Source organism: Rattus rattus, chromosome 2 (genome assembly GCF_011064425.1).
Source record: "Rattus rattus isolate New Zealand chromosome 2, Rrattus_CSIRO_v1, whole genome shotgun sequence".
NCBI lineage: Eukaryota > Metazoa > Chordata > Mammalia > Rodentia > Muridae > Rattus > Rattus rattus.
Window position 1 is genome coordinate 98,979,661 of NC_046155.1, and position 287,555 is coordinate 99,267,215.

Sequence of the window (287,555 nt, forward strand, 5' to 3'; positions counted from 1 at the left end):
GGCTGGCTCCTCTGTGGTGGCAACTGCCTTTTCAAAAACTCCTGGAGCTCCTGGAGCTCTCAATAAAATCCTTACTATTGTTCGAATAGTGCCTCGTAAATGTGTCTGATAGTGAGGCTTAGTAGGTAAGGCACCTGCTGCCAAGACTATTGATGTGATCCAAGTGATCTTGGACTATTTAGTCCTGTTAACGACCACTTCCTGTCCGCGTCTATATCTGGTCTAATATCCCTTTTGACTATTAGGTAGAAACCTTTGGAATGTATCAGTTTAACAGACGACCACCTTCTACCAATCCAATAGCAGAGTGTATATCTGGTCTAATATCCTGTCTCAAAACAAACAAACAGATAGCAGAGCTTTCTCTGCTTTGCTGCAGCCCACCTACCTGCTGCCCCGACCAGTTGATTTATGGCTGTCATTTCAGTAGAAACCATTTGAATGTATCAGTTTTTTTCCAACAACTCCAGACCAACCAACAACATTGTTGTCTACCAAACTTAACTTAGGCACAGTAAAGATTGGAAACAATGTCTGCATTGTCACCATGTTGCATGAAAAGATAGCTGTGAGTCTGTAGCTAAACAAGCTGAAGATATCTCAAACTTTTAGGAAGTACACAAGATACACCAGAAGAGGGCATCAGCTTCATTACAGATGATTTGAGCTACCATGTGGCTGCTGGGATTTGAACTCAGGACCTCTGGAAGAGCAGTCAGTGCTCTTAACTACTGAGCCATCTCTCCAGCACCCAACCCCCCCTTTTTTTGGAGATGGGTTCTGAGCACATCATGAATAATTTATTTCTGGAGTTTCCCATTAGGCATTTTCAGACTTTGGCTGATCAGGGGCGGGGTCGAGGGGACCACTGCATGAAAATCAGCTCTAGACAGCTTCCTGCTCTTTGTTAGCTTATCCTCTCTTCTCCTCTGGAACCTTGGCATCCTACCTCTGGTCTCAGTGAAATGGTGCCTGAGGCTAAGTGTCCAGGGTGACTCTGCTAACAGGTGTGGTGCCTCAACAAAATGTGTCCTCCCTGACCACATTGCTTAAATGTGGGCTTATGTGATAGCTAGAGCCTAAGAATGCAAAATCAGAAATTGCACCCTGCGTGGGCCTAGAACTGCAAGCATAATTCCACCGAACCTTAATTAAAGGAAGCACAGGGTGAGTCCTACCACATGAGGCTACCAGCAGATGAGGTCTCAGGGTTAGCACTAACCTCTAAGGGAAGGCTGACCACCTACATACACACTGAAGTTGTAGCTGTGAGATGGAATGATGAAATGTTGAAATGGTAAAAAATTCTGAATGGTCCTATTTTCTGATCTGGCTACTTTTAGCAAAGTAGATCTTGATGCCCCTTGCTGAGGGAGGACTGCTGCAACCCTAATCTGACGACTGAGGGCCTGTAATTTTGAGCTTTTTTAGGTTGAAAGAGCTTTGGCTTTGGCTTTTGAACCAGGCCTAAGTGCTGAGTGGCAGCGTTAACGGAGTTAGGACTGTTGCTGGCTTTAGGGCTGTGAGTCTGTGGCCCACAGAGGAGTCAAGCATGGCGCTTTCCTACCGAGTAGTTCCCCTTGATACACTCGGGGGATGAAAGGCAGCTCTGCTCACCACCACACCACCAATGATGCCACATTAGGGGAGCGGATAACAAGTAAGAGGTCACAGTCTGGCCTGCAGAGATGGCTGCCCTTCCAGAGGACCCAGGTTCAGTTCTCATCTCCCAGTTACAATCTTCTGTAACTCTAGTCCCAGTAGATCTGATGCCCTCTTCTGAGAGACTTCCTTAAGTACCAGGCACATATGAGGTATAGGTATGTATATAACGACAAAATATTCATAGGCATAAAATAAAAAACATATTTAAAAGGGCAAGACCAAGGGGGACCCAGTGCCTCCATTCATCTGCCATGAGGTGGCATGGGTGTGGGTATAATCCCCCACCCCCCCCAACCCCGCCACCTGCAGTTCAGCGGGCATTTCTCTCTGGCTTTAGTACTTCAGAGAGTGGGCCCCATGCCTCAGCTGGGCAGCACAGTCGCTGTATGCATGCTGGGGACAAACTGTGTCCTCTGTTTCCTTCCTCAGGGTGTCCAGGCACCGCTGCGTGGAACAGCTGGGGTCTTCAGGATCCTGGTCAGGCTAGGACTGAGTGTTGATGGGAGAAGACCTTCTCTGAGGATTTTAGCGTTACAGCTCTTTTAGATGATACTCAGCGAAACAGCTCTCTTAGACAATCTTCAGGAAAGACGCTGGTGCGCATTCACTTTGTTCAGGGTAGACGAAGGCTATACATGAACCTTGGAGAGCGGGAAGGAATTTTCAGAGTGAGTGTAACATCACTGGCTGGAATTTAATGCACTGTAACTGACGGCCTCATTTGTAGGGAGGAGCATCCCAGGAATGCCAGGTACTTGCTGGCCGGAGAGAGGAAGTTGAAGTTATAGGAAGGGCTACTGGACCTTCTTCAGGTAGAAGATTGCAGTCGAACCCCCTAGAGAAGGGCAAGTACTGCTGGGAAAAGGTAGTCCTCCATTTAGCACTGAGTTCAGAGGCACTCTCCGGACACGTAGACTTTGACCTTAGGTAGCAGGGTTTCCCAACACAGTAGAGCCAGCTCTGGAGGCATGGTTTCCGGTGAGCTGGCCAGAGGGCTTGGAAGCAGGAATGCTGAGCTATTGATGGCAGCACTGGGTGGCTTAGCTGGAGCAGTGCGAAGAGCTCCCCCTGGTGGTGCAGATAAGGGAGAGCCAGAGGACCGACCAGCTCAGCTATCACCTAGGCCCAGACTCAGGGCTTTGAGTTGGCCTACCTCAAAATCTCTATCCTCTGAGAAATGTTGGGGCATGTGAAAGAACCAGTCCTGCTGGTCCAAAGCTGCAGGGTCTCCATGATACACGGCAACAACAGGATAGCCGGGAGAAGTCCCGGTGAGGATCCACTATTGATAGTGTCACAAAAGCCAGAGACCTCAAACCAGAGTGCAATGAACATTTGCAGTGAAGATGTGTGGACAGAGGGACATACCGTGGGACACCCTGTGGCACACTGCAGCTTCCATGATGAGATATTTCCTATGCTTTGTTTTGTTTATTTTTGTCTGTTTATGTGGTTTTTATTTTGTGGGGAAATGGCAGCGTGGAGGGTGGATATGAGGGGACGGGGAGATGAGTGGGACTGGGGTGCACGATGTGAAACTCACAAAATCAGTAAAAAAAATCATTTAGTGAATAACCTTTTCAAAATATATTTAAAAAAGAGTTATTTATTTTTTAAATATATATGTGTGCATGCCTTGTCTAATGCAAGAGTAACGAGTACACTCTTCGGCCCCTAAGTAAATATGTTTTAAAAAATCATTTGAGACAGGGTCTCGCTTTGTCAACTTGGATGGCCTGGAAGTCAAAGAAATTCACCTGCCTGCCTCTGTCTCCTGAGTTCTAGGATTAAAAACCACTACACTGGGTGGGAAAATTTTAATTGCATTGTTTGTTTGTTTGTTTGTTTGGTGTGTGTACACGTGCACACACATGTGTCATAGCAAGTTTGTGTTGATCAGAGGACAGCGATGGGAACTGGATCTTCTTCCACTGTGTGGATCCCAGGGATTCAACCCAGGTTTCTAGGCTTGGCAGCAAACACCGTTATTCTCTTGCTGACCAGGCATCTTGCTGGCCTCCGGTCCTACACAAGACCACCTTGTTCAAGGCCCGGCTTGAGCTATCTGGATCTACCATAGACATCTTCTAGGACACTGGCTGCAGGGCGAGGAGAGGAAAGGAGTCATGGTCCCAGTGTTCTAAGACAGACAATCCCAAGACAAGACCGCCCAAGGAAGTGACTTCTCAACCACAGGCCCTTTCACACAGACAAAACACCTCACGGCCACTGAGCAACCCTCCCTGTATTCAAGTGCTGCTCACAACAAGTATTTTTGAATTTTTGCTTCTGTTTTATGTATTTGCAGTAGAGCTATGAATAATTTAAAAATGAATTTGAACGGGGTTGGGGATTTAGCTAAGTGGTAGGGCGCTTGCCTAGCAAGCGCAAGGCCCTGGGTTCGGTCCCCAGCTCCGGAAAAAAAAAAAAAATGAATTTGAACACATTTACCCTCTAGTCATAAAATGGCAGGAATCCCAACTTTTTACAGGCATTGGTATACCAAACGCCGAGAAGCTTTTAGACACAGCCAGTATCAGGCAGGCGTTCAAGGTCTATGTGCAGAAAGCTGCGTCTGCTTTAGACGAAACACGCTCCTCCTCTTGCCCTGAGCCTCAGTATCTGCTTCAATCCCCCATCTGCCAGTTCCAGGAGGAAGAAGCCCCAGGGAAGGATAGGGATTGGCCAGCTTCTGTCCTGCATTCATCTTCTGACCAATGACCAAGTTCTGTTTTATGGGGAGGAGAGCACATGCTGATGGCAGTATGAAAAAATACTCTGTACACAGAAGCAGAATTCTATTCAAAAGGGAAATGTCTGGGCTGCTTAAAATAAGGGAGGTCGTGGGTACCATCCTCAGCAAAGAAGAAAATAGTCAATAGGTTTTTACGTTTCCTTTTTGTTTTTAAAATTTTTTTATTTTATGTATGGGTGTTTTGCCTGCATGCGTTTCTTTCTTTTTTTTTTTAAATCTTTTCTTTTTTTAAGATTTATTCATTATATATGAGTACACTGTCACTGTCTTCAGACACACCAGAAGAGGGCATCAGATCCCATTACAGATGGTTGTGAGCCACCATGTGGTTGCTGGGATTTGGCCTGCATGCGTTTCTATGCACCACCAGTGCCAGGTGTTCACGGAGGCCAAAAGAGGACACTGGATCCCCTCGAACTGGAGTTGCAGACAATTGTGAGCTACCATGTGGGTGCTGGGAATCAAACCCCAGTCCTCTGGAAGTGCTTCTAACCACTAAGTGGACTCTCCAGCCCTACGTTTTTATTTCAATGTGAAGTATCCCCAACCCTCATATGCTGCTTCAATTTTAATCTAATCCAGGCATGGTGGTGCACACGTTTAATCTCAGCACGAGGGAGACAGAGGCAGGCAGATCTCTGTGAGTGCAAGGCTAGCCTGGTCTACAGAGAGAGTTTCAGGACAGCCAGAACTACATAGAGAAAGTCTGTATTCCTGGATGCTTTCTTTCATCTGTACCACATGTATATGTGGTACTCGAGGACCAGACGAGGGCATCAGATTCCTGGACTGGGAGAAGGTTGTGATCAGTTGTATGTGCTAGGAATTGAACCCTGGTCCTTAGGAAAAGCAATCAGGAAACAATCACATAGGCCTTGATGTTTTGAAACACAGCTCTCCTGGCATCCCCTCATCTGATTCCTAGGGAAGAAGTAATGTGATTCCCAACTCTTTTGGTTTAAAGCTATAAATACAGTTGCCATTTTGTAAAACCTTGGAGCACATTTTCAGGGTTGTTTGGGGATTGGGCATATAGCTCAGTTGGTAGAGTCCTTTCCTGGCACACGTAAAATCCCGGGTTCAATCCCCAGCTCTGAATAAAACTTGGAGTAGTGGTACACACCTGTATTCCCAGTACTTGGGGATTGGAAGGAGATCAGATATTTGAGGTCATCCTTAGTGAGCCTGAGACCATCCTGGGCTACATGGTACTCTGTCTCAAAAGAAGGAAAAAGTATTGCTTAAATTTGTATACACGAAATGAGTGTAATCTTTTTTTAACTAGGTTGATTTTATTCTTGGCCAATAGTGGTATGAAAATACTCTTGATTGCCATTAGTAACAGAGCCATAATCACTGTTATTACTGTTGATAATCATAATAGAAGGAAAGGTTCATTCATTAAGGACATTTTAAAATATGTATTATTATCATTATCATTATTATTAATTATGCATAAGTATGTCTGTTTGCAAGTGCACATGAGTACAAATGCCCACAGAGGCCAGAGGTGTGTTGGATCCCCTGGATCTTGTGAATCACTTAAGTCGCTTGATGGTCCTCTGGAAGAACAAGTGCTCTTAAAGATTTATTTATTTATTTATTTATTTATTTATTTTATTTATATGAGTACACTGTAGCCATCTTCAGACACACCAGAAGAGAGCATCGGATCCCATTACAGGTGGTTGTGGGCCACCATGTGGTTGCTGGGAATTGAACTCAGGACCTCTGGAAGAGCAGTCAGTGCTCTTAACCGCTGAGCCATCTCTCCAGCTCCAGCAAGTGCTCTCAACTGCTGAGCTATCTCCACTGCTGAGCCATCTCTATAGCCTTGCTTTATTTTAGAGATAGGATTTCATTGTGTTTCCCAGAGTGGCTTCAAACTTGTGAGCCTTCTTTCTCAGGCTCTCAGGTGTTGGGATCACAGATGTTCCCTACCACATCCAGCTTCACAGATCTCATAAATGGCAGGCGTTTGTGGAGCCCAGAACCAAATGCCATTTTCTAGAGTTGGTGTTCTTAAGAACCATGGTGTCTGTCCCACTTGTTAATGACCTTGAGCTGGTTTCTGAGTTACCCGGCATTCTGACTGACCACAGACCCATATGTTCACCTGCATCTTTCTGAACAAGCTCAAGAGCTACCACCCCCAGAAAGTCCTCCTGAAAGCTCTAGACTGAGCTCTGAGCTCCCCCAGTTCCCAATGTCATGGGCCTTCCTGTACTAGTCACAGAATCATGTCCTTGTCTGTCTATGCTCTTTAATCTTCTGAATTGGAGTCATGACTATTCATTAGCTCCTGTCAGAGACTCCCAGGCTTTTGGATTGATGTGGAGCCAGGTGTGTGTGTGTGTGTGTGTGTGTGTGTGTGTGTGTGTGTGTGTGTGTGTGTGTGTGTGTGTGTGTGCATGTGTGTGCATGTGTGTGTATGTGTTGTGTATGTGTGTGTATGTGTCTGTGTGTGCGTTTGTGTGTGTCTGTGTGTCTGTGTGTGTCTGTGTGTCTATGTGTGTATTTGCGTGTGTGTATATGTGTGTGTATGTGTGTATGTGTGTGTATATGTGTGTGTATGTGTGTGTATGTGTGTGTGTGTGTGTGTTTTTATTAACTTGAGTATTTCTTATTTACATTTCGAATGTTATTCCCTTTCCCAGTTTCCGGGCCAACATCCCCCTAACCCCTTCCCCTCCCCTTCCATATGGGTGTTCCCCTCCCCATCCTCCCCCCATTGTGTGTGTGTTTTAAATATGTAAAAACTATATTTCGGGAAGGGTATATAAGAAGTGTCACAAGAGACATGGTAGATTACAAAGAGTAACCCTGTTCCTTCCTCTGGGTTTGGCTTTTTAAAAAATTCTTTTTACTGGGCATGGTAGTGTACATCTTTAGTAGTTCCAGTACTTGGGAGGTAGAGGGGAGCAGATTCCATGTGTTTGAGGCTGGCCTGGCTTCCAGGATGAGACCCTGATTCAAAAATAGAATTTTCGGGGGTTGGGGATTTAGCTCAGTGGTAGAGTGCTTGCCTAGCAAGCGCAAGGCCCTGGATTCGGTCCCCAGCTCCGAAAAAAAAAAATAGAATTTTCAAAAAGTGCGTGTGTATGCGTGTGTGTGATGTGTATGTGTATGTGTGCGTGTGCGTGTGCATGTGCTTGTGCATGCATGCCTTGTGACTGCAGATGCCGGTAGAGGCCAGATGAGAGTATCAGATCTTCTGGAGCTCATGTTTCAGGTCCACCATGGGTTCTAGGAACTGAACGTGGTCCTCTGGAAGAGCAAGAAGCACATTTAATGGCTGAGTCATGTATGTACCCACTGTGAATGGTGTATTTGCAAGGTGGTTTTGCTGTTCCTCAGGTCATGTGGTAGAATGTATTTCTCTCCACTTTCCAGTCTCCCTGGCCAGGTGACTTGCTTTGACCACAGAAGGTGCTAAGAGCCTGTGTGAGAGAAGGCCTAGAAGCATACAGCCTTCTCCTCTTGTCTTACCAGTTTTTTCTCTCTTCTTCTTTTCCCTTTCCCTGATCTCTCTCTCTCTCTCTCTCTCTCTCTCTCTCTCTCTCTCTCTCTCTCTCACACACACACACACACACACACACACACACACACACACACACACACCCAGTGCTTTTTGTTTTGTTGGGCAACACTCAACCAACTGAGCTACATGTCCAACCCAAGAATGTAATTTAAAATCCGTCAAGTCTGGGGTTGGGGATTTAGCTCAGTGTAGAGCGCTTGCCTAGGAAGCGCAAGGCCCTGGGTTCGGTCCCCAGCTCCAAAAAAAAAAAAAAAAGAACCAAAAAGAACCAAAATCACGTCAAGTCATCTGCCTTCACTCACAGACCTGCTCTAACAGGATAAAGTACCTTCAATTGCTTGTTGGTTGAAGACCAACTCCAGCAGCTGACGAGAGGCGTTACTGCACCCTTGTGGACATATTTGGTTACTGCATCCAGCCCTGTGCATGTTTGTCAGAATAGCACTTTCCAATGTTTCAGCCAAGTTGAAGACTCAGATAAGAAGACTTCATTCTGTGACATCTTCGAACTGTCCTTCCACAGAAGATTATTATCTGAGTCACAAGCCTGGATGTAAACTACCAAGCACCTCCGTGGCCCGCAGAGGGTTATAAGGGAACAGCCTGTTCCTTATAATGAGGAGATGGGTTAAAAGGGGAGGAAGGTGCAGGGCCGGGGGACCCGCAGAGTCTTCTGAAGTTCCTAGATCTGGCTTTAGCATTCTCAGAGCTCAGTATCTTGGAGGACCTTGATCATTCTCACATGGTTGATGACCTCAAATCTAGCACTTTTCTCTACTCCAGTCTTGAGGATAGAGAGTTTGTGTGAAAGTCGGCAGAATGGCCCCTGGCATCCTGACATTACAGATGAGATCCATCACTGTGGACAGTCCCAGGAAGGCAGGAAAAATATATAATGTGCGGGGTGGAAAACCTTGGAGATGTTTTGTTGTTTGTGCAATCCAGAAGTTTCATGTCCATGACATCTTTTGAAAAATTCTCTCTGGGGCTGAGAGTACAGCTCAATGGTAGAACAATTTCTTAGCACGTGTAAAGCCCTGTCTTTAATTCCCAGATTACAAAATAGAGGAACGGCCTAAAGACCACTTGCTTTCACAGGAGGCTCTCTCGGTTCCTGAGAGAGAAGATGTGGAACTTAGCCGGCAGATGGCGCTGGTAGGCCTGCAGACCGGGCCCGGCCCAGCCCAGCTTCGGCTTGGAGGTCGGCTTCAGAGTCAGGTGCCACAGGGGGACGCTGACATGGTGAAGGCTGGTCCGTGTTCCTTCTAGTGTCTCTGTTTCAAGGTCTTATAAACCAGTAGCCCTGACACAGAGGTGCAGATATAAAATAACTGTAACAGAGACACACGTTCAAGATTGAGAAGTAGGGCAGGAGCAATTCCGGAAACTGCAACCCAGGGCACTGTGGAAGGTCCCAGGAAAAGTAATGGCAAAATGGAGAAACTGTACTTTGCTGACATGAATGCTAGAGACAGGAACTTTTAAATAGGGTGGGCGGGGGCGGGAAGAATTCTGTGGCGGTCACCTTGGATCTTCCGTAGAGGAAGCATCCTTGTGATAAAGGAGGCGCCCTCGGGATTCAGTACTGCAAGTGTCAGGCGGTTCCTCCTCTAGTTAATTCAAAGGTGCCAAGCTGTCAGCCTGCGGACATGAAAAAAACTCTCCAGGCCTTACAAGTGGGTCAGTCCTTTTAATACGGGGAAGAAAAGAAAAAATCCTGTGCTAGTTAGGACAGTTTGAGACAATAACAGAATCTTCCTGACGAACAGTCACCTGACCAGCAGGTTTGTGTTTGTTTTTGTTTTTGTTTTTGTTTTTGTTTTTGTTTTTCAGGATATGGTTTCTCTGTGTAGCCCTGGCTGTCCTTGAACTCACTCTGTAGACCCGCCCTGGAACTCAGAGATCTGCCTGCCTCTGCCTCCCTGGAGTGGTGGATTGAAGGTGTAGGCCACCACTACCAGGCTAAGCACAAGAGTTCTATATCCCACCTATCAGAACAGTGCTCGAGTTGTCTCAGGGGCTCAACTTGTCACTCAGAGCCTTCCTAGCTCTCCCTCCAGCTGCACCCACCCTGAGGTTGCCAGACAGCTGCCATAGATTGTCATCACCAGACATTGTAATGTTATGAAACCTGAAAGTAAATATCTAGGAAACTTCCTTTCTTGTCTCTTTTGTCCTATTTTTCTTAGGTAAGAATGTATCTCTTAAAATTCTGCCTCCTCCCTACCCCCTCCCCCCAGCACACTTTATCTTTATGGCCAGGGGTGGTTTAGTTACTCTTCTTTCACTGTGGTAAAACACCAGGACCGAGGCAACTTATAAAAGAAAATGTCTAATTTGGGGCTCCCAGTTCCAGAGGATTGAGTCCCTGACCATCATGGTGGGGAACATGGCAGCAGGCAGACAGACATGGTGCTGGAGCAGTAGCTGAGAGCTCCCATTTAAATCCACAAGCACAAGGCAGAGAGTGAACTGGGAATTGCTTGGGGTTTCAAAATCTCCAAGTCTACCTCCATGACATACTTCCTCCAACAAGGCCACACCTCCTCATCCTTTCTAAACAGTTGCACCAACTGGAGACCAAGCATTTAAATATATAAGCCTAAGGGGCGGTTCTCATTCAAACCCCCACGTGTGTGTGTGTGTGTGTGTGTGTGTGTGTGTGTACATGTGCATCAAGCCTGACAACCTGAGTTCAATATATACATATTATTATATATTACAATATTACACATATAATGAAATCCAGGTAAGGAGACCTATACTATACCAAGTCAGACTTTGACCAATGGTGACTCATAGTCATATTATGTCTGATATAATAGTCTTTCACGTGGTCTCTGATTACAAAACTCATACTTGTTCATTATGGGGTATTTGGGAAATTCAGAAAGGGATGAAGAGGAAGAGAAAGAGGCCAGGGAGGAAGCCCAGCTGGTAAATTGCTTGCCTAGCATGTCATACCAAGCCCTGGGTACCCGCTTGGGATTCTAGCTCTCAGAGTTAGCTACCAGATGAGCTGAAATTCAGGTCACAGCTACACCACACATTCAAGGTCAGTCTAGGCTACACACAACCCTATCTCAAAAAAAAAAAAAAAGGGAAGAAAATGAAATTTCATATTTCATATCCTACTGCTTTGGTTTTCATAGGCCTTGGGTCAGTTTCATCCATCTTTACATTCCACTGGCCGGGACCTTTTCTAGGTTGCTCCAGGCCTTGAAGTCTGCCCCTAGCCTTTGGAAACTACCTTCTGTTTAGCACACAAAAGGTGGTTGCAGGCTTTGTTCCATCACTCCTTTCTTTCTTTTTTATTTCGTGTGTGTGTGTGTGTGTGTGTGTGTGTGTGTGTGTGTGTGTGTGTGTGTGTTTACATGCACACATGCACATGTCACAGCATGGTTGTGGAGGACAGATGATGACTTGTGGGAGTTGATTTCTCCTCCTACCATGTTGGTCCTGGAGATTGGACTCGGGTTGGCAGGCTTGATGCCAGGTGCCTTTACCTGCTGAGCCATCTTGCTGCCCCCCCCATATCTCTTTTTGTTTGTTTTTTATGTTGTGATAAAGTGAATAGATAATAGGGCACACAGCAGGTTACATAAATAGTATGAGGAACGGACCTCTCATGACTGCTCTCCGAAAGACCCAACAAGCAGCTGACAGAGTCAGATGCAGATCTGTGCACTCAAGCAAGGAACAGAAGCTGCTGATCCCTGTGGTTGAATTAGGGAAAGGCTGGAGGAAGCTGAGGAGGAGGGTGACCCTCTTAGGAGGACCAGCCTTCAATTAACCTGGTTATGCCCACCCTTCTTCAGAGCGCTGCTGCTTCCTGCTGTAGTTGGTGTTCTGCATGGCCTTCGAACTCAGTCTCCCGCTCACTCTCTTGGTCTACAGGTTGCTGGCTGTGCAGCAGCTCCAGGCTGTGCTTGGCTTGCAGCTCGGCGGCCTCCTGTGTGGGCTGGCTGAGTTAGCTCCAGGCTGGGACTGGATGTGGATCTGCTCCACACGTACCCATCCAACTTGGATCAGAGTCCCCCTAGGGCATATTCTTTCCGAGGCAGCTCCCTGAGGTGCGAGAGCCAAGTCAAACAGCACAAGCCCATTTAAGGCCACTGCTCTTGTAAAGTCTAGGAAGATTCCACAGGCCAAAATAAGCCATATAGCCAAGCCCAACTTTAATGGGCTCCACTCCCTACTTAGTAGAGGGAGGCGCAGTGAATATTTGCTAAGCCGTAATCAAGATGAGCACGAATAGGCACACAGTGAAATTATGTATTGATGAAAGATGATAATAATAATAATGACGGCGGTTCGATGGTAATAATTCTCTCCCTCTGCCTCTCTCCCTCCTTCCCTCTTCTCTAGGGTCTCATGTAGCTCAGTCTAGCCTCAAACGACTATGTAGCCCGGGATGGCTTAATTCCTCCTGGCGTCACCTCAGGATGCTGGGATTACAGGTTTGTACCGTTCTACCTCATTTATGCTGTACTGGAGATTGAGCCCAGGACAGTGCATGCTATGAAATCGTTCTGCCAACTGAGATACATCCCTGATCCTTCCTTCCTTTTGACTTAAGATGTAGCCCAGGCCGCCCTCAGACTCATGATCCATCAGCCTTCCAAGTGCTGGATTGTCTACCGTTGCGTGCCATCACTCCCAGCTTAACGAATGTCCCCTAATGTCTTATCCTTCCTACGGCATTGGCATCTCGATTTGCCTTTTGTTGCAATTTTCTTTTCTTGGGACAATGTTTACAGATCTACATTTAAAAAAATAAAGGTGTATTTATTATGTACAGAGTTCTGCCTGCATGTAGTATGCCCGCCGGCCAGAAGGGGGCACAAGATCCCATTACAGATGGTTATGAGATACTGTGTGGTTGTCGGAAATTGAACTCCAGACCTCTGGAAGATCAGTCAGTGCTCTGAGCCATCTGTCCAGCCCACAGATCTACATCTGGTCAAGAGTCACTTAATTTTTCCATCAGTTTTTAGTTGGTACTGTGCACATGCAATGCAGCTGTCAGCCTCCTTTTTGCCTGTTATGTGCTGAGCATCACACACTTAGTCAGGAACTTAGGACAGGAAATGATGCAATACTTTACTCACGTTTGTTTTTTTGATACAAAGTCTCGGGTAGCCCAGGCTGGCCTTGAACTTCTGATCTTCCACTTCCCAGTGCTGGGAGCACAGGTGTTTCTCAGCACACTGAGTTCCACTTTGTTCACCTTAGCTGGGTTTCTTTTACCTCAGGGTGATTCAAAACAGCTGAGGGTCCTCTGAGGCGGCGAACACCGGTCCTCAGTGATGAAGAGTATTCTGCTCTGCCATATCGCCCTTCTTCATGTTTACAGTGCAAGACATACACATGCAAGTCCCGACCTCCCTGCTTCTGAAGTATCTTCTTTCACCGTTCTCAAAGGCATTGGCCTTTTCTCCACTGGGATGTTGTTTCCTTACAGAAAACAGCATCTCAGACTAACTTGGGTAAAAGGCAGACATATTTCATTTTTCTTAATTCATCCAGGTTAGGACAGATACATATCAAGTTTTTAGGAGAAAATCTCAGAGCTGGATGGGTTTGGTCTAAGAGCATGGATTTTTTTTTCCCTCTCTCCCTCTTTCTCTCTCCCTTCCATTTTTTTTTTTCTTTCTTCTTTTTCAGGGAGGTGGGAGAGAGTTGTTCGTTTGTTTAAGATGGGGTTTCTCTGTGTAACCTGAGCTGTCCTGGAAATCACTGTAGATCAGGCTGGCCTCGAACCCACAGAGACCTGCCTGCCTCTGCCTCCCAAGTGCTGGAACTAAAGGTGTGTACAACTGGAGAGATGGCTCAGAGGTTCAGAGCACTGGCTGCTCTTCCAGAGGTCCTGAGTTCAATTCCCAGCAACCACATGGTGGCTCACAACCATCTGTAATGGAATCTGATGCCCCTCTTCTGGTGTGTCTGAAGACAGCTACAGTGAACTTATATACATAAAATAAATAAATAAATCTTAATTAAAAAAAAAAAAAAAAAAAAGTGTACAACCGCCACCTGGCCTAAGCACAGATTTCTTATACTCTTTGGAGTCTGGATTGGCTGACTAAGGGTAATTACCTACAGATTTAGAAGACTGGAGAGATGGCTTAATGGGTAAAACCACTGCAGAGCAAGTGTGAGGATGGGAGTTTGAATCCCCAGAACCCACATAAATGCTAGACACATAGTGTGAGCCTCTGCGATTCTAGTACTCTTGTGGGAAGGAAGATGGGAGGCAGACACAGAAGAATGCCTGGACGCTCTTGGGCTAGCTAGCTTGGCATGCAGAGCAGAAAGCTACAAAGTGACCCCATCTCAAACAAGGAGGAAGATGGGGGCCGACACCTACCGCTGTCATCTGACTTTGTGCTGGGGCACATGTATACCTACACTCATACACTGCACATAGGTGGTATGGACACACAAATAGAATTAAGGATATATGGAGAAAGAACAACCATTTAAACCAGAATTATACAGGTATTGGAGCAGATAAAAGTTTAAAAACCAAAGTTGGGCATTTAATACCAACACTTAGGAGGCAGGGCAGGTGGAACTATGAGTTCAAGGCCAGCCTGGTTTACAGAGCTAGTTCCAGGACAGATAAGGCTACACAGAGAGACCCTACACATGAATGTGATATCAGCTTTATTTTATCTGTCACAGTACAAGAAACTGCCAACCACCCATGTGTTAGAACCAGAATATCACCACTGAAACTTCTAGATGGAAGGAATCATCAATGGATAGCAGCACCTTCAAAAGAAAGACAATGTTACATTATGACCCCTTGTTGAAATCACAGCATACCATACACACATACCAACCAACTAACCGACCAACCAATTAACCAACCAACTAACTAACCAATTAACCAACTAAATCTAAAGATGAAATACTCTTGAAAACCATTAGGAATTTTCAGAGCTGACTTGTGAGAATGCAGTTGTCTTTGTTTTTTTTCAGAACTTGCCTATCCATCAGCTTTCTTTGACTACAGCAGAAATGGCTTACACAGTAAGCCATGGCATTTGCACAGAGCCTTAGTGAGTGTCCAGGCTTCCAATATTCTGTCTTGGAAGTTATCCTGTTTCCGTGCTGCCTTCACTGTTTGATGAGCTTACTAGGAAGGTTTTCTGAGAGGCATCTGGTTTGCTCCATTCAAAGACAACTCATTCTTCCTAGGATCTTGTCCATACTATACCAAATCCTGCTATCTCTGAGGGTCTCCTACCTACCCTCCTGGGCTTATTTCATTTAGAAAGAAGGAAAGAAAGAAAGAAAGAAAGGAAGGAAGAAAGAAAGAAAGGAAGGAAGAAAGAGAGAGAGAAAAGGAGAGAGAAGAAAGGAGAGAGAGAGAGAGAGAGAGAGAGAGAGAGAGAGAGAGAGAGAGAGGATGGTTCAGTGGGTAAAAGCACTGGCTGCTCTTCAGGAGGATTTGCATTCAAATCCCAGCACCCACATGGCGGTCCCTGTCTGCCTGTAATATGTTTCATTGTTTCAAGGGATCCAACACCCTCACACAGACATACATGCAGGCAAAAACACCAATGTACATAAAAATAACTAAATTACATATAAAAATTCTCTGATATCTACCTGTGCACAGTGGCATGTATGCAAACCCCTACATGAAATAAATATGTAAGTGTAATTAAAAACTGGGGGCTGGTAAGATGGCTCAGTGGCCAAAGTGACTTTGACCATATTAAGGTGAAAGGAGAGGTCAAGTTTAGCAAGTTGTCCTCTGACTCACATGTGTACTATGGCACTTTTGTTCCCCTTGCTTAAATAAATGTGGTACAAATTTTAATTTTAAAAAATTGCTACTGGGTATGGGTATGGGGGTGCATACCTGTAATCTCAGCACTCAGGAGGCAGAAGCAGGAAGATAGTGAACTTGAGTCCATCTTGTACGCAAGTACTCACATATTTTTATCTATTGGCAACAAAAGAATTATCTGGTTAACTTTGGGCTCTGGCCAAATTCAGCCAAAAGAACTGTCTCAAAAAAAGAAAGAAAGAAAACCACCAACAAACTTCAAATGTCACCAGTCTCAGAGAACAAGGCAAGAACTGAGAGTACATGAAAAGTTAAAACCAAAAAAAAAAAAAAAAAAAAAAAAATCCGGCCAGGAGGGCTGGAGAGATGGTTCAGTGGTTAAGAGCACTAACTGCTCTACCAGAGGTCCTGAGTTCAAATCCCAGCAACCTCATGGTGGCTCACAACCATTTGTAATGAGATCTGATGCCCTCTTCTGGTGTGTCTGAAGGCTTATATATAATAAATAAATCTAAAAATAAATAAATAAACAGCTAGGAGGTGGTGGCACTCACCTTTAATCCCAGCACTCAGGAGGCAGGTGCATCTCTGGTCTACAGCATGAGTTCCAGGACAGCCAGGGATACACAGAGAAACCCTGTATTGAAAGACAAATAAAATAAAATAAAATAAATAAAACAAATTTTACTTCCTCAATGTAGAAAATACTACCAGATAACTTTTGTTTATGTTCCTCATTCATTCATTCATTCATTCATTCATTCATTCATTCATATAAAAATAAAATGTCGGGGCTAGAGAAATGGCCCAGTGCTTAAGCACACGGGCTGCTTTTCCAAAGGACCCAGACTTGATTCTCAGCACATGATGGCCCAGAACTATGTGAAACTCCAGTTCCAGGGGATCCGATGCCCTCTTCTGGCCTCTGCGGGCACCGGCCCCACATGCATAGTATACAGACACACATGCAAGCAAGACACTAGTATATGCAATTACAAAATTGAAATTAAAAGCAGAGGCTGATGAGATGGCTGAGGGGGTAGAAACACTTGTAAAAACCTCCCTGAAGCACTTAGAATGGTGGAATGAGAGAGTTCAGTATACAAAGTTGTCCCCAGCCTCTGCATGTCTCTCAGTAAACCAACTGGAAATGTTGTTCAATCGGTGGCATTCCAGCCACCAAGCAAGGTCCTCCCAACTCCACATGAGCCAGGCTTGTGGCCCATGCTTGTAATCCCAGAACCCAAAAGATAGAGGCAGGAAGAACAGAAGCTTGAGTTTTTTTTTTTGTTTGTTTTTTTTGTTTTTTTAAGATTTACTTATTATATATGAATACACTGTTGCTGTCTTCAGACACACCAGAAGAGGGCATCTGACCTCATTACAAATGGTTGTGAGCCACCATGTGGTTGCTGGGATTTGAACTCAGGACCTTTAGAAGAGCAATCAGTGCTCTTAACCGCTGAGCCATCCCTCCAGCCCCACTTGAGGTTATTCTTGACTACAGGGAGAATCTGAGGCCAGCCTAAGATAAATGATATTCCCACTCCCTGAAAAAAAAATCAGTGACAAGTATATAGTATATATTTGTTTGTTGCAACATAGTCTCACTGTAGCCCAGTCTGTCCTCGAACTTGCTTTGTAGGCCAGGGTCGCCTTGAACAGAGATCTGCCTGATTTTTGCCTTAAAGGCATGTGCCACTTTGTCCTGTTAAAAACTACACTTTTTATTTGTTTATTTTGAGACAGACTTCCTAGAACTCACTCTGTAGACCAGGCTGGCCTTGAACTCAAAGATCTGCTGCCTCTAATTCCTGAGTTGTGGGATCAAAGGTGTGGGGCGCCACTGCCCCATAAAAGTATACATCTTAACCTGGCAAGTTTGGCAAGCGCATGCCTGAAGCAGGGAGGTTTCAAGCTGGAGTCCAGTTTGGGGTAGCGAGATCCCCCTCCCTCTGTTACACCACTCATTTGTGACACCATGTGTGCTATCATCATACGGAACCCGTAAACCCACACTTCTGATTCAGCCTCCTGAATTCTGGTGAGTCACCACAACTATTGTGTCCAGTCTATTTCACGTGTGTGTGCTAACTGCAGCAGTGACCTTTTCCTTTATGCATGTAACATATCAGATCATATACGCCCTCCCTGAAGGGCTCTAGCAGGCATAGGCACCGCAAACATGGCGCCGACAGGTGTTACCTTTTACCCCTCCCCTCTTCTCACTAAAGCCAGTTAGATTGTCTGTCTAAAGCTGGCCCGGAAGTCCATTCCCTTATTTGACCGCTTCTGGACCATCAAGGTTCAGTACGTCAGTATCAAAGTACTGACGTTCAGCAATTCAAAGCCCCATTTTGTCTACTCTAATTAACCTGTCCAGTCAGAATTAACCAACTTACCCCCACCACGGGCTTTCCCTTTCCCCTTTATAAGCGCCAGCTGTTGTCTTCTCTCCATCCAGAGGCAGCTCTTTGTCCTCTCCCCTTCCCGACCCCCACCCAGGCAAATCCCTCTTCCCCAGACCCTTCTTCCTTTCCCTTCTCCCTAGTCTTCTGTCTCCTGTCTTTGTCCCTTATTCCCTGCCCTTTGTCTCTCTGGGGCAAATAAAACTCCTTTGTGCTAAGAACTTGGTCTTGGAGTGTTCTGGGCCATCCTTCCTTTTGAAAGGACCCACTAACCGTCTCCATGTGACCTTGGCATGTTCTGTAATAAAGAAGGATACAAGCTATAGCTCTTTGATGAGGTGATATACTGCTTCTTGTTAATGTTTTGGATAGTGCAAGCCAATAGATGTTTAACCGTGAAGGAAGACTTTTCACTGAACATCATTTTAGATCTACACTGACTTTAGATTGTATAAAAGCATCTAATCTTTCTATGGGTGTCTGCCACAGGGATGGCTATAATTCTGTGATAGTCTATAGACAAGACTGATGAAATTACAATTTTTTTACTTAGGGGCTGGAGAGATGGCTCAGTGGTTAAGGGCACTGACTGCTCTTCCAGAGGACCTGAGTTCAAATCCCAGCAACCACATGGTGGCTCACAACCATCTATAATGAGATCTGATGCCCTTGTCTGCTGTATCTGAATAGAGCAACATTGTACTCATATACATAAAATAAATAAATCTTTAAAAAAGTTTTACCTAGAAATTACTAAAAATTAAAGGTGATTTTCTCTCTAAATTATGAACCTAATGAACATTTTCCAAAACCGACTTCTTTGAATTTATCTGGAGGAATTAAAAATAGTTTTATGTTCTTTTATCGATTTTAATTTTTTTTATATGCATGGGCGTTTGGGCTGCATAGGTCTGTGTACCACTTGTGTTTGATACCGATGGAGGCCAGAAGACGGTGTCTGATCCTTGGAGTTATAGATGGTGGGAGTTGTCATTTGGACACAGAGAATTAAACATAGGTTCTCAGCAAATACTGCATTTAACCACTGAACCATCTCTCAGCACCGACACCCCAAACTCTCCCTTATTTATTTTTATTTTCTGAGACAGTGTCTCAGTTTGTGGCTTTGGCTAGCCTAGAACTTGCATTGTTAATCAGTCTGGTTCAGAGATCTGCCTCTTGAGTGATGGGATTAAAGGCATGTGCCACCGTGCCTTCCTCTCCCTTCCTCTTTGAAGAGAGGGTTTTCCTATGTAGCCCTGGCTGGCCTTGACCTTTCACCCTTTCCTATTCAGCCTCTGGATGCTAGGGTTACAGCCAAGTCATCCCCTCTCTGACTTAAGGACACAGGGCTTGCACTGAGTCCAGAGGTAGAAAATTTGTTTAACACGTAAAAGACCCTAGATTCAAGCCCTAATACAGGGAAAACCCCAGAACTTTCTCTTATGAAGTTATTAGTTTTAGAGACCACCTAAATCTAGGATGATCTCATTTCAAAATCCTTACTTAATCCTTTCTGTGTAGAGCCTACTTCCAAATAAGGTTACATTCCTAAGTATAAGGGTTAAGATGTGGACTTAGACATTTTTTTTTGACATTTTTTTTGAAGGGAAACAATTCAAAGAGTTGCGATTGGAATATTTGTGCATGTGTCCACTTGAGTTCACTCTGTGTGTGTGTGTGTGTGTGTGTGTGTGTGTGTGTGGTGCTCAGGGAGACCAGAAGAGGGTGCTGCTGAATCCTTTGGAACTGGAGTTAGGGACAGTTGTAAGCTGGAATGTGAGTGCTGGGAACTGAACCCAGGTCCTCTGTAAGAACAGATATGCTCTTAATCACTCGCCTGCACAGGTTCTATTTTTTTTCAAAGTTTGTTTATTTGAGCAGCTTTATATGAAAGAGTCTGCTAGACTTCAATCTCTTCCTCTAAGTCTGGTCTTGTCAGTGACAAACCCTCCTCTGGCAGCAATCCATTCCATGCAGCACAGCATCTGTAACCTTGGTTACCTTTCCCCTGTTTCGGAGGAGGGGAGTTTGCTGGGTTGACCGAATTTGTGGATGAGAAAACAGGTGTAGGTGGGAATCAACTTGACAGTGGTCAGAGGCATAAACATGGTGGGTGGAGGAAGAACTCAGCCCAATATGTCAAGGTTCTTCCCTCATGCTGCCATCACTGTGTGGGAGTGTCACTTGCCAAGATGACTTCCTGAACTTCCATTCGTCTTTTGCCTTTGCCTTTCACCTCATTTAATGCATATTTTCCTTTGCATTTGAGTTGATTATCTATATAATCTATGTACTTGTCATGTTAATTGGTTGACTGATTCATTAATTAATCCACCACTTATTGAACTCCTAACTTGTAAGAAGCCCTGGGTTAGCTTCAGCTCTGGGTCACAGAGATGAATTAGATGCCCTTGGGCCTTGTCCCTGAGGAAGGAGGATAAACACTGGAGAGTGGGAGCCAGCTGTGGGAGCCAGCTGTGGGAGTCAGCTGTGGGAGCCAGCTGTGGGAGCCAGCTGTGGGAGCCAGCTGTGGGAGCCCAGAGAGATTCCTAGCCCAGCAGGTGAGGAGAGGCTTCCTGATACCTCAATTAGGTCCTGAAAGACGGACAGGATGTAACTTTATTCCTTTACCATTGACTCTTGGGAGGAAATATTAGAATGGGTTTTGCCACTCGCATATTGAATGTCAGTGATCTGTTATTTACTTCCTAACACTCTGGCAAGCTGGTGTTGCAGGTTCATGTAACAGCCTCCAACATAAATGGCAGTTTTCCAGTTGCCTAGTGTTGGGTCATTCATAAAATATTTTCATGCTTTTGTCTCTACTAGGTCACAAGAAGTTCTTTCAGAGGTTTTTTGTTTTTTGTTTTTGTTTTTTTAATATCATGGTTAGCGTCTTTAAAAACCTAAAAATTTATGTTTACCTCTCCAAGGAGACTATTGCAAAAATTTATAAATGAAATGAGTTAACTTTGGAAGTTATAATCAGCCAAATTGCACTAGCTAAGGATTAAACCTGGTATGGTTTCGATTGCAGCTCAGCCAATCTCTTTATTGCTTTGGGTCTCAATTTCCTCTACTATAAAATGGGTATGTGAGGGACTGGAGAGAGGGCTCAGTGGTTAAGAAGAGCTTTTGCTGCTTTTCCAGAGGACCAGAGTTCAGTTCTCAGTACTGATGAGAGGTAGCTCACAGTTACCTATAACCCCAGCTCCAGGGGATCTGGCACTCCTTCTTCTGGTCTTTCTGGGTACTCACACTCCGTGTGCACATACATATTCACACACACTTTCTCTCTCTCTCTCTCTCTCTCTCTCTCTCTCTCTCTCTCTCTCACACACACACACACACACACACACACACACTTTATTTATTTATTTTTAAAGATTTATTTATTTTATGTATATGCATACACTGTATGCTGTCTTCAGACAAACCAGAAGAGGGCATCAGATCCCATTACAGATGGTTGTGAGCCACCATGTGGTTGCTGGGAATTGAACTCAGGACCTCTGGAAGAGCAATCAGTGCTCTTAACCACCGAGCCATCTCTCTAGCCCCACACTTTATTTTTAAAAGGCATATCTGAAGCTGGGCAGTGGTGGTGCACACCTTTTATTCCAGCACTCAGGAGGGAGAGGCATGGGTTGGGGATTTAGCTCAGTGGTAGAGCGCTTGCTTAGCAAGCGCAAGGCCCTGAGTTCGGTCCCCAGCTCCGGAAAAAAAGAAAAAAAGAAAAAAGAAAAAGGAGGGAGAGGCAGGCAGATCTCTGTGAGTTTGAAGCTAGCTGGTCTACAGAATGAGTAATAGGATAGCCAAGGCTACACAGAGAAACCCTACCTCAAAAAACCAAGAAGAAGAAGAAAAAGAAAAAGAAAAAGAAAGGAAAAAAAATAAGGCATATCCAAGGAAGCACAGGTTGAAGGATTTAATAAAGTAATAAATTTACAAGGCCAGCCTAGTCTACAGTGAGTTCCAGGCCAGCCTGGTCTACAGACTGAGTTCCAGGACAACCAGGGCTACACAGAGAGACCCTGTCTTGAAAAACAAAACAAAAAAATGTTTTGGACACTAATACAGCCCTTGATTCACTAATAAAGATCACTTCAGTTTCTCTAATGTAATCTTTAGTTTCCGTTTTATTATGTTTCCAGAGTAAATTACTATTACTATTATTAATATATTATTAGGGCTCATGCAGTTCAGGTGGGCCTCAAACTCCCCATGTAGCTGAGGTTGACTTTTGGATTCCTAGTCTTCTTGACTCCTTCTCCCAAGTGAGTGATGCCATCAGGCCAGACCTGGGAGACTGTGATGGTTTGTATATGCTTGGCTTAGGGAGTGGCACTATTAGGAGGTGTGGCCTTGCTGGAGTAGGTGTGTCACTGTGGGTGTGGGCTTAAGACCCTCACCCTAGCTGCCAGGAACTCAGTCTTCCACTAGCAGCCTTCAGATGAAGATGTAGAGCTCTGCCTGCACCATGCCTGCCTAGATGTTGCCCTGTTCCCACCTTGATGATGATGGACTGAACCTCTGAACCTATAAGCCAGCCCCAATTAAATGTTGTCCTTTATAACACATGCATTGATCATGGTGTCTATTCACAACAATAAAACCCTAATTAAGACAGAGACTTTATATTTATTTTTTTAATTTTGCAGGGGATCCTGCCTTGAGCATGATGGCACCCTTCAACCAAGTTGCTGCCAGGACAGTCCCAGAGCAGTGTTCCATGCAAATCCCACACTGGTACCAATGCTTCCAAAGATGTTCTGAGAGATAAGTGCAAAAGCCCCTTAACATTAGTGGGACAAACTCATTACAAAGTGGGAGTTAATCAGATGGTGACTGGCAAAGGATAGTGTCTGAACAGGGTCATCCTGACTCTGAGTTTGTTTTCATGGGACTGTAGAATGAATTCCATATGGTAAAAAAAAAAAAATCAAGATAAAAATAAAATGGGCAGCAGCTAAAGCTACACGTGGTACAATTTACTATGGATGGAGTAGCAGAGTGAATGATCCTATCTTTGTCAATAACACTGAGCACTGCAAAGCTGGCCCCTGGGGAAATTCCTTTTAGTAGAAATAATCAACACAAAATAAAAACCCAATGGTGGCTAAAGTTGTACAAAGAAAAAGGCAGCCTTGATGGAAATAATTACCAACAAGGAACTATGATGGCTAAAACAATAATCAATAAAAAAATAAAAGGCTGGAGAGAGCCAGAGGTTTGATGCTCTTTCAAAGGTCAAGTTACCCCAACAATGGTGGAATCTAAAGAGATGATGGTATCTGAAGACAAAACAACATATAATAAATGAATAAATAAAAAATCAATAAAGAGAAAAGAGCTGTTTGAGGAATCCGCTCACCTACTCTGGTTTGTTTTTTGAAGCAGGGTTTCTCTGTGTATCTCTGTCTTGGAACTTCCTCTGTAGACCAGGCTGGCCTCAGACTCAGGTATCTGCTTGCCTTTGCCTCTTGAACACCAGGATTAAAGGGGGTGCCACCATGTTCAGCCTTGCTTGTTGTATAAAATAGAGAAAAGAAAGTGTTGGGGCTGCAGAAATGGCTCAGTGGTTAAGAACATTGGTTGCTCTCCAGAGGACCTGGGTTTGATCTCCAGAACATACCCGGTAGTTCACAGATGTCTGTAACTCCAGTTTCAGGGGATCTAACACCCTCTTCTGACACACACATGGTGCACATACATATGCGGGCAAAAACACTCAGGCAAAAAAAGCAAGAAAAAGTTAAAAACAGAAAGAAAAATTGATTCTGTTTTTTTTTTTTTTTTTCTTTTGACACAGGGTCCATGTAGCCCAGGCTGGCCTTTGACTTGCTATGTAATAAAAGCTGATGAACTCTGAACTCATTTGTTTCTGCCTTCCAATTGCTGGAACCATCAACATGCACCACACTACTCCTGGCTTTTATTTTATTTTATTTTATCTTATTTTATTTTTTTTTATATTTTCTTCTTTGAAATAATGTCTATATACAGTATAGCCTGACAATGAACTGTCAACTTTTCTGACATAGCCTCCTGGGTCCCGATGTTACAGGTTCGTGCCACAAAACCTGGCACTAGAGAAAAGAATATCTCTCCTAGCCCAAAAATACACGAAAAGCTCTCCTTACAATTGGAATAATGGAAAAGGGTCTATCTTGAAGATAATTCAATTTAAAAAATTAGGGAAGTTGTAGCTCAGTAGAATTAGTATACATGAGGCCCCCTAAGTCTGATGTCCATCATTGTGACAAAACAAAACCAAAAAAAAAAAAAAATCACCCACACCCCACACCCCCACGCTCCCCACATATACACTTCAAAGACTAAGGAGTCAATTTTCTCCTTCCACCCTCCTGAGGCAAGGTCTCTCTGGTTTCTGCTATGGTGTTTTGTACTCTAGGTTGGCTCGTGGGCTCAGGAGCTTTTGGGTGATTTCCCATCGCTGCCTCCCATCTTGTTGCATGATGGCTATGCTCACCTCCACACAGGCATTTTATGTGGTAGGTTCTGGGAATTAAACTTGGGTGTCAGGCATGCCTAGCTAGTATCTTTGACTGTTGAGCCATCTCCCCAGCCCTGCCCAGAAAAAAAAAAAGACATGGAATTCACTCTATAGACCAGGCTAGTCCTTGAACAAGAGACCTGCCTGCTTTTGTCTACCACCAAGTGCTGGGATTAAAAGCATGCACCACGAACCATCTATATTAAAACATTTTTTTAGATGCAAATATATTTTATTCATTCCCAGTCAATGGTTTGTGAGGTAGAGTGTTACAGACCCTTTATCTTAATTCTGTTCCCTTATCTTCAATTACCCTGAACGCAATGCTCTGGCTCTCAGATTAGAAACCACCAAGATAAGAATTAAGATATAAGGAAAATCATTTTGTCTAAAGTATGCTCTACGGAAGGTATCACTCTGGCTTTGGTTTTGAGAATGAGTAGGAAGAAAGAGAAAGCTGGGTACACGGTGCATGCCTGTGTTTCCAGCACTGGAGAGGAGAGGAAGGCAGATCAGGCTTCCAAGTCCAGCCTTGGTTATATAGCCAGTTCCAGTCCAACTTGGGCTATGTGAAACTTTGTCTGGAGCAGAGGGAGAAAGCCCCCCACAAAGAGATACTTTGAGAAGAGAAATTGAGAGTTCCTTGCTAACTTTGTTTTTTAACAGATTATATAACTGTGATGGTTAATCTTGTCAATTTGATGGGATTTAGAACTACTATGGAAAACCAAATCTCTACCCGTGTCTGAGGGAAGACTCGCACTGAATATGGGCAGTTCATGGGATGGGGTTCTTAGACCGAATAAAAGGGAGAAGGTGCTTTCTGAGAACAAGCATCTCTCTCTCACGTGACCTGCTCCCGCTGCAGTACTGCATAAACAGATGACGTGATGGCTCTATGGTATGGTTAAGTGGAAGATTTTAATTGTAGATATGAAGGAGAGTTCAGCTAGAGGCGTCTGGAAGAGTCCGGAGCAGAAAGGAAAGGTAGACTGAACATGGCAGCAGAATGGACTTGGCCATGAGGTGGGGCAGGGAAAGAAAGAGAAAGAGCCTACTAAGGAGGGCCAAGAAAGCAGAAATATTAGGGTTATAGGAGAATGAGAGGCTGAGGGGGAGGGAAGCCCATGAACTGAAGAAATTTAGGGTAGTGGGTGGGGTGAGAAGAGCCAGGATGCCAGCATGGAGTCCGTAACAGGTTCTTGTGATACTGAGGGAGCAGGAAGGGGAGCATGGAGGCCAGCATGCTCTTTGGTATGCTAATAGCCAGGCACCACAGAGAATCATTTGTCCCCAGTTTCTTTTGGACACTTATCTTCCCTAAGATGAAACTGTACATCACAATAAACCCCCTTTTTCCCCTCCCTCCTTCCTTCCTTCCCTCCTTCCCTCCTTCCTTCCTTCCTTCCTTCCTTCCTTCCTTCCTTCAAGTTGCTCTTGTCAGGTATTTTGTCTTAGTAATCAGAGAAGTAACTAATACAGTATATAACCACCATCGTTTTAATGGTGGGATAGATTTAGTTTACAGGATGGTAGACACACAGTCCTGAAACACCGTTCAGGCAACGAAGACCCAAGGAAAGTTTCTAGGTGGGAAAACAAGAGGTTGTTGTATTTGAAATAAATGTATGTATGTATGTACATACTTATGTATATGTATATGAAATAGCTCTTCAGGTTTTAAAAAAATGGTGTGTGCTCCTTAAACAATTCAGGCAATATAAAGATAAGGGAATCTTGAAACCTAACTATCCTCTCTCAAAGATAATCACTGGTAACATTTTGGAGAATCTCTTTCCTGAAATCCTTATGCTTTTATATTCTCGAACTTCAAATAAATTGAAGCTGTCTAATCATGCTGTTTTTGCAATCAGTTTGCCCCTCTGACAAGATGACAAGAAATTGTGAAAAACCTTTCATGTCTAAAGATATTTACCATCATTTTAAATGGCTGCTTAGCATTACGTTGAATGTATGCATCACTATTTATTAAATCAGCCCCCTATCGATGAATGTCTACATTCTCCTCAACTCATATTCAACAACCTCCTATAATAACCGTGGGCATTGTTTTCTAAAAATTTTGATCATCTTTGCAAATTAAATACTTATTAAGTAATGTAAATGTAAACAAATGTCCTTTTTACAGGAAGATTCAAGTTGGAGAATCGTCCTCTGATTTTCAGGGATGCCAGTGAAGCAGCTGCTGCATTAGTTCTAGCGAGACAGTGACAAACGGAGATGGTGAGAAGAGTACAGAATTACAGGTGAGGTAGCCAATCTAGGCCCAAGCTCAGTGGGTTGGAATAGTCCTTCCCCCTTTTCTCCCTTTCACTTCTTTTTTCTTAACATGGAGGAAGGACTGAGAACTGCATGTCCCAGCATTTCGCAAGGATCACACTCCTGGGAACTGTAGTACCGTGTCTGAGAGGGGTCCGGAAGGAGAGAATGGGAAGCTGTGTGCGGCATGCTGGGAGGTGTAGTCCCTCGGGCGGAAGGGGGTGCAAGTGTAGGTTGGAGACGTAGAGAGTTTACTTCATGGAGATGAGGCTGCAGAAATATCCGACTTCCCTCTTAAGAGGTCTTTGAGTTTACAAAATCCCGTGGGAGTCGGCTTCATTCCATTGTCTGTGACCCAAGAGGGTGCGGTCCAGGACCGGCGCAGGGTTGGGAGATCCAGGCCGCGCAGGGCCGCAGCAGAGCACACCGGGAATTGTAGTCCAAGAGCTCTGAGGCTGTGGGACGTGTCGGGACAGCGCGCCGACTCCTCCTCCCCCGCCCTTCTCAGCGGTCCCCCGCCCCCTCCCTCCGCCTCCTCCTCTCTTGCCTGCAGCCGAGCGTCCCCTTCCCCCACTGTCGGGTTTCTCCGCGGCTACTGCAGAGGATTCAGATCCGAGTAGCTGAAGAGAAGGAGGAGGAGGCTCCCGTCCCTGCGCGCCATCCACCACCCTACTGGACACGGACGAGGGAACGAGAGCGTCGCCGCTGTAGCCTTCAGAGAAGACAAGGGCATCGCCGCTTCTGCTGCCGCCGCCGCGGTTTTCGTCTGCAGCAGCTCGCCGGTGAGGAGACCCCCCTGGCCCCCGGCCCGCTCCCGTGGAGCCTGGGCTGGTGGCGCCGGGGAGAACGAGGGTGGGGGCCGTAGGGCCCCCGCGCCGGCTGGGGGGAGGGGACCGAGGTGGCGATGGAACGGCGGGCTGGTGGGGGAGACTTGTCCGTACGCGGGCTGGGGGTGGGGTGAGGGTGGGACACCAGCAGGTCAGGGGAGGGTAGCGGGGGGTGGATGGGTGAGGGGGGACGACTTTACATGGAGGGATAACCAGACCTGGGATGGGAGCATGGGTGTGTGGGGTACCGAGGTGGAATTTGGGATTGTCTTGGGGCGAGGTGGAAGGTGAGATTGGAGTGGGATGTGTTTTAACGGGGGAGGGGACTGAATGAAGGTGATGATTTGGGGTTGGCCTGAAGCAGTTGACAGCTTGGGATCAGAACCGGGTGGGGGCTAAGGAGATGATTTCAATGCCAGTGAGATATAAACGTTGGATGGGACTCTGGGGAGTGCTAATTTTGGAAGGTGGGACTTGGGGTGGACCTGGGGAAGGAAGATGGAGATAGTAGGAGCTGGGGTTGAGGGGTTTGGCATGGGTTGAGACCCGAGCTTGAAGTGGGCTGTTGTCTTCTGGGGATGGTGGAATTTGTGACTACTTACGGAAATAGCTTGGGCTTGGAGAGAACAGAAGAGGTAGAATTTGTTTGGGGTTTTCTTGAGGTAGGCTGCTGGAGGTTTGAATTTGGGCTGGGAGTGATGAGACTTCCAACTACTGGAGATGGGTGAGGTAAGCTGACAGGAGGGAGGGAATTGCAAGTTGGACCCCAAACAGGAAGACAGGGATTGAAATTGGGGATGAGGGCTCAGTGGGGAAGGATTTAGGATGAGTTTAGAGTCTCTGGAGGGAGCAAGGTGGCTCCCCTGAGCATAAGTTGGAGGTAGTGGGTATGTGAGACTACTCAGCTGGACTCAACTGGAAGAACTGTGGCAGGTGTGGAGCAGGGTTAGGGATAGTATCATAAAGAAAACGTCTCGCTGCCAGTCTCGCAGAAGTCATGTCTGTGATGAGCTGGTTACCTGCGGTGAGGTGGCAGAGGGTAAATTTAAGGCCTGGGAGACCTAACGTCTCCCATGGAGTGGGTTGGTTTATTTAGGAAAGGAAGGATTAAGATGTCCTTCGACACACCAGGGGTTTAGGGGTTGGAACATTTACATCGGCTGCTGTGGTGAGAGACAATAACAATAATATGAAGGGTCTTCACAGGGGCAGAGAAGGAACATTAAAGATTCTCCTAGAGGATATCTTATGCTGTCAGTTTGACCTTTTTGTCTTATGTTGGAATTGTCTGGAAATAGCAGCCCCAAGGTTAAAGTTTTGAGAGAACCATTTAAGGTAGAATTAAAGGAGAGTGGGGAGTCTTGCAGTTCCTATGTCTAAAAGGGAAAGTTGGGGGTTGGAGGGGAGATCCACTCTTAAAGGAAAGGTGGGAGAAGGCGAAACTGTCTCTGCTTTCTCCTCCTCCCTCCCCTTGGTACACTGAAACTAGTCCTAGAATTCGGAATTTAAAAAGACTCTGATGAACTTGAGGTTGTTAAGGGTGCCTTCTTGCTTGAGAAGTGATTAACGAATAGGAAGACTGAATTTATTTTCTAGGCAGGCAAGGTACCTGTGTGCAGAAAGAGGTTAGCAAGCCCCACCTCCCCCCCAATAAAATTGATTGCTTGAAGACTCCATTTATTGGTGTCCTGGTTTGCAAGGCATTTGGGCCCATCATTGTATTGCTGGCTAATAATCCTGAGATGAGTCTTGGCACTGCCGCTTTATGTAAACAGAGAGAAGACAGGAACTATGGAAATGTAATAAATATTCATTCTTTGGTGAGATGGTTTGGTACTGATGGAATTTTTCATTTGATTCTCTTGACATTACACGATAGGATTTAAAATAATTGGGCTGTTTCTATAGATTGAATTTTCTTCTAAAGAAATTCAAGTGATCAGAATTCTGTCAGGTGTGAATAAATGAAGTCTAATACACAGCCATATTTTATTGTTAAGGGGATGCTGTTGATGTAGACACATTGCATTCACTACAAGAGAATAACTCCCATCTATTCATCAGAAATTTGATTTGAAGCTTAGAGACGAGTTTATTCTTGTGGTTGGAAGGCCCAGAGGAATGTGAAGAGAGGGAACATCTTTAGGGAAACAGCTTTCGGATTTAATTGCATTAACTATGATATGCTAAACTTGAAGTGGCTGTTGATTAGAGCATAGTCTAGGGAAAAAGTGAGGAGAAATGGAAAGAAGATAAAATTGATATCAATGGGAATTTAAAAAAAATTTTTTTTTTCTGTTAAAGTTCTAGTGTTCAGCTAGAAAACAAAGCATTTTCCTTGGTTTTCATAGCTTAACACATAAAAATACCCATTTAGAGGGTGGACTTATCCTTGGAATTGGAAATGTCCCTTTTTTTTAAAGGATGCTTTCTATATTCTAATCAAACCAAACCAAACCAAACCAAATGTAAACTGAAAACAAACAACAACAACAACAACAACAAGAAAAACCAAATAAATTCAAGCTTGAGCAGTTACCTGTAATTCATTGAGAGTGTAATCTAACCAATGAGGGCCTTTCTCCTCATAACTTTACTCTGGGGTCCAGACCTTGCTTTGTGAATTTGCAGGCATGCTCTGGACATGGGCTGGTCATGGTAAAGTCCTGGATTTTGAAATCTCAAAATAAGAAATCAGGTGGGAGAGCTGTTTGGGTGGATTTATTTTTCCAATAGTCATGGTTTACCTGGGCAGTTGTGAAGCAGACACTGGTAAAAAGTAGAGAATGGATAGAGGGATTGGTAGCCTGGGTAAAATGAAGAGCCCAGGAATTGAGGAGTCGAGGGTTTTGACTTCAAATCCTGATTCCAACATTTGAAAGTGGAGTGATTTCAGTAAAGTCATAAAACCCTTTTTATACTTGTGGTGATGATTGCATAACATTGTGAGTACATTGACAGTCTAGACTTGTGTGTTTAATTGTGGTTAAAATGCCAAAACAAAACAAAGCATTCATACTTCGCAAAGGCCATCAAAGGAGACAGATGAGTTCATGTTTTAAATACATTGTGTGTATATGTGAAACGTATGTTCACCATTTTTTAATGTCTGCTCAGTGCTAGGGGAGATGGAGATGAACAGGCAGTTGCCAGGGAGCTTTCGGTGTCATGAGAAGGACAGGCTGTTTTAAGTCTAGAAGCGAGACAAAATGAGTGTGGTGGGTAAAGTGTGGGTCTGAAGCTTACTCCCATTACTAAAATGTGTGACCTTGGGCGCAATGAACTTATCTATAAAGTGAGGATAATAAAACCAACCTCGTTAAGGTTGTCTTGTGGATTAAGGAGAATAATTTAGGAAAGCACTTAGCACAATGTGTTGTATAGTGTACATTAAAACAATATTAGTTTTTATTATCATAGAGAGATAGGCAGAGGCTAGCATGTTGAAGAGCTGTGCTACCCTGCCACTGTGTTCTTCGAATTATGGCATTCTTTTGTTTATAAAGAAGTTATTATGTTACATTATTATGAAACCACAGTTAATCTACAGTTTGTATGTTTATAGTTTGGGAACTTTAAACAGTTCATTAAATGTCAAAAAGAAGTTAGCTGCTAGCTTCATGATTGAGCAAATAAAAACAATACCGTTGTGAGGAATAAACTGTTTAAGGGATACAGCCTTAAATATAATGTTATAGATCAATGGCAGAGTCTGCATTATTTCCTAGAATTCTGGTTCCCAAACCCTGACCATATCTTCTTTTTAAATTATGAAATAGTTCATATGTATAAAGGTATGTTTAGCATAGATCCACAATTTAAAGGATTACAAGCTTTCAGGCTTGTGTACTCACTACCTCACTTGATGAAAAGGAGATTCCTACAACTTTTGTTACTTAAAGATGGTGTCCTGTTTTGTAGCCCAATAGTGATCCTCCTGCCTTAGCCTGCTGAATTCAAGTTATAGGATCAGAGGTCTTTGTCTTTGTCACGATTGTTTCCTATCTCCATCCAGATTAAATCTAGGACCTTGAGCATGCCAGGCAAAACCCCGTGCCACAAAAGATCACCCCTGCCAGGGGTTAGTGTTTTAAAGCCTCTTGGGTGGCCCTATCTCCTGCCTGATTAAATCTTTCTTCTCCATTAGAAGTAATAATTTTCCTGAATTTTATGTGAAACAATCTTTCCTTTCCTATATTTTCTTTTCTGCCTTATTTTTATTTTTTTAATTATAGAAAGCTTTATGTGTTTTATTGTTATAATAATAAGAATATTTGATATAAATAGGAAATAACAAAAAGTAAAAAGGGAAAAGGTGTATTATCACCTTGCCTGTACTTCCTCCCTTCAGATCAGAGTTTCCCTCAGGTTAGCTATCTATTCAAACACTGAACCCAGGGCTCATAAAATATTCCATTGTGCATGTATGCAGATACTAAAGAATCTGGGTAGTCTAGATAGAAAGGAAGCAAATTTATCTTTATGGATGATCAAGTTACTCAAATGTAAGTCAGTCACAGTTTATTTCCATAAAATGACGAGTGGTGGTTGTGGAAGTAGTGTTTGTGAGCTCTCCTTAGGAGTCATGGGCAGGAATTGTAGGTGCCCCAGATTCTAATTCTTTGCTACATTAGCTTGAAGCTTCTTGTCATGTTTTGGCAAACGGTTATTATTATTTTTTTGAGAAAACATCTCTCTGTGTTTTAGACTGACATGAACTTGCTAATTCTGACTGATCTCAAACATGAAATCCTCTTTTGCCTCAGTTGATCATAGGCATGCACCACACTCTTGGCTCACTCTACTTTTCTTCCTTCCTTCCTTTCTTTTTTTAAAAAAAGATTTATTTTATGTATGTAAGAATACTGTCGCTTTCTTCAGACACACCAGAAGAGGGCGTCGGATCCCATTACAGATGGTTGTAAGCTACCATGTGGTTGCTGGGAATTGAACTCAGAAGTTCAGCCCTCACTCTACCTTTCTAGTTATGTTTTTATACATCTTCCCTTTTGCACATAGACAACCTGCCTGCTACTTTGGCCTTTATCTCTTTGTGTGGGACCATCTTTCATCTGAATACAGAGATAGAATACCACAAATAGGAAATTCTTTTTTTTTTTCTTCTTTTTTTCGGAGCTGGGGACCGAACCCAGGGCCTTGCGCTCGCTAGGCAAGCGCTCTACTGCTGAGCTAAATCCCTAACCCCCAAATAGGAAATTCTTAGCTGCACATAATAGAAACTTAGCAGCTTGAATGCGAAGAAATGTTTGTTCAAGAAATTTGTAATCTATATTCATTAATGATCTATTAAAGCTTCACTTAATTTACTCATCAATTTAGGCTCAAGTGATAAAATAATGGAAAATATTCTATCTATCTATCTATCATATATCTGTCTATTTGTTTTTCTGAGACAGGTTTCTCTGTGTAGCCCTAAGTTGTCCTGAAACAGCTACATAGACTAGGCTGACTTTGAACTCAGATTCATCTGCCTCTGCCTCCCAAGAGCTGGGATTAAAGGCATGCATCACCACCACCTGGCTGGAATTTTTTTTTTTTTTTCCTTTTCTTTTTTTCCGGAGCTGGGGACCGAACCCAGGGCCTTGCCCTTGCTAGGCAAGTGCTCTACCACTGAGCTAAATCCCCAACCCCGGAAATATTTTTAAGTTGTAAAGGATTATATAAATGTTGTCTAGCAAACTGAAACCAAGGTACTTATACATCATTAAAAGCTTGTTAGAGTTGGTTTATTGTCTATCTTAAAGATTCTTCCAGTAGAATGGGGGCAAACATGAAAGCTATTCCCTGGTTTTTCCCTTGAAATTTAAGGATTGTTAGCTATAGTGGGATGGAGAAAGGGCTACAGGATCCCTACCTAGTGAACTTATGGGATCTGATGTTACATTAAATGTACTTAATAACTAAAAATGAAAAAAATTAAGGATTTATTTAAGTGGGAAATATATGTTGTTTGTTTGCCATCATTCTGACAAATATAGCTACTTCCCTTTTTGGCTTCTGTAACAATTACAGAGTAATAGAGTGAGAAGGACTGTTTGTACATATTGAAGAGGGAATTAATACTCATTGTTGGGTTGATACATGAATTAAATAAGGACGAAGTACCTGGAACATGGACACACACAATAGATATTTACTATAGTAGCTATTATTGTTACTGATATTTTGATTTTACTTGTGAGCTGTTTCTCAAGACTTTTTTTTTTTTTTTTAAGATTTATTTTATTTATATGAGTACACTGTAGCTGTCTTCAGACACCAGAAGAGGGCATCGGATCCCATTACAGATAGTCGTGAGCCACCATGTGGTTGCTGGGAATTGAACTCAGGACCTCTGGAAGAGCAGTCAGTGCTCTTAACCCCTGAGCCATCTCTCCAGCCCGAGACTTTTTATTACTCAGTATTTCCCACCTTTTAACTGTTGGGGTTGTAGACATGTGCCACCACATCCAGCTCAAAACTACTAATTTATTGTTGATGTGGATAATTGGACAGGGTGTCTCACACAGACAAGGCAAGCGCTCTGTTGACCTTTTTATCCAGCCTGAGCTTCTACTGTTCATGTTTTTAAATTTTTTTTCCTTTTTTTTTCTGGAGCTGAGGACCGAACCCAGGGCCTTGCGCTTGCTAGGCAAGCGCTCTACCACTGAGCTAAATCCCCAACCCCCCTTAATTTTTATTTATACTTTTTTTTTTTTCCTCTTCTTGGTTTGCTGTTTAGCAGGGGCAGCATTTTTTGTTACTTGTTTGTATTTTGAGACCGTGCCCCCAACCCTGTATGTGGCCCTGGCTGTCCTGGAACTCTGTGTAGACTAGACTTGCCTTGAACTCACAGAGATCTGTCTGCCTTTGCTTCCTGAAGTGTTGGATTAAAGTTACTGGTTGCCATACCCAACAGGATTTTTTTTTTAAATTAAGTTTATTTAGTTAATGTGTTTGCATGTATGGATGTTGAGTGTGTTTGTGTCACGGTGCATGGTGGTAGTCAGAATATAGCTTGAAGGAATCTTTCCTTTTTCCATTTTTTGGGTGTCAGGCATGGAACTCAGGTTATCAGGCTGATGGAGCTAGCTGGGGTTTGCACTGTTTCTTCTGCTTTAGCCTCCAAAGTTCTGGTATGTGCCACTGTGCCTCTCAGGACTTGTGAAAATAGCTGACATAGAGGACAGAAATCTTTGTTATTTCTGCCTTTTAGTAAGTGTTGGTATTTTTCTTTTTAGTTATCTTTTTGTCTTCTGTGTATGAGCATTGATTTCTTTTAGGGTTGGCTTCCTGGCTCACTGGACTGACTTCTTTGATTCTGTGAGTAGTCTTGTCTATATGTTAATGACTGTCAAATTTCTTTCTCCAGCTCAGAACCCTTTCCTGAGCTTCAGACATATCTCTGACTCTCTCTTGCACCTCCATTATAACCATTCCAGCATCCTCAGTTCGGTGTCTCCAAAACAACGCATGTTGCTGTCTACTTCTGACCTCTGGCTCTTATACTTACTACCCCAAACAGTTAACATGCTTGATTCTTTGTTTTTGTCCTAACTTAAAGGAATTACCTATCCATAGGGTTACTCAAGACACAGATCAATGGGCTATATTCTTGTCACTTTCCCATTTATGTCTCTCCCTTGGCTCCTTCACACAACATAGGTGTCTATGATCTATGCCTATCCAGCAGTATAGTGTATGCTCCTGGTTTATCTCTCCTCACTCATAGCACTGGTTACCAAGTGCCTTGTAGTTGCTAAGCTATGTTGATGTGTCATATTTTGCTCATTCTTTTGCATTACATGATATTCCTTAAGAAATCTTTGAGGAGGGGTTGGGGATTTAGCTCAGTGGTAGAGCGCTTGCCTAGTAAGCGCAAGGCCCTGGGTTCAGTCCTCAGCTCTGAAAAAAAAAAAAAAGAAAAGAAAAAAAAAAAAAAAAGAAATCTTTGAGGAGCTTCAGAGATGGCTCAGTGGTTAAGAGCACTGACTTCTCTTCTAGAGGTCCTGAGTTCAATTCCCAGCAACCACATGGTGGCTCACAACCATCTGTAATGGGATCCAATGCCTTCTTCTGGTGTGTCTGAAGACAGTGACAGTGTACTCATAAAAAATAAAATAAAGCAAAATAAATCTTTGAGAACAGTTAAGGTTGTCATAACAACAAAGTGCCCCTATTCTGTTTCCAGAGAACATCTAGTGCATGTCTGTTACAGTGATTGCCTGACTTTAGGAAAATTTAATTATTTAATATTTATGTATTTATTTGCTGGTTTATTTTTGAGATAGGGTTTCTCTCTATCTGGCTGTCCTGGAACTCACTATGTAGAACAAGCTGACCTATAACTCAGAGATCCACTTGCCTCTGCCTCTCAAGTGTTGGGATTAGAGGCATGTCTCATTGTGTCTGGACTTTTTATTTATTTTTTTAGTTAAAAATATTTTATACATAATGAGTGTTTGCCTGCAGAGGTCAGAAGAAGGTGTTGGATTCCCTCGGACTAGTGTTATAGATGGCTGTGAACCACTGTGGGGTGAGCCAGAGTCTTCTGCAAGAGCAACAAGTACTCTTAACCACTGAGCCATCTTTCTTGCCCCCAGTTTAGTTCTTCTACCTTTACTCAGTTGTGACTTTTGTGAAGGTGAAGGTGATGACCTTGGAATATAGTTTATATTTGCAAATAAAATATGTAAATGTGCTATTTATACTGCTGCAGACATGATTAAATTATCCCTCAACTTATAGTACATACATTGTTTATGTGGCACTGTTTTCACTTTAAGATAAGTAGGAGCTAAAGGTAGCCAAAACAACTTGATAGTTGAGTATCAGTTGTAGGCAATACGTTAGATGTTTTTGCCTTTCATGTATAGCTTAATCTTTACATTACTACTGGATAGAGAGTTGTGCCCACTTTTGACCTATAGGGATTAGGTAGTTTACATTTGGTTTCATAGCTAGTAAGAGAAAAGCTAGTACTGGAAACAGTCAGCAAGGGTAGTGCATGCCTTTAAACCAGCATTCAGGAGGCAGAGGCAGGCAGATCTCTGTGAGTTCCTGGCCATTGAGAGCTACAGAGTGAAACCCTGTTGCAAAGAAACAAAACAAAACTAGGTCTGCGGTTCCAAAGCTTCTGGTCTGCATCTGAGGACATCCAGTGGCAGAGTCTTTGCCTAGCGTGTGTAAAGCCTTGTGTTTGATTTCCAGCACTCCTGGGAAACAAAACAACCCTAATAAATAATTCCTTGTTCTTTTAAGGTTACCGTATGTAAAGAATCCTGGCTTTAAACTGTTCCTACTTCCCGAATGTCTTGGTTGTTAATTAGAATTACCCAAGAAAGTGTTAAAATAAGTAAGCCCTAGCACACTCTGGGCCAGTGTTACTGACTTCCTGTAGGTAGCCAGTATGCACAGGTAGGTGTTGGCACTGTAGTCTGCCTTTTACTGTAAAAAGTCCCGTGGGGTCGTTTATAAATAATATAAATATCCCAGAATTCTTGTGGCTAGGAAGTCTAAGATCCCGATGCCAGCAGATTTGGTGTTTGGGAAAGAAATTTTCTTTGTTCCCAAGATGATTCTTTGTTGTTGTGTCCTTTGGAAGGGACCAAAGCTGTGTCCTCTTTGGGTTGAAGGGTCTAAAGAATTAGGTGTAAGAGACTCTTTTATCATGATTTCAATTCTGTTCCACAGGAGTGGAGTGGTCATCTCCATCATCTCCTTAACTCTTAACACCACCATCTATAATGGGGGTTAAGTTTCAACAGGAATTTTGAAGGGCATGAGTGTCTATAGCGGGGGTTGTATATTTATGTAGAAACCATGAATTGAAAAGAAGTTCTTCTGGCTCTCATGTGCACACCTGTAACTTCAGGGTTTGGGGAGTAGAGGCAGAAAGATGAGTTCGAGTTTGTCCTTCCTTCCATAGCAAGTTTAGAAAAAGTAAGCAAAAACATTTTTTCTAATGTTTTGAATTTTTGTCTGGGTTGTTATGTGCTTCTGAATTTAGTCCATTGCCCTTGACTGATTTGTATGGCATATATAAAGAAAATCCAGTTCCAGATAGGTATTTGGGGTAGGAAAGGAAAGAATGCTATAACACCAGTATTTGAGGTGTTGAGTTGAGCTACACAGAAGATCCTATGTAAAAACAGCCAAGCAAGTAAACAAATAGCCCCAGAATTCCTTTTAATCTATTTCTTAGATAGCTGTGAATATTCCTGATACTATAGAACAGTTTGACAACTGTAGCTTCTTCTTACCCTTTTTGTTTTTTCAAGACAGAATTCTCTGTATAGTCCTGGCTGTCCTTGAACTCACTCTGTAGACCAGGCTGGCTTCGAACTCAGAGATCCACTTGTCTTCTGAGTGCTGGGATTAAAGGTGTGTGGCACCAGTGCCCATCTGCCAACTGTATTTTCTTAAGGCCTGTTTTTTGAAAATTTTAATTGTTACATTAAAATCTAATTGTCTGCTTTGAACTTTGACTGCTAGTTCTTTAAACCAGTCATGATTTTGTTAGTATGCTTTGGTTATTTAAAAAATATTGATCCATAACAACATATCAGGAACCAGATAGCTTAAACAGCAGAAAAGTGTCTAGACATAGTTCTAGAGAATAGAAAAATCTAGGTCAAGGTGCCAGCTAGGTTAGTTTTTTGATGAGGATCTTGTAAGTGGCTACTTCTTTTTGTGTAGTCACACATGTGGGTGGTAATGGTGAGTGTGCTTGCTTGCTTTCCTGAGAACATAGTCAAGTTCTCTGGTGTCTATCTCTTTCTTTTGTCTGTTTTTTGTTTGTTTGTGTGTTTTTGTTTTGTTTTTTAAAAAGATAGGTCTTGATTATGTATATAGCCTGTCTGGCCTGAAACTCACAGAGATGTTCATCTGCCTATATCACGCCTGTCTTAAATGTCTGTGTATCTGAAGATTAGAGGATAATTTTCAGGAGGTGGTTTTCTTCTCCTATGTATGTTCCCAGAGTCAAACTCAGGTTGTCAGGGTTGGTGGTAAGGATCTTAATCCACTGAGCCATCTTGTAGGCCCCTTTTTTTATTTTTTTGAGACAAGGTCTCATGTAGCCTAGTTTGGTTTCAAACTTGCTGATCTTCTTGCCTCTGCCTCTCAGGTGCTGGGATTATAGGCATGTGACACCATGGCCCTCTCTCTGGTATCTCTTCCTAAAAAGGGTGCCAATTTCACCTGGGCAGTGGTGATGTGGGCCTTTAATTCCAGTACTTGGGAGGCTAAGGCAGGTGGATCTCTGAGAGTTTGAGGCCAGCCTGGTCTACAGAGTGAGTTCCAGGATAGCCAAGGCTACACAAAGAAACCCTGTCTGGAAAAACAATGACAACACCAACAAAAAATCAAACCAAACCAAACCAAACCAAAAATGAAAAAAAGTAAGTGTACCAATTTCATTAGTGTACCCTCAATCTCACCTAAACCCCATTATAAACAATCTAAACGTGACTATCTCAGGTACTGTTTTATTGGGATGTAAAGCTTCAACATGAATTTTAGAGGGGCTTACACAACTCAGTCAGTGGCACCGAGTCATTCAGATCTTCTTAAAAAGTTGATGTTTTCTACTATATAATATAAAAAAAAGGGACGTTTATTAATCTTGCTACTGATCCCCTCAGACAAATCTTTTCTAATTTTCTCTTGAAGGCTCAGATTTTATCATGGGCAACAAATACTGACAGTTGTTTTCCTTGAGTGACAGTCTCACATTGTTCATTTTTGAAAAAGTGTCTGCCAAACATCCAAGACTGAATAATTATGGTTTGTCTGCCAGTTGTTTGTTCAAGTGAAAATGGAGTTTTATGAAAAAAAGCAGCTATTTCAGCTTGCAACTCCGTTGCACGGTGCATTAGAGCCTCTGAGTCAGTCCTTGTGCTGTTACATAGCAAAGACTGTTCGCATTTGTCTTCTCACACAGAGTGGAAAAGATGTATAGCTCTGGATTGAGATCTGAGATTATTAAATTAATAATCTTTGTGCCTTCATCAGAAGCATTTCATTCCTTCAGTGAAAGTGAATAGGGCTTTTTTTTCTCTTTTTAATTTTTGTACATTTTCACAGTTGGTTTCATTGCTTCTTCCCCGGGGCTGGGATTGAACCCAGGACCTTGCGGCTTCCTAGGCAAGCGCTCTACCACTGAGCCAAATCCCCAACCCCATTGCTTCTTTTCATTGACTTTAAGAGACAGGGTTTCTCTGTGTAACCCTGGCTACTATAACTCTTCTGTAGATAAGGCTGGCCTCAAACTCACAGAGATCCTCCTGCCTCTGCCTCTCAACTCCTAGGATTAAAGGCCACCACTGCTGGGTCCCAGACTTATTTTTTATTGGGGTGTATTAGGATTGTCTAGAAGAACAGAACCAGTTGAGTATATATTAAAAGTGGGTTTCTTAGATTGGCTTACATGGTATTCTCTGGGTAGTCCAACAGTGGTGGTCTTCACACTGGAGAGGCTGCTCAATCCATGAAGGTTCCGATCCAGAGCAGAGGTCTGGAGGGTCCCTGGACAGCCCCCAGTCTTCAGTTCATGCTAGAAGTCAGAGGAAGGGGGGTTCTAACTCCTACCTGCGTCTGGTGTTACTGCTTTTGTTTCTACCACCACTGAATGTTTAACATCTCAGAATTCCATTTTTTTTTTCTGTACTGGAAAAATCATAGTCCTAGGAACTAGGGATGAGTTAGGTGAAGTACCTACCATTAATCTTTTTTTTTCTCCCCATTTTTTTGAGATAGGGTTTTTTCCATGTAGCCCAGGTTGTCCTAGAACTCAAATTGTAGACTAAGCTGGCCTTGAACTCAGAAAGATTCACCTGTCTCTCCCTCCTGAGGGCATGTGCCACCACTGCCTTGCCATATGATTAATCTTAACAAGCTAAAAATTTAATTTATGAAATATCAACTTTCTCTTTTTCATACACTAGATTTCGTTAGTGAAGCTTGGTTTAAATAAAAGAGGTTACTAGGAATGGTAGGTAGTTCATGCCTATAATTCCAGCACCTGAGAAGCTGAGGCAAGAGAAGGGACCATGAGTTTGAAGCTAGCCTAGGCTACGAAGTAAAAACTTATCTCAAAAAAAAAAAAAAAAAAAAGGTGGGGGTTATAATGTAGTTCAGGGATAGAGCACTAGGGTCTGGGTTTGCTTCTCAGCCTGGGGTGGGAAAGTAGAAATTCTATTATTTATTTGATACTGATACTGATAGTATTTTATATCATTCGAGTTTATTCATCAGAATAATTTTGCAAATGAGTTTAAATCCCAGTTGTTGGATTTACTTGATGTGTGACCTTCAAAGTGATTTAATCTTTTTATGACTTTATTAGATGAGGATATAGTGGTATTTACACTATGCGCTGTTGTGAGGATTAAATGAAATGAAGTGGTTACTTCAGTGCTTGGTGCATGGCATGACTGCCTATAAATGATAGTTCCATTAACTGTTGGTGCTTCCTCCACGTTCTCATGCCGAGGCTCTGATCCCCAATGCGATGGTTTCGGAATGAGGCCTTTGGGATGTAATTAGATCTTGATTGCAGAAAGCTCATGATGTGTTCGTGTCCTCATAAGCAGACATACTAAGGAGCATGCCCCTGTCTCTGTTCTCTCCTGTGGGAGGGGGCCGAGAAGAGTGTCTTTTGGAAGACAGGAAGCAAATCCTCACCAGACCCTGTATTTCCTTGTTTTTGGTTGCATACACAGCGAGAACGGTGCGAGACCAGTAGCCTGCTTGTTACCACTCTCACTTTTTTTTTTTTTTAAAGAAAGACTGGCCTGGAATTCACTCTGTAGACCAGACTGGCCTTAAACTCAGAAATCTGCTCTCCCTGTCTGAGTATTGGGATTGTAGGCATGTGTTTTGCTTGTTTTGGTTTTGTAAATGTGAACTGGACACAAATTTAGGAACTTGACTAAATCTCCCAGTAGGATTCAAGTGTGGCGTTCATTTCCAGGTTTGTGTGATATAAAAGCCTTTACTTTTTATTCCTTGACCAAGTCACATTTTATAGTTAACATTACATTCATATGAAAATGTATTCTAAAACTTATTGTTTAGAAAAATACTTGTTATTCATAAGTATTTAAAACTTCCAATGATATTAATATAAATAATACAATAGAAGCTATTGGTTAAGGAAATAGTTCATTGGCTTGGCATATCTGTAATCAGGTGATATTTAAAGGTTGATACTATAAGGTGATGGTCAGTGGTTAGTGAAAAAGCAAATGTGTGGTCTTGTGTCTACACATGGTGTACGCGTGTGAATATGTTTTCCTTTAAAGTGAGGTAAAGCTGAAATACAAGAAATGACATAAATTTATGTGGTTTGCTAAGCTTTGCCATCTGGTTATTCTCATGGTAAAGCACCACTACAGTTGTGACAGTGAGCATATTTACCTTCTTCTAAAACTTTCCTGGTGTCTCTTTAAAGTCACTCCCCTCTGCTCTGCCCCACCTCAAGCAGCTGCTGATGTGTTTTCTAACGCCACAGCTTTAACAGTGCTTTGGGGTTATGCCAGTGAGCACTCATGCTGTTCCTTTATCTCTCAGTTGTAGTTTATCTGTAAAATGAAGATGCTACCACCTGCTCAAACACTATTGAGAAGTACTAGGGAGAGTCAACACTGAGAGCTGGCATGGTGTTCAACGTCTAGGAGATCTCAAGCCTCAGGAGCCAGCATTACCACTTCATGTCTTCATTGGTGGCCCAAAGGACACTGAGGGTTTCAGTGCTGTCTAGAGCTCATGTTGTCTTGTGAACCAGCTTTAGTGTTTTGAAGCAGGAACGTTTAGATTTAAGTAGCTTGAGGCCCTGTGAGGTTTTCTGGTGTCCTCTCCATGTCCAATGTCCCACATGCTATTAATTACGAACAGGTCTTCTTCATTAGTAAGCAAAGGACTTCAAGCAGGCTTTTGAGTCTTTGTACCTAGATGTGAATCTGGCATTATAACGTTGCGTAAGCAGTGAGCTTGTAGTGCAAGAGTTCAGTTAAGGTTTAGATTTCATTCTGCCTGAGGAAATAATGAAATCTGTGAGCCTGAGGTTATGACCATCTTCACCTTATAAATTGGTTTTAGAAAGTGAACTTTATAATGAATTCAGTAGTTCAGTCCAAAAGTGAAGAATGCTCTTGGCCGGTCAGTGGTGACACACACCTTCGGCCCAGCACTCGGGAGCCAGAGGCAGGCTGATCTCTGAATTTGAGGCCAGCCTGGTCTACAGAGCGAGTTCCAGGACAGCTAGAGCTATCTATACACAGAGAAGCCCTGTTTCGAAGAGTGTTTATAATTTTAAAACCAGAGAATGTTTATTTAACTCAGATCTTAGTTTTAGGATCTCTGTGACTTTGGGTAAGTGACTTTGTTTTTCTGAATCTTAAATTCTTATCTTTCCGTAAGGTTGTATCCGTTCTACGTCAGGGTTGTGAGCAGGACTACCGTGTGCAGTGGTTGCCATATAGCAAATGCTAGCTGCATTCCTTCCATTTCCAAAGCTGGTATCTGTGCGTTCAGCGAGTCCTTCCCTTTGCCTGTTCCTCCCATGATGCACATGCGCACAAGATAGCTATTGGTAGTGTGTCTCAGGCCGTCGAAGTCTGGAGTTACAGCTGCATGTGTGTGATGCTGACAGCGTAAAGGGATTTTGTTTTTCCTTATTAATAATAGGGAGGGCCTCTGCCATACTTCTGTACTTAGTGCTCTAGCTTGAGGTACTTTGTGTTGTTGTGAGCCAAGGAGATCAGGGGCTGATTTCTCATCTCTTCTGTGTTTATTTGGGTTGGAGGATCGTAAAGGTTTCCTAGTGAATAGGGTGATTTGCTCAGTTCAGATTCTTCCTCTGGGCTCCCGTGAATGACCTGCTGAGAGGGAAAACAAAGCAGGGGAAAGCTGGCTGGCGAATTCTCCTGTCGGGCTGTAGCATTTTTGAGTTTGGTGGCGGATGAAGAGCAGTTGCTTCTTCATTTCACCTTTCCCCCTGGAGCATGTACACTTGCGCACAAAGGAGCCTTAAGATGGAGGTCTGCATTGTAATTTCCTAGAAATTACTGCTTCTGGTAACTGCTCAATTCAGTTTGCACCTCTTTGTGGCAGTGGATGAAACAATGGGGACAATAAAGCCATTTATCTGATAGCTGTGGCCTCAATGGGATGTTTGTTTTAATAATGGTATAATTAGCAGGGCTCATAAATTGTGATTTCATTCTCATGGAAATAACTGCCTGGTGGTATTTGGATTTTCTGGTCTCCTGTTGTGGGTAATTTCACTAACATTCAGGCTGACAATCCCCTTTATTCCACATTGTTCAGGCGGGTTGTGTAATTAGCCCAAAGCAGAGCCAATTTTCTTTAGTTTGTGGCTGGCAGGTGGCTACTAGGTACCTAGAGGATCTTCTGAAGAGGGAAGAGGTGTGGCTTAGTGATTCACAGCAGGTTGATTTTGATCATTAAGCATCCGCTCCACCAAGCCAGAATATCTGACAGAAATTAAAAGTTTAAATCACCTAAATATTTATTTTCCATAATACCAAGCAATCTATTTTGTATTTAGAATATTGTGTTTGTGCTTTAAATTTTCAGCTGTGAAAAAAAATTTTTTTCAGCCGTGTATTTTGGCTGGGAAAATTCACAGAGGGCAAGAGAGGATTCTAGCTACCATGTGCTAGATGTTGCCCTGGGTGGTTCATATATATTATCTCTAAATTTTAATGAGAATCCTGAGAGGTTGTAGGCATTGTTCCCACTTACCTATATGAAAACCTTAAGGAAGAAAAGAGAAAACTTAGTCAGAGAAGTAACTAAATTAAGGTATCCCAGGCAAGTGGTGACAGCCTTTTTACCAAATTCAACATTCATGCTAGATTTTCAGTTATAGTATGACATACCTGAAGATATATTCAAGTTTCTTTTTTTAAAAAATTTATTTATTTATTTATTTTATGTATGTGAGTACACTGTAGCTATCTTCAGACACACCAGAAGAGGGCATCAGATCCCATTACAGGTGATTGAGAGCCACCATGTGGTTGCTGGGGATTGAACTCAAGACTTCTGGAAGAGCAGTCAGCGCTCTTATCCTCTGAGCCATCTCTCCAGCCCCCATATTCAAGTTTCTAATAGACTTTTGAGACAGGGCTTTTCGCTGAATCTGGAGCTCTTTGTTCTAGCAAGGCTGGTTGTCTTGTGACCACCCCAGGATCTACCTTTCTATGTACCCTGCCATCTTCAGTTAACATGGGTATTGCATGCTGGTTTTACACGGGCACTGGGATCTGAATTCAGGTCATGTCTGTATAGTAAGCACTGTTACCCACAGAACCACAGCTTGTAGGAATGCTGTTAAAGAATTCTTTTTTTTTTTCTTTTCTTTTCTTTTTTTTCGGATCTGGGGACCGAACCCAGGGCCTTGCGCTTGCTAGGCAAGCGCTCTACCACTGAGCTAAATCCCCAACCCCTAAAGAATTCTTTTAAAAAATACATTATTTGATGTGAATTGGGGTTTTGTGTGTATGTCTGTCTTTCCGAGTGTGGGTGTCGAATCCCCTGGAACTGGAGTTATAGACAGTTGTGAGCTGACATGTGGGTGCTGGGAGTTGAATACAGTCCTCTAGAAAAGCAATCGGTGCTCTTAACTGTTTATCCATCTCTGCAGCTCCTTTTTTGGGAATTCTTAAAAAACAAAACAAAACAACAACAACAACAAAAAACAACAAAAAACAACAAAAAAAAAACCCACAAAAAAACCTCAATACTGGGAACTAGGAAGTCTGTTTTCAAACATCTTGACTCTGTTTAGTAGGCAGTTTTATTATGTTTTTAAAGTTTACATATATATATATATGTCCATTAGTGTTTGTAAGTGTATCACATGTGTGCAGGTGCCTGGGGAGGTAAGAAAAGGGCATCATATCCCCTGGAATTGAATTATAGGCAGTTTTGAGCCATCTAATTTGAGTGGTGGGAACTGAACCTAGGTCCTCTGGAAGAATGGCAAAAGTGTTCTTTCCATCTCTCTAGCCTCTATAGGGTAGTTTTTGATAAGCCTCTTATCTGTTGTTGGGGAACAAAATATTAATGCTTGAAGAAACCTTATTGCTCATCTGTAAAGTAAGGATAATACTCACTCTACAGTAATAATATGGTAGCTGTGTTATTTGTATAATGTGAGGGTTCAGAAGATGTTGTCTTCCATCTTCCTGACTCACTATTCCAAGTGATGCTGTAATAGTTTTCTCATTTAAGAAATGGGTTTCTTACCAAAATGCGAATGCTTCACTCCTTCTTTAAAGGGGGAACAAGAATACCCTTGGCAGGGAATAGAGAGGCAAAGATTAAAACAGAGGCAGAAGGAACACCCATTCAGAGCCTGCCCCACATGTGGCCCATACATACACAGCCACCCAACTAGATAAGATGGATGAAGCAAAGAAGTGCAGGTCGACAGGAGCCAGATGTAGATCTCTCCTGAGAGACACAGCCAGAATACAGCAAACACAGAGGCGAATGCCAGTAGCAAACCACTGAGAACAGGACCCCCATTGAAGGAATCAGAGAAAGAACTGGAAGAGCTTGAAGGGGCTTGAGACCCCATATGAACAACAATGCCAAGCAACCAGAGCTTCCAGGGACTAAGCCACTACCTAAAAGACTATATGGACTGACCCTGGACTCTGACCTCATAGGTAGCAATGAATATCCTAGTAAGAGCACCAGTGGAAGGGAAACCCTGGGTCCTGCTAAGACTGAACCCCCAGTGAACGTGATTGTTTTTTCGGGGAGGGGGCGGCAATGGGGGGAGGATGGGGAGGGAACACCCATAAAGAAGGGGAGGGTTGGGGGATGTTTTTGAAACCGGGAAAGGAATAACACTTTCGAAATGTAAAAAGAAATACTCAAGTTTAAAAAAAAAAAAAAAAAAAAAAAAAAGAAAGAAATGGGTTTTCTTTGCTTGGGAGATGGCTCAGAGGTTAAAAGCACTGGCTGCTCTTCCATAGGTCCTGAGTTCAATTCCCATCAACCACATGTAATGAGATCTGATGTCCTCTTCTGGTGTGTCTGAAGACAGCTACAGTGTACTTCTATAAAACAAATAAATACATCTTAAAAAAAATAATGGGTTTCTTCAACAGGTGGTAGTGGCACATACCTTTGATTCCTGCATTCCAAAGGCAAAGGTAGGTGGATCTCTGAGTTCCAGGCTAGCCTGGTCTATAGAGTGATTTCTAGGACAGCCAGGGCTACACCACAGAGAAACTTGGTCTTTAGAAACCAAATGAAAACAAAAACAAACAAACAAAAACCCCAAAACAAAACAAAAACAAAAAAACAAAACAAAACAAACAAAAAAAACCCTCCAAAAAACCAAAAGAAATGTGTTTTCTAGTGCTATTATCTTTGCATGTTGACACCATTAAACTAGTAAGAGTTCATTTTTCCCTAGGTGCTTGCTTCCATAGTTAGTTAATTTGTTTAAGGGGAATTTAGAAACCTGGTTCACCATCTACTTCTTGGTCAGGAGACTGTATGTGGAAAGGGGAATGGTTTGTGATGACAAGAACTTGGTTGAAATTCTGGCTTTGTTACTTACTTTGGGTTTCTTGGGACAACCGACTTTCTCTGAAACTTGGGATGGGGATAATAGTAGTTGACTTCCCATGGATAGTACGGATCAAATGAGATAACGGGAATGAAAATGCGTTTGAAGTTGAAAAATGCTAAATAATTTAGGATTATTCTATAACTTGTGCTTCAAGTAGGTGTTTAGTGAAAATTCACTACCAACTACCTTAAGAAGAGTATTAAAATTTTCACTTGAAGTATGTAAAGGGGACATTTTGATGAATGACTGTAACTGTGGTCAAAGGGAGTGAGTGGAGCGGAGTAGAGAGGGGCACATGCGACTTAGGCAAAGGGGACTTGTAAGGTAGAACTTGGACTGGTATAACCTTGATCCATGGAATAAGGAAGGAAGAGGTTCCCTGTTTAGAAAAACTTCAGACCCTGGGTAATGTATGCAGTGTTGGTTGTAGAGAGCGATGAGTTAGCAACTAGAGTGTCTAAATGAGGACACTCACATCGAAACCTCAGTTTTAAATATTTTAGGCTTATGCACAGAAGTTAACAGTTATTACATACAAATCCAGTGGTGTCCCCAGGTGAGACATGTTGGCATATTTACATAAAAAGAGGTGCAGGTGGTTGGCAAATGGGGCATCTGTTTTCGAAGATTAGAAGGCTTAATTTTATGCAGTCATATCCAGGGTATTGCTTCCTAAAAATTGATTGTGTTTGCAGTGTTTTGGCAATGCACATGATACTTTGCCTTAGTGGGATATCAACCCAGATTGTCATCGTGTTTAATTATTGATGTATCTGAATGCTCTAATATATTGGTTAAGGATTTTTCTGTATGAAGAGGGGCTTCTGGGCTCTGGATTTCGTTGCATATTTTTCCAGCGGAGTCATTTTTTCTTTATTAAACGTGACGGCATTATGTTGTGGGTCGTTGCTTTCTCTAGTGTGCATTAGGATATGACTGTTGACTTCCAGGCAGTTTACAAGTCTACATTTTATATGATTTCTGAGATAGCACATTTAGATCCCTCTCTTGTACTCATTGTTCTTATACTCATTGTAGAAAGGAAGTTTAGTGATTAAGGAAATGAGTTTTACCAGGCCCATTTGAGTGCATGTGAGTTACTTTGTTGTAAGAACTTCATGTGCAACAGTGTTTGTATACTTCTTTCTTTATAAGAATTTTTATGTTACATATTTATACCAGCATTTGGGTGTTGAGACTGAAGGATCACTGTGAAGGCACAGTCTGGGCCAGCCTGGGGTACAGTGTAAGATAAGATCCTATGTCAATGTGCATTCCTACAGTGCTTGCCAGAACAATTTTGAAGTGGTTTGAGGCCTTGCCCTGCTCTCTCCAGAGCAAGGTTATAGAAATTTCAGACAATATTACAGAAAAAAAAAAATATAGGTCCTGTTCCTTGTTCCTTTTTTTTTTTTTTTTTTTGCCCTTTATGGAAAAATCAGTTCTACCACTGGAGGAAACCTGTTCCTTCTAGTCTTTTTTTTTTTTTTTTTAAATAAAATCTTGTTTAATTTTACTTAAAAAAAAAAAAAAAAAAGATCCTATGTCAAAACAACAACAGAACCCACCCTTCCCCCAAATGAAGACTTTCATTTTACTAACTTGTTTCTTCAAACAGGACTGATTTTTATCTTCCTTATTTTTATATTTATTATATTCAGCAATAAGCCAAAGGTGATCATAATGATGCTGCTAATACTGTGCTGTCTCCCAGGCATTGTGCCAAATAAAATATTTGTCTTAATCCTTATTATTCACATTTAGAGAAACCTGAGTTTCAGAGAAAGGAAGTAATTTACATAGTCTTACAGTTAATGAAGGTATGAACTTAACCACTATAATTATATTTTTCTTTTTTTTAAGATTTATTTATTTATTTATGTATGTGAGTACACTGTAGCTGTCTTCAGACACACCAGAAGAGGGCATCAGATCTCATTACAGATGGTTGTGAGCCACCATGTAGTTGCTGGGAATTGAACTCAGGATCTCTGGAAGAGTAGCCAGTGCTCTTAACCACTGAGCTATTTCTCCAGCCCTAATTATGTTTTTCTAAGAAACAATTTATATGAATGCGGATGTGATGGCATAAACTTGGGATGCTGTAACAGGAATTCTGACCTGAATTAGAGACCATCTTGGGCTATATAGTGAGTATCAGCTAGCCAGGTACTACCTAGCAAGACCTTATCTTGAAAAAAAAAAAAATCAGAAAATGAATGGCTTACATAATAGATGTTATATATTTCCTCCTTCCCATACCTCGTCCTCCGTTATGTGAGATCAAATCTTTCTTGCTCTGTAGTTCCACCTTTCAGGTGCTGAGCGTATGTGCCTATGCCACCATGTTTACTATGCATTATGTCTAAAGTTTTTATTTATTTTTGTGAATGTGTGTGTGCACGCGAGAGGGAACATGTGTGTGTGTGTGTGCGTGTGTGCATGCGTGTGCACGCATGTGTATGTGCATACATGCATGTGTGTGTATGTGTGTGCGTGTGTGTGATTGTGTGTGTGTGTATGTGCGAGTGTGAGAGTAAGTGTGTGTGTGTGTGTGAATGTGTGTGTGTGTGTGAATGTGTGTGTGTGTGTGTGAATGTGTGTGTGTGTATGTGTGTGTGTGTGTGTGTGTGTGTGTATGAATCCATGTGTATGGACTGTATGTGAGGTTAGAAGACAGCTTGCAGGAGTCTTCCTTCCACCACGTGAGTTGCAGAGATTGAGCTCAGGCTGTCAGGGGTGATAGGAGACACTTTGCTCTGCTGAGCCATTTTGCTGGCCCATGTGATATTTCTACTTTATTTTTTTATCCATTCTGTAAGTAAGAAGAAGTGAAATGAGGTAATTATACAAAACGTGAGTGCAGAATCTGGACCCTAAATTCCAGGACTTCTGGCTCCGAATTCTCTCTATTTTTTCTCCCATCATACTTTTCAGCTGTTGATTAGAGAGAGCTTCAAATCTATTTTCTTAGAAATTTATCATAGTATTTGTTTATATAGAAAATAGGTTCTTTCATTTAGGCTAATGCATTCTTTAATTTAAAGGCTAAAGAATTAGCTTTTAAAAAATTTAGGCCAGGCCAGAGAGATGGCTCAGCAGTTAAGAGCACATGCTGCTCTTTCAGAGGACCTGGGTTCCATTCCCAGCATTCGTGACTACCTGTAACTCTAGCCTCGGGACCTGATGCCCACTTCAGGTTTCCTTGGGTACCAGGCACATAAATGGTGTGACACACATTCAGGCAAAATACACTTACACTTTAAAAAACATATTTTTTTTCTTTTTCTTTTTCTTTTTTCTTTAAAAAACATATTAAAAAATTGTTTTCTTGGGGTTGGGGATTTAGCTCAGTGGTAGAGCGCTTGCCTAGCAAGCACAAGGCCCTGGGTTTGGTCTCCAGCTCCGAAAAAAAGAAAAAGAAAAAAAATTGTTTTCTTTTTCTTTTCTGGCTAGAAATTTAGCTTAGTAGTTAAGAATGATTTCTGCATTTTTGTGGCCATGGCTGTCCTGGAACTCAGAGATCTACCTGCCTCTGTCTCCCACATGGATTAAAGGCATATACCACCCGGCTAAAATTAAATCTTAAAAACAAAAAACATCAACAAAAACCCTTTCCTGTGTGCCTTTCTTTTTTTAAGTCCAAGGCACAAAAATTCCTGGTAGCTCAATTGTAAGAGCTGGTTAAAGGTTAGAGAAGACAGTGTTGAGGGTTGAAAGGAGAACTTATTATTTGGCACAGTATTTTCTGTAAAGGTTAGGAGGAATACACGAGTACAAGAGTTGATGCTAAGTCTGGTATTATCACAGAGTGATAATGCCAGAATTGCTAGTTTACTTTTATAACCTCTGTTTTCTCCTGAAACATTCTTGGTCACTATTTGATTCTATTTGAGAATGACATTAACCCTAATTGTAATGACGTGTAATATTTAAGCCAGTTTAAGATAACTGTCTAAAATCTTCATATAAGAGAGGACTTTTGGAGCCTAGCATAATCATTAGAGAGGTTTCATCCCGTAGCTGGTGGAAGCAGATACAGAGACCCACAGCCAAACATTGGGTAGAGCTTAGGGAGTCCTGACAAAGGGGAGAAAGGGATGTAGGAGCCAGAAGGTCAAAGATACCACACGAAAACCACAGGATCAGCTAATCAGGGTTCATAGGGGCTCACAGAGACTGAACTGGCAATCAAGGAGCCTGAGTGGGACTGACCTAGGTCCTCTGCATGTCGGTTATAGTTGTGTAGCTTGGTCTTCTTGTGGGACTCCTAGCAGTGGGAGTGGGGCCTGTTCCTGACTCTTGCTTGCTTTTGGGACTGTTTTCCTCCTTCTGGGTTGCCTTGTGCAGCCTTAATACGAGGGGATGTGCCTAGTCTTATTGCAACTTGGTATGCTATGTTTGGTTAATATCCCTGGGAGGCCTGCCCTTTTCTGAAGGGAAAAGGAGCAGTGCATCTGGAGGAGGAGGAATGGGGGCTCTGAGGAGAGGAGGGAGGGGGAAACTGGTTGGGATGTAATATATGAGAGAAGAATAAATAGAAAAATAGAGGGTTCATATTTAAGCATCTGTAGCACTTGAAGAAACTTCTTTCCTTCTGTCTGGGTGAATGTAATTGTACTGAACTCCTTTGATTGCCTTGTCAGATTTGTTTTGTTTTCTGTAAAGAAAGTAAGATACTGGCAAATTAGTTTTCTCATATTTTTCTTAACTGCATTTTAAATGAAGAAATTGAAGTAGTAATGTATTCTGTGAGCTCTTGTGTTACCTGTCTCTCACTCCCCCTCCCCCACATCTTTTAGGGCTATAGGGCCGTACTGTAAAGCCTGGTTAGCCTGGTATTTGAGCTAGAACGAGGTTACCTTGAAATTAACTTAAAGCAGGTGCCCTGCCGCAGCACCAGAAGTGCTCGAGCTAACACATCCCACTCAGAATCTTGCTAGCTCTCTCTTTTAAGAAATGTTTATTGTTTTTAATTATGCTATATACATATGTGGGTTATGTGCCTAGGAGTGCAGTTCCGTAGAAGCCAGAGGAGGAAGTCTGACCCCTCTTGGAGCTTGAGTTACAGGCAGTTGTGAGCCTCTTGGCATGTGTGGTGGGAACCAAACTTGGGCTCTCTGCAAGAGCTCTTAACGCTGGACTGCTTCTCTAGTCTCCAAGCTTGTTTTTAAAATTGGCATTAAAGTAATAGAAGTTTATCTTTTAGTTTATTATAATTTTTTTGAAGCACAGTTTGTTCTATGTCCCTGACTGGCCTAGACGTCGCAGGATAGCCTCAAACTTATGGGAGTCCTCCTGTCTTTCTCTGTCTTCCAAGTGTTGGGATTAAAGGTATGTGCCACCATACTTAGACTTAGAAATCCTATGAAAAATTTTACAAACGTTGGAATTTCATAGAGTTGGAGGAGATTGTCATTGTTTTGCTGCTCTTATACTACTGATAAGGAACAGAAATGTGGACAAATACCAATCTGTTCAAGGACATATAATTTAAAAGTGAAGAACCTGGGACTAGAATCTAGGTTTCCTTATATTTACCATAATTCTTCCTTTGGAAATTATTTGTTCACTTTGGTGATGTCAAAGATAGCTAATGCCCAGGGTGATATCACCCCAGGCTTAAGTGCTTTTCATCTTCTGTCCTGCAAATATATGTCTCATATCCCTTTACTTTTAAAATAGAAAATTTGTGAGCTTTAATTACAACAGCTCAACAGAATCAGACAGATCATGGGCTAGTTCATTCTCGAGTAGAAGCCATTTGCACTGATTTAACTTCTAGGCACTTTACCTCTGAATACAGTCAGAGCCCCACAACCTGCTGTTCCAGCAGGCTTGTTCTGCACTATATTTGCATATGACTATAGTTTGAAATATTTGAGAATTTCTAATCGCTTATTTTAGTTCGATGTGCTTGTTATGTTCAGGTACGTTATTCCTCACCCAAGACTGCCAGCAGTTTTTCTTGTTCCTGTTTGTAGATTTGTTTGTTATTAAGTAATCTGTTCATGTTGTAAAAGTTAGGTTTTTGTTTGTTTTGTTTTATTTTTGAGGTGGGGCCTCCCTCTGTAGACCTGGCTGGCTCAGGACTTTCTATGTAGATCAGACTGAACTATAATTCACAGAGATCTGCCTTCCAGGTGTTTGAACTAAAGGTGGTTACGCCCAACTTGGGATCTTTGAATCCTTAAAAAAGATAAAAATAAAAAAAAATTGTGTGAATTGTGTGTGCTCACGTATGCACAGGTGCCTTTGGAAACCAGAGGAGGGTGCCTTCTGATCTCCTGGAGGTATAGTTGTAGGTGGTTGTGAGCCATCTGGAGTGGGTGCTGGGACCCAAACTTCAGTCCTTTACAAGAGCAGCCGGCACAGTTAACTGCTGAGCCATCTTTCCAGCCCCACAGCTCTGAATCTTGAATAGTTGGCTACAGTTCTGGGCCTGCTCTATGGCTTAGCATGTATTAATTCAGCTCATTTCATTGTGTGTGTGCGCGCGCGCACGCATGTGCACTCACATACTCATGAATGCACCTCCTTAATGGCGGCATGAATGGCTAGTGAACTTTTTAGGACTCTGAAATAGATCTTGGTTGTTTTTCTTACAGATTTTAAATTTAAAATGTGTGTGTGTGTGTGTGTGTGTGTGTTAGGGGCAGGCATGCCATGTTATGTCTTGGAAGGCAGAGGACAATTTTACAGAGTCAGTTCTTTATTCTCATCTTTACCTGGGTTCTGAAGGCTCTCACTCAGTTCACCAGGCTTGTTCAGTAAGCACTTTTACCCCCTGAGCCATCTTACTAGCCCCCTTTGCAGGTGTTTTAAGCATTGATGATATGTAGTTAAGAGTTCAGATTAACTGCTGAAACAGAGACCCAGACAATTAGTGGCTAAGAAAGTGTAGAACGTCATCTTTTATGTAACACTCAGAAGTAAGGTGGTTATTGCCAAGTAGTCAGAGGTTCTGCTCTTGATGTCATCCAGGGAACCTCCATCTTTCTTTCCCATTACTTTTATTTGCATTGTCACAGGCAGCTTATGAACACATTCACCTTCTAGTTTCCGGGAAGGGAAAAGAAAGAGAAGGGTGTATATAGTTCTCTAAGGAAGGAGTGGAGAGCTGATAGTGTAGCTCATTGGTAGAATATGTGGTTAACATCCATTAGGATCTGGGTCAATTTCTACAACCTCTTACTTCTAATGAGCCAGAGGGTGTATTCAGTTTTTCTGGCATTCCATTCATTATATTTAGAACTGTGACTTACCTAGTTGTAAATACTACTGGGGAAAGTAGTTTCTGGCAAAGTTGCTTGTGCCCAGTTAAATCTTGGCAGAGAATGAGGGTGGGGGAGGAAAAATGGATACTATTAGCAGTCTTCCTGAGTCATTGCTAGCAGGCAATGATTTTTATAACCCTCTTCCTTCCATTATTTTATTTAATTTTCACCAGGACCCTTGACGTAGATGTAAATGCCATTTTGTCAACTGAGAAACTGGATTTGAAGTATGAAATGACTGGTTTAAAGTCACAAGGATATCTTAAAACTAAACTAAACTACCAAGTTTATCTTTCCAAAGGTTATAATCTAAACCTTCTCTTCCTCTTCCTTACCTCAGTGAGACACGGCTTTCTCACCCAGGCCAGGAGTTTTGTTGTCTTCCTGTCCTCCATAACTAAGCTGGGCAGGTATCATCACCTCAGCATGTTTCAGATCTGTTCCCTTCTCCATCCCTACAGCAGCTGCTTTAGCTCAGTCTTTAGCATCTCTGTCTGGACAGCAGCTTTCATTTCCCCCAGTGCTGCCAAGATCACGCCTCAGCCAAGCCTGCCAAGTCATTTGTAGTCCCTGCTACTCACTGTTTACTTTTCTATTGCTACATCTTTACTCGAATCTTTGTTTCTGTTCAAATGGCTCCTGTTCCTCTCTCCACTTGGCCTTACTTCCTCAGTAAAGCTGTTGCTCTCTTTTCCAGGTAAGGTTTACTGTTTCTATTCATGCTTCTGTGTCGCTGCTTGTAGTTGGTAATGCTTGAGGCACCGTGTTGTTAATATGTCTCCCTTTAATCATCATCGCCCAGTCCTCTGATAGAGTGGCTACTCAGTAACCGCTTGACTGGAATGCCATGGACTGGTCCTTGAAGCCCAGCGCTGGGTTTTTCTTATCATAATGACTCATTCTGTGTTAACTATGCATGCATTTCTCAAGAGTTTTTCCAAAACCAAATTTGGGCGTCTGATCTTTCAGGAGCTCCTTTCCTTTGGCAGTCAAGGAGATGCTTGAAGATGACTTTTGAACCAGTGAGTATTTTCGTGGCATCGCTATCATCTTGTATATTTAGGTTTAACATGAATAGTTTTATCAAACCCTGTAAAGTTCATCTCTTTCAAAAGTCAGATTTTGAACTTAGGGTAATCAAACTGTGGGGACATTATTTTTCTGATTTCTATTTGAGGAATGTACTTTATGTGGCTCTTAAGTACTACTACAATTTATTTATAATTTAAAATATAAAGAATTGTTAGATGTTTGGTTTATTTTCACAGAAACTGTTTTAAATTTTTGGGGAAAAGTAGACAAATTAGAAAAAAAAAGGCATCCCCTTGAAGATGGTTTTATTTTTAAGGTCATTTACAGAGTACATGAAAATGAAGAGTGGGATAATTCCTGTTTACAATAGGCACTATTTAGGGAAAGATGGTATTCATCTCAGTGATGAGTATAAATTTAGTCTGGCCATTATAATTTCTGATCACTGAAGCTCACTTATGGTGGGTTTGAACCATCTGTTTTGGTGTTAATCCTTTAAAACCCAATTGGTGGAAGTTAACGTGATAAAAGGTAATAAAGCCTGAATTACAGCAGTCGTTTGGTCTGGTTTACATTTCAGCTAATTACATGCAAAGTAAAGTGTCTTTGGGAAAAAGGAAAGGGAGGAATTAATGCTGTAGTCAACTATTTTGATCGCAGCTTGAGCCCTGCACACCTGTCACTGACTTGTGGAAGTTTCCCTCCATAATTAAGAGCTCCTCGCTCGTGTTATTACTTAATTGGATGCCACAGGAGCATGGTGAAACAGCGGAATCCTCTTAATTGCATGCCAGCTTTTAAAACAAATCACCAGTGTTTAATGTGGTATTGTTTTTATAAGCCTTCTCGGGGAACTGTTTTGATTGTTTGAGGTCCAAAAGAAAATGCAGTCTCTGTTTCGGAGCATTGAGAATACTGCTGTTTATAAAGTAGACTCAAATACATTTCTGAAACCTCTCTCCTTAAAGAGTAAGGAATGTAGTAACTAGCATTCGCACAATGCTTTATAGTTTGGCCAGCTGTTTCCTTTGTTTTAATTCATAGTTATAGTTATAGTTATAGTTATAGTTCTAAGAAAGGTATTATACCCATATTCTCCATTTTACAGGTGAGGAAACTTCAGGTTAGAAAAGTGATGTTCTGGTTAGTTTTCTTGTCAGCCTCCATCAGATTGTAGGCAAGCTCATGGGGCTTGCTTTTTTTTTTTTTTTGGAATTAATGATTCATGTGGAATGTGGGAGGGCCGAGCCATGGGAACAGGACCACCTGGTGCTGCTGGTATAAGAAAGGTTGAGACATATTCATGGGAAGCACTCCTCTGAGGTCCGTGCTTTGAATTCCTGCCCTGACTTCTCTCAGTGATAGGCTGTAAACTGTAAGCCAAAAAACCCTTTCCTCTCCAGGTTGTTTTTGGTCATTCTGTTTATCACAGCAAAAGAAGCTTCTAGAATAAGTGACCTCCACAAAGCTGCACGGTTAGAAAAGCTGACAGAAACAAACTCAGACTTTATACTGCACCTCCCTTTGGGATATAATTAGGTATATATGTACCTAATTGTGTTAGGAATAAATTCAGTTAATTATAATTGTTAGAGAAAATAGTTAACTCTTTTTTTTTTTTTTTGGTTCTTTTTTTCGGAGCTGGGGACCGAACCCAGGGCCTTGCGCTTCCTAGGTAAGCGCTCTACCACTGAGCTAAATCCCCAGCCCCAATAGTTAACTCTTACACAGTGTTTTGTCATACTGGTTTTTTTTTTTGTTTGTTTGTTTGTTTTTGTTTTTGTTTCTTTTTTCTTTTTTTCGGTGCTGGGGACCGAACCCAGGGCCTTGTGCTTGCTAGGCAAGCGCTTTACCACTGAGCTAAATCCCCAACCCCTGTCATACTGTTTTGACATACTGTTGGTACTCAAGTGTTGGTTGAATTGTATGGCTTTTTAAAGAAAATATGTTTATTTTTAAACCATTATAAATTTAAAGGAAGTTGCATCAAATAGTACATAGAAAGGCTTGGGTATAGGTTAGTGGTGAAGTTCCTGCCTATCCCATACAAGGGCCTGTGTTCAATTCCCAGCCCTTGAAGAACAGTACACAGGGTCCTTTCTATTCTTTTCCCAGCTTTTCCCATTGTGACATCATAAACAAAGTGAAATAATACTAAAGCTAGATATATGACACAGTGAAATACGATTAAATGGACCCCCGACTTTATTCACCTTTTACCATTTTCTGTGTAATCATATGTATACATATAGTATAGTCCTGTATAGTTTTATCTCTTGTATATATTACCACAATTAAAGATACTGACATGTTCTACTACCAAAAGGAAACTCTTGTACTACATCATTATGTTTATGACCATACCTTTCTTCTCACCCCGCCCTGTCCTTGTCCTCTGGCAACTACACATATATTCTTTATCTGTATAATTTTGTCCTCTCAGAATGATGCATATATGGAATCATGTAGTTTATTAACTTCCGAGAGTGACTTTACAAAGCATGGTGTCCTTGAGACATTCACCTAGGTTATTGCGTGTATTTTTGTTTTGTTCTTTTTGGGGTAGGTGTTGCTAGGCATCCAAGGCAGAGCCTCCTTCCTTAATCAGATAGTAACATGGTGCCGTGCCAGCTGCCTCCAGTCCCTGTTTTGTTCCTTTTTGTCACTGAATAGCATTCCCACATAAGGATGTAGAGGGATGGTGTAGCCATTCATCTGTTGAAGGCTATTTGGGATGATTGTCCTAATTTTCTATTATAAATGAAGCTGTTATGAATTTTTTTTCCTTTCCCTGGGGACAAGGTTTCTCTGTGTAACCCTGATTGTCCTGAACCAGGCTGGCCTCAAACTCAAAGATCTGCCTGCCTCTGCTGGGACTAAAGGTATTCACCACCACTGACTGACCAAGAGTATTCTTTCCTTTTGGATTGGTATTGACACTTTGGCTATAACTGTGTAGATTAATTTCTGGACTCTAATTCTAGTTTATTGCTTTGTGTCTCTTTACAGTATCACACTGTATTATAGTGTAGTAAGTTTTAGGATTAGGAAGTGTGATTTCTTCCAACTTTATTGTTGTTGATCCCTTTTTCTTAATTTGCTTTGGGGGAGGGCACTCCAGGTTGTAATGACAGCTGAATCCTAAGCCCTCTGCCTTAGATTCTGTTGTTAGTAAATTCCTGGTGTGCAGAGATCAGTGGTTGGGGGGCTGTACCCCTTGAACGTGACGTTAAAGGTTGCCTGGTGAAATTGCTCAGGGTGGCAGCACAGTTCCTGACTTAGGTGTTCCAAGCCTCATCAGCAGCTTTTTGGGGACAGGGACTAGTGCTTTGTTTAGGGACAGGGAGGAAAGGCAAAGTCACCTTTGCAAGGGACCATGTGGGACTTACTGATCTTCCTATAGCAGCCTCTCTGCACAGGCACAGTGTGAGGCTTTGGAAAGATCACAGCCCCTCCATAGTGGTGGTTTCCTTTTGGAGCAGTTAACACTCCATGTCATAGTTCTGCACTTCCATAACTACGTAGCAGATTTAGTCTTAGTTTTGTGCTGTTATTAAGACTGAGGTCTCACGAGCTCCTTCTTGAGTGCGTCCCATAGACTTTTGGATGAATATTTTTCATTTCCCTCTGTTGTGAAGTGAACATTGGGGCTTAGAGGTCATCTACTTTCCTCACTGTCCTTTGTCTTCTGTGTCCTTGAGGTGATATGTGCTTGATGGGTGTGTGTTTGCTGTTTTCTGTTTTACTCTAAAGAACTGGAAATGTAGCCTCATAGGGATGATTCTTGCCTAGTTATAGAAAGCCCTGAATTCAAATCCCACCACAGCAAATACAGCCAATGACAGCTTTTATAAACCAGTTTTTGATCCTAATCTCAAGTCTACTGACAGTGAATAGTTTAAGAATGAACATGTGAAGGTAGGCATGGTGATCTAACGCCTTTAATCCCAGCACTCAGGAGTCAGAGGTAGGGTAATCTCTGTGAGTTCAAGGCCAGCTTTGTTTGCCTAGGGAGTTCCAGAGTGTTACATCTGTTTTGGAAAAGAAAAAGAAAGAGAGTGTATTTGCTCAAAGTGTGACTAAGGAAGCATGAGAAGACTGCTTCCAGCCTTTGGTAAGTGTTCTCAGCTCAGACAGACCATACAAGAAAGTAGCCTGTTTTTCGGGTGACATCCTTCTATTATTTTTTTTTCAGTGATTATTTATACAAGAATAGAGTCATCTTTGTCAAACTTAGTAGGATAGGTTAAATATTTGGTCCAGTTTTCCTTCCTGGATAAGTCCTTCTTGTCCATGTGTGTTTTGAAAATATAATACCAGTAGATGAGGGGCCACAGATCCTAAAATCGTGTGCTCAGGAGTGGGTCTGAAATTAGGATAAATATTTGCTGATTTTGTGTAGGTCCAACAAATCAAATTTTTGATGTGTGTTTGGTGTTTGGGATCGTTGTACTGAAGCAAGTATTCCTTGTCTTGGAGTTTTATTGCTGTGATGAGACGCCCATGACCAAGGCAGCTCTTATAAAGGCAAACATTTAATTGGGGCTGGCTTACAGTGTGGAGGTTTAGTTTATTATCATCACATCCCCACATGAAGAACTTCCTTCAACAAGGCCATACCTACTCCAGTAAGGCCACACCTCCTAATAGTGCCACTTCCATAGGCCAGTCATATTCACACCACCACACACTGCACTTCTGTTTAAGCTGGGGCTCCCTTTACTCAAGTGCTCAACCTGCACTTTTGGGTTTCCAGAGACATGCCATACTTAGCTGGGTCAAGTTGGATACTGGGGAGAGTGGCCCAGGGGCACAGGCATATACTTGGAACCTGACATCTTAGCTCTCAGTGCACATTAGTCGTACTATTATTTATATTTTAGACTAAATTGAGGAGGTATAAATACCTATTTCTCAAAGGAGATATCCTGTGGAGATATAAATACCTATCTCTCAAAGCGAGGAGTAATGATTATCAATCTATATGGAAATATCTGGGATTTTTGATGTGTGTGGGGATTAGTTCTTTCATTTGTCAATGGATGTGACTTAAGCAAAGTGCTTGCCCTCCTGGAGGATGCATCCCTACAAATACAAGGTTTGGTCAGGGTGGGATCTGGAGAACCTGTGGAAACCCTGCTTTCTTCTGTAGTGGCCCAGTACATCCTCATCTCTGTCACTGGAGACTGTTTAAAAGGGTGTTAGGTAGTAGTTCTGACCTACACTTTTCTAGCTGGGAATTCTAGTAGAGCTGGAGAGAAAGCAGGACATGGCAGGGGCCTAGGCCTCAGTTACAGCCCAGAGAGGGACTGGGTTGATTGCCACTCTCTCAACAGTTTATAGTTGTATAGATCTATATTCCAAGTTAAACTTTATCATGTCTCTATGAATTATCCTAGATAAGTCAGTAGTTTCCTAAAAATAAATAACTCAATAGCATTGTAATGCTTACCTTTAAGGATACTATGAGATCAGAGTGTTGTTTTGGACAAAGTCTCACTGTATTACCCAGACTGGTCTCCATCTTAAGATTTCTACTTTTCAAGTCTTCTAAGTGCAATCATTGGTGAGTGTCAGAGTGGCATGCCAGAGAGAATGTTTATAAATCTCCAGCCATAGTGCCTGTCGTGTGATAGATATTCAAATAAAGGTTAGTTGTATTGCTGTTAGGCAAAGTTTGTGCAGCTAAGCCTTCAAATTAGCCCTGACCTCTCGGAGGATCTATGTTTAATATTTACTTCAGTTCCATTCAGAATCACCGAATGGATTTTACAGGATGCAGTGGTACAGGCTTTTAATCTCAGCACTTGGGAAGCAGAGGCAGTCTATCTCTGTGAGTTTAGAGTCAGCCTGGTCTACTTCTAGTTTCAGGACATAGGGGTATAAAATGACATCATCTTTGGGAAATAAAAGCAAAAAGAAAATTGAACATAGTCAGTTTTAGTGGGTATATGCTATTGCATCATATGGTACGATTGTTGTATTTGTCTTTGTGTCTCTCTCCTGTTTGCTGTTTATTTCTTGAGACAGGGACTTGACATGTTGCCTAGACTGGCATTAAACTTTCAGACCGTTTGGTTCAGCCTCCTGAGTGTTGGGATTACATGTAAGTGTCATTGAAGCCTGGCCAGGTAAACTTGTTGTTATATATTTGGACTGTTCTCTTTTCTTTGGATATTACCAGCAACACTGTGATAAACATCTTTGGTTGTCAATATGTCCATATGTCCATAAGCATTTGGTTCATATGCTTGCTTTATTTTGAGACAATGTCTAATCTAACTCCCGTCCTGTATCTCAGCTTCCTTGTGCTAGGATTACGAGTGTGTACCACCATTCTTGTGTGGTCTATATTTTAGATAGCTGTCTTAGGATAAATAATAAAGAAATAGGAGTTGAATTGTTAAGTTTGTAAGGATGTTGGTACTTAACAGTTGAATTGTTTCCTTAGTTCATTGAGGAACAAACCATTTGCTAATGTTCTCTAGGAAGACTGTACCTGGTTGTACTCTCCAGAGAGATGAATGCCTGCAACTCCCATACTGCCTTTATATTTGATCTTCCTGTATCCTCTATTCTCATTTGTTCATAGTTGGGGCTTACTCTGTTGTTACATTCAGACTTTATTACTTTCTCTAACTTAGGGCAGATCAGATCAAGCTATTATTCCTGCTTTGCTAAAGGAGAGGCAATGTCTTCTCATTTGGTCATGGTCCCTACAAACACCCTTCTTCCTTTCACTGGTAGTATATCTTTTGATTCATAGTCATCCTTGAAATTACAGAGATTTAAAATATTTGACCAATCTCAGGTAATATTCAACATATGGACAGAAAGGAAAGTATATATAATTGAAGAAAGAAAATACAGAATTAGTTTCTGAGAAACCAAATAGGATAATGGTTCTTAATATACATGAGAAATTGTAACCTTTAGTGTCTCTGGAGTTTTGTTTCTTATCTGTAAATGCATTTTTTATTTACCTGATGTAATTGTCCTCTCAGAGGCTTACTGTGGAATAAGCTCACCCTTAATAGCTCTTTCTGAACTCTGGCTAGCTGGTTCAACTGAGCTGTTCTGGCCTAAACTGCCCTCCAAGCTGATGGATTCAAACTGGCTTCTCTTGGTTTCTGACTGAGTTGCTCCGCTTAGCCTCACACTCTGGTAATCTTTTCTAATCTTCTGCTCCTTCTCATTCTCTGGCTTGTTCTGTCTTTGCCTGTAACCTATCTGCCTCTGAGCTTCACAAACTGAACTGCCATGAACTCAACTCCTTTGCATTGCCTGTCAACTGACTAATTCCCAACTGACAGCATCAAACTCAACTCCACTCAACTGAGCTGACTGAACTGAGAATGACTTTCTCACTGTGCTGCTCGCTCTCTTTTCATAAATTTATTTTTATTTCATTTGCATTGATGCTTTTGCTTGTAGATATGTGTTTATGCTAGAACTGGAGTTACAGACAGTTATGAGCTGCCATCTGGGTGCTGGGAGTTGAATCTGGGTCCTCTGGAAGAGCAACCAGTACGCTCAACAACTGAACAATCTCTCTAGCTCCCTGCACTGATCTTTTAAGTCTCCTCTCTTTCCTTTGCTGTTCTCTTAAGAGTTGGGCATATCCTATCTCTGACTCATTCTGTCAAATCTCTCTGATTTGTCACTTTGTCTGCCCCTTAATTAGGTATCACTTTCAAACATGGCTGCTTCCTTCCATTAATTAACCTTACCTACATTGTTTGGGATTAAAGGTGTGTACTAAGGGCATGTCTGTATTCCAACCAGAGGGATTAAAGGTGTGTAGTGTGTCTACATTTGATCAGACAAATCTAGTTCTTTGGATGTGATCTCCTGCCAGAGCAGAAATGTGGCTGGGTTAAAATTCCTCTACAACAGTCCCGCAATATCTTCCCTGCTTAGGACATAAGCCTAGATAGATATAAACAAAATAGTACATTTTTACTAAATGATTACTATGCAAAGATTGTATATATTCAAAGAAGTAATTTCTTTGGAATATTTGAAAGTTTACCTTGCAAGAGGCTCTTTTATGATTTGAATTCTGCCTGTATTATTAGCCTCAAATACTAATTCTTTCTTACGTGTTGTTTCAGCCCAGGTAAAGTACTTATCATTTATTGTCCTGGTCATATCCTCCCTCCACCCCACCAACCCCGTGTGTGTGTGTGTGGGGGGGTACATGCATATATATTTAATTTTATTACTTATGTATTTTAGTTTATTTTCCATATATGATTTGTAACCTCTCCCTCCACCTTCTTTCTTTTTTAATTGAAAATTCATACAATGTATTCTGGTCAGTTTCCCTTCCCTCATCCCAGATCATCCCCACTCCATCCAATTCTACTTCACTTCTTCATCCATTCATCCATTATTGCCTCAATGAGGAGGGCAACTATAGATTTAGGGCAACATTTAGGACAGGTTCAGGGGTGCATTTTGTAATCCTAAAGCTCTACTCAAGAGGCTGAGGCAGAATGATTGTGAACTTGAGGCCAACTTCACTCACATACATGATGTGTTGTCTGCTAGCCTGGTTTATGTAGCAAAACTGTATCTCTTGCTTTTTATATGTATATGTGTGTATATATATGTATGCATATATATGTATATATATATGTATGTATAAACAAATAAAAAAAATTTCTGCCTCCTGAGTGCTAGAGTTAAAGGGGTGGGACACCATATTGGACTAAAATAAAATTTTAACCTTTAAACTTAAGGTGCATATAATTTCTAAGTACAAGTCATATTTGGATGCAAAGGAAATATTAAACTAGTTACCATCTATTAAATCCCTGTAGGAACCAGATATATCTACAGCTGCTTTATGTACGTTTTCTCTGATCCTTTCCACAGCTGTGCAAGGTTAGGTATTATTTTATATTTGAGGAAATACAGCTTGAAGAAGAAAAAAATGTGCCCAGATTCACATACACTTGTGAAAGACTGAGTTAGAATTTACTTGCTGATTGGCTGTTCTGGACATTAAGCTTGTGACCTCTGGGGTGTTGGACAAATGTTTTACCATTGAACTATGTGCCTATTTATTTATATTGATTGATTAATCTTCTGAGTGGTAGGATTACAGGCATGTGCTACTACTCCCAGGGTTGGAATCGAAACCAGTTTTACCTTTTTTTTGTTTTAAAAAAATTTATTTATTTATTATATAAGCACTGTCGCTGTCTTCAGACACACCAGAAGAGGGCATCAGATCTCATTACAGATGGTTATGAGCCACCATGTGGTTGCTGGGAATTGAACTCAGGACTTCTGGAAGAGCAGTCAGTGCTCTTAACCACTGAGCCATCTCTCCAGCCCCAGTTTTAGCTTTACCTTTAGGTTTTTGTTGATATAAGACCAGGAGGATAGAGACATGCAAACTTGGTAAGCTAAAGAAATGTGCAAGATAGGCCAGCTACTGCCTTTCAAAGAAGAGATAGTGAAAGTAAGATCCATGTATTTAAAATTATGAGAGCTGTCTTTTCATTTACCTGTATGTCCCTTCCTTTCTAGGACAGACTAAGAAATCCTCTTCTATTAGCCTGGGTGTATAAGGGCTTCTGGATTCATACTGTTGCAGTTGATGGCACATGGCAGTTCTGAATGCTTCAACCATGTGCTTAATTGGAAATTCATTCATGGCAGCTGCACCATGTAGCCAGATGGGATTTAAAATCAGCATGTTCAGATTATTAAAAAAAAAAAAAAAACCCCAAAGACAAAAAAACCCTAATTTAAAAATGTCAATTTGCAACCTGATGTTGCCATGTTAGAATTTTGCCCAATAAAGACTAGGAAATGTTTCATTAAGTGCCTGTTAAATTGTTTACACTTGTTGTACACTGCCCAGATGTGCTCTCTGGATGGATTGCTTTTCTAAAACTGTGTTTTGTGGAAGAAAGAAAAGTGAGCTGTTTTAGTTAGGAATTCGGAATGGCTGTTGAACAAAGGAGTACAGTTAACTTTTTAGTTTATGGAATTGACTAAACAGTTGGTTTTGTCATTGTGTTTTCTAATTAAATGGTGGCATTATAGCTTTGGGAGGCGTAGATTAACAGAGGAAGACTCATCTAAAATAGGCTGCCTTGAAAACTGCATCAGATGGGCCCTGTCTCGTGTATTTTTTTTAAAAGCAACTTCCTGATTGAACTACCTACATATTGTCTCACTTCTCCCAGGTGTATCTTTTTTATTGCTTTTCCCTGAGCTTTGTTAAATACAAAGAATATTCTTTTGCAATTTGTAGGATAAAATTTATACCATCATCACCACCACCCCCACCACCTTAGTTTACTTTGCAAACAAATCTCTTGCGCCTTTCTTATATGTTGTTCCAGTCAATTTAAACTAACTAACTGTCCAGATCATATCCTCAAACCTTTAACCAGGACATACATACATACATACATACATACATTTATTTATTTATTTATTTATTTATTTATTTATTTATTTATTCACTCACTCACCCGTGATTTGCCTACATGGTTGTGTGAGAGAGTCAGGAACTTGAGTTACAGACAGCTTCGAGCTGCCATGCGAGTACTGGGAATTGAACTCAGGTCCTTTGGTAGAGAAGTCAGTGTTCTTAACTGCTGAGCCATCCCTCCAGCCTGCAACTTCCCATTCTTTCTGCATTTCTTAACCTTTTTGTTTGTTTTTTGAGACAGGTTCTCATGTAGCCAAGGCCTGCCTCACTTCTCAAATGTTGGAACTACAGGTATAAGTCACTATTCTCAACTCTGAGTTGTGATTTTGTTCAAATATTTTAAAATTCCTTTCAGAATCATTTGTAATTTAATTATATGCCGAACCTAAAACAAGAAATAAGCCACTTTCCTAATCAAATTTCACAATAAATAGTAGCATTTTGGCTTGGGAGAGGGACTGAGTACATGTTTTTGATTACCTCTAATTTTGGCTCCTACAATTTCCCCCTACACTGGAATGTTGGTTCATTATTACGCTGATTCTAGCCTGTGAAAGCTACTAGTTTTTGGAAATAAATCCTGGGTGGTGTGTGGGCAAGCTGTGTACCTAGTGTCATTCCTAAACAGCCTTTACCAGGGACTTACTGTGGGATGATGCTGGGGTACAGAAACGAGACTGACTTCTATATTGTACCTCAGTAACTACATACAGACTAGACAGAGCCCTGTAGAATTTCTGCAATGATCAAAATATCTATACTTGTGTTGTTTGATTGACAGTCACCTGCTGAGTGTGGCTCTTTAGTACATGAAATATGGAACTGAGATCCAGGAACTGAAAGTTAATTTTACTTTGTTTCAATTAATTTAAATAGACACACATGACTACATATATGGAGGTTCGGATCAGTGGGGGATAAGACATGCAAGAAAGAAAGCACAGTTAACTGTAATACAAGGACTTGGGGTTTAGTTATGCTGGTAACATACTTACCTAGCATGTCAGTTTGATCCTTGACATGAAAATAAAAATATGACAGGAATTGTGATAGAAAAAATACTTTGGATTTTCTCTACAGTTTGTCAGATATATCAGGGGTAAAGGAAGAAGCAATTATAGTCACTTCTCAAAGTTGAGAGCTTTTATAAAAATGTTAGTTTTACGAGTCTAAAAGATGAATGGATATAATTGGCTGTTATGTGCATTTGGGGGTAGAGATTCAAGACTGACTTTCTCTGGGCAGCCCTGGCTGTCTTTCAGCTAGTTAGTTCTAAAGACCAGGCCGGCCTTGAACTCACAGAGATTCGCCTGCCTTTGCCTCTCGAGTGCTGGTATTATAGGCGTACGCCATTATGCCTGGTTTCATATGTGCATCTTTCATTTTCTTTCTTTTTTTTTTTTTTTTTTTCCCGGAGCTGAGGACCGAGACAGGGGCCTTGGACTTGCTAGGCAGCGTTCTACCACTGAGCTAAATCCCCAACCCCCTCATATGTGCATCTTAAAGAGTTGTATTTCTTAGCTGGGCATGGCGATGGCATGCCTGTAACCCTAGCACTTATGGGATGAAGGCAGGAGGGTCAGGAGTTCAAGGATATTATTTTCAGTTAATAATGATTTTGAGGCCAGTGGGAGCACAAGGTCCTGTCTAAAAACAGACAGCCCCCTCCCCCCAAAAGAAGAAAAACCAGTGTGGAGAGCTAGCTGAGTGGGTAAGAGCACACTGCAGAGGACCTGAGGTGGAGGCCCAGCACCCACATCAGGTGGCTCCTGATTGCCATAATGCTAGTTCCAGGGGGACCCAATGTCTCTGGCCTTGGCAGACACCACTCATGTGTTTATGCTTACACACAGGCACACATACAAAGTTAACAATAGTAAATAAAAGTAAGTCTTACCACAAAAACAAACGAAGAATTGTATTTTTTTCTTGCAGCATTTATAGATTTTTGGGGGTGGAGTATCAGGGTATAATAAAAAAACCTCATTTCTCAATCTTGTTTATAATATAATCTTATCTTTGATTCAGAAAGAAACAGGAATTTGTAAATTTTCTGGTTATTATTATTAGAATAGTAAAACTGATAGAAACCCTAGCGAGTTAGGAATTTATTTTTATTTTTTTTTATTTTAGTGCTAGACATGATGGTACAAATGTTTAGTCCCAACACTCAGGAGGCAGAGGCAGGTGGATATCTGTGAGTTCGAGGTCAATCTGGTCTACATAGTGAGTTCCAGGACAAATAGAGAGGTAATAGTGAAAACTTTTCTCAAAAAAATTCTTTTTGATGACTAATAATGTTTATTATTAGTGAATAATAGGCAGGGCTTTTACTTTAATTAAAAATTTCGTGTGTGTGTGTGTGTGTGTGTGTGTGTGTGTGTCTGCAGGAGAGTATGCACATGGAGATCATAGAGGACAGCTTTTAGGAGTTGATTCTCGCCTTCCACCATCACATATCCCCACGCCCAATAAATAAATGTAGTACAAATTTTTAAAAACTTGGTCTAAACAAACAAAACAAAAAGTGCCTGCTGGTGTCAGGTTCTGTGCCCTTTACATTTGCATGTTACAGTTTCAGCTTAAGAGCCCATAGTCAGACGGTTGTCTTTCAGGGAGTGAGCTTTTAAACTCCTTTTTTACTTTTTACTTTTTGATAGATCGGAGCCATTTAACCCATTCTGTGGGGATGAAGACCCTGGTAAATAGTGCTGACCATTCAGTTTAAATATTAGGTAGTCTCTATCTGATGGCCTGGACATTTCTTCTGTAATCAGTGCTTGTTACCTTCTATCACCAACTAGAGAATTCTTGCTTACACTGTAGCTTCCTGCCAAGTTAGAACACTGTTGCCTTTCCCACTCTTGCACTTTGTGTTAATTATGGCTTCTAAGGAGTGTTCTCCTGAATATGAATGTGTTTGAGAGAGAATAGGGGAGAGGCCCTAAAACTGGTAATGAAGAAGGTGGTTTTATGCAGCAGCCATTTGTAGGTGTGAGACAGGATGATGTTTGTTTCTGTGAGGAAGTGGGGAGTCCTTTGCTCAGAGTAAACATGATAACTCCTTAGGAATTCAGAATAACTACCAGCAAAGAGGTTGTTGCAGTTACATCTGCAACATTGGAGGCAACATTGAAATTGAACTGATGGAAGCAGGAGCCATGGATAGGGCTGGCAGGTGTGTGTGTGTGTGTGTGTGTGTGTGTGTGTGTGTGTGTGTGTGTGTCTTTCTTTCTGTGTAATGATCAAGAATTGTCTCTCGTTTGCTTTTTTTCTTTATTTTTTATTTATTTATTTATTTATTTATTTATTTTGGTTCTTTTTTTCGGAGCTGGGGACCGAACCCAGGGCCTTGCGGTTGCTAGGCAAGCGCTCTACCACTGAGCTAAATCCCCAACCCCTTTTTCTTTATTTTTAAGTGAATCGATTTGAGCTGAGTTCCAAAGGCAGATAATGTAATAATAGCTTAATTTACACATGTAAATTTCTTCTATAAGAATAGTTTTCATGTTTCACTTTGTAATCTGCTACATTAAGTATCACAATGTATCCTCTTAAAATGTGACTATCTCTAGTTCCAAGCTTAGGTTAACAAGACTGGCCCAGGTAGTTATCCTGGCCAATTTCTATTTTATGATGTAGTAAAGAACTTGAACTTTGAAGTGCCAGCACCTGAGCTTGCATTCAATTTCTGTTAGTAGCTATGTGATCTTGAGCTAGACACTTGACCTTTCTAGGCTTAGACTTCCCATTTGTAAAAGATTATAGGATTATGATCATAGTTGGGTAGGATAAGGCACTTGCTCATGGAAAGCACTCAGTAAATGTTAACTGCTATCATTGTACCGCTTGTCATATTACTGTGGATGGCCAGTTCATTTATTTATTTATAAATTCTTATACAAATGACAAGATTTACCATCTTAATTATTTTTTATTTTATGTGTAAGTGTTTTGTCTGTATGTGTGTCTGTGCACCGTGCACAGCAGTACCTGTAGAGGCTAGAAGACAGTATCAGATCCACGGGAACTGGAGTTGAAGATGATTGCTATACACCCTGTGAACTGAACCCTGGTCTTCTGCAAGAGCAATAAGTGCTCGTCACTGCTAAACCATTTCTACAACCCCTTAAATATTATTTTTAAAGTAATAGCAATCAAATTGACTTTAATATAATTCTATTAATTTTAACACAACGAATAGTTGCCACATCCAGCATAGCTTCAGGGATGGACCTGATTGGGGTGGGTAGGGAATGATGAGTAGACAATACCACCAGAAAGCTGGCATCAGGTGGTCTTTACTCTGCAGGAGAGATTACAACCCTCCTAAAAGCTCAGCGGTTTGTTATGTATAGTTGAATAGAGAGGCAGGATTATTGCACACAGCTAAACAAGGAGGTGTGTTATTACATACACATAGATAAAGAAGGAGGCAGTGTTTATGGTATACAGCTGATAAAGGAGGCTGATCTCATTGAAGCAGTCTCCCTAGGGGAGCAGTCTTCAGGCCATAAATACTTTAGAAGAGAGCTGTGGTAAACATTTCCTGCATATACTATCCACATTTACGCTCAATATAAAGGTAACCTTTATTTCCTGAAGTAATTGTTGTCTCCAAGGCTTACTGCTTAGTCTGCTAACCTAGACCTAGTCCTGGAAGCTTCTAGCCTCTAGTCAATCTTATCCAGTCGATCTTAATTAGGCCTAGAATGCTTTCAGTCACTGAGACTTACTGCTGAATAAGCTCACCCGTTCTTAGCTCTTTCTGGTCTCTGGTTGGCTGATTCAACTCAGCAGTTCTGCCTCAAACTCCTTTCCAAGCTGACTGATTCAATCTGGCTTCTCTCAGCCTCTGACATACCTCTGCTTGGCCTCATACTAACTTTGGCAATCTATTCTAATCTTCTGGCTTCTCATTCTCTGGCTTGTTTTGTGTCTGGCTTGTTCTCTCTTTGAAACCTCTGTTGATATCACTGTCCCAGTTAAAAACTGCACTCTTTCTTTTTTTCTTTCTCTCTGCACTCCTCTCTTAAGTAGCTTCCATTTCCTTTCTCTTCTTATGAGAGTTGGGCATATCCTATCTCTGACTCATTCTGTCAAATCTTTCTCTGATTGATCATTTGTTCTGCTACTCAATTAGGTATCACTTTCAAACATAGGGTGGTTCCTTCTACAAACTAACCTTGTCTTCATTGTTTGGAATTAAAGGTGCAAACTAAGGGAACGTCTGTATTAAAGCCAGAGGGATTAAAGGTGTGTGCTAAAGGCTGAGCCATACCACAACTAGAAACATTTTTTTCCTCAGTAAATAACACAGTCTTGAGGTTCACAGTGTGATCAAATATCCTGCAACATTTCCCCCTTTTTGTCTAATCTAAAAACTTGTACACAGTTTAATTTTTTTTTACCACGGGAGCAGTAATCAGCCCATTAACTTAACAATCCAAATGTCCTTATGACATTCTGTTGATGTGAAGATCCTTCATAATTGCATCACTTTTCCTTCAACAGCAGCATCAAAGTTTTCCATCTGTCAGTCTGATGAATGATCTGTCCTTCTTCAACTGATTTGTTGACCTGTCTTGTGCAGGGGTCATCAGCTTTCTGTGTCTCTTTCTTCCTAGAGTTGTGCTTTTCATGTAGAAGCTTCTGGTGCTTGGATCGGATTTTATCAATTTTGATGGAACCCATAGTCCTTCTTAAAAGTATACAGGTCGATTTAATTCTGCAGTTTTTCCCCCCTGCAATCTGGTGTCTTTGAGCTAATCCATGACTGAGCTACACCACAACAAGGTTTTTCTAGTTGATAATCTTGGGGCTCACAGTGTGATTAAATGTCAGACCAGAGGAAGGTTTGACATTTTTCCATGTTTCTGAGGCTTTAGGTCCTTGGCATGGCTGTGTCTATGTCAACAGCACACATTTCACTCAGGACTTCACTCATTCAGGGCCTCCTCTGCTCCCTGCATATACTGTAAACACCACCACAGTCAAGTTACAGAGTAATTCCATTACCCTATGGAATTTCCTCACTGCAACTACTCTGTGTGTGTGTGTGTGTGTGTGTGTGTGTGTGTATGTGTATGTGTGTGTACACCTATGCCCATGGGTTCGTAAGTATGTGAAGGTCGGAGAACAACTTAGAGGAGGAGTCATTTTTTTTCTTCCATTCTGTGGGTTGAAGGGATTGAATTCAGGTCATCTGACTTGGCTGAAATGTCTTTACTCACTCAGCCATCTCACCAACCCAGCTTGCTTTCTACAAAAAGCTTTGATGGTTCAGAGGTTAAGAACAGTGGCTGCCACCAAACTAGATAAGATGGATGAAGCAAAGAAGTGCAGGCCGACAGGAACCGGATGTAGATCTCTCCTGAGAGACACAGCCAGAATATAGCAAATACATAGGCGATTGCCATCATTAAACTACTGAACTGAGAACAGGACCCCGTTGAAGGAATCAGAGAAAGGATTGAAAAAAGAGCTTGAAGGGCTTGAGACCCCATATGAACAACAATGCCAAGCAACCAGAGCTTCAGGGACTAAGCCACTACCCAAAGACTATACATGGACTGACCCTGGGCTCCAACCGCATAGGTAGCAATGAATAGCCTAGTAATGGAACCAGTGGAAGGGGAAGCCCTTGGTCCTGCCAAGACTGAACCTCCAGTGAACGGGATTGTTGGGGGGAGGGCAGTAATGGGGGACAGATGGGGAGGGAACACCCATATAGAAGGGGAGGGGGGAGGGGGATGTTTGCCCGGAAAGCGGGAGAGGGAATAACACTCGAAATGTAAATAAGAAATACTCAAATTAATAAAAAAAAAAAAAAAAAAAAAAGAACAGTGGCTGCTCTTCCAAAAGACCTAGGTTTGATTCCTAGCACTCACAGTATACCTTACAACTGTCTGTAACTTCAGTACCAGATAATCTGACATCTTTTTCTGACCATGGTACACAGATATACTTGCAGGCTAAACACCCATACACATACAAATAAAGATTAACTGAAACACACAAAAATAAAATAGCTATTTTAAATTTTCTTTTGAGATTTATGTGTGTTAAGTGTTTTGCCTGCATGCACATCTTTGTGAGTGCTTGGTACCTAGAGGACCTAGAGGAGGTCAACGGATCCCTTGGAAATGGAGTTACAGGCAGCGGGTGCTACTGTGTGGGTGCTGGGAATTGAACCTGAATCCTCTGGAAGAACAATCAAATGCTTCTAAACCCTGAGTCCTCGCCCCAGACCCAATAAATCTTTTTGAAATATGTATTTGTTTTATGCATATGAATATTTTGTCTCTCTCTCTGTGTGATTATGTATGTATGTACAACAAGTGCATGACTGTTACCTACAAAGGTCAGAGGAGGTCAGATCCCATGGAACTTTAATTACAGGTAGTTGTGAGTCATCATGTAGGTGTTGGAAACCAAACCTGGGTCTTCTGCAAGAACAGGTAGTTCTAACTAATGAATTATCTCTCTGGTTCCATAGAAATGTAATAAAAGCTGGGCTGGAGAGATAGATGGCTTCTCAGTTGAGAGCACTGACACACTATACCACTTACTTAAAGGGTACAGTTTAGTGCCTTTCAGGCTATTTTCTGAGTCTTATAACCATTACTACAATCAGTTTTTGAATAACTTCTTTTTAATTGTACCTTTTTAATTGTTGCTTCCTATTTCTCCCATTTCTAGTAGCTGTAGGCAGCCGCCCTTCTACTTTCTGCAGTAGTTTTAAGTGGAATCATGTAATAGGTGGCCTTTTATAGGAAGCTGTTTTTCACTTAGTGTTGATGTTCTCAAGGTTTGTCTGTGTCACTGCACCTTTTATTGCTGAGTAGTTCCGTATCTACTTATTTTTTTGACAAACTCTAGATGTTTTTGGCAGCAGTTCTGATTTCTACACAATTAGAGTCGCTTGTTGCCTTGGTTTTAGCTACATTATCAGTATCTTTCATTGTGGCCTGATTTGCATGTCCCTGATAGCTAATGGTATTTTGATGAGTTTATTGCCCATCTTGTTACTATTTTTGTGCATTTGTTTATGCTTTGCTATACAGCTAAGTAATCTTTTTCTTTAGTAGAATAGTGCTCTCCATCCAGAGGTGCTTATCAGTACTAATTTGTTAGCTGATTTTAAGAGAGACTCAGGAAAAAAGAATATGGCTTCATTTTTTATTCTTTTCTCTGTTAGTTAGCTTCTGTCAGATGCTTAGTGGGGATATGTAGAAAAGGGATGTTTAAAAAATATATCTGTTTCGGGGAGTATCAGAGTGAAGGTGTAATTGAAGAGTAGTTATTGGATGAAATTGATTGCTGGTGTTGATTAGAGAGTACTTGCCATTTAATCTTGGCACTGGGAATACAGCAGTGCATAGAGTGAAGTGCATTATTTAAATTGACTTGTAGGGGCTGGAGAGCTGGCTCAGAGGTTAAGTTAAGAACCTCTTTCAGAAGACTTAAGTTTAGTTCCTAGGATGTACTGGTGGCTAACAACCATCTGTAACTCCAGTTCCAGGGGATCCAGTGTCTCTTGTGCTCCTGTTGGCCACTAAACACACATACAGTGCACAGACATACATGCAGACAAAACACCCATCCACATAAAATAAAAATAAAGGAAACCTTTTTAAAAATGAGTTGTGGTGAATAGAAAGAAGAACATTGATGTGTCGGGAAATAGAGTGATTGAAAGGGGGGAAGTCATCAGCTAACTGGCCTTCGCTGGCTTCAGATTTTTGCTGTACCAACTTGCTTTCCTGGCTGATAGATGACTTTACTAGCTTAATGGATGACTTTGAATTTCTGACTCTCCTATCTCAACATCTTAAATGTTGGGCGTACAGGTGCCGCTGAGGCTAGAACCCAGGGCTTCATGTATGCTAAGCAAACCCTCTGGGGATGAAGCATGTCACCAGCTCCTGGATAGGGATCTTAGTGAATTACAGTCATGGTTTAAGGAAAGAACGCTTTAGATAAGAACAGTAGGTATAGAGTTGTGAGCTGAGATCGTGCCTAGTGATCAAAGGACACGAAGGAAGAATGTCTCTGCTGTTCATGGGTAGAGATCCAGACTTGCACTTTTTGTTTGTTTTTGAGACAGGGTTTACAGTAGCTACAGCTTTTCTGAACTTACTGTGTAGCCCAGTCTGAACTTAAATTCAAAGCAGTTTTCTTGCCTCAGTTTCCTGAGTACTGGAATTATGAATGTGGCTTTGCACATTTTTTTCTTGATTTATGACTTGGTAGTTTCAGAGTGGTTTCTAAACAACACATTAATGCTAAAATTAAGATTTATTCTAGTGGTGCTAGAGAGATGGTTCAGTGGTTAAGAACACTGGCTGCTCTTCCAAGGGTCCTGAGTTCAGTTCTCAGCAACCACATAGTGGCTCACAACCGTCTGTAATGGGATCAGATGCCCTCTTCTGGTGGGTCTGAAAACAGATAAATTAATCTTATTTTTTTTAAAAAAAAAAAAAAAGGAAGAAAGAAAGAAGAAAGAAAGAAAACAGTTTAAAAAAAAAAAGATGTATCGTAGTATGGACTAAGAAGGCAGATGGAAAATACAAATAAGCGAGGAGAGTTGTAAGGGGTAAGAAGAGCCGGGTGGAAGCGAGTTAGGCATAGGATAGTGTGGATAATAGCGAGTTAGGCATAGGATAGTGTGGGTAATAGTGAGTTAGGCATAGGATAGTGTGGATAATAGCGAGTTAGGCATAGGATAGTGTGGGTAATAGCGAGTTAGGCATAGGATAGTGTGGATAATAGCGAGTTAGGCATAGGATAGTGTGGATAATAGCTATGAGCTTGTATTTTACTCTGAGTGGAAGGCATTGCAGAGTTTTTTTTGGAAAGAATGGACTAACATGCTCTGAATTGAACTGAAAGGGGTTATTTGTTTTCTGTGAAATGGGATGGGGATGGATAGATAAATGGATGAATGGATGAGTGGATGGGATTTAAGGACAGGAAGTTGAGAAAGGATACTCTTAAAACAGAGAGCAACCATAAAGGCTTGAGTTTGTTGCTGGTAAAAGTGGTTGAGAAGTGATTAGACTTGCTATATTTTGAAGGCAGGGCTGACAGAATGTCCTGATAGATTAAATGAATAACTATGAAAGCAGAGTTGCCTATTTATAAATGGGAAATTCTAGAAGAAGTAGGTTTGCAGGGACGGAGTTAGAATACAGCTTTAAACATTCTATCATGTACTTGATGCTGTCTTCCCATGTACAGAGGTGATCCTCCTGAAGGTTATTTAGACGAGTGACATTGTTGTCTTAGTTTCTGTAAATACACTGTTTGTACAATGATGAAGTCACTTTTTTGAATGTGTACTTATTAAGTGATGATATCGTATTACATTCTAAGATAGCTATTAGATTACCAAAAGATGTCAGGTAAGCAGTTGGAAATAGAAGTATGAAATTCAGAAGCAGCAAGACTGGAAGTTAGCTGGCCTCATATTACAGTAGTAAAATACCTGGGGCAGTTGACTTACAAAAAAGAAATGCTTATTGGTTTATGTTCCCTAGGGTTCCCATTCAAAACCTGGCCGTTCCAAACTCTGGCTTTGCATCTAAGTAGGGATGACACAATACGAGAAGAGCATGTGGCAGAGTAAGCCCTTTATATATTGAACTAGGAAGCAGAGTGAGAAAATGCAACCAGGGCTCTACAATCCTCTTTGGAGACACACTCCCAAGTTACTTGGAGCCTCCTGTTAGGTTCCATCTCCTAAAGGTAGCACCACGACGTCTCCAGTTGTGCTGTGGTTTAGACCAAGCCATTAACATATAGACCTTTGGGATACTCAGTTAAATCATAGTTATCAGTAGAGGTAAAGCCATGGATATGAGCACCCAGGGTATGTCTGTAGATGAAACTGACACAATAATTTAGCCCTGAATACACTGAAACTGAAAGTTGAAGTCAAAGACAATGGCCAGTGAGGTAGAAAAGCTGAAAGAAAGAGAAGTACAAGGGGGCAGGTGGGGGATGTAAGTAATACGGGGGTTTTTGTTTGGTTGCCTGAAGTCCTAGACTTTAATTATGGTTTGATTCTGGGTAATTGGAATTGGGTAATAAACTTGACCTTCTTAGATCTTAGGGTAGTTTGAAGTGAAGGGTTTGATTTGGTCATTTCTAATTTTTTCCTATTATTATAGTAGACATAACGTAGTTTGCACAAAGCACTTTCATAGAACTATATACTGATCTAACCATATCAAGTTGATGTCACCTATATTCTTTTTTAAAAAGATTTATTTTTAATGATGTGTGTGTAACCCACACTGTTAGTGCAGGTGCCTGTGGAGGCCAGAGTCTTTAGATCTCCTGGAACTGAAATTATGGTTGGTTGTGAACTATATGATATGGGTGATGGGAACTACGTGGGAACTTGGGTTCTCTGGAAAAGCAATATGCACTCTTAACCGTTGAACACCAATCTCCAGTCCCATTTATATTCTTATGCACATTTTCAGATGAGATTAAAAAGTTTCAAGATTTCCAAAGTCATGTGATCATTGTCAATTGGAGATTTAAATTCAGGACTGCCTGATTATAAAGTTTCTTTTTCTAATTTGTAACAATTACATCATTCCACTAATGTTCTAGAGTCCTGTGATTTTTTTTTTTTTTTTTTTTTTTTTTTTGGTTTTTTTTTTCGGAGCTGGGGACCGAACCCAGGGCCTTGTGCTTCCTAGGCAAGCGCTCTACCACTGAGCTAATCCCCAACCCCGAGTCCTGTGATTCTAAGCGCATGGAATTCACTCATTTACTGTATGAATATTTGATGAGAACCTGTTAGTAAGGTTAGGAGTGCTAGATATACAGCTCTTGACCAGAGTCCTAGCTCTCACATTTTAGTGGAGGTGACTGACAGTAAACAAACTAAATAAGACTAAACGATATGTTAATACCATAATAGAAAAGGCAGAATTAAGGAAATAGTATTTTTGGGAGAATGGTCAAGAACAACTTCTCTGAAGAGAGACCTGATTGACTTGAAGTAGGAAGTCATGAGTAGATGTGGTGGGAGGACGTTGGGGATGCAGCTCAGGGACAGAATGCTTTCTTCCTATGTGTAACACCTCGGTTCTATCCCTAGGATGGTAGGGGAGCAAAAAAGCAAAAACTTCCATAAGCAACAAAATGTTGAGGTTTGGTCTTATGCTGTGTATTGAAATGCTAAGCGTGGACCCCCAAGACCTGGTTGCCCCAGAGAGGAGAGAGTCTGCACCTAGACCCAAGTGACACTATGTGACCTTGCCCCCAAGTTATTTCTGATTGGTAAATAAAGATGCCAGCAGCCAGGCAGAAGAGACATAAGCGGGTTTTAGGGTTCCCAGACCTGGGGGTTGAGAGAGAACTATGAGAGGGAGAAGAAGGTGAGGAGGAAGAAAAAGGTTGCCATTGGTTAGGAATCAAGAAAACATGACTCTGAGGGCTGGCCAACTGGAGTTAAGAGCAGCCCAGATAAAACATAGTAAGTAGTAACTCAGGGTTATTGATAGGATGTAGATTTTAATAGCATAGGTGCTAGATATCTGCCCAACTCTAATGCTGATTAAGGCTTGTGGTAAATATAAAGGTTATATGTGTCTTTTATCTGGGAACTGAATGATCAAGGTGGAACAGAAACCCCAGATTGGGAATAAATAAATTCTACAAGAACAAAATCCCAGTCAAACCAAACCAAACCAAACCAAACCAAACCAAACCAAACCAAACCAAACCAAACCAAACCAAACCAAACCAAACCAAACCAAACCAAACCAAACCGAAAGGGCCTGTAAGTCTGACTCAGTGGTAGATTATACCCTGTAATGTGTGAGGGCCTTAGTTGATTTTCAACGCTGGAAAGGGTGTGGAAAAGCCTAGAAGATGCAGTAGAAGGGAGTTGAGAGCAAAGTACACAGGACAACAGTTTCAAGATAGGAACTAGCCAGGTCTTGAGGATCAGCAAGACCACTGGTTAGACAGGAGGCAGACAAACAAATACAGCTTGGAGTCACCTAACCTTAGGTGGTTTGGTTCTGACTTCTGTCAATTGATCTGATGTGTGATCTGGACAGATTACCTACTTTTTTGATCTTTAATTTATCTATAAATGAAGTCAATAAAATGAAAGTTATTTTGAGAATAAAATAAGAAATATGTAAAACAATGTGATCTGGTATATAACTTTATTAATTAAATCCATATTATGCCATACCTAACATTACTGACAACATTCATTCTACTGTTATCAATTGTATTCTGTTTAATCTTTTTTAATTTCAAATTTTGTTTTAGTTGGCTAATTAAAAAAATACTTAGTTTCATAATTTTTTTTTTTTCTTGGAGCTGGGGACCGAACCCAGGGCCTTGGGCTTGCTAGGCAAGTGCTCTACCTCTGAGCTAAATCCCCAACCATTTTTATAATTTTTTAATTATGTATGTCTGCATGTGGGTTTGTGCATGTGGGTTTGGTGTTACAGGAAGCCAGAAGTGTCAGAGCCTCCTGGAGCTGAGATTTCAGACAGTTGTGAGTGGAACTGAACCTGGGTCCTCTGCAAGAGCAGTAGGTGTTTTTAACCTCCACGTCATTGCTCCAGCCCTTAATGAGCCAATCTTATGTCCTTGTTTTGTGCCAGGACTGAACTAGCCACTCTCCCTGAGCTTTTCTTTAAGGTGTTGTAATCGAGAAAAGAAGAAGAAGAAGAAGTGTTGTACTAAAAAGAAAACAATCTGAAAGTGATGACTAGGTATAAAAATGAGAGCGTGGGATCCTGGTAACTGTAGCTCCTGATGTCATTTATTACGGAAAGGAACTGAATGAGCATCTCCGTCATCTTTGTTCATCATTGGAGACTAGATCCACTCAGCGCTTCCCAGCCAGACTTCCCGCCGCTCCAAAGCTGCTTGCCATAGGGAAATCAGATAGGAGCCAGGTCCTCTGCCCTTATAAGGCCATCTGCTTTCATCGCTGCAGATGCTGCCTGCCCTTAGCAATCGCAACCCAACGCAACTGGGATGATTTATTCATCCTAAGGTAACATTTGTGCACCAGCCTTCTAGCAAAGTGGGGTATCAGCTTTATACATAATGGAGCATCCAGCGCAGGTGGTGAGCTGTGCTGTAGAGGGTGCTTCTGGCTTGGAAATGGCTGATGGACGGGTGGAGGTAAGTTGTTAGTCCTGAGCTACAGCTGGAAGAAGCACATGAACCTTAGCAGTAAGAACCCATATCCAGCAGAGTCCTTGTTTCTCAAGTGCTCAAGATCACTAATACAAATGATTTTCTTTTATAATTGGCACTGAAGGTCAGACGTAGAGCCTTGTACATAATAAGAAAGCACTGTTACTGACTTACATCCCCAACTCCAGGGACTTATGCTTTTGTCTCTTTCCCTTCCCCCAACCTTCCCCCAGAGAGAGCTTTGCCTCATAGTTCAGACCAACCCTGAACTCCCCGTGATCCTTTGCCTAGGGCTTCCTTGTGCTGTAATGACCCTCCTTTTTTATCTTATTTTAATTGTTTTTGAATGGTAGGAGCTTGTTATGTAGCCTAGACTGCCTCAAAATTACTATCTTTCTGCCTAAGCTTAACAGGTACTAGAATTACAGGTCTGTGCCACTGTAGGGGTTGGATCCAAGGACTGTTTAAATTTAATATATCAGTGTGTGTATTTTAGGAAAGAAAATCAAGACCCAGAGAAGGATAGGACTTAATGTGAATTTATATAGTAATTTGAAATGTACAGCCAAAATTACAGCTTTTGTATTCCTATTCTAAGCGCAGTATTTACCACCCCATATTTTGTTGTAAGTGTTAAATTTTAAAGCATTCTCCAAGTATGAGATAGCATCTTATCATTAGTTTTTGCTTAGCTGATAGCTTGCTCTGATACCACAAACAAATAACTTATCCCTTTAAACACATGGCAGAGCAAGTTGTTCATTTTTTTAAGGTTTAATTTTACCTTTAATCGTGTGTATAAGCCTGGTGGTCATGGAAGCCAGAAGGGAGCTGGATGCTCTGGGGCTGGAGTTGCAGATGAGGGTGGACTCAGGCCCTCTGCAGTAAGCACAGAAGAGCAGCCTTTAACCGCCCAGCCATCTCTCCAGCTTTGGCTCGCTCTTATCTGTGAAATGGGGAAATTTAATACTCATTATAAGTTGTTTTGAGTAGTAATTGAAATGGAGGACATGAAAGCCACTTAGGTAATTTTTTTTTTCTTCCCGGAGCTGGGGACTGAACCCAGGGCCTTGCGCTTGCTAGGCAAGCGCTCTACCACTGAGCTAAATCCCCAACCCCCTTAGGTAATTTTCAATAATCAGTAGGCACTAACCAAATGCTGATTCAGTTCAGCTCAGCAGACAGTGATCAAACGTCTATTTTGTACCAGTTCAGTTTCTTACATGTTGTCTCTTTTACCATGTTGCTCTCTTGTAGCTGCTTCTTATAATGAGGATCTAACTAGTGTGGTAGTATTTTTCCTCCCTGACAAAGAACATTCTATAGTCAGATCTCTAACCGGGAGTAACTGTTACCAAAAACCGAACCAAACCTATATCAACAACAACAAAAACACACACAAAAAAACCAAATAGAAAACCCTAAAACCAAAAATCAAAATAAAACAAAACTCCTTTCAGAAACATCTAGAATATTAGTATGAACTTGTATGTCTAAGTGTGAACGCAGTTTGGGGCTAGTCTGATTTTTTAAAAATTATTTATTTATTTATTTATTTATTTTCGTAAATTTCACATCCTGTACTCCAGTCCCACTCATCTCCCTTGCCCTCCACCCATGCAACCTCCTCCCCAAAAGAAAACAACAAAACTAAAACATCTTGCCATAGAGTATACCCTTTGTCACGATTATACCCTTTTGCTCAACTATCTTGCAAAAATATTCATTGGATTGATTCATTGGTCTGGTTTGAGGGCTTTGGCTTCTGCTGCACCATCAATACTAGAACCTCAATGGGACTCCTCTTGGATATCCTTTTGTTGCTGTGTCATGGAGATCCTGCAGCTTTGGTTCTATAGAACTGGCTCCTTCACTTGCTCCAGTAGTTCATCTATGGGGTGGATGTTAGGGTGGACCAACCCAGAGCCCTGGATCTGGGCCTGGGGGGAGGCTGAGTTAGTCACCTGTCACACCTGCCAGCTCTCCTGCACCTTCACCACCAGGGCCAGCTGTCCTGCCTTCATGCCCTCTGAGGGCTGGTGCCTTTCCAGTTACAGCACTTGGGGGAGCTGGGCTATCACAGTAATGCTGGCCCTGGAGGTGGTGGAGGCAGTGAGCCAGCCCCAAGAGTGTGAGTGAGCATAGGAGAGCTGGCTAGTCTGATTCTTGGCCCTGCCCCTCCTAATAGGTGCTTTGGGAGTTTCTGTTTAGAGGGCGAGTCTGTGACTGTAATCTTTTCACCTCAGAGAGGCTTGGATTATTTTCTTTGCAGTGTTTGCTCTTAGTGAATTGCTTCTCATTCACCATAGGGTTTAGGCTCTTTAACAAGCCATCTGCTTTTTCGAATCATTTTCTTTTTACCAGCAAGGGCAGGCAGATAGTTCAGAGGAAAAACAAAAATTTTCTGTGGTTCTCCATGGTTTTATAATAGTGGAAAGGCTGCAGGAACATATGACCCCTGCTTGTTGAAATTCATTTGTGGTTTGTGCCCATAGAAGGCAGTAGTTTACCAGGTCCTCTGCTGGGCTGAATGAAGAGCTACAGTTTTTGAGTGGGAGTCTGTCGACATGCGCTTTGACTGTGTCGCTTCTGGCCAGAGCTGGCTGTAGTCCTGTAGCCCTGAAGAGCTTTAGGAGTTGGTGTTGCTGCTCTTTTTTTTTTTTTTGCCTGCATCTTCCAGTCTTCCAAGTGTTTTTTTTTTTTCTTTTCCTTTCTTCTCCCTTTTCTCACACCCCTCCCCCTTTCTTTCCCTCTTTCTCTTCCTTTCCTTCTTTCCTTCTTTTTCCTTCCTTCCTTCCTTCCTTCCTTCCTTCCTTCCTTCCTTCCTTCCTTCCTTCCTTTCGTAGCTCAGGCTGGTCTTGAACTGTAGTAATCTTCCTGTATCAGTCTCTCTAGTGTTGGGAATCATAGGTGAGAGCCACTTCATTCATCCTGTTGTTCATTTTCCTGTTTGGTCCTTTTTCCTGGTTCCTGTAAGTGATTGTATACACTTCAGCCAGTTGTGGTAAGTGGACATTTTGGTTACATAGTGGAATAGTGTTGAATCCCCAAATCTTAACAGTGCCTTATACTAGCTCTGTGGCTTTCACTCTTCGTTTATGCTTGTATATGTATATACTTTTATATGGGGAAATTTGGAGCCAGGATCTTGCTTTGTAGCCCAGGCTGGCCTTGAACTTGCAATCCTCCAGATTCAGTCTCCCAAATATTGATACGATAAGTGAGTGTATGCCACCACACCTGGGTTGCGCCGTAGTTTCATCTCTGAGAATGAGGCTGTAAATGTTACCTTGGCTAAGGTTGTAGTGAGGATCAAATGAGAGTAAATAAGAGGTCAAGTACTCAGTCAGTTCTCATTAAATATTCTTCCCATCCCCTTGAGAAGCTTATGAGTAGCAAGCAGACATTTGTGCAAGCGACTGTGCTTGTTTTATTTAGTTCTAAAAACTAGCTGGAATTTACCATATCTATTGAGAATTGGGAGGTTAAGGAGTTAGCGCCTACATGTCTTCATTGACCAAGATTGAGATTCTGGTATGGCAATATAACCTAATCTTTGTGTCTTAAAGGAGGCCAAAGGAGAGGAAAGGAAAGAACCTGAAAATAGAGGCTCCAAGATGTTGGTTTCCTCGGGGAGCTCATTCCGATGTCCCTGGTAGCTACAGGTCCCTTAGAGATAGAGCACTCTGCTTTACAGTCAGCTACAAGTGGAACCTGGGGTTGGTAAGCAGAACTGATTTAAGAGTTGTATATGTTATGAAAGATGGTGGCCATCAGCCTTCCCCTTCTCTTTCCTTAGGCTGGTCTCCCTGCTCTTGCCTGTGTTCCATTGACACTTTTTTTTTCCAGTTTCTCAATCCTTCCGTTTTCATTTTTGTTCTGTCCTATTCTAAGCTTTCTTTTATGTTGTATGTTCTTGCCTGACAAACTACTCTTCTGTGGAGTCTTCTCTGATCCTAGCAGGATGAGAACCCCCTCTAAGTTCATCTAGAATTTTTAACTTACAAACCAAAACCAAAAACCCTGTGTTGAAGCATCGGTTTTGTGTCTCCTAATGCTTTGTTTATAACCCTTTAGTTCCTTCATGCTACTGAAGAGCCGTTGCAGAGTCCTTCATTTTACATGTCTTTGGAATCAGCATGCGTGCGGGAACAGTGCCTCATTTTACTGGACTCAGAATTTTTATTTGTTATAATTCTTGATGAAGCAAATAGCTCTTAGTAAAACAAGCCGGGTGTGGGGAGATGAAGACGCAGCTTGGTTGGTAGAGCGGTTGCCTAGCATAAACTGAGATTTAGTTCAGCTGGTAAATGCTTAAACGATTCCCAGTACCTCATCGCAGCATTCCAGGAGCGGAAGCAGGAGGATTAGAACTTTAAGGTCATCCCCAGATTAGTTCAAGGCAGCCTGGGGGCTGGAATAGAGGCCTGAGCCTACTTACTGTCTTGGTTTTCAGTATAGATCCCCTGGTTTGCTCTTTCCCGAGAAGGGAGAGTCTCTGCTCTCCTGGATTTGGGCAGGGAGTCTAGTTTTTTCATTGCTTTATTTATTTATTTTTAATAAATATATAATAAATATATAATATATAATATATATATATATATATAATAAACACTATAATGTGTGTGAGTGTTCTGCCTGCATGTATGTCTGTGTACCATGTATGTGCCTGCTTGGTGAAGGCCAGAGAGGGCACCAAATTCTCTGGAAGTTGAGTTACATTGGTTATGAGCCAACTTGTAGGTGCTAGGAATTAAACCTGGTTCCTCTGAAAGAACAGCAAGTGCTGTTTGTTAATCACTGAACCATCATTCCTGCCCCTTAACTGCTTTAAAAAAATACATTAAATTTCTTTACATTTAGTGTGTGTGTGTGTGTGTGTGTGTGATATGTACACTCACACAGAAACAGATACATCATTATTAAAAAATTAATGGATGCATACAGAAATCAGAGACAGCTTTCAGGAATCTATTCTCTTCTTTCACTATGTGGGTCCTAGAGAGCTAACTCAGGTCATCAGGCCTGGCCTTTAACAGCCGATCCATAACTTTTGTGCAAGTGTGTTGCTCACTGACCCATCTCCTCAGCCCTATTGCTTTTTTTTTTTCCTTTTTTTTTTCTTCTTTTTTTGGGGGGGTAGGGGTTGGGGAGAGTTTTTAGCATAAGCTGCCCTTGAACCCATGGGTTTAACCTTGTACCTCAGCTTCCATGAGTAGTTTCAATTATAAGTGTACCACCACACCCAGATGAGTTCATTTTTTAAAAATAATTATGTATCTGTTTCTGTGTTACTGCACGCTGTATGTGAACAGGTGCCTATGGAAGACATAGGAGGGTGTTGGATCCCCTGTAGCTGTAATTACAGGCAATTATTAGCTATGTATGTAGTCACTGAGAGCTGACCTTGAGTTTTCTGGAAGAGCAGCAAGGGCTCTTTGCCATTCAGCCATCTCTCTATCCTCTTGAGATCAAATTCTTTATTGTTTTTTGTTTTTTCTTCCTGGGACAGGGTTTCAGTGTAGCCCTGGCTGTCCTGGAACTCACTCTGTAGACCAGACTGACCTTGAACTCAGAGATCCACCCACCTCTGCTTCTGAGTGCTTGAATTAAAGGGCTGCACCACCACCACCTGGCTTGAGGTCAAATTCTTAAAATTAGAGAGCAACAGAATGAGGAAGAATCCTTATTTAATCCTTGTTGCCCAGTGACCAGTAGTCATTTGAAGGCCTGAGAAAGTAAATGAATGTCCATGTTTGCTTGGAAAAATAAGATTGTCAGAGCCTGGGAACTCATTCTTTCCTTAGACACAATTTCTGTTCTTTGATTATGTGTATTTTTCTTAAATCAGTGATCTCTCAAAGGGAAAGAAATCAAGGCCAACAATAGGAGAATTAGACAACAATGCTTTGATGTGTTAGTAGGCAGTCTTCCCTGCAAAGGGTCAGCAGAGGACTTCTCAGTCTGTTTTTCCAGTTTATGTAAAGAAGCAGATAAGTCTTAGGTTGGACTTGCAACTAGCTAATTTCCCCTCCCCCCAATTTGTTTGTTTGTTTGTTTGTTTCCTACTATCAGTCCCCCTCATCCCAGTGCCTTCTCACACAGCTTGTCCCCCACCCTCTTCCTCTTCTCTTATGAGAAGGGGGAGCCTTCTCAGGTAGTATTGCCCCACCCTGGCACATTAAGTCACTGTAGGACTAGGTGCATTCTCTCCTGCTGAGGCCAGACAAGGTGGCCTAGTTAGGGGAGTCAGATCCGCAGGCAGGCAACAGATTTAGGGACAGTCCCCTGCTCCACTTTTTGGGGAACCCACATAAAGTCTAAGCTGCACATCTGCTACATTATGTGTGGGGCGGCCTAGGTCCTGCCCATGCTTGCTCTTTGGTTGGTGGTTCAATCTCCGGGAGCTCTAAAGGTTGAGGTTAGTTGACTCTGTTGGGTTTCCTGTGGAATTCCTATCCTCTTCGGGTCTCTCAATCCTTCCTCCAACTAGACTCCTTGAGCTCCATGTAATGTCTGGCTTTGAGTCTCTGCATCTGTTTTGGTTAGCTGACAGGTGGAGTCTCTTAGAAGACACTTATGCTAGGATCCTGCCTGCAAACATTACAGAGCAGAATTAATAGTGTCAGGGACTGGTTGGGCCAACCATTGGTTGGCCATTCCCTCACTCTCTACTCCATCTTTGTTCCTGCATATCTTGTAGGCAGGACACATTTTGCATTGAGGGTACTGTGGTTGGGTTGGTGTCTTTATTCCTCCACTGCCAGGCTTGCCCATATTAGGCTCCATATTCCCCACTGCTAGGAGTCGCAGCTAGAGTCACCCCAAAGGGACTTCAGGGGAGACTAGCTAATTTCTTTAATGTATACTATAGATATATAGTTGCATTTCTAGTTTGGCAAGAGAAATGCTTAAACTGTCAAATAGAAGTGTTTTCTGAGTTTCTAGTATAGACGACTGTTCTAGAAAACTTCCAGGAGAACTTACTTGTGTGTTAGGAAAAATGTTAGACTCTTGCAACATTCTCTCTTGGGCTAAAAGGCTGAATGTATTTAGTCAGTTTTCAAAACAAATTTATAAACCTCTGATGAGCTCTTGCTGTCCTAGGAATAGTGATAGGTATTGGGGAAGGCCTGTGGAGGACTCTGAGGCTGGGTAGAAAGAGCTACAAGTTACCTGTTTGCTTCTCTAGAGCTGGGAACAGGAGTGCTAGTTTTGGCATAGGTTCAGTTTATCTATAAAATAGGAAGCTGAGCTACATAGCATTCTCCTTCACTATTCTACGTTTAGTCATAACCTAGTAGAGGGGGCAAAACTCAACTAATAATTAAAAGAGGTTAATTTGTGTGTGTGTGTGTGTGTGTGTGTGTGTCTGTCTGTCTGTGTGTCTGTCTGTCTGTCTGTATTCGTGTGCATGCATATGAGTACTCCTGTTGGTATAGAAGCCAGAGAACAACCTCCAGCATCAAGATCTCTACTTTTGAAACAAAGTGCTCATTAGCTTGGAGAGCACTGGTAATCTGCTATACTGGCTGACTGGTGAGACCCAGACCTTCTCTTTCATTGTTGGGATTACAAAGCCTACTTTCACACCATTTTTACATGGCTATTGAGGATCACAGTTAGGTCCTTATGCTTGCAATGCAAATACATTATTGACTAAATTTCTCTGTAGTCCCTAAACAGGTTAAATTGAATGTAAAGAATTGTTAACTAGGCAAAAGCCAATTAAATACTAAAAAGAATAAAATAATTATTTCTAAGATGTAATAGAAGTACTAACTACAGAACAAGGAGTACTAGACCAGGGGCCGAAGAGGAAACTTTACTCTTCTTTCTCCTCCTCCTCTTCCCCCTCTTCTTCTTCCTCCTCTTCCTCCTCCTCCTCCTCCTCCTCATCTTTTTTTGTTTATTGTTATTGTTGTCTTTTTGTCTGTTTTTCTTTTTTAAGATAGAGTTTCCTGTGTAACCCCGGCTGTCCTGGGGTTTCCATATATATCCCCAACTGTCTGGAACTTGATCTGTAGACCAGGCTGGCTTTGGAACTCAGAGATCAACCTGCCTCTTCCTTCCAAGTGCTGGGATTAAAGACCTGTGCCATCACCACCCAGCAAGGGAAGGAACTTAGAAGAAAGTGTTCATCAGCAAACTAGGTAGTCTAAAGCATTGTAACTCCATGGCTATGGTGAAGAGAAAACTGGCATAGAGGGTTCTTGTCGCAGAATCTAGAGAGTCACTGTACGGCAGTCTCTTGAGACCCTGGCATATTACTTTACTTTCTTCCTTAGAGAAATCATACCAGAAAGGCCTCTTCTCACCCACTTGTAGTCTCCTACCAGCATCCTCTATTGGCAGAACCTAAGAAGCACTTAGCTGGAAAAAGAGGAGTGTTGTATGAAGGGTGGAATTCTAATATCATAGTAAAGCAATGGAGAATTGGCTGGGAATGATAAGACTGTAAATGGGAACTCTGGAGATAAAAATAAAAGAACGACACTAGATTCTGGTTTCATCAGATGACCTGAAAGCCGTTCTCTGGTCTCTATGCTTTGACTTTTGGATGCCTCTAAGAATTCTGTAAGGAAAATGGAGAATGAGACTGTTAGTCATTTTCTCAGTGTTGTGACAACGTGTCTGACAAAGGTAACTTGAAGGAACCAAGGGAGGAAGGGGTTATTTTGGCTCACAGTTTGAGGGGATAGTCAGTTATGTCGGGGAAGACATGGTAGCAAGAGTGGGAATAGGAGGCAGCTGACCATGTATCTGCAGCCAGGAGCCAGGGAGATGAATGCTAGTGCTCAGCTTGCTTTCCCCCTGGTATTCAGTCTGGAACCCATAGAGTGGGTCTTCCGCCTCAGTGTCCCAATCTAGAACCTCCCTTCCAGACATTCCCAGAGATTTGTCTTTTAGCTGAATCTAGAACCTGTCAAGTTAGCAATCAGAGTCCTTGAACCCAAATGGTTGGAATTCAGACTTGCCAGACTCAGACCTAAAGAGAATTAAAAGATTGTGTAGGCTAGTTTTGCAGACTGGTCCATGAGCATTTGTTTGTTGGTAAGTCTTTCTTTGTAGCTTATACCAAGGAATTCGAAAGGTAACATCATGATCACATTTTCCGAAAAGCCAGTGACAGGGTTGGGCTAATAAATGTTAATATCTATTGCGTACTTCTCCAGTGGTGTCTGGGCTGTAGGGAATTGAATATATAGTAAACCATTAACAGGGCATACATACCAAGCTGGTAATAAACTTATGTGATGATTCCTTTTTATGATGAGGCGTAAAAGTGTGTTTTTATAATACAGAATATGAAAGTGCTCCTATCAGTATAATTTATGAACTGTTCTATTTTGTGATAGGATCCATGACTAAGGCAACTCTTATAAAGGACAACATTTAATTGGGGCTAGCTTACAGGTTCAGTCCATTATCATCAAAGTGAGAGCATGGCAGCATCCAGGCAGGCGTGGTACAAGAGCAGCTAAGAGTTCTGCACCTTGTTCCAAAGGCAAACAGCAAAAGACTGACTCTTCCATACTGGGTGGAGCTTCAAAGTCCATGCCCACAGTAACACACTTCCTCTAACAAGACCACATCTATTCCAACAAGGCCACTCCAAATAGTACCACTTCCTTGGCCAAGCTTTTTCAACCCTGTCAGCTCTCCACTCTGCCTTGGAATGTTTTCTGGTGATGTTAATATAAATGAAAACTTGTATCAGTGCCCTCTAATTATTTTTAGGTAGTCCTCTGTAGCCTCTGTATTTGGTATACAGGAAAGTCTCTGACATAGCAAACATGAGTCCTAATGACCCAGTTCCTGAATAGCTTAGGCTGGAGTAATAAAAAAATAAATAAATCACCATAAAGTTGCTTTCAGAATTGCCAACTAAATAGCATGGTGGCATCTGTCCCCATCCCTTCCCTTCACATATACACCTTTTTAATTAATTGGGGAAAGCTCTTTCATAGATGATGAACCCAGGCAGTTCTAAATATAAGACTCAATTAGGGATTGGGGCGAAGCCCAGTGATCTTAGTATGTATGAGGGAGGCTCTGTGTTCTTTTTCCAGCACCCATTCCCAAAATCTGTTGTTGATTTCTTAAGTCTTAAGTTTCTGTTCTATTGCTGTGATTGTGAAAGCATTTAATTGGGGCCTTTTTATACTTTCAGAGGTGTGGTCTATTATTGTTATGGTGGGGAATATGGTGGCGAGCATGGTAGGTATGGTGTTGGAAGTAGTAGTTGATCCTGATCTCTAGGTGGGAGACAGAGAGACAGAGACAGACAGGGCCTGGTGTGAGCTTTGAAAAACTCAAAACCCACTCCCAGTGACAGTTCATCCAACAAGCCAACACCTTCTAATTTTCTAATCCTTTCAAACAGTGCTACTTCCTGGCCATTGGGCATCAGACATGTAAACAATTCTTATTCAAGCCACCACATTCCACTTTCTGGCTCCCAAAGGTAAATTATAATGCAAAAATGCATTCAGTCCAACTTCAGAAGTCCCCATAGTCTTTCATAGTCTTAACACTGTTTAAAAGTCCAGAGTTTCTTCTGAGATTCATGGAAGTCTCTAACTATATCCCCCACCCCCTTGAAATCAAAATGAAAATGCAGATCATGTACTTTCAATATATAATGGCACAAGAGGAAGGGGGACATAGTAAGGAAATTATTGCCCCAAAGGAAGACCGAAAGCTAGAAAGGCAAATTCTGCATTTCTGTGTCTAATTTCTAAGGTCTCTTCAAATCTCAGACTCCTTTCAGCTTTGTTGCCTGCAATGCACTTCTCTCTCTTGAGTTGGTTCCACACCCTGCCATCTCCAACATCATGGGGTCTCTAACACAATTTCAGGTTTCACCTTCAGCTTCATATAATGGCTTCTCTGGGCTTCCATACAGGGATACCCTGACACATCGTGGTTTCAGTGGCTTTCCTTTCCAAGAAGGACAATTTCAGAACCTCGGTCTTGTATTCTTGACTCTAACATCATAGCCATGTAGCTAAAGCTGCTAAGTTTTCCTGCTTGATGGGGCTGGAATATGGCCGCCTCCTTCAGTAACCTTCCACCAGCTTTCTATTGCTGGTGGTGTCCTTTACTGCGTAAGCTTTCTTTGATTCCTTTCCCACGTCAGAAGCTTAGCTGTGGGGGGTCTTGTCCTGAGGTCACTGTTCTCTTTACCTCCATTTAGTGTCAGGCTTTGCTTCAGACTTTTCATCTCCTTGAGCACTGGATTTGGTTCCAACAAAACATGAACTGTTGCTCCCTTTCTCCTCAGACTTTATGTTTTGTATTTCTTTTTGTCTGGTTTGCTGTTTTCACTATGCCTCTGCATTAGAGTGACTACTAATAACCATAGGACTCAGTTAATACTAGGCTGTCTTTAAATCTCCTCTGCCAATGCCATTAATCAGAAACTCCTCTAGTTATGCTAGTCTCACACAGAGTTTTAGGACAAGGACAAAAAGCAGCCACAATTTTTGCCAGAATATCACAAGAATGGTCTCTAGGCCACTAATATTTTCCCCTCTGAGTCTTCTTGAGCAGTTCTGTCACATTTCACATCATCTTCAACACTGTCTTCCTTGTTCCTACTAGGATGACCCAAGTATACAGCTCCACCTAAGATCCAACTACTTTTCTAGTCCAGAGTCCCAGTGTCTTACATAATCTCTAACAAAATGCATGGCCAAGCCTGTCACCAAATATACCAGGCCCTGGTACCATCTGCTGTCTTAGTCTTTGTTCTATTGCTGTGAGGAGACATCATGACCATAGCAAGTCTTATAAGAGAAAGCAATTAATTGGGGGTTTGCCTACAGTTTCAGAGACTTAGTCCATTATCATCATGTTTGGGAACATGGTAGCAGGAAAGCATGGTGCTGGAGGAGTAGTTGAGAACTACATCCTGATCTATAGGCAGAGACAGAGTCAGAGACACAAAGAGACAGACACAGAGACACAAAGAGAGACAGAGAGACAGAGACAGACTGGGCCTGGTGTGGGTTTTTAAAACCTCAGAGCCTACTCCGAGTGGAACATGTCCTTCAACAGTATCCATACCTTCTAATCTTTCTAATCCTTTCAAGTAATCCTGGTATCACTTCCTGGTCACTAAGAATTCTAATATATGAGCCTATGGGGGCTATTCTTATTCAAACCACCACAGCCTCTAACAAGTTATACCTCCATTTCTTCTTTTCCATGGGTTTGACACCTGACAACAGAGGATAAAGTCATTGAACAGGACATCTGAATTACACAAAGGGACTAAGTTTCATTATAGACAAGGTATCTTTTGGTGATGGGCTTTTTGTACTTAAGTATTATGATTTCAGTGAAACATTTTGAGGTGACTGCTGAAGAAACTAGGTCAATGCAGGTAGTATTTGTGAAATTAACTATTAACAAGGCAATGAGAAAGTCAATTCTGCCCGTTTTGTGTCCTAAAATTCTAAAAGAGGTTAATTACAGGAAGGCCCTGGAGCCATATGTTCCCTTGTCATGGAAAGAGTCCTGTTTTAGAGTGATGTGCTCTCTATGCAATGGTGTCTAGATAGACAGTAGAAGATACCTGAATTTATTACTTGAGCCTTTTTGTGTTATATCCAAAGTTATAGACAATTAGGTTTAGATAGTATTTTAGTTGTAACTTAAGCAAATATGTTGATAAGCTCCTCTTCCTTACCTGTGATCAACACTAACAGTATTACTTATCACATGTGCTCTAGACTCTGTGCTGCTCTCCCCTCTGTCCATTGTGTTCAGGCCACACTCACTGTCTCTCAGTTTCTGAGTTCCTGACAAGCTCTTTTCTACTTTAGTTTCTTTGTCTTTGTTATTTTTGCCCTAAAATGTTTGCTTGCTTTTCTTTCCTCCTCCCACTACGATAATTATTCTTTGCTTACTGCTGGCTTAAGTGCTGCTGCTTCGGACTGGCCTTTTTGACTTAACAGTGTTTGAACAAATGTCATTACTTCCACATGAGCATTTGTTAGCTGCAATGACAGGATCTGTAAGTATGTCTCACCTACACTTCTGGATTGTATAAAGTCTGTGAGGACCGGGTTAATGGTGGAGTAGTGCATAACGTCATTCTCTGTCTATGCTGGCTGGCGTTATGTGGATCCATGTGGGAGGGCCCAGCCCACTGTGTGTGGTGCCCTAGCCGGGCTGGTGGTACTTCAGAGATCCTCCTGGCTCTGCTGCCTTTGTTCTGGGGTTACTGGCATGTACCACCACATTTAACTTTCCATGTGGGTTCTAAGGATTAGAAGTTCCTTCCTCTGCTTGCACATTAGAACATTTTAGCCACCTCCAAGAGAAACCTTATACCAATTAGCTCTCACTTCTTATTTTGGCAGACACACACACACTTTTTTTTTTTTTAATTAAGTGAAAGTTGCCTGTCTAGATGGGAAAATTATAGAATCTTTTTGTGCATTAGTTGGAAATATGATAATATTTATCAGATAGCTGAATGTGTAATGTAGGAGGAGAAAAATTGTTATGGGGTCTAAAGTCTGGTGTGGTAGCACATGTCTGTGATCCCAGCACTCTGGAGGCTGAGGCAGAGAAGTGGGTAAAATCAAAACCAGCCTAGGTTAAAGATTGAGCTCTTCAAATTTAAAATATATATGTATATATTATTAAAATATACATATAAATTTAAAATATACATATATGTATATATTTATATATATATTTAATTGGTTATAATTATTATTATTATTATTTTTTACAAAGAAAGGCTTAGAATTGTATCTAACACTTGTAAATAATGTCCATGTTATGGCTTCATTACTGAGTTCAGTATTACTGTGACCATATCTTGTCCCAGCTAGCACAGGACTTGGCACATGTGGCACTTTTCTCAGTTTCCTAAGGCTCTTATCAGGTGTCACTGTTTGAGGGACCTCAATATGAAACTAAAAATGCTGTCCTTGTTCTTTAACTGTTAATAGTCTTATGGTAGAGATAGACATTTAGATTATGAAAATAGACTGGAAAATGAGCTTGTTCTCATCTATATCTAGTACTTTATATATGTAATGATAGTTTTATATTATTTATTTTCAGGCTAATCCTGTAAATTGTGTGTGTGTGTGTGTGTGTGTGTGTGTGTGTGTGTGTGTGTGTGTGTGCGCGCGCGCGCATGTGCGTTCATGCATGTACTTGTAAGTGTTCACATGTGGTGGGCATAAATGTGTATCAAGGTTCACACGCATGTTTTGCATGTGTCTATAAATGCCAGAGATTGAAGTCGGGTATCTTCCTCTATTACTTGTCACTTTATAGGTTGAGACAGAGTGCCTCCCGTGAAGCCAGGGCTTGCCAGTTTGGTGTAACTACCTAGCCAGTCAGCTTGCTGCAGGGAACCTTCTATCTCTTCCTCCTTAGCTCTGGAATTACAGGAGGGCTGCCACACCTCCTTGGCATTTACATGGACACTAGGGATGGTTGGTCCTCACACTTGTACAGCAACTGCTTTATCCATTGAGCCATCTTCCCAGCCCAAAATGGATTCTTAACCACATTATTATACGTGGAGAAACTAAGGCTCAGAGATGTTAAATGTCTTGTTCGGAGTTACATGTGATAAGGAAGTGACTTGAGATTTGAACCTGAATCTCAAACACCAAACTTTATTCTGATGTTTACAAAGCAAGCTCTGATTTTGGTTAAAAGACCTTTAGTTTATTACATATTTTAAATATTCGTCTGTCTTGGATCTTATTCTTCTTATTGCCTTAGTCAAAGGGGGGATGGAATGAAACCACTTCCTGGTATTATGGCACATGCTGTAATCCCTGTTTTCAGGAGATGGCGGCAGGATAATCATCAATTCAGGGTTTATAGGTATATGCCACAGTACCAGGAATTGGCCCAGAAAAGGAGAGCTCCAGTCAGGAGACTGGTGACATAGACAACAGACAAAACACAGCTAAGGCTCCATCTTAGGCCTTCTCTGTCCCTAGGTTTTTGTGTTCTGCTCTTGTTTCCGAGATAAGGTCTCACGGTGTACTTCCCATAGGCCTGAAAACCACGGTGCAGCCCAGAGAGGGATTTACTAACCTAAGAAGAGTCTTCTATTTACAGTGAGTGGCTCGTAGTTACTTTTCCTGTTGTGACAAAATATTTGGCAAGCAGCTTAAGGAAGAAAAAGAATTATTTACTCACTTATTGTATTTATCTTATCCATTGTGGCAAGGAAAGCATGGTGGTGGTGGTAGCCCTGGGACCCCATGGCAACAGGATTGTGAGGCAATGCTGTCCACGTGACCCTAACAGCAAGCAGAGCAAGCAGTCTGGAACTGGAGGTGGACATCACCTTGAAAGACCTGTTCCTTGTGACATACTTCCTCTAGGCAAGTTCTTCCTCTTGAAAGCTTCCAGGGTTCAAAATAATATTGCATCCTGGGACCGAGTGTTCAGAACATTAGTCTGTGAGAGAAAGTAGCATAAATGTGGGTGTCCTTATCCGTTTCCAGGTATTTGTGCACAAATGATAAGATATTTCGCAGATTTCCTTCCTACACACGTAATAACTACTCAGATGGTCGGTGTGCTCCTGAGGTCTGCTCATAGCTCTCTCTTTGTTTTCTAACTACGTACGGGGCGGCTTCTTTCTCATTCGGGTCCCTTATTCCTATATCTACAATAATAATAGTGTTGGACTGGAGAGTTCAGGGTTCTATTTCTGTATATGGGGCATAGGTGAGCCTGTTATGGACACTCACAAACAAATTGATTGTAATATATTAAGACAGTTATCAGTGGCTGCACATACAGCTTATTTGCATATGAAGCAGTTCCCATTAATAATATGGCCTTTTTAGTATTTTCTTTCTGTTTTCTATAGATGTCATGCTTTGTTTTTGTTTTGAGACAGTTTCTTTATGTAGCCCTGGCTGACCTGGAACTTGCTTTGTAGACCAGGCTAGCCATGAACTCCCAAAAGTCTGCCAACTTCTGCCTTCCAAGTGCTAGTATTAAAGCACATCCAAGCCAGGCCACTTCGTAGACATCACTTGTATTCTCCTGTAAGTAAGTGTCATCTCCAAAGCTTACTGCCTCTGTCTGCTAACCTTGGCCTAGTCCTGGAAGCTTCTAACCTCTGTACAATCTTACCTAGGCCTAGAATGTTTTGAGCCTCAGAGATACACTGCTGAATAAGCTCACCCTTTCTAGTTCTTTCTGAACTCTTGCTAGTCAACTCAGTGTTCTGGCTCAAAACTCCTCTCCAAGATGACTGGTTCAATCTGGCTTCTCTCAGCCTCTCCTGAATTGCTCTGTTTGGTCTCAAACTAACTCTGGCAATCTGTTCATTCCTGGCTCATTCTGTCTTCAACTCTATCTAGCTGCTCTCTCTTTGCAACCTGTCTCTGTTTAACTGCCCCAGTAAAACTGCCTCCTCTCTCCTCCACTGCCCCTCAAGTAGCTTCCTTTTTCTCGCCTTGTGAGAGTTGGGCATATCCTATTCTGTCAGATCTTTTTCTAATTCATCACTTTGCCACTAATTAGACATCACGTTCAAACATGGGTGCTTCCTTCTACAAATTAACTTTGCCTTCAATGTTTGGGACTAAAGGTGTGTACTAAGGGCATATCTGAATTCCAGCCAGAGGGATTAAAGGTGTGTGCTAAGGCTGAGCCACACCACAACTAGAAACAGGCTTTTCCAGTAGCAGTACAATCTCAGGGTTCACAGAGTGATCAGAATTTCCTGCAGCACGGTGTTTGTTTTGTTTTGTTTTAAGGACAGGATCTTAGGGTGGCATGGAACTTATTATGTAACCAAAGCCATCCTTAAAATCATTGCAATCCTGCCCTAGCCTTTCAAGTGCTAGATTATAGACATGTACCACAGCACATGGATTTCAGTGTGATTTAGAGAAAAATACAAAAGAATCTTGGAATCAGGTTTTGTTGTTAGCTGGAACAAACTTCTGAAATGTTTATATAGTGAGAACTTGATCTGTAGGAAAATGTTCATGGGCCTGGCAGTTGATGTGTTTGTCCAGTGTCTAGCTTGTTGTTAGTATTTACTCAGTCTCTCCTGAATGAGTGAGGTTAGTGCCCTATACAGAATCTTTATTATAGCAATGTGCTATGGAAGGGGACCATTGAAGAATAGCTAGTCTAGCTGCTTCTAACTCAGGGAATCGGGGCCTGGGAGACTGATGAGTTTCCCAGCAAGGCAGTGTTATGAAGTGGTAGAGTGCGCCCGTGTTTGTTAGCGCAGCAAACAGATATGGAGAGGAGTTGTTGGCTGGCTGGCTGGTGGGGGGGGGGGAGTTGTTCGTTTGTTTGTTTGTGGCCTTTTTTGTTTGTTCTGTTTTTGTTTTGTTTTGTTTTGTTTTTTCCTTTCTTGATAGTGTCTTACTATATATTTCTGTCCTACCTGGAACTTGCTGAGTAGACCAGATTGGCCTCAAATTCACAGAGATCTACCTGTCTCTGGTTCCTGAGGGCTGGGGTTAAAGGCATGTACTACATCTGGTATACAGGGGAAACGTTTTTAAAAGTATTTCCAATCACTGACTTATTTAAAATAAATGAAAATATGGAATATCCTGATTAGTTTTATGTCAGCTTGACATAAGCTAGAGTCATCAAAGAGAGCCTTAATTAAAAAACTGCCTCTAGAAGATGGGGCTATTGGGGAAGAATTGGGAGAGAGGAGGAAGGGGAAACCACAGTTGGGATATATCTTTTAAAAAAGAAAAGATTAGGTTGTGGGGAGGCCTGTAGGGCATTTTTGATGTAGGAGGCCCAGCCTGTTGCAGGTGGGATCATCTCTAGGCCGGTGTCCTGTGTTCTATAAGAAAACAGGCTGAGGGCTGGAGAGATGGCTCAGCAGTTAAGAGCGTTGACTGCTCTTCTAGAGGTCCTGAGTTCAATTTCCAGCAGCCACATGGTGGCTCACAACCATCTGTAGTGGGATCTGATGCCCTCTTCTGATGTGTCTGAAGACAGTTACAGTGTACTCAAAATAAATAAACAAATCTTAAAAAAAAAAGAAAAGAAAAGAAAGCAGGCTGAGCCAGCCATGAAAAGCAAGCCAGTAAGCAGCACCCCTCCATGGTCTCTGCGTCAGGAACCCCCAGCTTGAGTTCCTGCCCTGCTTGAGTTCCTGACCTGACTTCCTTTGTTGATGAACAGAGATATGGAACTATAAGGCAAATAAACACTGTCCTCCCCAACTTGATTTTGGTCATGTTTCATCATAGCAATAATAGTCCAAATTAAGAGATGGAAGTTTTTTTTCCCTTATTCTATAGATCATGTGTGCTAACATTAATCACAATAGTTTCAGTAGATTGAAACTAACTTTTGATCTTAGTTGTCCCAGGGTGCACTTCTAGCAGAGCGTTTCTCCTCCAAGGCCTGGTTGGAAGCAGTGCCCTTCATGTATGATGTATAATTTATTTATCCTTCCTGGTGTGTGAAGCTTGTTGACTTTGATAAATATCTGTGTTCTGTACTTAACCTGTACAGGTCTTAGGGTAGAGCTACTTAGTGAGTGGAGAGTAACAGTACATGTGAAAGTCGGCAGGTAGGCTAAGGGCCTGGACATTGAATTCATTCAGTTAACCCACTAACACGGCTTGAATAGTCCTATTGAACTTAAGTGATCTCAGTGTTAGGAAGGGAAGCTTGCGTGAAAAGAAGCTCTTGGTTTTTCACTGCAGGGAGGATTTGCCACAATAGAGAAAAAAAAAGTGGACTCTGACAAGCCTCGATTTTACTCTAAGATTAGTCAAATCTTTTAAAAATTTCATTTTTTTTAAATGTATATGGGTGTTGTGCTTGCATATATTTTTGTGAACCGCATGTGTGCCTGGCACCTACAGAAGATAGAAGAGGGCATCAGATCCCTGTGACTGGAGTTACAGCTAGCATGCCAGTGCTGGGAATTGAACCCTGATGCTCTGGAAGCAAAACCAGTGTTCTTAACTACTGAACCATCTCTCTTGTACCTTACTCAGTCAGTTGTCCTTGTAACCTTAGATATTTTGTTTAATCTGAATCTTAGTTCTCCTGACTATACAATGTGTTGGTAAGGACAACTACCTAATAAGGGTACTTAAAAAGGTACTCTTAAAAATTGGGCTTCTGCCAGTTGTGGTAGCTCATGCCTTTAATCCTAGCGTAGGAAGGCTGAAGCAAGTGGATCATTGAGTTCCAGGCCAGCCTGGTCTACAGTGTGAATTCCAGGACAGTCAGGGCTACACAGAGAAACCTTACCTCAAAAAACGTTAAAAAAAAAAAAAAAAAAAAAGCCACTCAGAACAGATGCTCCTTCACATTGGATTTTACAGTTTTCCTATTGAATATATTTTAATACCACACATGCGAAAAATGAGAGGCAGCTTTCAGGAGTTGATAGACTCCTTCTACCATGGGTTCATGGGTAACCAGGCTTATGTGGCAAGTTGAGCTGTCTTGGCTGCCTTTGTATTTCTTTGTATTTCTTTTTAGTTTTTTTTTTTTTTTTTTTTATTTATTTATTTTTTCTTTTTTTCGGAGCTGGGGACCGAACCCAGGGCCTTGTGCTTGCTAGGCAAGTGCTCTACCACTGAGCTAAATCCCCAACCCCTGTATTTCTTTTTAGATATTCGATTTTATTTTATATGGATCCATGTTTGTTGAGACAAGGTCTTTCTAGGTAGCTTGGCTGATGCAGGCTCAGTATATTCCAGACTATCCCTGAGCCGACAGTTCTGTCTTCGCCTTTCAAGTTCTGGATTACAGGAGTGCACTGCCATGCCTGGCCTACACTGCATTTATAAATATAAATATATAATGGTGGACATTTAGATTGATACTACTCCTTGGCCACCACAAATGTTGCTACAATGCACACAGGTGCATTGGCACAGTGACACACACCTTTAATCTCAGTATGTAGGAAGCAGAGACAAATGGATCTCTGTGAGTGTGAAGCCAATCTTGTCTACAACTCAAATACACGCCAGCTAGCTACATAGTGAGAAACTGTCTCATGAACAAAGTAATTGCCTATTAAAGATTCAAGTTTCAATTATTTTGGAAAATAGCCCAATGTAGATTGCTGGCTTAAATAGTAATTATACTTGAAATTGTTTTCCTCCCTCCCTCCCTCCCTCCCTCCCTCCTTCCTTCCTTCCTTCCTTCCTTCCTTCCTTCCTTCCTTCCTTCCTTCCTTTTCTCCTTCTTTCCTTTCTTTCTTCCTTCCTTCCTTCCTTCTTACAGGACTTCATTGTATAGCATATGCTGGCTTAAAATTTCTCAATATTTTCATGAGAGACAACAGATTCACTTAGAGTAAGGCAGTGAAGGAGACATTGACTAAAGTGATTGAAGTCCAGGGGCTTCAGTGGAAAGATTACAGACAGAGTGGACGGAAAGACAAGGGAGCAGGAGGTGCAGGCAGTATGTAGAATTGCACCGGATCAACATCTGGGAGACAGGTGTGACATTAGGAAACAGTGGATCATATCCCTGTCAGAGAGAGGGGATGTGGCCGGATTTGATCATTCACATTTTTGTTTACAATGATCTTGCTGATTAATTACCAATGGGTCATCTATTTGGATAATAATGATAGTAAATGCTAAAAACACTCCTACTCTGACATAGGAAAATGCAGACGTTTTATCTTTAAAGAAAATGTATTTTTTTAGATATCGGTCTTTATTCAAATATTAATACCACACTGTCTGTTTTATTCGGGACCATTGTGCTTCCTAATGAGCATGTGATTTATCTTCATAAAGGAGGATGCTCCATCTAAAGGATCTGTTTATTGCACTTGCCAACTCATTCTTAAGGGCACTAGGAGGGCAGAGCTTTTGGCTTTATCTCGAAAGTTAATGAATAATGGTCAGCCTGATAATTTATGACCATTTTTACCAGAAAATAGAAGTCTAACAAACAGGTATTAAAAAGCAACAACAACAACAAATAGTGTTTTGGCTAGGTGTGTTGGCATATTTCTGTAATTCTAGGAGGTTGAGGCAGGAGGATATGAGTTTGAGGTCATTCTAAGGTTACATAGCAAAGACTCAACAAATAAAATGTGTGAAATTGTAACTTGTGTATATTTTACTATGAAACTCCACAAACAAACAAGAAAAGCAAAACCTCTTAGTGTCACTAAACTTCTATCTTTCTTCTAGCTTTACTCATGTTATATTATTTAAATATTAGCCATGTCGCCCCAATACCTACACTTGTGTAATAGGTAGGTAGAGAAGATATTGGGGTTGGGGATTTGGCTCAGTGGTAGAGCGCTTGCCTAGCAAGCGCAAGGCCCTGGGTTCGGTCCCCAGCTCCGGGAAAAAAAAAAAGAAGATATTGTTAGGTCAGGGACAATGGTATATGTAGAGACCAACATGGCCTCTGCAGACTAGAATCTTTTATGAAGCAGTAGAGTTCCTCCAGCAGAGACCTCCTCCCTTTTCTAGCTCTTGTTCATGAGGTCTGGTTTCACTCTAAACCGTCAGCAGACCATCCTAGAAAAACTGAACACTTGGCTGGTGAGATGGATCAGCAGGTAAAGTGCTTGCTGCAAATGTCCAATGGCCCAAGTTTAATGTAAAGGTGAAAGGAGAGAACCAACTGCACAGATGCCCCAGATCTCCAGGTGTACACTGTGGCATGTGTACTTCCCACACTCCTCCATCACACACAGTTTTTAAATTGGAAGAAACTAATTACACCATCTTTAGTTTTATAACTATATTTTATATTATTTTTAAAGGGAATTAATTTTTAAAATATGCTTACTCTGGACTGAGGAGATGGCTCATTGGATAAAATGCTTGTTAATGCAAGTATGAGTCTTGGTGCCCGTGTTATAAAGCTGGGCCACCATGGCAACCACTTGTAATTCCAGCTCTGGGGAAGCAGAGGTAGGTGATCCTGGGACAAGGTAGCTGGAATTGGCAAGCTCCAGGTTTCGTGAGAGACTACAACACAGTTGTGGAGAATGACCTAAGAAGGCACCCCATTGTTAGTGTTGGGCCTCCACTTGCACACACATAGATATGTGCCCTATACATGAGTACACAGGCAGGCACATTATGTGTGCATACATGTGCCTACAGCAAACTGCCTGAGCTAGCTGGGTAGCCAGATGTGGTAGCACAGGTCTACCATCAGCATGGGCCGGGGGATTTGAGGGGGCTCAAGGGAGGAAAATGCTGTATGTCTGAGGCTTAGGCTGTAGAGTGAGATCTGATCATCAATAAGTAAATATTGAGATCCCATTATAAACAAATAAGTATGATAAGCTGGGTGTAGTGGCTCGAAATCGTAGTTACTTAGGAGGCAGAAGCAGGAGAATCATGAATTTGAGGTTAGGCAGGACAACGTGAAGAGACCCTGTCTAACAGAATATGTAACAGGATCGAAAATGAATAGATTAGGATGAAGGGAAAACAGAGATGACATAGTAAATGAAGCCAGGGTAAATTTAATCCCAGTTCTATTTATTAGTAAGGCTTGGAAGCAAATTCAACTCTGAGTTCCTCGTGACTTAGAGCAAGACTTGGTTCAAGGTTCAGATGTGTTCATCATTCACTTTCTGTTCATTCAATTGATAGTTTAATGCACCTAGCTAGTTTGAGTACCTAGCTTTCACGGTGTAGCACCTTAAACAAATGAACTCTTTTTTTGGGGGGGGGGGAGGCTGGTGGTAAGATATCTGCAAAAAGATCATTGCTAACTCTGTACTTGTCTTACAAACTCAAAATGTTGTACTATGGAAGCTTTTCTTGATCCTTCCACCAAGGAAAATGACATCTCTGAGTTTCAAGGACTATGCTGTATTACAGAAACCGTATTATGGTAAAATTATAGTAAATCTTATATACATATCTTCCCAATAAAAGTTGAACTCTCTTAAACAAGAGAATTAGCACATAGTAAATCCAAAGTGCTTCTGTGCCATTCAATCTTTTGGGGGGTATTATTTATTTACTTAATATTGAATGTGCACACTGTGATGTATGTATTCAGGTCAGAGAACGACGTTCAGAAATTGGTTTTCTCCTTAGACCATATGGGTTCCTAGGATCAAATTCAGTTTCTCAGGTTTGGCAGCAGTGCTTTTACCTGCTGAGACTGTTTTGTTTTAATGAATAATTAATTCTGTCTTTAGAGAGGCTCTCTAGAAAACTTGTTCATTCTTTTTAAAAACCCATAACCTTGAGAAGACATTTTGAATCATTTGCAAAAGCATTTGCTGAATAAGCAATTAGTTGCCTGTGGTGTGTTTCCCCCACCCAGAGGGGTCCGGGGAGAGGGAGATACATATGTCCATGCCTGTGTGTGGAGTCAGGAGGGTTTCAGGTATACCCATCTGTCACTCTCCCCTTCATTCGAGACCAGGTGTCTCACTGAACCTGGACGGAACCCAGCAAGGCGATGCTTTCCCTTCTGTACTTGCCCATGAGTGTTGGGGTTATAGATGCATGTGTGGCCACGCCCAACTTTGTAGGATCAGACTTGGGTCCTCATGCTCACATCTTCTCATCCTTCCAGCCCCTTGTCCTGTTTCTGATGAGCTAAAAAGCCATTTTCATAGTTATTTTAATGGACTAAGTGCTGTGGCAGTTGGAACTTGACATTTTGCAGATGAGCATCTCCCTTTAGGCAGGCACAAAAGTCAGTTGTTGAGCTTTTGCATGAAAAGATCTTTCTGTTAATTGTAAAAGCAGTTCCCATGTTGAGATCCCTTTGTCGGATTTGTAGAAGTCACAATTCTCCATTTCATCTTTAAATTACAGAATTTTAAAATGCAGAAATCTAATGTAGTCTGATTACATTTAACCAAACAATAGAAACAGATTGCCACAAAAAATCTTGGCTACTCTGTAAATCATACTGATAGAATTAAGGGAAAATCTACTGGAGCTGTTTTCTTCAGTTTAATAAGAGAGCGGTTAATGTCTAAAATGGAATCGCAGCCTTGTGTGGCGCCATATACCTGTGACACAGGCACTTGGGAGGGAGGCAAAGGTAGGTAGATCTCCAAGTTTATGGCCAACCTGGTTTACATATTGAGTTCCAGGACTATGTAGCAATACCTAACTCTAAACAAACAGAAAAAATAAAGTTTGAATAAAATATTTCTTTTATTTGCTTTATTCATTTATCCACCCAACAAATATATTTTTATGCCAGACTTTTTTTCTAAGAATTTATATATAAAACAACATTTCTTGATCTCATGTGTGAAGGGAGGGTCCCGGGGAGACGAGAATCAGGCTAACAGTAGCAGTGAGTTAGAGCTGTTCAGAGCTCCGGGATCATGATGTCACTCAGCCAGGCTGAGTCTGGCCTTTCAGATCTTCTGAGACCTGAGTGGACACAACTGGGAAACGGGGATGCGAGTGTTAATATCTTTGTTATAATTTCCTTCAGATTCTGGGCATTGCAGAACGACTCAGGGTGTCCAAATGTCTTGCCTTCTTGTGTAATTTCACAAACGATCTTTCCTTTTCCAGTTCTCCATGGGGAATTCCTGTCACTCATCAAAACACAGATCAGTGACCCATTCTTCTGGAACTTCTCTCTTCCTCTTATTAATTAGAATCAGGTTTAGCTACATAAAACCAATCTGGGGGGGGGGGTGTTGATGGTGTAGGACTTGGAGCCAGCTAGCTGGTTTAGTGGGCGAAGGCGCTTGCTTTCAAACCTGACAACTTGAGTTCAGTCCTCAGAGCCCACACAATGAAGAGAAAGAGCCAGGCTCCCACCAGTCATTCTCTGACCTCCCATATATACATGTGCCCCACACAAAGTAAACAAATGAACGAAGAAGAAATATAAAAAAGTTCACAGTTTGGGGTCGGTGAGATGGCTCAGGATCCATCTACATGGTGGAAGGAAAGAACTGACTCTTGTAAGTTTTCCTCTAACTCCCACATTTAGGTTGTGGCATGTGCTTTTCCCTTCCACAAATACAATGTAATTTAAAATTTAAAGTATAGTGTTGGGTTGGGGATTTAGCTCAGTGGTAGAGCGCTTGCCTAGCAACCACAAGGCCCTGGGTTCGGTCCCCAGCTCCGAAGGAAAAAAAAAGTCCCGACCGGGAGTAAAGTATAGTGTTTTTGTTTTGCTTTGTTTGGTCATCTGTAAGAAGTACAGAAGTGTGTGGTTCAGGACAAATGGTTGTTCCATGAAATCAAAGTTACGTCTGCCATCCTTGGCTTAAGAATTTATTCTCAAGGTCACGTCAAGGAAAAGAAGGCCGCTAAATTCCAGTCATCATGTCCTCATTCTAGGCAGCAGGAAAGAATGTACGGAGAAGAGGGCAGAAAGGAAGGACTCTGCCTTAAGCTGAGGCTTTTCCATTTAGCAGCCTTGCCAGAAGATCTACAGAGCATTTCAGGCACATTCACCAAGCAGAACCCAGTCAGCTCTGATAGATCCACCTAATTGGATTGTTTCACAGTATTTTTCCCAGGTTAGGATTAAACTTGGGGCCTTGCATGTGTTAGGCAAATACTGTCAGTGAGTTATATTTTATCTCTTTTTATTTGTAATTCCTCCCTCCCCTAACAGGATTCTCTCTGTAGCCCTGGATGTCCTAGAACTTACTCTGTAGACCAGGCTGGCCTTGAACCCAGAGATCCCCCGTCTCTGCCTCCTGAGTGATAAGATTAAAATCTTGCGCCATCACTACCTGGCTATTTAAATTTGTTTTAAAGTTACATGTACTTTATTTTAGGAGGGAACATGCCATGGTATGAGTGTGAAGTTCAGAGGCAGTGGGTCAGACTTGGTGGCGGGTACCCATTGAGTGGTCTTGCCAGCACATTTTGATCATTTTCATGGAGAAACTTTGGCTTTTTCAAAATTTTTGCCTCCTTGCGTTATGCCCAGCATCTTCGATTTGGAAGTCTAGGACTAAAGACCAGCTTTATCAGGAGGAAAGTCTTTAGTACTTGTTTTATCTCTCACGTACTACAGATCAGCTTACTGGTGCTTGTTCAGCCCAAGATGAGCTCTCAGTGGAGTTTGTACCCTACTTACTGTTTCAAGAACTGTGAGAAATTTCTGTTCAATAAATGGCTCAGTCTCAGGTATTCTGTTATAATAGCAAAATATCAACAAAGATAAGTGTCAACAGGAAAAGTGAAACTGGCTGAGATCCTCCCCACAACACAGGATTTCTCTGTGTAGCCCTGGATGTCCTAGGACTTAACCAACACTACCTACAGGAGTATAGGTGAGGGGTACTGACAGCAGTGAGAGTCAAAGACAGTTTTATCACTAAACAGCCAGGTCCACAGCAGTGACAACTCAGGTAAGCTGTGTGCCTGGAATTCTTTGCACAACTTGCAGGAAACTCTAAGAGATACCTTTCTGCAGACAGGCAAAGATTGTTTACCTCCTTAGTCCCATGAACCTCTCTGTTCGTCCCTTGTAGTTGGGAAGATCCTCCTGTATAACGCATATCCAATGTATACAGTGCCCAGGGCTTCCTGCATGCTAAACATTCTGTCAGCTGAGTTATATTCCCACCCTACTAACTTTCTTTGTTTAGTACAGCCAGGCTGTTTGATGTGACCTCTCAGTGTGATTTTGATTTGCATATTTTTGTGTTTATTTTCCATTTGTAAATCTTCTTAGCAGAGCTAGATTTTCTATTCACTTGAAAGCTTAGGTTTTCTTAGGCTAGAGAGATATCTCAGTAATTAGAGCACTGTGTTGCTCTTGCATAGGACCCAGGTAGCTTCTCTTCCCAGCACCCACATGATGGCTTACAACACCCCTAACTCCAGTTCCAGGAAATCTGATGTCTGACTTCTGCAAATACCTGGCATGCAGGTGGTCCACATACACACATTCAGCAAAAACATTCCTAAAATAAGTACATTTAAAAATTTGGCTGTTTTTGTACCATTGAGCTGTGTAAATTTTTCACACATTCTAAATACAAATCCTGTATTATACCTGTAATTTAAATACACACCTGTTATTCTAAAATTTGGGCTGTAGAGGCAGGAGGATCAGAAATTCAAATTGTCTACACAGGGTCTTTGAGTCTAGCCAAGCTGGGACTTGAGGCCCTATGTCAAAGAAAAAAACAAGTATATAATTTGAAAATAGTCTTTCATTCTGTAACTTTTCCTGATGGTGCCCTTGTTTTGTTGTGGTACAGAGATTGAACCTTGGGTATCAAGCAAAGCAGGCAAGCGCTCTATCACTGTATATCCCAGCCCCTCCCTCCCTCCCCCCTTTTTTTTCTTAATCTTCTGAGACTAAGTCTTTTATTAAGTTTTCAGAGCTGGCCTTGAACTTGCTCTGCAGTCCAGACTGGTAATATCACAAATACTACCACTTCAGTCTCCCAATTAGCTGAGATTATAGTCCTGCACCAGTAAGTAGGCTTTTGTGTTGTTTTGAATACAGAGTCAATTTATATATGAAGCCCAAACTAGCCTCTTTTCTCAGTTATTTTGAGTTACTGGGATTACAGGGGTTTGTCACCACACTGACTGTTAGTTCCTCTTTTTTAATAATAATAATAATAATAATAATAATAATAATAATAATGTGTATTTAATCCAATTTATTTCTTTGGCTTGTTTGTTTGTTTTGTGCTTCAGTAACTTATCTAGAAAATTATTGTCAATTGAAGGTTATGAAAGTGATTCCTTCATCTTCTTCCCTATGCTTCTAAGGGATTTATATTTTTAGCTTTTAAGTCTTTCGTCCATTTGGGTGTTATTCTAAACTCTTCTGTTTGCTTTGTGGTCTTGCATGGTTCATTTGCCCTTTCTCAGACTCATTTTTCATTTGTAAAGTAGAGATAGTTCATTTAGCTAAATGTGGTTCCTTCAAACTCTTGACTTCTTTTACCTGTAGTTTATGAAGTGATATAGGCCATATAATGGAAAATACTTAGATGTATAAAGAACATTGCAAGTATGGCTGAATGCTACTTTTATAAAATATATACCCACAAATACATTTTCCGAATAAAATACTGTTCTGAATAGATGGCAACTTGTAACTATTAACTAAAACTAGAACTCCTGGGCCTAGAGAGATGGCTCAGCGGTCAGCACTGTCTACACTCCCAGAAGTTCTTAGTTCAAGCAACCCAGAAGTCCCAGCAACCATATGGTGGCTCACAGCCATCTCTACTGGTATCTGATGCCCTCATCTGGCATGCAGGTGTACATGCAGGTGTACATGCAGGTGTACATGCAGGTAGAGCACTCGTGTAAACTTTGTTTTATTGTATGTGAGTGGAGCTTAGTAGCCAGTACAGAAGTAAGATCCCTCCTTGTTTAGACCCTTCGTCCCTCCCTCAGTGCAGGGTTTGGGGAGAGATATGGGACACACAAACTCCAATCTAAAGCTTTGCGTGTTAGTTAAATACATGCCCTACAGCTTAGCAGTTATGGGTGCTGACTGCTCTTTCAGAGGACCTGGGGTTAGTTGCTAGCACCCTCATCAGACAGCTCACCTCTATAGTTCCCGTTCTAGGGATTCCATGCCCTCTGACTGACTTCTGTGAGAACCTACATTCACATGGTCCAGAAAGTTCATTCAGGCACACATACTACATGTAATAAATAAATAAATCTTTAGAATATTTCTATCAGTATGAAACATTTTATTGGATAGCGCTACTTTAGACTGTCCATCTAGATAAAGATGAAGATTCAAAAAAGTGTACATCTCCACTAATTTTTATGATTATTGTTTTCCCCAGTAGTTCCTTTTAATCTCATCTAAAATAGTAATAATAATGTCAGTTAGTTAATTATTTGATAAAGAACTGTATATATATAATACCCAATCTATAAAGAAAATTCTTAAAATAACCTAAGTAGATGAGTTATTTTTAGGAGCTAGGAGAAATACAGGGAACTGACCAAAAAGATATAGTTGGAAATGATGGAAATTTTTGCATTTTGATTTTAGAATTGCAGTTATTTGTATAATTGAGTACACTTGGGGGGTCAGAACTATATTCCTTAAAAGAGTGGATTTTGGGGTTAGGGATTTAGCTCAGTGGTAGAGGCCCTGGGTTCGGTCCCCAGCTCCGGGGGGGGGGAGGGAAAGAGTGGATTTTACTATATGTAAATTCTACCTCAGTAAACTCATTATTTTTTGGAAATAAAAACTTTTATATAGTATTATTTTCCATTTTGAGATTGGAGGAAACTGAGAGTGGTTAGGACACTTGCCTGTGGCTTTCAGTTGATGTGTTGTGGTAATTACAGAACTTGGACCTGAATCTGCCTGACACTAGAACTTGTGGTTTTAGCTGATGTGTGACATCATGACCAGTATACAGATTCTGTTGCAAAAGGATAATCCCTTGGAAACTGGGGACTCTGCTCTCAGCAGTTCCCCCAGAAGTGACTATGGTAGTCTTATTTTAATTGTTTGTTTGTTTTCTTTTGACACAGAATCTTACTGTGTAGCCCAGCCCAGCCCAGCCTTAAACTCACAGCAATTCTCCTTCAGCTTCCCCGGTGTTGGGATTACTGCTTTGCTTCACCATACCTGGTTTATTCCAAATATTAGACCCTGGCAGATCTCTTTTCTGTCATTTACTGGTTGGGATTGAATTGATGTTGTTATCCCCATGTCATGGTTTCCTGTGTCTGTCTGGGGCTCTCAGTTTGGAGCAGCGGGAGACCTGTTTCACAGATGATGCGTTTCTTTGACTATAAAAATGTTTCACATTTTGTCCAATCGGCAGCACAGGGTGTGTTCTCAGCAGGAGGGTGTGCAGATGTTTATAGGGCCGGTTGTGCTGCCCAGCACATGTTTCAGTCTGTTTCATGCTGCTATAACAATGCCACAGATTGGGTAATTTGTAACAAGAAAAAATTTATGTGCTCACAGGTTTGGAGTTGGGAAGTTCAGTAATGAGGTGCAGGTGTTTGGCAAGGCCTTCTCGCTGTGCCATTCCATGGTAGAAGAACAGAGGAACAAAACAAGAGGGTAGAGAGAAAGCATGAGAAACTTCTTTTATCCTTTTATGAGGACCCTTCTACCAGTGTAACAGCATTAATCGGTTCGTGAGAGTGGATCCCTCATGATGTCTTAAACATTCCACCTCTTACTGACAGTGGCCATTAAGTTTCCTACACATGCTTTTAGTGGGTTCTGCCTTCAAGCCATGACAGCATTTTTACAGTCTCACTTAACATGGACCTGTTAGGCAGAGAACTGGTTGAGGAGAAGAAGGTCCAAGTAAGGGAAAGGCTTCAAGCTGTCATCTGTGTTATCTGCACCGGGGCACCTTAGTCACACGCCATCATAGTTTATATCTGCAGATCACGTTACCGTCAGTAAGTTTAACATCAGAGTTTACTTCTTAGCCAGGTTGTAGAATGGTTTCCCCTAAGATGAACGGAGAGTACGCGCCTTATTTATATCCTCATGCTGAGCTGAGAGCACACACCTTATTTATATCCTCAAGTTGTAGCTTCAATTTGTAGATGAGCGTAATGACCCCATTAATCCTAGCCTTGTTTGCCAGGGCTTCGCATTGGGCAGACTTATGGAAGTTCTAGATTCTGAGATGAACAGTGGCATTTCCTGTTTTCCTGTTTTGAGAGTCCCAGCATCCTGTCCTTGGGATCCCATCAATTCTCCACCTTTCATTCCAGAACCCTGAACAGACATAATTAATCACAGAGCCGTTGTCATCAAGCCAGATGTTCACTGCCTGCCTTCAGCATTTAACTTGTTTCCCTATCCTGGGGTGCAACAAAAGTTAATGACCTAAAAAATTGCCCATCTATCATGTAAACCTAGTTAGGAGAGAATTGTTTGACTTTATGGAGTGTAAGTAATATATCTGGAGACACGTACTCAAACATGTGTCGGCTTATGTATAAGATATGGCTCTCCAAACAAGATGGGACAAATTGTCTGGGTAATAGAGCTTAATGGCAGGTTTTCCATTAATCAGAATGGAGAATGTCCGTTAGGATAATTAGCAGAGCACTCGTGTAGGTGATAGTTATTGCACACAAATTTCCAAGTCTTTTTCTTTCCCTTGAATAAATTTGGTAAGACGTCTTGGCTGTTTTCCTTTTTGCTTAAGATATTCAGTGGCATCAAATTCCCCCTTTGGGGAGCATCAAGATGGCTCGGTAGCTAGAGATGCTTGCTGCTAGGTCTGACAACCAAGTTCTATCCCTGGGACCCACACAATGGAAGAAGAGACTCAACTTCTGCAAGTTGTCCCCCGACCTGCACATGGCACTGCACGTGTATGCATGCATGAGCTCACAAATAAATTTAATAAAAATTCTTCCCCTTTTCTTTACAGCTGTTAGTAGCATTTATCTTATCTTCTGCAGGCATAAGAGGTGCACAAGACACTTGCTTTCTCCCTTCCAGCAGGCTAGGTGCTGACCACCAGACACCCAGGCTTTCCTGATAAACTGTAGCAGCCTGTCAGTTTCCAACTGTGAGTTAACATCATTAGAAATAGAAAGGACCTCAGAGGTCAGCTAATCCATTAACATTATGACATCGAAGTCTGAAGAGGAAAAGTGACTTGGCCAGTGCCACATTAATGTCAGAACTCTCTGTAGAATACTGGTAATAGTATTAAACTGAGCCTAAAATGGCTGAGTTGGCATTAGACAAGTTCTGTCACTTCTCTGTTCTTTCATTCTGCATCTGCCAAATGGGGAAAGGATTGTACTCTATTTAATCCTTTTGTTCCTATACTATGATGCTTCCTTCGAGCATAACTGAAGACTTTAGAAGAGATTAGAAGATGATGCCACAGGGGATGAGCAATTAATAATCAGTGCTGTTGTCTTTGTCTTTCTGTAGGATCCTCAGTCTTCCACAATGAACCCCGTTTACAGCCCCGTGCAACCTGGGGCTCCTTATGGCAACCCCAAGAACATGGCCTACACTGGTGAGTGCTGTAAGAGTGAATTATCATTGCTTTTCAATTGCTCTTTGATATACTTTTATATTTACTTAGTGAATTTTAATCGTTTTTACTCCCACTACCTGTTCTCACCCCTCTGCCATGAACGGATCTAATTTGCTGAGTGACTTTATAACTTACTACAGGGCTCCAAAAGCCCTAGCAAAGCTTGAGAGGCTGTGAAAGATGGGTCTAAGGTCCAGTAATGATGGAGGAGGGAGCGACAGTCAGGGTCTCACTGTGTAGCTCTGTCTATCCTGGAACTCACCGTATAGACCAGGTTGGCCTGGAACTCACAGAGATCTACCAGCCTCTGCTTCCTAAATGCTGAGATTAACGGCATGTGCCAACATGCCTACCAGTAGAAGTGACTTTCTTGGCTAAAGAATTGATTATTGAGTTATTAACAGTGGGCTGGAGAGAAGTTAACACTTACTGAGTACTTGTCATGGTCCTGGCCTGTGGTAGGCACCTTAAGTATTTCATTTCACATTTATTTGTTTGTTTGTTTATTTAAAAATGGACTTTACAGTGTGTGTGTGTGTGTGTGTGTGTGTGTGTGTGTGTGTGTGTGTGTGTGTGTCTCACATGTACCACCATGGTGTATGTCTCAAAGAGGACAACTTCCTGTAGTTAGTTCTCTCCTACCATATGGGTTCTGGGAAATAAAACTCAGGTTACCAAGCTTTGTGACAAGTGCCTTTAACAGCTGCAGCATCTCTCTGGGCCCACACTTTCATTCTAAAGTAAATCCCATGCAATGTAGCTCATTACCACCATTTCACAGATGACAACATTATAGTCATAGTGGACACTGCAGAGTCTAAATTAATTAATTGAACGCAAGTCAGTTGATTCTGAAGACTGATGTTTTAAATTCTTACAGTATAGTGTGTTTTTTTTCTTTTGTTTTATGTATGTTGTGTTTGGAATGTTATTCCTCAAGAAATCAATTTTTAAACCAAGCATAGTAGCTCACACCTACAATTCTGGCACTCGTGAGACTGAGACAGGAGGATTTCCATGAGTTTGAGGCCAGCATATAATACCTGACATAAAGTAAGAGTTAATCTCAGTAACTCTGATAATAGTTGCTCTCAGTTATAATAAGTAAAGGCAGGCAGGATGTGCAGCAGTGGAACTGAGGGAAAATGTGTCTGAAGGTATCTAACGTGTGTTTACATATCACAAGCCTTCAAAATATTGACTAGGAATCAAGATAAGGTGATATATGAATAAACACATTGTTACAAGGCATGGTCAGGTTCGGAGGCTATGGCTCACTGGTAGACTCAGACCTAACGTGAGAAAGTGCTGGGTTCACACACACACACACACACACACACACACACACACACACACACACACACACAAAACGATTATATAGCCAGTTCTTGATCACAGAAAAGAAGTGTTGAGGGCTGGAGAGATGGCTCAGTGGTTAAGAGCACTGACTGCTCTTCCAAAGGTCCTGAGGTCAAATCCCAGCAACCACATGGTGGCTCACAATCATCTGTAATGAGATCTGATGCCCTCTTCTGGTGTGTCTGAACAGCTACAGTGTACTTATATATAATAAATAAATAAATCTTAAAAAAAAAAAAAAGAAGTGTTGAAGAGGGAAAGTAGATGAAAATTTTGGTAGTGGGATTGGAGTAGGAAGAATGGGAGAACTTAGTTCTAGCACAGAGTCACCGCAGAGTGGAGGCTGTGACCTATGTCAGCTCTGTTTAAATTCTTCCTCATATGACTAAAGATATCTCAAAGAGCAGAGAGCCTGTTGTCTGCAGTTGACTCCCTTCCCTTCCCTTTTTTTTTCTTTTCTTCCTTTTCCTCCTCTTCCTCCTCCTCCTCTACTTCCTTCCTCCTCTTCTTTTGGAACAGGGTCTCTCTGCATATCCCTGGCTGTCGAGATTGTTGTCAAACTCAGAGATTTGCCTGCTTCCGTGTCCCTAGTGCTATAATTAAAAGTGCCACACCCAGCAGGGTTTTGTTATTGTTGTTTGTAATTTTAAAGATCTCACGGTATAGCTCTCTGTCTGTTCTGGAACTCTCTATGTAGACCAGGATGGCCTTGAATTCAGAGATTCCTCCTGCTTCTGATGAAATGTATGCACCCCCATGCCCAGTTAAGTCAGCTTTGGCTATCTCTCCATTGTTTTTTGTTGTGGTAAGGATTAAACCCAGAGCCTTACACATACTAGACAAATATTTACCCTGAGCTACACACTCAGCCTTAGCCGTTTATGCTTTTAAGTTAATAAAACAGGTCTCGATAATATACATCCAAAGAATACTCTGAATTATACTGGAAGTTCAGTTTGATAGGGTCGTGGCAGTAATCTCTTAACTTTCAGCCTTACCTGTTGTGTTTATTACAACTCTCTTGCTCTTCTTAATCTGCAGAGTAAAATATTTTGTTTCAGCTCTATTATGTGTTATTTTAATAAAATTATTTCCAGTAGCCAAGACACATGGGACAGACCTAGCTCAGGGAGCTTATTGCTTTTTCCCTTCCCAGTTCAGGGTGTTCCCAGTAAAGTAAGTTCTTTGCCAGAGGCAAATAAGCTGGTTTGGCATGCTGCCTTTCTGGCTAACTTCTTCTTAGAAATAGCTAAGCTCGAGAAGGAAGGAAAAGTTACACTTGTTGATTTGCACTAAAAAGATCAGGCAATATGTTACTTTGGAAAAGGGAACAAACTTTGTCTTTGCTGGGCTCATGGTAGAATTTCACAGTGCATTTTGATTAAACGTACAGCCAACTTAAAATTTAAGCTCTGTCAGTGAATACCTGGATGGCTTTAGACAATTGCTTAACTTCCCGAAACTGAATTTGTTTTGTAAACTGAGATAACACTATAGATATTTAATAGGATGATTCTGAAAATTGAATTATATAATTTATACTCTACAGGGAGAGAAGAATTTTTGTGTGTCTACTTATTAGGATATTACTATCCTGGAATTGTAATTTCTCTGCTGGAGAGTTTAGAACTCTGCAGGTAGTTTAAATAACACACACCATACACAGTCAGTCATATACATTTTACCTAGACTAAACTTTCAAAAACATACTTTTCTTTTTAAAGTCATTTTCCTGTGCTTTGGTTTTTGTTGGTGTTTTTGAGACAGGATCTTACTGTGTAGCCCTGGCTGTCCTGGAACTCTCTGTAAACCAGGTTGGCCTCAAATTCACAGAGCTCCCACTTGTCTCTGCCTCCCAAGTGCTGGCGGTAAAGGTGTGCGCCAACCCTGCCTACCTTCATTTTCCTTTTGTTTTATTCTTTACCTAGGCTGACAATGTAGCCCAAGGTTAACTTTGAACTCTGAATTCCACTTCTACCTCCAAGAACTGGGATTAAAGATAGGTGTCACCATGCCAGAGTGTGTCTCGGCTCTGGAAAGAGAAATTTGGGCTTCAACCCTCTTGAGGGCCAGACACCAAAACCAAGTTCTTAGCACAAAGGAAATTTATTTGTCTCAGAGGGACAAAGACAAGGGATAGGAGATAAAGGAGAAGGGAGAAAAGGGACAAAGGAGTGGGGGTGGGGAGTGGGGGTGGATAATTACCCCAGAGGAACAAAGGACTGCCTCTAGATGGAGAGGAGACAGACATGGGCTATAGGCATATGGCAGTTTAAAAGGGGAAAGAGGAACCCCATGTTAGGAACCCCATGTTAGGGGGAGATGTTTAATTTTAGTTGGACAGGTTAATTAGGGAAGCCAAAGGGGGACTTTTGATTGCTGGATTTCAATACCTTGATAGCTGGACCTTTGTAGTCAGCCTTAGGAGGAAGAAATGGCCAAATAAGGAAATAGACTTCAGGGACTAGCTTTAGCGATGCATTCTGATAGTTTTTAGCAAGGAGGAGAGGGAAAGGTAAGGAGCAGAACTGGTCTTTCCCCTGTTTGCCATGCTCAGGCCTGCTAGACTCTTCAAAATCCTTACTTCCTAACCTTAGTGACTATAAAGAGCAGTTCTTTTATTATTTATTTGTTAGTCTGTTCGCTTAGGTTTTTCCAGATAGGGTTTTTCTGTGTCATCCTGGCTGTCTGTCTTGAAGCTCTCTCTGTAGGGCAGGCTGGCCTTGAACTCAGAGGTCCACTGTGGGCTGAGCCTTGCTGCTGGGATGCTGAGCGCTGCCAGCCTGTCACTCAGGGAAGGCAGAATGCAATCTGGGATGGGGTCCCACCCTGTTTCCCTGCATAAGAAACAGCAGGGACTGGGACAATGGATACTGTGGTTCTCAGCCTCCTGTACTCCCCAGATGCTGCTGGGGGCCGAGGGGTTTGGGAACGTGTGTGTGTGTGTGTGTGTGTGTGTGTGTGTGTGTGTGTGTGTGTGTGTGTGTCTCCTAGAGTCTGAGCTTCCCCTATGCCCCAGGCAGGAAGGAGATGGCTGAGCCCAGGACAGAATGGAATCCAGTTTGGCTCCTACTGAGTGCCAAAGTATAGAGGGACTGGAAGAGAGGCCTTCTCTAGGAGATGCAGGTGCTCTTTACTCTCTTTATCCCCCTCTCCCACCCAGTAGCGATGGGATGCCCAGGAAGGGAAGCTTATTGGCTAAACACTTGGGGCCTATCTAGATACTCATTAGCATGAACTCTAGGTTTTTATACTACTTTAACATTTGTCATGGTCCCCTCAGTGGGCTGTCATGGTTAAGTGTTCCAGGATCGGAAGAGCCTGACCGGGAGCTGGTTCCAGTCTTCTGTTCTCATTTATGAGAATTGCCAGGTTTTTTTAACTGCTTAAACCTTACCAGGTCTTCTGGCTGGTGGCAGGGTCTACTTGCCCACAATCCACTTGCCCCTGCCTATTGAGTGCTGGGATTAAAAGTGTGTACCACTACTACCTCACAAAAATCAGTTTCTTTGATGGATAGGACCCACATACCTTACCAGAGCAGCCTAACATCAGCTCATTATTTAGACTTCCTGTTTGTTTTTCTTCCCTTCTTCATTTTTTTAAAAGATTTATTTATTTATTATATATAAGTACACTGTAGCTGTCTTCAGACATAAGAGAAGAGGGCATCAGATCTCATTACACATGGTTATGCGCTACCATGTGGTTGCTGGGGTTTGAACTCAGGACCTCTGGAAGAACAGTCAGTACTCTTAACCACTGAGCCATCTCTCCAACCCCCTTCTTCTTTTTTTTTTTTTTTTTTTTTTGATCCCCAAGGATTTCATTTTCTTTCTTACGTATCCCCTTTGTCTAAGAATAAGATGTTTGTCATGCTGTATCCAGCTTCTGTAGAGTTTGTACAGGAAGCAGATTTTCAAGTTTTCTTGTATATGGCTGGAAATGGAGGACTGAAGTAAGATGAGTTCTAAATATAGTACATCAAATATTTATTACTAATGATAGTAATGACTATGCCAAAAAGTTTTTAATTGCCATTTGGCAAGTACATGCTAGGTAATACATAAATTATTTACTATTAACATTAAGTTTCATAATACTCTTCTTTGCAGATAAAAAATTGTGATAGTTTAACTCGGGCCATGTGATTTGACTGGTAATTATAGCTTCTAAAGGGTACAGAAAGACTCGAACTCAAATTGTATGAGTTTATAGTATGTATAATGTCTTAGTAAGGATTTTATTGCTATGAACAGACACCATGACCAAGACAACTCTAATAAGGACAACATTTAACTGGGGCCGGTTTGCAGGTTCAGAGGTTCAGTCCATTATCATCAAGGTGGGAGCACGGCAGCCTCCAGGCAGGCATGGTGCAGGAGGAGCTGAGAGTTCTTCATCTTCATCTGAAGGCTGCTAGCAGAATACTGACTTCCAGGCAGCTAGGATGGGGGTCTTAAGGCCACACCTACTCCAACAAGGCCACACCTCCCAGTAGTGCCACTCCCTGGGCCAGCTGAGCACGTACAAACCATCACATGTAATAAGCAAGTTGGCCTGTCTTAAAGATGTACTGCTTTCACAGCAGCTAAAGATAAGTGACAAAGCTCATGATAAAGCTGAACCTGTGTTAAAGCATCGTGACCAAGGACAACTTGCGGGGAGAAAAGGGTTTAAACTCTCAGGTCATAATCTATCACTGAGGGACATCGGGGCAGGAATATGAGGCAGGAACCAAAGCAGAAGCCATGGAGGGCTGCTGCTTATTGGCTTGTTTCCTATGGCTTGCCCAGCCTGCTTTCTCACACAACACAGGATACCCCATTTGGGGGAGGAGAGTTAGCACTGCCCACAGTGGGCTAAGCCTTCACTAATTAAGAAAAATGTCCCACAAGCTCACCTACAGGCCAATTTGGGGAGACATTTTTTTAGTTGTATTTCCCTCTTCTCTGTAATAGCAATTCTTGGGGGTTTCTGACACCCACTTTACTCCCAAATAACTGCAGGGCATTTCTTAACCTGCTCTTAAATGACACAGAGACTTGGTATTTTTATTAACAAGCTTTGGCACTATGCTTAGCTATTCTAACATGACTGGACTGCTGCTACCCAGAAAAATGCCCTGTTACTTCCCATCTGGTCTTGCCCTGGCTCCATCTAGTCCATGTGTGTCCTCATGGCTGCTCTCTGATCTCAACCGCATGGCGAATCCTCTTGGTCCATCTACACCTCTCTCTCTCTCTCCTCCCTCCTCCCCCCCCCCCCCCTCCCCCTCTCCCCCTCTCTCCCTCCTCTCTCTCCTCTCCCCCTCCCCCCTCCCCTCCCCCCCTCCTCTCTCTCTCTGTCTCCAGGACCCCCTGATTGGGATCAGAAGTTCTGCCGTATTCTCTTCTCTTGCTCAGCTAGTGGCTGAATCAGCACTGTATAAACCAAACCAAACAGAGGTTATGGAAAATAATTTTTACATAACATTGAGACCAGAGATGCATGAACATGCCATTGTCTGGACTACAACCAGATGTCTGGGCATAGAAATCAGCATCTGAATACACATTGCACAAAATCAGCGCTTCTCAGATAACGCTAATAAAGACCCAGTCAACACAATATGCTAAAGGAGAGGTTGTCTTTTTTCTTTTCCCAGTAAGAGACCTTTTCTCTGAGACTCTGGAAATGGCTAGTGACCTGTAGTTCAAGTGATGAGGGTTGGAAGTTCATGGGTGCAAAAGTGGAAGAAGTCAGAGGCAGGTGGATCTCTGTGAGTTCAGCCTGATCTACATGGTGAGCTCCAGGACAGCCAGGGCTACAGAGGACACCCTGTCACAACACAAGCAAGCTCAAAATTAGAGGAAGTCAAGCCCTTGTGGTGTTACCTATTTCAGAGGTGGAGAGTTAAAAGGGAAATGAAGTTTAAGATTGGAAATACTGTACAACTCTAGGATATGCTGTGTTCTGGTGAACAGTTGTCTTCTAGTCAATTGACAACATTTTCCCTTTTTCTCTCTGTCTTTCTGAAAAGGCCTCTGCTGTGTGCTTAACACTGAGCACAGCATTTTCAGAGAAATTCTTGGAGACTTTGTTCTTGCTATATAGTTGACCGTCTTAAGAAAGTGACTGGAGAATACAGTATGCCATATACTTTGAGTTGTTTACCTGTAGCTTGTGTTGTGGGTTAAATATTTGTGTTCCTCCAAAAATGCGTATGTCGAAGGCCTAACTTCCAATAGGATGCTAGTCATAGGAGATGGAGGCTTTGGAGGTTAAATTAGGTCATAGGGGTGGGGCCTTCATGGGGGAGTTATGTGAGAAGAGATTCCAGAGTTCAGTCTGCTCTGTGGGGCACAGCAAGAAGATAGCCGTGCAAGCCAGAAGGAACCCTCTCCAGAGCTCACTGTGGCATCCTGACCTGGGCTGTTAGCCTCCAGATCTGAGAAGTAAATGTACGCTTTGAAGCTCCCTAACTTACAGCATTTTTTACTTTGGCAGCCCGAGCTGCCTACAACAGATAGTGCAGCAAACCCGAACACCTTTCTCCTAGGTTCACTTTAGCAGTGGTTGTGATAGGACTTCTTTTCCCAGAAGCTTTGGGAAAAGGTATGTTGGTACAATTTTGGAATGTAGTTAAGATGTATATATACTTCCCTTTCCTTTAAGACAGGTGTATTTTTATATTTTATGAGCATGAATGTTTTGCCTCCATGTGTGTTGTGTGCTGCGTGTGTGCCTGCTGCCCTCGGAGTCTCTCTTCTGGCATTAGATACCCTAGAACTTGGGTTACAATGGCTGTAAGCTGTCATGTGGGTGCTGGGAACTGAACCCTGGTCTTCTGCACGAGCAGTAAGTGCTCTTAAGCACTGAGCCATCTCCCGGGCCCCTTTTCTTCTTTTCCTAAAATATTCTGACGGTATAAGCATCTGAGTGTCACCCAGAGGTCTGGTATGTGTTCTGAGCAGAAAAGGGATCTAGAGTGTCAACATGAGATGAGAATAGAGAGAGGAAGCGCCGAGCAAAGGACTTGCTTTTACTCTTTCAAAGGATTTATTTTTATTTATCTGTAATTTATGTGTTTCTTTGTATGTACGCTATATGTGTGCAGGTGCTGAAGTAAGATCAGAGGACACTGGATCCTCTGGAGCTGGAGTTAAAAGTAGTTATGAGCCACTTAACATGGCTACTAGGAATAAAACTCTAGTATTCTGTAAGAATAGCAACACTCTTGACTGCTCTATTAACATCTCTTCAGACCTAATTTTTAATTTATTTAATTTTGTGCTCACCAGTGCTTACAGGCCACAGTATATGTATGGAGGTCAGAGGACAGTGTCAGGTGTCGCCAGCCCTTGCCTTCCACTTTCTGTGAAGCAGGTTCTCTCTGTTGCTTGCTACTGCACTGTGTATGACAGATTGCTTACTTGTAAGCTCCAGGGTTCTCCTGTCTGTGTCCCGTCTTAGTCTAAGTGCGCTAGGGTTACAGAGACCCAGTCTGTGCCAGCCTTTATGTGGTATCTTAGTTACTTTCCTATTGCTGTGATAAAACACTGTGACCAAGGCAACTTACTAAAAAATTGTTGCATTTGGGGCTCACAATTTCAGAAGGTTAGAGTTCAACACTATTACGGTAAGGACCATGGTGGCAGGCAGGCATGGTGCTGGAACAGAGGCTGGGCGTTCACATCTTAAGATACAACCATGAGGCAAAGAGAACTAACTCGGAATGGTTTGGGCTTTTGAAACCCCAAGGCTTACCCCCAGTGACAGTAAGTTCCCACCTTCTAGGAAGTCCAGTCCTCCAATAAAACTATACCTCCTAATCCTTCCCAAACAGTTCTATCAACTGTCACATACACGAGCCATGTCTCACTCAGCCCACCACACATGGGTAACCGGGAGCCAGACCCAGGCAGTTATACTGCACAGCACACCCTTTACCCACTGAGCCATCTTTCTAGGTGCCAAAGAATTTCTATTCAGGTTACATATGCTGTAGTGGACCATAGGCACATTTAGGGAGGTTGTGGCAGAGGAGAAATTTTTTAAGAAAAAGAAAAGCTTCACATAAACGATCTTGAAACAAAGACCACTGGTTCTAGGGACCTGTTACAGAGGATGGTATGGCTTATTGGTGAGAGAGGTGTTGCTAGATTAAGTCCCTGTTCAACTGGCTTATTTGAAATAGTGCACTCTAGAAGTACTTTTTGCAGTAAATTTTGTGACAGGCATATATGCAGGAATTTCTAATGATATACCCTACTACAGACATAGGTTCATACAGACTCCTTCCTCGTTGCCTCTGGGCTCCATTTTGTTGGAGTTTGATATAACAACTCTGTTTTGATATTTGAAACTTCCAGAATCTAGGCTCTACTACTGATAGGCGGTAGCACATTGGTAGAGTTATTTTAACCTTTCTGAATTATAGTTTTCTCAACTATAAGATGAGGTAATGGCATAAGCCAGTGGTTGGTTCATGGGTCTATAAAAGCCTCTAGTACAGTCCCTAGCTAATGGTTATTGTAAAGCACAGCAATGAATATGCCTTTTGGAGAAAAGAGATTGGAATGCAGAGATGGGAGATTTAGAACTGTGCAAACTGGAGGCATAGCCCAATAGGTAGAAGGCTTTCCTGGCATGCACATGGCTTTGCATTTGGTCTCCAGTGCTGCAAGAGAAAAGCCAAACCAAATCCATTCTGTAATGACATCTGATAATTTTATTACACTTTTGTGCTTCAATATATATTCTATAAGAAAAACACAAAGGTTTGGAAGTTGTGGTGGTTTGAATATACTTGGCTCAGAGAGTGGCACTGTTAGGAGTTATGGCCTCGTTGGAGTAGGTGTGGCCTTGTTGGAGAAATGTGTCACTGTTGGTGTGGGCTTTGAGACCCTCCTCCTAGCTGTGTGGAAGACAATAGTCTCCTGCTTGCATTCAGAACAAGATACAGGATTCTCAGCTCCTCCAGAGCCATGCCTGCCTCGATGCTACCATGTTTCCCGCCATGATAATAATGAACTGAACCTCAGAACCTGCAGCCAGCCCTTATTAAATGTTGTCCTTTTACAGCAATGAAAACTCTAAGATAGAATTTTTCTTCACAAGGGGGCAAAGAATAGTAAATGTAGCTGGGCCAATATCCACTTGCTATGTGGATCCCAAACCCATTTAGGAAATAATTGCAAGATTTAAGAATGTGTGAAGCCTTTACCTTACCACTATATGAATGAAAAGATGGGGAAGTCAGTGGTCTGTAGGAATGATCTGCGTTGGAGCTGGCCTGATACCTAGGGCATCCTGCTCTGGGCTATTTATTCACTGTCTCTCTTCCACAAGGTAATCACTAAGGTTTCATCTTCCTTCCCCATATTCTGTCCTGGGTACTTCCCACTCTTCTGCTTCCTGGAAGCAGTTACAGTGCCCTGTGAATTTCTGGTGTCAGACCGTAGCAAACAGTATGTCCAAATGTTACAAATACGTCTTGAGTGTGGTAGCACAAACCTATAATCTCTATGTTCTGGAGGTAGAGGCAGCAGGATTGGGGTTCAAGGCCAGCAAAACAAAATCCACAATCTGACGCTCTTAACTCCCAGTTCCTCTCTTCCTTTTTTTCACTAACAGGTCAACCAGGACTACATAGTGATTCTGTCTCAAACAAGCAAAAAAGATGTATCCATTTATGAGCTAAAAGACCTTGATGATTAATAAAGCTGTCAGCCTCCAGATACAGTAAATGATCTGATATGTCAGTATGACTCGAAAATAGTCTTTTTGGTGACCAGATCCCTGCTCAATTCTCTGCCTGTCTTTCTGTCTGTCTGTGTCTGTGTCTGTCTGACTACCTGGTAGAGCTTTTAAGACTATCTGACTGCTGTACTTCATATGTGTGTGATGTGGGTATGTGTCAGCATTGGTCATCCTTAACTGCTCACTACCTTATTTTTTGAGACAAGCTCTCTGATTTTCATCCAGACTGGCTGGTCAGCAAATCCCAGGAGTCAGTCCTCCTGTCTCCACCTCCCCAGAGCCGGGATAACAACATATAGTCATACTTGGATTTTTATGTGGGTTCCAAAGTCAGGTACTTACACTTGCAAAGCATGCACTTGTAGCCATTTCCCCTGTTTGGTGCTCTGTCATTTACATAGAACTTCTCCCCAAGGTTTTCTCACTTAATTTTATAACAGCTTTAGAACGGAGCTCTTATTTTCCAAGAGAACAACTGGGGATCAGCTTCAAGGTCATACTGTATAGCAGGACCTAAAAGCATTACAAAGTAAATGCTTTTACTGCTATGGAATATGTGGATATCTTGGGTACCACAGTGATTAGCATCTCAGATGAAATAGGAAATCAAATTCAAGTCCCCGAAGTTGCTAACACTCCTGTGATGATGAAGCTGGTGTCCTCTGTTCAGAAAGACCCCTTCACTTAACTTTCTCAACTTCATTGAGGAAGAGCCTCATGGAATGAATTAAGCCTAATGACTATTTTTAAACGTCGTCTTAATTTGATGCTTCTGTGTCAGTTGATACCCTTAATTCCCCCTTACTCCCTTTTTAAAGTCTTTCTTTTTTCTTCCTCTTTTCCTGGGGGAAGAGGAGGTAGGATACTTCCTGTAGCTGAGGCTTCAAGGGTTGACTTTGAACTTCATCCTGATCCGCTTGCCTCTACTTCCCTAGTCCTGGGATTACAGGCACATGTCCTGATTTATGCATTACTGAGGGTCAAACCCAGGACAAGCACTCTGCCAACTGAGCTATTTCCCTAGCCTTCTCCTCCCTGTCCTCTTCCCCCTTCCCCCCTTTTTTTAAACATCCCTTTTTAATGAGTATTTGTTATGGTGGGACACACGTCAGAGTATACATGTGTGTGTCCGAGGATAACTTGCAGGAACTGGTTCCTCCTTCCCAGGCTTGAACTCAGGTCATCAGGCTTGGTGACAAGTCTTCGGGCATGGTGGCAAGTGTCTTTACCGATTGAGCCAGCTCACCAGCCTCTTCCTCCCCCTCCTTAAAGCACACTTCCCTTGCTTTTCTTTAATCTACTCAGAATTTGTTTATTTTTATTTGTTTACTTCTTATGCTGTTTCTGAGTTGTAGTTCCCTTTCTGGGTTTTCTCTGTTCACCTATTCAAAGTTGGTGTTGCCTGAAGGCACAGTTGTTATCTACAGACTGGTTTATAGTGTGGTAGACACTTCATTGAGCTTCAGATTAGTTTAGTCTTTCAAACAGCTCCATGATTGTCTCATACATTGCTCAGACTTAGTTTAAAACTGAGTGTATTACCTTATTTCCCCTTAAAAACTCCTTTATTCTAGCAGTCTATGATTTGTAACACCCTAACCTGTTCTTTCAAACCAGAAAATACTGACCTTGGTAGACTTTTCTCTCTTCTGCATGCATTCATGCAGAGGGGTTTTGTGTGTGTGTGTGTGTGTGTGTGTGTGTCTGTGTGTGTGTGTGTGTGTGTGTGTGTGTTTTTCTGAGATATAGAAATCCTGAGCAGGCAAGGGAAAGCTCCTCAATTGCAACCAGGAGCAGGATTCAGGAGGAAGCAGCTAGCACCCTCTAGTGTTATAGTCTTCATGTGGACTTTAACTCTGTAGGTGTTCCAGCCCTGATATCAGGACCTTTAGTCCTTGGCAGCTGCTAGTCTTGTATCTCTCAGCCTAGATTGTGAGACCATTGGCCTTAAGGAGTTGATAGCCCTCTGTAACTCTTCTGGTGACCAGAGTCTTCAATTTCTTTTTATTACTTTATTATTATTTATTTTATTTTTTAAATTAAGACAGGGTCTCTCCATATAGCTCTGGCTGGTATCTAACTCTGTATAGACTTAATTGGCCCATCTGCCTGGCTTTGGCTCTTGAGACCTAGGATTAAAGGAATATACCACCACGGTTGGCCTTTTAGTCTTCTTTGTACTCTCTCTTGTTTGTGTCCTTCCACGCCCCCATATCCCCTTTCCTACTTCTCATGCATTCATGCATGCCTCAGAACATTCTCTATGGCACATATGAGCCAACATGTATATTTACACACACACACACACACACACACACACACACACACACACACACACACTAGAATGCAGTAGGGTTGGAGAGTTGTCTCAGCAGTAAGTACACTTCCTGTGTTTACAGAGGACCTGGGTTCGTATTCCAGCACCCATGCGGCAACTCATAACCATATAACTCTCTTCTCAGGGGATCCTGCAGCTTTTCCAGACCCTTGAGGCACTGGACACCAGGCAAAACACATACATACGGGCAGGCAAAATATTCATACACATAAAAAAGGAAATCTTTTTAAAATAAATAAGCACAATAAAAGCAGTAACATTTGGATGTCATCATTAGTTTATGTTAGTCATTCTGCAACTAGTTATTACAGTCATGACTACCATTAGTAACTATCACTAAGGTGTCCAGGCATTTTATAAACATTGTCTCCATTTGCAATTTTTCAGGTAAGTGCTGTTACCATTTTTCATGTATTTATTTAGTTACTTACTCATGTTATTTAGTTTCAACTAAGCAACATTCCCAGGTTCTTACAGCTTGTAAGAGTCACTTTAAGCAAAATATAAAGAAACCTGTAGAGGGCACTAGGTCCTTGTTTATAGATAAACACTAGGGAAACCAGACTATTAAACATGCAGGGTTGTCTCTTCAGTGGAAGAATCAGATACCTGCTTTCTGCCCAGACAGCTGGGAGTGGATGTTGTTAATAACCTGGTGATCTGTGCTATCGATGGGGCTCAGTCAAACCACAGTTCCCAGACTCTTTCTCCCTAGGCCATTATCTTCATCTTCTCAGTCAATAGAACCCATCCTTAGGGAGACGTCACATATACTTTGTAGCTTGGTGACTTCTGTGATAACACCAGACCCTCCCCCAGGCCCTTAAGCTACAGAACCCATTCTTAGGGATGAGGTGGCACGTACTTTGCAAAAGAGTTTTGTTGCTTTAAGCTTTATTGTGATCATTGTTACCAGGAAACTTCTTTCCAAAGCTTACACTGTACTTAAACATGGCTAAAATAAACTGCCAGTGGCTCTTGACTCTTCTAGTGCTATAACCCTTTATTACAGTTCTTCATGTTGCAGTAAACCCCAACTATAAAATTATTTTTTGGTACTTCATAACCATAATTTTGCTACCATCATGAATGGTAATGTCTGATATGCAGGATACCTGATATGCGACCTCTTTGGGGTCTCTATCTGTAGAATGAGAACTGCTGCTGTAGAAGTTTGATCCAACACTGGCTACTAAGTTATGTTAACCGGTTGTCTTTACCTCCTGGGGATTGTTACTCTATCAACCCTGGTGTTTGCAGAGAGCTCACAGAAACCTTTTTTCCTTTGAGAATCAGTTTTGCTATGTGGCCTAAATGCTAAAATTATAGGCATGTACTACCATGCCTAGCATAAGTATACTTTTAAAAAAATCATCATGGGAAAGCATACACAGTGCAAAATTTCCCATTTTACTCATTTTGAGAGACAAAGTCAGAGAGTCTTCATGCTTCCATGTGTATATGCAGAGGCTAGAGGCCATCCTTAGGTTTCATGTTTCAGGAGCTGTCAACCTTGTGTTTTGAGAGTCTCTCACCTCCTAGGAACTTGCCAAGTAGGCCACTCTGGCTGGCCACCAACCCCTAAGAATCTGCCTGCCTCTACTTTCCCAGCACTGGGATTACAAGCTTATCCCATCAAACCCAGCTTTTCTTTTTAAAGTCAGTTTGTGACCAAACTCAAGTACTTTATTGACTAAGCCGTCTCTGAGTCCATCTTAGCTATTTTCAAGTGTATGGTTCAGTGACATTAAGCACATTCACCGTGTCGTGTGACCACCTTTACTATTTCCAGAAGGTTGTTGTTTTTTTATTTTTAAACCATCCTAAATACATTCTGTGTCTCTTAGGAAATCCTTCCCTATACCCAGCCTCTGGTAACTCTGGGTTACTTTTTGTTTCTGTGAATTTGCCTGTTTTAGTTCATTTACATTAGCATAATCATATTTATTTGTCTATTTATCTGTCTCTTTAGATGCCCTGGAATCTGCTTTAGGCAGTAGAAATCCTTTTGGCTGTTCTCTTTGTGGCGAAAGTTTGCAGTTAGGATACATAATTACCACATAGCGTGGACAAAGTCCTCATGGGCATATGTCTACATGCTGGCTATTTTATGTCAGGTTGACACAAACTAGAATACTTTTTTTTTCTTTTTCTTTTTTTCGGAACTGGGGACCGAACACAGGGCCTTGCGCTTGCTAGGCAAGCGCTCTACCACTGAGCTAAATCCCTAGAATACTTTTAAAAGAGGAAACCTCTACTGAGAAAAAGTCCGGCAGACTGGCCTGTGGGCAAGCCTGTGTTAAGTTTTCTTGATTGACAATTGATGTGGGAGGGCCCAGCTCACAATGGGTAGTGCCACCTGGTCCTGAATAACGTAGGAAAGCAGGCTGAGCTAGCCGTAAGCAGTACTCCACCACGGCTGCTGCATCAGCTCCTACCCTGACTTCCCTGGTGCTTGTGCTCTGTGATCCAAGTTTTAAGTGTAATCATAGGAAAAAGGGAGAACCATAACCCTGTCACAGAACCAGCAAGTACTTAAATGGGGATTCCGTGTTGTTAACTACTGAGCTGTCAATGAATTCAGGTTGATTAAGTGAATAAATGACTGAGTGATAAAACTACAAAAACTGAAGCCTTTTCAGGGATCCATGAGTGTCTGGAAACCGACCTTGGATTTTGCAGTAGACGTTTTGTCCTGAGGCCCTTCTCTAAAGCTCTGATTGATGTTAGTGCTTCTATCTGCTCTAGTACTTGAGGTCAGATGCTTGCACAGGCTGAGGCTCCAGGCAAGGTTAGGAAAACATGTGAAAGATGATATGTTAACACTAGTTAGACACATGAAACTGTCTATAGCCCATTTTGCCAGCTACTCTAGGGTTAAGAATTAGTGCCACAGCTCCAAGGCCACCAGGAAAGGGATCTCAGAATCATCTAGTTTATGTTTGCATCCCTGTCTCCAGTCTTTACTCCACCCACATAGTCTTCTTTTCTCTATCCTTGTATTCATTATTTCGGATCAGCTTATAGTGAGCATAGATAAATTATGGAAAACACAGTTTTGTTTATTTGTGTGTGTGTGTTTGTGTGTGTGTGTGTGTGTGTGTGTGTGTGTGTGTGTGTGTTCGTTCGTTCTTCGATTACTCTCCACTTATTTTTTTGAGATAGGGTGTCACTGAATCTGAAGTTCACAAATTGGCTAGGTTGGCTGATCCGCAAACTCTGGGGATCCCCCTGACCAGGTTGTATGGCCCAAGTTAGCCTTAACATTAAAATCCTCCTGCTTCTGCCTCTTTAGTGCTGGAATTACCTATTTTACATTATAGATTATATTATAGATAAGGTGTTGTGAGCCATCACACCTAACTTAAAGTGTGTGTGTGTGAGAGAGACAAAGATAGAGACAGAGGTGTGTGTGTGTGTGTGTGTGTGTGTGTGTGTGTGTGCGTGCGTGTATGTGCATGTGCATGTGCATGTGGAAACCAACAGTCTTCTTCTGTTGCTCTTTTTTTTTTAAAGATTTATTTATTTCATGTATATGACTACACTGTAGCTGACTTCAGACACACTGGAAGAGGGCATCAGATCCCATTACAGATGGTTGTGAGCCACCATGTGGTTGCTGAGAATTGAACTCAGGACCTCTGGAAGAGCAGTCGGTGCTCTTAACTGCTGAGCCATCTCTCCAGCCCTTCTGTTGCTCTTTATCTTATTTTTTGTCATGGGTCTCACTTAACATACATGCAAGCAAAACACCCATACACTTACAAAGAGTAATAGTAAAAAATATTTAAAGAGTATAGAGGGATATCGATGATGCCCCTTTCCTTTCATTAGTAAAGCAAGAACCTTGCCAGAATTCCCCAGGAGAATTGTTTTTGTCATTGGTCAGAACTAAGCTACATGGCTTTCCTGAGCTTCAGAAAAGCTGAGAAAGGCGTATTTTAGTCTCAGTGGATGGACAAACAAGGCAGCATTAGCTGAGAGTGATGACTTAGCCAGTCCATAGAAGCAGCCACAGTGCCTAGGCAAGTAAGTTAGCTTCCGTCTCACTCTGTCTCTGTCTTAAAAACAGGATCGTGCTCCATAGCTCAAGCTAGCCTTAAACCTCTTGTGTAGTCCAAGCTGTAAGTTAGCTTTTCTTGCTGTCTTCCTCACCTGTGCAATAAAAATAATGGTAGAACCTCTCTCATGATGGCATGACGATGAATAAATGATAGTTCCATAGAGGGTTTAGTATAAATACTCAATGTGTGATAAGTAACATCAGTCGATTTTTATTCTTAGGATTACTATGTTAACTCTGCAAAGTAACCTGTTTCATAAAAAAGAGGCTGTATGGATTGGGACATGACTCAGTGCTAGAACAAAGCCCTGGAGTCTAGCCACAAAAACAAAAGTAAACACCAAATGTCAAGTAGCCGAAGCTCAGAGCATGAGGGTAACTGTGCTGAATTCTCACTTTCAAGTGACCAAGGTGGGATTAGACCCTATTGCTGGATCGAAGAGTGGTTAAGTAACTTGCCTGGAATCCTTGAGCTATTCAGAGCGAGGTGTTTTCTACACAGCATACTGCCTTTGTGCAACACTCTTGAATTTCCTTTTGCAGTTTCAACTGATTAAGTCATAATAAACCAAGCAGTAAAATTCAGAAGATGAGATTGATCTAATTACTCAGCTGTTAAGATGAAGCCGTGAATTAATTGTACTTCAACGCACCTTTAATTCTATCCTCTAGGGCGCACAGTATCATTTGCATCATACAAAAGCAAGTCAGCCGGTGTCTTGAACAAGGCCCTGCATTTAGTTTAAATTCATGAAAGAGTGTAAAAACACATATAACAGTTCACACACACACACACACACACACACACACACACACAAAAGCTTTTTTAAAACAATCACAAAACTTGCTTTTGGCCTGGTTGGTTCTAGGCTAAAACATATGGAACCGTGTGAGGAATGGAAAAAGTTAAGTCACACAATTGACTTTTTTTTAAAAAAAGGTTTATTTTTATTGTCTTTATTTATTGTGTCTGTGTGATTATCTGCCATATGTGTGTGTAGAGCTGGGAAAGAGTGTGAGACGCTTTGAATCCGGAGTTCTAGGCAGCCATGTACTGGGGATTGAGTTTAGGGCTTCTGCAAGAGCAGTAAGTGCTCTCCTGAGCCATCTCTCCAGCCCACAATTGATTTTTTTCCCTATAGCCATAAAATCCATGGGCATTGTAACAGGGAATTTTTAACAGAAACAAACAAACAGGCAAAAAAGGAGCCCAAAATAGATTAAAGTACCCACTACATAGGCAGGAAGATCTCTGTGAATTCCGGCCAGTCTGGTCTACATGTGAGCCCCAGGGCACCCAGGATGAAAGAGAGACACTGTCTCAAACAAACCAAAACACCTACCACTCTGCAAATGTTCACGTGTATTTTGAGTACGGCATTTAGAATTTTAAATTTTCTTCCAGTTTTCTAGCCTGTCATACAGGACATGTGTTCCTGAGATTTAAAGGAAAGACTAGCTTGTGATGAAATATATTGTAACACACCTGAAGAGGGTATCGGATCCCATTACAGATGGTTGTAAGCTACCATGTGGTTGCTGGGAATTGAACTCAGGACCTCTGGAAGAGCAGTCAGTGCTCTTAACCACTGAGCCATCTCTCCAGTCCCTTCCTCTATCTTAAAAACGGTTTTAAGGTTTTGATTTGTAGCGATTTTTAGTTTGTTGAGAGGTCTCGTGGTGTAGTTCAGGGTATCCTCTAACTCCCAGCTCTCCTACTTCTGCCTTTTGGGTGCTGGGGGAGGCATATACCAACAGGTTAAGGATTTTATCTGTTTTGTTTTGTCTTCTGAGACAGGGCTTGCTCTGTAGCTCAGGAGGCTTGACTCTTGGTATGTAACCTAGGCTGGACTTAAACTTGTGCCCCATCTACTGCAGACTCTTGATAGCTGAGATTATAGGTATGCTTCGTTTATTTCTGAAATTGGAGAAGTAAGATGTATAGGGAAGGGGAAGTCTAACTTATTTTGTGGGGAGAGCTATGTTTTAATAAATATGAACAATATGAACAATATTACATCTCTTTAAATAGAATAATGAAGTAAAATAGTCACCATGGGAGTGAAAAGAAAGTCATAGATTAAACCATCAATTTGTAAAATTGACATTGTTCTTTTATCTGTTTAGAAAATAAATGCACAGAGGTCAGAGTCCATTCACCAACGACCTTTCTTTTTTTTTTTTTTTTTTTTTTTTTTTTTAATTCTTTTTAGGCAAGCACTCTACCACTGAGGGGACCTAACCCAGTGGTACACAGTGCTCTAGTACACAGTGCTCTAGTACACAGTGCTCTGGTACACTGTGCTTCCACAGTGCAAGTACACAGTTTAGTACACTCATAGTGCTCTGGTACCACTAGAGCTCAAATCCCTCTAGTACACCTCAACGAGTGCTGTTTCAGTGCTTTAGTACACAGTGCTCTGGTACTTTTTACTACTGTGCTGTATAGTGCTCTGGTACACAGTGCTGTAGTACACAGTGCTCACACTGTGCTGTGCTCTACACAGTGCTGTAGTACAGTACACTGTGCTGTGCAGTGCTCTAGTACACAGTGCTCTGGCACACAGTGCTCTGGTACACTGTGTAGTGCTCTGGTACACAATGCTCTGGTGGTACACTGTAGTACCTGTGCTCTGGTACAGTGCTCTGTGCTGTAGTACACACTAGTACAGTGCTCTGGCACAGTGCTGGTACACAGTGCTCTGTACACAGTGCTCTGTACACAGTGCTCTGGTACACAGTGCTCTGGTACACAGTGCTCTGTACACTGCTCTGGTACACAGTGCTCTAGTACACAGTGCTCTGGTACACTGTGCTGTAGTACACAGTGCTCTGGTACACAGTGCTCTAGTACACAGTGCTCTGGTACACAGTGCTCTGGTACACAGTGCTCTAGTACACAGTGCTCTGGTACACTGTACACTGTGTAGTGCTCTGGTACACTGTGCTGTAGTACACAATGCTCTGGTACACGGCGCTCTAGTACACAGCGCTCTGGTACACTGCTGTAGTACACTGTGCTCTGGTACACAGTGCTCTGGTACACTGTGCTGTAGTACACAGTGCTCTAGTACACAGTGCTCTACACAGTACACAGTGCTCTAGTACACAGTGCTCTGGTACACAGTGCTCTGGTACACAGTGCTCTGGTACACTGTGCTGTAGTACACAGTGCTCTGGTACACAGTGCTCTGGTACACAGTGCTGTAGTACACAGTGCTCTGGTACACTGTGCTGTAGTACACAGTGCTGTAGTACACAGTGCTCTGGTACACTGTGCTATAGTACACAGTGCTCTGGTACACAGTGCTCTAGTACACAGTGCTCTGGTACACAGTGCTGTAGTACACAGTGCTCTGGTACACAGTGCTCTAGTACACAGTGCTCTGGTACACAGTGCTCTGGTACACTGTGCTCTGGTACACAGTGCTCTGGTACACAGTGCTCTAGTACACAGCTCTGCTCTGGTACACAGTGCTCTGGTACACAGCGCTCTGGTACACTGCTTTGGTACACAGTGCTCTGGTACACTGTGCTCTGGTACACAGCGCTCTGGTACACAATGCTCTAGTATACAGTGCTCTTGTATACAGCGCTCTAGTATACAGTGCTCTAGTATATAGCGGAAAAAGGAAAAAAAGGATACCCTGGCTTGGAGGTGGAATAATAGGCCATCTGCTTTCTATTAAAATTTCTTCATTCCAATGGATAAGAACTCTAGAGCTATTTATAGACTGTTTAAGGAATTTCCCCCCTGAGAAACAGTACACATTGGGCCTTCTATACTTCTTACCTAGAATAATTAGGTTTTGATTATCTAAGAGACTATTCTCCTCTGAATATTTTAATGGGAGTGATAGTATTGTCTCTATATCAAACATAACCTCTAAGCCTGCCTCTGGTTTTACCAGCCTTCTCATCTGAGACCGGGGATGAGTGATCGGGAAGTGAGTAGCTCTTAACCGTGGCTAAACTTGCTTTTCCTGAAGATGTAACACTGTTGTAGTATAGCTCAGCACTGGGTATCTCTGTCTTTCCTATTTCCTCAGGGCAGAGCTTTGCACTGAACACTCACAGTTAACAAACACCCTTGACAGTTCCTCCACAGAGGTAGTTCTTAACCTTCCTAAAACCGTTAACCATAATATAGTTACCAGTTTTGTGGTGACCCCAATCATAAATTATTTTGTTGCTACTTGCTAACTGTAACTTTGCTTCTGTTATAAATGTAAATATGCAGGATATCTGGTATCTGACTTCTGTGTAAGGGTTGTTCAATCCCCAAAGGTTGAGGACTGCTGCTCTAAGTAATGCTGGGTGGGTGAGCCTTGAATCCCATATACTGGCTGCCTATATGATTCAGGTCTGGTGAATGGGGCAAAAGCCAACACTACAGGCTCACAACCATCTGTAATGGTATCGGATGCCCTCTTCTGGTGTGTCTGAAGACACAACAGTGTGCTCACATACATAAATAAATCTTTTAAAAAAAAGAAAGAAAAAGATGGGCTGCTTTTTCTAGAGAACCCAATTTCAACTCCTAGCACTCACATGGCAGTTCATATCTATAATAATCATCTATAGTAATATTATTATTTTAATAATAATAGTAATAATTGGAGTTCCAAAGAATCTAATCCCTCTTCTGGCTTCCTCAGGCACTTAGCATGCACATTATACACAGACATATGCAGGTGAAACAACTCTTATTCCTTGTACGTGGCAACACCCTCCCATTCACTTTCAAGCTGAACGATTTTTTTCACTATTTCCCCCAATAGCTTAAACTATTACCAATTCTCTCAAACCTGTTTTTCATTTGCTCATCAATTTGATAATATGTTTTGCTTATCGATTATTTTAGATGGACCATATTATTTCCCCATTAGATTCTCTAGAAAGGAAGTACCTAGTACCCTGGTTGGTACAGAGTAAGCATTTGCTAGATGCTACCTATGGTGGTACTGGTGGTGACAACTGTGATTGCATTTGTTTACTTGAAAATACCCAACAAAAGCAATTTAGGAAGGAAGGGCTTATTTTTAGGCTATCAGTTCTAGAGTACAGACCATCATAGTGGGGCCAATTTGGGCAGCAGGAGCGTGAGGTAGCTGGTCACACGTATTCAGTCAGGAAGCAAAGCGAGATGGTTGCTGGTCATCACGTGGCTTTCTCCCTTTTATTCACCCAACACTTGGGTTGGACCTTCCTCTTCACGTAAACCTTTCTGAACATATCCTCCTAGACATACTCAGATTTATGTCCTAGGTGAGTCTAAATCTAGTCATGGACAGTGGACATTACCCCTAACGATGATGAGGAAATGCAGAGCAAATCACATTAAGTCTTCATCGACCATTATCATCAGAGTCTTGACATATCAGTTCAATTAACTTTTTTTTTTTTCAAATCACAAGGAAATAGACCAGCAGAAGAGGGAATGGGGCAGGAAGAAAACTTTAATTGTTAAGGAAAGGGGATTTGAAACCTAATCAGAGGTGAGTAGCCAGAAGGAGGCAAGGTTGAGAGAACTGGGTGTTATAGAGTTGTACTAGAATGCACTATGGAAGAATAACTGATAACTGATACCCTCACATCTGGGAGGCTGTTTGAGAGCAAAGGGAACAGACATGCTGTGAGGGTAGAATTGGACTCAGTGAGGGAGGGGATTTTTAGGGTAGGATTCTTCAAGTAAAGAATTTCAACCTCCAGAACTCTCCGACAGGCCTGACTGCTGGAGAGGGTCTTAGCATCCCATTTGAAAGGATTCCAGTAGCACTCAGGATGCAGAGGCGGGTGGATTTCTGTTAGTTTGAGGTTAGCCTGGTCTACACATGGAATTCCAGGATGTCAAGACTAGAGAGAAACTGCCTCAGAAAGAAAGAGAGGGGTGGGGGCAGGGGGGGTGCCAGCAGAGGGAGGCTCTGTTACATTCCTGCGCCTATGGCAAATTGGACTCTTCTCCAAGACTTTGTCCAACTCTGCAATTTAGTGCTTACGTCATATATTTCAATAATCAGATTTCAATAATCGGAGTATGACCTGTGTTCAAGACTGCAAATAGGAAACAAAATAGCCTTTAAAACAAAACAAAACAAAGCCATGACCACCACCACCACTCCCAAGTTCCAGAAGCATCTTTGAACAAGTTGGCCCACGGGCCAGGTGTGATGATGTGCTCCTTTCAGTGTTTGGGAGGCAGAGACCACTCTGGTCTACATAGAGAGCCCCTGACAGCCAGGGTCACATAAAGAGACCCTGGCTCACACACCACTACGCCAGGATTTACTCTCCAAAGTCATTCTTCTAGTTTCGAAGATGAAATGTAAAAAAAATGTTGGCAAGTGAGCAGCAGTCAAGTCTAGAGGTTTACACTTTTGCTATAGGAACTGTCTTAGAGTTACTGTTGCTGTGATGAAACACAGTGATCAAAGCAAAGCAAAGGGTTTACCTGGCTTACACTTCCATATTGTTTACTGTCAAAGGAAGTCAGGACAGAGACTCACACAGGGCAGGAACCTGGAGGTAGGAGCTGATGCAGAGACCATAGAGGATGCTGGTTACTGGCTTGCTCTATATGCTTGCTCAGCCTGCTTTCTTATAGAACCCAGGACCACCAGCCCAGGGATGGGGTCACCCAGAATGGGCTGGGTCCTCTCCTATCAATCACTAATTAAGAAAATGCCCTACAACTGGCTCTTATGGAGACATTTCCCAGTTGAGGTTCCCTCCTCTCACATGACTCTAGATTGTGTCACGTTGACACAAAACTACCAGGACAGTAAGGGTAGAGAGGAGGGTTAGGATGGGCTTTATTTTAATGAGCCCTCAGTATCTTCGTCTCAGAAATGCAGCTAATAATACATTTTTAGAGTTGGGATGGAGATTAAATCAGTAAAGAGATACCCAGCCAGAACATGATTGTGATTCGGGCTTTTTCCTTTTTCTTTCTTTTTCTTTTTTTAAAGCAAGTCTTTGCATTGAGGATACAATTGTAGCAAAAAGTGTGTGTTTGTGTGTGTGTGTGTGTGTGTGTGTGTGTGTGTGTAAGAGTGTTAGAGCACCAGTGGTAGGGCGCTTGCCTAGGAAGCGCAAGGCCCTGGGTTCGGTCCCCAGCTCCGAAAAAAAAAAAAAAATTAAAAAAAGAGTGTTAGAGCACAAGAGCCACTGTATGTATGTATGTATGTATGTATGTATGTATGTATGTATGTATGTATGTATGTATATGTGTGTGTGTGTGTGTGTGTGTGTGTGTGTGTGTGTGTGTGTGTGTGTGTGTGTGTGTGGTCACTTGTGAGGCATGGCCTTTCTTGCTGCTGCTGCTGTTCTCCAGCTAGCTGAGCCAAGAGCTACCACACTACTGGATGATTCTTCAGTCTCTTATTCTTTATTTTTATAGCTTTTTTGTTAATGAGATTACTTTTTAAATTTCATTCCCAACAAATTTGTTATTAGTGTATAAATGTACTAATTCTTATATGTTGATTTTTATATCCTGAAATTTTTACTTAACTCATTTCTTTATCTCTGCTAGTTTTTTTTTTCCTATTTATTGTCACATCTCCTGCAAACAGTGATCATTTGGCTCATCTTTTACTATTTGGACACCTTTTACTTCTCTTACCTAATTCTATAATTGAGACTTCCTGCCCCGGAGCCATTGAGATGGTATAATGGTGAAGACACTTGCAGCCAAACTTGAAGACCTGGGTTTTATTCCTGTGGCCCACATGGTGGAACGAGAGAGAGCTGACTCCTTAAGGTTATCTTCTGACCTTACCTACAGGCACAAATGCATATATCAGGTGGCTCACAACTGCTTGTAATTCCAACTCTAAGAGATCTTGACACTCTTCTGACCTCTGTTGGAACCTACATACATACTTGCATATGCATGGATGCACGTGCATATGCACACGAGAGCACACACACAAACACACACACACTGTAGGAGAAGGCCCACATTTAAAAAAGAATATAGTATTTTACTTCTTGTCACTTCTGCTTATGTTGCCTTCAGAAGGCTGAGGCATGAACATCATGAAGTTCAGGTCAGCCTGAGCTACAATGAGTTCTTAGCTAGCCTGGGGCACCCTGCCTCAAAAGAAATGAATTAAATAATAATTCTAATTAGCAACATTGAAGGATTTAGCTGGACGTGGTGGTACATGTCTTTCATCCCAGCACTCAGGAGGAGGCTGAGTCAGGTTGATCTCTATAAATTCTATGCCAGCCTGGTCTATATAGTGAGTAGGACACCCAGAGCTACATAGTGAGATCCTGTCACAAAATAAGTAAATATATAAAAATAAAATAAAAAAAAACATTAAAGCATGAACCTGTAATTTTCCTCTAAAGCAAGTCATCCGAAATGACAAAGGAGGAACATGGTTGTCTGTGGCACACAATCTCCCCTCCCGAATACATCCCTTGACCTTCTTCTTGAGAAGTGGCACATCTCCAGATTGCTAATTAAGTGACAAGCTGGCTACTTCAGTTCTGAAACAGATCAGGGTAAAGTGACAGAATTTTTGGAATTCAAAGGATTTCTGTAACAGCATATTAACAAAGATACATTATTTAAGCTTCAATATTTACAGATCCCAAAGAAGCTTTAGGGATTTAGGGAGTTAATCTTTGACTTTTAAAGCCAGCTTTCCACCGTTAGAATACCAGCGAACCTCTAAGAACTGCAGGTAGGCACTTAGACTGCTAATGTAAGTAGAGCTTGGTGGTCTTACTGGATATAGTGTTGTAAAATATGTGAGAACTTTTCTCAGACCACTTGCTTACTACTCTGAGCCCCATGTTCATAATTGCCAGGCATTCGCCATATGCTCTCAGCCGGACTCTGCCTCCCTACCCTGCTGCCTTTCTTCTTTTCAATACAACCATCAGAGTGACCCTGCCTCAGACATTAATAAGATTATGACGTTCTTCTGCTCAAAACTCTGTGTGTGCTGCTTGCCCCACTCAGACTGAAACCGCAAGCCCTCACAGGAGCCTGTAAGGCTCTACATGAACTGAAGAGCACCTTCTCTTTCTGATTCTCCTTGCTGCTACTGTGCCCTGTTTGTTCACCCCAGGCACACTGGCCTCTTCATTATTCCCCAGACATATCCTCTACGGTCCTCTGATAGTTAATATTGCTGTCTTGATAGGAAATAGAATCTATCTAGGAGACAAACCTCTGCGAGGGTGTTTTTAGTCTGGACTATTTGAGGTGGGAAGACCTACCCCAACTGTGTGTGGCATCACAGGATTTGGTCTGAATAAAAAGGAAAAAGCAAGCCGACCACCAGCACCATCTCTCTGCATGCAAGTGTGACCAGCTGCCTCACTCACCTGCCGGCATGATTTCCCACAGGGAAGGACTGTACACATAGACTGAGCCAGGACAAGCCCTTCCCTAAGCTGTGTTTCTGGGATATTTTGTTTCAGCAAAGAGGAAAGTAACAGTGTATTTCCCAATGTAGGGCCTTGGCACCGAAGGGTTTTTTGTTTTTTGTTGTTTTTTTTTTTTAATTCAGTTGTTTGCTTTGTTTGATACTCTAAAAAGACTTTTCCTGTACTGTCTACTTAGTTGCCACATATTTCCTTCAAGCCTTTGGACATAGAACTTCTCAGTGTATTTTACCCTGATTATTGTTTAATATACTGCAGTGATCTAACTATAGTGCACCTCTGATGTTCTTTTGGGGGGGGGATGTGGAGTTGAGACAGCATTTCACTGTGTAGACCTGGCAGTCCTGGAACTCACTCTGTAGACCAACTGGCTTCAGACTCAGAGACCTGCCTGCCTCTGCCTCTCGAGTGCTGGAATTAATCATGTGTGCCACCACTGCCCAGACATTTCTGTTGTTCTTACCTTGCCTGAAGGTTTTCTTTTGTCCACACTCTAAACTTTGTTTTAATATTTATCCAGTGTTTTTCTAGCCCCTTAAGAATATAAGCTCGGTGAGAGTAAGTGTGGTTTTTTGTTTGTTTGTTTTATTTTTAAATGTCTGATAAAGTCTCAGTCCAGTGTTTGCCACAGTATTTACTGGATGGGTGAACCTCGGGACTAGCCCTAGAACACTCACTGTGGAGCGTCTTACTTAGGCATCCCCAGCACAGCTAGAGGCTTATGAGTTCTAGAGTAGCTTGGGCTATATAGGAAGACCCCATCTCAAACAAACAACAAAACAAACAAAAGCTCCAAACAGTACTCACTCACAGCCACTGTGTACATCAGACTCTTCTCTTTGACACACCTTACTCTGATAGCAATGGGTAGCAACCCAGTGCCCCTGAAATTGAGAAATTTTATAAGTTGAAATTGAAGACGACAGAAACGCAAGGAAAACAAAGCCCCTCTGCCTTCAAAAGAAAGGCTAGAACAGGAGAAGCAGATAGGTAGACTAATGAGACAGTGTTAGCTGACCTGGACATCCCACAGCATTGCTTCCTGATTTTACTTTCTTTTTTATTAACTAATTAATTTGTATGTATGGTTATTTTGCCTCTGTGTGTGTGTGTGTGTGTGTGTGTGTGTGTGTGTGTGTGTGTGTGTGTGTGTGTCTGTGCACACCAGAGGCCAGAAGGGGCATTAAATACTCTGGAACTAGACCTACAGATGGTTGTCAGCTGTTGTGCGGGTCCTGGGATTTGAACCCTCATCCTCTGGAATAGTCACCAGTGCTCTTAACTGCTGAGCTATCTCTCCAGCATCTGATTTTACTTCTTTAAGCCATTTAATTTTGTGAGCAGCAAAGAGGTTGGGTCAAGTTTAAGTGATGTGCTAGTCCTTCCACATTGAAGAATCAAGCAGCACTGACAGTGAAGGCCTCCTGCCACTCTGGCTGGTGGGGAAGGGGAAGAACTTGCAAGTAAAAAATTTTAAAACCTGAAAAAAAACAAAACAAAACAAAAAAAATCCTAAAACCAAAATCTTTGAAACACCCACTTTTCAAAATTATATTTATTTTTATGTAAATAGTTGTTTTGCCTACATGTATGCCTACACATCATGTTTGTGCCCGGTGCCCACAGAGACCAGAAGAGGATGTCATATCCCCTGGCACTGAAGTTATAAATTGTTGTGAGCTGCCATGTGGGTGCTGGGAATTGAACCCAGGTCTGCTGGTAGAGCAGCCACTCCTTGTAACCACTAAGCCTTCTCTCCAGCCCAGACTCTGATTATTTCTTTAGAAATGAATTCTAGAAATAACTATTTACAAGTAGATTAGATTACCTGTGAGGACTAGAGAGTTAGCAGTAACCAGTGGTTACAAAGTTTCTATTTGAGATGGTAGGTTTTAGAGACATAGAGGATAGTTGTACAACACTGGGAAAGTAACGACGTGTACTGAATTGCCCAAATAATATGCTCGCTATTCTCCTGATCACTGTAACAAAATACCTCAGAGAAATAATTTTCATTTATTTGGTTCACAGTTTCAAGGATTATATCCCATTATGTCCGTGGAGGTATGGCACTGTGACATGATCTGTGAGGGCAGAGCTTGCTCTTGGTCACATTGTGGCAGCAGACAGGAAACCAAGATGGGACATGAAGCAGAGCCAAGTTTTATATATATATATATTTTAAGATTTATTTATTATATATGAGTACACTGTAGCTGTCTTCAGATATACCAGAAGAGGGCATCGGATCCCATTACAGATGGTTGTGAGCCACCATGTGGTTGCTGGGATTTGAACTCAGGACCTCCGGAAGGGCAGTCAGTGCTCTTAACCACTGAGCCATCTCTCCAGCCCCAGAGCCAAGTTTTAATCCCCCCTGGTGGCCCTACGTCTCCTGGATTCCACAAGTTCCCAGAACAGTGCTAACAGATGGGGATCAGCTGTCAAACACATAAACCTATGGAGGGACATTAAGCATTAAAATGATAACAACTGGTTAAAACGACAAATTTTATATCTAGTACATTAGAATGTCAACAACAAAACAGTGTGTGGGGCTGGCTGTGGTTAAAGGTTCAGTGGGTTAAAGGCCCTTGCCACTCAAACCTTTGGCCTGAGTTTGATACCTGGATTCCACATTCAGCAGAAAGGAGAGACTTGACTCCACTAAGTTGTTCTCTGACCTTCACATGTGTGCAGTGATATGAGTGTTTATGTACACATACATGCACACAAATAAAATCTTCTAAATAGATTTACTTTTTAGAAAAATGAATATATTGAAAACTATCTGAAAGCTAGTGAGATGGCTCAGTAGGTAAAAGTTCATGCCTTCACGTGCACATGCACACAAAATAAATATGATAAAAATAAAAGAAAACTGTATGAACAAAATAGATAACAAAACTGTTGGTGCCGAAGGGGTTGCTTTTGGGGAAGAGAATAGTATTGTGGCAGGAATGTGATCGTTTATGTTTTACGGAATGAATGTCTATACTGTTTCTATCATTCTACAGTGAAGACAATACTGCATGTATTGCTTTTTAAAAATAGAGTTGCAATATTTTGTGACTTTTCTCTTGAAGTTTGAAAGCTGTTCATGTATGCAGTCAGAAATAGTCTGTGAAGAGACCGAAAGCCAAGCTTGTGACTTAGATTGTTTCCTATGCCCTTGCCTGAGGCTTTTCTCGTGTCTCTGTAGGTTACCCCACAGCCTACCCGGCAGCTGCTCCTGCCTACAATCCCAGCCTGTACCCGACCAGCAGCCCCAGTTATGCTCCAGGTAAGCAACGTGGGAGCGGCAGTGGCGAAGAGGGAGGAAGTAGGTTTCCATTTGTAACAACGAGAAGTTGGCCCTTCTCTTTCCTTTGTCCTGGAGTCAGCCAGTTCTGGCTTGATTCTCTTTTGATTCCCTCTGGGAACTGGGACAGAACAGTGTCTGGGTGGGAGTAGGAGAATCATCTCCTTTCTTCTGTCTGGGACTTACGGGTGGCCCCTCTCTCCTCTGCTGGAATATATGAGACATGCCTCCACGTCTTAGAACCACTTCATCCCTCTCAAACCTGAGGCTGCCATTGGGAATCCTCCTCTCTCTCTCTCTCTTTGTCCCTCCCCCCATTCCCCTTCCCTCTCCTCTCCCTCTCCTTCTGGGGTATAAATTTGGAATAGAGTGAGAGACTTGCCACCAGAGTAAAGAGCCTGTGTTCAGGCTGAGACGTCGCTTGTTTTTCAGAATAGAAGACATAGAGCGCTTGAACAGAGAGATTGAAATCCTGGGGAAGTGCTGGCCACATGGCGTATACTTCCAATCCCTGCGCATGGACCTGAGGCCACAGCCTGAGGTCATCTTGAGTGCATAGCAAGAAAGAAAGAAAAGAAATAACAACAACAAAACAAACAAAATATTGGGGAGATTTTTTTTTTTTTTTAACTCTTGTTTTGGGCCCAGGAACATTACTGGTTTGTTTAAACTGCTGTTCTAATTCCTGGGCTCAGTCAGTGTTAACACCCAGGAACTGGATCAGGGGAATGGACTCTGCGGCTAGGAAGTCCTCCTCAGTTTGAATCTCTGTTAGCCTTCTCCCTAGATGTACAGCGTTGGACAAGTTACCTCACTTTTCCGAGATTCACATGTAACTGCTTACCTCAGGGTTGCCGGTGATTTACATACATAAGTTCTTTATTCACTCACTGAGCATTTGTTGAATGTCCTTTATACTGGGATAGAAAAAGTAAAAATTGTCATCTTTCCCTGAAGGCACTTGTAGTTAGTTTTGGATTTTGGCATATCGATAAATGTACTACATTTTATTAATAAACTATATTGTATTATTGTATTAATACATTGTACTACAATACAGTGAGTGTTATAAAAAGAACACATTAGAACAGAGGTAGAACCACATTCTACCTGCAGGTGAGAGTAAGGGGACTTCACATAGGAGCTATCAGTAGAGACTTGGGGCAGAAGTGGTACCTTGGAAGCACACAGAGGCAGAAAGTACTTACAGGGGCAGATCATAGTAAAGGCCTGGTGGAGGTATGGAATTTGACCCTGAGTCTAGAACTAGTGGGTAGACTGAGAGGGACTGGATAAATCTGAACTACAGATAGCAAGGAACAAATCTAGAAAGGCCTTAAATGTCACATCCCCCTTCCTCTATTTTCTTGTTTAGTGAATAATATGGGATTGAAAACCACCACCACCAATTCTTAATTCAACATCCCTGTGGTCAGGACATCCTGACAAGGACTTACAGACTAGAGCCTTTGGCAGACTTCCTGTCCAGGCTTTTCTGAGACAATCTGGAATTCACTATACAGTTATCTTCCTTCTTCTGAGGAGTTTAAGGCAGGAAAGAGCCTGGGCTATATTTATAGACCTATATTTGAGCCCTGGAATTAGTTATAGTACACACATGCTGTTAAGTTACAGGCAGCCTCTTCATTTATTTTTCTTGGCTTGTCTGTACAACCACAAACTATTCTAGGCACATTTATAATGTAAATACTTGAGAGAAAGTAGCAGAGGATCAAGAATTGAAATGTAGCCTCTGCTACATAGCAAATTCAAAGCTAGCCTGAACTACATAAAACCCTGCCATCCTCAAAAGAGGACTTATTTATTTATGCATAGTAAATGAGGGTAGATATGTCCTGCATTATTTTGTTCGGCTGTGGTCAAAACACCTGAGAAAACAACTCAGAGCAGAAAAATACATTTCAGTTCACCGTGCCACAAGGTTCAGCTCATGCTGTCTTGGTCCCACGTGCTTGGGGAGAACATCATGTGGTACTGGAGATGTGGCAGAAGGGAGCTGTTCACTTCATGGCTGATAGGAAGGAGGGAGTGGTAATATAAAAAGTCAGGGTAAGACAGAGCCCTGAAGGGCTCACCCAGGACCTACTTCCTCCGTCCACATAGGGCATTTGTCCTACCATGTCCTCATACTCTATTCCAGTGTAGAATGCGTAAGTGGATTAAATGATTCATTAGGTCAAACTCTCCTGACCCAGTCATCTCTAGAAACAGCCTTACATATACACCTAGATGTGCGTCATGAATCAGGTTTCTAGATGTTTCTTAAGTCAGCCCAATTAACCACCATAACAGGTGTTTATATGAGTTTATTAAATAGTTTATACAAGTGTTACTTATTCTAGAAAGTACTGTAAGTGATGCTCACTTGAAGAAGCCACCATTACTGTCCTGAGAGCATTAAGGAGAACAGTGACATGTGGACTAATAGCCTTTGATGACAGCTCAGTGTTGAGTTTTCTGTTTCCTTTAATAAGTAAGATACATTATTCTCCTGCCACAAATCTCTAATAGTAGGCAGAAACAGTATAAAACTACACCAATTATCTGATAAAATAATCAAATCAGTGAGTTCTATCTTAAAAACTGAGAGGACATTATGAAATATCACAGTATATAAGTGATTTCGATCCAAATACTGTGAAATCTGTGAGTGGGCTTTGTAACCCAGCCTAAAATAGAAGGAGGTGAGCTGTGGCAGACTTTCCGGTGAGGTCACGAATACAGAAAAGTCATTGTCTTCATAGTCAGGAATCCTAGTGAGCTCACTGGCTGTAGTCAGGGAGGTGGTGAGACTGGGAAGCAGTGTGCAGTGAAACAGAGAAAGGAGAAGCGAGGTATTGCATGGTTGTGTGTGTGTGTGTGTGTGTGTGTGTGTGTGTGTGTGTGTGTGTGTGTACATACATATACATATATATATATGTATATGTATATATATAAACATAGTATGCTTCCCAGAGACTCGGCTACCAAGAAAGACAAAGGCACTGTACAAGGGATGTGCGGGTGAAGGGGCATTCGAGTGTAAGTGTGATCAAGTGTGCACTGGGGGGATGGGACGAAGAGAAGACAAGTCAGAGATGCCAGAGCAGCGTGGAGCTAGGCCTCCAGCAGCTATGGTGACAACGAGGACTCTGATGTGCTCTTTCCTATTTTGGGAAGTTGAGTGACAGGAGGTAGGGGTCTACAGTGCAGGGCGGGTCAGGACTGGTGCTGGAGGTAGTGGAGGGAAACCTCTAGGAGTAGGCTACTCCTCAAGAGTATCCAGCACTTGTGCTGAGAGGTTTTAGGATTATTTAAGGATCAGTCTGGCAAGTAGCTGACAGGACAAGGAATAAAATACTGCTGTTAGTCCTGGGATGGTAAGGCATGCCTTTAATCCCAGCATTTGTGAGACAGAGGCAGGTGGATCTCCATGAGTTCAAGGCCAGCCTAGTCTATATAGTCAGTGAGTTCTAGGCCAGCTAGGGTACATAATTGAGACCCTGTTTCAAAAAAACAACCCCCAAAAAAAAAAAAACCAAACAAAAAACCTATGATTAATTCAATGTTTCCTTTGTGTCAGCAACAATTTGAAACTCCTTGTGGATATTAACTTGTTTTATAGTACAACAAACTGAGTGCTTTGTTTCTCTCAGTTTCCAGTTGGGAGAGCAGGAACTGACTGAAATTCAGCAGCTAGATCTGCATTCTGGCATCCTGCCACTGCAGCAGGACTCTTAACCGCCTGTCGTTGCTGAGGCAGTGGGCAGACACTGAGGTGACAGACAGGAGCAGCCAGGCTGGAGAAGAAGGCAGAGCAGAGGAGTCTGACTTTAAGAACAGGGAGAGTCTGGAGAGCGCTGCTGTGTAGACTGTTTCATTTCAACACTAAAATTAAAGATAAGTCTCTACCTAAGGATTAACGCTTTCAAAAGTCAAGACATTTCTAAGCTGTGGTTAGAGTAAGCCAGACCATTTCCTCAGAAACCCAGATCCACAATCCGGGATAGTACTGGTGCACTGTGTTAGAAAGCCCCACATGGCCAGGTGTGGTGACACACACCCATCATCTCTGTGCTTGGAGTCAGGAAGAACAGGGTTCAAGGCCATCCTTAGCTACCCATGAGTTAAGGATTATCCTGTACTACATGGGAGACCCTGTCTTGGAGCAGACAAAATCAGGAAGGAATGGGGTCCCGGAAGGAAAAAAGGTATCAAACTGAAATTAACCCTTCAAATGTTTGTGTGACTTTTGACACACACACGCTCATGCTCACACACAGAGCTGTGTCTGCTTCATAATGTGTGATGTTGACCTCTGTCTTCAGGGTCTGTCATAGAGGAGGTCCCCGTCATATAGGCTCAATTCAAGGTCAGAGGGAACAGGATAGGTGATTCTCAGCCTCTCGCCATTGCCATGCAGGGAGGTGCCTGCAAGGAGCCAGGCACTCAGGTTTACATTTCTTCCCTTACTTCAAGGAGACCAAGCAATTGCTTAGAGAGAGGCTATTTTTAGCAGCTTTTGTGCTCCTTAGATTCATCTGCCCAGGATACAAGAGAAAGCTCACTCTTTCATTGGTTCTGAAAAGCAATGTACTACCTGGGCTTCTTCCCAAGTGTTTACCAATTTTAGGGATCATATTTAGATATTTAGTCTCACAGGAGGCAAGCGCTAGCCAAGAGATCTTTTTCAGAATCCAGAGAGCAAACAAATGGTTTAACAGATTCCTGATAATGTAACTTGAAAATAAAAAGAAAACTAAAAAGGAAGATAATGTCAAAACTCTCTCCTAAGAAGCATGTTCTCATCTCTCGTCTCATATAGAGTTAAAGTATATGATGTATACATAAGGTTTTCCATATTCATTTTGGAAATTACAAACCTGGGGGAAAGTAGAGGAAAATCTGTGCAAGGCAAGTTACAAATGTACCTTTTTACCTTTGCCTTATAAGCTAGAGTCTCTTTCCTCCAGTTTAGCTCAGAGAGGATCAAGTAACCTTCAAAATTAAATTTAAAATGCCACGTATCTGACATTCAAACCTATTTGTTTGACCCCATAGCCTGTGTTCCATCTACAGCACAACACTGTCCTAGATGGAGATTCTCTGCATTGGACCTAGTTCTTTGAGAGGCCTATGGTGGCCATATATCCTGAGCTTTCATTTCTTCTTCATTGTAAAGCCTTCAGCATGCCTGAAATCCCTCCACAGTTCTTAGGAGAATCAAAATAGTCTTAACATGGACAAGCAAAGAGCAGGACCTTATTCCTGTTCACATCCAGGCAGTTTCAGGTCACTTCTCTGGAAGATCCTGCAGCATCCAGAGAGATTTCTCTGCAACAAATAACCTTTCCTGGATGGCAAGTCTGTCACCCTTTCCAGGGGGAGGTACTTCCTGTCCTCTACATTCTCAGCTTCTTGTGCAGCCTTGGGGAAACTGCTATCCTGAAACAAGTCTGTTTTATAACTGCAATATGTACAACTTTGCACAGATTCTTAGTGGTAATTTCAACTAACATTTCTATCCAACAGAGTTTCAGTTCCTGCATTCAGCTTATGGTAGGAGAGCTATTTTTCCTCATCTGTATTATGGCCTATGAATGTGTTATCTTGTAACAATGGTAGATTCCTTTCCCTTTCCTCCCCAAATCCCATCTCCTAGGCTTGGGCTCCCCCAGGTGGCCTAGCAGCAGTTCCTATAGCATGCAGGAACATGTCTGATGGTGCAAAATCATGGGTTGGAGACACACATGAACCATTCCCATAGGGCAGCAATGAAGGATCATGGCACTAAAAGGCGTTTCACACCCTAACCTGGCTGCCTGATTCAAACCAATGAAGGAAAATTCTAAGACCTGTATTTGGCTCCTCTGTTGGCTTAATGGTAGGCTTGGAGGAACCCCTTGATTATGCCTATTAGAACCTAAACACCTGTCAGGATCAGATTTTCCATTTCCATTAGCAGTCTGACTTGTTTGAAGACCTGGTTGACTTTAGATACAGTCTGTTGCCTTCATCCAGATCTTGAGTTCTGGCCGCATTTTTCTGGATGATGAAAGGTACAGGCCAGTGTGAGAGATCTGAGTTGAGTTCTCTGGGCAGTGTGGACTCCAGGACCAAGGCACCACAGGAACTTCTGGGCACCTGTGAGGGTCCCAGCAGTGTAACTTGACTAGGTCCTTCTTGTCGCAGACAGTAAGGGACCATAGGAGAGACTTGCTACGTTTACACACACCTGGGCTGCTTAGAGTGTTTTTATAAAATCTTTGAATGTTTTATCAACTTTAATCTTACCGTTGGACAGTGAGTTTTTTTATACACAGCACATCTTTCGGAAGATGAGCTGTGAAATTTCTTTTGCTACTGCTGTGGGCTGTGTGATCTTGGGCAACTTGCTAATGTTCCCAGGCCATAAAGTTTTTCATGTCACACCATTTCAAGGTCCTTTTAAATGCTAGCATTCCATTCTCTTGTAATTTTTATGATTTCAATAGTGCTAGCTACAGAACTGTTTCCCTTACACTTAGGAGAGACTGCTTTTTGTTTGCTGCAGGGTATGTGAACGCAAACAAAAGCTACAGAAGGCTGTGTGCTTCCTCACCCTTCTGATCAGAACAGCGGTTCTCAACTGCCATCAGGAAACACAGATATTTACATTATAATTCAAAACAGAAAAATTAAAGTTACGAAGTAACAATGAATTAGTCTTATGATTGGGGTCACCACAACATTAGGAATTGTATTAAAGGGTTACAGCATTAGAAAGGTTTAGAACCACTGAGTTAGAGCCTCTCATATGAAGAAGTATGGATGGAGTGATTCACAAAGTGTTCTGTGCCAGGCCCTACATTGGCCCTATGAAGATCCAACGACCAGTAAGATAAGCTCCCTATTCTCTAAAAACTCACAGTTTATTAGAGAAACATTCAACAGGAGCCTCTAAGACTCACAAGAACTGGGATAGCCAGTTATGTAGGATGATACGGTAGAGAGTTTAGCTCATGGCTGATCGCTGAATACATGCGGGCCAGGTGGGATGTGGAGAGAGAGATGCCGAAAGAGCTGGTAGAATAGACCAGACCATGCAGAGTTAAGCCCCTTGGCAGACTTGGAGAGCGATGAGCACTTTGTGCGCAGTAGTGTGGGTTGGAGAGTGGTGCTGAAGTAGGGCCAGGCTATACAACCTCAAGGCCCGTCCTCAGTGACCTACTTCTGCCAAGGCTGTGCCACTTAAAGGTTCCACAGTCTTCCAGAATATCACCTCTAGCCAAAGACCAAGTGTTTGGACTTGTCAGCCAATGTAAGATATTTCAGTTCAAACCACAAGACATCGTCCATGTTAGATCAGGGGAGTCTTGAATGCAAAGAGTTGAGTCCGTAGCCTATAGGTAACAGAGAACCATGGAATATTTTTAAGAGACCAGTGTGGCTATTGGAGAGTAGAAGGGACAACTTAAAAGACCAGACCCAGAGCATTAAGAAGCAGTCGAAGTGGCTAAGTAAGAGGAGATTAGAGCTTGACTTGGAGTTGGCCACAATTGTAGGGATGGACGCAAAGAGCTACCAGAACTAGGAACCATCAAGACTGATATTATCAGTACTGTGAAACCAGGGAACGATTAGTACTGCCAGTTTACAACACAACAAAACGGAAGCTCAGACAATTAAGTGACTTGCCCAAGGTCTCACAGCTAGTAGGTGGCAGAGCCCAGGCTAGATCTCATTTCCCAGCTCAGTACGTGGTTCAGGATGATGGTCCCTTGCTGCCTCTCTTTGTAAATGTGCTTAACAGATTGTTCTAGTGTCAGAGGGCATGAGGGTCCCGTATCCAGGAAGTGAACAACTCAGCACCTAGATCTCGGCTGGCTCAGAGGCCTCCACGTGGGTTGCTCTGTTCTTATTTTTCTCCTCTCTGTCCTTTTTACACATCTATAATAATCACGTGAAGTCTTAAGTGAATGACTTAATAATGTTTTCATGTGATACACCTGTATTAATGATCAGTTAATACAAATGATAAAACATTTTCAGGAAGTAGTTCTTTTTTGGCACCCCAGACAGGCCTGCTCGTGAGAGCTCTTTTTGTTGCTAAGAGCTTCAGTTGGCACTGCTTTCATGCAGCAGCTGAGCTCCGCATTGCTCCCCCCATAGAAAGGATTACTATAGCGCTGAAGAGAGATACAGACGCATACAGTTAACGAGGAGGTTAAGTTGACTGTTAACAACTTACTTTCATTTAGTTTCCACATGTATCGAATTTTTAAAAATTATTAACTATTTAACCATTAAGGAAAATACAGAAAATGCTGTTTATTTTCTGTATAATAAAACCAGAATAAAAGTCCAGTTCATCTGTAAAATGTAAAGTTTAGCCTAAGCAATCGCTTAGGAAAGACAATCAATGACACGTGCTTCCTTCCTGATTGATCTGCAACATTGGTTTGCTGTGACATGCTGTCTTGTTCACTCCCTGGTTGCTGTGTGGCTGAGTTGCATCCCCAGTAGACTGTAAGTACCCTGTGTGCAGTGATGTAACCCACGTGTGTGTTCCTGTCCACCGTGGCACTCCCCTCAGTGCTGAGTGCAGTTAGGCCTCGGTACTCTGTGGCTAATTTTGATTTAACCTCAGTTGTCACACAGTCCTTCAGGCAATTGTCAGACTTTTGGCTTATAATGAAAACTATTACTATGCCCCACTCAAAAGAAGGAAAAAAAAAAGTCAGACCAGAACAAATTGAGACCTCTGAATTCTCACGGTCAAGTTGAGACCTTTTGGTTCTGGGTAGAAACCCACTGAGCTCCCAGGGCATGGAACTGCTCTGTCTGACTTCTCAGAGCTACATATTTGACACAGTAGTAATTTGTTTGTGGATGCTTATGGCCTCCCGCCACACCGAACGTCAGTCCCTGAATTTGGAGACCTTGTGATAAGATTTTTGACACTAATTGGATCCTTTATTAATTTCTTTCATATTATATCCCACCCTCTGGAGACAGATACCCAAGGTGTTTATTTAAAGCAGATTTCCCTCTGCAGAAGCTGCACGATGTCCTGGCTGTCTAGCAAGGGCTCTGGGCTCTGCTTGGGGTTGGGCTGTCTCTGTTTCTCTTGCCAGATTCTCCTTTTAGTGTCACTTTCCTGCCCATGATTTCCTTCTCATTCCTCAGCATTTGCTGTATATATTGCGGGCCATCAATGCAAGCAGAGTCAGCCTATGGAAGTACAATCTGATTCTAGTTCCGAAAAAGCAGCAGAATCCACAAACTTCCCTAGCCATTATAACTCTGCGATAGAAGGAACAGAGGTGCTAGTGGTAAACCAGGCATCTCTGGATGCAGCAAACCCTATAGTAATCTATAGGCCCAGCATACTTCCTTATTATGCTTCCTTCCCACTTACTAAAATATTTCAGGTTCATCTGATTATTGTCAGTCCATCCCCTTACTGTTAATGTACTTTAGAACACTCTGTGTCCAAAACTCCCAACATCTAATTAGAATGGAAAAGATATTATAAAGAAAAAATTAATCATTTTTAACCTTAAAATAGAAATTTGTATCAAAAATGTGTCTCCTCTGGTATTTAAAAGGATAGTTTTCCCTTCCTTTCTTTCTTCCTTTCTTTCTTCCTTTCTTTCTTCCTTTCTTTCTTTCTTTCTTCCTTCCTTCCTTCCTTCCTTCCTTCCTTCCTTCCTTCCTTCCTTCCTCCCTCTCTTGCTCCCTCCCTCCCCCATCTCTTTCTCTCCTTCTTTCTCTCTTTTTCTCTCTCTTTCTTGTTTTTTGTAAAGGTATTTCCCCCCTGTTTCCTCTCTCCTTCCCCTCAGGTTACCATGACGGTAAGTTCGAGTCATTCCCCACCTCTAGATACTTACTGAAATTTCTCAAGCTGAGCTTTGAGCTATCCTGTAAAATCTCTACAGATCTCAAACTAATTTCTGTAACATACTATGTACCTACCCCAGATTTGACATGTATTTTCATAATGGCCAAAGGAGCATCTCTAACTCATGAGGAGCTGTCTCAGTTGGAGCATCCAGTACTGCCTGTTAGGAGCTATTCAGACATATGCAAGAAGTCTGTCTGTCTGACCGTGCTGGTATGCAGAAGGAGTTGGCAAAGAGTGCCCCGTTGCATGGCCGATAGCAGAGCCACAGTGCTCAGGCCTTGAGGCTGCCATACACAGCTCGGCCCGTTAGAAGAGATGCTGTCCCAGGGAGGCGCATGAAAAATGGTGGTTACTTGTCAGTTTTTCTTTGGAGGCAACTCACACTTATTAACCATACCTCAAATAAATTGCAGACCACAGGGGATTTTTTTAAAAGACTTAGTTAATTCGGCCCACTACACTGTCAAAGACTTGCAAGTGTTCATGTTAATGAGAAGGTGGTAGAGGAAAATACCATTAGTCTTAGACCAGAAGATGTAGAAAATGGTGATATTCAAGGGCCTCTTCGTGGTTTTTATCACAGGTAGGGATCCTGAGTCTTAGCATTTAAGTGTAGGTTTCCCTGGATTTAAGTCATATGGAAGCTCACTTCAGCACTCCTTCCAACCTACTATCCCATCTCAAAAAGGCTGACTCATTCTGTGTGTCTGAGCAGGCTCCTTGAGTTATGTTTCTGTCTAGCACAAGACCCTTGCTTTTGTGTCTGTAGTTGGCGATGCCCACTTCTTATTTCTGCCTAATGCCGTTCTTATGTCTTCCCTTAAGCCACTCTGCTGATGAAACAAGCCTGGCCACAGAACTCCTCTTCCTGTGGCACTGAAGGCACCTTCCACCTCCCAGTGGACACCGGGACGGAGAACCGAACTTACCAAGCATCCTCTGCGGCTTTCAGTAAATACAGCCTGTCTCCTCCTGTCCTTGTTCTCCTTGATTGGGACTGATTCGTTTGTAGCAGGAAAGGAAAGGGAATTTTTTAAAATGGCATTTTTAACATAAACACCGTTTTAAGAGGTTCTCCTTCCTACTCAGGCAAGAAAATTGGACTTTGACGTTCAAGAAAAATGTTCATCTTTGATCATGCCTTTAGCTTTAGGACACCATCCCACAGCAGAGAGAGGGGAGCATACCTGGGCCAAGAACTTGGACTTGTGAGAGACTGTTACTGACTCTTAGGGGAAAGAACCAGGGCCCATTTGAAGGCCTTCTGTATCTTTGAACTGAGGCAGCTTTTCCCATCCACTGGTTTTCTTGACTTTAGCGCTGTTGCCATCTGGGCCAGATTAGTTCTTGCCTGTATGTGGTAGGATGTTTAGTAGGATCTATAGCCTCTGTTAGATGCCAGCAACAAAGCACACTGCCACACCCAAAAAAGTTTCTAGATATGGCTCAGTATTCCTCTGGAAAAGAAAAGTGTCTTCTCTATAGGAAACATTGCTCTAGTTCATCTAAGCTACACTGTGGGAACATGATGTGACGTAGACGGAAGATTGGTCATGTTCATCCTGAGGCTCAGTGGGGTAACTGATGCTGTCACCTTAGTAGCGTTGGTAACAAAATGATTCCAGTGAAGACCCTCATTTAGAAAGTAGAGTGGAAGAACGTGTGCCTGTGACAACTATCGGCCACGGGAGTGGACAATGGTTAGCGTTGGACATGGGGCACCAATGTCTGAATTTATGCTAGCAGGCCCTGGACAAGCCCTTAGCAGGATGTTGTAGGAAAGTAACCTACTAGGTAGGCTAAGAAAATTCATTGAATTTGTTATCTTTTCCTTTAAATATCCAGTGTCCTTGCTTTTGTTTTTTGGTTGAGATCAAGTGTAAATATCCACTGTTGGAGCTAGGGAGATGGCTCAGCCATTAAAAGCACTTGGCTGCTCCTTTCAGAGGACCAATGTTCAATTCCCAGCACCCGCATAGCAGCTCACAGCCACCAGTAACTCCAGTTTCAGGTGACCTAGTGCCTGCTTCTGACCTCTTTTTGTATTAGGAGTGAATGTGGGGCACATATGTACACAGGCAAATTCATACACATAAAATAAAAACAAACCTTTAAAAATAAATAAGTTAAATATCCAATGTCAAGCCTGTCATGGTGGCACATGCCTGAAGTCCTACCACTCAGGAGGCAGAGGCAGGGGGATCTCTCTGTAAGATAATAACTAGCTAGCATTGTCTACACAGTGATGTCCAGGCCAGCCAAGGCTGCATGATGGGCCCTTGTCTTTAATGAAACAGAAACAACAAACGTCATTTTTTCTCTGTTGTCATTGTCCTTACCTGTCAGCATTTACTAACTCAGCATGGCGTACCTTTTTGTAGATTCTGCAGTTTCCAGGTGCTTCAAGTAGAGCTTAATGAACATGTGTAAGATTATATAATGTAAACTGAGTTGCACATACTTCACAAATGTATATGAATAAAGGCAAAGTTACTACAGTGCAACAGAGAGACCTGGAGGGGAAGATACAGGACTCCAGTTCCACAGAACTTTGGGTGATTCATAGCTGTGCTTTGTTTCTTAGTCTCTTGAACTGTATACAATGGTGGCCTTGGGCTAAGTCACTTTTAAAGTCCTTGCTAGTCACTGGACTCTTGAGTCTCTCCCTCAGGAGTTATTACTATATCCTTCCCACAAAACCCTCTGTTCTAGCTGCCCTCAGCAGTAAGCCAGCCTTCAGGTTTGCTCACATACCTTTAGAAATAGTGGCCTCATTCGTCCAGAGGTTGCCCTTCCTACAGCTAGGTGGTCTTGAGTGTCTGATCTTCTGTGCTATATCTTCTCAAGGCCCAACAGAAAAGTCCAGTAGTCACATGTTACTCTCCCCTCCTACACAGGCTGTCAAGTTTCTAGATAAGACCAAAAGGTATCACCTTCAAGCAAGCAATACATAAATGGATGTGATTTTTTTTAATGGATTTGAGATTGATTGACTGACTGACTCATGCAGGCTCAAAGGCTCCCCCAAGCATTCATGTTTCATTGCTTTTACATTCAGGGCACTTTGACAAATTTATACCAATTTAACCAATACACTTGCTAAAGCCTGTTCATAATTAGCTATCCCTCTTACTTATTCAGTGCTTTATTGTTTAACTACCAACAAGGAGACAGAGGTCAAGGCAAGATTCAGACATGCAGTATTGTTTTGTCCAGACTTTGTCCAGATGTATAAATCTGATGATCAATAAACCAATTAGTGTAAAAAGTATCCTTGATGTGAAGATCGATGTAGGCAGGACTGTATAACTGAAAAAGATTTATGACATTGAAGCAGAATTAAGAGGCTGCAAAGGCTTTCTCTTGCTAATGCACACAGTGTCTTTCTATTCTCCCGTTGATAAGCCTAAAGCTATGACTAGGAGCCCGAGACACAAAGCAGGCAGGCATCGTAAACAAAACCTCTTTATAAGGCAGAGTTGGCACTTCTTCTGACAGAACTCCTTTGTCTCATGACACTGCCTTTAGTGAAACGGGATACAAAGGCCAATATACCAGATGCCCAAGATCATACCGTAGAGACAGTTAACTCAGAAACCGCTCTACATTAGCCTTGAACTCTGGAGCCAGCTCTAAGAGTATAGATATGCCGTGCGATTTTTGAAAAATTACTGGATTTCTAAGTTACAGTTTCTTCCTCTGAAAAGGAGCAGGTTGAATGTAAGCTTCAAATGTCTTTTAAGGGTATAGCACCCCCAAAGTTCCCATTCTGTGACCTTCAGATTCAGCATTCATTTCAAAGTAGCTAGGCCTCCAGGCGATGAGTTGGCTCTAAATTTACTTGAGTAAAAATCCAGGAGATGATATTGCAAAAAGCCCAGCAACTTCTTTTACTTAGATACACAAAGTAATAAGCCCTGACTTTTATGATATCTAAGCCTGGGATAGTAGCCCTAGATTTTCAGTGTTCCCCGGGATGAGGTCAGAATATAGATGATGTCCTCATAGAAGTCCTTCTGAAATACTCAGGATTTAGAATGTCAGCATCAGAAATGCCCTCTGAAATGATCTAGTCCAAATGAAGATATTCCTGAGGCAGTACTGCCTGGAAAGGATCTCAAGAAAAAGCCTGAGCTTGTATGGTTTCTGCAGCCTCAGGGAAGATCCTTCTGCCCCTGAGGGTCACCTTGAGGTGCATTGTGGTTACCGAGTGCTTCTTTGTGCGGCCATTTTGTGTTATCATCTCTCATCTGTGAAGTTCTCATCCTAGAGATTTCCAGCATCTCCTCCAGCTCTGCTTCCCATCCCAAGCTCCTAGAGATGAAAGCAGGCTATCGCTAGCCTTTCTTTGACTGCCCAGGGTATTTCGACACTGATTTGTATTCTGAGTGTGTGTCTTGTTTCATAGCATGAAGGTGGGACATTCTTCTACAAGGTTATTCTTAGATGTATAAACCAGATTCTACTGTGGTCTCTTTAGAAACGTTTGATTCTCCGCAGAGGGGCAACCCTGACACTCTGTAATGTGATGGCTTCTGTTGCTTAGATGGGGAGGTGCACCTTCCCTAGGAAATTCCAGAGCGTGTTCTCTAGTCACAGAGAAGAAAGCTGCCTTCATTGCTGGCTTGTTAAAGAATTGTAAAGTTGGGCTGGAGAGATGGCTCAGCCGTTAAAGGCTAGGCTCACAACCAAAAATATAAGAATTGTAAAGTTTTAGAATCTTAGAACCCTGGGGTTTGTGTTCCAAGTTGAGCTGACCTAGTCACAGTCCAGCTCTTGCCTCTTGTAGTTTCTGAGAGCAGTGTGTGCTTATGTGCCTGAGGAGAAGACATTTCCTACTGTCTCTGTGCACTAAGAGAGAAAGTAAGAGCTACCCTATATGGACCGCATCAGGCGTTCGGTTAGTTGGTCCCGGTGCTGCTTGTAATGGTACTCTGTAGGAGTGCATTTGGAGGCAGGTGGCTTCTGGTTCGTGGTAGAAAAGACAAATTCTGGATAAATTCTGGCACATCCTCCACATCTCAATTTTGGCTTTTGTTTTTGTGTGTCTTTTCATTTTTAGTTTGCTGTGGGGAAGATCATAGTTTTGTTAAGGTTCTGCCACTGATGCTACATCCCTAGCCCCCACACAGCTGCTTCTTCTTCTTCTTTTTAATCTTTAAATTAAGGGTCAGTAAACTTGTCTAGAAGGAACCAAATAATAGATATCTGAGGTTTAAGGGTCTATGATGGTATCTGTAACGACCATTTTGGTAGGAGCAGTTGGTCCACCCTGGTGGCTGGCATAAGCCTATAATCCTAGCTGCTGGGAAGTTGGAGTAAGAAGATTGAGAGTTTGAGGCTAGACTGAGTCATAACGTGAGTTCAAGCCCAGCCTGACCAATCTAATAAGATTCTGTTTCAAAATGAGATTAAAAAGAGAGCTAGGGATACAGCCCAGGGGTAGAGTACATGCCTAGTATGTGGGAAACTCTAGATACACACACACACACACACACACACACACACACACACACACACACACACCACACACCACCACGCACACACCACACACACACACAGTAACACACACAGTAACACACACAGTAACGCACTCTGTAGTAAAGCAAATTTGAAGTAAATTTTTGTACATATCCTATCTTAGAAATTCACCATTTACACTATTATTAAAGACTTCTTTTCCCTCCTAAAACTAAGGTCCAGAGATTTGGCATTGTTTAACCAAGTTTGGAGGAAAGTTAGACCCTAAGTCCACATCTCTTCTCTTCCAACAAAACCTGCTTGACCCTACCTTCCCCATTCCTGCCCCTTTTTGTAGAAAAAGTTCTGTGGAGCTAACAGGGCCTTTGGTAAGGGTCTTATCACCTAAGCTAAAGCCCAGACAAGTCTAGAAATGGCAACCAGATGCAACCATATAGAACCAAGGGGTAAGACAACGGCTCCCCACTGGGGCTCTAAAACTAAGGTTCCCATAGAAGAACTTAGAGTCTTTAGAAATTCCTTAAAAGACCTGTTTCATTCAACCTCTGGATTTTCTGTGTAAAAGAGGGATGAGGTCCCTTGATGATCACCAGTTCCATAGGTGATTCTCAAGAACACAGTCCTGCTGATCTCTGTCAAGTTATTCTGTGAACCTAAGCTCTTACTTAAGATGACTAAAGGCAGCCGTGTGATAGCTCTAAAGACGGCTCCCAGCCTGACTTCTGAGCCTCGCTTCTGTCCACCGTTCTGAGATAGGGCCATAGTGGGTTCTAGGTCAATTTTTTTTTTAAAGATTTATTCATTTATTATATGTAAGTACACTGTAGCTGTCTTCAGATACACCAGAAGAGGGCATCAGATGGTTGTGAGCCACCATGTGGTTGCTGGGAATTGAACTCATGACCTCTAGAAGAGCAGTCGGGTGCTCTTAACTGCTGAGGCATCTCTCCAGCCCTCTAGGTCAATTTTTAATTCCTAACTTTTGGTGTTTGGGACAGAGGTGACCCTTCTCCAAGCCACAGGAAAGAAGGGAAAGGCCAGCTCTACAGAGCAAAGTTTTCAACGTCTGAGAAGATAAGGATCTTTGAGTGGTGGTTTATTGATAATAGCCCATAATAATAGTAGTAGTAGTAGTAGTAGTAGTAGTAGTAGTAGTAGTAGTAGTAGTAGAGAGAGAGAGAGAGAGAGAGAGAGAGAGAACAACAAACATACTTGGGATATACATGTGAAACCAGCTTGGGTATCATAATGAGTCCCTGAGTAAAAAACACAGGGTTAGGAGAGAATGGGGGAAGCAAGATAGAGAAAGCTAAAACCACAGAAGATGTCCTAAGATGCTGGGTAAGGAGCCAAGATGAGAACAGAGCAATAAGAAGTGAGGGGGCATCTCTAAGTGCCTTTCCTTACAGGCAACTCAGAACCCCAGGCAGGCTGTCAGCTGGAAGGGCCCCAGAGAGACTGTCTGCTTCTAGCCTCTTTTTTGGATGAGAACCCTGAAACCCAGAGAACTAAAACATACCCAAATCATACTTGCAGCCCATGGGCTCCAGGACTGAGGGAGCTGCCTGGGGCCAGGGCTCTGAGGGTAGAACCCTGATCTCTTGTCTATCCTGTGTTTCCAGATGGATTCAACCCGTTCTTGTTTGAGGAATTGTTACTGGGTCCTGCTGCCTTCAAGCAATGCTGTGCTGCCAACTAACTTGGTGTCTCTTCTATTGCCTTGGTACAGGATATACTGCAGGGACACCATACAAGGTCCCACCGACCCAGAGTAATACTGCTCCGCCCCCCTACTCCCCATCACCCAACCCCTATCAGACGGCCATGTATCCAATCAGAAGTGCCTATCCCCAGCAGAATCTGTATGCCCAGGTAGGTACACATGGAGGACCTCTTCTTCAGGAGTCTCCAGCCAGGATGGGGTAGCATGGGATGGGGAAAAAAAACAGAGTTAATGGGCTTGGGCAGCTGTCACTGCAATGTCACTCAAGCAATATCCTGCAACACTGCCTATTCTGCCTTACTCCCAAAAGGTGAAGTCAGTTAGGTTAACAGAGCCCCAAATGTCAGAGGGCCATTAGGTAGGCTGGGGTCTCTAGCATAACTCCTTTGTTGAACAAGTGGGGAAGCTGAGACAGTAACGGAGAAGGCTTGTCTAAGGTCACACACTGAGTTATTGGCTGGGTAAGGCTATGCTATCACATGTTTTCATCTTCCCTCTTTTAATCTCATACCTTCCTTTCCTTAATAAAATCTATGAACAAAGTAGGAAAGAATACATATATATTCTTTGTGTGTGCTACAAGCCCTCTGTGACCTGAGGTGAGTCATTTTTTAGTGTGCATTCTTGGCCCCATTTGGATTTCTTCTGCTGGAGAATGCGTGTGACTGATAGGACTCAAGAACTGTATAAGGTGCAGCATGGCCATGACACATTCTCCTGAAGTGACAGTTCTACATGAGGTATAAGTAGTAAGGAACGTGCTTTTTGGGTTTAAAAACTAGCTATGCTGCTAGTGCTGTGCGGTGCACACACTTTTATTCCCAGCATTCCAGAGGCAGAGGCAGACCAGTCTCTGAGTTTGAGGCCAGCCTGGTCTACAAAGTGTGTTCCAGGACAGCCACAGGACACTGGCTTGTCTTGGGGGAAAAATAGCTGTGTTGGTGCTGGAGAAATGGTACAGTGGTTAAGAGATCTTGCTGTTCTTGCAGAGAACCTGGGTTCAATTCCCAGTACCCACTTGGCAGCTCACAACCATCTGTTACTCCAGGATTCAATTCTTCTTCTGGTCTCTGTGCAATATGCAGGCAGAACATACATTCACACATATGTTAAACAGCCAATATAAAGCATTTTAAAGTAGCTATGTTATAGAGTATACCACAGAACTGGGGCCTGACAGTGTGCTTCTAATCCCAATATTGGGAAGAATTTCAAGGCCATCCTCAACTATGTAGTGAGTTTAAGTAAGTCAGTAAGTCAGTCAGTCAGTCAGTCAGTCAGTAAATGGAGAAATCAGGAGGCTTGAATCAACTTTTCCCAAGTACGACAGTAGTAGCTTAGCCTGCTCTCTCTAACCTCTAAGGTTACAAACAGGGAGGCCCTTGTTATTTACTTTAAGATAAGAGAATTTCAGGATTAATCTCAGCTGCGGCTGTCTGCCCCCAGGGCAGGAGGCAGCCATGTGGCCTGGGAAGTGTGACATCACTTCAGACCACTGTCTCCATCCTCACTCTTGCTCTAAGGGGAACTAGGAAGAGACATCTTGGGAAATGCCACCAATAAAGACGGAATGAACATAACATTGCACCGGTGTTTGAATGCTGTTAATAATTCTTCCACCAGAATGGCAGTGCTGGTGTCTCCATGCTGAGAAACTGACTGTGTCCCTTACTGTTAAATTAGGGACAAGGTAACACCTTGGAACCATATTTTTTAAAATGTAAAATGTTTTAAAGCTGGGGCTAAAGGAGGAAATCTCTTACTCATCAGTCATAGCAACTCTGGGAGGGCAGCAAGTTGCAGTGAAGAGGGCCTTACTTTTTCCCAGCTGAGCCATAGCACTGAACTGACCTCAGTTGCAGAATGAGACACGCAGAGCCCCAGCCTAGATCTGTGTCCCTAGGCCAGAGCTTCTCATACCTGGCCTCCTAAAGCCTGGAAGAGCAGCTCCCCACCCTCCATTTCCTCTCTTCTCAGGGAGCCTACTACACACAGCCTGTGTATGCTGCCCAGCCTCATGTCATCCACCACACCACGGTTGTCCAGCCCAACAGCATTCCCTCTGCCATCTACCCAGCTCCTGTTGCTGCCCCCAGGACCAATGGTGTGGCCATGGGCATGGTGGCAGGCACCACCATGGCAATGTCAGCAGGTAAGGGCAACTCTGCCCAAGCAGCCTTTGCTCTCTTTCGGGAATTCCTCACATTGGAGAACAGTCGTGGAACTGGCTGCAGCCCAGCATGAGAAATCCTGTACCAGGCAGGGACTTTCCGGGGAGACAAGGAGGGATGCTCTAAAACTTAGACATTTAGAGTCTAAATTACTCATAGGGATAGGAAAGTTTGCACACAGGATGGGATACTGAGCAAGGCCTAGAGTAGTGGATGAATGGAGGCTAAGCAGAGATGAAAGGGAAGGGAAGTGCGAGCAGTGTATTCTCAGGAAGGAAGGGTTTAAGGGGTGAGCGGAGAGGCTGCCCCACTGCTGAGACCAGATTGTGGGAAGGCTTGAACGCTTTGAGGTGAGAGAACCGACAGCTCTCTAGGAGGAGATGGGGTTGGGGCTGAGCCTCTGGCTGTAGCTGCATCGGGAGAAAAGGAATCTGGGGGAGGAATGTTGACAGTGGCCTCTGTAGCAGCAGCAGGGCCAGGAAGGAGCACACCAGCACTCTGTTGATTAGCAGGGAGGAGCATAAGGGCCTTTCCCATAATTAATTGTAAGAGCCCAGAGAACTAGGAGTCCCTGAAGACTCTTCGTGGTGCTAAGTCCTGCCACTCAGGAACCTTGGGGATAAAGGAGGAGATGTATCATTAGAGACATGGACATCCCATGAAGAGCACGATGACTAGAGGGTTGTGACTACCTTACACAAACCCAAGTTCTGAAGAACCAACTAAGTTGCCACCTGAAGTAAGAAAGCGGGTGCCATGGTTGCTCAGTACAAAAGCAATCTGCTAGGTGCTTGCTCAGGGCCAGCCTATTGTTAGGGCCCTTAAGGCAGAGCAGAGCCCCACCCTTAAGAACCTAGGTGAGTTTAGAAAGATGGAACTGGGAAAGCTAATGGTTACTACTCCCATGTATGCAATAAAAGAAGCTTGCAAAGAAAGGGGGGAGGTGGGTCCTTAGATTAATGACTCTGTCTTCCCTCACCCTAAGTGCTCGCCAGGCAGTCCAGGGTGTTGGGGACATGAACAGGAAGAGCAGCCATGCAAAAGACTGCCTTCGTCCTCTCCATCCCTGGATCCACATTACAACCTCCTCCGCTTTCCTCTTCTCTCTCAATGCTCAGGTACCCTGCTGACCACACCCCAGCACACTGCAATTGGGGCGCACCCTGTCTCCATGCCCACCTACAGGGCCCAAGGAACCCCTGCGTATAGCTACGTGCCCCCGCACTGGTAAAGCCTGCAGCCCATCCACGTGAGTAGGGTCAGGAGTGGGGGTCAGGGTGGGGACACACATGTAGGAACTGCGTCTGAAGTCCAGGCTTGGGTTTGGTGTCGTAGCAGCAGGCAGCGGTCATCACCTGTTACCTGCTCCAGGATCTTCAATGCCACTCTCAATGGCTCTCTCCACACATGTCTCAGTTTTCATGGTAGCTCTGATCTTTAGCTCTGGGTTTTTTGTTTTTTTTTTTTTCTTCAGGTAAACAGCTTAAAATCACTTGGCCAATTAAAATTGAGGTGGGGCTTTAATACTTGTCCTCTGCTATTGAATTCTGTGTTCTTTGTGAAGTTCTCTAGAGGTTCGGTTCTCCAAATGAAGTCTTACCTAAATCATACGGCAGCTCTGATTACAGCCTAGTGGAGACCCTGGTGCCCAGTTCCCTCACTGTCCTCAGCAGCTCAACATAATTTCCATGGCCCGAGAGCCTGCTGCTCCCCTGGGAAGGCATGGGAGCTCCATTCAGGGCTCCCAAGCTGGGGCAAAAAAGTCCAGTGATTTCTCAAGTGGCCTGTGGAGTGTCACTCTCTTTAATGGTGTCCTTTTCTTCCCCAGATCTGGAGTCACATTGTATGCAACTACTCGAGTCTTACCGGTGCTGAGCGGTCCCCTAGCAGCACCACCTCTATTTGCAAGAAGAGACAACGGAAGTGCAAGGGTCACTTTATGCATCTTTAATGGTTTTGATTTTTATTTTTGGTTTTTGTAAAAGCTGCTTTTTCTAATCTCCTAGGAGCCTCCCCTTGTGCCTCCCTCTTAGCCACTGCCCTCCTGGCTCTAGCCCTTCTTCCTACCTAACCAGGCCCAGTCCTCTCTGCACTTCTTCCCTTCCCTAAGCATCCTGTCCCTGGGATCCCAGTCTAGTAGCAAGCAGAGAGTGCGGTTTGTTGTGATGGCTCATCAGAGGCTAGATTCCTGGGAGAGCAGAACAGAGAGGCCCTCCATGTGGAGTAGGAACTTGGAGCTGTTGAGAAGGCCTCATCTCTGTCAGACTGTCATTTTCTGAAGCAAGATTAGTTCAAATACAAAGAAATATCTTCTAAGAACCATCACAACAGACCAAGAACAAACCCACCTGGTTATGTAGGAATGTTAGCAGCTTCATGTCCCCAGGCTCAGAACCTGGGGAAACAGAATTTGGGGAAGGGTGGAGGGAGGGAAGACACTGGGGAAGTAGTGTGAAGACGGGCAGGAGGGTGCTCAGCTCTGGTTTGAAAGGTCTTTGGCTGCACTGCTGGGCCTGGGCCTTCTGATTTGCACAGTGATGTTAACTGACCTGGCACTTCCTTCAGAGATGCTTTGACCTCTGACCTGCCAAATGGCTGCATGGCGGTGGGATCCCAGCATCCGGAGGCTTTTGGAGGCCAGGGGTATGCATAACCCACACTCAGCCTGAGCCTCGGGGACCTCCTCTAAGGAGCTTCCTCCTGAGGAGAGTGGGAACTGGTGGCATTTCTCTCCCTTCCCTTCTGCCCTTCCCAGTGCCGGGCACACACGTCTGCCTGTGGGGCTGGCAGGCAGGCCAAGCTCTTGGTTACCTTGTGCCATGTCACGGCCAAAGTGAAGGAACCACATTCCAGGTGGGAGCTGGCGGTTCTGAAGGTCAGGATAGTGAAGGAAAACAATAGCAATAATCATTTCATACTCATGGAACTGAAGGGACCTTAGCATTCATCATCTCATCATTCCCTGTCTGACAAAGGAGGAAACTGAGGCCCAGAGAAGCAGAAAGGACTTCTCTGAACCTCACTGTAAATTAGCATTAAATGCAGCCTTCCTACTACTGGCATTTTACCTACAAAAATTTTGCTAGGGATGGATTGGCTTGACTTTGTAAAAATTAAGTCAGCAGTGCCCACATCTGGTGAGCTCTGGAATGACCTCTGGGTGTGTGTCTGCTATTTTCCCTCACGGACTCCAAAGGTGGGGGCTGAAGACATAGGCAGAGGCCACATAGGGCAGATGGCAGAAATCGAAATTACACTTGGAAAACCTATGAAGACACCTGGAATGTTCATCCTGAACCTGACTCCACTCCAGGACAAGAGTGGGCTGGCTGGAAGGAGAGGCTATGCACTTAGGACAGTAGCTCTTTATCCCAAGAAGAGAGGACGAATGGGAGCCACCAAGAGAGGGGGACACGGATGAGGCCAAGCAGATACAGTCACATCTGGGAGCAGAGGAGGCACCCCGGGACAAGGAAGTTCTTCCTAGTCTCAGACAGGAAATGGATTGGCCACCCTCCCGTGCTCAGCAAGCAGAGCTGATGCCCTCATTGGGTGGACAGGAGTATCCTACTGTGTAAATTGGATCACTGGTAATATTTCAGACTTGAATTATCTTCATTTTGAATTCATTTTAAACTTGGACATCACCTTCCTATTTCCCAAGTTCCCCTAAAGGAAAACAAAGGAAACCCTTGAGCTGGAATGACCTCAGAAATAGTCTGACTGTCCCCAGGTCAGAGTTCTTCAGCATCTGTGGCAGAAAGCCAGAAGTTTAGGCTCCTCCTTCCTGGTCTGCCAGGAACTTCAGGACCAAGAAAACTCAGCTGTTCTGGGGTGCTGACAAGGTTTCATTTTAAAACAAAGTTTTCCAGTGTTAATCTGATTTTTATAACACCTCTCCCTGTCCTCTGTGGTCTTGTAGGTTGATGGAGGTTGCTAGAGATCTTGTCTAACATGTAAAAAGAATGCCAAACTGATAATGGTGGTGATAACTGTAGGATACCTTTGTCGGGTGCTTCAGAGGTTTCAAAGCACTTACAACCTTTCATAAGCTGACCCCGAGAGCAAGCGACAGGTCAGTTATGCCACCCACTTGATAAATGAGGCAATAGAGTCTAAGGAGAAATGAAATGGCCCAAAGCAAGCTGGATGCCGGAGTCCTGGCAGGCTTCCTAGACTCTCCAGGCTCCAGGTGACCTGGTAGCAGAGAAAAAAGTAGACCCAGGTATGGCCTTTTAGTGTTTGTTCTTTCCACACCAGTAAATAAAAGCTGTTTGCGCCCTCACTATTCATGTAGGTTAGCCCTGAGAGACAAGGCATGGTGCCTGCTATTTAATTCATAGAGAATCCAAGGCTCAGAAAAGTACAGGGACTTTCTGGTAAGGAATCCCCTGCTGGCTCTCTTGTCTCCAAGCCTGATCCAAACATAGGCTCATGTTCTGAAGCATCTATTCTCTACCCCACCTTAGACCTAGTCTGTGATTCAAGATCAGAAAAGCCCCAAGGTGAAAACCAGGTATTGACAAGAACCAGACCCACTAACTCTGTTTTAGTAAGAGCACAAGAGCCCCTGTTCAGCTGGCCTCACCCTGTTGTTTGAGAGAGACCCATGAGATTGGCCAAGCTTGGGGAGTCATGGCAAAGGTACTGAGCCCTAGTGCACAGGGTGGTGTGTGCCTCGGGTTAGGTGAACACAGCTTCTGGCAAGGTGACAGGTAGCTGGCAGGAATACTGTAGGTTATCATCTAAACATTCTGAATGGCTCAGTGGTCAAGACAGATGAGACCAGAGCTGGAAGGGATGACCATGGGATGAGGGGTGTGCACATGACACCGTGAGCTGCCACACTGGCATCACCATACACAGACACCTTGTCCACCCCCCTTGTCCCCAGTGTAGAGCTAAGGGAGGGGTGCCTCTGTTCACCAGCCTCCCTTATCACCATTTGATCATCTTCATCCACCCTGGGCCAGGAAGTCTGGAAACTGAGTGAAAGCCTGAGAGTCTCTTGTCATGCTTAAAACAAAACAAAACAAACAAAAACCCTATTTTTCTTCCTATAAGATAAAACACCTTTTCCTTCTTGTTATCCCAGCAATGCCCTGAAATACATACCCCCTTTCCTGAATATTCGTCAGGAACACACACACCTATCTGTCCAGACCTCTTTTTTGTATGTAAAGTACTTTGACTTTGATTGCCAAAACCTCTACTTTAAAGATGGAGGCAGGGTATGCATCATGCTATGAAGGGGTCATAGATTTGCCAAAGGACACACAGCTCATGAGTGAAAGCCAAGATTTGAACTCTTCTGATCCTCTGCTCTTGTTGCTGCCTCCTACTGGATCTCTTGTAAGCTTGTTTGAAGAAGGAAGGGGTTACTTGCTACCCCACACAGAAACATTTATGGAGACTTGGGGAGCTCTGGTCTATCAGCTGAGCAGATTTTTGCTTTGGGCCGAGACCTATAATGGGCCCTAGAGACGCAGAGGTAGATCCAGGTGGTAGCACAAATAGAAATTTGCCACAAAAGACCAAACTCAGAACACTGAAGGTGACAACTGCCCAGTACTGAAGATAATTGAGGACAGTATCATCCATCTTTCAACAAAGAGTCTTGGTTCTGGGAAGCCTGCACACTCTGGCCATCTGACTCCTGTCCAGATCCAACGAGGTACTTTAATGGGACATGGAATAAGCCTGAACTACTGAAAGCAGGTCTGGACTAGAGTACCAGGCTTACTTGAGAACCAGAGACTAACTTGTGTTCTGTGTATCCCAGTGATTTCTGGCCATCTAGATGGTTCTAAGTTTGAGACCTAGTGATGTTTCTTTGGAAGGCTTGATGCTCTGTTCTAAATAGCCTTCAGAAATGAGTCATGGGGAGCACACAAGTAGCACAAGTCCTTTGGTCACCAAGTTCTGGCATCCTTATTGTGTAGACATGACACATCAAATAAGGCATTGGCTGAAGCAGCGTAGTTCCCTACATATCAGATATCTTGCCCCTGCAATGGGCTCTGGCCTTCAGAGCATTCTGGCTGAATCAGTCATCATCCCATGTGTGACTCATGTTCAGCAAGCTCCACCTTTCCATCTTGTGTTAACTATATCACTGCTGAGTGTGTGGCCCCAAGAATCTTGTCAAGCTTGGGAGACTAGAGAAGGCCACGCCTGGGTTGGAGTGGACAAGGGGAGCAAATCAATGGAAGAAACCTAGCTAGGTTCACTGGTCAGACAACACCTGAGCCTCTAGACAGAGTTCTGTGGTTATGCCAGGCGGGCAGCAAGGTTTATCCTTTTCCTACCCCTGTTCGCTCCTAGAAAAAACATTTGTGAGATTTGGCATTATGTGGTTCCAGGACTCAGCTTTCAAAATTCCCAGTAGGCCAGCTCCAACATTCCATGGCCAAACTTGCTTGACCTAGACTTGGGTCCCATTCCCTCAGTTTCTCCTGTGGGGATTTCCTAATTTATCTATTAATGCCAGCCAGAAAGCCAGTTTAGAACATAGGAGTTGAAACTGGTTGCCACAGAGCCACAGAGGGTGTAGAAGACAGAGAAGCACTTGCTTGCTGTGGCTGCTACTTTGAGTAGTCCTTAGGTAGCCCTGCTGTGGCAGTGTGTCCTTTACCATTCCAGCCTGGGGAATCTCTTCCCCAAGAGAACAGTTAAAACAGCTTTACAGATAGCAGCGGCCCACAGGAATCTGCTTTGGGCTTGACCCTAGCTAGTAGCATCCTCTGTCCTTGACCCCACCTCAGCCATTCTCCTCATGCATGAAAGTCAGACTAAATGAAGAATAGGACTGGCCCAGAGACCTCAGGTCAGCCAGATCGACTGGATCTGTCTTGTGAACCAAGCTCCTCACAAGGTGAAGCTAGGCTAGGCCTCCTGCACCTTGGAGTTGTCTTTTATCTTTGAAGGCCCAGGGCCTGTCCCCTTCCTGTCTTCAAGGCATCTGCACCCCTTTCATATCACATGACAGAGAAGCTTGTTCTCATGGCATGTACCATCCCTGTGAAGAGAGCGTTGTGTATGATTTTGTATTTTTTAATTCATTTTAACCTACAGGTTGGAATCTAATTTTTAAATTTTATTGGAACTCACATTTTAAAACAAATAAAAACATTTAAAAATAATAATAATTATAATAATAAACCTTTGACCAGTGTCTTCCAAGTAGTTTGATCAAATAATTTATAGGTGTTTTCAAAATACAGCCTGGAGTGTAAAGATCGGAGAGCCCTGTGGCCACGCTTGTGTGTGAAGTGTAAATCTGGCTTTGTTGTTTGGGATTCCTTTGGGTTTTGTTTTGTTTTGAAGATCAGATAGTGATCACTCTGAATGGTTGAAGCCAAGAGTTTGTAACTATGATATTTACTGTAAGCTGTAGAACATTCAACAACTATTAAAAGAAAGTTTCCAAAAAAAAAAAAAAAAAAAAAAAAACCAACAAAAAAAAAAACGTGGTTCTTGGGTGAGGGAGGCACAGACCTCCTCCAGCCAGTGGGTCCCTGCGCTCCTCCTCCCCCAGGGAATTCCAAGCTGCTTTTCACCTGTTCTGAATAGACACCTGGAACCCCAGTACTTTGGAGGCTGGGGTACAATTGCAACTCAAAGACTTGTGTCTCAAAGGCTGAGGAGACACCCAATGGTTAGAGGCCAGGCTGCTCTCAACAGAGGGCTGGGGTGTGAGTCCCAGGACCCATAGCAGTTCACAACAGTCCATAACTCAGGATCCATGCTGCCTCTGAGCACCATTCATACACATAAAATTCATACACACATACACATTTATATATGAATGTACGTGACAAAAAAGAAAACCAGCAATGCTGCGTCCATGTCTTCTCTGGACTGGGATGGGGCACAATGGATGGGCGCTGTGAGTGGCAGGTTCAGCACCTGGACCACATCTGATGGATATCAGGGAAGCTGTTGAGGGGCTGACCTCGACTGAGGCTGGGGTATAGCTCAGTTGTAGTATACTTGTGTGGCAGGGACCCCCAGCACCAAAAGAAAGAAAAAAGGAAAAGCAGCAACCAAACCCCTGTGGTTTGTGGAGTGACTTATGGCTGGTGCGTCCTGCTCACTTCTGCTTGTTGACCTTTGAGGTTCTCGTACCTTACTACAGGGGCAGTTAGGGAGAGAATGGCCTTGGCTAAGGTGAAGTTGGAATTCATCCGTGGTCTGGCCCCAGGATGCAAGTCCGTCTCAGAGGAGGTGTTCTCTTAAAAGACAGGATCTCCTCCTTGCCTCAAAGCAGTGGGGGAGAGTCAGGTAGAAAACCGAGGGGAGCTTGGTGGCTTATTACAGTTACTACAAATCCACAGGACTCATACAAGCCTGTCGTTAAGGACTTTTCTTTTTCACTTTCCTGTACATTATATCTCCCGTCCCTTCAGGGTGATCACTGCCAGTGGTGCTCAGGCTTTTCTATTGTGAAGGCACCATAACCAAGGGAACAGAAGAGTTTATTGGGGCTTAAAGTTTCAGAAGACAAGTCCATACCACTGAGACAGATAATGTACACATGGGAGCTAAATAGAAATGGTGTGTTGGTTTTTGTTTGTTTTGGGGTTGTTTTTTGGTTGTTGTTATTGTTTCCTTTCAAAACACTGTTTCTCTGTGTAGCCCTGGCTTCCTGGAACTTGCTTTGTGGACCAGGTTGGCCTCAAACTCAAGAGATCCGCCTGCCTCTGCCTCCTGAGTACTAAGATTAAAGGTGTGTACCACCATGCCCTTCGAGGCATATGCTTCTGAAACATCAAAGTCTGTCCCCCAAACAGGGTCACACCTCCTAATCCTTCTCAAACAATTGCACCAACTGGGGACTCGGCACTCAAATAAATGAGCCTTATGGGGGTAATTCCCAGTCAAACTACCACACACTTCTTGGGCATCCAACCACTTTTCTTTCCCTGGGCCTGGCCCTCACACTTCCTATTCCATAGCTAATAGGCCAAAGGCTCAGCATACTCAACGCAATAAATGTGGCCAAAAGTGATCACTCCAGAAGTTGAAGTTAGGTGTGTGCCCCATGTTTACTCAACTCAGTTGCATTAGGTTCAGTAATGTTTTAAGACTTCCCAAGAGTGGGGGTGCAGCAGAGAGTCACCAGGCTTGCTTAGGCTGGGTGAGGCCCAAGTTCCACCCCTAATGTTACAGGATCAGTAGAGCCCTCCATGGGGCGGGATTAGCCAGAGCCACCTGCTGGACCAGCGCTACAGTGGAAATTGGTACACCAAAAGCCTCACTTGCCCTTCTGACATCCTCCCAGCCTTCCGTTCTGACCATGATCCATTGTGGACCTGATCCAGGGGTCAGAGGACGCCTTATCTGAGACACAATAGAACATCTTAGGCTCATTTCCATGTCACAGTGGCAGGGCTGTTCTCTAGAAGTGGGCAGAGAGCTAGAGATTGGACCCTACTTGTTCTTCCTTCAACTCCCACCTCCACCCACTGGGAAGAGCTACGGGATTTGTAGGAAAGTTTCCAAGGGAAGGTGGGGCTGTGGAGACCATAAATGTCACACATCTGCATCATAGCTCTGCCTTGTCGTTGGGAGGTTGATGACACAAGAAGCAAATGGAACGGGGTTGGGGATTAGCTCAGTGGTAGAGCGCTGCCTAGGAAGCACAAGGCCCTGGGTTCGGTCCCCAGCTCAAAAAAGAACCAAAAAAAAAAAAAAAAAAAAAAAAAAAAAATGCAAATGGAACAAGCCATTCTTTGAGCAAGGAGCAGGGTAGAGAAGTGCTTAGGGTGGTAGAGGGATTCTAACCAGCCCGGAAGCCTGGACGTGGTGTCTCCACCCTGACTGGTATCGCAATGTGTCCCTAATCTAGTCTTCCCAGAGAATGCTGGGGTCCCGCCTCCTGCCTCACTCTCCAGGACACACTCTTATCTTCACATGCCACTCAAGTGGCTGTTATCCAATCCTAAGTACTAAGTGGGGTCCATGAGTTGCCTGGCTGAAGGGATAGGCAAATTAGAGTAGCCAAACCCTGAGATACATTCAGTAATGGATGCCAAGTGGGCTGCACCCTGCAGCCATAGGAGTCATTTCCTTGGATAGACAGGAGACCCTGTCTACAACCAGGTCACAAAAGTTCCACAAAGCATTCTGTACCCAAAGGATATAGAGAGAAGCAGGGATAGATGGACTTTTAAAATATCTGCCCATCCTTTTCTGCCACTGCTAGGCCAGCCACCTACCTTGGTTTCTGCCCAGAAGACTTCTGTCCTCCGTGAAGCCACCTGGACCCCTCTTCCAGGCTAGGCTTTCACACCTTCAGTAGTGTTTGTATGTGCCACTCCCTCTTATATTAAACAGTATACCACACACTGACAAAACCCTAACTTAAGGTCCTGCGGGCCATGGCGACTTTGGTATGGGATGGTGTCTCCTGATTTACCTGGTATTGGTCCAGCTCTCACCAGTCCTTAGGAAACTCACCAAGACCATGTCCATCCCCTAGGGCATGACAGCCTTCCTGGCCTCTCAGCCAACTCTCCCCAAATTCTACACCCATTCTTAGCCACCAGGACCCTGATGGCTTTCTTACTGCCAGGCCCTGGGGTCTACCTTAAAACCTTTTTTTAAAACACAGATCCTCTCTGCTCAGTTGTAAATGCCCATCTGAGTGTAAGATATTCTTGTCACTAAGATCTGTCCCCTTAGAGTTCCAGAGCTTCATATCAAAAACACTTGGATGTCATTAGGTGTCCCCTACCTCACATCTCATAAGGAGTTCCAGAAGGTCTGCCCTAGGAATCTCTTGGACCCTTCTGTTTCTCCCTGTCACTTGTCACCCAGATGCTAAAACTCCCTGTCCTGAGTGTCTCTGAGCTTTACACTGTAGCCAAGCAGGCTAAGGCTTTGCCGCTCCCTAACTGCTGGGGACCCTCCAGCCACTGACTGGTCCCGCCTTTGCACATGCTGCTCCCACTGCATGGATCACACCCCACACACACACCCTGTGAGCTTCCGTGTAGCTGCTGCTTCCTCTAGAGCTGTTGCCACTCACCCCATCGTTCCTATGCCCTTGATTAGCTCATGTCAAGACGGGTAAAATACTAAACTGAAAGAAAGAAGTCGTTCATAATTGTCATAATGATTTTATATTGCAGTGAAAATATTCTGGATGTACTTGGTTAAAAATATTAAGTTTACCCTTTTAAAGAAAACTTTGGAATGATTATGGGAACACTTTCAATCACACATATGGTTCAGCCTGTGTTTCTATTGGGAAGCCTGGCCTCTGGGGACCTCGGTGAGAAGGAGACGAGGAGCCACCTCTGCCTGTTTCCCTGGTTTCAGAGGAAGGTGCTGATGAGGGGAAGGACGATGTTGTCGCACACCTGGCCAGGGCCCCGGAAGCACGAGGTGGGCAGTTTTTCAGAGAGGAGACTGGGAAAGGAAGCACCTTGTGACAACATTTTCCACCTTTTATTACTCAAGTGTGTGGGGCTGGAGATGTAGGGCCAAGGCAACAGCAGGTTTCAATAAATAAGAAATGGGATGCGCAGTGGGCCCCGCGCCTGCACGGCCCCACATAAATAACGAGGCACTGGGCCAGAGCAAAGACTAAGACAGCACGGATTGGCAGTCACCCCTGCTACCCAAAACTCAGGCAGACACTGTACCACAGGGGCATGGAAAACCACAGGCCACAGCACTCTCTAGGCCACCGGTCTCCTCTTCCCCCAGCTCCAGAGCTTGAGGGCAGCAGGGTGGACTGAGGCTCTGCACCAGAGAGCCCTGTCCAAGTCAAGTCATTTTTCAGTTTCATTAAAAATAGCAGGGTAGGGGCAGGCACATGCATTAAGCCCCTTCTGTAGGCATCACCATAATAGACAGTCCCATGGGAGCCATGAAGGCCGAGGCCTAGGAAGCAGCAAAAACAGGCCAGATAAAGCTACTAATGGGAAGGTAGCAAAGGCCAGCTCCCCGCAACAGGACTCAGCCCAGAATCTGCAGAGCACTGGAGAGGTCCTGGGAACTGAGCTCTCCCCCAACGTCCCAGTCAGTACCTAGGGATAAGCCCAGGATTGGAACCCAGGTTCTGTCACCAGGACAGGGCTCTTTGCTACACTTTCCCTTTATAGGCCTGCCAGAAGAAAGGGAGTCCCATCCAGGGTCCAGGACATGGGCAAGAGTGGCTAGTTCCCAAGGCACAAGCTAGGGACCAGTACAGATACACTCCTCCACCAAACCAGACCCCTAAGGGACAGAGGGCTCCTATGATGTGCTCAGGGCAGGCACAGGGTTACAGCACCCTGCATAGAAGTAACCGGGGCTGCAGGGATAGGGCGGGTTCTTGATCTCCTGCTCACGTGCTGTGCCGCAGGCTGCCTCCTCAGTGGGGCGGACGGTCCCACCTCCAGGACTTGGCCTTTGCTGTTTTGTCTGCTAGACCTTTGCATCTTGGTCCTCAGTCCCGTGCAGCTCTCCCTCCTGCAGGAAGCCTTCCGAGCCTCCCAGGACGGGGCAGAGTGTCAATTCTAGACAGCCCATCAGATGACCAGGTTGCTTTCACTTAGCCGGACCACATAGCGGTTCTCCTGGTGGTCAGGATTGAAGGGTCAGAGCTGAGTCAAGAGGCCACCTTGGGCTTCAAAAAAGTGGCATCTACCCAGAGCTCCCCATACTGCCTCCATGGGCCTCTTTTCTGTCAGGGTTGACCCAGGTGCTCTCACCTCAGCCTTGTTCTCTGCTGGGGGCTTCAACCACTTAGTATGACTCCCACTACTTCCCAGCAGTGCCCGCTGCTCGGGGGGAAGGCCAGGCTGCGGGGAGTCAGGAAGATCGCTCTCTGAAGGCCCAGCCTCTGTGATAGTCTTCACCTCAGATAACAACGAGCTGGTCCGCTGCTCAGGAATGCGAGCCACACGGAACCTGTAGGAATGGATGGACCAGCACCGCTCATTAGAGGGGCACCGTAGCCAGAGAAGGCAGCCCCTCCTAGGTCACCCTGAAATTTCCAAGATCACACACAGGTTGAGCCTGTTAGACTACTCAAGAGTCCTTCTCAGCCCCCCAGCTACAGTGTCCCAGCAACCCCACATCTAGTTAGAGGGGTACAGACAGACCCTTGGCCTAAGAGGCCCCAGGTGTGCTAACACCAAGTCCGTGCCTCAGGGACCCAAGAGCTCCTTGTGAGAAAGCACAGCTGGGAAGCGATGGCCTTTTGGCCACCGACACTCCCCAGAGATGCCCAGGAAAGGCTAGTCAGCACTAAGCTGACCCACAGACTTCCTATCTCCAGGCCGTCAAGTTATTCCACAGCTCTGCTCTGTCTGCCCACATTACCTGCCCACAGACAAGATGGTAATCTCGCCCTGACGTCCTGGCTTGGCACTAGCCTTGGGAGCCCTGGATGTAGAAGGCAGGAGGGTGGGAGCAGGAGTGGTGGCAGCTGCTGCCTCGGGTGACAGCAGCACCTCTGGCCACTTCTGGCTACAACGGGAGCAGCAGGGGCCGGAGAGGGAGGCCAGGCCCTGCACAGTGTGGAGGTGGTGATGGTGTGGGCAGACGTGTGGTGTGCTGGGGGAGGCCGGCAGCAGCCTGCAAGAGGAAGAGTAGAAATGGTCACTGGAGCAAGCCACAAAGGGACGCTCCGTCAAGAAAAAGGTCAAAGGTGACACGAGAAGGAGCAGACCCAGGAGATCCCCAGGAGGCAAGCTGATTATCTGAGGGCCCCCTCACCTGGGTACAGGCCTGTGGCTTGTCTGTACCAGCTGTTTGCTGTGATATTCTTTCAACAGCTCCTCCAGGGCCGCTGCATTTTCTGTGGGCAGGTGGAGTCAGAACCCAGCTCCAAACTGAAGGAGCTCCCACCCCTCACCTCAGCAGACAGCCCCTGCCTACTCCCACATCCCCGTCCCAGGGCCCGACTATGGGTCCTTCCTCCATCCCGTACCAATCAAGATCAAAGGCAAAAATGCAGCGCCCAGGGTCAGGGCCCCCATCAAACTGAGGCTCTGGACTGGGGAGGCAGAGCTGGGCAGTTTCCCCCAAGCGTTATCTACACTCTAGGAGGAGACCCTCCACTCCCCGGCATAGGGTGAAGCAGAAAGACCTCTCTTCACCTTTCTTCTCTGTGATTAGGCGCACCAGGACTCCAATGGTGTCTTCATTGGCATCCTCTGTCCTATAGGCGGGATTGATCCCTGACGGAAAAGAAAAGGAACCCATGATTCTAGAGAAGATGGGGCTCAAGGCTCCCAAGCCACACCAGGATCTGCTGGCAGAGGGCGCCACAGGCCTTGCTCCAAGTTGCAGCAGACGCTACTGTGGAATTCAGGTGATAAGACTGTCACCTTTGTTATCCTGCACCCAGAAACTCCAAGTGTTCATCTGAAAGCCACATCCCTGTACACCACACTAGCCTCTTCCAGTAGTCACTGGACCTGCCTTGGCCTCAGGGAGCTATGGGCTCTCCATGCTCAGAACTCCCACCTCCTCTCCAGGCCTATTACCTCTCTGTACACCACCCCGTCCATGAAACTACTTCACAGCTTTGGGCTTAAACCTCGAGGGTGTGAGAATGGGCCACTGCGATGGGTCCGAAGCCAGTAGCATATTTCCAAAATTGTACCCAGGCAGTAGCCAGCAGTTAAAGTCGCTAGACTAGCAAAGTACAGTCCTAGGTGAAATGGCCCTGATGTGTGCTACCTTCTATCCACTTACTCCATGATTCAGTGTTAGGAGCTGAAGGGGTCTGGAAAGCCAGCATGGGAGACGTTGTATTACTCTTGACTTGGCCAGAAGGTTCCTGATGGCCCAGAGCAGTGCATATATGCCTGTGAGATCTCTGCACTTCAGGAGGCGTTGGTAAGCAATGAGCTCTAGGCCCTCGCCCTCTGGTTCCAGTACTTGTACCTCAAACTACAGTGGACCTGAAACCTGAGCCCTGTGTCGTGCCTGCCAGGGCTCTGCTGGCCCCACCTGATGTAGGGCATTCTCTGCTTCAGACCAGAGGCCATAGGTCACTTTGAACCCAACAGGTCCCTACAGAGTCCCAGTCCCACAGTGGAGCAGGCCTCACCCAGAGCAAGAACCTTAGCAACACCACTTGATCCACTTGCCATTTTACCTCTGCCTACTGCCAGTGCTCAGCCCCTTGTCCTCCATGGTAGTCTGCACTGTTGCACTGTTAGTCAAGGCTGCTGCACAGCGCCTCCCTGACAGGCCCTCTCCAGTCAGACCCCTAGACCAGGAAGGGTCCCTCCAAAGCCCCTAGTGTCCCTACCTGACCCAGCCAGGTCTTACCACTGCCTCCTCCGCCAGGGCTGGGCCCGACCTCCTTCTGGGCTGTGCAGTGGTAGCCCTTCCGCTTGAGCAGGTTGCACACCAGAATGCCCAGAAGCCCCATGAGACAAAAGACAGGAACGATGGCAATCACTGCATACTGAGCAGCCGTCTCCTCAGGACCGCCTGCCCGCGTGCCATTCCCAGGCTGTCGGAGTTCACCATTGCTACTAGCACCTGCTGCCACTTCGACACCACGCCGGGCCCGCCGGCCTGACTCCGGATACCACAGAGGATGGAAGAAAGCAGAGAAAAACATAAAAAGACGTTGCTAGGCTGGTAGTGCCCCTTCTCAGCCCCAGAAAGGCTCTCTGCTTGGCCTGCTGTGTTTGCCCACTTCACCCCAGACAAGATGATGATCTTGCCTTGACGTCCTGCCTTGGTCTTGCCTTGGGAGCCTTGGCTAGGTCTGGAGAGGAGGCTGGGGACAGGAATGGTGGCAGCAAATCCAAGAATCTGAGCGTGAAGCTGGGGACCCTGACACACTAAGAAGACAAAGGCTAGCTCGTGCCCTTCTTCCCTGACCAGCCAATCACTTATCCAGCAAGGCCTCCTTGGACCCAGGCCTGCATCTGCCCCTCAACAAGTGTATGGAGTCAACAGATATACACGGCAGGGATTCTGCCTTCTCACAGCAGCTCATGGGCTGCTAACTAACTACTAACTAGCTACTAACTAGCCTCCCGGGGTGACTGGCCCATGGTAAAGGTCATGTGTGTGTGTTCATGGATGTGTGCAAAGGCACGTATGCGTGCTCACATGCCTCTTTAGGGTTCTTATGGAAAGGGCAGGGACAATAGGAACAAATGGGATATGAACCCCAATCCTAATAATGGTAGTGCCTGATGCTCTGTACTACTCAAAAGTCAGGAAGGCGGCTGACCGGCCATACACTGCTGGCCTGTTCTCCTCTAGCTGGAAGAGGGCCCCACTTCCCTACGTGGATGCTACAGGGACTCCTAGGCTCAAGTTCACTGACTCCCCTTCCTAGTCCACCACCTACCACTCACCATCACAGTCACTGGTACTTGGAGTTGCCTTGGAACATGGCTGACACGGAACATGAGGAACTCCCTGTGGCCCAAACCACCTGCAGGGAGGGAAGATGTCACTGAGGTCCAGACATAAAAACCTGTCCTTAGGAAAAGTTGGACCCCTTCCTACCAAGTGCCTTCAATGGTCCCCCATCCGTGTTGTGGATGGGAAGAGAGGCCACTCAGAGAGCAGTGGACGAGAACACAGCATAGACCCCGCCCTCACCCTGTGCTCACCCACGCTGGCAGTCTCCACACACTGTATCATGAGTTGCTGTGCCAGCCTGGGCCTCCAACCTCTTTTGAAGGCCGCAGCGGTAATGAGGCTGGCATGGATAGGAGTCCAGTGAGGCTGAAAAGGTGCCTGGAGGGCAAGTTCTGCATAACGTGCCCTGCCCTGGATCCTGTGGGAGAGGAAGAAGATTACAAGGCTAAGCCAGGCCAGAAGCCCCTGGGCATCCAGGCCTAGGCCTCCCCTCTGCCCTCAGGGATCAGGGACAGGACAGCACATCGCTTACCGGGTCAGGCTCCGTGCCAGGGGGACACAGCCAAGGAGTAATGGGTGTTGGAGTGGCCAGGGGCCAGGGCAGCAGCTGGAAGAATGCAGGTGGAGCAGAGGACATGGTGACAGAGGAAGACAATGTTAGCACACAGGGCTCACCGCCTACTTCCCAAGCAGAGCATGAGTCGCAGACTACACAGTCCCTACCCAGACTCCGGGGTATTCTTAGGGCCTGCCTCAGCCAGTTCTGCTGCACTGCTGGTGTCTAGGTAAGAAGAGAATTACATCTGCTTCTGGAAAATACTGGAAAGCCCCAGACGGGATCAGGACCTCAAGCCCATGAGCCTCTGAATTACAGCCCTTTCAGATGAGCTACACCTCCTCACCCCAGACAGATGAGGAGGAAACGCTTCCGAATTCCTCTGAGATTGTCTCCCTTCCTGCTACATGCGCACGCCTCCCCTCACCCCTAAGCTGGGCTTGTCATTAACTACCCTCTGTTTATCATGCCTAGAGCCAAGTCTGCAGCTGGTGCTTACTTACTATTCTGGGCCCGGAGCTGAGTCTGAGACCACATCCTTCTCTGTGACCTCCCCCTGTGCCAAGGCCACCCCATTCATACCCTGCACCTAAACCCAGCATGCCACGTTCCAAAGGAACACTCTTCTAGGTGTGGAGTACTAGACTCTCTCTGATGACCACCCTTTGCTTCCCACTCAATCGAACGGACTACCTGCCCTGACTCCTGCTGTGGGAAGACCCTGTCCTCCAACTTGGCCGCAGCTACTAGGGCTAGGAGGCTCCAGGGCCAGTTACCCTAAAGGTAGAATGTCAGCCTGGTTCTCAGGACCTGCGAAGGCTGTAGCTCCCTCCTGGAGACCTTGGCTTGTTCTCTCTGAGCTTCCAGAATTACAGCAGAAAGACCCCAGTTCAGACCTCAAGGTGCTGCCTGAGGCTACAAGTCTGTAGGTGATCTGACTCCAACCCCAGAATCGGGGCTTCCGTCAAGTAATATAGATCCTACGTCCAGCAGATAAGTTATTCAGTTTCTTCCACGGCCCCACCTGCCTTCCTACCCTGCCCACACCTGCAGGAGGAAGCACCTTGCCCTCAGCCATGCCTGCCGCCCATGTACAGATTGCTTGGGAAAGCAATACTCTCTGGTTTGGATATCCTGAGTAGATATTCTGTGTCTGTCTCTACAGCATCACTAACGAACGCCAGGTAGTCCTTCACTGGGTCTGAAGGCCTTGGAGTCTTCCCAGAAGGAGACAAGCATTCAAGTTCCCCCGAGGCTCCGAAGAAGGGCCTGCATCCTCCCCTCTTGGAGTGCTGATTGCATACTCAGATTCCAACTATTTTAGCTTCTCTGGGCCCTTCCCCAACTCACCACAAAGAGGCAAGACAGGGGCCAGCACAGCAAGGTCCGCTTCATCATCAGGCCCTGGAGTGACATTGACCTAGGGCAGATAAAGGAAGCTCAGGAAAGCAGCCGGGCCAGGCTGGCAGCCTCTGTCCCCCTCCTAGCCACATTTACCATGACAGAACAACTGCTGCTGTGTGCTAGGCAAGCATTTGCCCCACATGGCGGGATGCAAGTCTGAGCAGAGGTACAACTGACATGTTTCGGGTCAGCCTTACAGAGCAAGGCTGAGGGAAGCTGACCTCAGGTTTCCCAGAGCAGGAAGTGCTTCCACGTCGTATATGAGGTATCAGAGGGGGCCAAGAGGAAAGAAGCTGGGGGAAGGTCTGAGCTGGGGGCTAGGGTGGTCTCTAGCCCTGCTGTTAGCCCCATCCTCTCACAGCCCCCAGACCACTCTCACACTGCCTTACTTCTTGCAGACTCTGCTGCAGGAAGGCCCTAATCCTTCACTACGCCCAGCTCAAAGGCCTTTATGTAGAAGTACTTCTAAAGTCTAGCTCACAGGCTGTAACCCCTGCTCGCTCTGTCACCTGCTCCTCCTCTACACCTCTCCCAGGAGGCCTGGGCATATGTTCTTGCATCTTTACCTGCCCATGTGTCATGGCAGACCCGGGAGTGTCACGATAGCTAGCATTCAGCCTGCTGGAGTCTCTCCAGCAACTCCTATATGCCAGACAGGTCTCTGCACTAGGAAATTAGGAATGCCAATGTTCAGAGGACACTGTGGCAAACATTAAGAGGCAATGTTCCCACTCTGAGATGTTTCAGAGAACCATCAAAGCCAGCTCCCCAGCCCACTGGCCCCAGGCTGAGTGACACCCGCTCTGATGCCCAGACAGTACTACCTCTAAAGAAGTCTAACTAGAGGACAAGATTGGAATGGCAGAAAGGATTTGGATTAGACAATAGAAAGTTCCTACGTATTTCCCAGAGACCTGGGTCATAGGCTAGGAGAGGGTGTTCACCAGGCCTCAACACAAGCGATGAGCGACCTCTGAAACCTAAGGGTGTGTCAGGCTTAGCCCTCCCCCACCACTGGGTGAGGGGTCACAGGCTGTTTGATGCCAAGGCTGACCGAGGACTTATTATTTGCAGGAATTTCAGGTCACAGAGCCCTCTCTCTGCTGGGAGCCAGGCTTCCCAGAGGGAAATAAGAGTGGAGCGGAGGAAACCTATCTGCCACCTGACCTGGGCCTGGCCCCACAAAGACCTTAGCAGGGCCAGAGGTTCGAGTTACACCCAGGGGACAGGGAGGAGCGGCTGTCACATCATCCAGGGACTCTCCAGGTCACTGGCAGCAGGCCCCTCTTGGGCCTCAGGCCAACTAAGGGGAAAACCAGAGACAGGGAAGGCCAGGCTCCAGAGTAGGTAAAGGCCACATGGGGCAGTCAACACTTACCAGGTGCACTCCTGACTCATCCCCTTGACCTATCCTTCCTCAAGTTCGGTCACAAAACTGCCTTCCAGGTTCTGCACCAATGTCTTAACTCCCCCTGGCTCTGTGTCCACTCAAGACCACTTTCCATGGTCCCTCCAGTTCATCAAAGGATCTCACCACCACAGTCCTGACGGTAAACACCAAGTCTTCAGGTTGTCCCCATACCATAGTCCCAGACCCAGCAGCCCTTCAGGCAGTTTAAAGGGCTAGGACAAGGGGTGAAAAGTAAGGTAAAACACCAGAGGCAAGAGACCACCCAGATCCTAACTGCACCTGCTGGGTGACCTGAGCCACAGGAGGGGCTATGTGGCTGTTCATCTGCAGACAGGCCAGAAACCACATGATCTGGGGGCTTCCTGGAGGAAAGTGAGGGTCCAGAGCCCAGTCTCGAAGCCAGAGCCCACTCAGGCATATCCACCGACAGCCGCCGCCCAGCACCCCCTGCCTTCTAATTATGCACCTTCTAATTACCACAGAACTGGCACTTACTTCAGTCTGGCTGCATGCCCCCTCTCTCACCCAGACTGAATCCCTACCCGCACCCCCTTCTGCCTGCTCAGGCACATGCACACGTGTGCACACCTGCTGCTTCTGCCTCCTAGCCCTCTAGAATCCAAAACACTGCCCTGGAAAACCATGGGAAAACAAGTTCAGAGAAGCACCTAGGCTAGGAGGGGTCAATAGAGCCCTTCTCCATACTTCGCTTGTCTAGAAGGCCAAACACTCAGTGATACCCCAAAGCCTAACATCTCCTGGAGGACAGATGCCAGAAATGGGAACACTACAGCCCAAGAGTAAAGGGTAATGCCCACAAAGCCCTTCCAGGATACCCGAGGGAGGAGAGCTACCCTTGCCACACAGAGTTGAAGAGGCAGGGTACTAGCAGAGAAGGAAGTTAGCTCAAAGGCCACTCCTCCAAGTCTCCTAGTCCTGAACATCCTCACAACCACTAATTCCCTGTAATGCTTGCGCCCCTAGCTTCCCTAGCCTCAGTTTCCTCATCCACAGAATGGGCTATTTATCTTCTGTGCAGAAGCCTGTCATGAAGCTTAACCCAGGTAATAGGCTTCAAGCAGGTCACGGGATTTCCTCCCCACACCCCCATGGGTGGTAATTAAGTATTTGTTGGCTTGCTTGTTTTCCACTTGTCTCCCAACCAGACAGCAGTCAGGGCAGAGATGTGTGCTTTACTCACCATAACGCCCAGCACCTAACCTAGGCATGGAACTTGATGCCTCTACCAAACAGGCTCAGAGGCTAGGGGGAAGGAGGGGCTCTTTAGACCTAGCCCTCTAGAAAAGTGCCCAAACAATTAGAACAGAAATTTCTTGAGTCCAAGCCAACTAGCAGAGCTACAACAGGGATCCAAGCGGCCAGAGGAGCTGCCAGTGGAAGCTCCCAAGGGAGGAGCGGTCCTAGGGGCCTCACAAAGAGGAAGCTGCACCGCCTGCCCGGCTTTAGGCGGCTTCCTCTTTCCTAGAACTGAATCTGTGGGTTTACCCCTGGCCTCAGCCAAGGCCCCCGAAGCACACTCCCAGAGATCTCCCAGGGCCTCGGCCCTCTTCTTCTGACCTCTGGCTAACATTACCTACAGCCTATATGCCCTGACAGATGTAGGTATGTGTGCCAGCTCCCCCATCCTCAGAATGGCTTCCCAACAAACCTCTGCAAACCTCCTTACACAAAGACACACACATACGCCAGCCACCTTAGGTTTCTTTCTCAGCTCCTTGAAGCTTCTTTCAAGCCACAGAGATGAGTTACCTGCCGTTTCCTCTGCCCAGAAACCCTCCTATCGCTTTTGGCCAACACCTACTCTTCCTCCAGAGTGTAGTTCAAAGTCACTTCCTCCTGGAGGCTCCCCCAACCACTACCTCCCCCCAGCTACAGTGCCATTTGCCCTGCCTCTTTCTCACCACAAGCTGTCCTTTATGCCCAGTGCTGCGCTGGGTGTGTGCTGTGCTGGAGCTGAGAAGCAGAAGCGAGGCCTTCGGTAGAACAGACTCGTTATGCCAGAGAAGGAGGGCAGTCCAGAGGCAGGGCTGAGGCCCTCTGCTAACCTGGGGAAACACCGCGGGACACAAGCCTGCCCTCCTCTGCTCCTCACCTCTGTGAGGCTATGGAGCTGGTGCAGAGGGCTCGTGTGGGCAGGAAACGAGGATTCACATATAGTTCTCAGCACAGGACTGGCAGAGAGTACACACCACACTTCGCCATGACTCGGTTTCCCCACGTGTAAATGTTTTCAAAGGAAGTGCACATGACTGAGCATCGAGTGTGAAGCACAGGGAAGTTCTCCTTTGTGCTGGTCATCGTGATTAGTGAGGTAGGGGTGGGAGGTGCAGGAGAGGAGCCTGGGAAGTCTGGCAAGCAGAGTCCAGGTCCTGCTGAGCTTGTGCTTTTCCCGGAGCCTTGGGAACCCTGAAGAGTTAGGCAGAGGAAACAAAACACTGAGTGATTTGCCTCTAGGCAGGCAGGTGAGCTAGGCTGCGGGGTGAGTGAGGGCGCTGAGGGAGAGGGAGGTGGGATCGGGGCCCACCTGGGCGAGGCAGGTAAGAAGGCAGATTCTGCTTTCCAGCCTGTGGCCTTCTCTGCAGCCTCTAGAGGCAAGGGTTGCCTGGAAACACAGCTGGACACAGGCCTTCCTCAGCAGTGGCTGCACCAGACAGCAACAAAGGCAACAACATCAATAGAGAAATCCAGGTTAGTAAAGGACCCAGTGGTTCCCTGGCAACTGGGGCTGAAGTAGGGCAGTGCCCACACTGGGCACCAGTAAGGCTGCTAAGCACTGCCGGCTTCCCTAACAGAGGGGAGCCGACCTAACTGGGGACTGTCCCTCACCCTGGCTCAGTCCCCATGAACAAGTGAATATTCCCTTTCAGACCCGAGTAAACAGGTTGAGGGAAGTCACCTGCGGGCTCCCATGGCCTGTGAGTACTCAGGCAGGGACGGAGGCCAAACGGCCTCATCTCTGCCTTTCTGACTCTGAAGCCAGGATCTGACTCTGCAGCAGACCAGTCGGTAGCGGGAAGGCTAGTGCAGGGCTGTGTGGAAGGTCACTCCTCGGAAGGTTTACTAGAAAGACCTAGGCAAGGCCCAGAAGAGGTGTGTTCCCCACCTGGCAGCCTCTCGGCCTCTGAGAACTGCCTGCACCCGTCCTTATTTGTTCAGTGTGCTAATTTGTACCCGACCATACAGAAAACTATAGGAAGCCGGAAACTATAGGAAGCAAGAAGATGGGAAATCTGGGAATTCCCAGAGGCAGGAAGAGCAGCTTCCAGGGCTGCTGTTGAGGCTGAAGGCCCAGAGTTAACAACAGCTGCCTAGAGGCTATTCGGAAAGAAAGGCATTCCCACCCCCTGCTTTCTTCCCAGTTCTGGGCAGCCATGACTACACAGGTCACTCACTGGAGTATTCTCCACTGCGGACCCTCAGAGTCCTAGGCCGCTCACACTTTCAAGCTGCGGGAACTGGGCATGGTTCTGTTCCTCAGACCTCGTGGCTGCCACTGGGCCTACATTTCAGCAGCTCCGGTGGTAAGGTGGGCAGGAGGGGCTGAAAGGGCTAATTGGCTCCTTAAGGCTAAGAAAAGGGCTGAGGCAGCCAGATCTGTCTCTCTCAGCTCCTGCAGTCTGAGTAGGAGATGAATGCCATCTTCTGCCCCATGCCTAGCACAAGTCTGGAGATAGAGGAGAGTATCTGAGGGCAGGCAGTCACCCATGGGACAGGTCTGCAGCTCCCCAAGGACCCTTTCACAAGTCCCATCTCCTCTCCAGGGTGAGTCCGCTGGATCTCTCAACACAGGCTTCCATGATCCATACTTGCAAAGGTGGCTGAGACAGTTGAGTAACCTGTAAGAACTTGGTGTAGGGCCAGGAAGACAACTTAGGCACTTGCCACCAACCCTGAACGGCCTGGGTTCGATTCCCAGGATCCACATGGTGGAAGGGAAAACTGGTTATGGCAGGTTGTGCTGCCTTCCACACCACCACCCTGTCAGCACAGAATAAACAAACATATGTAATAACTGTTTAGAAAGAAACAGGTCTGAAAGGTGGCACGATTTACCAACCCTAGAGAGAAGACAAGCAACAGTCAGCTCCTGCCCATGTCACCCACACCTGACCCTCCACTGCTTTCAAGGGCCTGCTTTAACCCACACTAACCTTTAAGAACCACGACCATACCTGGACTACCTCCGTTGGCCCTAAGACAGGACAGCAAGGGCCCAGAAGGTACTGGAAAACACTCAGTTCATCCCTCATTCTTGTTGCTACCTCCCCCTCCCAGAAGTCAGCTTGGCTACAGCCCTGACCACACACCTCCACTCTGCATTGAATTGATAATGAGCCAGGAGGGTCTAGAGACTGCTCAGCATAAGCCCTGACCCCATCACCCCAACTTGGTTGGCTGGAGCAGAAATTTAGTGAGAGACTGAGGAGAAACCACAAAACTCCAGTTCACTTTCCAATTCCTTAGGCTTGGGTGCTGGGGAATGAGGCCCTACCCAGAGGAATGGTGCCGAGGTCTGGGTGGGCATGTGTGACTATAGAGCCAGCCGGGGCAGGGCCAGGCTCTGGAATAGGCCACCCAGGCTGAAGCTCTAGCTCTGTCACTAAGTGAATCTGTGACCTTGAACAGGTCACTTAACTCTCTTGTGATTCAAGGCCTCAAAGGATGTGGATATTTGGGGTCTCACGTAAGCAATGGTGGCCAAGAAACACATTCTCACACCTCAGCCTCACCAGGGTCACAGATGAACTCAGGGTCAAAACAAAGTGTCCAGTCAGGGCCAGCCACCCAGGTGCTTGGGTGCTGAAAGCACACTGTCTGGAACCCATGTCGGTCTCCGCGGCATGAGAGAATACAGGTACCCGTGCCGATAGAGGCTTGTGAGTACTGGCTTCCACACCAACTGAGACCAAAGAGTCAGGAAAGGAGAGGAGTGAGCAGACAAGTTCAACAGTTCACACGTAGCCCATAACTTGGGGCAATTGTGCCTACTCAGCTGACCTCATGGTGTGGGGGAAGATCAAGAACACACAGGCTAACAGCAACTCTTTACAAGTAAGCAGGCCTGGGCCCAGCCCCCACCCTGGCCTTCAGGAAGTTTTCCTGAAGTGAGAGGACCCACGCAGCCATCACTTCTCCATCTCCTTTGACCCTTCTCAGTAGAGAGGAGGCTGCCTGAGGGAGCAGCCAGGAGGCAGAGTGCAGGGCTCATAGGCTCTGAGTTCCCTCTCACAGTTGAACACACACAGGGCCAAGTTTAGTCCCTTCTCTCAAACTCTCGCTTGGACCCTGCCTCTAATTGGCCACACTAGGCCCCTCCATCCCCCTCCATCTGCACTAACCAACCAGGCACACGTGGGCAGTTTATTTATAGAGTGCTCGTCTTTCCCAGGGTGGCCCAGGAAAGAAGTCTGAACTTCAAGGCCATAGGCCTGGGTGTGGATCCCAGTGGCACTAGGGTCTCAAAACTGCCTTCTGCTCTGATTCTTGGTCTCCTTGCCTATGTCTACAAGGACTGAGGACTCTTTGGAGGACAGGGGCAAAGATCTGATAGCCTTAGGGGCTGAGCACACAGGTGGGATGCAATGCTGACTGCTGTCTCTACCTACCAGCTTAGATGTGCAAGACTCTGGGTTCAATCCATGGTACTGAAAAAGCAAAACAAAAAGGCAATTGCACACACAGAGAGAGCCAAAGCTGGAACAGAAGTTTGCAAAGTTGCGATAGAACCTGCTACCCTTGCTGTCCAAGTGTCCGGGGAACAAGTGGCAGGAGGGAAAGTAGACAGGACAGCTACACCTGTAATGCTATGTAATGCTATGTGCCCCACCATCCTTGGAGCCTCAGTCTCTCCCTGTGTGCGGTGGGGCTGAGCCTGCTGGCTCTGTAAGATGGGCCCCTCTATGCTTCCTACCAATGGCAGACACAGGCACCTCCCTCTAGCAACCACCACACCAAACAGAAACCCAGCTTGGCCCCACTGTCATCCCCAGAGGCCTAAGTTCCCAGAATGGTTTGACTTGGGTGGGGCATATGGTAGAGCTGGGGGGCTCCACAGAGGCTGGGCCAGAAGGGAAAGTTAACCCTTAGTTACCCTTCTCCCCTCTCTTCTTCTCCCGGCCCTGAGCTATTTCTACCTCTATGCTGGGGATGGAAATAACTTGGGCTCAGCCCCTGGAGACCAAGACAGCTATTTTCATCAGCCCCCAAAGCACAGCTCCAGTCATTCCAGGGAGAACTGAGGGACACCCTGATCCCCAGCTCCAGCTCTAGGACAAGCATCAGCAATGGTCAGAATTAGAAAAGGGGTCTGGGGAGAATGGGGTGACAGAGACCCAGACTGGGTAGGGTACGAGCACAAGGTCACTCCATTTGCACCCCACCACAGCAAATGAGATAGGGGGTGGGGACATCCTAAGTATGACGAAGGTCACTATCCCTGCCACCCCTCGGCTGTGCTGCTAAGTCCAGATACCTGAGAGCCAGGTTACATGTTTTCAAGGCCAGCTGCGGGCTCTAAAAGGCAGGAGATAGGTCTTTCTGGTGATCTCTGGCTCAGAGGGGGAGAAGGAAGGAGAAGACTAAAAAACGCCCACTTGCAATCTGCCAGCCATGTGTGCATGCGAATCTCACTATAAACTCATAATGGGGCACCTGTGCCAGGCCTGCCAGCTGCAGTCTGATGGATGGGCGCGCAGATATGCCATGAGCAATGACCAGGGAAGTGGTGATTCTCCAAGCACCTCACAGAGTCAGAAGGCTTGAATTCCAGTCCTAGCACTGTCCTGACTCTGTGTGACCTTGGACAAACCACTGTGGTTCCCTGGGCCTCAGTTATTCTCTCTGTAACAGTCACCATATCTTAGACCCACTGTAAGGATTCAATAAAACAGCACATTGGAAGTGTTTAGAGCCTGTCACTGCCCCCTCCAAGTTGCAAACCCATTTCCAGAGGGACACAGAAAGCAGAGCTCCACATACCACTTACATCAGATGTGGGACCCCATTGCTACTGCCACCTCTGCAGCTAGGGAGCCCACATGCTACCCACTCTACATGAGTTGCACTGACCCTCTTGTGGGAGCAGGAGCCTCAGAATGGTCTTTTCCAGAGATCAAGCAAGAACTCCAGACCATTCATTGCTGGAGAACAAATATTCCCTCTCTCTCCAACCAGGGGGCTGAAGAAAAGAGAAAAGTCTTTGGATTGAGGTGTCAGTATGTAAAGGACCAGGTGGCTTTTGAGTGGGAACCTGACATCTTCTTGACCAGCTGTGGGCAAGACTATTTCCAACTGTTCACCAGCACATGGGTGCCTCGGACCACTCCATTGTGTCACAGGCCCACCGCCACTGCAGTCTCTCTGTCTGAAGGGGAGAGGAGACTGGAGAAGACTGACCCAAAAACAATAGAGGATCCCAAAGTGATGATTCACAGGCTATTCACACCTCTCTGCAGACTGGGAGACTGAGGCTCAGGCCTTGCTAGACTGGGGAGTGTGTGTGTGTGTGTGTGTGTGTGTGTGTGTGGTGTGTGTGTGTGTGTGTGTGTGTGTGTGTGTGTGTGTATGGGTGTGTGTGTGTATGTGTGTGTGTGTGTGTGTGTGTGTGTGTGTGAGTGTGTGTGTGTGTATGAGTGTGTGTGTGTGTGTGTGTGTGTGTGTGTGTGTGTGTGTGTGTGTGTGTGTGTGAGTGTGGGTGGAGACTGAGACCACCTCAGGTCTTCTCTGTGCCAGAGGTGCTGACCCATCCAGCTTTGGTTTCCTCTGCTAGGTCATGTCTGGGTGCAAACAATTTACTAAACTGAACTCCTAAGGGTGTCTTGAGACTTGGGGAGGGAGGAGAGAGAAGGGAGAGGAGAGAGAGAGAGAGAGAGAGAGAGAGAGAGAGAGAGAGAGAGAGAGAGAGAGAGAGAATCTTAACTCCCTAGATTCCTGATCTTCTTTGCCCCCTCAATTGCTGGAAGGTGTCAGGTTCCTCCTTGTCGCCTTACTTTGTCCTAAGCAGGCAGACAGACAGTCTCAGTCTGTCTGTCGGTCAGTCTGTCTCACTCTCTCACTCTCCCCCTCCCTCCCTCCTTGGTCCCACATGCACCCTGTGACCCCATGAATCAGGGCTTCCTTAAGTTATTTAGGGTTCCTCTCTTCTATCTTATACTCACAATTAACCCGGGTCATACTGCAGGCCATATACAGTAACCCCAGTGACCTGGGGTCTTTCACACACACAATCACACACACTCTGCCAGTCTCACACACACAGAGCCCCTCTGTGTCGCCCGCTAGGCTCGGCGTCACCGCCCAGTGTCCCAGCCACACGTTCGCCCGGCCCAGGCCGCCTCATGCGCCGTGTCACCCACAGTCACGGGCTGACACCGTTCAGAACACCCCCCCTTCCCGGCCGCCCCGCGCTGCAGCCGCACCGAGGCGCCGCCGTCCCGTCCCGCAGCCGGCCTTGGTGTCAGTCCAAGTTTCCCGGGCTCCACCGACCCCTAGCACGCCAAGTTCCGCTGCTTCCTCTCGCGCACCTTCTGACAGACTGCGCCGCGCGCGGTGCCGAGAGGACGCGCAGCCGGGGGGCTCCGGGCCGCGTAGACAGCGCCGGGATGGGACAGAACGGGGCAGGAGAGTGGGGCTGACGCATCCACGGCGCGGGAGAACTTCCTCAGAGCAGCGGAGCGGGGCTGCGGGCCGCGCGCGCCCTCCTTACCTGGCCGGCAGTACCAGCTTCGCTCCGCGTCCGACCCGGCGCCCGGGCCCCGCTAGGCGAGCGCTCCGGGTCGGCCGCGCACCCTGCGCGCCTTTTGAATGAATCGCTAGCCTAGCCGGGAAGCTGCGCGGCCCCGCCCCTCGCGTCACGGCTTCTGGCCCCTCCCCCGACGTCAGAGCTCCGACTTGCGGCCCCTAACCCCGCGCCCCTCAGCTGGCCAAGGGCTCACGATTCTCCCGCCAGGCCACGCTGCTCCGCATCGCCACCTCTCGAGCCTCCTGGGAACTGCAGGGGCTACGACTAGGATGCTCTTTTTATGCGTCCCTTGGGGCGCGGCAGGGAGGGGTGGGTGTGTGTGCTCCAAACCAAGAAATCTGGGCTTGTGTGATGCAGCGAAAAGGTGCTTGAGATGTGAATACTGCTCAGATCCTGTCACCTTTGCCTGCGTTACTAGGGCCACCGCTGCCACTTCCTGGGAATTTTCTTTCGAATTGGTTGCGGATGAGAACAACCTCAGTGTCTTGGATGAGACCCAAGCTGGTTTCTAGAATCCTCCACCTAGTTAATAAGAGAGTCTATAAGGAATGCTCACCTGGTGAATTCCTTTGGAACCTGACCTAAATACCCCCTCCTCCAGGGTAGCTGGTCCCTCACCCCAGTAGGTAGGACAGGGGACACTCTTATCCCCTAACACCAGCTGTCCCACTCTTCTATCACCGATGCCAGCCATCACAGTGCCCAGTGGAGGCCAGGAGAAGTAAGAGGCCCAGAGGCCAGGAGTTAGGAGGCTGAGGCAGGAAGCTTCTGTGTTCCAAGCCAGCCGGTACTATGTGTGGAGACCTTATTTCATGAGCAAGTAAACACGAAGGTAACAACAAAGAGTGCCCGGCACTGAGACATCGCTGTAGAAGCCAGGGCATTAACTGTTGCATTCCTGCCTCTGTAAATTGTACCCATGTGTAGTATGGTGTGTCGGTATTAGAAGTGGCAGCTCGACTCCCACAGCCTCCTCTTCCTCTCCCCCCCCCCCAGTATCGTTCAAGGGATCCAAGGTGGACAGGAGAACAGAGCTGAGAAGAAACTCGGACAGTACAGAGAAACCCAGAGTTGGAGACAGAGGCTTGGCTGGAATCAGGATAATCACAGTTCATGAAAGAGGTTGAGGAAGGTAAATAAGTCTGTTGGGAACAGATGGGCTGGGTGGGATTGTAAACACATTAAGTCATAGAATCTGAGCCACGGAGAGGAAAGGAAAGGTCAGGTCCCCAGAGTCTGGGAAATTCCAGGAGGAGAACTGGACACCTGAGAGAAGGGGAGGGGGGGAAGAGTTTCCATTTCTCCGGGCTGAGTCCCGGTTTTGGGGACAGGGCAGAAAAAGTTCCAGGTTACTTGTGTCAAAATCATGAGCCCAGCAGGCCCTGTGACATGTGCCTGTAACCCCAGAACTCTGGAGTAGAGACAACCAGATCTCCATGAGTTCTGTGCCAGCCTGGTCTACATAGGGAATTGCAATGCAAGGATAAAAAAATGATATCCTGTCCTGGAAATAAAAAGACCTCAATACATTCGAGGTCAATTGTGTCCCCCCAAATCTGGGGACCGGGTCTATTCCAGAGCCCCACATCATAGTCCCTGAAGGACACCCACTGGGGAACAGTGAAGTGCTCAGAGTTGCCTGAATGTTCTCTACTTCTGATTTTTTTCTTCTTTCTTTTTGAGACATGGTCCCTTTATTCAGCCATAGCTATGTATGTAGCTCGAGTTGGCCTCAGACTCACAGAGCCCCACCTGCCTCTGCCTCTGCCTCTGCCTCTGCCTCTGCCTCCTGCATGCTGTAGTTAAAGGTGTGCTCCACTATGCCCATTTTCCCCGATTGTATTTTAATTTTTTATTATGTTTTATGTGTACAGCACTTTGTGTGCATGTATGTCTGGGCACCACTTGAAATCTGAGTGCCCAAGGAGGCCAGAGGAGGGATCTGAAGTTGTACATGACTGTTAGCCTCCATGTCTGTCGGGAATTGAACCAGAGTCCTCTGGAAGAACAGTCAGTGTTCTTAACCCCTGAGCCGTGTCTCCAGCCTTCATTTTGTTTGTTTACTTACAAACCTAATTTAAGGGCCTGAACTCAGGTCACAAGCAGTTTACCAACCGAGCCATCTCTCAGCCCTTTTTGAAATGTTTTATTGGCTAAGGATACTCTACATCCCAATTTTCAAATGCCAAATAATGGCATTGCCAGTCCCACTTAATAGTCTAATAGGGATGTAGGTTTTGCACTGACTAGTCTGACTTTGCCAAGACGGCCCAGGCCCATCTCTACTAACAGCTCTCTGGGAAGCTTTGGTCAGTATCCACCTCTGAAAACTGGGGCACCCAAACTCTGAAGGTCACCCTCAATCTCTGTGGAAGTCACCTTCACAGCACAGATTCCCACCAGTACACATGTCCCATGCCTGCACTCTTGGTTCAGAAGGAGCCTAATTATTATTTACTGCTGGTCGGACTTGCTGTCTCTTTGTCTAGCTGATGGTGACTCCCAAGTCTTTCCCAACAGGAACCCTCCCCAGGAGTCTGAGACAGAGAAGGAAGGGTGACAGCCACACATTTGGAGCTGGCTTTTGATGCTGCTTGGAGAGTCACTCAGCTTCAGAACAGACTCAAAATCATAGGTTCTCTAAGATCCTGGCATCTCAGGTGACCTCACCGAATCTTGGCACTCAGTCCTGAGTGCCTCAGAGACTCTCTTGTGTAAAAAGCCTCTCACATTGCAACTGAGGAAGGCTGGTGCTCCTGAACTTCATCGTAGGTACCACAGGACTTGAGGACCTCAGCAAGTTGGAATGAGTTTTCATAGTGACCCACAAGCAGAGGAAGGGGTAGGAACTCCAAGTCCATGCCAGGCCTTTTGAGGTAGAAACCTTGGGTCACACTTCCAGAGCTACCATGATATATGTTTTTTTGAGAATCTTTGAACAGGTGACGGCAGGCGCCCCCTGCTGACTACACTGAAATCCAAACTGCGTTTTCAGTTCCAGACCTGGGCTAGCAGCAAAACTGCAAAATATCAAGTCCCTGTATAAAATGCATAGAATATTTGTATGTTCACTGTCCAATCCCACCACCACTTTAAATTCTTTCTAGATTACTTGTAATACACAGCACAACACAAACACTGTGTAAACAGTTGCTATATTATTTGGGAAATAATTACAGGGGCAAAGTTTGGACCTGCTTAGGACAGATGTGACTATTGTAAAGTTTACTTTCCATCTACTAGGTGTGGTGACTCACGCCTTTCATTGCTGCACTCAAGAGGCAGAGGCAGGAGAATCTCTGTGAGTTCAAACTCAGCCTGGTCTATATAATAAGTTCCAGGACAGCCAGGACTACATAGAAAGACCCTGTCTCAAAAAAACCCCAAAACAATAATAATAAAATTTCCATCCGTAGTTGAATTGGAAAATACAGAAGTTGTGGATACCAGAGGCCACCACTAAAGTCGCAAGCTTAAGTTCCTCTTTTAATTGATTTATTTATGTGTTTTATGCGTATGGGTGTTTTTCCTGTGGGTATGTCTCACAACAGAAGAGGTAATAGGATCCCGTGGAACTACAGACAGTTATATACAGTTGGGATCCACTATCCGGGTGCTGGAATTGAACTCAGGACCTCTGGAAGAGCAGCCAATGCTCTTAACTACTAAACCATCCCTCCAGCCTCCAAGCTTAAGTTTCAATGCTTTGGTCTAGAAAACCCCAGTAGGCCCTGTCCTGCCTTACCTGGCATGCCTTAGATCCTGTTGTGCCCTAGATCAATGAGGAGGGCTCAGGCCATGGAGAACTGGGGCTAAATAAGACCAGGATCCAGTGCTGGGCAGGTGCTAAGCTGGGGCTTTCTGTGCCTGAGGACTCACTTGATTAAAGTCTAGACCCTAGGCTAGGTCTGGAACCCAGTGGCGGGGACTATGTCCTTGCCCACTCCCTTACCAACTCCCTTGGAGGCCCAACACTCTCAGTTATGTCTTCTCTGCTCTTGGGCCCTATTCTGACTGTGCTCAGGAAGGAAAAGGTGAGGGCTTCTTTGCCCCCTGGGGGTCTGAGAGGAACCTTGAGCCATGAACTAACTATATAGGCCGTGTGGCTGGTGGGGTTAGGTCTACCTAGGTCAGACTTGCAACCCAGTTACATGGACAGATCAAGGGTCTTGAGGAGCTGGGCCATGCCTAGGAGGGAGGCAGCTTTGCTGAAGTGTTCGAGGTTAAGTGGCCCAGAGGAGAGGAATAGGGAAATTGAGGAATACATGCTTTGGTGTCACATGAGTAAAGGTCAAGTCCTAGCTGTCTCAGTGCCAGTCCGGGTGCCTTAAGCAAGTGACTTTATTCCCTGACTGTAGCATCTGCAGGGGCATCAGCTTCAAGTGAGACTCTGGAATTCGGAGCCCTAGTCTGCCCCCCCCCCCACACACACACACACACACACACACACACACACACACACACACACACACACACACACGTTCTCCGCCTCAGCACTTGTTCTGGACACCTTCCCAAAACACAACATCTGGGGTTCTGCCCGCATTCCTCTCCAAACCCGCCCCCTGGCCCCCTCTGCAGGTCTGACCTGCACGCCCCCTGGCCACCCCTTGGATGCCTGTCTGCTTGCCTGTGCCCATCAAGGCTCCTCACTGGCCATTATTGGGCCCAAAATAGCACTTCCCCTTGCCACTTCCTGCAACCATCTTGTGGCTAAGGACAGAGAGACAGAAAGTTGGTGTTTGGCAAGCATGCAAAAGAGGTGAAGGGCTCTCAGAGGTCAGTGGGGTGCACAGAATCAAGAACGTGCCTCCAGGTAACCAGTGAGCAGAGGCGAGAGCTGGAGCTTGCTGTCTAATCCTTGGGTATCCCCTCCACTCCCCTCCCCAGGCTCAGCTCAATACCAGGACAGGGCCTTAGCCAGACTTCTTTCTGCTCTCCTGCCATGCTCCCTAGACCAGTGTGCAGAGGCTCGCCCCAAGTGTGAGCCTTTTGCCTCTTCCCATCCTAAGAGACATTCCCTGACTTTTCTAACCATGAGAAATGTTCAAGCCTAGAGTCTGGTGTCAATCCTGCCTTTCTCTGTGATCACTACTAAGTCCTGGTCCCTAGGCTTCATCTTCCTTGTGAGGCAGTCAGGCTAAATCCTGATCTTTGTCTCTAGCCCAAGGGGATCTGTAGAAGCGGCTCTGACTCCCGCCCTCCTCTGGGCCCGGCAGGAGTTCCTTCTCCAGTTTGAATGTGAGCCCTACCTGTGGCTCTGGCCACTCTCTCTTCCAGACACCTTGTGTGGCCACCCCCTTCTCTCCCATAGGTCTCAAGGCCTGAGGGGATGAATCCAGTTCTGATAAGTGAATGACCTTGAGGAAGAAGACACTGAGCCTCTGTACCTGTTTCCTCATCAGAAAAGGAAACCGTGACAACACCTAGACCACTTTGAGGATCAGACGAATCCAGCCATGGCTTTCAGCAAGCAGCAGAAGGAATGAGTTTACTGTCCCCTGGTACGTAAGACCTACAGCGCAGAGATGTAGCTCAGAGGTAGCGTGCTGGCCTAGCTTGCCTAGCGTGAGCATAGCCCTGGGTTTGATTCCAGCATTAAATAAAACCAGTCGTGGTAGCACTCACATCTAATCCCAGCATTCAGGGCAGGAGGGTCAGAAGTTCAAGGTCATCCTCAGCTAGATACTGTCCTAAAAAAGCAAAAAAGACACACAGCCGTGTCTCAACTGGATTCTCCAACGTTTATTTCATTAAACAGGAACCCGACATTTCTCGAGCACTTATTGTATGATGTGTTACAGTAAGTGGGCTTAGGGATGAAGCAGAGCCCTGCCCTCAGCGTGTTCATCCTGCCCTCCAGCCTTCCCTCGTTCATGGGCTCTCGCACCCCTCCTTGCATGCTACCCCCGCCTGCACATTACGCCCTTCCTTGCATGTTCCTGCTTCACAGAGACCCTGGTCCAGCTTCCTCTCACCCACAATCATGCCCTTTAAGGCTGTTCTCTATGCTGCCTGGGGAACCACACCCCATGGTGTCTCCAGCCCGGGTGACTACGAGCATAAGGAAAACTGTTGGGGTGATGGACGCCTCTTGGCCTTTATATACATCCACCGAGCTGTACACTGGTTTGTGCACTTTCTCAGACACCTGTTATATACCAGTGGCTTCCTATAAGAATACTGGTACCTGGTCCTAGCTAAGGTTTTAACTTAATTGGCCTTCAGTGAGCCTGCACCCCTGGAGAACTATAATGAACAGCCCAGGTTGCAATTTTTCCAGGAGCCTCCCTTTGGGATGAGCCTGAGGCCTGTTTCCTCAAGATTGCCCTACTCACAGCAAACTGGCACGAGCTGAGCACCTGACTCAGAAGGGCACCTGTCCCCAAGCCAGCCCATGCCCTGGCAGGCGGTCTTCTCAGAGGCAGTGCAATGTGCCAGCCCTATTCCCAGTGAGGCACTTATTGGGGGAGGTGGGTGCAGACCCAGCCCTGTGTGTCTAGTCCTGAAAATGAAGTCTGCTTTGGCCTCTGTCCTGGAGTAGCAGAAATGGCTGAAGCACTGAGGGAGACAGCCACTGACAGAAATGCAAATAACTGGACTAGTAGCAGGGAGGAGCCTGAGGTGGGCTGTCAACCCCTCAATTGATCACTGGGCTGTTGGCTAGCTCAGGTCTCCAGTTGCGGGCACGCACGCACCCTTCTGATTTTAGGGCCAGAATGGACCTCTTTGCATCCCAAGAACTATATACACTAGTCAACCACCCTGTAGGGTAGAAGAGGTTATCAGACTCCATTATTGAGAAGGAAACGACTCAGGCTGGTCAGATGGCTGGTATCAGTCAAGATTCCAAACAGAAGCTGTTCCATGCAAAGCCCGTGTTCCTTCCATTTCATCCTGAATTCTACACAAGTGCAACCATCTCATGAAAACGCTCCAAGATGTCCTACACACGTCCTGTGAAGAGCCAGCAGATCCCTGAGGGACGCGTGTGAGTTATAAAGCTCGCACCTACACTTTCTTTCTCCCTTTTTCTCCTTTTTGTGTGTATGTCTTGCCATGTAGATCATTTTGTTTTGGAATGGGGAAGGGTGTCTCACCATGCAGTACTGGCTTACCTAGAACATGCTAGGTAGACCAGGCTGGCCTCGAATTCAGAGATGCACTGGTTAGTGACTCCCAAGCGCTAGGATTATAGGCACATACCTGCTCTAAGCTGGCTTTGAACAAGAACACCCTGCTTCAGTTTTCCCACATGCCAAGCATACCATCTGTTAACTGAACTATCCGTTCAGCACAGAAACAGTTTTTTATTGAAAATTTGATATTTTGTGTGTATGGGTATTTTGCCTGCCTGGAGGACTGTGGCCATATACATACAGTACCCCTGGAGGCCAGAAGAGGGCATTTGATCCCTTGGGACTGGAGTTAGAGATGGCTGTGAGCTCCTGTGTAGGTGCTGGGAATTGAACCTGGGTCCTCTCGAAGAGCAGTCAGTGCTCTTAATCACTAAACGATTACTGTTCCAGTCAAAGAAACTGAATTCTTAAGGCAGTCATCTGGGTTGAACTGAGCAGAGAGGCCTAACCTGCCCTTTGTTGTGAGGGCCACTTTGAGTCCCATGGGGACACCGTGCTGTGAGGAGCTCTTTGTCCCTAGAGAGTGCCTCATGTGGCTGGGCATTTCAATTCTTTGCAGTCTAGTTTAGTGACACAGCTCTTTGGACCCGAATCAGCCAGACGTGGGCGGTAGTTCTACTCCACGGGAGCCTTAGACAGGAACTCTACTCCCCTGGCTCCATTTCAGTACCATGTCTGCTTCAGACTTCCAAGCCCAAACCTAGGCTGACTTGGAAGCTCTAGGCTGACGCACTATTGATGTGCACAGGATTCGTAAGGAGTTCTAATGGTCAAGATTCCTAGTTCTTCTAGTGAGGAGACTGAAGCCCAGACAGGGGCAACGACCTGCCCAAGTCAGTGTCAACCCCTTCACCCCAGGACTTCTTTATCGCCTCCCTTTGGTCCAAGTGAGTCAGAGTCAGGAAGCCCTCGTCCTTGGGGAGACAGCTGGCAGAAAGCCATGATGGCCAGGGCCGGGGGGAGCCATCATTTGGTGTTTCTATTTATTGACTCTTTAAATTTCACCATCCGAGGAGAGTTAATACATGGCTGTTTGGTAGCAAGAGAAACATCATCTAAGACCACAATGACCCACCCGCCCCAAAGAAAAACAAAATCAAACAGAACAAATAAACCCTATCTGAAACCAGACCTTTGGAGTTGTAGCTGAAGCAAAGGGCTGAGGGTCAGGGTGGCTGGCTCCCTGCAGCCTGGCGGTGAGGGCTAGCCTTCCCAGTTGAAAAGGCTATGCCTAGCCCCTCAACTCGGCAGGTAGGGGTGGGGTGTCCTTCCTGAAGGGGCTGCCCTTGGCAGGGTGGATGTTTAGAGAGGGACTCAATTCAGTGGTCAGAGAAAGGGGACTCGTAGGCCCACCCACAAGGTGACCATCGTGCCAGTGCATGAGACATGGGGAGGCAGGAGCTGGGGCTTGAGCCAGCTGCGAGGACTGAAGGCCCTTTTCTCTTACCTGAGAAAGCCCTGTCCCAGACCTACCGATGCTCCCACATTAAGGAACCTCAGGCATCACCTTGGAAATGCTAAGCCCCGGGAAGCTCCCCAGTGAGAGTAACTGAGCAAACTTCCCTTCTGGACTAGGATGGGCAGCCCCATCAGCGAGGGCTGGAGTTTATGTTAAGGGACAGTGTCTTAGTGCCCTGAACATGCAGAGTGAGTGTGAATGTGTTGAGTGGGGTGTGTGTGTGTGTGTGTGTGTGTGTGTGTGTGTGTGTGTGTGTGTGTAACAGATGGGCATTGGTCCTTCCAGGACAGCCTGGTTAGGGCTCCACGGTGGCCTCTCAGGCAGGAACAGACTTTTATCCTTCTGTCTTCTCCTCCTCACATCATGTCCTGCCCTAGGTCACTGCATAAATAAGTGCTTTGGAAAGTATTCATCTGAAAAGTAACATAAATACTGTACACAGGGAAGGGTGCAGTGCCGCCCCTTAGCCTTCCTTCCCACTGCCCCAGAGCGCTCTTCATATATTGCACACGGCCTCCCCAGCCCTGTGGGGTCCAGGCCCAGCTGTGTCTTTGGTAGAAGCTTCAGGGTCAGAGGTCCTGGGCAGCCCCCACATCCCCACCCTGCTCCTAGTGGGAGCGCTAGGGTAGTCAGTGGGTAAGAGAGGCCTCGGCCTAGCTGGTGCTGTTCTACCAGGAATGCTTCCACAAAGATGAGACAGAGTCCGCACGGTATGCCCCGCGTGGACACTCTGCTCAAGGTCTGCACGTGGCCTGGGAAGAGACAGGCAGGCTGAGGGCAGGTGGACAGGTGAGTTCTGGGCCACAGAGGGCAGGCTCACACCCTCCACAGGAGCAGGTGGTTGGTGCTGTCATCTCGGCCCACGGTCTCACTGCTGCCGCCACCCCCGCTGCTGAGCCGGAAGTCCTCAGAACCATCACCACCACTGATGACCAGCATTTTAGGCCTGGCTGAGGCAGGGCCTCGGCGCCGAGGGGAGTCCCGGTGATCCAGGGATGGCAGCTTCTCAGGGCCTGGGGACCAAGGAGAGGGATTGGTTAACCTGAAGCAACTCGTAGCTTCATGTCCTGAATGTCTACATCTCAGAAGATAATAAGACACACACTTCCTGTGGGGGATTCCCACTTCCTGTTAACCCAGAATTTCCATACTGAAAGAAAAGTCTACTTACTTGGCAGTCACACTTCTTATGCCTATGTGTGTGTGTGCACCTGTGCTCTTCCTCTGTGTGAGGTGCACACACATGTTCATGTGAGTGTGTATCACACAGTGTGCATGCAAGTGTGTGGAGGCCAGAGTCTACATGAGATGAATGTCTTCCTGGGTCAATCTGGTTTTGTTTGTTTTGAAACAGGATTTCCCTATATAGTCCTGGCTGGCCTGAGGCTTGCCCCTTAGACCAGGCTGGCCTGAAGCTTGCTCCTTAGACCAGGCTAGCCTGAAGCGTTCAGAGTTCCACCTGCCCTGGTCCCCTGAGTGCTGGGACTAAAGCTTTGAGCCACAACCCTCAGTTTTCTACTGGTTGTTTTTGGTGTTTGTATGGGGGAGTGGGGGTGGGGATTAAGACAGGGTTTTTCTATGTAGGCCAGGCTGTCCTAGAACTTGCTCTGTAGACCAGGCTGGCCTTGAACTCACAAAGATCCTCCAGCTTCTGCCTCCTGAGTGCTGGGACTAAAGGTGTGCGTCACCACTGCCTGCTGCATGACTCTACTTTTTGAAGACTTTTTAAAGGTTTATTTTATTTTTATTTGTGTGTGTATGTGTGTGTATATATGTGCATGTGCGTGAATGTGTGTGTGTGTGCATGTGCATGTGTGTGGTGTGTGTGTGCACATATGTGTGTGTATATGTGTATGTGTGTGTATGTGTGCATGTGTGTGTGCGTGTGCGTACTGGAGAGCCATCTGATTTGTGTGCTGGGAACCAAATTTGGCTTTTTTTTTTTTTTTTTTTTTGAGACAGGGCTCTCTCTGTGTAGCCTTGACTGTCCTAAACTCACTCTGTAGACCAGGCTGGCCTCGAATTTGAGAGACGCCTCCTGAGTGTTGGGAGCAAAGGCATGTGTCCACACCACTTGGCTAGTAAAAGTTCCTAATGTAAGTAGTAGGTGTGTGTGCTTCGGAACGGCTGTAAAAGCCCAGCACAGTCATGGTGTAGGAGCTGCACACTGCTGTACAATTCCCAAACAAAAGCCCAGAAAAGATAAGAAGATAAACCAGTAACATGCACTGCACACGTGACATGCGCTCTGCACGTAAGTGAATGTGCTACGCTTTCATGTGGCTGGCTGCACAGTAGGCCTGTTTATACCCCCAGACACGTGAGTGGTAGGACTCCTTGCCAGCAGGATGGCTACAACCTCCTCAGTGATAAGAATTTTTCAGTCCCATTGGCCAAAATTTCATTGTGTAGTTACAACCTTCTATGTGCTGCTGATGGAAAGTGGCAGGAAATTCATGTCATTCCTGATTAGAAAGCACAGGCTGCGGGTGGGGTGACTGGAGACAGTTTAGTCTGTAAAGTGTTTGCACGGCAAGCATGAGGACTTGAGTTCATGTCCCCAGCACCCATGTAAGTCCTGAGTGCAGTGGGCATGTGTCTGTAATTCCAGTACTGGGAGGCAGAGACGGGAGGACTGGGGCTTGGCACTCAGCCTGGCCTAGTGGGTGAGCTCCAGGTTCAGTCAAAGAACCTGACTATTTCTATAAAAGAAGGAAGAGGAGGAGGAGGACAAGAAAAAGAAGGTGGAGGAGAAGTTGGAGGGGAGGAGGAGGGGAGCAGGAGGAAGAGGAAGAGGAGGAAGAGGGGAAAGGTGCAGAGACAAGTGGATCCAAGACAGCCAAGTCTACACAGAGGAACTCTGTCTCGAAAACCAAACCAAACCAAACCTTACGGTAAACACCAAGCAGGGCGGCTGGCACAGCCTGCGTACCCTGTGTTTACTGCAGCTCTGTATGGCACCACTTTCTCTTGCCCTTCATTTCATCTTGTGCTTTACTCATCACGGCCCTGAGAGCAATAGGCTATGGCATTTACATATGTCACACAGCCAGCCCTGTGGGTACACCATCTAGGTTTCTGTAGGCGCTCTGTGACACACACGCGGCGCTCAGAACATGAGCTGTTGCTATGTAGTGCATAGTTGCCCTTTTCCAGTTAACGTGGCTCAGCTCTTCTCTAGATCCACACGGGGCTGCGGTAGGCTCTACTGTCACTTCCTCTTGGGGACAAGGTTTCTTGTCCTATAAAAGCACTGTAACCTCTGAAAAGTACCTCATTTTCCTATTGTTTCACTTTCTAATCCTACTTCCTGTCATTCATACATATACATGTGCCATTCTCTATCCTCTTTTCTGGTGCTCCATTTCCTGTTCTGGACATCACTTCCTGAGTCCATTTCCTACCCTATACCTCATTTCTAACTCTGCTTTACTTCCTGATACATTTAAGAAACACACACAGCAGAATATATTTTCCATGAATATCTGTCCCTGATTAGCTTATAGCTCAGTTCCTGACTCCTACGACACTTCCCCGGACAACAACCTCATACATATACATGTGCATGCGCGTGCGCGCGCGCACACACACACACACACACACACACACTCATTCAGCACGTGCACACACACACACACTCAGCACGTGCGCGCGCGCGCACACACACACACACACACACACACACACACTCACTCAGCACGTGCATACACACAGAGCGCCCACACAGTTTCATCTGAGGGCTCTGCAGCCTGTTTCCTGTAACGGGCTTCACTTCTAGCTCTCTGCTCCTCCACCCTCCTAAAACCTCCCCTGGCAGAGCCCCTGGGTGCGAGCGGATTGTGCAGACCTACCTGTGTCTGGGGGAGGGGGTGGCGTTGAACAGAGAAGGTTGAAGCCATCAGGCAGCTGGACTGCAGCCAGGAAGCGGACATGGCCAGTGTGCCCCTGGCACAGGCCAGCCGGGCTGAGAGGTGCTCGTGGGCAGTTGACAGTGCTCGGAGAGGTGGGTATCGTCAGCACAACCCCAGCACTGGTGCCCACCCACAGCAGCTCCTCACACACCAGCAGTGCTGTGATCCTCAGGCAGGCTGCCTTGTGTTGCCGGATGATGGCGTCTGAGCCTGGTAGGCAAGGGGAGGAAGAATAGCATCTTTGGGCCTGTAGGCTGACCCTGTCAAGGCCTCCCCTAGGATGGGAGTGGAAGATCGGTACCTGCCAGCATCCTGTGCACAGGAGGGGTGACATCTACCTCTGCCAGCTGCTCAAAGGTGTCTGGATGATACAGACAAACATGGGCACTGCCTTTCAAGGTCACCCATACACCCAGGCTGGAGTCAACCATGCAGGCCACACTTCGGCTGGAATCCTGCCCCACGTAGAACGTGTGCTGTAGGGGAGGAGGACAGAGAGCAGGCAGTCTTGGCAAAGCTGCCCAGGGTCCTCCTGCCTGAGCCTCATCCTGGCCCATCCCACAGACTCCTCTAGATACCTGCCCGGATTGAGAGTCGAGGCAGTTTTGGTCCTGTGTCTGGTTGATCAATATCAAAGCTTGCCCACTTAGTCCTCTGAAGTAAAAAGGGGTGCCCTTTCCCTATGACACTTGAATGACTAAAGCTTGTGTGGGTGTTAAGACCAGTCATTAGTCTCACCCTGGATAGATGGGGAAGTGCCCACCTAGGAGGAAAAGTCATACTCTAAGAAGGCTCATGGTCACATACTGGACTAGTCACAGAGCCAGGGCCTGATCCCAGGTTTTAACCTTCAACTCAGTCAAGGAAACCCAAGGAAATCTGCCCAGGTTCTGCCCCTAGGTTCTGTCCAGGCTAGAAGCTTATGGTTTGCATGTAAATGGAGCAGACTAAACACCAGAGGCTTACAGGATGCTGACATCAAGAAGGACCCTCTGTCCCACAAGGACCCCAATATTGCACAGAGGATACAGAAGGAACATAACTGAGGAATTCTAACATTTATGGGCACTTGCTGTCTTCCTCACTAGCTGGAGTAGAAATGAGAAGCGGGACAGGTAGAGACTGGCCTGGTAAGAGACAGGGCTCAGCGCAAGGTCCTAACACCTAGGATGGATACTTCTCTGTCCCTCCCCTCTCCTGTGACCCCAGCTCATCCCAAGTCACCAGTACTGTCCCCCACCCCTGCTACCTCCAGTTGCAAAGTGTCAGGGCTCAGGACAAGGACTCGGTTCTGGCAGCCACACCACAGTCGTCCACCCACAGCCACCATCTTGGTAATGGGGCTCCCCTGAGAACCCAGGGTCAACGATTTGAAGTTCTGGGGATCCCAGAAACGCCCTGGAGAAGGAATGGGTTAAAGAAAACATAAAACAAAAATTTAGTGCAGACCCAAATTTAAATCTGTCTTCTCTGAAGAGATGTGGATGGTTCCATTTATAAGAGAAGATATGGGGGGCCTAGGAATTGCCCAAAACCTCCTATGCCTAGGCCTGTGGCTCAAAAGTTTCCATTTACCTTACTGAGAGCTCAGTTACTATGAAGGGATAAGGGAAGGTGTGTGGGGGGCACCTACCTGCTTCCCTTTGGTAGACTACAAGTTCTCCATTGGCCAAAGACACAAACACCTGGTTATTCAGATACCTGAGAAAAAGGAAATAGTGAGATACTTCCAGAGGCTGAAACGGGCATCCCGGGGCCAAGGAAATCATGGGCACAATGGCTCTGGCTCAGAAGAGATCACCCTTTTTATTTTTGTTCTCCACTCTCAAAGCTGGGGGAACCTGAGGCGGAGAAGCTACATGGACACACCCATGCTAACAGCTGGGAAGATGCACAGTTGGCCTTGGTCCAGGCCTCTGTTCTGCATCTTCCCCAGAAAAGGGGAGGTGGGCAGCAAAGCTGGGGCAGACGAACAGAGGCAGCCTATGTGCTGGCCAAGAAGACTCTGGGTGGGAAGGGCAAGCCGGGGCCTTACAGGATGCAGGTCACGGAGGCAGCGTGCTGGAGCTTCATGCTGTTCCTGCGATCTCGGATGCTATCAGAGGACTGGTAGACGTGGACACTGTGGGTTAGGGAGCGTTTGTGACAAGTGGTCAAATCTATCAGCCCCAGGTGTCACCCTTCACCTGGCTCCACCTTCTCCGCCCCCACCTCCCCTCCACCAGGTACGGACACAGGCACAAGTTCTCTTGGGTTTCAGGCCCTCTGGTACCTCAGCTGGCAGGATTCCCCAACACTAGACCCAACCCCCACAGCCTCACCCTTGCTTTAGGACTCCTCTGCCCCTACCAGCCATCCTCGGTGCCCAGCCACACGGAACTCTGGTAGGCCTCAGGGTCCACGTTCAACAGGTCCTCAAGGCTGCCCCTGGTGAAGGAGCCACGGCTGGAGCGGCGAAGGGCTCTTCCGTCCATTGGGCTGGCACCACAGGGACCACCTGGCCCAAAGGAGCCGGAGAGTGACAGGAAGCCAGGCTCTTGCTCTTCCTCAGAGCTGGTTGTCTCTGCAGTGGCCTCCTTGGAGCTTGGGGTCTCTTCATCTGAAGGGACAAAGACCTCTATCCCTATCCCCCTCCACCAGGCAGAGATCCAACATCTTTCTAGGCCTCAGTGTGTCCCTCCTGGTCACATCCCTCCTACCCCCGGTCCCTGTATCTACCAGGCCTTTCCCCTGCTCACTCTCAGCACACACTACAGGTCCCTACTCCTTGCCTGGCTATCTTAAGTCAGCCACATCTAGATGGAGGGACTGGCCACTCTACCCAGTCAATACCCATCTTCCTTAACTCCAACGTTTCCAAGACCCGTGTCTGTCTCACTGCCCTCTGAGTCTTCATAGTCCCATCCCCCACTTGGAGGAAGCTAACACCTAGTGACCCAACTCCAGCCTTTGCCTCTGTTGTTGCCTCCCCACTCACTGTCCTCTCAATTCCCACCCACACTCACTGCCAAAGCTGGAGGAAATGGTAGATTGGCTGGCTTGGCTCTGTAGTGTCCCGGATGGGCTGGGTGAAGATTCGTCGTCAGAGTCGCTGTCAAAGGGTACCAACTCGGGCTGGGGGTCACCCTTGGCAGGGCCTGGCTCCATCTCCAGGCCAGACCCTGAGATGGAAATGTGCAGGCAAGGCTGAGGCCCCGGCTCAGTCAGTGTCGCTGCTTCCTCCTCAGCTGTGGCCTCGACATCTAGCTCTGGCCCAGTGGACTCCAGTGCGGTCTCTGGGGGATTCCTCAAGGGCTCTGGCTGCTCTCTGGAGACAAAGGGAAAAGGAAAGGGATGCCACTAGGGGGCGCCCGAGATACCACCCTATTCTCCGCCCACGGACAGCCCACCTCCCGGCCCCGCCCACCACCACCGGGTCAACATTCAGTGTGTACTGGGCCAAAGGCTACCGGCATCTTAGGCTTGCCACCAGGGCCTTACCGTGGGCAGCGTGGTTGCAGGCCGGGCACTGCTCCGATACAGAGAATTCGGGCGGAGCAAACAGCGATGCAGGCCTCCACGTCTGGTTCGGCCCTCAAGCTTAGCAGGCACACCTGACCTACATAGCCATCGCTGTTGCACACCCACACTTCTGGCGCAGGCTCTGGACAGCTGCTGAAGGTGGGGGCAGCACAGGAAAACTGTGGGAAACCCCAAAAGACAGGCAAAGATGAATGTTAGAACTGTGTCAGTGGCGACCCCAGCAGAACAGAGGGGCCACGAGTTTGCATATATCTCTACACTACGATACATGTCAAAAGCACAATGCCTGATACAAAAGCCACCCAAACCTGTATGTATACATACATGTACTCCGAACAGGACTGTGAATGTATGTATGTAATTAATAGGTGATTCTGGTACTATTGGTTAGGTGCGAAGACTCACACAAATGTATGAACTAGACTTCTAACCTACAGCCTTTGCTCATACACACGTCATACACGTTACACATGACACATTACACATGCTATGTGCACCCTATATACTCAGACACGGGGAGCAATCACAATGTTAAAATACGTATGTGAGATGGTACACAAAACGAAAACTCACACCCATATGGGTTCGAATAGACACTTTACCCTGCCCACACGCACACCTGCATGCCACTGCGAGTTTTCATGATGGGGATGGCCTTCAGGAACTCGGGGTCCAGACAGCTTTTACTGGATGCTGTGGTAGAGGAGACAGGGCAAAAGGAGACACACCCTGCTTAGCACCCACCTTACTCTGGCTCTGTTCCCACCCCATTCCAGTCTCCACAGGGAGGGCCTGGTACCAGCCCTGCTAGAACGAGAGGTCATGGATTACTCCGTTTGTGTTTAGCCTCGGTTTTCCTTTCTGTACAGTGAGTAGCCCTGGATCTCTACGCTATAGACTTAATAACTTTCCAGGACTCAGCTGAGTCTATACTGAGGAAGAGGAAGGTGGTTTGGTTGTTCAGGCCTATGCTGGGGTCCCTGTCCTAAAACGACACCGTCCAGAAGTGCCTTCCCTGCCAGGGAGAAGCTGGGAGCCAGAGCTAATGCCCAGCCTGCTGTTTCTCTGTGGCGGATTCAGTCCACCTTCCCTATCAGCTGCGGAGGACAGGAGGCCAGTTCAGAGTTCTGGCTTCTACAGTCAGGACTGCCCAGGGACCATGAGAGAAGACCAGCATGCACCCTGGCTCACCCAGCTTCCTCTTGGCCTCATCAAAGGCCTGCTCAAAGCCTAGGCGGGCATCGGGGTGGGGAAACTCGAAGATGTAGGAGTCAGTGCCCTCGGGCCGGGTGGCACACAGCTCCAGCTTGGTGGGTGGGAAGGCAAGGGAGTAGCACAGTGCCTGCTTTTCTGACAGGTCCCGGTGCATGGCAGCTGAGAGATCCTTCAGTGCATCATCAAGACTCTGTGGGAAAAGAGCCCAGGCCTCAGGGCACCTGCACTGAGGGGACCTGTGTCTCCCCTCAGACAGTAGAAGGCAGCCTCCTTCTGCCACAGACAGGGCTGGGCCTCTCTCCTCCCTCAGACCCGGACATGTTACTTCCCTTAAGTGGGAGCAAGACTATAATTTCCCCCTTCAGATAAGTGACAGGACCAACTGCTCCCTCAGGCAAAAGCCAAGACTGTCTCTCCCTCAGACAAGGTCAGGGGAGCCCCGGCCAGCACTGCCTCAGCTCAGGGCGCAGACCTGGTGGGGGAAGCCAAGGCTCTCGGAGAGCTTGTTCATTTGGCTCAGGGTCGCCAGGTCCTCATCCAGGCGGCTGATGGCCTTCTGGATGGTCTCCCGATTGGTGGCTTGAGATGCCCCTGGAGAGGACAGAGGAAAGCCGCAGACACATAAGACAAGGTCAAGCGTGGACAGACACACTTCCCTTACTGCACAGCCTTTGGCTGGACGTGGAAGGGCCTGGCAAATGCAGAGCCTCCAGACCCACGCCCTCAAAAACAAGGCCAACAGGTGGCTTTCAGAGAAAAACAGGCCTCGGAGGAGGGCCTGGGCCTGGTTTACAGCCACACAACAACAGACTCTTGGAGAACTTGCTACGGCACTAAGACGTGGGTCTGGCTGCACGGAGACTAAGCCGGTTCTTCAAAACCAGCCCCTCATATGGGATGAGAAATGAGTCATAAAAGCAGACAAAATGATAGACAGGCAGCCAGACTCAGAGGAAACCCAACACCAGAACCCCTCTCTGACAGACTCAAGTCAGCCTCACCCTTGATGATGTCTGTGTCTTCCAGTGGCAGCTTCCACAGCATCTTGTATTTGCTGGCTGTATCAATGACACTGGCTGCTGTGTACCTGTGGGTAGCCAATGGGGTGCTCTGGCTGGGGCAGGGAGTAGAGCCCGCAATAGATCAATGGCTCTCCTGCCTGCACCACCCAGCCCCACCCTGGCCACTCACAGGCTCATGGAGCTGCGCCTCAGGGAGCCCGACTTCCGTTTCAAGGTGGTACAGACAATGAGGTCTGTGAACAGGAAAAGGGATCGGTCCTTCTTGCCTCCAATCGCCTTCTGTAGGGTCCAAAGTGGCATTCAGGCTGAGTGTGCACAGTCTAGAGACCTACCTATAATGACCCTAGTGCCCAGAGGGACAGCAAGTCCCAGGGAGGGGTAAGGGCTCTCCCCATTTATGTGGAGTCAGGATTCATGCGGGACTCCCATTGCAGTGGTGGTTGGGGAGCAGGAACCTGAGGGCAGCAGGCGCCAGAGAGTGAACTTGGGTGGGCTGAAGGTACACAGGGGGAGCAGCCAATGGGAGACCCCTTACCACTTCAATAACCATCTCCTGTCTCAGGAACCGCCGCAGTGGGGCCTGGAGCTGTTGGGTAGGAGAAACAAGGGGTCCTAAGAACTAGATATTAACCCATTAACCCTATAGTGATCGGCTGGCCCACTCTATGAACAAGGTTAGCCAGAGCAACATCCTGTCCTCTCTTGCATCACTGGGCTGCCTGGTCTGGGTCACAAGGTCAGACAGAGGAGGAGGAAGACACCAAAGGGCGGGGCATTGTGGTCACAGAATCAAGCAGACCACAGACCTGGACGTGGATGGCCACAATCCAGGTGACAGACGCGGACACAGACAGGGCGAGACGGGGCATGGCGGGGTGGGGCACATACATCCTCCATGCCCTCGATGTGGGCTTCGATCTCCTGCAGCACACGGGCATGCCGCTCTGCCTCCTCGGCGCTCCGCACCCCCTTGTTGATGCGTTCGGCCACCTGCTTGATGTTCCGCTGAGCATCCAGCAGCAGTGGGTGGTCTGGATGGTCTTCGGGTGTGTGCTTCAGAAGGTCCTGGGGTGGGAAGGGGGACCCGCTTAGCTGCCCTGGAGGCACTGAAATGACTGCTGGAGCATGAGAGGCTAGGGCACAGGCATCAAGGAGGGCTTTCTTTCCTGCCAGGAGTCTGACAAGCTCCCCTCCATGTCTCCCCGACCAGCCAGCCCCATGCCTACCTTCACCAGAAGCTCATAGCGTGGGATTCTCTGCACGGGCTTGATCATGAGGTCGGACAGTGCCTGCTTTTCCTTGTTCTCACGCATGCTTTGCTGAAACCCAAGGTGTCATGGAGGGAGTCTCCATGTGAGGAATGACATGTCATGAGGAAACACGCTCCTAGCCAAGCCCCTCCAGGTGAGCCCAAGGGTAGAAGCTGACCCACTTGCTGGCACCACAGTGCTCTGGTCAAGAGCTCCCGGGATGCCCAGAGCTAGCCTGACATGAGGTTGACTTCACCCCTACCGCAGTCCACGTACCTCCAAGAACTTGAGAAAGGCTGGCCTGGCCTCCTTAGCTACACGCACGGCATCCTTTGCATTGAGGAAGTTATCAATATAGGCTGAGTAGATGTTCACCAAGACGTCTTTGGAGAACTGTGGGTGGGGAGGCAGGTTAGGCAGGCTCAGGTGTCCCTCACCCACTCCACCCTGTCCTAGCTCCCATCTCTTTAACTTGAAATGGTCAGGTTTGGTCTTTTCTGTCTTTCTCGAAATGTGTATGTGTTGTATGTATGACATGTGACTGAATAAGCAGAGGTGTGTGTGTGTGTGTGTGTGTGCGTGTGTGTGTGTGTGTGTGTGCGTGTGTGTGTATGGTGTATCTTTTGTGTTTGTGCACAAGCACATATGCGTGTGCCTAGATGTGTGCTGAGCCCAGACCTGCTTTTTGTTTTCACTTTCGGACAATCTATCACCGGGTCTCCAATCCCATTAAACCAGAAAGACAGACCTCAGACCTTGCTGGCAGTGGGAGTGAATAGACCCATTCTAGCTGCTGACTCTGCCTGTGCAGTTCGTTCCTCCGTGAGGAACACCCCTCCCAGCCCAATGCATCCACCCTTGGCACTGGGCTGCAGCCCGCTTTGATGGAATGCTTGCTGCCTGACTTAGGGGCTTTCTCCTGGAGAATGAAACCTGGCTCAGAACAGGGTACACGCTGGTGGCTAATCCTGCCGGTTGGCTGGTGGTGGGTGCTAGATCAGGGGACTTTGCTTCAAGAGAGGACAATTTGGTTCCTGTCTCAGTGGCACCAAGGACAGGCTAAGATACAGATCTTGGAGTCCCTGATTGTCTCGACACAACAGGGCTGAGCCTGAGTAGATGAGGGAGAACAACTCCCTTGGGAGGGCCTGTTTTGGGTTGAGCTTCCTGTCAGCCCACAGACAGCATCCAAGTCCAGACAGGGGTTGAGCTTAAGGGACATGATGCACAGACAACAGCACTTAAGCCTACCTGGTGGCATCCGTTCCTAAGCAGCAAGGACAAACTAAGACCTGGGTAGGTTAAGGCCCCACTCTACCTCGTAATGAGCACATTTAAACAAGCCCACGTCCCAGAGTAGACGGGACTTTCCTTCTTTAAAGACAGGTTTCACTGTGCATGCCTGACTGGCTTTAAACTTGTTATGAAGACCATTTCTTCGTTGGCTCATAGAATTTTCTGGAAGGATTCTCTACAGTTCTGCTTGTATGACTATGTGGCTCTAAGTTAGCACTTTGAGTTCGGCTATGATTTATCAGTTATCATCAAGAATTCTTGGGAATTCAAAAATGTAACATAAAAGTTTTTCAAATACAATTGAACTTATATAAATAAATGCCATTTTAAGAAGCAGCAGCACATTATGTTAGCAGGAGTTTAGTAAAATGAAATGTTTTGTTTGTTTGTTTGATTTTGTTTTTTGAGACAAAGTTTCTCTCTGTAGCCCTGGCTATCTTAGAACTCCTCTGTAGACCAGGCTGGCCTCGAACTCACGGAGATCCACCGCCCCTACCTCCTGAGTGCTGGGATTAAAGACATGCACCACCATCACCCAGCTTTGTTTGGTTTGTTTGTTGGTTTTTGTTTTCTTGGTTTGTTTTGTTTTAAACTTTGTTTCTGTGGCTCTTTTGGAATTCAGAGCCACCACTGCAGGACCTTGAGAAGCTCACTGACAATGAGGCTCCTAGGACGAGGAGTATGTGGCAGACGACATGGAAGGCCAGGGCCCTAGTATGTATACTGTAAGGCCCAGCATGCAAAAACCGCCAGAGGGCATGAACTATGGTCATTAAAAAAAGAGCCAGAACACGGTGAGCATCAATGTCACGCCCACATGAGCGTGAGGTCCGGGTCAGCAGCAGTGCCAGCCACCCCATCCAGGTCCCAGTCAAGGTCTACGGCTGCAGTCCCGACACTCACCGACTGCACGAGCAGGGATCCCACCTTCTGCTGGGCGTGCCACGTCTGCACGCAGTGCCGCACCTGCTCCAGGAACTGCTCATGGTGCTCCAGGAGTTCCGGGATCTGGTCAAAGATCTCGTCCACCAGAGACGGGTCGCACAGCAAGGAGTTCTCTGGCTGCTTCAGGGGCTGCATGTAGCCCTGGAGGACGCACAGGGTCAGTCCATCTTCCTCCAGCGGTACCCTCACCTCACCTCCACAGGTCATCCAGGCCTGCAGTTCAGTGACTTGCCGCTGTGCCTCCCTGGTTAGACCAGGAGCTCAGCCGTGGGAGGAAGACTCTGCCCCGAAATGCTACCTATTACACGCTCAGGGATAGTGTGATGGACTCATGAAAAGACCTTGGAGGGAGGAAAGCAAGAAGATGGGGAGAGTGGGATGCGCTCCAGGAGACAGCCCCACCTCGGTAACTCATAAGTATTTACGGAGTTTACCAGGCACTGTTTTAAGAGCTAGAAGACAGACTGAATGAGAAAGACCCAAAGGAGAAACACAATGATATACACCTGTAATCTCAGTACTCAGGAGACTGAGGCAGGAGGATCACCGTAAGTTCAAAACCAGTCTGGGCTATATAGTGAGACCTATCAAAAAAGCAGCCAATGGAAAAAAACCCCAACAGAGCTTACATCTAGTCAAATGAAGCACACAAAAAACGAAACCACATTTCACCAAATCTAAGGCATAGTTATTCTTAGTTGTCTTCTAGGGAAAAAGCTAATGCCAGATTATGATATGCTACCTACTATGAAGCCTTCTTGGGTTCTACGTTAAAGCACTTGTAAGCAGGACACTGGAAGCTAACCCTGAAATTACTAGAGGCCTCTACTAAAGACTAGTTTAAAAGTTTGTGTATCTCCTGGGCAACTCTGACTAAAATTTCTGTTTTTCACTACAAATGTACATATTTAGTGGTGTTCCCTAAGCTCGAACAGCACGCCCCTCACTGGCATTTGCATGGTGAGATCGCCCTCTACTGGCCTATGATGCAACTGCAAGCAAAAATGGGGTTTCTTGAAAGACATATGTGATGTTACATTTATAAAATAACATTTATATTAAACATTTTAAAAAAATCTGGCTTGTTTTGTAAAACAAGTTTGAAAAAGTCAAAGCTAAACAGAATACTCTTGGCTGGCTGAAGAGTCTGAAAAGGCTTAGGGTGGCTCGAGCAGCTAGCAGCTGGCCTCCTTATATAGGGCTCTCCGGCCAGTACTAGCCAGAACTTTGACCAGTAGGATCTGAGGTTCCTCTCAGAGCAGAAGTGACGCCATGCACCTCTGGGTCACTCGGCAGAGGAGCAGGCACATAGCAGGAGCCACAAAGCCCCACACCAGAGAGCCAGAAACTGAACAAGGGGTACCCATGGAAGAAATACACAAGCTATTCCACAGTCCGCCAGAGTTGAGAACTCTGGAAGCAGGAGAGTAGAGGGTGTAGGGGGCCAAGGAGGGAAAGGTTCCTTAGGAAAAAGCAGTGTCTTAGCTGAAAATACCAGGATTCAAAATAGGACTCAAGGATGGAAGTGAAACCCAGGAAAAGGGTATATATAGAGTTATGGTCTGGGTTCAAATCCCACCTCCTTCTGGCTGCTGACCTTGGTATATGACTCCATCTGAGCAGTCACACACAGAGCAACATATACATATATACACACCAACACACATACACAAACGTAGCATACACACACCCCCAACACACACACATACCTCAACACACACACACCAACACTCACACACACCAACACACACACACACCACACACACACAACACACACACACACACACACACACACACACACACACTACACACCCCAACACACACACACACCCCAATGCACATCACACACACCCCAACACACACACACACACACACACACACACACACACACACACAGAGTATGTGAGATGTACACCCATGTCTCTTAAGATATGCACTTGGGACAGGTGCTATCATGATCCTCACTCGACCACTGCCTGAGCAGGTGAGGGACAACTGGGTCTGTGATCCAGGTTACACAGCTGACGAAGAAGTGCAGCAATGTTGGGCACTAGAGCCAGGCTCCAGAACCCCAGTCTTCCGTCCACACTCCTGGGCGGGTACCCCCAGCCTTTGGGTCAGGTGACACTCTCCTGCTCACCTCTACCTCTCCCCTCCCACCCAGTAATCTCAATTTAGTGCCTTCAACTCCAGTCCTGCTTGCCTCATGGAGCCCGGAGGACTCTGCTCCCAGGCCTGCCTGCTCCCAGTTCCGTGGCTCCTCTTCTCTGCTGACAGGTATGAGAGGCAACACCACCATCTTTCCATCCTCACTTTGGGAAAACACGTGAACAGCCTCATTTTGCCAGCGAAACCAAGGCTTAGAGAAGTGAAGGGGACAAGCGACTGAAATTCTGTCTGTCTGACTGTACTACCTCTAGCTCTCACCAGGGGATGGCCATGGGTCCTGGCATGATTACTCTTCTTGTCTGACATCTTGGGGATCCCTCCCAGGTTTTCTTGTGCCCAGAAGAGACCCTAGATCTTGCCCAGCTCCTTAACTTTCTCCTTGGCAATAACACCAGCCATTTCTGGTGGTGTCAGTGGCTTCCCCATTGTCCTGGTCTTTGCTTCTGTTGTGCCCTCTGCCTGTTCCCCTCAACAGGCTTTCTGCTAAAATCCTACCCACCCTTCAGGCCTCTGCTGGACACCCCAAACCCAGAGTCACATTGCCTGAGCTCACACTACAAGGAAATCCTAGTTCTATGTTCTTAGCTCACTGGACAGTGATAAAACCAGAGACAATGCATTTCTTATCGAATTTTAACCAGTTTCTTTCATGTTTTTGAAACAGGTCCTCACAAACTCCCTTGGATGATCTATTCGTCAAAGATGACCTTGTATTTTTGATCCTCTTACCTATACCTCCTGAGTGCTGGGATTACAGGTGTGTACCAGCAAACCTGGTTTATGCAGGCCTGGGAATCAAACCCAGGGTTTCTTGCATGCTAGAGAAGCACTCTTTTGAGTTACATTCCTAGCCCTGCTTTTGTCAGTTTTAAGTGTTCAGATTAGCACACATGCTCTCATACTGTTGTGCAAATGCCAACATCATCTCCCAGCTGAACATTTGGGACCACTGAGCACTAACTCCCCACATCACCCTTCCCCAGCCCCAGCCTCCCTGGGACCTGGCCACCACCACTCCACCGTCTATCTCTGAAAGCTTGACTGCTGTGAGCTTGGAACTCACACCACCCAGTGCTGGTTGTCAGCTCAGTGGCTCATTTCACTTAGCACTGTGTCGTCCAGGATCATCAGTGTGGTAGCGTGTGTTGGAATCACCCTCCTTTTCTAGTGGCGTACTACCCATATATGTCACACACCCTTGAATTCTGTATCACCACACCAGTCACTTTGTGTGACAGTGTGACTTGTCTGGCTGGTTCGGGCGACTCTTCTGAATAGCCCATGAGCTCCAGGGACTCATGCCCCTCAGGCTCACTGCTGAATGGAGACCCTGTACTGCTCAGAGAATAGGGTTTGGTCTACAGAAGGGCTCTGTACAGGTATATGGAAGGGAAGAAGGATGGGTGAGTGGTTCTGGATGTCTCCTGGGGTCTACTTCACCCAGAGCTGTGGTGGCTTGAATACGCTCATCCTCAATTGTGTTTGTGGGCTCCATTTCAGGACATACACCCAGGCTCTGGCCTCAGCTCATCATCCTGCCACAGATGCACCCCTCCCCGGCCAGGGGCCCAGGCATAGACCTGTCTTCCCACCTCACACCCCTCCTCCAGTTCCTGGAACCCCCAACCGGAGCAGACCCCCTAAGTGTCTGTCCCCCTCTGTCCTTCCCATGGTCTGCGCCCTTACTGGAGCTGTGTGGCCCTGGGACAGCTTCATCTTCTGCCGCCCATCCTTCCAGTAGTCATGCAGACTTCCCGAAGCACAAGTCCAACCACGTGCCTACCTGTCTCGAAAGCCTCTCTGATAACTCTCCAGGAACCACACTGTGGTCCAAAACCTCCTGGAGTTCAAGGACCTCACGGCATGACCCTTGCTGGCTCCTGTGACATCACCCAAGAACCAGCTCTTCGCACCACATAGCTCTCTAAGCGGATGTGTCAAGCCCATCCCCACGGCACCTTCTCTGGGGAGCTTTCCCTGGCAGCACAGTGGTCAGACACCTCCCATGCCTCTACAGCAGTGGTTTTCAATCTGTGGCTCATGACCCACACCCGCCCCTCAAAGGTCCCCTATCAGATGTCCTGCATATCATATATTTACATTACGATTCATAACAGCAGCAATATTAGTTATGAAGTAGCAGCAAAGTAATTTTATAGTTGGGGGTCACCACAACATGAGGGACTATATTAAAGGTCTCGGTGTTAGAAAGGTTGAGAACCACTGCTCTAGAGTGACCCCTGTACTCAGCAGGGTCTTCGTTCCTGCATCCTTGGGCTTCCTGTATCTGGACCAGGGCCTGCCCCGAGCAGATACTTAGCGTCTAATTCCAGTCACAGAAAGAGCAAAAAGGCGCACAGCTCAGAACCGGGTCCAGGACTGCTGAGGGGCTGTGGAAACTATAGACAGGATAGAGACTCCTACTCTAGCTGGATCCTCTAGTCTCACCAACCCTGCAGGGCTGGCCGCATCCAGGTTCACAGCTCCTTGGTTTCAGTCCCTGTCCATATGGGTGATCCAACCTGTCCAGGCCCACACCTGGAATGCTGCTCTCAGGCCTAGGGCATGGTCTCACCTGCATTAGGGTACGCAGTGACTCCACATACGATTGCTCCGTGTCCAGCAGGGTCATGGTCACGTGCTTCCTCATGTCCTGTGGGGACAGAAGTAGAAGGTGAGTGGTTCTTTGTTCCCCAAAGCCTCTCACCTTCAGCTACAGTCAGCCATACCTGCAAACAGAGAGCCCATCTGGCCCTTTCCCCGGCCCTTCCTGCCAGCTTCCAGTCCCACAGTTTCCCAGAGCATCCTGGACCTCCATTCTGCCAGACCTTTGCTCAGGCATTCCCTGTTGGGAACGCTCCCGAGTCTCAAACACACCCTTCCAAGTGGATCCCTGTTTTCCTACCCCAACAGGTTCTGGACAAAGACAAAACCCAACAACAATAAACTCTCATATCTACAAAGGAGGATGCCTCTGGGCTACACCCACTCTAGAGACTTACTCTGAAAATACCAAGTTCCAGCTTGCTGCTAGGAGGACATGTCTGACCTGGCTGTGTGTCACAGCATCCCTCAGAGTAGACGCTGTCACTTCCTGCTATAGAAGAAACTGCAGCTGAAGGGAGTAAGGTTGGTGCTGGAAGCATCAGGGCTCTGACCAGGCTGGATCCCAGTTCTCTGTTAAAGGGTTACGGAGCTCTCCTTTTCCCAGCCCTTTCGTCCACTTGTGTGCTTCATAGCCTCTCCATTTTTTTTCTTCTCTCGTGTGTGTGTGTGTGTGTGTGTGTGTGTGTGTGTGTGTGTGTGTGCGCGCGTGCATGTGCATGTGTTAGATCTGTGTGCACACATGTTCAGGTTCACTCACCAAGGCATGCATGTGTGGACATAAGAGGTCAATGAGATGTCTTCTTCTACTGCCCTTCACGGCATTTTATTGTTTTATTTTATTTATTTTTTAACACAGAGTTACTCACTGAATCTGGAGCTCACTGCTTCAGCTAGCCTGGCTGACCAGGGAGCTCAGAGATCTGCCTGTCTCTGTTCTCTAGCACTGGGGACAAACACACACATACACACTGAAGGGGACACAGACACACTGATGGGGGTCACACACACTGATGAGGTCACACACACTGATAGGGTCACAGACGCAAACTGATGAGGTCACACACTTATGGGGTCACAGACACACACTGAAGGGGCTACAGGCACACTGATGGGGTGACACACTGATGGGGTCTCACACACGCACATTGATGGGGTCACAGATGCACACAGCTATGTCCATCTTTTACGACTCTGGGAATGTAAACACAGGCCTTCATGCTTACCCTTCAAGCCATCTCACTAACCCTCTTTCTCTTTCTGAGGCAGGGTCTTATATAGACCAGGCTGTGGAGACTTCCCCAGTGCTAGGGGCTACAGGTATTTACTACCACATCTGGCTTCCACACGGCTGTACAACAAGGAGCACATGGTAGGCAAGCCCTGTGCTCACCGAGCTACAACCCCAGCCTAGTGTCTCATTTTCAGAGCAGGAACCACGGATGCTTCCATACACAGGACCCAAGAGTCCCTTGACGGTTGCTCAGAATCTGCACCCATATCACATGGCACTGGATTCCTGCCCATCAAGGTGAGCTCTATCCTATGACAAGGTGAGCTCTATCCCATGTCAAGGTGAGCTCTATCCCATGTCAAGATGAGCTCTATCCCATGTCAAGGTGAGCTCTATCCCATGTCAAGGTGAGCTCTATCCCATGTCAAGGTGAGCTCTATCCCATGTCAAGGTGAGCTCTATCCCATGTCAAGGTGAGCTCTATCCCATGTCAAGGTGAGCTCTATCCCATGTCAAGGTGAGCTCTATCCCATGCTCTATCCCATGTCAAGGTGAGCTCTATCCCATGTCAAGGTGAGCTCTATCCCATGTCAAGGTGAGCTCTATCCCATGTCAAGGTGAGCTCTATCCCATGTCAAGGTGAGCTCTATCCTATGTCAAGGTGAGCTCTATCCTATGTCAAGGTGAGCTCTATCCTATGTCAAGGTGAGCTCTATCCCATGTCAAGGTGAGCTCTATCCTATGTCAAGGTGAGCTCTATCCTACGTCAAGGTGAGCTCTATCCCATGGGAGGACGTTTTTAGAAGCAAGCTTGGGAATGTCTGAGCTTGCCCCACCCACTCCCTGAGGCAGAGTTCACCTGCTACCAACTTCCACAGTCCCCAACCTTACCCAGGAACCCCCCCCCCCCCCAGACAGCACCCATCCCACTAGCCTATATCCCGGCAAGGACTCCAGAACCCCATACTGACACTTGGGTCTCTAGACTGGCCCTTGGTGTGGGGCCTACACACTTGCCTGGGCCATGCCTGGGCCTGCAACCATCAAGGCCTGCAGGTTCAAGATGAATTCTTGAATGGGTGCTTATGCTTGGGCATTCCTCCAGTTCTAATCCCAACACCCCTTAATGTAGAGCCTTAGTGAGGGGACCTGCCATCGCCCCTGCCCTGCCCACGCTCCCTGGACTGCTCTGGATTCCGCTCTATTAGTGTTTGTTGGTTGGTGGAGACGAGGCCTTGCTCTGTCGCTCAGTACATAGCCCAGGATGCCTCAGTCTCTCTCGTCCAGGAGCCACAGGCTACCATGACCAGCTTACTTAGCTGGCTATGGTAAGCTTACTTCAGGTGCTGGTCCTCTGACCCCGGAACTGGGGGATCAGCCTGGTCCCCCAGTAACTGACAAGGAGGCACACTCAAGTGGACTCCCACTCTGAGCTCTGTGGAGGCCTGGGTGCCACCTCGTTGGGACATAGGAGGCTGGCTTACTCCACTTTTGCAAGCTCTGTACTGGGCTGTGTTCCTCAGGTTCTACCTCATAGACCCCAACTAGGAGCCGGCCATTTATACTGGGTGCTTCTGGAGCCCCTAGAAACTTAAAGCAGTTTTGGGTCTCCCATGTCCGCTCCTGTGCCGGCAGCTCCCAGAACACCCCAATACCCCACAAGTATGTGCAACCCATTTCAGCCTCACACGGTTCCAAGACACAGGTGTCGTCCACTACACAGATGAGTCAAGTCAGAGAAGTGACATGACTTGTCCTATGGCCAGGGACAGACAAGGCCCAGAGCCTCTTTAGACACCTCATGTAGAGCCCTAGGACACCAGCACCCTATGTCCCCTTCATCAGGAACTTCATCAGCTCTGCTTGTCCTGGCTGTGTGACTTTTGTGGCCCTGCTGCCATACTCCTTCATGAAATGAAGTAAGAACCCTTTGTTCCTGGTACCATACAAGCTCCACGCTCGGCAATGGGGAACAGGGAGGTGTCCACACACACAGCGACCCTAACTGTCTCTTCTCATTCCACTTCCCTGAGACTTCACGGGAAGTTTTCTGACTGATGGCAGCGGAACCAGGTTTTGGGCTTCACCGTTACTGTCCCCTGCCCACACTCACTGGCTGGCCATCCCCAACCTGGGTCATGGTCAGAGAAGTTTCCTGAGAGGGAGGGCTGGCACTGGGCCTGTTGGCCAGGAGGCTGGGATGGTAGAGGGAGCTGACGTTGCAATGCCGCCTCTCCCAGCCTCCTCCCTGCTGCAAAGCACAGTGGGCTGTCATTCAGCTGTCAGGTAAAGCACAGAAAACAAGGCCAGCTCCTTGTCACTGCATGGAGCACCCTCTGCACGTGTCCAGACACGGGAGCAGTGCGGGGCGGGGGACAGGAGAAGCAGGAGACAGGGACAAAGCAGCTGTCAGCCAAATCGGCAGGCCCACCTGTTCCAGGCTGGCCAGGCCTTCAGCCTGCTTCCCTCGGGATCCCCTCACCCTTCAATAGCCACAGACAGGCCCCTGGCATTGGGACCAGGGGACCCTGTGGGAAGGTGGACACAGCAGGAACATGATGAGGGGACTCTCCTGTCAGTAAACCCAAAGACTGAGACCCTTATGTACTAAGCATGAAGAAAGACACACACAGAGAGGCCATGAAGGCCAGATGCCCCCCATCAAGACAGAAAATGAAGCCTAGTTATCCAGCTGCGAGGTAGGCCCTCCTGCCCAGAGTCCTGAGCACTGGAGACACATACGCACAACACAGTACAGCATCTGGATTAGGCCTAGTCCTCACTGTGCTCAGAGCATGGAACAGTCAGGGCCCAGACGAACACAAAAACAAGGCAGCATCCCTGCTCCCTGCCTCCTCCAGTCTCCAGAAAGGCCGCTGGAGACAGGAATGGGGACACCACCTTTCCTACAGCATCACTGCATGACATCTCCAGGCCCAGTGGCAAAGTAGCAGTGCTGGCTACCCTTGACTCATACATAATCTGGGGACCATCAACCCTGAGGGATAGTTGGAAATCTGGCTTTCCTGGGGACCCAAGGTTCCCCAGGAACAAATCTGCTTTCACCTGACCCATCTGACAAGAGAGTACTGTCCTGGGCCATGATCCTTAGTGCCCTGCCAAGCCGACCAGCGACCAGCGAGGCCAGAGTTGACCATGCTGGTTGGCCATGGGGAGGAGGCTCAACAACCTCTTTGCTTTCATCTGAGGTCAGCTCTCCCCAAGCCCAGCGTTGACAGGCAGGCAAGGTCCTGGTGCCTGATCCAAGTTCCGGGCCCTGTTCTCCAGCATCTGCCCACACTTCCCCCATCTCCTGGATCTGCGGCATCCTAGGCCAAGACCCAAGTTCCCGGCTGCCCTTCCCCCTCCCGGTACCTGGGCCTCCCCCGGCTCCTCCGCGGGGTCAGAGCCCCCGCCCCCGCCCCCGGCGGACTCCCCGGAGGCGGCGGCCGGGCCCAGATCGCGCATGTCTTCCAGCGCGATGGTGAACTGGGCCAGGGTCTTCACCATCTGAAGCATGCGGCCGGGCTGCCACCGGGGCGGGTACTGCGCCGAGTCGGAGGGCCCCCTCCCACCCGCGTTCCTCTGGGGCCTCAGCCCCGCCGCGGTGGTGGTGGCGGCGTTAGTAGCAGCGTCTGTGAGGGCGCAGCCCGCGGCGGCGCTGCGGCCTCCTCCGCGCAGGGAGTGCGCGCGGCGTCGCAGGGGGAGAGTCCCGCCCTCTGCGCGCCGCCCCTTCTCCCGCAACAAGCCCAGTGCCGCCGGACCTCACACCCCCCGCCTCAGGACGCAAGTCACACACACCCGTGGACCAGGACGCGTCCACAGTGTATCTAGGGCGTCACAGTGATTTACACCCAGGAGCCATGGATGAACAGGGTTTAGTATAGAACAGGCCCAGGTGTAGGGTAGGGTCAAGTGCACTCTCACATACAGATTCCCAAGTCCTGACACCCACCAGCCTGACCCACCACCTCTCACAACGATGCGAACTCTCTTGATCAACAACTACAGCATGGCAAAAGCAGGCACCCACCCCTGTAGGCATCAAGTGGGATGGCTGAAAACCTCACTGACCCCAGCCGGTGAGAGAGACACTTGGGTGTGATAGAGAGAGAGGCTGTCACACAACTCACCCACATTAAGTCACCCCCGTCCTTACCACTATCTCAACTTAGTCAGTGTTCTGTACCGGCTCCATTCCTGTTCCCTTCCTGTGCCTCTTCCCATGACCGTCACTGGGGAGGGTCTCAACGACGCCTCTCGCACCCCCCAATCTGCCCTCACCCAGTTTCTTGGCGTTTGTTTAAACGTGATCCTCAAATGCCAGGACAAGGCTAGAATCTACCCCAGGACCCACTTAAGTAGGACTGGGGTGTGGTGAGAAACAACTTTGACACCAAATCCCACTGGGCACTAGGAAAGGGGTCCACACACCCCGCAGCTGTGCCTTACCACTGGCTAGTTCCACCTCCTTCAACACTGGGGTTCCCACACTCACCGAGCTCCCATTGGACTCCCTCTCGGATTTCCTGAGCACCGGGGTAAAGACGCTCCATCACCCAAACCAGACTCACCCTTGTTCCCACTCCTACACCCTTCTTTGTTTCACCCTAGCCAACTCTCAGTGTCTAGAAAAGACACCTACCTCTCCCTTGCCTCGGGGCCTTGACCTAAGCCTGTTCCCTCTCCTAGCAACCAAGGCCTTTTCCACACACCTCTTCTAGGAAGCCCTACTGAGTCCTCAGAGTAAGTGCTGTGTGCCTGTTCTGTGTTCTCCGAGATCTTCGGTTTTCTTAACTACAGTCTATAATCATGGGTTGATACCCGCCTTCTCCCAGGAGACTGCTGGCTCCCTGAGGTAAGGGTCCTTCGCAAGTCAAGGCTCTGAGCACAGACGGTTGGTTGACAGACTAGTGTCAATAGCTTTGCTCTTCCCTTTATCAGCCAGCCTGGATGGATGCTGGGCATCTCTTTAGCACGGAGGTCCTCGCATTCCTCTATCCAGCCTTGCTTCCTCAGCCTCAACTCCACAACCCATTCTAAGGAACTTTTTCTTTTTCTTTTTTCTTTTTTTTTTTCCGGAGCTGGGGACCGAACCCAGGGCCTTGCACTTTTAAAAAGTGCTTACGTATTTTTAATTTATGTCTATGAGTGTTTTGCCTGCATGTGTACCTGCTTAGTGCCCAGGGAGACCGGAAGAGGATGTTGGATCCTGGCACCCAAACCAGGGACCTCTAACTGTTCTTGAACACCCTCCCCCAAGGTCTCATGCAGCCCAGGGTGGCATTAAATTGGCCAAATAGTGGATGGAGGATGACCCTGAACTTCTGACTCCTCTGTAAGCGCCTTCTCAGTTCTGGGAACACAGGCATACACTACCATGCCTTGTAGCACGCCCCTGCTTGAAACCAGGGTCTGGTGTCTTAGTTGACCCACCAACTAAGTTTGTCCCTAGCACCGTTAAATTCTGCTACCAGTGCTGAAGATTGAACGTCGGACCTTCTGACTGTCAAGCAAAGGGCAGGTGGGCTTCCTCTCTTTCCGGGATGCTGTTTGTTTGAGCCTGAGTCTTCCGACACAGCTTAGAACTAGCCTCGAACTCATGATCCTTCTGGGAATGTAGCTTAGTGGCACAGGGCTCAGCTAGTCTGTGTAAGGTGATGGGTCCAACCCCCAGAACTTTTTAAAAATTTATTTATTAATGTTTACATCATACAGCTTTCTGCCTGCATGTATGCCTGAAGGCCAGAAGAGGGCATTTGTGAGCCACCATGTGCTTGCTGGGAATTGAACTCAGGACCTCTGGAAGAGCAGACAGTGCTCTTAACCTCTGAGCCATCTCTCCAGCCCCAGATACTTTTTTAAATGTGCATATAACTTCTGTCTAGGCAAGATGGCACAGACCTATAATCCCAATACTGGGGAGGTGGAGGCTGGAGGCTCAGCAGTTCAAGGTTGTCCTCAGCTATATAGTAAGTTCAAGGCTAGCCTGGGCTACAAGAGGCCCTGTCTCAGGAGCAAAACAAAGCAGGTCTGGGAATGTACCTCATTGGAAGAGATATTGCCTGGAGTAGGGCCCTAGGTTCCATTCCCAGCACTGAGAACAAGCACACAAAAGGCCTCGTGATTGTCCTGGCTCCTCCTGAGTACTGGCACGCAGCCCTGTACCTGGCACAAATGAATGATATCTCAACTACTCCTAAAAGGGCAGGCCATGGGGCTAGGCTCCCAGGACAGCGGGCAGGCTGCACAGACGGGTCATAGCCAATACTGAGTAGTGCTTAATTGATTTGTGTTGCATCGGTGAGTGGACAATCTGTGGACTCACTGTGTCCACCGGTCCCGCTGGATCAGTCTGTTGAATGAAAACGAATCCAGGAGGGAGTGTGACAGGCTCTTTTCTGGCCTCTGGACTGAGAGTCCAGCACCTCCTAGGAATGTGCTGAAAAGCACATTTACCTCTCCCCAAAGGATCTCAAACCAAGCTTGGAGCCAGAAGCCAGCTGAATCCATCTGCTTTTTTCCTTCCCATGGGACTGCCTTGCCCATACTTCCTCCCCACAGCTCGCTCCTCCTCTTCCTCATGCTGGGGTAAGACAGAAAGAATGTCCCTGTCCCACGGGCAGGGCAGCCAGGTCTCAGAGGTAAGCACATACGCACAGAGGCCCATGGGCTGGGGACTGTTTGCTTGGTCACTGTAGCCACCTTCGGCTATCAAAGCACCTCCTCCATTGGCCCTCTCTCAAACTACCTGATTACTTCTTAGTGGCTGAGAGGCAGTACACAGTTTGCGGGTCTTGGCCAGGCACAACTCACCTGTCCGTCCCTCACTAGTTCTACCAGGACCCAATTCAGAAGAATGATTTCACCCCTGCTGACTTCCAGGCTTTTAGCAAAGGTTACTTCTGAAGCAGCGGAAACACTCACGGGAGAGCCAGGCCTTGCACAGTGTGGAAGTCAAGAGACACAGGAGTACACGGGTGCAGGGAGAGGAGTCCCAGGAAGACTCCGCCCCCTTATAGGTGGGGCTTAACGCCAAAGGCAGTGAGTGCTGTGCTGCTTCGTGAAGGAGGCTGGGTTTGAATAAATTTGCCCCCACAGACTCCCATGTTTGACTGCTTGCATAAGGAGAGGCACTATTAGGAGGTGTGGCTTTGATGGATGGGCGTGGCCTTGTTGGAGGAAGTGAGTCACTGTAGGGGTGGGCTTTGAGGCTCCATCCAATCAGTCTCTTTCTGCTGCCTGCTGATTAGGATGTAGAACTCTCAGCTCCTCCAGCACCATGTCTGCCTGGACTCTGCCATGCTTCCTGCCATGGTGATGACGAACTGATCTTCTGAAACTGTCAGTCTGCCCCAATTAAACGTTTTTCTTTATAAGAGTTTCTAAGATTCATGGTGTCTCTTCACAGCAATGGAAACCCTCATTTAGTTTTTGAGAGATGGTCTCGGGGCTGGAGAGATGGCTCAGCGGTTAAGAGCACTGACTGCTTTCCCAGAGGTCCTGAGTTCAATCCCCAGCAACCACATGGTGGCTCACAACCATCTGTAATGAGATCTGATGCCTGCTTCAGGTATGGATGAAGAGAGATGGTCTCACTATGTGGCCCTGGCTAACCTGTAATTTACAAAAATCCTTCTGCCTCTGTTTAGCAAGTGCTGGGACTAACTAAAGGCGAGAGTCACCACACCTGGCTTGCTCTAGACGTTAAAAACAGTATTTCTAACTTTTACATGGGATCTCTCTAAGTTGGCCAAGTTATCCTTAATCTACCTGTGGCAGGCCCTGAACTTTCCTACCTCAGCCTCCTCAGTACCTGGGGCTTGTGCCATGAGACCTGGCAGTCTGCTTACTCATAAAGCTCAGCCTACGTGTTGGGCGGAAGCCGGGCCACATGCCACGTATAGGTATTCCAACTGACAGCTCTGATGGGGCCCCAGCCAAACATCAGTGTTAACTGCTAAGTCTGACAGGAACCAGTCTAGCGCAGGCACCACCTGACCACCATGAAACTCACAGTGAAAAGGAGACAGAGGCCCAGGGAAGCAGACAAGGACGGCCAGGCCCTGCAGACTGTAGGAGGCCGTGCTTGAACCCAGAGCTCTTGCTATACTGACAGAAAAATGAAGCTGGGATGATTTCTGCATGAACCCTCATTTTATCTGTTGGCCCACAGGGGTCAGGCTGGGACCCCAGCATGAGCAGTAGTAAAAAATCAGAGATCTACTGGCTGTAAGAGAAGCAAGAGGTAGCCCTCTATCCCCAGGCTGGGGGATCAGGCTGCCTTCTGATGGCTAAACCTGGCTTGCCCATCTCTTGGCCTGGAACTCCTGGCTCATCCCAGAGCCCATGGTATAGCATACAGTGCCAGGTCCTCAATGGGGAATTGGGGTACAGTTTTTCTCCGTAGCTCACACTGTTCTTGAATGCCCTGTAATAATTCCCCAGACCATTCTTCTTCAACATGCTACAGATCTATACCTTGCCAAGACAGCCACAGAATCCAGGGGCATCTCTCTGATTTTCCAGAAGCACCAAGGTCTAGGAAAGACCCCAGTTCCCACAGATGTGTGCTGAGAACCAGTGGAATGACCCAAGCTTGGATCTAACCCCAAGTAAATGGCACCTCAGAGCCATATGACTTCACCAGATCGCAGAGCACATTATCAAGAAGTTAGGCCAAACCCAGGACACCCTGAATTAGGAAGTGGGTGTGACAGCTGTATTCATTTTCCTGGATGGCTAAGATGGAGATAGAAGGGAGGGGTTGGGGATTTAGCTCAGTGGTAGAGCGCTTGCCTAGCAAGCGCAAGGCCCTGAGTTCGATCCCCAGCTCTGAAAAAAAAGAAAAAGAAAAAGAAAAAGAAAAAGAAAAAGAAAAAGAAAAGGAGATAGAAGGGAGGTCTCAATGCCTGCCTGCCTCAGGACTACAAGAATAATAAAAACAGGAATTAGTATCAAATAGACACACACTGGGTACATAACATATATCTACTGACTGCCCTTCTTGCTCTGTGACTTAGTTTCCCCTTCTGTTAACAGATGAAGGAGGTGGGAAAGCTCAAGAGGGTTCTAAATTCCCCACTAGAGAGGTCAGACTGGGAGAAAGGCTTGACTGAGAAGCCCAAGTGGAGAAGCTGGGGCACCAGGACTGCACTTCCACCAAATACTCCTAGGTGGCAGCAGAGATCTGCAGGCTGGGGTTGTAGAGCATGTGGTTTGAATTTAACTGCCATGATTTTTTTTTTTTAATGTGTGGGTTCCCCCCCCCTTTTTCGTTTTCTGTCACTCCACCCCCTTCAGTTTCAAGCAGATACAGCTGAGCCTTCTAGACTTTGAAGGAAAAGTTTCTTATCCCAGATAGTGGAAGCAGGAGTGGAGGCTGGAGGGTACATCAGACCTAAGCCGATGTAAGAAGCATCTGAGGAGCCAGTCCATTCTGAACTCAGCCTTCTCTGCCCATTTCTCCCCTGTACCCACCATTTTACAGGTCAGGAGCCAGTCATGACCGCCTGTGAGGCCGTGGAGGTAGGAGTAGCACTTGCTAATAAATCTGGTAAGTTTGTATTTTAGGGGCTCCTAGGGCGTACCTCCAGACCTGCACGCATGTCTGTGCACTGCCTTGGTTTAGAACCCCAGGATGTGATGACCTCCAGGAGACTTCCCCTAAGAGCTCTAAAAAAATCATTCAACTTTCCAAACCTTGTTCAGAATGCTACCCAGGCCAGCCAGGGCCCCACATGAACTTCAACCACCGCCTTCATCTAGCTGTAAATACCTTTTCCCCAGCGTCTATTTCCCTACCTGGAACATGCTAGAACTACAGCTCAGTGGCTGCTCTAGAAAGAATGGCTGCCTCCCATCTCCACTCATTTTAGTAGCACGGAGGGAGGCTGGGGTGAAGGGTCGTGGGAACGGAAGTTTCTCCGGTTTGATTCCAGCCCCTCCAATTCCCTCCTTCCTTCAGACAGGCACATATGGGGGGGGTCCATTTGTACACTGTTGATAGAGATGGGGTGTCTTGCCTGTAGGGCGGAAGATGATTCATTGGGCCATGAGCCAGGCACCCTGGGAAAGGCCAAGCAGGCCTCAGGCCAGAGCCCCAGGGAATAAAGAACAGGGCCTGACTGGGCTGTGTATAAATCCTAGGGACTCTCAAAGCCCCACAGCCAAAAGAGACCATCTTCCCTAATTAGACAATGCCAGAAACCCTTCTGCTCAGGCTACCAAAGGCCCAGGGAAATGAGGTGGATGACTTCCGGCTGCTGCTGTGCCCTCCCAGTCCAGTGTGCAGCCAGTCTCTCCCTCCTCAGCACTGGGTCCCTGTCCCCATGGGCTCTTGGCTGGGTCCCATTTAAACTATGCTCCACTTTTTCCAGGGAACCTTAAATCTTCGCCCTCAGTCACCTCACCTCAGACCAGGCCAGGCGCTGACTGTCCAGTCATGGCTCCCAAAGCAGTCCTTCCTTTTTATTATGCCAGAGAACTATGAGGTGCCAGTCTAGGATGCTCCCTAGGGCACCAGAGGACAGTAACGAGATCCGGAAGCTCCAGACGGATGGAGGAGGCACCACCAAGGCCTAGAGCCCAGTTCCCACAGTGCATTCACTCAGCACACAGGTGTGAATGAGCAGAGACAAAGACTGCAGGTATCAGAGGGATGAAAAGGCACAGCGAGGCCACTATGTCTGTGACCAATCCCCGAAAGGGCAGAGGGACTGGTCCCCCCACTGACACCCTTCTCTCTCTTTGTTTCGTGGTTTTGGTTTTTGTTGAGACAGGGTTTCTCTGTGTAGCCTTGTCTACCCTGGAACTCACTTTGTAGACCAGTTCTCACAGAGTTCTGCTTGCCTCTGCCTTCCAAGTGCCAGGATTAAAGGTGTGTGTGCTCCCATGGCTCAGCTGGGGCCATTCCTTTCTGCTGGATGTATGGTATTGCTTCCCAACAGAGTGTCTCAGGACCTCAGGGTTTTTGTTTTTGTTGTTCGTTTTTTTTAGAGACAGGGTTTCTTTGTGTAGCACTGGCTGTCCTGGTACTAGCCTCTGTAGACCAGGCTGACCTCGAACTCAGAGCTCTGCCTGCCTCTGTCTCCTGGGATTAAAGGAGTGTTCCACCATGACCCACTAGGGCCTCGGGGTTTTAGGGTCTCTTCTCTTGGCCAGAAATACCCACAAAGCTAGGATGTACTGTGGCCTCACTGACTCAGACCATGCACTCCAGGGTTACCAACCGGTTACATTAACCCTGGTGTGTCTGGCTCAGCCCAGACCCCACAGAAGTTTCTGTCATTATACCAGGCCAGCTTGCTCAGTTTCCTACCCAGTCATGGCTCAGAGATCCCTACAAGCCAAGGGCCATCACTAGGCCTGGACCACACTGGCAGGCATGATCTCTGCCTCTGCCCGACCACCAGCAGCTTGTGCTTCTAGGCCTTTCTGTGCTTTTCCCATCAACTAGTGACCAGTCCTAAGGTTGAAAAGAGAAGCTCCTAGAAGATGCTTCTCTGAAGGCCAACCAGTGTCAGACAGAGGGGTTGCTCCCCACGTCCCAGGACCAAAGTCCACCTTTAGGAAGGCGTCCTGACTGCTCAGATGGCCACTCCTGAAACTTTAGCTTTGGGTCCTCAGAGTCTGTCGACTTGTAGCTGTCAACAGTAAGTGGCACCATTGTTGACTCGGTACCATAGAGTTTACAGAACGCCATAGCAGTAAATCTCCTAAGACTTCATAGCCACTCAGCGACAGCACTGAGTCTCTGCACAAGTCATAACCTGCTGAGTTCTCAAGCCTAGGCAGTGGGCTAGACCAAATCCTCCCTCTGCCACTGACCACTAAGAGGCTGGGACCAATCACTTAACTTTACAGAGCCCCAGGACAGGAAGACAGTGAAGACCTAAAAATAGCAGGTCCATCTAGGGAGGGATTCCACTCTCTGCTGACTAAGCACCTCACAGGTGTTAGCTTTAACCTCAAAATAAGCTCCTGGGTGGGCCCTATTATTACCTTGTGTCACAGAGGACAAGGCAGCACTCAAGATTTCTCAAGCAGACAGGACTCCAGCCCCAGGGGACCCTGGGTAAAAGAAAAGAGTTGGGACAGTTACATCTGTCCAGAGTGGCAGCCTGGGCTCTCAGCACATGGACTCTACCCACACAGCCTGCTTCAATTCCAACCACAGGGAGGGTGCCTGAGTCATAGCCCTTATGAAGATCTCTGAAATGTTACAAAGAAGGAGTCCACTGTGTTATCCAATGAAAGCAAGAGGCGCTCATGCCAACATAACTATTGTCTCCATGTACAGATGGGGGAGGGGCACACCTGGAAGTCACCGGAATGTCAACGGTGGGCAGGGCCAAGGCATGGGGACAGGGCAGAAGAGGAGACAGCCAGGGACACTCTTGATGGCTGAGTGACTCGGAAAGACCAATCTGTACCTCGATTTTCTCATCTATAACGCAGAAAGTAGAAATCACTTATTTAGCACAGTACCAGGAATCGAGAGGGCACTCCACAAATACTGGCTGCTATAAATGAGGCTGAATCGTTACCCCAGGAAGAAGGCTCTAAGACTCTTAGAAGGCATGTGTCTAAGAACCACCAGTTCAGCCTCCTCCAAGATAGGCCCTGGCAGTCCTTGCTCGTACACCCCAGAACTGAAGAGCTCAGTCGCCCCCTCACTGGTACTCTGGGAACATCTTACCCTACGGAAGAAGGGCCACATGTGCTGGAGCCTCCAGTCTCTGGGCACCAGCTCAGACTGCCAGGCCAATGGATGCCTGGGGTCCGGAGGATTCCTCCACCTACCATTCCAAAACCTTTTGGTCTGGGGCTTTTCTAAGGGGGTGACTCCCCAAGTAAGGTTGGAGGAGGCTTTCTCAGTGGCTCCAAGGCCCCTGCCTAGATGGTCACCTCTGTCCCTCCCACTCTGTGCCTCAACACAGAACCATTTGCTGGCAGTCCTATCGGCCTTTCCATTTTCTTGTTTGGAAAACAAATGAGAAACCAGCTGGGCCTAACCTCCTCCCCAGCCTTCTCCTGACTCCCTAGTCCCTAAGGGTGGGAGGCCCTTCTGCCTCCTCCCTGGACAAGGGCCTTGTGGAAAACCCCAGAGGAGAGGCCTTGTGAGCTGGTGTTGCCATGGCAATGGCAGCCCTGGAATTTGACCACTGGGGCCCTGGAGTGGGGGTGGGGAGTTGGTATAGGCCATGCTGGGGGCAGGGAAGAAGGTCCAGAAGCCCAGAAGCAGGGGATGGCAATCCAAAGCCCCTCCATGGCCTCAGTATCCCCATCTATAGAGGCTGTGAGGAACGGTTCCCAGGATCTCCCTTTTCTATTCTAACTGATGGATCAGGGAGACAGTCAGGGCGAGGCCAATTGTGCCCTTTGATAGATAGCTAGGGACACCAAGGAACAAGGACTCACTAGAAATTAAAAGCCAAGTCCACAGCAGTGGCAGGGTTAGTTAGCTTCTGAGACCTGTCCGCACTCTGCCATCCCCATATCCTCACCCCGAGGATGAGGGTGCCTGCTGAGGGTGGGGCAAGAGAACACCTCAAAACTGGAGAACTGTCCTGAGACACCCTGGTAACCCTTGCCATTCCTGGATCTGGAGGGCGGGCAGAGGGCCTGCCCCTCCCGGCTTGCTGTGCCAGGCTGCAGTGGGTATTTTTAAACAGGCGCCCGCCCCTTGGCCTTCCCACCTGCCCACCCCAGGAACACAATGAGCCCGCTGCCAGCCTTCTGTGTACTTTCGACAAGTTCCAGCAAGCCACCCTCTGCATCCCACCTCCTCCCTCCCCGTCAGCCCAGCCTCAGGGTGCTATCCAGCGGCTCCTCCCGCTGCATTGCTGGAGGCTCAGAGAGGAGGAGGAAGTCACACAGCCCAGAGAATTTGGGAATGCTGTAACGCCAACTTGTGCCCTCACCGCCAAATGCCACCGAATTCTTCTGGTGCCACTCCGGCTCCTTCTGCATCCTTTCTGTCCCTGACCCTCAAAAGTCACAGCCTCACTCCCCCACAGACCTTCACGCCCTCTTTCAGGAAGATAACACAACTATGAGTCCTCAGCTCAAAACACCAGTCACAGGGGGAAGCAAGCTGAGTCGGTGCTGTGACTCCCACTGCACGCACGGCAGGGTAAGTTCCATGTAGATCAAACATTGAGACGTAAAACAAAAACAAAAGCCAGAAAGCACCAGAGGTGGGAGACTTTCTAGCCAGGGCTCCAAAGCTAAAGTCGGATCAGCTTGATAAATTGGACCACATTTAAAAACAATTAAAAACCTTTCTGGGCCAGCAAGATGGCCCTGTGGGTAATATCCGTTATGCCAAAAGCCTGCTGACCCCCAGAACCCACTCGGAAAAAGACACAGGAAAACTGATGCTACGAAATCCTTCTGCCCTCCACACGCAACACTCCGGCATGTTCTCACACCCATTGACAAAAACTTCTTAAAGTTTACAAAAACTAGAAACAAAGCCTTCTGCAGAACCAAAATATACCCTATACAAAAGACAAAAATCAGGTGAGAAATCAGGAAAAGACGTTTGTAACTCAGAACTCAATCGAAGAACGAAATCCTCTCACCCAGAGTTTAAGAGCTTCCTAGAAATGGCTAAGCTGGGTGCCAACAAGCAACCAGGACAGGAGAAAACTATGAGAAAAAAAATCTGAGTTAGGACAGAGTGACGGTGACGTGGGTACCTACCGGACTGGTAACTGTCCAAAAGTCAGGTTAGCAGGGTCATGCCTCTTCACATCGCTAGAGGCACGGGCATGTAGGAAACAGCGAAATGCAAATCACATACACATAATGTCTGAGCAATCTCATGCCCCAAGGGACTCCACTCCCACAACAGAATGATGTAGTACAGATCCTTGGCTGTACTATTGTATTGTTTATAACTGCAAGAGACCTGAAAATATTCTGTAATTTTAAACGTTACTATTATTATTACTGTTTACACTGTGTGTGTGTGTGTGTGTGTGTGTGTGTGTGTGTGTGTGTGTGTGTGTACACTTACTCAGAGGATAACTTGCAGCTCTCCTACCAGGTTGACTCCTGGAGACTGAGGTCATTAGATTTGCCAGCAAGTGCCTTTACCCACTGAGGTCAGCCTTATTTAGCTTTTCTGTTTTGTTTTTGGGACATTGTTTTGTGATGTAGCCAAGGCTGGCCTCAGATTTAGAACGATGCTCGTGCCTCGGCCTCCTGAGTGCTGGGATCACAGCACGATGCACACGCAGCCACACGCAGCCACAAGCAGCTTCATGCCCTTTAATCTGTGGTACCACACAGTTAGCTCATCACACAGGAAAAACACTATGCAGTACAAAAAGAACATGGGAGGCCATGCTAAACGGTCTCTTCCTGCTTACTTTCCTTCCTCCCCCTGGGCAGGAGCTGCTTGGTTAGATCCAGTCTGATGGATCTCTGTCCTGGCTCAGACCACCCCCTGGTATCCCTGGCATGGAGCTGTGCCCCTAACCTACGCACAGAACCAGGTCCTGAAGTGACGGCCACTGGGCACCGATGTAACCCAGAACCAACTCTGAGACTCGAGGGCACGGTCTTTTGTGTCTCTTTCTGGTCCCCTTTCCAACACTTCCAGTCTCTCAGGTGACAACTATCCACGAAGTCCAGTTGTTCACTTTGCATGCAGTGAACCAAGGCCTGCTTTTGCCCTTTCTTCGGAGGCGGGTAGAACACTTCTTTAGGCCAAAGGGCCATCCCCATGAACTTTAGGGCTGAGCGCCCACTGTCTGGTGCTTTGAAATGAATCCCCATTCTGCATGAGGGCCTTGGAGTCAGAATTTACAGGGTGATGATGGCAGTTATACCCACTTCTGGGCCCCGGGTCTGTGAGGAATGGGTAGCTACACGGGAGGGAATGTCGACCAGTGAGGATCTAAGCAGAGTACAAGGCCATAGGGTCTCATCCCTGCTCTGTACCCAATCTGAGCCCCTTTCCCAGAAACAGCTGTGCCAGGAGCCTCCACAAGGAGCTCAGCTCCTCCTCCTGCCAAGTGGCTCTAAGCCACTGTCCGTACCCCATCGCACAGCACCTCCGCTCCATCCCTGTGGTCCTTCCTCAGGCAGGGCAGGCCACCACTCTCCATCCCTTCCAACTTGCTTTATGGCTCACCGCGGCTCTCCAGACCAGCCGCCAGACGTTATCACATTTAGCTGTCAGAGCTACCCTATAATAGGCGCCGTCATCATTCACACGTTATACGTACCTACGCCATGTGTTGAACCACAGTGAGGTTAGGGCCTCGTGGTTACACAGTGAGACAAGCAGGATTTGAAAAGGAAGGAAGCCACGTGTCTCCAGCACTTTCCTTTTTAAAGACAGGGTCTCTAGAGCCCAGGCTGGCCTGGCACTTTCCACTATTGACTAAAATGACCTTGACTTCCTGGTCCTTCTGTTTCCACCTTCCGAGTCCTGGGATTACAAGAGTAAGTCACCACACCTAACCTCATCCATCTTCTTAAAGACGTGGGTGCCTGGTTGTGAGGGAACCAGGTAGGCTGGTATGGGCCACGGCAAAGCCATGCCCTAAAGGGTCACGTGCTTGCCAGCCCTCGGGCTTGTTCCTAGAAACCTTCATTGATACACTCAACTCTGACACAAAGTCCTTCCAGATTCTCACCTAAATCACCTCAGAGAGAGAAGCCAAGATTCCTGGGGCTTCTAAAGAATGTGTCACTCACCGATTACCCCCGGACCTATACTTAGGCGGTTTACCCGCTCTGAAGGTATGGCCTGCTGCCAGTTCCTCCGGCAAAGGTGACAGTAATAGGCAGATAGACTCTTTCATCACTCACTGTCCTCCTGACCAGGTTAGCTCAGGCTAGCTCTAGAGGACCTGGGCAGGGGTATCACCAAGACAAGTGAAGTACTCTGTCAGGCTTCTCTGGAGACCTAGTCCCACAGAATGCTTCCTACCCACAGCACCTGGCTGGCTGAACCTGAGTTCAGGACTGCTTTGCTCTCTATGCCCTAATCTGGATTCCCTCTTCCTTAACGAGAATGCTTTCCCATGGAGCCTAAGGCAGGGCTGGGGCACTGTATGGGGAGGAGTGGTGCAGGCAGTTAAAACACACCCCCGTCTGCATGCCACTAAGTGGCTGGCCTGTCTCACAGTCCTGTGCCAGGACGCCAGCAGAGAAAGGGGTTTATTCTTTTTGAAAACTAAGGAATACTGGCCTGGGATCAAGTCCAGAGATTTAGGCCTGGCTGTTGAGTCTGAGGAACTACAGACCTCTTCTCCAGAGCAGGGAGCTTCCACAGCACCCAAACACACAGGCTGCTCCATCCTAGAGCTCTGCCTTCACAGTTCTTTCTGCTTTCAGGGCCCTGGATACCCTGTCTTGCAAGACCCTCTGGCTCTTTAAAGTAGCCCCTGCTTCCCCCAAGTTAGTCTCCCTGACCTTCATTTGCCTTGATTTCCTGTACCACAGTTCTTAGGTTCCTTGGGGCTGGAATCCCTTATTATTCACGCTGTAGCCACAGGCTGACCCAGTGGACAGTGGCTAAACTGGGTTTTAATGGTTACCTAGGTTACCTGGGTTCACCTACAGCTGATCTCAGAGTTAATTACCAGGGCTGATTAGAAAAGTTAGGATTAAGCCAGACATGGTGGCCCACGACTTTAATCCCAGCACTCTGGTGGCAGAGACAAGCAGATCTCTATGTGTTTGAGGCTAGCTTGGTTTAGAGAGTTCCAGGCCAGCCATGCCTACAGAGTGAGATCTCATGTCAAAAACAGGAGAAAAGAAGTTAGGAGTGGTAGTGCAGTCAGCGGTGAGACCGCTCACCAATCACAATGAGCATCAGAGTGAGGCTCCTCCCACGGTCCTGGTTCTGGAGTCTGATGCCAGACCAGTACCCTGTCAAGCATCCAGAGGCTTCTGTATAGGGACAAATTACTTTGTATGCATCCTCCAGAAGGCCAGTGTGTGTCACTTGTAACATCTGGTTACTCTTATCTGCTCCAACACCACTGCTGTCAGAGGAAGGTCTGAGAAGAATAAGGCTGGGTCCTCCCTTCTGATGCTAGCACAGGTTGTGGGTATGGGAACCTGCTGGGGACCTAAAAGGAGTGTGAATGATGTGTACATGACGCACGGGTGTTGCTTATCTCTGGCTTTATCTGTGTTGGATGGGGGAGGGGCTCTGCTCTCAAGTCACCCCTCAGTAAAGGAATGGTTTTGGTATACGCTTGCCCTCCAGCCTGTGGCTTCTGCTGGGGCTCGTCTCCTCAAGTCCAGCCCTAGCACAGATTTGGTACCCACAGCCCAGGCCTGACCATGCAGAAGGGACTATAGCCTGAGGACTGAGGGAGGGGAGTACATGGTTGCCTGGACCCAGGACTTAAACCTGACAGACAGGGATCAGGGCTGGGGGCCCAGAAGGAGCCAGGGCAGGAGGCCTGGATGGGGGAGTCAGCCTGGGCCTCTCTGGGCTCTTTACCCAAATATGGAAGGTTTTTTTTTTTTGGTCTCCATTTGAGTCACCCCGGCCGTGGCCCAAGAGATCTGCTTTCCAGATACTGCAGGCAGGACTGCGCCAGCCCTGCTGGGCCTACTAGCTTCCCTTGACTGGCCATCTCAGCACCTTCCCAAACTCCAGAGCCAGAGACCTCTCTGCACCAGCAGGGAGCTCCACACCACTCAGCTATGCTCCTGCATCCAGCGAAGAGTCCCAGGGTGCATTCCCTCTGCAGCTTGTAAGCAGCCTGTCAGCGCAGGGCAGTCACTCACTAGTATTTGCCAAGCAACTGCTATGTGCTAGTCCCTGGAGCTGGGACCATGGGCCGTGAATCCAGTGGACGCATCTTGTCCCATCCTGAGCTCACCATAGCAATGGCAGTTCTGAAAGTCAGGAACCCGATGAACACCTGGAGATGCTGGAGCTCTGGGGCTGTGAGGATGAACTCCTCCTTAGCCAGTTACTCAGCTGCCCCAACCTGCAGGCGACTCCCAGTGCCACGCTCAGGCTCCTCTGGGCAGAGTGGCAGTCCCTATTCCCTACAGCGCCATCGTGAGGACTCAGTGAGTAAATACAGATGACGTGCTCGCATGGAGCTGAGGGTGTAACACCCTAGTTGGAGCACTTGTCTATCCTGCAGGAGACCCACTAGATCTCTCGAATATAAAACTGATATAAAATTAATAAAAAAACAAACAAAACACCAGAAGTGCCCAGACTTGTGTTTGGTCTCTGTTGTGACAATTCACACCCTGACCTGAGCCCACAGTCAGGTACTGTGGACCTGAGGAAACTCACGCCACAGCCACAGTGGAGGAAAATCCCACCACTCATGGCTTCTGAGACCTGAGCCAGGCATCCTACTGCCTCTAGCCCCAGGGTCTGGTTGGCCATGCCTCTACAGCTCTTGTGCCAGCTTCCACTTCTTGGTCCCCAAAAGAGCAAATACAAGGCTGGCATAGGTATAGAGGGCTTCAGGGAAGCTTAGGGCAGGGCTGTGCTGATGGTGGTGGAGCCGCCACGGCCTCCGCCGCCTCCTCCTCCTCCTGCTCCTCCTGCTCCTCCTGCTCCTCCTCCTCCTTCTCCTCCTCCTCCTCCTCCTCCCTACCTCCTCCTCCTGCTCCTCCTGCTCCTCCTCCTCCTCTAGCTTTGGGGCCAGGCCCGGGACTATTTTTAGCTGGGGCTGAATTTAGCCATTCCCTCGGAAATTCCGCACCCGCCCCAGGCAACGCCCCCGCTGGCCTTGGGGAGAGGCCTGGAAGTGGCTGGTCCAGGCCAGAGCTGAGAAGAGGGCCATACAAGCAGCAAGGAGCTTGCAGGGTCTCAGGCATCTGATGGGGAAACAGGCTCATGTCAATCATCAAATCTGAGTCAGTATTCTCCCTACAGTCTCTGCCCAGCTTCCTCTCAAGGCCTCCTCAGGCCACAGTCCAGCACTGCTGCGGTAGAGAGACAAATATCGCAAGGATTCTTAGCTTTGACTTAGGTCCCACTATGGATGGTGTTACCAGGCTGCCTACTAACCACCACAGTACTTACTCCACCCCAACTCTTGAGAGCCCGAACATTCAAGAACCATAGCTGGGATTCCCACTTCACAGGTGGGAAGACTGAGGCAGGGTGACTTGGCCTGGATCACAGTCGACAGGGTAAGTCAACCTGCTCTCAGAGCATGCTCCTTGAATTGAACTTCCTGCAAAAGAGCCAACTGGAGGTGTTGCCTGGCTGTTCCCTGGGAACCCCTGTGTGTGGCAGGGTCCTTCTATCCAGCAGGGAGCCTGAAGTTGGACAAGAGCAGTAAACTGGACTCAGTCAGGGCTCAGGGCCTTCCACCCTCCAGAATACAGAGAGAAGTTCTGCCTCGGAGAAGGGTCTGGCTCCCCCTTCACCCTGCCCCACTCCACCTTTTCTGACTCAGGTACAGGAGGGCATCCCACTCCCTCTTCCCAGCTTCTCAGAGAGTTTCTGAGCCTAAATTCAACTTAACCTGGACCTCCAAATTCTCCCTCCACACAGTCTTTTGTGGCACATCCTGCAGCCCTGGGCTCAGGCTTGTCGCCACCGCCCCTTCCTCCAGCCTGAACCTCACAGACCACCACAAAGCAAAGTTGCATCTTTCCACTGCAGTTCCTCATCCCCATGGCTCCTACTGCCTAGGGGTGAGACTCAACACCAAGGCCTTCGAGCTGGCCTCAGCACGTACAGCTTCTGTCCATGTGCTGCTCACTCGAGACCTCTGCTCTCCGTTGGCCTCTGACACATACAATGGCTTTCTCTTCCTGCCCTGGCTCTGACCAATCCCCTCAAATGCCAGTGGACCCCATCACTTCCCCTCCAGAACTCTCAGTGATTTGACGCCCCCCCCCCACTCCCTGCTGGCAACCCACAAGCTGGGCTGGAACATGGCAGGAGCCACAGAATGGGCTGGAGCAGCCATAGTGAGGACTCCTGCTTTGATATCACAGGGTATCAAGACTTTCACTTTCCGTGAGAAGGCAAAGCTGCTGTCTAGAGTCTTTCCAGATGGGCGACTCTGGCACACAAGGCCCCACCCTTCTTTTCTTCCTTCTGACCTCCTGGTTTGTCAGGGCTATGGTGTCTCAACACACCCATCCAGGGTTGACAACCATGTACCAGAACCAAAACCAGCAGCCACGAAAGATCCAGTCCACAGGACTTTTACTGGGGGCGGGGGAGGGTCCTTCTCATCTTCCCTTCCCTTCCACATCTGTTCCTTAACCTCCCGTGCCCCGTCCTGGGAAAGAACTGAATGTTTGTCCAGGGGTGGGGGAACGGGGTCTCGGCAGTCCCAGGAGGCCCAGCTCTGGGGCTGGCTGGCAGCCAGGAGCATGGCCTCCTTCTCTCCTGCTCCACACTGCTGCAAAGAGCAGGGCCTGTCACCCCCTGGGAACCAATAAACAGGAAACTGACACCAACCTTGCACTTGCTTGCTTGCCTTGGTCCTCCAGGCTTACCGCTGGCCCCAGACCTGCCTGCCTCTCCCTCCCTGCCTCCAGAATCTCAAGACAAAGGACATCAATCTCAAATCAGGACATCAATCTCAAATCAACCAACAAAATCAAGTTAGGAGGACTGGGCTCTGGGGGATGGTGGTGGTCAGGACGCTTCACGTCGTAACTAAAGGCTTCTAGTTTCTGAGGGTTACAACTCAAAGGACACACCAAGTGGCCACATTGCTGAGAGCTGTCTAGCCCCAGAGTCCTAGGTTTTATGAACAGTATCCTTCTGTCTTTGTAATTCCTCAGTAACTCCATCTTGTAGAGCAGGAAACCAAGGCTCACTGCTGAAGTCCAATGTTAAATATTAACATATTAACATTGTTAAATATCACCCAGCGAGCAAGGCAGAGTTAGCCACCAGGCACTCGGACTCTGGGACCCGAAAAGGAAGTAAAGGGTCCAGCCTGGGCCTGCAGCTCTGACCCAGAGCAGGCTTTGGCTCAGCTCTTACTTTCCAAATTTTGCTCAGCCACCCCAGGCAAGCTGTAGTTGGGGCTGGCAGAAGAAAAGTGTTAGAACCAGAGAGAGGCCATACGTTTGCAGGCTGGTCCCTCTCTTTCCTCACCAACTCTATCCAAGCTACTGAGGCATTGTGGTCTCCTGTCTAAAGCTCTGCCCTCTGCTCCATGGCTGAATCACAGAATCTCAGACTCATATCCTAGTATCTTAGACACAAAGGAAGAGATAAGATTGCTTTTAAAAAATCATTACATTTATGTATTTGTGTGCGTGTGTCCGTGCATGTTACATAGCGCCTATACAGGTCAGAGGATAACTTGTAGAAGTTGGTTCTCTCCTTCTTCAGTGTGAGTTCTAGAGATCAAGCACAGCTTGTCAGACTTAGTGGCTAACACCTTTACCTGCTGAGCTACCTTGCCAGCTTGGCAGAACTAACCTTTCTTGAGCATTACTAAGTAGCAATGTTAACACTGGGGCAGACCTTGCCCCATCCAGGATGCTGTGGGAATTTCTAAGTGCTTGTTTTAATGCTGACCACATACTAACTTCAGGAGGAAACCAACATCTCTAGCACATAGCTCCCACTTTTTCATCTGTTCCCAGCTCTGATGAGGACAGGCTAGCCCAGTTGTGGCTTCTGTTCCCTCCCAAAGCTCCCACTTTCCCTGCTCTCCCTGGCTCTGAGCTCTTCAGCAAACTGCCCCTCATGGGAGATGCTTCACTTCGATGTCTACTCAACAAACTTCAGGCTAGCCACCTCTCGAGGCCAAGCCTATTCCCAAAGGACTCACTGACATCTTTGTCCCTACCCTTCCAGGCCTGGGCTCAGTCACCTCAGACACTAGGACCCTTGCCGAAAAAAAAGCTCCCTGGATGCAAACCTTCCCTGTGTGTCCCTACTGGCCACTAAGTGTTTCGTGTTGACTGCTTCATGAGTAGAAGACAAGCATGGAAAGAAGTGAAGGTTGGAAGAAATGCAGCAGGCCTGAGACATCCCCAGGACCAACTCCTATAGGGGACCTTGGTGAACATGATGTCTTACAAGGCAGGAAGGACTCTACGAGTGCCACTAAGGGTCCTGAGTTACCCGGGTGGGCCTAATATAATCACCAAGAGCCCTTAAGGAGGAAGCTGGAAGGTCTGGGTGAGAGAGGGGTGGCGACGCTATGCCGCTGGTTCTGAGACTGACTGAGCTAGAGGCCACACACTGAGGAGCACTGGCACCCACCAGTGACTAGAAAAGGCAAGGGAACTTATTTTCCTCTAAACCCAAGAAGGAAACAGCCATTCTCGCACACACATTTCAGCTCCGTGAATCCCGTATCGGACTTCCAACCTCAGGAACTATAAAATGCTGTCCGAAGCCACTGAGCTGTGATTATCTGTTACTGCAGCAACAGGAAGCCAACACACCCCACTACAGCAGCCCCGGTTTGTCTTTCCCACCTCAAGTCCCTCTGCAGCCGCCTCAGCCTCTCCATGCCCAGGGATGGTTTTAAGTCTGCTGATCTACGTGGAGAGATGGCTCAGAGGTTAAGAGCACTTGTTGCTCTTGCAGAAGACTCCAATTCGGTTCCCAGCACCCACATAGTGATTCACAACAATTCATAACTTCAGTTCCAGGGCACCCAACACTTTCTTCTGCCTTTTTAGGCATCAGGTGTGCAGACAGTGCACACACATGCATGGGGGCAAAACACTCAGACACATAAAATGAACATAAAAAAACAACAAAAAGTCCGTTTTTCCCAAGATGAGCTACAAGTAAGTACTAATGTCCTGTGCACAGAAACATCACTAGTTGGGGTGCAGGCTCCGAGAGCACCACGGCCTATCCCACATAAGAGAAAAGACCCCTTTGGTGGCTGGAGAAATCAAGAGGCCACATAAGAGGAAGCAGCTAGAGTGGGGTAGAGCCCTCAGCAGTCTATGGCCCAGCATGATAGCTCTTCCTGGTCTGCAAGAGATGCTCCTGCACAAAACAGTTGCTGTGGCCCAGCATCCCTGGGAAGTTTAATCTTGGGGCTCAAGGTCTTGAAGGAACTTGTGGCTCCAAAACTATGCATCCCTGGTCTCCTAACTCCTTGGGCAGACCTCCCCGCAGTCTGCCAGATCACCCCAGTGAACCCTATAGCTACAGATCAACCTAGTAAACCCTAGAGCTACTAGAGGGCCATCTGGGGGTTCAAACAGACTGAACGTCAAAAAGTGGGGCTCAGAACCCAGCAGCCTGGCACTGTCTGCCTTTGTCCACTCCTAGGAAGCCTCGGGGGGGGGTTGGGGATTTAGCCCAGCGGTAGGGCGCTTGCCTAGCGAGCGCAAGGCCCTGGGTTCGGTCCCCAGCTCCGGAAAAAAAAAAAAAAAAGGAAGCCTCAGAGGCCTGAGAAGTGGTGGGGTATCAAGTCCTATGGGGGAAGGCATCCTCTCTGATTAGCTTGTGCTTCCCAGAGGACCCAGGGCCCCCATTTCAGGACCTGCCAGCAAGGCGCCAGGCTTCCTGGGCACATTTCCCAATGAGTGTGCCAGGGTTACGAGTCTTTCTGGGAAACGCAGGCTCCCCCTTCCCCCGGACTACCACCAGCATCTCTGCCAACCTGACTCACTGGGAATTCTGGGGCCAATATATGACCTGGAGGCAGGACTCCTAGGGCCAGATTACTCATGAGCCATGAAGCCCTGGGCAAAACTCTGCTGGCTCTGAGCCTGCTTGTTCACCTCACCCAGCTTGAGACTAGATGGGAGGGCCAGGGCTGCTCCAGGAGACACATGTTAGAGCTGGGTAGGGGCCACAATGGCTGCAGTGCATGTCACACATCTGCTCTTCATGGCATTATCACCTGTGTCACCGGGGCCTGAGGTGCCCTCTTGGTCTTTGAGGTGAGCCCCTGCAGGGCAGCTTTATCATCATACCCTCCTCAGTGACCCTTCTCGCACTTTGCCAGCTGCTGGAGTAGAGTAGCTCTACTCTGGGGCCTCCCAGGGGTGGACAAAGGCAGAAGGACAGTGCCAGGCTGCTGAGCTCTGAGCCCCGGTTCATGACATGCGGGCCATTTAAATTCTCAGATGGCCCTCCAGTAGATGTAGGGTTCACTACACTTTTCCCCCTATGGAACAGGGTCTTACTCTATAGCCCAGTCTAGCCTGGAACTCGCTACGTAGACCAGGCTACTCTCGAACTCACAGAGATCTGCCTGCCTGTGCTTTCTGAGTGCTGGGATAAAAGGCAAGTGCCACCATTACATCTGGCCGATGGCAGCACCTTGCTCTCTTGGGTACTAGATGTCTAGACTCCTGGGGCTTCAGTTGAAACGCCCCTCCTCCACATCTCCGCCTAGCCCAGGCTAGCATCATGGCTTACTTCTGTGGCCTTCTGACTGGCTTCACTGTTTCCATGCTATCTTAGCACCACACAGTAGCTTGGGTCATTACCTTACTCAGAGCCCTCTGACCCTGCCGCGCTCTCACTTCAGGTAGATGCCAAGTCCTCCCAATGGCCGCCCATACTACTCAGTGTCCCTTCCTCGGGACCTTGCTGTTCCTTTCTTTCCACAGTATGCCTCCTCCCAAACCCCAGGCCCCAGGAAAGCTACCTTTCTTCCTCAGTTCTTTTGAGCTTCAGATGTTACCACCTCCGCTCGCAGGCCTCTATAGACCCCATGATCTAAAACTGTCCCCCAGCCTGTCATCTTCAACCTGTTTACCCTGCTTTATCCCCCCCACCCCCGAACCTTCTGTTATGTGACAGTGTCCTCCTTCGGAGATACATGTCCTTACCAGTCTGGAAGGGCCATAAAAGCAGGCCTCTGTTTTGGGAACTGCTGTTGTTCTACACGAGAATGGTGCCTGACTCAGAGACCGGGTACTCAGGGTATTATATATAGTGCACGGATGCTAAATTCAAACTTCTATTGCAACAACTTGTCCGGGAAAGACTCCTCCTGGCCTCTGCTCATGTCATGTCCTCCTCCTAGAACCCATCCTTTCTCCCAGGTTCCAAGGCCTCGATGCAAGCTGCTTCCTCACCTTACCAGCTTCCTCTACCAGCCAGCAGACTACCATCCTAAGCTCCTTCTAGATTCTCAGATGAGTGCCTCAGCTCCCAGACTGCCTGCGGAAGGCTCCATCCCACTGCAGTAGCAATCAGATGGGAGGAAGGAAAGCAGGGACAAGTCCCTACATTGGAAGAGGGGGCTGGGGACAGGATTAGCTGCAGCGTCTCAGATCCAGCTGGTTCCAGAAATGCTGGGCTGGAAAATGTCACACTCAACTCTGGTCCCTCCCCCAACTCTTCCCTGCAGGGTGGGCTCATTCCTGGAGAGCAGCCCTTCTCCTCCAATACCACAGAGTCCTAGGAATGAAGGGGGCAGGGAATAAGCCCTGAAAAGGACAACACTTTTGCCTGTCCTCCCCCACCCCACCCCCCTGCTGGGTGACAAGACTTTAATTATAGATATTTGGTACTACTCAGAATTCCAAAAGTCCTTATCACCTCATCCCCTCCCCACGGAAGCAGTTTCCATGAGGGGTGGGGGGAATCACAGCAAAGAGCCAAGGAGGGGTAGGAGGGAAACTTGCCTCCACAAGTCCCCAGCCAAGGGGGAGCCAGCCAGACAAAAGTGGTGGGAAGGGCTGCCGCCCAGCCCCACAGAAGGCAGGGCAGCTGGGCAGGCTGAGGTGGGTGCCAGGGCTGCTGGTGAGTGGGAGAGGAACAATGCCAGAGGTTCTAGGGCTTGGGTCCAGCTCTGCCTGGCCTTGTGGTGTGACCTTGGGCTCAGAATTCTCCCTTTTCGGTTCTCAGAATTCTTCCTACCCAACACCAGGCCCTGGTGAATTAAGTAACACCTGGAACACATTCAGGCTGTTACAATCAATGTGAAAGTGATGCCCCTACTGTTCCTGACTTATGCCCCTTCTCAGATGGCAGGCCAGTCTCACCTGGAGACTGGGAACAACCCCTCGATCCAGTCTCTTTAAGACACTGATAAGCCAGGATTCAGAGAGACTCCACACCCTGAATATGCCATCTTTCACAGGACAAGGAACCATTGGTGTCTGCCACAAAATGGCACGCAATGAACCACAGCCAGTGATACAGCTACTTCAGTATGTCAACATCTCACGATTCAGCTACCCACAATTCTCAGAGACAAGTGACTGCCCGTTTCTGGGCTACAGGTGGTTCAAGTGTCAAGGGGTACCAGGCAGAAGAAACGAACTATCTAAGATTACTCTGAAGCCCAATAGAGGAACGCCTTCCTGCAGAGGGTGGTCCATGAACAACACAGAGGCAACTATGGGCCTAACTGGAAGAAGCCAGAGACCTGGAATCGGAGAAACAGGAAGGCCTGTGCAGCACAGCCTTGGTGAGCCACAGGCTGAGCTGCCCGCATCTGCAGTGCACAGAGAACACTTTCTCTCTCCTCCAGTCACACAGACTCTCCCTACCCCATTCCCTTAGCCAGGCTGCAGCATGAGCCCCTCCTACAGAACTTCAAAAATCAGGCTTCCCTCAGTGCAAAGATGGGTTGACTGCCCAGGTCCAGATAGAGTCAGAGGCTAAGCAGTGCGTGGTACCCAAGTTTCCTGACTCCTTACAACGTGGGAAAGTTCTGACTTGAAAGGTACACTTGAGCATGAGGGACTGGACACTGCTCAAGATCCAGTCTGGGGTTCCCTGAGACTCCTGTCCTCTTCTTTGAGCGCTTTACATTGGCTCATGCTCTACAAGCAGAACAAGACAACTCTTGTCCCCTCTCATCCTGAAGGCCAAGCCACACCATCTCTACCCACAGTGCAGGGATCGTGACTGGAGCCCCAGGCTTGAGACAAGGAAACATTTTCTACTCAAGAAGAGCCAGCAGGAAGGGGGAAGTGGACAGCTGCTCCCCATCTTTCTGAAGCCAGAAGGAAAAGGATAGCAAAAAAGAGATCAAGGTAGCAGATGGGAGGACTTCCAGGCTTAATGTGGGGGTGAGGAATGAGTCATCCCAAATGTTTCCTGAACCTAATAAAGTCCACCAGGTGACCCTAGACCCTGTGCTTAGACAGCAGTGGGGGAGGAGGAAGCCAAATCTGGCCACCAAGAAGAAGCTGAGGCAGCAGAGCCTGTTCTGTCCTCCCTCCTGCCTGGGGGAGGGAATGGTCGCACCACCACTCACCTACAGAGCCTTCTGGGTATTAGTCCATTATCTCCGTTTTACAGAAAGGGAGAGCAATCCACTTAACAGGGATGGGGCAAGCCCTGTGCATCTCCAGTCTGACTCTTCTAATTACAGACTCACCCTTCTCTCTTCTAAGGGCTGAGAGAGAATATCCAACTGGGTCTAGAGACGTGGGAGGACCTGAAATGTCAGAGAAAGCCTCTTGTAGGGCCAGGGGAAGCTTGTATATGAGGGGACAGCTCAGCTCCACATGCATCACAGCTCCCAGGTAGGGAGGTTGCTGGAGAATGTGAAACAAGGCAAAAACCAGTCCTATGGAACTTTTTCCTTCTTGGTCTTTCCTCCAGACATCCTAGGCAGTCCCTCAGCTCCCACTGTACACCCATAGGACCCTATAACATGGAAAAGGAAGCTGGGACTCCTTCCTCCCATCTGCCAAGCACAGACCTGGCCCTGGTGCTCAGGTTTCGCTAATGGGGTCTCAGAAGGAAAGACAGGTCCAAAAGTCCCCTCTGCCAACTACCTCTCTGTCCCTCCCTACCCACTCCATAAGGAAGTGCAGAGCTGGGGCAGGAGGAATAGAAAGAAGGGGAGAGAAACAGAGACAGGGAGTTAGAGGGGCCCTTAAGAGCTCTGAAAAGCCAAGTGACCAAATTAGTCCAGGGTGTAGGGTTTCCCAGCTTCTGAAGTCAGCAACACAGTGGGAGCTGAGGCAGGCCACAGTTGACATAACCCCAGGCCATCCCTGAGCTCAGCTTCCAGGCCAGAGCTGCAAATCTAGTTGCAACTTTCCCATGCCAGGGCAGATGTTGCCTAGAGCCAGTCTCAATCCATGGCCAAAACCCAGGCATAGCTGATGCAAGATAAGAGAAGTGAGAGCTTTGTGGAGGGTAGGAATGAGCTCCCCGACCCAGGCCTGGGATTAATAGGAAGGAGGTGGGAAGGTGAACAGATGCAGGATAAGGGGCCAGGGCATCCACCCTGACTCACAGAGGCAGCCCTGTCTACAGGGACCAGAACTGCTTTCAGTCCCTCTGAGAGGCCTCTGCCACTGAGCCTCAGCAGAGGCCTGTCTGTCACCCCACTTCCCTAGCAACTTTAGCTTGAAGCTCCTCTAACGGAAGACAAGTGTGTTGGCACTGGTCCTGTAAACTACCCAACTCACAACACAGACTCTCCCAGTTCTGCATAATCTGCGCCATCTACATCCCTCAGACCCAGTTCTATAAATGAGGAGGTTAAGTCACAAGAAAGGCCAATGTCAGAAAACTAGAACAAGACTGAGGTTGGACCCGTGAAGCCCTCTGCTGCTCCCAAAAGTAAGGCTGGTCCCTAAGTCTCCCAGGTCTTGGAATCGGCTTAAAGGAAAGAGCATGCTAACTGGCCTGAAGTGTTGGGCATTGAGGCCGGAGCCTTGGCCCAACGTCATCACCCTCATCCACACTTCTAGTGCATTTCTAACAAAGAACCATGGAAATCTCAGAGACATCCCAAGGGCCCTTGCAGCCACCACCACAACACTTTGGAGCAGACAGACAGACCTTCTGACACTGGCAGCATCCTGAAGCCTCTTCAGGTCCTGAGTTAACAGGAGCCAGGTGCCATTAACTCTATTCCAGGACTGATAAGCACCTTTGGGTCTGGAAACCTGCCTAATAAGTACTCACAAAAGCTCCTGCCGGGTTGGTGCCATGGCTCTCATGTACCCTCCCCCGACTCCTTCCAAAGGACTTACCACTTGTGGCTTGCTACAGCACTTGCTCACTGGGGCAGGATCATCTGCAGTTGCCCTGCCAGCCCCAGAGGGCTTGGTCTCAGTGGAGGGTGGTGCAGAGGGAGGCAGGCAGGGTAGGTCCACAGGACCTGGAGCAGGACAGTCACCAGAGTGAAGGGTCAGCATGTACTGCTTAGTGACATCCTCAAGTGATGGTGCCTGCAACGTGGGATGGCCTCTAACAGGAAAGTCCACAGGCTCTGGTACAGCCACAGGGGGTCCCACAGACCTCCTAGGCTCAGGCACCACAATAGGTGTAAAGGTAGCAGGCACACTGGCGTGGCGAACATGTTTGGAGGAGGACCGAACTTGTGTCAGGCTACCAGTCGGGTCCTGGTTGCCCTCCTCTCTTCGAAGCTCTTGGTGACTGCTCCGAGCTGGGCGCTTCTTGGAGCCTCGGCGGGTGAGCCGAGGGGAGAGAACATTGGTTAGCTTGGGGTCAAGATGGAAGTCATGGTGGGCGGTGGAGGAAGCAGGTGGGACCGGTAGGGACCTCTCAGACTGTGCCCTGCCCCCAGCAGGACCGGGGTCTTCTGGCTCCGCCCACTGCTCTGCAAGGATAGGTTCACTGCTAGAGGGAGGCAGCACGGGCTCCACTTCTCGAATGGGCTCCCCCCCTGGGCCCTCAAATCCAGGCCCAGTCAACTCCCCACGGCGACTAGGGTCACTCAGAGATTTCTTCTTGGGGGTTTTGCCAGCAACCCTGTCTTCTGCCATACGCCCCAAGGCCCCAGGCCCCTGAACAATACTCTGAATGACTTCCTGATAGTTCTTGTTCTCTTCACTAACTACAGACCAGTCACTGTGGCCACTTGTCAGGCCCTCATCCATTGTTGGGGTCACTGGAAGCCCTGTCTTAGAGTTCAGTGAGCCTAGAAGATTACTGTCCACAGAGAACCCAGAGGGCTCCTCTGAGGAGGCAACCCGGTGACGCTGTGGAATAGGGTCACTCAGGGACCTGTATGCCTCACTCATCTCCCCATTACTTACTTCAGTCCCATTAGGACCTGAGGGGGGTACTTTTCGCCTCCTGCGGAGGGCACCTGGTGTTGGAGGGGTCTCAGGAGACACAAGGGCCCTCCCACCTGGGCTGTCTTCTGTCCCGGCTCCACGGTGGTGGTTCGTCTGTGCTGAAGTTGAGGAAAGGGGTCTCCACACTCCTGAAGGATCTAGGCTGCGAAAGGCAGCAGCACCAAGAGGTTCAGGGTCTGCTCCAATGCCCTCATCTGTCAGGCTGGACTCAGGGCCAGAGAGCTCCTCCTGAGACCGCTGCCCTTGGGTCATATCCCCTGCCCAGTCAGGACTTCTTGGGCGGACATCACTTCCATCATCCTGCTGTGCACCCATACGCTGTATCTTCTCAAAAACCTGACGGGCTTCCTGTACATACTGATCCTGGACCACGAGTGGCAATGGATCCTCCTCTGCCCCAGAACCTGCCAGTAGGAGCTCTGAGGAGCTAGGCTTCAAGGCACTGGTGCGGAGCAGACGCCGGGCCATGGGCTTCTCTGAGCAGCTGAATGACTTTGCCCTGCGCAGGGTAGCTGTCAAGTCCTTGAGGGTGGGCCGGGTGGTGGGTGATGTTGGACTTTGGGACAGCGTAGACTCAGTTTGCTCCATTGGGCTACCTGCTGATGGTGAGTCTCTGCCATCTAGGGGGCTGTTCCCAGGGCCCCCACTGGGCTTTCGGACCCTCAACTCTGAAAGGTCTGAACGCAGGAAACTGAGCAGCGTCAGGGTTTCGGAGGCGATATCTGGATTCGACAGGGACTTGCGTTGTCGGTTCTTGTCTAGCTCCAGTCCTCCATCCCTCAGCGGCCTTGCGGTGCCCACAGGCCCTTTACTGCGGGACCTAGTCTGGGGCCGTAGAAGGAGCCCATCTCCAGTTCCAAAACTTGGGGATCGATATACACCCCAGCTCACAGAACTGCGGCTTGACCACAGGTCATCATCCTTGAGGGTCTCAGTGCTGGAATAGCGACTACTACCTCGGGAGCCAGCCGGGCTGGCCAGGTACGCAGGAAAGCTCACCTTAGCCACACGGAAAGGTGCGCCCCCAGTGTCGGACATAGGCCTTAAGCTCTCCTGGGGACCTGGGACGCAGGGCTGTGTGCCAGTACCCCACTCCTCCATAGAGGTTCTTGGAGACGTCGGAGGTTCGGGGCTCCTGACACTCCCTGCTGATCCCAAGCCCCCCAAATTTAGCTCGTCACTGTCCTGGCTGCAGCCGTGAACCAACAGGGAGCTTCCAGGCCGGAGTCCTCTCCCTCTCCAGCGACGACCATCCTCACCATCTGGGTCCTCCTCACTGCCCGAAGAGTGGCCGCCAAGGTAGGCCGGACTCTGAGGCCCAAGCTGCGCCTGCAGTCCCTCCTCTTCCTCCTCGCTGGAACTAGCAGCCCGGCTGCGGCTGACAGGATAGGAGGAGGCAATGGAGGAGGAGGAGGAGGCCCGAGCCCCGGCCTGCGGTTGGGAGAAGCTATGCCAAGAATGTAAACCATCCGCCGGACGCTGCGCCCGCTCCTGTTGCTGGTGCTGCCGACGTCGCCTCCCCTCGATCCCGGACCCGGACAGAGGCCGCGCAGAACGCAGGCCAGCCAGAGGAAAGCACGTCCGAGGAGGTGGCGTCGGAGGCTGTCGGGGATCACGAGTTGGGGGCTCCCATGAAACTCTGTCGGGGCTGGTCGAACCCAGGGCCTCAGAGTCTACACTGGGTCGTCTGGAGCTCGGACCGCCGAAGAGTTTGCGCATCTCGGTGACGCTGGGCCAGGCCCCACGCTCAGAGCCTTCCGCTGCTTCTTCTGTAGTGCCGGAGGAGCAGCCCCCGTCCGGAGCACCAGTGGAGTCGTCGTCCAGACGCGCCGCGTCGAAGCGCCGGGAGAGCTGGCGCACCGATGGCGAGAGGCTGCGGAGCGGGCGCGGCTGCGCGGGGGCGGCCGGGGGCCCCGACGCCAGCTTGGACACGCGCCGGGAGGGCTGGCCCGGGACTGCCGCGGCTGGCCGGCACGAAGCTCGGCGCCGCAACCCAGGGGTGTCCGCGTCCTCCTCCCTCGGCCCCGGTCCGCCGCTCCAGTGTTCCAGCAGTTTAAACGAGACACTGCGATAAAGTGGGGGCCGAGGGGACCCGTCCGCCATGGTTGATGGCAGTCACTCCGGGGGGGCTGGCCTCGGGACGCCGCGGCCAACCCCCCCTGCACCCCCACTCCGAGGGCGCGCAGTGGCCGAGGTCCGAGAATCTGGGTCCTGCACCCGCAGCGTGCGGCGGCTGTGGTGGAGAGTATGGAGACGTGAGCAGAGGTTTATCAGTCGAAGATCAAGTTTCTGCGGCTACAGGAGGCAGGAGCTCCATCCTGAGCGGCCCCTCTCGCCCCGGTGGCGACCCCAGGTCCAACCTTAGCCTCTGCGGGAGAGGCCAGGGGCATCGCGGTCCTGCGGGCGAGGGGCCTAAGGCTCGGTTCCTGCACTCAAATTCCGCCTGCCAAGCCCGGCTGCGGGCCTGCCTCCCCTCGAGCTCCCGCTCCGGCTCCCTTTCCCTCCCCCTAAGCAGCTAGCTCTCAGCTCCCTTTTGTTGCAAATAAACTTTGAGGCAGAGGAAAGGGGGCGGGGGGCGGGGCCTGGCGCCCAAAAGAGGGGGTGGGCTCCGGGAGCGCGCGAGGCTGGGAACACTGTGGGGGGAGGGAATCGGGGAGGAGCCGAAGGAGAAACAGGATGCTAGAACTTGTGTAGACCTAAACGACCCTCTAGGGGAGTCCGTTGGGAAAGCCGCGGGCAGATCCTCCCTGGGGACTCGTTCAGACACACAGGAGCTGAGAGTGGACAGCTCTACATAACCTAGTCCCCTCAGTTCAGCCTTTCACTTGGGAACCTCTGCCGCAGGGGCTCCAACATGGCAACCCAAGACCCACAAACTCAGGTACACACCGAAACTCAGGTACACACAGAGACTCTCCTGGCCGGAAAAGAGGTGGGGCCCAGGGAGACGTAGGTGGGGCAGGCCCACCGGAGCGCTTGTAGTTCCCCACCTTGCTCAGACCACGCCCCTAACTCATCCTTCAGCGGCGAATCCCGCCGCACCACGCCCATGTCCCGCCCCTCACTCTCCCAAACGCCCCACCTATATCCCATCTCCCTCGGGCTTGTCCCTTGCTGACTGTCCCGTAACCCACCCAATGCTGCTCTAGAAGTCCCACCGCTCAGGACCATTACACACAACTTCCCCCGCCATTTTTCCAGTTGCCACGCCCCCCACCAAGGCCTGGCTGCCTCTAATCTCTAGGACTCCTCTCCCCACGTCTTTCTGCGGTCGGGGTACGTGGCTCTTGCGCCCTCTGCGGGCAGGATTCTCCGCTCCCTCCGAGCTCTGCAGAGAAAACTTCATCCACCCATAACCATAGAAGAGTTAGGAAGGTTTCATTTGCTTACAGACATTTCCTGCCCCCTTTGCCAAGCACTCTGCCCTTTCTTTGGCCTCCCGCACAAAAGGTGTTTGCACGGGAACGCCCTCAACTTCCCACCGCCAAACCTATACTCCTACCTGTGGCTGCTCCACCCCCAAAACCAGGAAGGTGTCTCTCCTGCTGCAACAGTGATCTACCCTAGAGCTCCCCTCCCGCCCCTGCCACAGTCTGGCAAGTCTAAAATTGTTCTAGTTTCTGGGATGTCAACTTCCCACCTCACCTGCTTCTGTTAGGTCTTTGCCCAGACAGTTTAAATGTAGAACTCTGCACCTAAATGAATGAAACTAAATGTATGGACTGCCAAGGACATACGGGTAATATTTTAGGTATTTTATTTACTCCTCGAGCCATCCTTGGGGATAGATGTTATTAGAGAAGTCACAATAGCTATTGCAGAAGTCAGTGGGAAAGGGCAGCTCTTGGTGTGACTCAAATTCAGACTTTAAAGTAGTCAATCATCACGCTCCTTCAGACATCTTGATAAGAAGGAGGTTCGGCCTCATTTAAGCTCCAGCAGCCTTTCTTTCTCTTTGTGGGTGGTAGGCAGAACTCAGCCTCCTTGGGAACAGAGGACAGTGTCATCTGCCTCACACTCACCCAGCTCTGTTATGTGTAGACCTCATTCCTCCAATGTTCACTTGGTAAGCACTTAAGGTCACTGGCGTATGCTTTACCCACCCAACCCCAGGGTCATATGAGTCCCAACCAAAGATACTTAGCTCCAGTAACACGGAGAGCAAGGCAGGGAGAGGACAGAATGCTAAATGCAGAATAAGGGAAGGCAGCCCCTAGCACAGTGGGTCTCAACCTTCCTGATGCTGTAACCCTTTAATACAGTACTTCATGTTGTAGTGACCCCATCATAAAATTATTTTCATTGCTATTTCATAACTGTAATGTTACTATTATGAACCATAATGAAAATATCTTTGTTTTTCAATGATCAGGCAATCCCTGTGAAAGAGTCATTAGACCCCAAAGGGGTTGAGACACACAGGTTGACAACCACTGCTCTAACGGGACCCCAGGTTGGATTGCTGCTCACACAGCTCCCCAAGGTAAGAAGGTAGTTCTCTTAGTTCTGGACCACCCATTAATTTGTAGGAAGTCTCCAGGTATGGAAATTACCCTCCTGAGTTGAAAGAAGCCTCCTGCAAGTCCTTCACTCCACAGTATCTCAGTTCTGCCTCAAAGGGTATATGAGGTGTACCTTGCCCTCTCTACTGGCAAATTAGTGGGCAAGGAACAGAGCCCTGCTGGGTTTGCGTCTCCTGTTCTACCTTGCTGGGTGACGGAGTAAACAAACCTGTATGATGCTTCTTTGAGCCTCAGCTGCCTTGTCTGAAAAGAGAGTGGGTCAGCTTTCCCCTAAGCAAGTTTAGGTGTGTATGGAGTCACTGTCTCCCTCCATAATGATGGCTCAATAGCTTGCTATGTTCTTTTGTTTTGCAGAGATCAAGCCTAGGGCTCTGGGCATGCTCAGTAGTCACTGTACTGCTCAGCATGGCCCCACATTGAAGGGTGTGCTGTTCCAGCTCCTTCACACCGTTAATTTCTTTTTCGTTTTTGTTTTTGTTTTGTTTTGTTTGTTTTTCGAGACAAGGTTTCTCTGTATAGCCCCGGCTGTCCTGGAAGTCATTTTATAGACCACGCTGGCCTCAGACTCACAGAGATCCATCTGCCTGCCTCTGCCTCCCATGTGCTGAGATTAAAGACATGCACTACCACCGCCAGGCAATTTTAAATTTCACCTTCATGTCACTTCTGAGACAGGTATTTATCCCTCATCACAGATGAACAAATGGAGAGGCTAAGGTCATAGACCCCCAAGAGCCTGGTCACCTACACTTGGCTGAAGTAAACTTGCCTGGCCTCTGGCCTTACTTGTGAGGAGGGAGTATATTTAAGGATCTTGGCTAGGCTGAGTGGCATCCCACGCCAGTCACTTTTGCTTTTATTTTATGTGCCTGGGTATTTTTGCCTGCATGTATATGTCTCTTTTGTCTGCATGTATGTGCCTCAGACCCCTCGGAGCTGGAGTTACAGAAAGTTGTAAGCCACCATGTGGGTGTCTGTGAGCCTTAGGCTCCTCTTCTCTGAAGAATGAACTAGCATGGTGACTGATCTATTAACTCGGCAGGCTACCCTGTCTTGGGGAAAATCAATATGGAAAGGTTGGAGGTCAAGGCAGCATGGACCTTGGAACTTAATAAACTATGAGAACCAGAGAGCTTTAATACATTTAATAAACCATGAGCGCTATCTGAAGGGAGGATCTGATATCTGACTGCTTTCCAAAACCAACCATCTTTCTGAAACTCCGTGTACCTCCATCATCAGACCGAGGATGCATAGTATTTCATTAGTCAGCATCTCTTGTACACCTTACGTCCTTGTCAGTTACTGGGTTCACTCTTCTCACCAAAAACCCAAACCAACCAGCACCTTTACAGTAACCTCAGTCTCATTCCTGTGTCCAACCACTGAGGGGCAGCCTCAGACTCACTGCAGAGCTGTGCTAATCAGTGTTTATATTCCCCCTCCTCCTCCCCTTCCTCTCCCTCCTCCCTCCTCTCTCTCCCTCCTCCTTCCTTCCTCTCCCTCTCCCTGTCCCTCTGCTCCCCCCTCTTTCCCTCCATCCCTCCCTCCCTCCATCTCTCCCTCTTCCTCTCTTCTCTTTCTCCCCTCTCCTGCTCCCTCTCCCTGTCCCTCTTCCACCACCCCACCCCCCGCCACCCACAGGATCTCTCCTAAGCCATCCCAGTCTCAGACTGTGTAACTGAGGGTGACCTTGAACTCCTGACCTTCCTGCCTCTTCTCCCATGAGTTAGGATTATATGCATCACGGTGCCCGGCTCTTTTGTTTTAAGATTTATTGTTATTTTTTGTGCATGAGTGTTTTGTTTGCATGTATGTACATGTGTGACTATTGCCTGAAGAAGCCAAAAGAAGGGTTTGCTTAGGAGCTGGGAGCTGTACCTGGGTTCTCTACAAGAGCAATGTGTGCTCCTAACTGCTAAGCCACCGCTCCAACTCCTGTTTTCTCCTATTTGTTTTTCTTGCATCTACACACTCCTCAAAGTGCTTTCATTTTGTATTTTTGTTGACATTGTTATGTTGTTGATTTTGTTTTGTTTTAAGACAAGGTCTTTCTATAGCCCAAGCTGGCCTCAACTTTCTGTCCTGACTCAGCTTCTAGATTTCTGGGGATCATTACAGGCATGTATTGTCACATCTGGATTTTCTTGTTGTTTGTTTCTTTGCTTTTTGGACAGGGTCTCACTATATAGATCTGGCTGGCCTGGAACCTGCTATATAGACCAGACTGGCTTTGAACTCACTGAGATCTGACTGCCTACGCCTCCCAAGTGCTGGGTGGTACTCTACCTCATCCCACCCGGATGCTTTTGAGTTTCATTTGTTTTGTTGCTCACTCTGTGTGTGTGTGTGTGTGTGTGTGTGTGTGTGTGTGTGTGTGTGTGTGTGTGTTGCTAGGATTGGACTCTGAACCTCATATACTCTAGAGAAGTTCTATAGCACAGAACTACATTTCCAGGACACATCTGTCCCTTTTTTGAGACAGGGTTTCACTTAGTTACTGAAACTGTCCCTGAACTTTTTCTGTAACCTAGTCAGGCCTTGAACTCAATCCTTCTGCCTCAGTCTCTCTAAGATTATAGACTTCTGTAATAGTTTTAATTTTTGAAACAGTGAGTAGGGTCAGCAGGGGAAAAGCACTTGTTGTTAAGACTGACCTCCTGATGCCTAGGAACCAACTCTTGAAAGTTGTCCTCTGTTTGACATACATATAGTAAATAAAATATAAAATTGTATATAAAATATAATTTAAAATACTTTTAAAGGCAAAGAACAAAGTCCACAGTCCAGGCTCACCTCCAACTATTGAGCCTGAGTTGGCCTTCCACATGCTATGGCTACCCCCATGGGCCAGCATGTCTGCTTTAGTTCTTCCTAACCTCACAGAAAGGACACTGCCTACAAATAATTCGGAAGGACTTCTTGTTCCTTAATATCATACTGCTAAGTTGAAATGTTTCATGTTGGTGTAATAATTCTAGATGAGTGTGTATCTACTGTGTTGATCCATTGTCTTAATGGATAATCAGGTAATGGTGATATCAGTTTCGATGGGTGTTATGAACTTGACTTTGGGACTCGTGGACAAAGTCTTCGTGACAGAAGTGTGTACGGCATTACAAAATTAGGAGGCACCGTGAAGCCAAGGTGGAGTATCCCGTTCTGTCATCTGTGTCATCTGTTATATGACATGGATGTACTCCCTCTCAGCCTCAAGCTACCCTAGGGCTGACCTCCCCAGGTGGTCAGCCATCTTTAAGATGCCTCCTGGGTATTTCCAACCCTTGTTCTTAGTTCCCGTCAGGTTCCAGCACACATCCTGTCCCCTATCCCAGTTAAGTCATTGCCTGCCTTTCACCTAGCATTGATGGAATCTGACTAAAGAACTCATTTGGCTTGGCTGTGTGTGTGTGTGTGTGTGTGTGTGTGTGTGTGTGTGTGCGCTTGAAAGCTCATGCGTGCAGTGGCTTAAAAATTAACAAAAACAAAACAACAAACACAAGAACACATTTATTTCTTTCTCCTGTGGAAAAGTCTTGGCAAATGGATGGGAGTGTGAGCTTTCCCAGCTTCTTCCTCTACAGGAGGGGCCTTGCCCTCACGTTCGTGATGGTGCACCAGCGGTCCCCTCCACCTTGTAAACACAAGAAAGGTCAGGGGAGAAGACCTTTGTTAGAATTTGCAGTGCTATTCCAGGACCTAGCTCAACCCTTGATTGTCTGAGATGGGGTTTCACCATGTAGACCAGGCTGGCCTAGAGCTTGTTATCCTGTCACAACATCCTGAATTCTGGTATAACAAGCATGAACTGACCAGACCCCGAAACACAGGTGTCTTAGTTTTGTGGTTGACATAGAAATTTTGGAGGCCCAGGCATGTTGGGCCAAGTTTTGCTTCTTCTCCGTATGGTTTCCGATTGGGAGAAAGCTTCAGGCACCATGACCCCAGTGGGCAAACACATTGCAGCCAGTGCTTCAGGGCCTCCCCTGGGGTCTCAGACTCTCTGCCGCTGCCACTTGGCTGTGAGCTTCTGTAGGAGATCGTGTGGTTGCCGCCGGAACTTCTGTTGTGTGAAGTAGAAGAGGATAGGGTCCAGAACGCTGTTAGCACTGGCGAAGGGCCGGGTGCCTTTGTAGGCTGCAGCGAAGGTCTCCAGTACCGGGCAAGAGACGCCGGGCGTGGAGCGCACAGCCAAGTAGGCTGTCTTGGTGATGTGGAAAGGCAGGAAGCTGATAACAAAGACAGCTGCTACCACGACAGCCATACGGGCCGCCTTGCTGCGACGCTCTTGGGCCACAGGACCTGCTGGGCCATCCTGGCGGCACAGGCGGCGGGCCATGCGACAGTAGCAGGCCAGTAAGGCTGTGAAGGGCAGCAAGAAGCCGATGACCGTGAGGGCCATGCCATACGGCAGGTAGCGGGTGGACAGGATGGGTGGGCTCAGGTCGTAGCAGACAGTGCGGTTGCGCTGGATGCCCGTGGCGGCAAAGACTGCTGTGGGCAGGCACTGGGCTGTCACAACCAGCCAAACGACTCCACATACCACCCAAGCAGCACGGCGACCTCCACGCTTGTGCCAGGGGGCCAGGGGATGGCAGATGCCTAGGTATCGCTGGAAGCTAATGCAGGTGAGGAACAGGATGCTGCCGTGTAGGTTGGCATAGAAGAGGAAGCGTACCAGGCGGCAGGCGAGGTCTCCGAAGGGCCAGTGGTCCCCTCTGGCGTAGTTATAGATAAGTAGGGGCAGTGAACAGGCATACAGCAGGTCCGCCAGTGCCAAGTTCAGGGTGTACACAGCGGAACGGGTCAGGGTCCGGCGGGATGCGCATATCTGGGCGATGACACAGAAGTTCAGTGGCAGGCCGACCACCAGCACCACTGAGTAAACTGGGGGTAGCAGCAGTCGCTTGAAATCCTCACGGTAGACGCAGGTGGTGGGCGGCAAGCCTGGAGCCTGGGTGGTGCCATTGTCCCGCTCCATAACTGGCGGCCTGCTTTTCCTATGCTTGGAGAATCTGGGGAGGCAACACACATCCTCTCAGTGGTATGCTCACTGGCAACCGAGTTGGCCCTGCGCCTTGATCTCACTATCTGAACAAGTCCTGAACTATATCTTAGTCTCATCACCCCATAAAGATCCATACGGATCTCATATCACGGAACTGTGTAATCCAGTGAGGCTCAAGCTTGAGAGAAATTCAAGTCTGTTTGTTTGCTTTTTTAGAGACAGGGTTTCTCTGTGTAGCCCCAGCTGTCCTGGAACTCACTCTGTAGACCAGGCTGGCCTGGAATTCACTTCACAGAGATCCCCTGACTCTGCCTCCCAAGTGCTGGGATGAAAGGCCTGCGACACCACCCTAGCCCAAGTCAATTTCTTTCTGTGCTATTTATTTTCTCTCAGCTTTTCCTCATGAACTCCTGCTCTTCCCTCAGAACCCTCGTCAAATGTCTCTTCTGTGCGAGTGGATTGATGGGCTTTGGTTCAAATCACAGTTACTGCCTGCATGATCGGGGGTAGGGATTTACCTTCTGACTTCCTCATCTGGGCAGTGAGGGAGCGTTACCAATAGGTTAGAAGCACACACGGTCTTCTCCTGAGCTCCCTGAGGGGTAGGGATGCAGGACTGGTATGTTTACCTGTCTCATGCAAGATGGACGATGTTTTAGGAGGAAGTACCAGCTCTGGTGTTCCTCGTTGTCAAGGCAGGTTGGGCTCTTAGTTTACCCCTGTGGACAGTGCACACACACACAGAGTTCACTGAAGGAAGCACGGCCGTCCTCAGTCTGAATTCCACCTTCGAAAGCCATGTTCTTTCAGTCAGAGTTTATCTGTGAAACAAGAGAGGTAAGTGAGGTGCTCCCAGGAACTTCCTTATGGGGACCTGCGGGGACTGGGGTGTGCAGGGGGGTGGTGGGGTTGTGTGGATGGGGATGAGGTGAGTGGATGAGGGGTGGGGTGTGTGGATGAGGGTGGTGTTATGTGGGAAAGGGGTGGGGGTGGCATTGTGTGGATGGGGGTGGGGTTATATAGATTATGGTGGGAGTGAGGTATGTGGATGAGGGATGGGGGCGGGGTATGTGGATGAAGGATGGGAGCTGGGTTCTATCGCTGGGGGATGGGTACTGGAGCAGCTCAAGTCACTCAGCTACTGCTCCTGTACCTAAGCCGGGAGGCTCACAACTGTGTGTAACTCCAACTTCAGAGGATCTGATACCTCTGGCGTCCATAGGCAACTACACACATATGAACATGCACACACACGATGCAGATGGCTGAGCAGTTAAGAGCACTGGCTGCTCTGTGAGAGCATTGACTGTCTGTAACTCCAGTTCCAGAGGATAGGACACCCTCACACAGACATACAAGTAGGCAAAACATGGAATTAAAATGATTAAAAATAAATCTTAAAAAAAAGAAAGAAAGAAAAAGAGCCCAAGGTGCTCCCTGGTGGCTGGAGTGAAATTCCAGCTCTCAAGGGAACCAATCAGGAACCAATTTTTACAGAGATGGGAACTGGATATGATGAGGGGCCATAGGGTCAATGCCGGTGAGTTAGAAACAGAGTCAGCCAGAGTCCACCATCCACAGACACTGAATCACATGCATTCATTTCACAGGGCCATTCATTTGCACATTCATTAATTCTCTTGCTCTTACCTGCCTGTTAGGTACACATAGGCCTAGCAGAGATGACATTGTAAGCTTAGCTACGGCGTGCTAGTCTGAGGGACAGACCAGAGTGAGCCACAGGACAGAAAGGACTCAGCAGAAACGATGTCTGCTGTTAAGACTGGCAGCCTGAGTTCAACCCCTAGGACCCTAGTGGTGAGAGGAAAGGACGGACCCCAACAAGCTGTCTTCTGACCATCATGGGTACACCATGGCAAGAGCCCTACACACAGATGGTGATAGATAGATAGATAGATAGATAGATAGATAGATAGATAGATAGATAGATGTCAATAAATAAAGAAAAAGGATGACATGGTGGCTGAGGAGAGTTTTCATCAGTAGAGCAGAGAGGAAGGACACCCCCACACCCACCACACAAGTAGGAACAGGGTGGGACAGGGATATGCCCCTATCCGTCCTTAGGGAAGCCTGTGGCTTTGTGACCGCACTCCCAGAGAAAGCCTTTGGCCACGCATGGATGAAGCCACAGTGTTTTCTTGTTTCCCCAGAGCTCTCTGAGAGGCTGGTTCTACCTGCCCTGGAAGTAACAAGAGCTGCAGAAAGCGGCCTTCGAGGAGACCTCAGGCATCATCTGCTCCCCATAGGGAGGGACCCCTTGACCCCCACAGTGGGCGACAGCTACTGCTGGCTATCTGTCTACCTGCAGTAGGAACCTTTTAAGAGATTCCTCTGCTCTTAGGGAAACACCTGGGCCCCTCTTCTGGTGTTCGAGGCCCCTGTCCAGACCTCCAACTTTGCCCGAAGGCCCCCACGTCCTTTCTACACACCCCTTATCCTGCCCTTCCTCACTCCTCATACCGTTCCCAACACTTTCACAGCCACTGGCACCTGAGGCCCACCCCGTCTCTGACCTGTCCAGCCTTGTTGATCTTCTCACAAACATGTTCTTAGTCCACTTCTGTTAGCTGGAACCCAATTATCTCCAAATTCAAGACAGCACCAAGCTCATGACCCCATCTTGTCCCTCCTTTGAGTCCCCAGCTGAACAGAGCCCACCTAGCTTGCCAATCTGCCCAGCCACCCTGTCCCACGCTGCTGTATTGGCCCCATTTCCTCGAGACACACTCACATGCAGCATCCTGTCACCAGCCTGAGTTGATAGCTCCAAGTGTGTGGGGCACTCAGGACACTCAGACATGGAGCGCCCCACGTTCTTGTCCTCAGCCACACTGTAGCATCTCTGGTGTGGCTTTAAACAGCTTCCTCTGCTTCCTGGCCCTGCTAACTCTGACCGAAATAGCCCTTGGATGGGGGGGGGCAGACAGCTCCCTGCTGTCCCCCACACCTTGGCCTGGCGGAAACAGCCTGGAGGAGCACGGAGCTGAACAAAAGTCATCCTTCCCAGAACTCCCTGTCTAGCCGTGGGAGGAGGGGACAAGGGGACAAGGGGACAGAAAGGCAGATAGGGTGTGAGCAGACCCAGAGAGTGGCTTTCCACTCAGCACTCCCTCAGTGTTCTCCTTTGTTGAATATATAGGTGGGTTATTTCAGTTCTTGGTCCTTCCCCCTAGCTGTGACCTGAGCCACCAGGATTCCATTCGCTTCCCTGATCCTGTACTTTTGTCCCATTCTCCATCCATGTGGTAGGTCATCTACTGACATGCCTGTCTTCACCTCCCTCCAGGGGACAAACCTCTTGGAAACCTCTTACCTGGCTATTTCCTGGTCTTTACTTTCCATACGTCCTTTTCACCACGAGCCTTTATTAAATGCCTACTGCGTACTGTCAGCTCTTCCAACATTCTGCTATTAGCAGTCACTGTCCCTTCCACACAAAGACCAAGGCTCATGAGGGTGGGGATGGGCACATGAATGAGGCTTTGTAGCTGTTGGAACAGCTAGAGTGTGAGAGGTGTTCCTCAGGGAAGAGGCAACATTCAGGGAGGAAGAGGATGGGCTTTGGTGTGGAGCCACTGAGGCAAGGGGGTGGGGGCAGGGCAGCACAGGGAATGAATGCCAAGCTGGTAAGTGGGGGCTGGGCTCATATCCTGCCTCTGTTCCCACTCCCATCTGTTTCTCTTAGCGGCTGTCTAAAATGTCACAGTTGCCACCAGCATGTTGAAATGCCACAGATAGTGAGGACTCTTCCTACTCAGTCAGTTGTAGAGGAGCCTTGTAGAATGTAGATGCTGTCCATACACTGAGCCCACCCCAAGCCCACTTTACAGGACTGGGAGTCAAAATTTTGAACCAAAGTGAGATCAGGATTGAATTTCAGGCAGACATTTGGCTAGCTGTTTACAAATTGGGCACCTACGGTTTATTTGGGTGTGGGCCAAGAAATCCAAGCAGCCACAGTGAGCTGGCTTTCCTCCCAGTATCTAGCTACTTGTTGTGTTCCCAGGATAGTCTCTGATGGCACTACAGTCCATCCCAGGACTGGTGCAAATCTGAAGGTTCAAGAGAAGATGGGGTGCTGGCCCTCGGACAAGCCAAGACTTGGGTCAGACCTCTAAATGATTGTGGCTCCTCCAGGGACTGGAGTATTCCCTGTAATGAGAGCCTGCAGCCATGAGATGGCGCCCGTGGACAGCTGAACTGGATGAGGACACGGGGCCCAGGTTTCAGGGGCTGCCTGCCAGTCTGGAGCAAGCCCAGGATATGTCCCTAGCTCCATTCCTCCGGCCCTCCTCAAGATTCCTCCTATTTATCCATCCCTCTGTCTGAGCCTCGGCCTCTCAATGCACTTACAGCAGCCATTTGAGTGTCAGATAGCACCCTGACACCAGGCATTTTCCACCCCTCTGGTTAACACCAGCAAAAATACCACAGCCCTTCACCCCACCAGGGGACAACCTCCTACCTCCTACACTTGCTTCCTTTCCTCAGTCCAGATAACAGCTATGAGTTCAGTTCTGCAGCATTGTCAACTGAATGTAGACATCAGGAAGGACTGTCTAACTGCTCTTGATGCTACTTAGATCATGCGGTCTTTGTATAACCCTCTGTCTAGGGGCTGAGGAAGCCGGTCGGACAGAGGTAGGAGCTGGAAATTTGAGTCACCACCTCCCAGCAGTTCGCTGTTGTGCTGGACCTGGGAAGAAGCCTCCCAACCTTGGGCTGCCTGCCTGCCAGGAAACCAAACTGGGAAATCCCCCTGCTGTACCCCTGGGCCGTGAATTCAGTAGAAAAGGTACAGGATCGCAGGGTCAAGACTTGGCTTCCTTTTTCTGAGTCAGGCTGAGATCCACCATCTGCCTGCTGTGTGGCTTAGGGCCAGCTTCCCACCCTCTCTGAATCTGAGAAACATATGGCAGCTGTGTTCCCTTCCTTAAGGGGACATTATACTCTCTGTCCCAGGCGTCACCCAGCCCTGACCTTGTGTGTTATCCAACCTGAGTGCCCTGGTGCCACCTACATCCAGCTCGATCCTAGTCCCTGGCACTTGGAAAATCTCCACTTGGACAGTTCTGGACCCACCAACTTAGAGCTGGCAAAGACAGCAGAAGGCTGCAGGGAGGGCAGAGATCTGCTTTCTCTTCTCCCTGTTTTACTTCTCCTTTCCCCTTCTGCTCAGCAGGGACCATGTGGAACTGAAAGCTCCACTTTGAGTATAAAGGAGAAGCTGCAGACCAGGACTGGGGCCCCTTCCTTTGCTTCCTTGGGTAGGAATTTCATGGCTGTCCTGGGATCACTGTCTCCATCTAGCACTTCCAATAAAGCTTGGCCTGGAGCTGTGTGGGAGGCACCCTACTCTGTGCCCGGACCCCAGGATCTTCCAACCCTTCTTCTTCCTGGGGACCCAGCTTCTTGGACCCCTCAGTAAGTGCTCAGCCATGAGGACTTCAGTTGGCTGCAGACCACGAGTGCCCCAGATCTGTCAATTCTCCAACAATCAGGCTCCAGATAGTGGTTGGAAGAAAAGGCTGAAGCCTAGCTCGTGTGTGGCCTACCATGCAGGTTAACCTGGAAGAGCCCTCACTTCAGAGCCTGGCTCAACAGCTGAGAAGGAGAGGGGGTTTCTGTTGGGCTTGCAAAGCTGGGAGGAGTGAGGCTAGGGTTGCCACAGCTATCTGGACTGTGTGCCAGGCATGGTCCCGTGTCTCAGAGATATAACCACGAGATAAGAGACTGTCAAAATCCAAGGGTAGCAGAGTAGAGAGGAGAGCACACGGCCCCTGAGAACACTGGAACTTCTGGATCCAGCTAAGCCTGAGGCTTCAACCTGGATTCTAGTGATACACGCTGACAAATTCTTGTTTTGCCTCAGTCCAGTACCTGGGTTTCTATCCCTTGATATCAACTATCCAGAGCCAGATGTGGTGGTGAAGGCCTGGAATCCTTATACTTCAGAGGTAGAGTCAGGAGGATTAGGAGTTCAAGGTCGTCCTCAGCTACATAGCAAGTTATAAAGAGGAGCTGGGGATGTAGCTCTATTAGAATCACAAAACCCCGAGTCCAGTCCCTAGTACTTCATAGCCCAGGCACGGGGAGATAGAAGCAGGAAGATCTGAAATTTAAGGTCATTCTCAGCTACATGAGTTCAAAGCCAACCTGGCATGTATGAGACTTTATCTAACAAGAAAGAAAGAAAGAAAGAAAGAAAGAAAGAAAGAAAGAAAGAAAGAAAGAAAGGAGGGAGGGAGGGAAGAAAGAAAGAAAGAAAGAAAGGAAAAGAAAAAAAGGAAGGAGGGAAGGAAGAAAGAGAGAGAGAGAGAAAGAAAGAAAGAAAGAAAGAAAGAAAGAAAGAAAGAAAAAAGGAAGAAAGAAAGGGCTGGAGAGATTGTTCAGTGATTAAGAGCATATGTAGTTCTTTTGGGGACCAGAGCTTGCTTCTGAGCCTGTCTATAACTCTAACTCCAGCAAATCTGATGCCTTTGACCTCTTCAGGCTAGACCAGGCTTCAAACTCACAGAGATCCACCTGCCTCTACCTCCTAGGATTAAAGAGTGCACCAATGTGCTCAACTTTAAATATATATTTTGAAACCAGCCATCTTGCCTGCACTTCTGCTCTGGAGTAGGACCTCCACCTCCTCTCACACAGTTTTGGTTCGGAATTCCATCATCTCTGCATAGGGAACTAGAACAGTTGGGCAGGCGGGGACAGAGGGACAGTCTGATGGAGCATGGTGGCCTCCAGAATGGTTTTCAGAGTGACTACTGTCTTCTCCGTAGCTCCTGGCAGGACAGTGGAACCCGTTTGGGCTCCATCTGCCATGTGTCCTGGACAGGTTCTTTCTATCTTTGAGTCCCCATCCCCCCGGATACTCACCACTACCTTCTTAGCTATTCAGTAGAAGCCAGACTGGGTTAAGGGCTCTGGTACCAGAACCTTACATGGAATGAACTCTACTGACCCCACTGCAGATAAAGAGTCGGGTGGCTATTGCTTGGATGTGATGTCGCCCTAAAAATCTTGTAAGTTACAATCTTTGTCCCCAGCTGGTAACACTGTGGATAGGGGTTCATCGGGCCATTGACCTTCTCAATAAATCAGCTCTTGCATAGTTCCCATTGGATGGGATATTAGGAGGAAGGGCCTGGTTGGAGGAATTGGATCAATAGGGTGGGACTTAGAAGGATGCCTCTCGTTCTCCTCTTCCTCCTTCCCCTCTGAAGCTCTGAAGCCAACAGGACACAAACCAAAACAAACACTTAAATAATCGTCTCACAGGTTCTGTACAGTGATGACTCGGCTTACACAGTGGTGACTTGTCCAAGGTGGCAGTGAGTCAGTTGGGAGCTGAATGCAGACTTGAGTAATGATAAAATCTGTGCTGGGAAGAGAAGGGACATTTCCCTACCAGAAACCTGAAGCCAAATAGGCTGAGTTTGCCAGTGCACACAATCCATTTCCTAGGAATAAGTTAAAACAATGGAGGCGAGGAGGCCCACAGGTCACAGGGTAACTCCCTCCCTCTTCCAACTCGGTGAGACACTGGAGACAAGATCCCCCTTGCTTTTAGGGCTCCCGGTCCTTAGAAACCCTGGATCCCCTTAGATGAGGGCTCTATCCTTGGTACTATTGAGTTCAGCCAATTACTCTGTGTGTGTGTGTGTGTGTGTGTGTGTGTGTGTGTGGTGTGTGTGGTGTAGTGTGTGTCTGTCTGTCTGTTCATCTGTGTCTGTGTGTGTATACCTCTCTCTGTGGTGTCTATACCTGTGTGTCTGTGTATCTGTGTGTGCCTGTCTGTGTGTTTCTGTGTGTGTGTGGTGTCTGTGTGTGTCTGTGTCTGTGTGTGTGGTATCTCTGTGCATGTGGTGTCTGTGTGTTTCTCTCTCTCTCTCTCTCTCTCTCTCTCTCTCTCTCTCTGTGTGTGTGTGTGTGTGTGTGTGTGTGGTGCACATGTGTGTGTGCCACTGCATGTATATGGAGGTCAGAGGACAACTTCTAGATGTCGATTTCCTCCTCCTACCATGTGTGGCCTGGAGAGTGAGCTCAGGTTGCTTGGTGGCAATCGCTTTTACCCACTGAGCCATTTTGACGAATGACATATTTGTTGGGGGATGGGGAATAGCCACAGGAATTGTACCTTTAAGCCTGCCTGATTCACCAGCCTCAACCTCAGGAAGGCCTGTTCACCTACACCATCTCAGTGTATATTGCCCATTTCGGAGACAAGACACCAAAGCTCAAAGGTGTCTGGCTCTGTGCACAGTTCTATGTGTAAGGCTAGACCAGAGGGAGCCTCAGAGGACTCCTTACCTCCCATGAGAGCAGACCCCTATCAGAGGTCCTGCTCTAACCATCCTTAGCATATCCTGAGGCCTGAGCCCACCTCACAGAGAGAAAATATCTTTCTGACCTCTAGAGCCAGGAGCCAGAGGTAGGACTCTGGGTTCTGGACCTGCTGAGCCAGACCGGTCTTAAGACCACCTGATTCAGAGCCCTTCTACTCCCCAAAGAGGAGAACTTGAAGCCTCCCCAGTGGCTTGTCTAGTCCCTGTTTGCATATCTCCCTTGCATATGCCCCTTCCCAGGCTGCTACAGGCTACCTCAAGAAAGCTCACTGGGAGATGAGCTTGCTCTCACCAGGTCCTGAGATATACTTCTAATTATTCATTCTACTCCAGGACAGCCTGCCTCTGGGACCCAAGGCAGATCATTCCAAGATCACTCATGGACTGGTCTTCATTCCTGAGCTCACACCTGGATCCAGGGAAACCTGGGCCACACATCATGTGACAGTGAAACTTCAAGACAAACCTTGTGGCCAAGTGTGGTACGCACTTGAAGTTCCAGCGCCAGAGATGTTAGAACACTTCTTTCCATCAAACAGTTCAACCTCTGCTATGAAACTTGTGGGCATGGGGCCCACCAATGTAGGTGGAAGAGGGTTTGGTAGGTGTCTGAAGTTGGCTAGGAGGGACAGTAGGAGGTTTTCAAAGTGAGGGTGACTTCCGACTCTGTGTGAAGTAGTTGGGGCTGGAGGGTGACAGGTGGCTGTGGGCAGTTGTGATGTGTGTGAAGGACACAGGCCTCTCTCTTCCTTCGAGTGTCGCTCAGATGACACTGTCCTGGGGAGACCCTCCTCTGCCCCTGTTGCTAAAATTACGACCTCCTACACATGTGTGGGACTTCCCTGACTTGTTACATTTTTCTCTTCAGCACATTTTTTTTTTTTTCGGAGCTGGGGACCAAACCCAGGGCCTTTTGCTTGCTAGGCAAGCGCTCTACCACTGAGCTAAATCCCCAACCCCTCTCCTCAGCACATTTAAGTTCTTTTTATTACTGCATTAATTTATTTATATGTGTGCTTTCTAATGTTTATTTACATGTGTGTATGCACACATTTGAGAGTCATGGTGCAAGTGTTGGAGGTGAGGGAACAACTCGGAGTATGCGTGTCCCCCCCCAGTATGTGTGTCCAGGAGATTGAACTCAGGTAGGCTTGGGGGTAAATACCATTACCTGTTGAGCCATCTCATCAGCAACTCCCTCTCCTTCCTTTCCTTCCTCTCTCTGTCTCTGTCTCTGTCTCTCTCTCTCTGTCTGTCTCTCTCTCTGTCTCTGTCTGTCTCTGTCTGTCTCTCTGTCTCTGTCTCTGTCTCTGTCTCTGTCTCTCTGTCTCTGTCTCTCTGTCTCTGTCTCTCTCTCTCTCTCTCTCTCTCTCTCTCTCTCTCTCTCTCTCTCTCTCTCACAGGGTCTCTTGTAGTCCAGGCTAACCTCAAACTCACTATATAGCCGAAGATGGTCCTGAACTTGCCATCCTCCTGCCTCCACCTCCCAGGTGCTAGGATTGGATTACAAGCATGTGCCACACACCACTAGTTTATCCAGTCCGAGGATGAACCCTGGGATTCATGTGTGCTAGAGAAGCACTCTACCAACGGAGTTATATGCCAGCCCATTTTGTTTGTTTTTTTTTTTTTGTTTTTTTTTTGGTTCTTTTTTTCGGAGCTGGGGACCAAACCCAGGGCCTTGTGCTTCCTAGGCAAGTGCTCTACCACTGAGCTAAATCCCCAACCCCTTTGTTTGTGTTTTTAAGGCAGACTCCTACTCGGTAGCCCAGGCTGACCTGGACCTTGTGGTGATCCTCCTGCCTTAGCCTTTCGAGTGCTTGGATCCCGCGTGTATTACTGAGCCAGGCTACACTCGCCTTCTTTGAACAGCTGTTCTACTATTTCTTGGTGTGGTCACCAGATTTTTACCTTTCCTTTGCTACCACCCCAGTCCTAGGACAGTGCTCAGCACACAGTAGGTGCTCAGTAAGGAATGTGGGAGGACTGAATTCCAGGAGTGACTCACGTGCATGTACATCGGCATTAGGAGTGGAAACCTGACGGGGACACAGGGAACTTGTCTTGAACTCTGTGCAGCGAGCTTCCATTTGCCTTACGAGCTCGGCAGAGATAAAGTGTACGTACCGGCTCCTCCTAGAGCCGTTCCTCTCTGGCTGTATGAGCAGTTCAGGATGTAAACAGCCCCAGCTGAAGTAGGGAGGAGGCCTGCCCACCTCAGTTCTCTGTCTTAGTTTCTGATATCTCTGGGGCTCTCTCTTCTCTGATCTCAATCTCTTCCAAGCACCCAAACTGGCTTCTGTCTGCTTCATCAGCACTCCCAGCTTCTAACTTTGTAAAATTGCCGGTTCTGTGTGGGGTCTTGGACCCAGCCTCTGGCACAGTAGCACCATGGCTTCTCTATGACACCTGCTCCCCAGCCAGGACCCAGCCCTGGGTAGTGTGTACATAGCTGGTGAGCTAGTATCCCTCAAGCACAGCACCATTGGGCTGGTTCATCCTTACACTCTGCTATACATGACTGGATTGAGGTCCCGCTGGCTGTCCTCCTGTGTTGGCTCTCCAGCTTTTTGCTGCCATGCCCTCATTCTCCTCACCTCAAAGCCCACTTTATCTCTTTCCTCACTTCAACTTCTTCAATCCTAGCAGCCCTCAGATCAGCTTCAACTTCCCGCCACCTACGACCTACGACCTACGTCTGCTCCTTTCTCCCTTTGTGCCCTGAACTCCTGCAGGGCCATGCCTCCTCCTACCCTTCCTCTCTTAGCTCCTCTATGCTGGTTCCTTACCCTCAACCAACACTTTCCTCTCAGCAAAAACTCTCCCTTGACCTCACATGTCTCTCCAGCTGTTTCTCTTCCTCCCTCATAGTCAGACTTAGGGTGAGCCCTTACTTCCTGCCTGCACCCACTTCCCACACCCCTGTGGTCATGCACAGGGCACAGTGAGGAAGAATGGCAGGCACCTGGTCTAGAAGAGGTTTGCGAGATGAGACTGAGGAACTCATAAAGAAACCTCCCACATGAGCTGACAACAAGAACAAGCATAGAGGACCGAGGGGCTCAGGGACTGCAGTGACTGTGGCTTGACATCCGTCCCAGAACCACTTGAAGCTGATGGAGGGTCAGGGGAGGAGAACTGATCCAGTGGTTTCCAGGAAAGAGCCTACTGTCTGGACAGTATAGGAGATGGGAACTTAGAAAGGTAGCAGGGTGGGCAGGGTGGCGCCTGCCTTTAATCCCAGCACTCAGGAGACAGAGGCAGGTGAATCTCTGTGATTTGGAGGCCATCCTGGTTCATAGAGTGAGTGCTAGGGACCCTGTCCCTAAAACGAAAATAAAACAAAACACTGTCTCCAAACAACAACAACAACAACAACAACAACAACAAAGAAAGAAGGAAAGGAAGGAAGGAAGTGAGGGAAGGAGGGAGGAAGAGAGGAAGGAAGAGCAGCAGGACCTCTGGGTATAGGTGACTCTGAGGTACCCTCTGGAAGACCCCTCAGGGGACAGCATCACCTCTGTGTCCCATCACCACTCCTGCTACTTTGGTCTGGTGACATGCTCCTAGAGAAGCAAGGTATTGGTTGGGGTTTCTGGGAACTTGGAAGATTCTAGGTCCTCTTCAGGCCCATATAGGTCATCCCATCGATGAGTTCTCATTGCACCCACGTTTGCAGGACAGGAAACTGAGTCCCAGGGAGGAGAGACATTTGGTTCTGCGACAGCACAGCAATCCGGTTGCTGGGGTGGGTGTCAGAGCAGCTGGCCCATGAATACCAAAGACATTCATTCTGCTGAGATGGGACAGAGCCCAGATGGTAACAGCCTCTGGCCTGCCTTGCTCTGGTGTCCAGCATGGCTCCCAAGGGGCACACATGGTGGGCTGTGTCTCTGCAACACCAGGCAGAACAGGGCAAAACAGGAAGGAACCCTGTGCCATCTGTTCCAGAGTGCTGTGGACATGGTCTGGTTTCTTCCTGGCTGGTCCAGCTCAGAGTCAACACTGCTCAGCTGTGCAGTCCTGCTCCTCCCAGCCTTCCAGGGTGGCAATGTGTGTTCTGCTTTTAGAGCCTACAGACTTGACCAACTCCCTGAGTATCTGGTCTTTGGTTGATCTGGACCCTATGCAGGGTGGGGAAAGGGCTGAGAGACTCAGTGGAATGACATCGGGAAGAGAGTTGCTATTTAGATTAGAATGCAGCCCATGTCTAGTGCTCATAGAGCCCTGGGTTCGATCTCTAAGCACTTCATTCACCGTGCATGGTGGCTCACAGCTGCGATCCTAACACTTAAGAGATAGCAGGAGGAGGATCCAGAGTTCAAGATTATTCTCAGCTACAGAATGAGATTGAGGTCAGCCTGTCCAAAAAAAAAAAAAAAAAAAAAAGTCCTACAACCCTACAAAGATGAGGCCACTGGAACCCATTCATTGCCTTTCCTAGGGAGAGTTGAGATCCTGCTCCACACCAACCCGCAATCTCAGAGTCCTAGTCCTCTGTCCACCGGTCAGCAGACCTGGCTCAGCAGAAATCTGACTTCCTGGCTCTTCACTGTCTTCCTGGCAATCTCTAGCTTCCGGAGCAGAGTCACAGAGTCGATTTGCATAGAACCCAAGTCTGCTGACTTCTCTCTTCCTAGCACCCACCGCACCGCTCGCACGCAAACAGGATCTCCCAACCCCGATCTGCTCTCAGTTCCTGGGACCGGCTGGGCTCCTCTTTGTTCCCAGCCTGCCCTCTTCCCGGTGAAAGAAAATGCGCTGATGGGCTGGAGAGACGGCTCAGCGGTTAAGAGCACTGACTGCTCTTCTCAGAGGTCCTGAGTTCAATTCCCAGCAACCACATAGTGGCTCACAACCATCTCTAATCGGATCCGATGCCTTCTTCTGGTGTGTCTGAAGACAACTACAGTATACTCATGTGATAATAAATAAATTTTAAAAGAGAATATGCTGAGAAGGCAGCAGGTCCTGCCTGCCCACAAGAGCTCAGTGTGGACAGGGACACTTTCCATAATCATAAGCAGATGTCAATGTGCGTCCTGGAGACAAGCAGGAAGGGATTCTGCAGGCAGGGGAGCCTCACCAAGGAGCAAGTGGCAAGGAAAGAGCCAAGGGAACGAGAGGTCAGGAGCGTTTCAGACAGTGGAACAGAGCAGGCAAAGGCCAGATGAGACCCTTGAAGGCGGCAAGGAGAGCGGGAGATATCAGTGTCCCAGCAGCAATGGCCTGGAAAAGGCAGAAACTAGTGAGACAAACAACAATGGACCTTCATGTACCCACTCAAGCCTCATAAAAGACACTGTTGAGATAGGACTGTCCTATCTCCTCAGGATGAGAAAGCAAGACACAGAGGTTAGCCCAAGGTAGATAGAGGCTATGAACTCAAGTGTCAACATCACTACAGCACCACGGCTGGACTAGGGAGGATCTGGGGTGGCAGAGAAAGTAGCCTTAGGCTCACTATATAAGAGCTGTTTCCTTCAGGGAGTTTTCAGAACCAACTAGAAGGAATCTTCCTGTATCCATGGGAAGCCTGATGTGCAGGATATTCGCTGAAGCAGAGCTTCCTGACAGACCTGGGACGTCCATCAGCTTTCGGCACACCTTCTGCGGAGGAACATCCGCCTGTCCAGTGCCTCTTCCTATCCAGTGCTAATCTTATTCCACCTGACCAGAGCTGACCAATCAGAGTGCTAATCTTATTCCACCTGACCAGAGCTGACCAATCAGAGTGCTAATCTTATTCCACCTGACCCAGAGCTGACCAATCAGAGTGCTAATCTTGTTCCACCTGACCCAGAGCTGACCAATGAGAGCATCCATCCAGACACCTCACCAGTGATTGCTTTTGGAGACAATCAATTAGATTGTGCCGCTGGAAGTTTTGTTTTTTATGTGACGAGCACAGAAGGTTTTCTGTTATCAGCTGTGAGGACTGTGAGAGCTTGGCACTTCTCGAAAGAACTTACATGAATGTGGAGGAAACCAGCAGAGGGTAAGAGAAAGAACAAAAGAAAAGAATATGATATTAATTGATGGGTTTAGCTGTGTCAGACCAAGACCTTCTTTTAAATGAGTCAATAAACTTTTCTGGACCAAGAAATAAGTTGGATGCGTTTGCAGTTAAATGGATTGGACATTTGCAATTAAAGCAACCTTCATCTCTATGAAACCAAATGCACAGGCAACCACAGCAAAATGGATTAATTTGATTTCATCAAAACTAAAAATTTTTGTGTAAAAAGAAACATTATAAGAGAAGAAAGACAAAAACATGAAAGTATTTGGAAATCTTGACTGGTTATGATTTAATACAAGTTCAAGGCTAGCTTGATTTACAGAATGAGTACCAGGCCAGCCAGGGGTACATAGAGAGACCCTGTCTCAAAATCTCAAAACACAAAAACAGAGCGTGTACACACATACACACACACAGACACACACACACACACAGACACACACACACACACACACACAAAACGAAACAAAAATCCATACTGAGTGAAAGACTTGAATAGATATTTCTCCAAAGAAGATATGCAAATGGTTAATAAACACGGGAGGGTTCTCATCCTCACTAACCATCAGAGAAATGAGAGTTAGAGCCCGGGGACACTCATCATAAAGAGGGGCTGGGCACGAGGGAGATGGTAAAAACGCTTGTTTCTAGAACCCATATAAAAAGCCGGATGCAGTGGCAAGCATCTGTAGCCCCTGCACTCCAACCTAAGACAGGAGGTAGAGACAGGAGAATGGGCTGGATGGTCGTTTCAACACAGCACAGCAGCAGAAACGAGAGAGTGCACCTCGAAGCAGGGTGGAGAGAGAGAACTGACTCCCAAGAAGTTATGTGTACTGTGGAAAATGTTCATCTCCACCCACACACCAGTGAACACACACACAATAAAAATGTGTATACATACAAACATACATCATACATACACTAAATACATACATACATACATACATACATACACACATAACTTTTTTTTTTTTTTTTTTTTGGAGCTGGGGACCGAACCCAGGGCCTTGCCCTTCCTAGGTAAGCGCTCTACCACTGAGCTAAATCCCCAGCCCCAACACACACATAACTTTTTTTTTTTTTTTTTTTTAATTAACTTGAGTATTTCTTATGTACATTTCGAGTGTTATTCCCTTTCCGGTTTCGGGCAAACATCCTCTTCCTTCCCCCTTCCTTATGGGTGTTCCCTCCCACCCTCCCCCATTGCCGCCCCCCCGACAGTCTAGTTCACTGGGGGTTCAGTCTTAGCAGGACCCAGGGCTTCCCTTCCACTGGTGCTCTTACTAGGATATTCATTGCTACCTCACGAGGTCAGAGTCCAGGGTCAGTCCATGTATAGTCTTTAGGTAGTGGCTTAGTCCCTGGAAGCTCTGGTTGCTTGGCATTGTTGTACATATGGGGTCTCAAGCCCCTTCAAGCTCTTCAGTTCATTCTCTGATTCCTTCAACGGGGGTCCTGTTTCTCAGTTCAGTGGTTTGCTGCTGGCATTCGCCTCTGTATTTGCTGTATTCTGGCTGTGTCTCTCAGGATCGATCTACATCCGGCTCCTGTCGGTCTGCACTTCTTTGCTTCATCCATCTTGTCTAATTGGGTGGCTGTATATGTATGGGCCACATGTGGGGCAGGCTCTGAATGGGTGTTCCTTCAGTCTCTGTTTTAATCTTTTGCCTCTCTCTTCCTGCCAAGGGTATTCTTGTTCCCCTTTTAAAGAAGGAGTGACATAACTTTTAAAGCCCAAACCACAAACTAGAAAATAGCAAGGGTTGGCGAAGAGACGGAGAAGTCCAAATTCTCTGCATATCAAACGCGAATGTATAATGGTACAACCACTGTGAAAATCAGTATGGAGGTTTCTTAAAATAAACAAAACGAATGCCTCAGAATTAGCAGATCGTCTTGTAATTCCACTCTAGAGTCCAAACCAAAGCCTCATGGGGGAGGAAGATCTGATAGGGAGCTGTAACATGGACAAACCTTGAACATACTGTGCCAAGTAAAACAATGGCCACTCATACTTACAGGAAGAACTTATCCAGAGACAGAATAGACAAGCAGGGGCTGGGAGGGGAGTGAGCCACCATGGCTTCCTGAGTACAGAGTCTCTCGTGCTGGAGACCAGGTCTCGCCGTGTGGCTGGGGCTGGTCTCGGGCTTGGTTGATGGCGTTCTAGAGACGGATGTTGGCAGTTACTGTGCAGTAACGCATGTCGCTGCATATGACTTAGTTGTGTATCCTCGAGAAGGGTTAAACGACCTAGAGAACTCAGCAGTGAGAGCACCCGGCTGCTCTCACAGAAGGCCTGGGTTCAATTCCCAGCACCCACGTGCTGCTTACAGCCATCCATGATCACAGTTTCAGGGATCTGATGATGTCTTCTGACCTCTACAGGCATCAGACACACATAGGATGCAAACACATAAACGTGAGCAAAACACCCATATACATAAAACAGAACAAATACAGCCCAAAATAAATACAGTCTAAATTTTTAAATTTAGAAGCGGTTAAGCTGGGTGTGGTGCCCTGTGCCTGTAATCTTGCAGAGAGGGGCAGTCACTGGAGGATTACCGTAAGTTCAAGGCTAACCTGATCTGCCACAGTAAGGTCTGGCTAGCTAAGCCTACATTGTAGGACCCTGTCTCAAAACAAAACAAAAGTAAACAAAACATTAAGGTAGCGTATGCTTTGTTGTGCGTAGTTTTAAACGAACTCACAATGAAACAAGCAGAAAAGGGGAAGAAAGGCTATCAGACCGGGACAGCATATCCGTGCTCTGGGGCAGCCCTCGGTTGCTTCAGCAGAGCCTGGCAGAACTTACGAGCAGAGACGGCTGCCTTTGAGCAAACAGCCGTGGAAGATAAAGATAGCGCCGGGTTTGTTGACTGTTTGAAACAAGAAAGATGTCTTTCTCCAAGACAAAGCTCAGACAGGTCGACTGCCCATCACAAAAGACACAGAGTCTAAGCTCCAGGTTCTTTCTTGTCCCCAGCCCACGGACACATAGGTATTATTGGCTAGCTCTGCCTTGGCCTGTGGGACCTTGAGAGCTGGTCCCAGGGCTGATATTCTGCCCATCCTTGTTGCTGTGAGGAGAGAACTTTCTTTTCTTTTCTTTTTTAAAAGATTTATTTATTTATTATGTAAGTACACTGTAGCTGTCTTCAGACACACCAGAAGAAGGCACCAGATCCCTTTATGGATGGTTGTGAGCCACCATGTGGTTGCTGGGAACTCAGGACCTCTGAAAGAGCAGTCAGTGCTTTTAGCCGCTGAGCCATCTCTCCAGCCCAGGAGCAAAGCTTCTTTACCTCTAACATTTTTATGCCTTTGGCGGCATCCATGAAGCTGGAGCAGGCTAGTATGCTGGATTACACGATTGGTAAAATACAGGACCCTACACCTCTTGATTCTCTTAGTATCAGAACCTCAGATGTGGGGGCCGGGAGGTGGGTTAGAGGAAACCAACTTTTATGATGCAATGATCCAACTCATTCTAGGACCCCGAAAGGTTAGTTTCTCTAAGGATCCATCACGCTCCTTCACTTGGAGGCTGCCTCTTTCTTTTCACATCAGTTGCCAGGTGTCTTAGGGTCTTATTTCTGTGGACAGACACCATGACCAATGTAAGTTTTATAAAGGACAACATTTAACTGGGGCTGGCTTACAGGGTCAGAGGTTCAGTCCATTATCATCAAGTCAGGAACATGGCAGCATCCAGGCAGGCATGGTGCAGGAGGAGCTGAGTTCTACATCCTCACCCGAAGGGAGCCAGGAACAGACTGAGCATCCCCAGGCAGCTAGGAGGAGGGTCTCCCAGCCCACCCCCACAGTGACACACTTCCTCCAACAAGGCCACACCTTCTAATAGGGCCACTCCCTGGGCCAAGCATATGCAAACCATCACACCAAGAAACTCAGTGAAGTTTCTGTATTTGCCCGTCTTATGGTTAGTGTCAGCTTAGCCTTCTGTGGGTAGGGTTGGATCTTAAATGTTTATATTTTGAAGCTTGTTTCCTAGTTGATAGGACTCCACCCCCCCTCTCTCTCAAGATTTATTTATTTTATGTATGTAAGTACACTGTTGCTGTCTTCAGACACAGAAGAGGGCATCAGATCCCATCATAGAGGGTTGTAAGACACCATGCAGGTCCTGGGAATTGAACCTGGGTTCACTAGAAGAACAGCCAGTGCTGATAACCCCTGAGTCATTTCTCTAGCCTAAGGGTTGTTTTAAAAAAATTGTTTATGAGTCACACACACACACACACACACACACACACACACACACACACACACACACGCACGTGCACATCCCTGTGCATATGCCTGTGTTCATTTGCCTGAGGAGAACAGGATAGCACTGGATCCCTTGGAGTTAAAGTTGCCAAAAAGCTGTGACCTGCCTCACGTGGGTTCCTGACCCTAGGTCGTCTGCAATAGCGGCCAGCACCCTGTCTGCTGTACCGCCTCCCCAGGGCCTGGCTTGTTTTTGTTTGGAAACAGTCTCACAGTTGTGTCTCAAGCCATCCTGAGCTTCCCAGTCATTCTGCTTCAGCGTCCCAAGTGCAGATTCTGCACACTGTCGCCACCACGCCCAGAGCATGGAGATGCCTTCACTTTTCTTGGGTGTATGCCTAAGAACGAAACTACTGGTTCATGGTAATGTTAGGTATAAGTTTTGGGAAACTGTTTAATTGCATTCCTAAGAATTGTGCGATTCTATGTTCTTACCAGCAGCACACGTGTGCTGAAAGCTTTACTATCTTTCCGAGACATGGTCTTGTGTAGCCCAGGCTGGCCTTGAACTCACTATGTAGCCAAAGATGACCTAGAAATTCTGACCTTCTTGCTTTTACCTCCGAAGGCTATGATGACAGGCGTGCACTGTTATGCCCCGTGTGTGTGGTGTGTGTGTGTGTGTGTGTGTGTGTGTGTGTGTGTGTGCTCCAGGTTTCTTACACACTGCCTGTGCACTCTACCAACTGAGCTTTATTTCCAATCTCACTGACATTTTAAATTCTATATCTTTTTCCTCATAGCCACCCTGCTGGGTGTGGATTGGTGTGTTGTGGTTTTCTCTTGTGTTTCCCTGATTGTTCCTTTGGGGTGTGTTCCTGTCCATATTTTTTTTTTGCCATTTTTATTGTATATTTATTTATTGTATATTGTATTTCTATTCTGAGGACTCACATTGTTTGTGGAATAACTACCTCTTGGCATGAGAGCGTCCTGAGTTTAGACCTTCCTTCTGCTTCTACCAGGTCTATGACTTTGAGCAAGTTCCACACTCTTGGTTCCTGTTTTCCTGCTTATGAACCATTAGTTGCTGTATTAACTTAGATATTAACTTGTAATAAAGCCGGGCGGGGCCTCAGGGGATCTCATAGTGAGCCTGGGAGTCAGAGGAGGAGACCTGGTCCAAGAGTGTGTTTTGAACATAATTTTTATCTGCTTTACTATTGGATTATCTCACAAAGAGAGATTAGCATTCCTGGGTCTCTCCTTTCACTCCTATGTGGAAGCATCATCACCTCTGTCATGTGATGGGGACATAGACAAATCTGACAGTGGGAGACTCTCCACCATGCCAAGAATTGGTGACTGGTGAGTAGGTTCTGACATGCCAAAGTTTTGTTTACTTTTGTTTATGCGTATAAGTATCTTGCCTTTATGTATGTATGTATGCGTGCATGCATGTACATATTTATGTATGTATGCATGCATGCATGTACGTATGTATGTATGCATGCATGTACATACGTATGTGAATACGTATGTATGCACACCACATCCCTGCCTGGTGCCCCCGGAGGTCAGAGATGGGTATCTGATACCCCAGAAATGGAATCACAGAGGGCTGTGAGCCACCATGTGAGTGCTGAGGACCAAGCCTGGGTCCTCTGTGAGAGCAGCAAGTGCTCTCAGCTTCTGTGCTATCTCTTCAGCCTAGGCTTTGATATCTTATGAATCTTGTGTTTTGCTTTAAATTTCAGCTCTGGCCAAAGAAATGTCTCCTCCAGGGTGCCCTTCCTAAGGATCTACAAGTCCTGTTATATGCATGCCCTCATTTTATCTGCCCTAGGAGCTGGTCAGGTAGGTGCTATGATCCCATTTTTCGGATAGAGAAACTAAGATAACATGTGGGAGATGCTGGTGCCTGGATTCCAGCCCAGCTGTTTCTAAGCCGCTCCTCCTTCCCCAGGCTCTATTGCTTCTTAACACCTCTGCCATCCTCAGGACCTCATTGTAGCAGCAGTTTCTATCTTTCTAGTGTGACAGACACAGTGTTTCCCTCGCTTTGGACTAAGAGCTGCCTTCATTGTCACAGAAAACTCCCGCCTTGTCCCAGGTCATGGAAGCCAGGGTTGTCATGGATGTCACAACTGCTGCAGACCTTTCTGTTACATTTATTTATTTATTATCCATGCACACATGCTTGTTTGTGTGTGTGTGTGTGTGTGTGTGTGTGAGTGTGTGTGTGAGTGTGTGTGTGAGTGTGTGTGTGTGTGTGTGTGTGTGTGTGTAAGTCAGATGACAACTTTAAGGAGTTGGTTCTCCTGGATCAGGGATTGGATTCAGATTGTAGGATCTTCTAGAAGCGCCTTTATCTACTGAACACTCTTACCAGTCTATACTCAAACTTCTGCTCCCATTTTTACCTCCAGCCTAAAAGTTCTTAAGGGGACAGTGGGTCTCTTAGTTCCTAGGGCTCTGGTATCTAGCACATGGCAAGGTATAAATGCCACTGGTGCAGTCTGAGCTGTACCCACAGATCAACATGTGCTTGCCTCCCACACAGCTATTACCATCAGATCCAGCCCTGGGCCAGGGAGAAGGTAAATGTGCCCACGTGCCCACGATAGGGTTCTGATACAGCAAGACAACAGCAGTCAGAACAGAAAAATAGGATTCGAGGCCACCAGGTCCACCCTGACTGAAATAGAAACCTACTTCAGAGACAAATGGGGAAGTGGCCCAGGTCCGGGGTGGGTAAGAGAGCATACTGTGCAGCCAGGCCCTGTGGACTCAGCTCCATGAGAGACCGGTCCCAGGTCCTCTCCCCAAATCAGTCAGTCACAGGCCTGGACAATTCATCCCTCCTCCAGAGATGCAGGAAAACTCAACTTAGAGCTCTAGGTCTGAAACAAGGTCTCATTCAAAATGGTCTTAAACTTGTCTGCAATTAGGGCTGACCTTGAACTCTCGATCTTCCTGCCTCTGCCTCCCAAGTGCTGGGATTGCAGCTGTGTGACAGTGTTCCCAGCTTTATTAATTTATTCATCTAAGTAAACTTTTGCTTTGTTTTTGAAACAGGGACTCACTCCCTGGCTGGCCTTGAACTCAAAGTGGAGCCCAGGCTGGCTTTGCACCCATGACCATCCTGCCTGAACCAAAGACTTAAATGCTTTAAATTCTCTAAGATGCAGCTCATCCTGGCTGAATGCACTTCCTGAGACACTTGCAGCCTCCTGGTGCTCGGTAAATTAACAGGCACTGTTTCTTTTGCTTTTCACTTTTATCAAATGTATGTGCATGTGATGTATGTGCATGCACGTTTACTTGTGGGTGTGTTGCACAAGTGTGAAGAAGCCTGGGTTTGGCATCTAGAATCTTCCTCAATTGCTCTCCACTTTATTCATTGATATGGGCTCAGCTGAGCCCAGACCTTGTTAGTACAGCTAGTCTGGCTGGTCAGCTTGTTCCTGTTCTCACCGTCTGGGCTCTGGAATGACAGACCACCTATCTCACTCACATGGGTTCTGGGGATCAGAACCTCCATCCTCACACTTGCATGGCAAACACTTTAACCCCTGAGCCATCTCCCCAGTCACACGCTTCCAGCTTTGCATCGAAGGGGTTATTTGCTCTTTCATTGAGATGTTCACTGGTGCAGACAGCCAGTGCACTGGGCAGGCTGCAACAGTGAAAACTGAGTTAGGAGTTAGGAATGGAAGTCCGGTATTGGCGCCAGCAGGCTGAATTCCCTGAATCCTGAGACAGGCATTTCTCCTCACAGAGCTCCATCTCCTGTCTGTCAAATGGGGTACTGGTAGCATCTCTAGAAGACGTTGGGATGTCACAAAGATTCAATGGGACAATTGAGGCTCTCAGCCAGCTCTGAGCCTCAGAGGGAGGGCGGTGGCACAGAGGAGCCAGACAGATTCTCAGCACTGAAGACAGTCCTGTAGGGAGCCCCCAGTGAAGTCTGTAGGAACAGTTCCAGGATGAGGCAAGAGGACAGACTGGAGACAATAATGGTCTTGAACATAGTGTTAGTTTCTAGACTGTGACCACCCCCACCCCATTCCTGGTAAACTAACAAGTAGTAAGGATATATAAGAAAGAAAGAGAGAGAGAGAGAGAGAGAGAGAGAGGAGAGAGAGAGAGGGGGGAGGAGGAGGAGGGGAGGGAGGGGGGAGGGAGGAGGAGGAAGGAAGGAAGGGGAAGAAAAGAAAAGAAGAAGAACACACACACACACACACACACACACACACACACACACACACACACACACACACACACACACACACACACACACACACACACACACACACACAGTCTCATTTCTCCAGGCTGGCCTTGAACTCATTACATAGCTGATCCTCCTGCGTCTACATCCTGAGCAGGGGGTGACAAATACTCACCACTATGCCCAGTATCGTGTAGTGCTGGGGATCCAACCCAGGGCTTCATGCTCTGCGAGAAGCTAAACCTCATCCCCAGCCAAATGGAGTCCAGCAGCCTCACCTCCCACTGGCACTGGAGAGTACGTCCACACATTCCACTCATGCTCACGAGCTACATAGTCACACCATTGTCCTGCACACACGCGCAGATGCGCCGTGGAAGACACAGCACTTGGCACATGCATGCAATCCGTGCACTGGGAAGGCTGAGTCCAGTGCAAAGCTAGTCTTGCTCCTTCAGGAACACAGGGCCTCTGCCTGCCTTCCCTCTACCAGGGTCAGCAGAGCCAAATGTGAGCAGAAACTCCCAGAAAGATCTATCCTGTTCCCAGAGACATCCAATTACTCTGCTTCTCTTCCCCTTAATGAGCCATGCCTGGACTCGGGGAATCAGTTTTCCCTGTGGACTTAACCTTAGGCTACATTGTACTTTAGCATCCTTCCTGCTAGTTCCTGCCAAGACGCCTGAGCAGCTCTAAGAGTCCCACCCAGCCCCTCCCAGAGGGAGCCTCCTTACTCTCAAAATTTGACACAAAACAGGTTATTGAGGGGTTTTTGTTTGGTTTTTGTTTTTGTTTTTGTTTTTTGAGATAGGGTCTTACTAGCCTGCAACTCAAAAGAGATGCACTATGCAGAGGAGGCTAGTCTTGAACTCACAGACATTGCCTGCCTCTGCTGGGATTAAAGACATACATATGCTGTATCATCCACCACAGACAATACTCAGACACATGCTCAGCTGCTCGAATTCACAGATAAGAAGTTCAGGCCCAGAAAGGGGAAAATGTCTTATTTCATTCAGAAGTCAAACTCAGACCTCTGCCTCAATATTCAACCATTCCACCCAAGACATAGCCTCAAGACATAGTTCCCATGTCCTTGTCCCCTTCACTCCAGTCCTCTACCTGGTCCCTCTGTGCAGTCTAGTTCTGGGCAGAACTGGGTAGAGAGATGAAGAGGAAGGGAGAAGGCCCCATGTCCATCCACACCTGCCCAGTCTGCTGTACGCAGCCCGGGACTGCAGTGGTATGCACGGTGGGCAAACCCTGGAGACGGGAAGCACCCTTACCTGAAAACTCCCCCTGACGCAGCAACCACCTGCAAGCCATCTTGAGAGCTGGAGCAAGCTAGACTTCTGAAGCAGCCGCTGCAGTTCAGTTCCTGTGCCACGGAGTCTGGGAGGTGGCAGATGAGGTAACTAGGACTACCAGGAGGGGAAGTGACACTGTCTCTCAGGACTCAATCTGAAGATCCTCTTGCTCAAGTGTCTGGCATAGGCTGAGTCAGCCACTGCCGGGCTAGGAGCTAGTCACCCCCTGCTCTACCCACTCACCCTAGTGATGGGGACCATTGGGCCATCAGTTTAACCTGAGGGTTGCTGGGAGGATGGAGGGAAGGAGCACTGAAAACCCAGGGCTGGGCACAGGGAGGCTCCTAGCTACACACCAGCTCCACTCCTGGTCTCTCTCAAGTTTGGACAGAGCCTGCCTCCTGATCGTTACTGCCACAGGGAACAATTACCCTGGTTTCTCAGCAGTGCCTGGAAGGCTCATTAAGAGAGACCCAGACCCCAAGATTAACGAATCTGTTGTCTGTAACTCCAATCATGCATGTCCAGACACCACTCTCCAGGGACCAAGAATGGCTCCTCAGAGGAGGCTGGCTTGGAAGAAGGGCAGAACAGGGGTGACTCTCTTCCTCCCTCACCTCAATCCTGGAGCTTGGGCAGGACCAGGAGAAGGCAACAGGTGGCTCTGCCTGGGTACCTGACTGACCTGGGTAGCCCCTCCCTGCCAATCGGATTATTCCTTATCCCCTTCCTCCTCTTCTGGTGGCATTTACTATGAGTGAGGAGGCAGAGCAAAGTCTCTGATCTAAGGTGAGAGCTTTAGAGAGGGCAGAGAGCCAGGGGGCTTCTCGGGTGAACAGAACAGGACTTACTAGGTCTCCCTTTCACCTACCACCTCTGTCTCTCTTTGGAGAGGCCAACCCTCCCTGTCCAAGACCGTACCCCAGGCCCTAGGATTGAAGCAGGCCAGGCAGGCCTCCTGGGTACTGCTTCCATTCAGAATGCCAGTGCTTTGATTTGTGTCTGCCTGTCTTGCACTCCAGGCTCTGGGTAAGCCCTCTGCAGGCCAGGAGAGGAAATACACCCTCTCACCTACCCCAGCAAACGGGGTGGGATGGGGATGGGGGCCTCTGGGTCACAAGGCAAGGCAAGCAAGTCATTGCTGTCCTTAGGTCCTTTTCCCTGGCATGTATTCCCTGACATGAGCCTCACAGCAGAGTTTTGTGAGGAAGTCTAAGCAGCTCCAGATATAGGAAGAGAAAGATTCCCCACACGAAGTCTGCTTGGTGATCCCATCCCCTAGGCTCCTAAACAAGCCCATTTCTCATCCTCTAAGCTCCAGAGACAAAAGGCACTTTCCCCTAGCCCAAGGGTAAGATGGCACTGATCAACTCTGCTTGAATTTGCTGTGTGACCTTATCTAGTGTCACTCCCTCTCTGGATCTCGGTTCTCTCATCTGTAAGATGTAGTAGTAGCAGTGATGATGATGATGATGATGATGATGGTGGTGGTGGTGGTGGTGGTGGTGGTGGTGGTGGTGGTGGTGGTGATAGTGATAAATGAAGGAACCCACATCTTGGTGAAGAAATGAAGAGTGGTCATCACAGTAACAAGAAGGCAGTGTGCAGACCAAGATAACAGAGGGTGTCACATGCTCCTCACATCCTTGAAAGAGACCCCCCTCCCCCCGCAGCAGACCCTTCTCTTGATGAGAAGCATCATTCTCTTTAGAGAAAACAAAAGCCTCCACTCCCACCCAACAGCAGGCCACTGACAGGAAGATCTCTCTGTCCTGTGTAGGGAAAGCACTGAAAGGAAATACTGGGGTGGGGTGCAGGGCCCCAAAGTATCCGAGGGTCTGTTCCCAGACCGGAGGACTTGGAAATCAACATGGAGGAACACTGGGCACTCATGCGTGTGGGGCTGGTCAGTGTGTGCTTCCCGGCTACACTGTGGGGTGCATCGGTGCTGCCCACATACCTCACTCCAGGGCACCCCAGAATCCCCAGTCCACGCAGTGTTTTCCCAGGCCCACAGTCCTAGGGCAGCCCGGATGCCTCAGGAGATTTGAAAGGTGGCGGTCACCACAGTCTCCTCATCTTTCCCCAGAACAAAAGCAGTTGCATAAGAAGAGGAGGAAGGCTTAGTTAGGGGATTAAGCAGGCTCTGCCAGCTCAGCCCCGGTGTGAGCTTCTCTGAAGTGCTGAAGTCCCACTATCCTCAGACCTTTAGTGGCCAAAAGGCAATGGGCACTGATCCTCCTTCTACAATTACCTCTCTGCCCTAAGCCACCAACAATAAGTCAGATGCTCCCACACAGCCAGGCTCCCCTGAGAGCCCTGTCCCTGGTGACCACTGCTGGCTCAAACTCGTTGTCTTCCTTCTGGCCTTCCTTGGGTATATCTGTCCCCAGAACTGTCCTTCCCACAGTAATAGGTGAGCTCTTCCTGCCCACTGAGGACTGAGAAGGAGCCACTGGTAGGGATGGTCTCTTGTATATCCTAGGTCCCACAGCTTCTATCCAGTGGCTCCTTGCCACCCTCAAGATGTGAGAGGGTCATCACCATTCTCCATTCTCTGTCTGGAATAGGAGAGGCCTGATCAGACCCTGTAGGAGGAGATGTGGCCTCCCTGGGCATTGGTGCCACTTCAAGCTCTTGGCTTGTAAGCTGGGTGGTGTACTCAGACTGGGGGTACAGGAGTGCTCTGACTGGGCCACAGCGCTCCTTCAACTCATCCTGCCAGAATCCTGGGGCTGCTGTTTGCTATTTTAGGAAAGTACGGATACCCAGCCGAAGAGCAGGGAGCCTGTGCCCATGGTGTAACCCCCTCTGAAGTATGTCCATCACATTCACTCACTACACAGGTCTACAAACACACATGCAACAGTATACCAAAACATGTGACAGCATACCAATGCATGCGACAGAAGATAACTTTTTTTTTTTTTTGGTTCTTTTTTTCGGAGCTGGGGACCAAACCCAGGGCCTTGTGCTTCCTAGGCAAGCACTCTACCACTGAGCTAAATCCCCAACCCCAGAAGATAACTTTTGACACAACCACTCAGTTGCTGGCTCCTGGCATTGTGCTAGGCCTGGGGCGAAGGTTCAGAGAGCAGAAACATCTACTGCACAGCCCGACCTGCATTCAGAACCTGGGCAAGAAGCCTCATACACCGGAATGCATTTGTAATCCCAGCGCTGCTGTCCTAGCAGCGAGATGGGTGGCAAAGGCAGGAGAAGAACGTGAAAACTCACCAGGCCAACTAGGTCAGCTATGTCTGGAGCACACACTGCACCAGGAGAAACAAGAGAGACCCCACCTCACAGAGGCGAGAAGAGGTAACAGTCCAGGAAGTGGTTCTCTCACCTCCTCACGGCACAGGCACATGTGTGCACAGCAGCATGACAATGATTGTAAGGTTTAAAAACACAGGAAAGTCACCTGCATTATGGAGTTCAAAGGGCAGAATGTAGGCTATGGGAATTCTAGAGGGGACAGGGCCATTCCCAGGCAGAGGAGGCTCGCCCACCCTGCCAAGCCCTCTGCTTGGTGGGCTCTTCTGGGTGACTTAGTGATAAGCAAGAATATCACAGTTCTTGACGGACGTGGTGGTTCATGTCTGCGATCCCAACCCTATGGAGGCAGAGGCCCATTCTGGGCTAAATATGGAGACCCAGTACAAAGAAAGGCTGATGGTGCTTGTCTACAGCTCAGAATCCAGCGTCTGGGGGACTCAGAGTGGGTATGAGGGCACAGGCACGAGTCTAAGTTCCTCTGCTCCCTTCTGGATCTATTGGATGAACCCGGCCACAGTTCAGCTCAACTTTAATGGGCTGAAAGGGTGAACTTTGCACCTTGGAGCATCCTGGGAAGTGTCAGTGCTACAGGCTGAAGCACTGCCCTAACTTACTAGAAGTTACTCTGATCTCCAACATCAGAGAGGAGGTCAGTTACCGAATACTCCAGAGAGAACCAGAGCCTCCTCACTGGCCCTCCCAGGACAGAGCTTATGATGTGACAGGAACTGTTCGTTCTGAGCCCTGAGACTAGCCCAGCCAGCCCACCCACACTAGCATCCTTCACTGTTCTAATACTTTTTTTTTTTTAAGATTTATTTATTTTATGTACATGACTATGCTGTCACTGTCTCCAGACACACCAGCAGAGGGCATCAGATCCCATTACAGATGGTTGTGAGCCACCATGTGGTTGCTAGGGATTGAACTCAGGTCCTCCGGAAGAGCAGTCAGCGCTCTTAACCACTGAGCCATCTCTCCAGCCCTTGTCTGACACTCTTAAAGCTCCATGGTAGCAGATAAAGGATTTGAACACAGTGCTTTGTCCTGGTGTGCACCCTACCCATTCGAGCAGAGTCTCGTGATTCATGAGGCTGAGGAGACAATAGAGAAAAGGAGAAGTCCAAGAAGCCAGCGGACTCTCTCAGGAGAGCAACTCTCTGTGTGCTTTGGTTTCTCCACTCCTCTGTCCAGAAAGAGCTTGAAGGCTCAAACAATGGTCATGTGAACCACGTGATCCTATCAGGGGCAGAAACCCAGACTAACATGGTGACCAAGCATCCTAGAAGCCAAAGTGAAAGAGAAAAAACCAGAAAGGATTTATAGCTTCCCATCACACCTCCCGTCCCCCTCCATCCCCAGATAAAAAGGGGACAAATATTTGCCTGATTGGGTGGCGCCCATCACTAAGATAATCCTGCTTTACTTTCTGAGCACACCGAGAGAGCAACACAGCCAGTTAAACATTAGTGAGCTCCGGCTGCAAGAGATAGATGGAGACAGACAGACAGAGGTAGGAAGAGGGAAGGAAGGAAGGAGGGAGGGAGAGGGAGCAAAGAGACCAGCCACCACAGGGCGTGGTAAAGAGACAAGGTTGTGACATTTCTAGT

At 46.4% G+C, this 287,555-nt stretch overlaps 4 protein-coding genes, 1 non-coding gene and 1 pseudogene across 8 annotated transcripts; 2 read left to right on the top strand and 4 right to left on the bottom strand.

The window, feature by feature from the left end:
• The first annotated feature begins 26,905 nt into the window (after positions 1–26,905).
• Positions 26,906–169,004, top strand: Fam168a (family with sequence similarity 168 member A). 4 transcript variants are annotated; one of them, XM_032893058.1, is made up of 10 exons: positions 53,964–55,395; positions 55,668–55,720; positions 112,207–112,294; positions 142,427–142,507; positions 148,058–148,084; positions 153,237–153,362; positions 159,622–159,764; positions 161,593–161,767; positions 162,905–163,035; positions 163,615–169,004. In XM_032893058.1, the coding sequence occupies exons 2-9, from the start codon at positions 55,706–55,708 to the stop codon at positions 163,015–163,017; spliced, it is 768 nt and encodes a 255-aa protein (XP_032748949.1). In that variant the 5' UTR covers positions 53,964–55,395; positions 55,668–55,705; the 3' UTR covers positions 163,018–163,035; positions 163,615–169,004. The 4 variants fall into 4 exon arrangements, with proteins under 4 accessions (XP_032748951.1, XP_032748952.1, XP_032748949.1 ...); XM_032893060.1 differs by lacking the exons at positions 53,964–55,395; positions 55,668–55,720 and adding an exon at positions 26,906–27,755; XM_032893061.1 differs by lacking the exons at positions 53,964–55,395; positions 55,668–55,720 and adding an exon at positions 46,941–46,996.
• Positions 48,648–48,785, top strand: LOC116894984. Its single transcript, XR_004387175.1, has one exon. It is a non-coding gene; the product is annotated as a small nucleolar RNA SNORA9 (small nucleolar RNA).
• LOC116891748 lies at positions 59,964–60,568 on the bottom strand (annotated as a pseudogene).
• A 4,220-nt stretch (positions 169,005–173,224) lies between the features above and the next one.
• Positions 173,225–180,102, bottom strand: Relt (RELT TNF receptor). The gene is made up of 10 exons (XM_032893062.1): positions 180,031–180,102; positions 178,657–178,731; positions 178,376–178,542; positions 178,115–178,194; positions 177,066–177,317; positions 175,883–175,963; positions 175,500–175,581; positions 175,104–175,358; positions 174,491–174,689; positions 173,225–174,355 (listed from the first exon to the last, which is right to left on the bottom strand). Exons 1-10 carry the CDS (start codon positions 180,094–180,096, stop codon positions 174,308–174,310), a joined length of 1,305 nt encoding a protein of 434 aa, XP_032748953.1. The 5' UTR covers positions 180,097–180,102; the 3' UTR covers positions 173,225–174,307.
• Positions 180,103–195,981: 15,879 nt separating this feature from the next.
• On the bottom strand, positions 195,982–251,067 carry Arhgef17 (Rho guanine nucleotide exchange factor 17). The gene is made up of 21 exons (XM_032893063.1): positions 247,894–251,067; positions 216,760–216,837; positions 211,974–212,156; positions 210,051–210,167; positions 209,751–209,843; positions 209,413–209,589; positions 209,060–209,110; positions 208,694–208,803; positions 208,504–208,589; positions 207,975–208,093; positions 207,479–207,692; positions 206,907–206,980; positions 206,246–206,445; positions 205,771–206,072; positions 205,115–205,364; positions 204,801–204,887; positions 204,399–204,466; positions 204,015–204,163; positions 203,067–203,241; positions 202,706–202,975; positions 195,982–199,867 (listed from the first exon to the last, which is right to left on the bottom strand). Exons 1-21 carry the CDS (start codon positions 251,065–251,067, stop codon positions 199,671–199,673), a joined length of 6,174 nt encoding a protein of 2,057 aa, XP_032748954.1. The 3' UTR covers positions 195,982–199,670.
• A 5,145-nt stretch (positions 251,068–256,212) lies between these two features.
• On the bottom strand, positions 256,213–282,737 carry P2ry6 (pyrimidinergic receptor P2Y6). Its single transcript, XM_032895686.1, has 3 exons — positions 282,646–282,737; positions 259,125–259,214; positions 256,213–258,502 (listed from the first exon to the last, which is right to left on the bottom strand). Exon 3 carries the CDS (start codon positions 258,466–258,468, stop codon positions 257,482–257,484), a length of 987 nt encoding a protein of 328 aa, XP_032751577.1. The 5' UTR covers positions 258,469–258,502; positions 259,125–259,214; positions 282,646–282,737; the 3' UTR covers positions 256,213–257,481.
• Between the last annotated feature and the right edge of the window lie 4,818 nt (positions 282,738–287,555).

Coding starts and splice junctions, on each gene's coding strand:
- Fam168a (XM_032893058.1), top strand. Junction 112,295..142,426: donor CAAGAACATGGCCTACACTG/GTGAGTGCTGTA, acceptor GTGTCTCTGTAG/GTTACCCCACAGCCTACCCG. Junction 161,768..162,904: donor CACCATGGCAATGTCAGCAG/GTAAGGGCAACT, acceptor CTCAATGCTCAG/GTACCCTGCTGACCACACCC.
- Relt (XM_032893062.1), bottom strand. CDS start 180,096: ATGTCACTCCAGGGCCTGATGATGAAGCGGACCTTGCTGTGCTGGCCC. Junction 178,195..178,375: donor TGTGGAGACTGCCAGCGTGG/GTGAGCACAGGG, acceptor CCCTCCCTGCAG/GTGGTTTGGGCCACAGGGAG. Junction 174,690..175,103: donor ACCATCTTGTCTGTGGGCAG/GTAATGTGGGCA, acceptor CCATTCCTACAG/GTTCCGTGTGGCTCGCATTC.
- Arhgef17 (XM_032893063.1), bottom strand. CDS start 251,067: ATGGCGGACGGGTCCCCTCGGCCCCCACTTTATCGCAGTGTCTCGTTT. Junction 209,590..209,750: donor GCTATGAGCTTCTGGTGAAG/GTAGGCATGGGG, acceptor TTCCCACCCCAG/GACCTTCTGAAGCACACACC. Junction 205,365..205,770: donor CATTTCCTCCAGCTTTGGCA/GTGAGTGTGGGT, acceptor TTGTCCCTTCAG/ATGAAGAGACCCCAAGCTCC.
- P2ry6 (XM_032895686.1), bottom strand. CDS start 258,468: ATGGAGCGGGACAATGGCACCACCCAGGCTCCAGGCTTGCCGCCCACC.